The following is a 243793-nucleotide window of genomic DNA, read 5'->3' as shown; positions in this document are numbered from 1 at the left end:
CCTCTACTACATTGCATATGTATAAAATAGAGCCATTAGATGACCCAGTTTTGTTCGATGTGTTATAAAAGGACAAATTGTAATTAGTATATTATTGTAATAAGTATTTTAAATGTCACTGTTTTGTACAGAAAGAACAAAAATTTGATTTTGATTTGAACAAAAAACTTTCACAAAGCAGTTTCACTTGGGCTTAAGAAAGAAAACTTAGGAGAGTCTCAAATAATGGAACACCATCTTCCTCTGTGTAATACTGAAAGTGAATTTACAGTCAGAAATGAAATTCACATCAGCAGTGGAATGAAACTGACTAGTGGATTAAATGAGCAATAACAGATGAGCAGAGACCACAGAAAAATGTGAAAGGTTTGTTAGGTCTAGCATGATTGCTAATCATATTGGGCATTACAGGAATGTAGAAATATGGGAACACTGTAGATGTACATAAGTACAGATAAGTACAAGGCAAATTCAGGAGACCAAGAAGCAGGTTTGGTGTTCATTAGGCTGTTCATAAGCTGTTCATAAGCAGGTTAACAACAATAACAATTTGAAGTTCATAAGGGATGTAAGACAGAATATTCATCAAGATTATAGTTCATTTCAGCAATGTAGAGGTGTAATTGCAGGGCTACCATGATGGGATCTCACACTGGTGTCATATTAGCCAGCACTGCAGTGATGATGGGTAGGCCTGAACAAGCAAAAAACAATTATATCACATGCAATCTAGTGATCTTTTTGCAGAAAATTCAGTACCTAACCCACCTCTTCTGTTCACTACTCAGCAATGGCTTTCCAACTGGCATACTCTTTTCCATTTTATGTCAAGTTTCTCTCAAAACACCCAATATACCTTCATCTGAATTATTTGTATGAACAATATTTCAGTGTGACTAAGAATGTGAACAACCAAGAACTTAAAACACTTTTTTTCATATTGAGAATAATAATAATAATAATAATAATAATAATAATAATAATAATAATAACAATGCCACCTCACAGCTCCAGGGTCCTTGGTTTGATCCTGAGCTCGGGTTACTGTCTATACAGAGTTTCACATGTTACTCCTGTGTCCGTGTGGGTTTCCTCTGTGTCCTCTGGTTTCCTCCCTCTGCCCAAAAACATGGTTGGAATTGGATTGGCAACTCTAATTTTCTCCGTAATTGTGAATGTGTGCCCTGCAATGTACTTTACTTAAAAACAAGACACTGATGTGTTGTCTAGTTTCAGTGCTCTTTTCCTACTTACCTCCAAACCAGCTAATTGTGTGTTAGTTTGTTCCAAGAGACGTGTTGTTGTGTATCATTTCAGTTTGAAAACACTGGTACTGTACAATGCACTATGTTTTTTTTTTATTTCTCACATGCCACTGTTTCCTAATCTCGCCATCTCTCTGTTAGCTAACACCAACACTAATTCCCCTTTATACATAACGGCACCTGAGTATAACTGTTACACATACCAGGATGTGACAGAATAAATGACTGAGCAACACAAAAAAATGTCTCCGAAGTGTCCCACCAGTTCTTGGTAATCAATCTGATTTGTGCTGGAGTGCCAAAAATGTGAACAAAATGTAAATATCACAAAAAGTATTCAGACTGATGAAGAAAGGCACTGACTATATACAGACATTTCCCTTTAATATAGCCTGCTGCAGGTAAAACAAACAAACAAACAAATAAATAATGAAAAATTTGATCATATTACTTTCAGAGACAAGAAAGTTATGAGAATTAATCATATCCACAATAGAACGGACTAACTTCTGAATTTGAATAAATATTTTATCATTAACTGTAAGGTTAACAAGGACACTCAGTCATTTTCATTCAGAAGCAAGGAAAAATATGCAAGAAATGCTGAGCTGCCCGCTGTGTTGTGATTGGCTCGTGGATCCGCGCGCTGTGTTGTGATTGGTGGACTTTTACAAACAGGCTGGAATAGTTGTTTCATTCAGTCGCTGCAGGTGGGAAGAGCTGTATAAATAGTATAAATGTTTTTTTTTACTAACACAGTGATCTAGTCCGTGTAATTCTTAATAACCCCCAACTTTTTGTCTTTAGTAATTATAATTACATCCTAGTTAGCAGGGACTCAAACTATTTCAAAACTTTATTATTTATAGGTGAGACTGCCAACTCAAGCATTCACAGAGTTATCACACGAAGATAAAGCCTTACCCAAAGACCGAATATCACTAAAAATATGCTGGTCTCCGTGCTTTTTTTTTTTTTTTTTTTTTTTTTACCATAAATGTAACATCATTATCATCAAACTCACGCGCGCGCCGTTTTTCGCCCACCCGTACTCCGACAGATGTTGCGTGCCGCTCTATGACACTGACCAATCAGCGCCAAGCAAAGCCTGCAGTAGGAGGCGGGATTTGGCTGAATATGGGTGGAAATGACAACGCACCAATAACAGCCGACAACTTCCGGTTTGTCAGCGAGAGAGGGAAGTTTAGAAAGGCGTTTGTTCGTCTCTCCGTTTCTCAGGTATGTTTCAGTAAGAACCACTTCGCTAGCTAAAGTATTGCGTTTCATACGTGTAGAGCCGTTTCAAATTGTCGCTAGCTAGAAGTAAAGTGACCAAGCAGACGTTAGTTGTGGTCACAGTCCAGTTAGTCTCCATATTGATATGTTTACTAACGTTGTTTACGCTTCCAGTACAAAACAAGCGTACACATTAATGTACAGGTATATACAAAGCTAGCTCGACAGATTTAGCATGTACCTAGTTGAGTATTATGGGATGGAAAATATGGCAAAAACATAGCACAATACTTGAACACTCATGTACTAACTGAACTGCCCTGTTAAAACATGGAAAAGCATAGTACTATTCAGACATTTTATTATACATTTAAATTTCAATATATTACAGAGTTTTGAAATGGGTCCCAGATATTGCTTTTCTGTTTTGTTAGTAGGTCAGACAGCAGTATTTGCGTCAGTACATAATTACTCAATGATAACCATGCTGCGTCCTGCAAACACTGTTGTTCTGTCCCAAAACAAAGTCATTTAAGAATAGCAAAATATTGTCTTACATTTTGAGAGAAAGTAGTGATGAAAATCATTCATCTACAGTAACCGCTTTATCCTGGTCAGTGTTCGCAGTGGATCTGGAGCCTATTCCGGGAGCACTGGTGTGTAGCAGGAATACACCCTGGATGGGACCCCAGGGTATTGCCGGGCACACACACACACACACACATTCACACCTAGGGCCAATTCATCTACCGGCATGTTTTTAGGAGGTGGGAGGAAACCACAGAACCCCCATTTAGTCTACCATGTTATGTGACAAGCATACATTCATTGACCACTCTATTAGGGACACCAGGACACCTGCTGATTCTTGCAGCCAATCATGTGGCAACAGCACAATGCATCAAATCAAACAGATACAGGTTAAAATTGGTAAAAGACAAGGTGACATTTTTCCAGCCTTCAACTGTCCAGTTTCAGTGAATTCCTGTTCCTGGCTGACAGTCAACAGACAACAGTCTTCTGCTGTTGTCACTGAGATCACATTTTTCCCCATTCTAATGTTTGATATGAACATTAACTTAACCCCTTGACCTGTATCTACATGATTTTATGCATTGCACCACTGCCATATGATTGGCTGATTGGATAAATGCATGAATGAGTAAAGATGTTCCTAATAAAGTGGTTGGCGAATGTATAAAAGTAGGATGTAAGACATTGGCATTGGGGCCAGCTGCCTGCGCTACAGGTGAAAAAAAACTCTTTCTGCAGTAGTAGTAGAAGTTGTTCGCAGTATCACTTTAATTTTTGCACTCTTACTTTGTCTTTAAGTTTAAGAAATTGGAGAAATTGGGAAAAAGTAGTAGTCCTTTGTGTCAGTCATATATGCAAACTTAGACCAAGTAAAGGGATGAAGCAATTGTTTTTTAAGAAAACAAACAATGGAAGCTTTGCTCTGAAGATTTTATTAATTTTTTTTTTTTGAATGAAAATTGCCCATGGCAATAGATGAGCTTATATGTAGGTCAAGTCCAAGTAAAAAAAAATTGTGTTTAGTAATACTGAAATGTAAGTAAATTGAATAAAACAGTGATGTAGGTAACATTTGCATTTGTTTGCCAGGCATCAGTGTAACTGGTGCAAGCATGGGGAATTTTTTGATGCTTAGTCCATCTGTTCATTATTAAATTTGTCAGTTATTGTGCAACAATAAAAACTGGCTTCTGCTTTGAAAAATGGCATTCAAGTGCGCTCCAAATGGCCATTAATTTTGATCCTTGCAGAGATTACTCTTCAGAGTTGTCACTTTGTTTGAAGACAGTAGGGCAGAGTTGTCCTATTCAAGGTCCACTCTGTTTTTTTTCCCCTGTTCTTTGTCTCTTGCCTTCTGTACTGTAAAAAAAAAAACACAAATAGAAGAAAAAAGCAAATAATAACTTGGTAAGTGAGAAATACTTCATCATTCAGAGCATTTGCTTGATTAAAATATGATGGTGCAATGATTTTAATTGTCTTGACAAACTAATTAATGCTGTGAAAATGAATGAATTTCGTGTTTGCTGAATATATATTTTGGAATAAAAACCTAATTGTGGAATGTAATGTAATCATCTAGGGTAGGGTCAGTCAGCTGAAATACTTACAATGCAATTAGTTGACTGTGTAATATTTGTGACAGGCCTGCTTATTGCTGAATAGAGAGAAAGATTCTTGGTTCAGAGTAGATAAAATATGAATAGCAGAATTGAAGGGGAGCCAAACACATTTCATAAATTTGCAGTGGTGGACAGAGCCAAATATATTTCATGAATTTGCAGTGGTGGCTCAGTGGTTAAGGCTCTGGGTTACTGATCAGAAGGTCGGGGGTTCAAGCCCCAGCACTCCCAAGCTGCCACTGTAGGGCCCTTGAGCAAGGCCCTTAACCCTCTCTACTCCAGGGGTGCTATATGATGGCTGACCCTGTACTCTGACCCCAGCTTCCTAACAAGCTGGGATATGCGAAAAAAATACAATTCTCTTTACAATACAATTATCACCATAATTGGATAACCTTCATTACATTTACTGAGACCCCAGCAGCATAATTGGAATAATAATTAGGTAATCTTTAGCTCTGTGACCTGGGCTGATAACAGGTCATCCATCACTACCATAAGTGAAGAGTATGCCAAATAACTGCATTTCAAATAATTGTATCAAATGTTGTACAGTTAAATCAAAGGTTCTGTTTTGGAAAAACCTGACAGCCTCAGGCTTGGGGTATGGGGCGGGTTGTATTGAGATGTCAAGTCAACAAGAAGCGTTTGTTCATGCTTTTGGTTTGATGATAAAAAGCTCAGTGGGTAATTACACATCGCCTAACCCATGGGGGCTTTCCAGCAGAGTCAATGGAAAGACATTAAACAGCTCCACGTTACGAGGTGATCATAAAAACGGTCCATTGTTGTCCTTTGCAGTCCTGTCATTAAGCCTAAAAACAACAATTATCCATGAACACTAGCTTCTGCGCTCTCAAGTACGAAGATCTGTTTCTCCAGAGCCATTGTCTTCAGCTTGAAATGGTTGTGAGAACCTTGCTTCTCAGCAGGACTTGGCGATATCGCAGTCTGTGTCACCGGGCTTTTGTTAATTTGTCAGAAATACTTGTGTGCTGAGCTAAGGTGGCTGTTGAAAGTTTAGACCAGAGTTCAGAGTACCTTTAATACCCTGGCACAGTGTATTGCATGAAATACAAGGTGATGACAAATTCAGAAACCCCAGCTGGGTCGCACATTTTCAGGTACTTATTTTCTTATGGCCCTGTCACATCTGACTCTCTATAAAGACCTGTTAAAGGTAAGATAGCTCTGCTGTTATTGATTGTTCGATTGGAAAGGTTATTTCTTGGGTATTAAATCAAGGTGATTGGACTGGTGTCATAACCTTGATAACATTTGGTACCACACATCTCAAGTCTGGATTAAACCCATTCAATTCAACTGACCAGCCAAACCAGCTAATAAATTTTTAAAAACGCAATAATAAATCTAATATAATTTTTGATAATGGTAGGTTGTGATTACCACCACTGTATTAAAAAAAATTAAAGAAAAGAAATATCACAGACTCTCTGGCTATGCTTCACAGATCTCTTGTGTAATACCACAATTCCAGTCACCTTCACTTACTAGTACACATCAGGAATGTCTTGTATAAAACCTTCATAGACATATTTCACTGAATATTATTCTCATCTTGAGTATATCTATTTTACAATAGTGGCCTTGATCGCTTACTTGATGTGTGACTTCATTTCTGTTCAGTCTGTTTATAATCTGGGTTTACATGTGTGTCTGTGTTCCTGCAAATTTACAGTTATGGCTCCACTCTCTGAGCTCCAGATGAGGTTCTGGATGGATAAAGCAGTGCAGTGGGGCCAGGCTACATCTCCCTCTGCACAGCAGGATATAAGCAAACACGTGCAGTCTTTGGGGACCTTCCTCCAGCAGCTTGTACACGTGCTACAGACAACGGTAATTTCAAGTGTCAGGCCACTTTACTCAAGGGAAGATCTGGGTAATTCCATGTGAAATTACCAGAAAGGTAAAAGTTTGGATTTCAACATTTTTAAGCCTAATTGATTTGGAATTTCGAGTATTAGAGAGATACTTGAATAAACCCAGTATTTAAAAGCATTGAAGGTTTGTATACTACACAGAGTTGTTTAATTTATTTACACAAAGTAATGTATTCTTTAATTAATATTTAGCTATATTTTACATTCCTTAGGATATCATATTAAACCTGCCGATCCGTATTAAAATCTGCCCTTTCAAACAATAACTCTGAACATCAAATGGCTACCTACTAACTAAATATTCTCACTGTTTTATTATAGCATAACAGCATTGTAGAAGAAGCACCATATGGCTAAAAGTTTGTGGACACCTGACCATCACACCCATATGTGGATCTTCACCAAATTGTTGCCACAAAGTTTCAAGCACACAATTGCCTAGAATGTCTTTGTATGCTGTAGCATTACAATTTCCCTAAGGGGCCTAAATATGTTCCAGCATGAAAATGCTCCTGTGCACAAAACAAGGTCCATGAAGACATGGTTTCCCAAGATTGGAGTGGAAGAACTCAAGTGGCCTGCACAGAGCCCTGACATCAACCCCAATGAACACCTTTGGGATGAACTGGAACGCAGAATGTGTGTCAGGCCTCCTCACCTCACTAATGCTCTTGTGGCTGACTGGACAGAAATTGCATGGCCATGTTCCAAAATCTTGTGGAAAGGCTTCCCAAAAGAGTGTGAAGGCTGTTACAGCAGCAAAGAGGGGGGACCAACTTTGGAACGGGGTGTTCAACAACACATATGGGTGTGATAGTCAGGTGTCCACATATATTTGGCCATATAGTATTGTACTTTATGGCTAGACTCGTGTTACGATCTGGGTAGTGGTACCACAGCAGTTAACAGTTTTACATTCATCACCCTCATAACTTCTTGCGACTAGTTTCGATGTAGTTAATGTATAGTTCATAATAGTTACTAACTAATATGTTTTAATATACAGTCAGGTCCATAAATATTGGGACAGTGACACAGTTTTGGTAATTTTGCCTCTGTACACCACCACAGTGGATTTGAAATGAAGCAAGTCAAGATGTGACTGAAGCGTAGACTTTCAGCTTTAATTCAAGGGGTTTAACAAAAATATTGCATTAACTGTTTAGGAATTACAACCATTTTTTACAGAGTTCCTCCATTTTCACAGGCTCAAAAGTAATGGGACAATTGACTGATAAGCAGTTTCATGGCCAGCTGTGGCCTGTTTCCTCCTTATATCATGATAAATTAAGGAGATAAAAGGTCTGGAGCTGATTCCAAGTGTTGAATTTGCATTTGGTAGCTGTTCATGGGAACTCTCAATATGCTGTCCAAAGAGATGTTGATGCAAGTGAAGGAGGCCATCATTAGGCTGAAAAACCAAAACAGAACTATCAGAGAGATAGCAGAAACTTTAGGAGGGCCAAATCAACAATTTGGTACATTCTTAAAAAGAAGGAATGCACTGGCGAGCTCAGCAACACCAAAAGGCCTGGGAGACCACAGAAAACAACTAAAGTGGATGATTGCAGAATTCTTTTCTTATTGAAGAACAACCCCTTCACAACATCTAGCCAAGTCAGGAACACTCTGGAGGAGGTAGGCGTATCTTTGTCAAAGTCTACAATCAAGAGATACCTTCATGAATGTAAATACAGATAGTTTACCTCAAGATGCAAACCGCTGGTAACACTCAAGAACACAAAGGCCAGATTAGACTTTGCTAAAAAACCTCTAAAAAAAAAGCCTGACCAGTTCTGATGCAAGATTAACTTGTACCAGAATGATGGGAAGAGAAAAGTATGGAGAAGGAAAGGAAGGGCTCATGATCCAAAGTATACCACATCATCCGTCAAACATGTGGAGACAGTGTTATGGCATGGGCATGTTTGGCTGCCAATGGAACTGGGTCACTGGGGTTTATTGATAATGTGACTGATGATAGAAGTAGCAGGCTGAATTCTGAAGTGTACAGAGCTATACTTTCTGCTCAGATTCAGTCAAATGCTGCAAAACTGATAGGACAGTGCTTCACAGTACAGATGGATAACAACCCAAAACATACTGTGAAAGCAGCCCAAGAGCTTGGAAATTAAATGTTCTTAAATGGCTAAGTCAGTCACCTGACCTCAACCCAACTGAGCTGCTTTTCACTTACTGAAGACAAATCTGAAGGCAGAATGACCCACAAACAAGCAGCAACTGAAGATGGCTGCAGTAAAGACCTGGCAAATCATCTGAAGGGAGGAAACTCAGCATTTGGTGATGTCCATGGGGTCCAGACTTCAGGTAGTCATTGACTGCAAAGGATTTACCTCCAAGTAATAAAAATAATCCTAATATTTATGATTATATTAGTTTGTCCCATTACTTTTGAGCCTGTGAAAATGGAGGAACTCTGTAAAAAATGGCTGTAATTCCTAAACGGTTAATGCAATATTTTTGTTAAACCCCTTGAATTAAAGCTGAAAGTCTACGCTTCAGTCACATCTTGACTGCTTCATTTCAAATCCACTGTGGTGGTGTACAGAGGCAAAATTACCAAAACTGTGTCACTGTCCCAATATTTATGGACCTGACTGTATGTTTTATATGTTGAATAGCTAAAGAGTAAGCTGGGGCTTTATGGGATTTAGGTCTCTGTGGTATGTTTAGATTGCCGGAGAACCATTGCTGGGCCCTTGGGCAATGTCGTCAACTTTCATCTGCTCAGTTACATATGTGCTTGGATTGTATACTGTCTCAATAGTTGCTTTGGCTACATGTAATGATAATGAAGATATTTAGTCACTTATCTGAGGGTATTTATTTATTTATTTATTTTGTCTATCTATCTATCTATCTATCTATCTATCTATCTATCTATCTTCTGCATTTTTCTGGTGGGGGTTGCAGTGGCAACAGTCTGAGAAGTTCAGCCCACACTTCTGTCACCAGCAGGTCTAGTCTGTCTTAGACTGTCCGTTGCATGCGTGACCCCCATGTTGGAGATAGTGAGCCCACAAGATTATGTGGGTTGTGTGGGCTGCCTGGTCACCACCAGCAGTCTGGTCGCCAAGCCTGGGTCCAGGGGTGGGCCCTGGTAATCCTAATCCCCCAGGGTACACTTGGTCTTTTTTTTTTTTTTTTTTTTTTTTTTGTGTATTTCCTGTGGGTCTTTAGGATCGCCTTCTCACTGATCACTTTCCTCAGATCTGTTCACCAAGGGTGACCCAACTGAGATCATTAAGCTCCCAGTGATGTATCCCTGATGTACGCAAGGTACACAAGTCCCTTCATCATGACAAAGTCTCAATCCAGGAAGGTAGGGCTTCACTGGTTCTACTGAGTGATGAAAAGTTTTACAGCATCATTTTTTGCTATTTGTATAACTGATCACACCAGTATGAGTGGTGAAACATTTTCAAGGTTGTAAAACAGCTCCAGTAGGAGACATTCAAAATGACCTGGATGACCAAGAATCTCCATAGACAAAACTTGAAAAGCTGTTAAGATAAAAGAAAAAACCCCACTTTGCTTTCAAACAGAAACTGTCTGTATGGCAAAACAGAAATCTCCTAACTCCATGTTTCAGTAATAAGCCTGTTATATAGTCCTTGTGCTGAGAACTTCAGGTAGACTGTGACTGTGCCCTAGAGACCATGGCCTGAACAGTGGCTTCTCTGTGCTGGGCCAGGCAGTTTGTTGGCATGGCCACGGTGTTGAGTTAGTGGGCTAATAGCCACCAAGGGATTGCCTGCGTTAACCTAATGTATCCCTGCATCAAGTGTTTGGATCAAAATTTGAATCAGGGACTAAATAATTTTTTTTTTTTGGCAGGGGGCTATGGTTGGGGGTGTTGGGGTGCATGTCTCTGTGAAGGTCTTGTGTTTTTAAAAGTCCTGCCTCACACCATCCATGTACTCCTTGAAAGAAACCCTTTCTTTACTGCACTGCAGTCTTAGCACCTCAGGAGCTCTTATTGCTATATGCTATATTGCCTCAGCGCCTGCCTTGTCGGAAAGGAAAACAAGTTTGATGTCATGATTTCTAATTTTACCCATTACAATGGTCACTATGCCCAAGACCAAATGTAATATAGTTTATTACTATGATTGATTTAATAAGGTATATCATGTTGACACTGTTGTGTGAGATGTTGGTCTGCTCTTGTGCCACTTTGCTATTTCTCTGCTGTCAGGAGTTTGGTGAAGGTTGTTCTTTTATTGTATTCCTGCAGTTTATATGAGACAATATTTTTAATAGATTAATGGTTCTCTGGGACTGAGGGCCTCCAGGGTTCTGGAAGCATCACCAGGGGGGGGTCTAAAATAAAAAAAAATTGTTATAGTGATGTTTAAGCATTAGGACATCCTCAAAGCCTGGTGACAAATACAATGACATAGACCCCTTACATAAAAGTGCTAATACTGAAAGGTTTGTACCTGGAGGATCTATATTTATGTCCAGTTTGGCTTTCACAATTGGGAGCTCTTAATTGGGATAAGAGTATTTTCTTGGCATAGGATTGTAAGACATAGGACACTATTTTTGTGTCTGTGGAAGTGTAATTATCTGATTAACACTGGCGTGTTGCTGTATTGGTTGAACCTATGGCATTTTTTTTTATTTTTGCTCTGGTGCAATTTTGATCGTCATAAATTTGTCATAAATTTGTCATAAATCTGTTGTATGGGATTAAGTGGGATTACATAAATACTGAACATCCACAAAACCTTTTTTTTTGCTTGGGCCAAAACACCAAATAAGATATTCGTGTATATATATTGACTTGTGGAGTTGGTGTTTTCACTGTTGTTGGGCCAATCCTCCACCACTCTTCTCCTCCGGCTCAGTGGGTGGTGAATGGAGGTGATAATATACTATGTGTTATGTAAGTGTATGTGAGATCATTTGTATTCATAATGAATTTCTCTGTCATCAAAGCACTAGTATTACTTCATTTTTCTTTTTTATTCGGGTCGTGATAACAATAACAGCAACAGCGACAACAACCACATCATCATAAACCATAGTTAGATAATGGATAATGATTGCAGAAAGCACAAATGATGATACAGTGAATATGTGTGGGTAATTACCTGTTGGGTAATTGGGAGGTGGCTCTTTATGAGTGTATAGGCTATAGAAATGTGCATGTGAGTTAACATGGCATTGGCATACTTTTTCCAGTCAGAACAGCCTTCAAATCCCAGTGGTCTTTCTGATTCATTCATCTTTTAAAGCTATGCATTTAGCTCTGTTCTGGCTCTGACCATTTTATAAGCTAAACATTCTTTTAGGGTTTTATCATTCATTTTGCACACACATCTCTCTGGATCACACTGCGTATTGTATGTATGGGGCATGTAAAAAGGGGTCTGTTCCTTTGAATGGATTCCAATATACAGTAAATTAACAGCACACATCTTGAATTAATGCAGAAAGCTGTGAACCCCAAGATTCCTCTCTGTTAGCGTGCTGGTGTTCATTAATTACGTAAATGTCTTTAAAACAGTGATCGGTGACTCTATCCATTTGGCTTTGTGGGAATAGTTTCTATAAAGGCCTAAAAAGCCTTTTCTTGGCTTTAATAACGCTGACAGCAAATTAAGATTCATTGTTCATATTAGCTGGTGGTATGTGTTTTGTTCAGGTATAGGGCACTACACTGTGTGTTGAGCCCAAATGAAAAATTAGAGTCCAACAGTTTGGAGAATTAATAATCTACCTGAGTGTAAAGAACAATGTTATCCAATGTCATGTTCAACTGTGTATATGTATGATTTTACTATATTTTTCCATCATAAGAGAAAATGACCATTATTTCTGACAGTACACAATCACTGTAGTGGTTACTGTTGTTCATATTCAAAAACTGTGTGTGTGTGTGTGTGTGTGTGTGTGTGTGTATCCGCACACATACATGTGTGCACTGTTTTTCAGAGCTCTACCACTGAGGCCATGAAGAGCTTTCCTTTTGTGGGCCAGTTCCTGGGAAGACTTTGTTGGAACCCATATGTTACTGCGGATGGTAAATTTATGACTCTCTTACTCTTTGGAGGTGTGTTTCCCATTTGAGATGGAGAAATGGGTCTGCAGGCGTTAGGTATTTACACTCATTTTCCAGTGAACCCTGTTGCGACCTGCTGGGCATTTATTTTCCCTTTTATTCTTTTTCCTCCCTCTTTTTAGGTGTCTCTCTCTCGTTCAGTTTGCATCTCTCGTTCTGAATCTTTCTCTGTTTTCTCTATAACTCCCCGTTTCCTTTTGTCTCTCTTTACTCACTTTTGTCTCCTTAAAATCAATACATTCCTCCTGCATTTATTTACTTTATGCTGGACCTCAACACGAACCACATATTTAAATAATCTCAAACTTAATTTTCTTTGTTTCCTATGTGTACTTTCGGTCCTTCAGCAGCAAGCAGGAGGCTCCTGCTGCAGTGCGTGTGGCTTCTATATAGTGTGGAGCCTCAGAATGCAGTGGAGCACCGGGCCAACGAGTGGATACGGGTACACACACACACTCACACACTCACACACACACACACACACACACACACACACACACACAGCCATTTACCATAAAGCAGTCTTCACCCAGTGTTCATTCTCGTTGTCCTTCACAGTCTCCACATGTTATGTCACCTGGTCCTGAAAGGCTCTTTTACTTGGTTGTATAAAAAATTTAATTCCTAGATGACTTTTATCTGTTCATTTTTTCCATAGTAATCTTTGGTACAGTTAAAGACAAAACAGAAATGTGACAAATGAACAAGTGTACTTGCAGACAAAATGGAACAGTGCTGTGTTTGGTTTGAACAAAGCTGGTAAAATGCTCTGTGGCTGTTATATGACAGTTCCCCTTTTGATGTTGTACAGGTAGTAGTGATGTACAAAACACACTGACATTGCTGTTTCCAAACCACTAAAAGTTCAAAATTTTTAACACATGCCATTTATACAGATATAATCAGAGGGGGGAAAGGAGCAATAAAAAAGCAGGCTTTTTAGTTTTCACACAGATGGTTTACCATAAGCAATATGGAACCTTTCACATTTTTACCGGATTAAAACGTGTGTGTATTCTTTTTGTTGTCATCTAATAAAACATTGTGCTAATTAAAGGAGGGCTTTTAAAGTAAACTTTTAATTTGCCAGATGTGTTTTGACCTATACAAAGGGAAGTGAAGACAGAGGGAGGTGTAGATGTTCCATGAGGCCCTGCACTGCGGTGATTCATCTTACAGTATTTTCTCAGCTAACTAGCTCTTGTACAGCAGTAGGTAGATACAGTATGTGGGAAAAGGCCTGGGGCATGAAGGAGAGAACGGTAAAGACATGGGATTAGCTGTTTGTCTGGAAATTTTCAATGGTGTGAGTAAGAAACATACAGTGATAATTCTACTTTTCTTGCTGAGCTCAGTGCTTGGTCATGCTTGTTTTTAATCCTCTATTTATCATTGTCTTCAAGGATTATTAGGCACAATGGGCAGTAAGTTGTGTGTGTATGTTTGGTTCTACGACTAAGTGGAGGACAGCCGGGGTGGTTTCCTTCCGGAACTAATGGAGTTTCTCTTTATATTTGTTTCCTAGCCAAGCATTAATAGCAATGTTGTCACCTCGTAGCTGTGACCTTGCATCTCGAGCCCTTAAAAGACCCCCGCTACATCACTCTCATCCTCTTGCATTTCTCATCAACCTGAATGACCCAAATGGCATGGTGGTCCTCCATGTAGTTGTAGAACGATGCTTACATATGTAAGATAGTCTCTCTTGACACTTCAGAATGTTGTTGCTAATTTTGCTCCGCTCAGAGCCATCCAGGATGTGGGCATAGTGTGTGTCGAACTCAACTTTGGCACTGTTTGCTGATCAATAGTGAATGCAATTCTCTGACTTGCCTGACCATAATGATGGCTAGCAAAAAAGTTGTCTTAAATGAGAGACACTTTGTCTTCTATTGGTTCATATGGCAAGTTACACAAACTGCCTAGCACCAATTCCAGGTACCATTGTGGGTCCATTTGTTGGCATGGGAGTTGGACACATTCCACATCTTTGACAAATGCCCTTACTAGTTTTGGGACTTCCAGTGACAAAATGCCAGTCTGTCATCCAGATGTAGACAATACTACTATGTACATCTTTATGGTATATTCAGACAGAGATGCTTCTAGTTGACTTTGCAGGTTTATATCCAATGTTTCATACCACCTACCACACAAAACTTTCCACTTGCTGTATAGCCCTTGCATAGCCCTTGCACTCATAAGAGTGTGTCTGACCCCTTGTGAACATGCCAGTATGCTGGGTGGTTCTCATTCAGAGAAAAGACTTATAATTATAGGGTGTGTGATCTCCTGTGGCATAGTGACCCTTGTCTCTGATATAGCAGGTCCAGTCTGATGTCTAGTGGGCACGGAGGACCCTTCAATAACATGGGGAACCAAACCCTGTTTGGCTAAAATTGGGCTATAAAGAGTACCAACTGCATAGTCTTTCAGATGGTCTACAGTATCATCCATAACAGTGACAGCAGTGGAAGAGCATAGAGTCTTAGATTTGGCCAGTCATGTTGAAGGCTTCCTAGCCCAGATCCTGTCCCTGAACCACATTGGGCAGTGAATTGTCTGTCTGTTTAAAAACGGATCAACTAGTGCCCTTCTATCGGTGTTCCAAATTAGCTGAGCCACTTCTTCGTGAATTTTCCAATCTCCATACACAGGCAGTACAACAGAGCATCCAGTGTGTGATAGCAGCCATCAAGTAGGTAGGCAGCTCTTAGAGGCAAGTTTACAGTGTGTAGCCACTTGCAGTTCTGTAATACCCCTTCTTAATTGAGGCTACTCAGTCTTTCGTCAAAAAGATTCATATAGCATGCAAGTCAGGTTTCTTCCACAGTCAATACGGTCATTTGGCTTGATTGATGCACCTCTGTGGGGTGGATCTGTGCTCTTATCTGATGTTATCAACCTCCAGTGCTTTAATTGCAGAGGAGTAAACCAGCCCACCCTTGACCGTGTATTTTCAAAGTCAGCACAGGAATTCTCTGGAGCTTCTGATGAATTGTGCTTTGGTGTTTTGGTCAGTCCTTGCCCTGACTTGAACCTGCATTTGAATTATAGTCCACTGCCACGTACCAATGTGGCATGTGCTGTATCCTGCATAACTCCTTCCATCTGCTGTTGTGGTATTTATAACTCACTTTTTAAAATAAAATGACTGTGCATATGCTTAGTTTGCAAGGAGAGGCGATCAAGTGCCTCCTGATCCTGTGTGCCATGGCATAGCTTCAGACAATGGCATTTGAGCAAGCCAAACTTGCCTTTTTATTTGTGTCAGTAGACCCAATGATTTCCCATACCATATTGCTATGGCTCCTTTAGCATGGAGTGCTGCATGTAAGTTCTCTGTGCCCACTGAATCTCCATTCATGGGCCAAGAGCAAATGTGCCATGGTGTTAGAAATACAACATACACTTGCAGGCTCATCATATGCACTGCAAAGCAGAGTCAGCTGTTGTATGTCAGCTCTTTTATGTTCAGGTTGTACGCAGCATGGATTTAAGAGCTCCTTTCACATTTATTGTGACTCCACCTGGACCTGGCAGAACAGACAACTTGCCGTTGTGCCCATACTTTAAGTTATTTTGAACTTAAGAAGTATGAACTTATAAAGTTATGATGTTAATTACTTTGTGTTTGCTGCGACAATAATAGGCCACATGCTTTCTGAGTCAGAGGCAAATACTGATAAATCAGTACTATCAATGCTAAGTTATCACCCCAGGTGAATGTTGGCGCACTCTCCTTGACTGTGCAGATTTTACTATAACAATTTTATACAAATTTTATTTCAGACAGATTTTTGATCACTTCTTAACATCTGGAATCTGCTACTTACTCTCCTCACAAGACAAGAATAGGTAAGAGGAGGTGTGTGATCTAGTGGAGGCCTTTTATAGGGTACACACATGAGGTCTCGGTCATGAGGTGACGACTTTGCTAATAGTGCTCAGCTAGTAAACAAGTGCATGGGAAAACTCTGCTAGTTCTGAAAGAAAACTGCCCTGGTGGTCCAGAATGCAAGGAACTAGAACATAATATCACAATGGTGTTCCCCAGTTACCTAAAACACTGTATTTTTATAATGCCATGGACCAAATAGGAAATATTCTCCTCCATATTTTCCTTTTTCCTGTTAACATAATAACCCATCTGAATGTCTATTCTGAGGTTTTGCTCATGTTATTCCAGTTGGTTTTTTTTTTCTCTACATTCAACTTCTAATGTCAATTGAGTCCTGCATTCCTTTACTGCTTTGCGTGAATAAACAGACAGCCTCATCAAATGGAAAGCTGGTTCTGTCATGTTTGAGAGTGTTAAGCATTATTTCGCCTCTTCATGTGGGTGGCAAGGTCTGAAAGAAAGCTGAATGGGTGGTGCTGGGGTTTTCTGCTGCCTATATTCTGTCCTGTCATTAATGGCCCCATTGCCCAATCCACTGCCATCTCCCGATCTACCACAACAGCCTGGCTCACTCGCAATTCCACATCAGAGGACAGACAGTGTTTTTCAGTCTCTGAGCAGCAGGGTTCCAAGGCTGAGCAGTAATGACCATGTTTCATGTCTCCATTACAGCCATCTCTAGCTTCAGCTTTCTTTTTCTCTCTCTTTTCTCACTGTTTTCTCTCTTGATGCATCCCTGATCTTTTCTTTCTTCCTCAGGTTACTCACTCTTTCTTTCTCTTGCTTCTATCTCTTACTCACTTACTCTTTCATTACTTTCTTTATTGTCATTGCTTTTCATTGGTTCATTATGCTCTCGCCCCCCCAAAATCACACACACCCTCTTTCCCTTTAGAATCACACTCTTTCTGTTGCTCTATTGCTTCCTCAACAAATTCCTCCTTTGATAAACATTCATATATTTTTATGTAAGATTTCAATCATGTATTGATTCAGATTCTGTATTAATAAATTACCATGTCATGAAAGAATTAAAAATTCTATAATAATAATAATAAAAAAAACACTCTACTCTTGAACAGTGCTCATCCCTCAGCCTCTTTAAGTGTTCTAAGGGAGCTTTGTGTGTTTTGCTCATTGGTTGGCTGTAATTGAGCCAGTTGGGTTTGTGGAAGACATTTTACCATACTGTAAATCTAAAGAAACCACATGGCAGCCATGTTTTCCATCCAAGAAGCTCAGGGTCATAATATTTGTTTCTAAGAATGGTTCTCAGATTCTCTGAAAGTAAATATCTTTCATTTTCTCATTTTCGTAGATTTAGGGAAACAGATTCCATTGTTTTTAGAATTAGCTTCAAATATCTCAGGATTACATATTTCTGTTTCACAATGTGCAATAATGTTTTATAATATTGAAGTACCTATAAGGCCAATTTTACAAATGTTAAAGTACTCGAGTACAAAAGGTGACTGCTGTTAAATGTCTGTGTTAAACAGAATTTGCTGTGCCATCTAACTTCAGAAGATGAGGGCAGTATGCTGCATGCTCTGGAGAAACATGCCGGCTTCCCACCTCAGCAGTATTATTCAGGGAGTCTTAAAAAGGTAAAGAGATCACACCATTGGTTCTTGCACCTCAGTTCTTGATACTTTTATAGTAAAGGACATCCTGGTGTTAATCGTTAGTGCTGTAGCTGGCTGACTGTGTTCAGAAAAAGTATGTGGCTTTGTCTGCTGCAGATGGTGGCATTACTGACGACGGAAGTTAATATTAGTCATATCACTTCAGCAGCCTCTTTAGGAAGGTTCGTAGCATTCAGCACACACATCCAACACATTCAGTCACTTCAGTATTTGAGCATGAGGTAAGGCCAGTTCACATCCAAAACATTGTTAGTCATGGGTGTAATGCATGTCTTGCAGCACGGATATGCTTACTGAAATGCTCCAATCCACACCAGTTCCATAAGGGCATGCAACTTCTGCCCTTTTTTTTTTTTTTTTTTTTTTTTTTTTTTTAATAAAGTTTTTGTACTGTTGATTTTGTTGTACATACAGGCATTAAATCTTCAGTTAAAAAAACAGGCTTAAAAACAAATTCCGGCAAGTAGCGCTTATAGATCATGTATCAAGTTTGAACAAACAGGAAAACTCCTGCTTTTTTTCCTCTACAGTATTCTTTTTAGAATGCATTGTCCAGTATATTTACACACATCTGACACTTCCTTATTCATACTGTGTATTAATCACATCTCCTCTATTGCTTATATTACAGGTGCATGTTTGACAGCATCCATTCTTTATCAGTAGCTTGTGTCCCCTTGGTCACATGTCCTGAGGTGGCACCTCTTATTGGTGCACTGCTAAAGCATTACAATTTGTGTAGCTGTTCTCATCTCAGTGAAGAGTTCATAAAAGCAGTTAACACAGCCTGGCTCAGGTACAGCTTTTTAAAGTGTATTACGTTTTATAATATATACATATGGATTAAAAACAGTTACATAAGTATCTACATTCTCTTTCTCTCTGTCTTACTATGTCTCAGTAAGAAGCTGGTGATGGAGGATGGAGCTGTGATGGCTCTGTGGTGTTATAGCCTGTCCAGCTTGGAGCAGGCAGTTCTGCTTCTGCTTGAGCGTGTTCTTTCTAACCCGAAATTGATGCCGAATCTGGAGACAGTCGTCACTGACTCTTTACTGGTGAGTAAACATGATCTCCATCACAGAAAACAGTGTCTGGAGAAGCTTAACTCCTGCTGCACTGAATTGAATTTGAAAAGGCAATGCTTTCCAACCATATTTTAAACCTTTATAACGTCATCTACCTCTTATAAATAGTGCAGGTGTCTTATTTCAAACACTGTCAGACCGAATTTACGTGGTTGATTTTGGATTATGGAAAATGAACCAGTTGTTTTTGTCAGCACATTGTGTGTTTGACATGGTTATTTTTGATAGCAACAGTCATGTCATAATATTTACACAAACTACTAATGAGTTTCCAGTTGAAATACTGAAGGTGAGTAACTAAATGACTGGCTCCTCTGGGAAGGAATGCACTGTAGTCATAAATTTTCCTTCCTGGGAGAATTGGGAATAATCCATTGATGTAATGTTATACAGCCTATAGTTTACAGGATGTGCTGTCGTGACTAGGCCTCACGTTCAGTGCATACTCCCAGCATGAGAATGCTTTGCTGGATATCACTATAATAGACATTCTTCTTTTTCTCTTCCAAGACCTTTACGTAGATATTTAGAGCAAAAGACTTTGTTTATATCTCCTTCTGTCTGACTCAGTTAACTCAGTAACAGCATGCCCTCATTTGTTTCCATAGTAAACATGTCTCCTCTTATTTTAAGAAAATTACAAAACTCTCAATGAGTGCACCTTAATCTCTCAGTTGTATATTTGTGCTCCAGGACTAATTTGACAGGTGTCGGCTAATTTGCCAGCTCTCAACTCTTCTGTGCTGTTTTTGCCTTTCACGAACACATTGTTTAAACTGCAATCAAAAGTGGGGAAATGAAAAATTAGTTTTGCAAATATCCCTCACTTCCTCAACCCCAGAGTTTAGATCCAATAACAATAAACAACATCACCCTACATGCTGAGTGCCAAAAATATATATATTTTTTTTTTTTTTTGGCCGTGTTATAATTGACTCTCCATGAGATTTTAAGAAATTTATTAAGAAGGAACACTTAAAACTGATATGGTTTCACAGAATTCTGACTTCGATACCAATAGTAACTTTACTATCATTATATTCGAAAATAATATGATACTATAGCAAAAAAGATGCTTTATCAGTTATAAGATGTGAATGCTTCTTATCTTTGTTTATTGCACTTATCAGAAATAGAGTGTGGGGACATGGTTTAGGGGGAGTTTGGAGCAGATAAAGACTCTGACCTTATTTTGAATAACTAAATAACTGTTAAGTCCACAGAAACTGCAGAAGTGAGAGTGAAGTGTTCAAGTTGTCATCATCTTGAACACTTCACTTGCAGAAAAAAAATGGTAGTAAACAGCTTTTCCCTTGTCACTGGGATCTTTTATATCTTTAGTGTGCCTTTTAATAAAAGATTACTTGAGGTAGAAAGGTGCATGTAGTGTACCTTTTAAAATATTATTCTAAAAGCTTAAATAATGTGGCCCTTAAGGTACAATTATGTGTCTTACATCATTTTAAAGGTAATTTCACATACTATGTAAAAGATCTGCCCTTTTATAAAGGGGTGAGGGTACTACCCCAATGACAAGGAATGGTACCGTTTAGCACCCTTTTTTCTGAGTGTTCCATTTCTTAATTATTATTTCGCAAGGTTGAAGTTGGCTTGTTATTCGCCAGTTTCCATTCCACCTTAAAAGATTCAGGTATTACGATCTCGCACATGTAGATTCTGCATTGAAGCGTACACATTCACTCTGCTTATTTCTTTTGTCAAAATCTCCTCATTCACGAAGTGTCTCACAAATTTTAAATTTGATATGAGATGCATTGTAAGCCACTATCCAAATACTCAAATAGTTTTTAAATAAACTTGTGCGTGGTTGTGCTGGGTAACATCATTTTGTCATGCTTTTGGGTTGCTTGCACACAGCAGCACAAGCTCAAATCTGAAAGACTGAGACATGTTCACTGTGCTTCTTCTGAAGTGAGTGAGTTTTTTTTTTAAGGGCGGTTGATGAAATTACATGAAACATACTGCTTAGTTAAACCCATGTTCATGAAGTTACTTAGACCAAAAGTCTATTTTTTTTTTTTATTTTATTTTTTTTAAGGAAATTAAAGACATTTATATAAGAACAATAATATTTGTGTTTTTAACCCATTAAAAATTGATGAATACGAATAACAAGGCACTCTACAATAATAATAATAATAATAATAATAATAATAATAATAATAATAATAATAATAATAATAAATTCATAATATAATAATAATAATTATTAACTGACTGTTTGAAGTTAACTGACTAGTGATAGCAACGTGTGCTTCCTCAAAAAAGCTACGATGAAGCATTTTATGAGTAGTGTTAGAAAAGCTGGGCAAACTTATAAGGTCTAATCCTATTAATCATTTTCAGCATACTGAAACTTTATACAGGACCGTTAGCTAATTTGTTGAATTTTAAGCTCTCTGTGAAGGTCAGGATGCTTCTCAGGAAGATGTTTTGCCAATATCTTCAAGGTGTTCGTTTGGATTATCGTGGTCATCTGATAGGTAGACAAAATATGTCCACATTTGCCCTTGACCCCAAGATGCTGTAGGCATGAAAGGAAACCAGGTGGATTTATCTCAACAATGATTTTGTTACATTATACTGTGTGTGATTTGCATCACTGTGCAATCCTTATTAGCGGCATGTATAATGTGATTCGCTCAAGGGAAAATGACGTCACCGTGCTGAGGTCATAGAAAGAACCCAAAGTATTGAAAGTCCTGGAATCGACCCGAAAAAGTACTGAGGTTTACATCATGCAACCCTATGAGAAAACATTTCAGCTCTTAAAAAAGTGCATGTCCTCATTTTTGTCACTTTTCATCTCCATTTTGCTGAGCTTAGACTGATATTTCACCCTAAACATTAGACACAATAACTAGAACCCCTTACATAAGATCATGCTTTCCAAATGCCTTAAGGTTGGTTTTTATTCATTTTATGTTTCACTTTCATAGTTTTCATTCGGTTTCCATGTTTTTTTTTTGCAGCAGACAGAACCCAGAAGTAGTATGCTTTGGCACTGCGCATTGAGTAAAGTTCAGCACCAAACGACAAAAATTACACCTTCCAGAAATGGAGGGGTAAACTTTACTTATTATGCAGGTCTAAAGCTTTTTAGTTCAAACTGCATGTGGCTCATTCATGCAATTCGTGTTGGCCAGGATGACAATCATTCACTGGAGCCCAGAGCTTCTTTGATGTTCTCTCTATGAGTATGTTAATATATTGTGCAAATTGTCTGTACTGGAGAGGGGCAATGGTTCAGTGGGTGGTGTTGCTGCCTCAGAGCACCAGGCTTTGATCCTGAGCTCAGGTGACTCAGGTGTGTGGAGTTTTTGTTCATCCCACTTCCCAAATAACATGCCAGTAGGTGAATTGGCTAAAATAAATTTCCCCCTAGGTGTGATTGCGTGCATGTGTTTGCATGTATGAGCGTACATGGTGCCCTGCAATGGACTGGTGTTCATTAATCTACAGTTCCACCGTGACTCTGATAAGGAAAAAACAGTTACTGAAAGTGAACAAAATTGGAATGTCAGATTTTTATAAACATACATTTCTACAATATACAAGTTTATTAGCCTGGTGTAATAGCCCAGTGTGCGCTGTTTGTGTTTTTTTTTTTTTTGTTTGTTTTTTTTTGTTTTGTTTTTTTTGAAGCTGTTTTTAATTTCATTCCGATTGCCTTGTATATACACAATGCAAAAATCTAAGACATGAGAGAGAGAGCGAGAGAGAGACATCGTCTTGTGTTATAGAACATCCAAAGACTTTATGATATTAAGTTCTGTTTGTACAAACACAACAGTCTATATAAACTTGTGCTCAGTTCTTGGGAATTAAGGGTCTCACTCATTTTCTTTATGTCAAGTAGTTTGAACTATGAAAATGACCAAAGTACGCATCTGTATAACTTCTGCTGGAAAAACATTCTGTGGGTGTGACCTGTTTATATATTTATATTCTTTATATTTCTAGGACTTGCTTATATAGTTTCAATAACAGATCCATGTAGTCCAACAGAGTTTTGGAGTTGCTGCTGTTATATTTCGCTCTCTCTAGGAGAGGATCAATGAGCAACATCTCGTGTTTGTAGCTGAAACACATCTCTTTTTATTGGAACAGCAAATTGGCAGCTCTTGGCAGGCGTTGAATAGCGAGGGTTACGGGAATATCTAAGATGCTTCTTGTTGCTTTTGGGGGATGAAAGGGGATATGTGTGTGTCTATGTGTGTGTGGAGATGAGAGTGCCTCAAGCTAGGGTTCTGCAGACATTCAAATATAAAGCAAAACAGGATGTAACTTCTTTCCATCACCTACATAAATACACACACTTCCCTTATTGGGCTTGCTCGATCAAAGACAGCAAGGGCACATGTGGGTCTTTTGTGGCACACATGTACTTTGAGTGTGTGTAAAACAGTTCATGTTTTACTGCATTCCTGGCCCATTTGACTGGTGCAAAAATGGCAATCTAATAATTATGACTATTTTCCCATAAAAATATGAGTAAATGCACAACTTTAGGCATGCATATACAGCTGCTTGGGTGCATGTTCTCTCCTTTAACGCCACTAAATTTAAAACAGATGCCAAACTGTATGGCTGCGTGTTTAGAAGAGAAAAAAAAAACTAAGATTAATCTAAGGCCACTAATGTATCTACAGCAGTTTGCGTGAGAAGCGTGGATGGAATGCCACAGCTTGTAATCCTCATTGGTGTCGCCACATTGCCCTCTAGTGCTATAGCTAGAACTGACATTGATATTGGAATTGTTGGCTTTAATATGCTGCCATGTTTTTTTTTTTTCCTTTTTCCCCAGCCCAAAGCATCAGCACTGCACTGCCACATCTTTCTCATAGTGAATGATGTTTTCAGGTGGGCGATGGTTTCAACTGGGTGTGACCATTTGGTAAACTGCTTAATGTATAGTCTTAACTATGAATTCATATGCCAGTGATGTATCCACTTGTAGGGTTCAAAAGTCAGAGTTCACTACAAAGAATGTTTGGAAATTTGTCATTTCAGTTTACATTTAACAAAGATTATATTTATCTTTCAGTAATTAAGAACATTCATATTATTGCTAACTTGAAGAAGTAGCCATGCATTGAGGACTGAAGTCAGTATCAAATGTTGGTCATTAAAAATGATTTCAACATTGTGTGTTCGAAACATACACAACACAATTTAAACATGGTGTCACAACACTTAAACATATGAAAAGCAAAAAATTCAGATATGTTAAAATTACTTCCATGGATTTTGCAAAGGAAAATGAATTTTTCCTCAGTTCTCCTCAGCATAACCAAGGTTAAAGGTAGTGTTTATTTAATAATAAACAGCTAAATAAAAATGAACTAGAAGTAGTAAACTCAGAAATTTGAACCCTACTGGAGGGAAACAGTTTTACGATGCATGTTTTTTTTTTTTGTGTGTGTGTGTTTGTAGAAATGCTATAATAACACTAGAAGAAAATCTTGCAGTGAGAAGTCTATTACAAGTTTTCACTAGCTGTTTTCTTCAGACTCGTGCTGCCCAGAGGCCACAGGTATCAGCCATTTTCATCGTTCTATCTTATACTGCTGGGGAGTTCTTTGAATTTTTTAATGAGGGAAACCTAAAAATGCAAATAAAAGTTTAGACTCCAAGTGGATTGCAGCCAGAGAATTCTGTACATATATTTGATCATACAGATCCATACAGGCAATAATATGAAGATAATGTATTAATGGTAAAGGAGCATGGATGTGAAAGTTATACTACAAATGTTATAAATGTTGCACATACAGCTCCAGGCATATTGGCAACCTTGGTAAAGATGGGTAAAAAGGTTAATTGGACTAATCCCATGCTGAAGATATGTGAGAAACCTAATCTTTAATTGAATTGATTTTATACTAAGAATATAAAAACATTTTTCAACAAAATTAAGTGTCAATTATTGGAACCCTGCCTGTCTTGTGGACTCTCCTCTTCAGCTCACTTAAAAAAAAAAAAAAAAATATTGTGTGGATTTAGGCATAAATCTCCCAGCATGTTGTCATGTATTCTAACATGTTTTTCATGGATTTGGATGAAAAGCAGTTTCACAACGTCAGATACTCCACCATAATAAGAGTAGAGATTAGGTTCTTGTCTGTACAACCATTCTTCTTTTTAATCCAAACCAAGTTTAAGTGTTTTGCCAAAAGTTCTATTTTTGTCTCATTTGGCCAAAGAAGCCAGTTCCAGGCGCTTTCGTTTGTGGTTAGATTTGGATTCTTCTTGGCATTTCTTCCAAATAGTTTGTTGGCTGCTGGGTCTAACTGTAGTTTTGGAGTCTTGACCTCAAAATGTTGCAATCTTCTGCAAGCCTCCCACCTCCAATTTCTATCTCTAACCATCCTCCTCATTCCGGTTGTTTTAATGATTAATAATTGCCCTAACAGTGGATATGGGCATTTTCACACACTTTTCACATATTTATTTATAGCCTTTGCCTGATTTATGGGGGTCAGCACACTTTTGTCTCATTTAATTTCCACGTTCTCTTATCTTTTCAATTTTGATGAGTGACTAAATAAATTTGGCATCTGAGTCACCTCATATTTATATATATATATATATATATATATATATATATATATATATATATATATATATATATATATATATATATATATATATATATATATTGTTTTAGTTCCTAAACTCTTTTCTAAATTTATATGTAAATGGTATATGCGTCAGTTATATTTTGTTCATAAGACTTTCTAGGGTTGCCAATAACTGACATGGTTTTTATTAAAAACTAGTTTTAATTTCATTTGATTAATATTAATGAAAATATTTTGATATGGGTTTTTAAAAATTTCTTAGAATGATCTTACTTCAATTAAAGGTTAAATTCTTAGTGTGGAATTAACCATTTTTTTCCCATAACATTTTTTTTGCCAATAATTATGGAGCTGTCTATATATAATATTTGTTATATTGTAACAGATCCCAGGAAATTGGCCTGTGAGAAAGCTAAATGTGTATTTCATTTCAGGAAAGACTACCACTAAGATCCTTTTTTCCTCATGTACCTCACAACCTGCTCACACCTTTATTGACAGCACCATCAGGTACAGTATAGATAAATAATTTTTCATTTTATATATGACTACACTCAAAATGTAACAATGCTATTGCAACGTTTTCCTTTTTCTGTTGACCCATTGTGCTGTTGTTTTTGTGAGCTGTTTTTGTCTTGTGGTTTTATAGCAAAATGATGAAAATGGGGGGTTAGGGTTAGGGATTTCTTCTCTTCGTTATCGGCAAAATAAACAATATCTGCCTTAGTATGTGGGTGTATGTGCACTATGATCACTCTATAAAAAAAAATTTTTTTTTTTTTTTTTTTTAATTGTTTTATTTAAAACTTGTTCTGTTTAAACTTGTTCTCAAATTTTGTGAAGTTGGAAAAGTCTTTATTCCAGGTTATGGTGCTTTGAATGTTTGCGGACACGGCAATGCCAGTTACTGAATATAACTCTTTAACCCCTCACCAAGCATACTAGACCTTCCTGTCATACTGCTGCAAACACAGTTACAGATCGCAGGTCCTCTAATGCCCCCTTGTCTCCAGATGATATCCTCACAAAGCCACAGTATCTGTACTTGCCCATAATGGGCAAGCAGCCCAGGGACCACAGACATTTGGCTTCACTGAACAATGATTGTTTCGGAGTGTATTGACGGGAAACAAGGGCCCTGGTTATTAGAAGTAGTGAATTCAGTTGTTTACCAAATGCAGTGAGTGAGAAGCCTCGCCTCTAGTGCACCTGAGTCAACTTGGAGAAAAGGCAAAGGAAAATTTCATGAACTACTGGGGTTAGAAGACTTTTATACGTAAAGATGTATTTCTAATTTATGAAAGACGCCACAGAAAAATAAGCCGTTTGGCTATAGGGTGTGTCCAAAAGAAAGCTGAAGAGCGTGTACATGAGTACATATTGTCTTGGAGCTAGGCATTATCGCAAAGTTAGATCGATATTGTGATAAATTGTCAAAATACACTTAACTGAAAGATCACTGCGATCGTCAGTACTTTTACATCACTGATCAACTCCATTGTTACTCAAAATAAAAGTATCTGATTGGACATCACAATATATTTTTGTACTAATGTGTTATTTTATTCTTCTGGTGTAAGTTAATTAATGTGCAGACTTTTGTAGTATTGCAGTTTGTAGGTTTTTGTGCAACTACCGTTTTTGCTTCAGCTTTAATGAACCTAATTATGTATTATATGCTGATAACATCGCATGACTATAACGAAGATTATGCTGCAATTTGAACATTACTAATGAACTATATTTACTAGAAATGACAATTATCTGAAAGTATTGGTGAGGGAGAAAGCATATTGGATATCGAATTCTGTAATGAATGACTTTGGTTTTGGATTTGGAACTGGAATTTGATTGGAATGACTGGAATTGGATTTGAAAAAGATTTTTTAGAACTGGAAATGTTTGCATATAAAGAGAGTTGACTTTTTTTTTTCCTTTTGTTAGGATATATTTTATTATATTCATACTTTTTGCTTTGTTATATTTACAATGCAAGTAATTTTTGTGCGAAAGAATCTAACTGTAAAAAAAAAAAAAAAAAAAAAAAAACATTTTGAAACTTAGGAGTTTTTAAAAGAAAACTATCAGATAGGTATTGGTATGGGCTGATACTCAAGGTTTCAGTATCAGAAAAGAAAAAATGGTATTGTGTCATCTCTAATGTTAACCCTACTCTGTTCTGTTACATCCACCATGCTGTTTATTTGTAGATGTGCCAAAGCATGTGTGGCTAGAGCACCTAAGCTGGATTGGGACATTACTAGAGAAATTCCTTCAAGAGAGAAACCAGGAGGAGGACAGCAGAAGGTGAGAGCTCAAACTTTGCTTCATTTCACATATTTTTGTAATATGAAACCACCTGTCTTGAGGGTTTTTTTGGATGTGTGTTTTTGTTGATTATGTATACTCATTTTAATAGGAATACCTGTATCCCTGCTCATTAATGCAATTATCCAATCAGCTAATCATGTCTCAGCGGTGCAATGCACAAAATTTTGCCAATACATGTCAAGAGCTTCAATTAAAGTTCAGATCCAGCATAATGGGGAGAAAATGTGATCTCAGTGACTTTGACTATGGCATAGTTGTTGGGGCCAGACAGGCTAGTTTGAGCAACTTTTTTGAGAAACTGCTGAACTCACCTGAAACATTGCCTGGTCTTATTCCAGTCTTCAGTTGCCCAATTTCAGTGAACCTGTGCCCACTGTAGCCTCAGATTCCTGTTTTTAGCTGACAGGAGAGAGACCCAAATGTGGTCTTCTGCTATTGTTGCTCAACTGCCTCAAGGTTTGATGTGTTGTGTGTTCTGAGATGCTTTTCTGCTCAGCATTGTTGTAAAGAGTGGTTATTTGAGTTGGTGAAGCCTGTCTTTCAGCTGGAAACAGTCTGGCCATTCGCCACAGACATCTTTGCTCAACAACGCTTTTATACCCACAGAACTCAGAACTGCTGCTCACTGAATGTTTTTTTGTTTTATACACCATTCTGTGTAAACTGTAGAGACTGTGAAAATCCCAGGAGATCAGCAGTTTCTGAAATATAGAGACTAGGCCGTCTGACACCAATAGCCATGCCACAGTCAAAGTCCCTGACTTCACATTTTTCCTCCTGTTCTGATATTTGATGTGAACATACAGTTGCATGAATGTGCATGATTTTATGCAGTGTGCTGCTGCCACATGATTGGCTGATTGGATAAGTGCACAAATGTATTGGTGTGTATAGTACAGGGCACAAGCAGTAGAAATTCATGCTGAGCCAATACAAACAGAATGTTATGTTGTAATAGTCGAGGTGAGAGGCTTTCTGGACTAATGAACATGTGTTACCTGCTCAAACAGTTGAAGCACAGCTCTAGTTTGTGACCTTGAATGACATCAAGAAGATCAAGATCAAGAAACATTTAAGGCCCATTAATCAGAGGAAATGGCCATAATAGTGTTAATGTTAACATCAAGTCAAGATGTAATCCTTAGTGCCTATGGGATTTGCTTCAGCTAATTTATGTACAAGATGAATAGATATTTTCCTTTTGGTATCATGATGCAGGTTTGACACCACAAGGAAAACAATCTTTGAATAGGAAAAATGTCCAGCTCTACTTCAATGCACATAATATATTTCTCTGTCAGTGCAGTGCTCCCATCTTGGTGTTATTGTTATTATTTTTATTTATTTATTTATTTATTTGTGGTGGACAAGTGGCATTAACTCCTTGGTGAGAATGTCAGCTGCTCATATTTTGGCTGATGAATGGGAAGAAGACCATAAGGTTGGAGGAATGATGTCCAAACCAAATATTCTCACCATCTGGACACACTGAACAGCTGTGTAATGTCTGGGTTCTCCCATATCGCTCGATCATTCATGTAGTCATTGTGCAGCTTTCTTTTCTATCCTGACTGTGTTGCAGGGGGCACAGGGCCATGTTCGAGGTCTGGTTCTTGCTTGTCCAGTGTGGTCATTGGATAGATGTAGCTGCTGAGCTGCTGGTCTCAGTAGGACCTGAGCAATCAGAGCTTCTTCTCTTCCTCTTGATGTTCTACCACCATCCCACCAACAGAGGGCACCAGAGCACTCAGCACAATGTAAGACAGCTAAACAAGTGTAACTGAAATTAGACGCAGCATGATTAAGCGGTGAAAAGGTATTACAGTCTGGTAATAATCTGAAATAGTTCAGTCATTTACATTATGCTATACCGATACATAAGGAATACTCAAAATTATTTTTAGAGACATGCTTTGAAATATGCTACAAGGTTTCTATAGCAGGGTAGCCTATTTTACCAGATCAGAGCCAATGAGATTATTTAAAATATATAAAAATGTAAAATGTATATAAGAACTTGCTAACACATTATAGAGCATCCTCAAATCTTATCACTGTCTTATTACTTTATATCAGAATTTTGTTGTATGGTTATCATACAGCACATTTTGCAAACCCACCAGTATTGTATCTGGCAGAAGGTACAAGAGCATCTGTGCCACCACCAGCAGACTCTGCAACAGTTTCCTCCCTGAGGCAGGCAGATTACTCAACACCCTGCTGCTCCCAGTGCTCACCTGGGCTAGTCAAACACCTAACCCAGTATGACTAAATATCACTGCACACCTGCACTTCATAAAGCTGCAACAGGAACACTAAACATATTGCTGCAACTCTATTAATAGTAGATACCAACAGTTTTGTACAGGGGTTACAGCCCATGTTCTGTGTATTTATTGTTCTGTTCTTTGTATTAACTCGGCTCACACCGTTGTGTATTTGCACTTTATGTAGTCTTGTGTACTGTTGTGTGTTGCACCATGGTCCTGGGGAAACGAAATTTCGTTCTAATGTATACAAGCTATATAGAGGAATGACAAAAACCCACTTCACGACTTGACTTTGTGTAAATTTGGCTTAAACAGAGTTAACTAGAGTATAAAATAACTGATTACTACTTTATTCTACTCTTTCTGCTAGATGGTTGCAAGACAGGCATGGAGTGATTTGAGGAGCCTCTTCCTCACCCACACTCTGTCTCCTGAACGACTATCTGCTGTGAACGAGCTGCTCTGCACTCTGTCAGCGAACCTCGTTCTCAGACTTCTGCTTAACTTTGCCATATTTTCTCAAGCATCACCCAGCAGGGTGACAGATGTTATACAGAAGGTAAAAAACATACGGTACACTTGGTTCACTGAGATACATCTACACTTACTGACCCCATCATCAAAGTGAACTAGTGCAGAACTAGGTGGCCTGGTCTCTAGTGCCTATATTTACTGTATAGGGGTTTCTGTGGTATGCAGAGAGAGAAACATGTCCAAGTGTGCTCCCAGCTGTTTACAGCCCCTTGTAAAATGGAGAACATTTTAGTCCGCCCCTTGACACTGAACAAAAACAAGTTTACAACCTCCAGCTTTCTGCTTTCCCACTGCAGCTGCTCCTCTCTCTTAATGCCACTGATTAAGAGGCATGACAGACTTTGTTTCGGGTTTCATATTGTTCTTTTTATTTTTACATTCGTAATAACAGAGTCTTACAGATAATCACGCATAAACTGAGGTGAGTGAAAAGACAGGCATACCCGAAAAGCCAGGTCTACCAGTATTAAATTGAAACAAATGTTTACCTCTGTTACATGATGCATTTCAGAGTGGCACAGGATATCCAGGCAGGAAATAATGTATAAACTTTGGTTTTGTCAATCAAGATTTGATTCGATTGTGAAAGTGGGAACAACTCTGCATTTTTACTGTGTGAGACTAAAACATGATGAGATATTATTGATTAATTATTTTTTTCCTGACTGAGAGTAAAAAAAATCAGATGATGTTTAGAGGGTGAGGAAAAGTAAATTCATTTTGATGGAGGATTATGAGGAGAAGTGAGTCATTGATACTGATCAATTGGTCACATTGCACACAAAGTTAAAAAGGTCAATTTTGATCTCATTAAGAAAATCGCACGTCTTGACTTGTCGTTAATCTTGATCTTTTAATTGAATTTTAACTGAATTTACCACCTTATCTAACTACCACTAAACATATAAAATGATTGTAAACCTTCACTTAAGAAGGTGAGTCAAATGAAAACCTTAAAAATTTATAGAAGAAATCCGGACACCTAAGTGCTGGAACATTTGTATTGAACAAAATGGAATTTATGTAGAAAAGTACACTTTTGTGCCACCCATAGCAATAAACAATGCAAATAATAATAACAATAATTTATTTCATTTGACTCACCCTTGTACATATGGTCAAGTAAGCTAGCTTTTTTTTTTTTGTGTGTAGGTGCTGACTGGTGCTGGTGTGAAGCGCGGCGCCATGTGTATGCTCTTCTCTATGCATCAGAGACTAAAAGGAGACAGTGCAGTGGATGCCAGGCTCAGGATGCTTGAGGACAGACTCCATGCAACATAGTGCCTCAGGCTGCACATAAACACATGGACGTGCCCAAACACTGGCATGTGGTAAGCTGTTTATTAGGACAGGGATTCCTGGCATCGTGTGGTTCCACACTGAAAGCCTGGGCTGTTGAAAATGACATTTATACACTGAGCACAGCTGCTGGTTTTATTTTGAAAGCCAGGGACGATATGTGATGACATATCAGGCTAATTAAAAGGAACAGACACATGTATACATAAGTAAATCAGAAAAAAAAAGGCCTCAATTCTGGAAAATATGTGCAGAGGTTATGAAATTATTTCTCTTTTTTTGTAAATGATATTTGGAAGCCTTATTTCTGTCATGTAGGTAAATATGCTTTGTTTTTGCTGTTGAAGTCAGGAGACATGTAGACAAGCCTACCATCCTGTTTCTCTGCAATGAGGGAGCTCACAGGATCTGAATCACATCCTTTTCCTTGTCTGTCCAATCCAGTGACGTATATTATCTTGTGAACATATTCTGACATTGTCACTACTGTTTTTATTTATTTTTTTTAATGTATTTATTTATTTTTTTGCGTAACTGAAACAGAAGCTAACCGAGTGCAGGCTAGGTGACTATAAGCACGTCAGTACTGAGGTCAGTATCTGCTATCAGCTAATACCCAGAGCTTTGACATTGGTTAGTGTTGTATCAAAAATGGAAAGCCAACTAGCTGAAGATGGTGGTGTACAGCAAATTATCTGAAAAATAAAAAAATAATAGGGCCATATATACTGCTAAGAAAGTTGATTTTTTTTTTTTTTTTTTTTTTTTTTTTTTAATAAAATACAGAAACACAAATGTGTGACAAGTCATCAGTGTCTTTACATATGTGTAGATATGAGACAGCAATGATGTTTTATATGAGACAGCAATGATGTTTTATTTCCTCCCAGCACCAGGATGTGGCTAAATCCAAAGGCCTCCATCATCAGTAGTCTCCCAGCTGGCCTCAGTGTCTCAGCACAGCCTCTTCCTCTATTCTTTTACTCTGTTCCAGTCTTTCTCAAAAACACCACCAAGTATACCAAATCCAGCCTGCTCCTATAGTCTTCTACGGCACTAAAACTAAAGCTAAATCTAAATAAGAACTACACTGCTGCTCCACATGGCCGGTATACTTCCTTATACAGATAAGATCAGATTATGATCATATAAAGTGATTGATGTAGAGCATCTTTCATTTTATTTCCAAAATCCTTAAAAAACATAAATAATATAAAAAGAACAGAATTGACAATGAAATCACATAACTGGCAGTCACAATGGAAAGAAGCACTATTGTAATATGAGTTATTGCATTGCCTAGTTGACAAGGTGCTTAAATAACTTCACAATAAAAGCTGTATAGCAGTAGCATTTCAGTAGTTATAGCATCAAGTGACCAAGCAGCATTAAATACTAGAAACTGACCTTTCAGTGTTTCCAAATACTCGTAACCTCAGCGTTGATATTCTAGTTATATGTTTTGCATGAAAATTTGAGTCATCTTTTCATGTTTGTAACACAAACTGTTACCATGTATTTGCTTCTGCGGGTGCTGTAGTCTAGTGAAATTCTTCCAGTGGAGCAGAACAACATACAGCACTGACTTTAAAAATATATATTATTCACTCTAGAACTCTTACATTAGTATTGCCAATGATCCACTTGGGCTCCTAAAAAAAAAAAAAAATTTCTTAGTTGTCCTGTGTATATATTTTTTCCTCCTTGAAAAGAAAGGTGGTGATTAGCTGTGATGTCAAGTGCTTGTGTGCTGCTGTGGATTTGCCTGAGCTGATTTCACACTCGGAAGCCTGAGCCTGAAGAAGAGAGCCTGCATCGGGTCCTGTTCAGAGAGACAAACAAGTGGATATGGAATGTAAATCTGGATATTTAAAAACAAAGCTGTGATTGACAGTGAAACTTTCTCACACAATTCTTTTATCCATTTGGCCTACAATACATGATTCGACTGGATTGCTGTTAGCAAAAATGTACACTATTGGCATAAATGCCACGAGCGTTCCAGGTGGAACCATCATGTGTGTCATCAGTACTTCAAAACCGCAGGAGGATGTTGTAGGTTCAGGGGTCTGTGGACCAGACTCCTGTTCCTGCTGAACTGAGCCAGTGTTTCTGAAGTACTGTAATCAGCTCAGTAGGCACGGGAGGCCAGGTCCATTTGGCTCTCGGCTCTCTTAACACAGCCTGTATGAGATCCATACACAAACCGTCAGACGGGACTAATTCGCTTCCACCGAAGATACTTAGCACTTCATTTCCCCTGGAATAGAACTTTAATGATATTTTAAATACAGCCTGTGCCACTAATTCCATTTGTGCTAGCCTTCTGATGGTAATGCATCTTTAACCAGTTTCTAAATATAGACATTTATGGCCCAGCTTCTCCCGGACTTCATATTTATCTCCTATATCTGTCATGGCTTAGGCGACAGTGTGCTGGCAGAAAGGGCTGTTAGCTGTCCACTCACTCGACGTGTTTCCTGTCTCCACTGCTGTCTTCTCTATTTTAAGCAGCTGGGCTAAAAGTAGGCCTGTATTTTTTAAGCCCAGCAATGCAGATGTTTCTTTCTCTTTGTAGCTAAATGTTTCTGACTCCATAAGCCACCTGTCTACAGCATTTGTCAAAATTCTACCCCTTTCAATACGGAGCAAAACTGTCATGTTTGTGTAGCAGTGGTAGTAAATCTAAGCATTACATGGCAGAATGTGTTGTAGGAGGATGATGAGAAGGAAGACTCCTGCACTCTGGCTTCTCACTATGGGCGTAATTACTCTGTCTGTTGGTCTTTGGCCATCAGGAGTAAAAGAAATTTAATTTAGCTCACAGCTGTTTGTCATCTCACATACCAACCAGATTCTTAGAGTAACAGATTTAGGTGTAACCTATGCTTCAGATCAGCTCACCATATTTGTGATGTGTAGGAATTTTCAAGTTCTATGTGGTGTTAGAGGAAGGGTTTAGATACTACTTGGTATTTTGGAAACTTTTGCAATGTTGTGAAATTTTGAAACAAAAATAAAACTATGAGAATGCAGTACTATTGTGCTGATCTTCCAGACCTCCTTTCCTGGGGCCTCTTTAATGTTCTTTCTCTCACTCACATCCACTCTCTGGTGAAAACAGGTTCTCAGACAGGTTACAGGATTAATTATAAACACTTCACATCCTCTGCCATAGGAAGGACAAACTATCTCCTGCTCTTTCATCCTATCTTTCTTTCTCTCTGTCGGTTTCCTCCTTTCTCTTAGTCATGCTCACATCAAGTGCAGAACTTAGCCACTGTGAACAAAGAGCTCAATCACTGTTCACCAATCAGCTAAGCTCTGCACCTGGCCTGAGAGAGTCTTCTCTGTGTGCGGGGTTGGTAACACCCATGCTGGAAAAAAAAACCTTCCTCCTCTAAAACTGTCTACTTTCTTTCTCCGAGGCTCACCTACCACCCTCCTGTGTCCGTCACGCCTTCTTTTATTTGTATTTCTTCAAACTGCAATGTTGCCTCTGGTTGCTATGGCAGCTGTCCAGGCAGTGGTTGTGTGGTAATCCCTGGCAATGTGATTTTTATCTTAAGTCACAAATCAGCACGCCAGGAACCCACACAGCCCCCGACATGAAAGGAAAGAGCTGCAGATGCTCACACACTCCTGTAATTGGCCACGCTTGGCTGAGCTGAGGTTATGGCCCTCATTAGCCACATTGAGACGGATTCCAGGGGAGAAAGCTCATACATACCTCTCACACTTGTCTTTGACTTTTTAAAGCCTGTACACTGATAGTAAGCTATATATAGTGTGCATGTTAACAGCATGGACAAAAAAGTACTGTGGTAAAAATTAACAACTCAACAAGTTAAATGGAACCTTTAACAAGTGTTACTTTAAGAAATTAAGGTTTTTTCATGTGGTTTCTCATATTAAAAGCACAAGAAACGACCCCATTTCTGTGCTCATAAACTAGATGTTGTAACTCTACATTATTTATTCCACCACACATCTCAGAAAAACAGGTGTCATCCACCACCATCAGCCTCCATCTCCCAAGGTGCAGAGGACGAGTAACCTGAAGGCGCCTGGCAAGCAAATTAATGACAACAACCAGACGTAGTCCGACAAAGACAAACGGGCCCAAAAGCAAACGCTATGTCGCAGGCCTGGGATGTCAGATAGCTGGTGCAACCAGCGTGATTTATCTGTGCTGCAGCCAGCAGAAATCCTCACAGCCTGAAAAAAGCCACTCCTCCCTCGCCTATTTCCAAACACATAAAGCTGTCTCGCTGGTGGATAAAAGCGAGGCGACTACACCAAAAAGGTTGGCGGGAGATGGCTAATGGATTTATCTACCGGCCTACCAGGGCCCATAAGTCCTCCTTTCCCAGAGGTTGACAAGTATTTAGCAGCTCCTTCAAGCGAGGCCCAATGTGACATGCTGCTCGTTTAAACAGGATCATATCGATGCGTGAAGACACGGTAAGATAGGCGGCTTCAAAGCCATTATACTCCCTTTCTGCCCACAGTTCACACCATATGTCTCTCCTTCACAGCTCAGAAGGAAGCAACAAATACAAGACGGTAATAAGAAGCTTGGGAATTTCTCCCATGATGCTTCAGAGCTCAAAAAAAAAAACATGATGAAAAGGTGGACGGGCAAGTAGTGAGAACCGCTACTATCTCTTAAAGCCCTGTCACGAAGGAAGGAAAACACTTGCAGACCCTTTTTTTTTTCCCATGTTTCCCAGATCTGTTTGAGGAATGTGTTCTGAAATTGTTCTTACAAACAGAACTTAACAGGATTCCTGGAAGAGGGTGGAAGGCAGGCTGAAGCTCTTGGAGAATAAGCATCCATGGTGGTCAAGGCACTGAGTGAACTCTTACAAAAGGCCATAATGTAAAAACAATGGCCCATTTTAAGGCATGAAAGTACACAATTCAGTGCACAGTGCTTTTCTTTCATTAATTATTTGTTTTCAGAAACATTCAAAAGAACTGTGCTTTACAAGAAGTTTCCTTTTAGAGGAAATTAAACTTTGGTCCAGACTTGGGTGGAAAAACATGCATGCCCTGCCATAAAATCTTGCTGATAAAGTCAGCAAGTCAGCTGATAAAATGACCAATTTTGGATTGTCCCTTTTTAATAGATATGATCTCATTCAATTGTTTGTGTTCTCAAATCAGTGTTATTGTTAAGTGTACATCACAGCAGCTGCTACCGGTTAAAGGTCAGGAAACTAAACATTACAATGAAAGGAGTAATGTTCACAAGGTGAAGTTGAAAGGTTGAAAAAGAACCCTACCTGCCCCTTTCCTAAATTAGAGGATCATTTCCTCCACAATCTTGCGTGCTGATTGGTCCATATCATCTTTGATGGATGACAGGCAGTGTCGTGCTAAAGCTTGCTGACGTCCGTCTTCCTGCAGCATCAGCTCGCCATACAGATATACACCCATAGCCTACAACACACCACACACATGTACATAAAAACTTCATATATCTGGATTCTACAGAGTTCACTGAACAAAAGTTAGCAAAGTCTTATTATAAGGCTTCAAAAGCTGAGTGTATGAGACATGATGTACCTGGTCATGAATGAGGAAGTGTTCAACATCTCTATATGCAGCTGCATATTTATGCTTGACTACCAGCTCACACCAGCGATGTTTCACCTACAGATACACAGACATACAGTCAGCACTATCAGCAAAACACCTTACACGTGTGTTCAAAATCACATGATCAAGTTTGTGTGTCCTGATCCGTCTAAAAAGACACTCTAAATATATGTGTGTGTGTGTGTGTGTGTGTGTGTGTGTGTGTGTGTGTGTCCCTGGTGTATGAAAGGGAGCTCTGTTAGCTGTGCTGCTCGGAGAGATCACAGACTGGCTCTGTCCCTTTCCTCATTCTCATTCCTATTCTCATTCTCTCTCATTTCCCTGTCCCTAGAAGCCTGGTCAGCTCTCTGACCTCACAAAATCCTCCCCCAACCACCACCTGACCCACCACCTCTCTCATTCCACACTGAAGCTGTTTCTTTTTTCTACTCTATCGCTTCTCTGATCACAGTTACAAGAGATAAAAGCATGACCAGAAAATGACAAATCTGTCTCATGTTATTGCTGCTTTCCTTTTTCCCCCTCTACTGAACAATAAAAACATTCAACAAAATAATTCAACCAAAGATGAATTTACATATATGTCCATTTTATTTGTTTGTTGAGATACTGATCCACTCCAGTAGACAAACAAGACACAAATTAATTCTAATGTAAAATTTCCCAGGATCTCAAAAGCACATACATGACTGAACTCGTTTCTTCACGTATATCAGGACCCACACAGAAAAAGTACTTTTTAGTTCAAGATCCTTAATTAATTAAAACATATAATGAACACTTTAAATGTTGGCATGTATAGACATTATATGACTAATGTAGACAACTAGTGTAGTGACTAGTGATAGTGTAGACATAAAGACACACAAATACATTAAAAAATGAATAAATGAATAATAATAATAATTAAAAAAAAAAAAAAACTTATGACTAGGTTATATACCTGGAACAATTTTATTAAACACCCTAACATTTTGTTCAATCTAATCTCTACCTGCTGCATTTGTATTGTAAAAGAAAAGAGACCCTACAACAGGAAAAGGATGTTTAAGGGGAATTAACAAGCAATTATGTGAAATACATAAAGAGATAAGTAAATTAAATACTAATTATGTATACACTGCAAAAATATTGACATCTTAGCAGGTGAAGATATCTAAATATAGTCAAATCTAGTAATAATCTTGTATTTCCTATTAAGATTACAGTATTCTAATGTACCTATTTCTACAAATGTATCTATTTCTAGACATTTTTACCAATTTCAAGCTTGAAATTGTTTTGTTTTATTGCCAGATAATTTTTCTAATTTTATTTATTTCTAGAAAGAAGCAAAATTATCTGTTAGTAGAATAAGAAAATCTAAAGCTTGAAATGAGTAAAAGCATCTAAAAACAGACTGACTAATCTCATAAGAAATATTAGATACATTTGCCTATATTCAAAATATGTTCGCTTGCTATGATATACTTTTTTCAGCAGGAAGAATTTCTGGTTTATGTTTTAGCTGTTTGTGTGATACTGCAAAAAACATGCTGCAATAGAATCTTCAGGAAAGTGACCAGTATGACTTATTACTCTCTTGCTCCAGTGTGGGAAAGCTGGATAAAACTAGATAACCACTTTCTCTCATTAATGTTATAACGGAGTAAACAGAGTTTTGCTTTCACATTATATAGGCTTGTATACATACATATATATATATATATATATATATATATATATATAAAGTGAGTTTCAAATAAGCAGGTCTTTTGTTTTTATTCAGTACAGGGAAATGTGTCAACAAAATTATTACCTGTGGTAATTCTATATACACTGCAGATATGGTGGACAAAGATTAGGTGGAAAAACACTTGAGTATTCCATGTCTTAAATTTCCCTATGAAATGAAACAGCATCCAAACTTCTCTTGTATCTTGTTATACTTCTTTGAGTAATACGAGTGTTCAGAGAATAAAATGAAAGACTGTCGTGTCTAAGCTGTGAGTGTGTAGTGTGTATGACCTGTGTGTATGTGAGAGAGTGAAAGAGAGAGAGTGAGTGAATGAGTGGAGCTTTTCCATCCCATCTGCTCTCTCCTGTGCTCGAGACGGGGCCGCTCTACTGTGGAGTGGCACTGTGCTGATAACTTCTACTTCCTGTCTAGCGCTGAATTACCTCCACAATCATATACACACATTAACCTGCTGGAGGCCAGCCAGCTCCCTCATCCTTCTATAATCTCTCTCTTTCTCTACTCATGTCCATACCAGTCCTTGTTCATACTTTGCATTTATGGTTGGTGTTAACTGTCTGAATTGAGATAGACAATGTTGGCAAAGTTGTGTATTCTGGAAGTAAATACGCTGCCTGTTTGATTCGGTGCTTGAGTTTTTGCACATTTATGGCAGGTATAGCTTTACTTTCCTAGTATGTATATACAACAAACATACAGATATTTCTGCTACTTGTATGTATTGTATTTATCGTGCGTGCGTGTGTGTGTGTGTGTGTGTGTGTGTGGTGGTGGTGGTGTTTGGAATGTGGGTACATAAATCAGAAGTTCAGAAGTAAGGAGTGTGTGAAAGAGCATGAAGGTGTCAAGTGGAGTTTAATGATTAATGAGCTGCGAGGGTGACGGTGTGTTTAGCTTTATGCTCAAGGTGTGAAGTAACTCTGGAGGATGTTAGGAAATGGGACCACTGCACATCTTCCACTCTTACACACACACACACACACACATCACTGAGTGTGTAGGAGAGCAGCAGTAAAAGCACTTTTAAAGCTGGACTGCATACAAAGAGTGAGGGCAGGCAGGGTCATTTCCTAGAGAAAACACCTAGCTGTAATTATCAGAACACATCCACCAGACACACACAGGGAGTAACACACAAACCGCATACCTGTGTGTGTGTGTGTGTGTCTAGACACTGGTAATAAAAGAAAGAAAAAAATAAAAAAAACAGGAAAGGGAAAGTGATAAAGAATGGTTACCTCCTACTATCCTGATCTGATGACACTGACAAGCATAACACTCAGGAAAAAAAAAAAAAAAAAAAGGTAGAGAGCGAGTGAGAGACATTCTGTACTTTCACTCTGATTATTCTTGTCTCACCAGTCTGTCCAGTCACTTCAGCGTAAACATGGTGCTTAGCCAGAGAGGACCTTTGCTTTGCTAAGCTGTGTCTGTGTCTATGTCTAGGACAGAGAAGGCAATGCACTAGCATTATGCGAGAACACGTGTGAAAAGATGTGTGTATGTACATGAACGGTTGGATTAATAAATTGTGGAATGCCCGTGTAATTACTGAGTTTCCCCTGAGAATAAGAGAGAGAGAGAGAGAGAGAGAGGCAGCTGTTGTGCCTGGGGGCTCTCCCCAGCAATGTAACTCTGAGACCTGCTGCAGCTGCCAGGGGTGACAGAGGAGACACACACACACACACACACACCACAGTTACTAACACATAGGTACAGGTACAACGTCCCATGACACTGACATCCTGGAATACATCTGAATTTGCATTAGAAGATTTTCGTACCTTTTTTTAGTCCTAGTTTGACTCTTTTGCTAAAACTGTTCTTTAAAGTCGGTTTGTAACAGAACCAGCTAAGCAGTATCAAACTGAACATGATTAATAAAACATTCCCAAGTGGCGCAACAGAAAAGCATTCACCTTATCGTCAGAAGTTCACGAGTTTAAATACGGACAATGTCATTCGCTGCGACACTAGCCAAGCTTGAGCGTCTTTGAGTTTGTGTACGTGGAAGTGGACAAATAGTGCTTATCTGAATGTGTTATGCTGCCCTGTGATGCAGCATGAGCAGCATTTAAAAAAAAAAAAAAAAAAAAAAAGGAGGGTGAAGACTAACACACGCTTTTTTTTATGCTGCTCATGTGTAAAATATGTTTTTAATTTCTATACAGCCAGTGCTGCCTGCCTCGAAACATGCAAAAAAGCTGCTGTGAACTGGCCATCCCATTTGATTAAAAAAAAAAAAAAAAAAGAAACAAATTTTTTTTTTTAATTTTTATTTATTTATTTTATTTTTTTTTTTTTTAGATATTTGACACAACAAAGTTCAGCTCACACTGAAACACTCTGCTGTGACATCTACAGAAGAACTTGTGCTACTTTATTTCTGTACCTGCATGAATGAAGGAAATATTTTTTTCCTGTACACATAAGTGTGATGAATTTACAGACGGTTTTTAGTGCTGATAATGCAATCTTACAAATGATTTTTGTTTCATATTTTCATCAAGAATTTTCTGTCTTCTTGTAGTTGTGTTGAATTTTAAAAATCCCTAATCAATAAGCATTTTCATCAGTAATTTGAAACACTGCTTTGGAAATAGCGAGTACCGGACACGATAAATGGAGCAACAGTTGAAAAAATCTCTTGCAGTTAAGAGATTAGCTGATAGGAAAGGTCACGGACGGGTCTTCTCTCATGTACGCGCCCACACACACACTGTATCCAGTGGATTTCTGAGGCTTTTTGGCGTGGCTCATATCAAATGCTCTTTTCCTGGCCGGGCTGACCGAGTGAACTTTGAGACGGGTCTTTGAAAGCAGCTGTGGGACAATGCATTCTGTGTGCCTGACCAACAGATGGTACTCAAGCACAAACACGCACACATGGAAAGAGAATAGTCCACATGAAACAACACGCCAGCATGCTAAAGCTCCACACCTCACCTCACGCTCACACGCCATGCTTTGCATTCCTGGGAGTAAAGGAAAGCATCAGGTTCTGAGAGGTGTGTAGATGTCTGTGGGAATCTCGAGCACAGCCCAAAGACTCTATCATGCTCAAGACAAATTGGGCTCAATACAACAGCAAGGATTTCATTGGTCAGGAGAACAAAACCTTGCCTGAGGGAAGACTGACCCAACTCTAAACCAAACAGTGAACCAGCTTCAAATAACCCTTAGCCTTCAGCTCACCTTATCACAAAGGATCACATTGAAAGCTATAGCTGGCTGCCTGGGTAATCTACACAAGATTTACAGTCACTTCAAACACAACATACTGCCCTGAAGCATAGTACAACTACATCTGCTTCATGTTGAGATGTTTTGCGTTATTGAACAGATCACATTCACAAACTATACAGCATCAAAGAAATGAATGTGATTTTCTGTGCATAAATTTTTTGTCTCGTAGTTTCCCTCGCCTCATGATGGGATGCTCAGTACTGACTACATGTGCCTAAAATGCTGGTTGTTGGAAAGTTTGCAGGAATGTCTCAAAATTATTGTCAATATAAAGAAAAATATGGTACGTTTTGAGCACTGAGCACCACCCTGCCCTTGAAGCTAATAAAGTCCACACTAAAAGCCTACATTACCTCAGTGTGGCAATAAATGGCAGGCTGGAAAATTATGTCTGCTGGAAAGAGAACAGCTATCATGCAGAAGTAGTGGGGAGGAGGAGGAGGAGGAGGAGGGAGGAAGGCAGAATGGGAGAAGGAAGGATGAGAGGAGACAGTGAGAGGGGGAGTGGTAGTAATAAGCCAATTTATTTTTAGAGAGCCTTTTGTTTTTCCTGGAAGGTTCGGCTGAAAATCTGCCCATGGGCTCCAGGCTGAAACGAGCCGTGGTAGTCTGGGACTCACTGTGCTTACCACCTCCTATCACTTTCCATCTGTTAGCCTTCTAAAAGTGCTCCATTACAAAAGAACGGGGCTGGTGGCTTACTGCTGATCTGCCAGATTTCGCTCCCGCAAAGAAGCTGGCCTGCTCTGAATGGAGCAGAATCACAGAGTGGCCTAACTGGCTGCAGGAAAGTGCAACCGAATCGCAGATTAAATACTAGAAAGGTTAGTGTGCAGCTACAGTCAGTTCCAGAATTACTGTGGTTTTGTTAAAAAAAAACAATATTTCTTAAAATCTTAAAATAAATGAACTTCAGTAAAAGGTTAGATTTCTATCATATTTTCACATTGAGCTAATTAACCACAAAGACAGCAATTCTGGAGCGATGGCACAAGAGAACAGTCCTACACACGGATCACTGGTGGAGATTCTTATTGCCTGAAATGGAAATGTTGTTTTTCAAGATGTGTCTGTGAAATGTGCTCTTGCTCTGAAGTCAGCTGCTGGTTTTGCTGCTTTCGCTTCAACAAAAATGGAATGATTTTATGTTTATATAGTGATGTCTATCTTTCAAATGAAATACACAAGGTCAGGGGGGAAAAGTGAGTATGACTAGTGAGGGTATCAATCTCAGTACAGGAATAACTTCACTAAATAGTGATCTAAAAAGATAAGGCATTCGTTTTTTTCGGTTATTTGAAAACATAAAGGTGGCACTGTGAGCTTGGAAGCAGCACTACCAAGAGCTGTGTGGAAACAGCAGGTGGAAATATTTCAGACGGTGTAAGATGGACTTTTTCTTTCTCTTGACTTGAAAGCAAGTCAGCTTTCAGACTGCGAGCTGCGGCTGTATGTTGTGTAGCTGCTCGAACTCAGAAAGCCTCATTATGCTGGGTTACGCTGCAGGTGAGGCAGAGGAGTAATGGGATTAAATAAAATGAATGTGATTAAGGCGGCGCCTTCGCTTGCTCAGCGTCGTGTTTGTGGGATGATATAGCATATGTAGCAGTCAATTGCTCAGAGCATACAACAAGCACCAAATAATAAGACCTAAAAGCAATGTCTTATAGTACTGAACATGTCGTTTTTGACCATTAAAAATAATCTGTAGAATAATAAATAGTTTTTTGTATGTTATGCCCATGAAATGACGAAAAATGCACTCCATCTCCACACCTTTATCCTTGTTTAAAAAAGCCAGAATTTATTACCATGAATATGCAATTTGTAAACACGCCCAAGTTCTTCTGCCATCCCAGATAGCTAGCTGACTAGGTCTTTAACATTTTGGAGCCAAACACTTCTTTAACTGTAAAATAAATTTCACACACCCCCTCAGTACAGAGTTATATAATGAACATAATCCAGCTGTTAGTATTTACTAAGTTTTAGGCTCATTGTTCAAATGTGTACAGTACTATTCTGCCTATTTATTTGAGCACTAAAGCACAAATATATATATATTTTATTCCTGATCTTAGACTCAAATCGACGTTATTTGTAGTTGACATTATGTATATTATTAATACACTGAACTGTTTTGGAGTTATTGAGATTTGGATTAAAAAGATTCAATTCAAGTTAGCAGTCAATTCAATAATAAATATAAGAACTTTGATAATGGTGGATTGGGATTTCCTGTAATTAAATCAATTAAATTCTTAAAAAAAAAAAAAATTTTTTTTTAAATCACAGACCCCCTGGCTATGCAGGTAACTGATAGTCAACTAGCTCACATGTCACAGTGTGACATAAGTGGGATTTTAGTATCTGAGTCTCAGTTCATACTGTCATGTTCAGTGCTCTAATATCACATGTGATAGGTGCAAAGCCACGAAGCCTGACTCATAATGTCACTGACTGAGCAACACACTGTACTGTATATACGAATGTGAGCCAAACAACAAACAGTTTATACAGTCAGTCATACAAGAGGAGTTCAGTTCGATTCATTGTTACAAAACAGCTTTATGGAATTCGGGATGTAGATCTCGATCTAGTTAACGAATTCTTGAGTTACATATATTTTTTTTCTTTCCTCCTTTTTGACTATGTCCAACATGAATCTCCATGCAGTGCCAGTCTCTACGTGTGTGTGTGTGTGTGTGTGTGTGTGTTACCTCAGCATCCTGGTTCCGCAGTTTGTACGTCGCTTGCAGCAGGCTGAGACAGGACGCACTCAGCTCCGTCTCTTCTAGCAGGAATTCCAACAGCAGGACCAACTGCCACGGATTCAACTGAAACAGCCAAAAAAAAAAAGCAAAAAATTATTTTGTTTCAAAGCAAAATTTACCAAAATTTCATTACCTGTTATTATCTTCCTACAATCTCTACCTAAGTATTGCGTTTTAATCAAATTGGTTTTACCATAAACTGTAATGTAACTACAAAAACAACTACTCAAATATACAAAAAATCCTTTACACAGCTAAAATTACTGCAAAAATACAAAGATTTCACACAATTTCCTCCGGTCTTATGAGCTCCACACTGCCAGTAATCATAGACTTTAATGAAAACAACACCAAAAAATGACTCAGCCATCATAAGCCCTAAATGGCATTAAAACCTAATCCGACTGAGCCTCATGGCATTAGCAAAAAGTTACCCAGGAGATGTTCCTTTCCACTTTGAAGAGAATTAGAAAGCGGTGTGTTTGAGAAAGAGACAGGAAGTTGGATGACTGTTCCACAGCCACAGTGAAATGAAAGCAGGTTGGGGGGAAAATAACAGGTTTATTAAAAAGAGCCAATCTTTGAAACAGGAAAATCTTATTTCTGGGCTCTTCTTGAAATGCAAAGCTGGCATAATGGCTTATGAATTAGAGATAGGAGATGCAGGATTTAAGCCCAGCTAAGAAATGTGTCATGCATTGCACTGATTTTAAAGTATGCAGAGCAGGTCTTATAATATTGGTGAAAACACCTATCTATGACCTACAATCTATGACAGATTGAAATTGTCTCATGCGCCATTGTCTTGCACAGATAGTAAAGAAAGAATTAGTAGAAAAAATAAAATGATACAACACGCAGTAGAAATCAGTGGGTACGTCAAAGATGAAGACACCAAGTTCTGCTCACTAATCTGACAGCATGCTTATGTATGAAGAAGTGAGAGTTTTGTGTAAGGCTTAAGAGGAGAGGCAGGACCACACGGAGTGGGGGGGCATTAGAGAGGGAAAGAGGGAATAAAGCCAGCTGAATGATGTGGAAGGAGATGGAGGAAACAGTATGTACAAAGAACAAGGGAGGGATAAATAGGAACATGCAGACTGAGAGAGAGAGACTGATGTGGTGGGAGATGGGTGGTGGCAGGCCTGCTATTATTACCCCATTATCACATCAGGATCTGTACAGCACTGATGCACAGCCTCCTCCCTCACCATGCCACTTCCCCTTCTCTCCACGGCCAAGCCCAGCTCTCTCACAAACAAAAACACATACGTTTACCTTTATACATGGACACAATTCAAGCATATAGCTGAACAATTTAAGGTTAAACTCACAATCTCCTGATTACAAGTTTTGAACCTTAACTACTTTAACCTAGAACTGCTGGGACCTTCCGCTGACTTCATCCCAATTCTTTCTAACCCCAAACAAGAACAGACACATTCTCACTTCAGTAAAATGTATTATCCAAACAAAAGTTCTCATCACTACAATCAGAAACACACCTCATCCAGCTCATCCTCTCCTGAACACAATTCTGCACAAAATTCTTCCCTAAAATGGTTAGGAAATGTTGGGTTGCACCCCGCCTAAATAAAAAATGTGCTATATTTGTCCACATTACTGAAAGAGGGAACTATTTTACTGTTACTAAAGCCATTTGAGAACTCACAAAAGTGCCACATGGACAAAAGCCTCTCAATGTGTCAGTGCAAGTCACATAAAACCAAAATTACAGTAACCTGACCATGAGAGACTTAATAATGTAGCCATCTTTTGAGGAATAGAGTCACAGGGTCCTTTCATCCCCGTGAAGACTTAATTTGCTGCAGGAAAAAAAAAAGGCATCTAACTTTCGGGCTGATAGTTGAGTATGTCTTCTTAGTCTCTACATCTTATTGCCAACGTTAAGCAGTATTCCCAGGGCCACCCATGCCCATCGGATCTGCAGCCTTTGAAAGATGAGAAGAATTTAAAGTCATAAAAGAAGAGAGTGCCTCCTCCACACTCAACTGGCCTCAGGGAAAGGCAACTAAACCCTTCCCACTTTGAGGATCAAACAAGCCGGACTGCTGCCCAATTTTGATAAATCTCAATTTCAGTTCAGGGAGATGAGAAATGACAACAGAGATTATTAGAGATCCTGGAGAAAATGTACTAGTGCAATCCATCAGCGAGTATAAAAGCCACGGTTTTCTATCACCAGCCTGCAGCACTGAGATCCAGGGAGGAGCTTTTCTACTCAGTGGCGATCTGTCAAAGGTCTCTTGCAGTCTTAGGTTTAGTTTTAAGGAGAAAAGTCGGCTGTGGGTGTTAATAGCGTGTGGGAGTTTAGTGCTTCACTGTATGACCCCGAGGATGAGCGTAACAAAAGGTCTGACAATGAAGTAACGAGACAAAGAGGAGACTTCACGGGCCAGCACAAACACGCATACACACTCAAAGCGATAAGCAAAGAAATAAGATTATATTGAGCAAGAACTTTGAGAAGATTATGGATAAATACTCCTTAACTGTACACACCCAAACTATGTCCACATGCATACACTTGCTGCAAAAATACATGACTTGATCACCAAAACCACATAAAAACACACACCCTTACCAAGCTAGCATGGTCAAAATGTATAAACTCACTGCATACGGTACAGAAACCTCTGAAACCAACCACTCCACACTTGTATGTGCTCAAGACCAAGCCTATGTTTGCTTTTCCGCTGACTTTTTCATTCCTCCCCACATGAAAGGCCGTGCTCATGCCATGCTCATTAAAGCCACGGAAAAGTTAGCAGCATACAAATAAACATGCAGCGAAGCTTAATGAAAAATGATGGACTTTTCAACTCGTTTATTCTGCCAAATTCCCATTTAGACACACCATGTTCTTTGTTAAAATGCTTGTGATGATCAATCTAAGTGCTGATTCATTTCTACGACCAACTTTGATGATACCTCTCTGGCCAAACAGGGACACAAAACAGAGCAAGAGAAGCTGTTGTCAATTTATCCTGTGTCTGATTACACCTCTCTGAAAGGTGGGGGAGGCTGATCCTCGCAGGCAATGTGGCAAGTAAAAAAGGCAGGGTGACTCACTGTGCTGAGCTTATGTTTCTGCTTGTGGAAAGTGAAAGAGAACGACACACACACACACACACTCAAACACATCGAGCCACACCCTGCCACTGCGACTTACCCACATGCCACAAGCATATCATCACGAGGCTTCAGTTAGAACATTACAACAATAAAGACTGCCTAGATGTCCTTCACTAATGCCTTCAAAGATTCTGTCATGTTATCTCTGTCAGAAAGTCGTTACCAATGGCGCCAAGATAAAGACTACAAACTACATTTCGTACATTTCCATTGCATCTTCTGTTCAGTGACAGCAGAGACCTTTTATCCAAAGAAAATACATCAGAGCCACATGGATGAGGAGAAGGTGGGGTTTCTCTCATGCAGGCCATTTTAAAATCGTAAATGCATGGAGGAGTTTCTGTCATCCTTCATCAACTGAAGCGTGTTTGAACGGCTGAGAGAAAATGGCAAACTTGGGGAATTCTTCCCATGTAGTATATATCTGGAACAATAGTTTTCTGACATGCCGGCGTAGGTTTAGTCAAAATGAGTGACAGTTGTGAGCACAATAACTCAGGAAATCAATGACATGCTCTGCAAAAACAGGAAAAATAACAAAGATGCCAGCACTCATATTTTTCCACCTTTTGTCTACTCACTCACTACAGTATAATGCACGTGTGTGTTTCTTTTACATGTCATCATGTCGCTATATATTACTATTCAGGTCATAATTGACTGAACATCAGAGCTCAAAATGGCTGTTTGAAACCAGCAGGATGTGACTATATTGGGTTTGGACATCATTTCTTTAAATATTTGTGGGATTTGGACAAATGTTCTCAGAGTTCAAGGCTCTAGGTTGTTTTTCAGCACACAGCAGCAAGAACACGTCGGTTTTACGAAGGCTGTGTAATGTTTTTGCTATTGAAACTAAAAAAAAGGCACTGATAATGAAGAAATTCATTAAAAGTTTAAACATAATTTTTAAAAGTAAATTTGGCATCGAGAGGTTTGGGATTGGCCACAGTGGGCCACTCCATTACTCCCACTTGAGCTCTCTGACAGGTGACGCACACACACCGTGTAGCAGGCCACCACTAATACACTACCACTCAGAGACTCTTCTTATGATTGGTCCAGTCTATTTAGTTTCGATTATCAATGTTCGGTTATCAAATATTCTGACAGTCCTTTGACTGAATCCTTTGATTAGATTGTGTTACATTAAACCTAATGACAACAGACATATTCAGTATGGACAAGCTGAAAATCTGTAGCAGTATCTTGGTTTTACCAGTTTCCACTGTTTAAATTAAGCCACATTTAGACTACTTGATGTGTGACTTTTGGCTCTGCTCGCATCCCCAATATGGGATTAGTGTACGAGCGTGAGTAAAGTCATCTGTCCAATAGCAAGTCGACTCTGACTCTTTCCGGGAGCCATGCATCCTGTCTTTGTTCATTTCTGTGGCAACGTAAGTGAACATCAAGTCAGAAACCTGAACCTGTGTGCATTTGATGCATGTGGAAAAGACATCTGATAAATTCTCATCCATTGTATAAACTACAGCAGAGTCAAGAAGAACATTAGCAGTCACTACAAAGAACTGAAACATTTATCATCAGTTGGAAAGAATTAGTGGAAGGTATCACAGGACATGACCATGACTCACATCCTAACACAGTGAGTAGTGTGAAGTAGTATAAAGCTGTTATGAGAATGAAGAACACAAATGCATTGATGAAAATATAAAATGGCGCCAAGCTCTGATCGTAAAACCACCACTAAATGGCAGTGCAATGTTAGGAACTCGTCTGGCGCGCCAATGTGAACAGCTCACAGACGGCTTTTGAAGGGTGGCCTTTTGTACATGTACGGATTCTGTCCGCAACCTTGGAAACGAAGCCCTTACTTTTTTAAAAGCTCATCCTTCATTTCTTTTGAGCTACCTTTCTCTCTACAGAGGGTCGTGGTTGTAGAATGCATGTCTCTTGTCTCCCATTTCCCTTGCGAAAGAGACAAAGTCATAGTGACATTATTAAACAGGATAGCGCGATTTCTGTGGCGATTCTGCCGCACCAATGAGTTTTATTCGGTCTGACCACAGTCTCGTAAAACACATACACTGAACATAAAGCCCTGGCTTGGGTTACACTAATTTCTCACTCTCCCTCTTTCTTTTTTTTTGTCTTTGTTGGATTTTTTCCCCCACTGATAAGTTGCCCTCGAGGCCAGACCTCTGAATGAGTCAATCCATCTCCTGAAGAAATCTTCTGGAGAATTATAGGGTAGCAACCCAATATGGCTACTGCATGACATCAAACAGGAATGAATTCATCTGTGCAGGTGGAGCTTTCTTTTCGATTTCAGCCAAGTCTTACCAATACACTAGCTTCCCTGTGCACCACATGGGCATGTGGGACTTTACTGAACTATAGATCACATGTGGGTGGGATTGCCCTTTACAACATCATCACTGCCTGTATGCTCTAAAGAGCCCTAACAGTTTTGATAAAAAGCCTAGCTTGGTTTTTACTGGAGCCTGTAAACAGATTTGATCTGTTCTTGCTGCTTTGTGTTCTCAAGGTAAAAACACCTCAGTAAAATTCTGAGAAATTGATGGAAAGAGTCACAGACTGTTCCTGTATAGGTAAGCTAAGACATGTTGATTCTTTACCCCATTGACCTTGATTGTGCCCCATCTGCCTTGTTCGGCCACTGCTGTTTGCAGCCCGCAGGTCTGTTCTAAAGGCAAGAGGGAGGGCTGGATCCATACTGGTCCATAATCAGGTCGTCCGCACCAGACAGCACGTCGATGGGACGTCACTTAGTGAAACAGCTCCGTCTGATTTAAAAACATTAGCCTGCGTGTGCAGAGAAGGAAAAAGACAACGTCCTCCAGTGGAGAGAAATGAAGGCTAATGGAGGTGGATCATTAATGGTTTAAAAAAACCCAAGTAGAACAGCCAAATGCGTTTTGATTCCACGAGAGAGCCAAAGGCTTCTACTGACATCTATATACAACGATATAGCCTGAGCCACTCTGACGAGAAAGTTTATGCTTCATCAGAAGCGTTTCTAACAAGAGGCTGAAAAGAACTTCAGAAAGCATTCGCAGTATTTCAGAACAGTATAATGATCTTGTCCAGTAAACAATAGAGGGTGGGGTGGAGAGTAAAAAGCAAGGAATAATAGGTTAAAGTAAACATTTTGTTGTCTGTTTAAATACAATGGAGGCACACTTTGATAGAGATGAGGATGTTACTATTTTTTCTGTTGCCTCATCTGAGAAAGATTATACAGAATTGGACCAAGTAATGGGTAATTATTGGCCATTATGGGGCTTTTTTTTTTTTTTAGGTTTTTGAACTTTAATCAGAGATCCTTTAAAATGGAATGCATCCAGTGGGCATCCAGTTTCATTTCAGAAAATACCTTTTCCAAACTACCTTACTTCAACCCTAACCCGAACCGTAACCCTACTTTTTCAGAGGTTCGTTCAGAAAGAAGCATAGATCAGGCTGCAGTCCAGACTGGGCATGCACCTTATGCAGAATACTTGTTGTCTGAAATTTCATATGCCCTTTTACCACTTTAAGAGCACAGTGAGTGTAAAACCTAAATAGTCATTAAAGCTAAGTCTGATTAGTTTACACTGGTGCTGGCTGTGTACATTAATCAGACCTGGATTTCCACAAGTTAATTGCATGGCCTTTCTTCATAACCCCGCAATCAAGCAGAATGCCAGTCTACATCTAAACAAGCTACTCCCTCATATAGCCGGTTTGGAATATCAAACACTGTATCTAATGAAGATTAACAATTGTTTGCCTATACTCAAATGTGAGCACATCTGAAACGTATTCCGCAACATACTTTTTCTGTCCCAATGCCAATTACAGTAACTGCATTAACAGACACTGCCTCAAACCAGAAACAGACCTCCAATTTTCATAAATGGAATCTATGATTTGCCCCCATCCACAGATTAAGCTTCCAGAGCCTTCCAGATCCTGTATCCTGTCTAAAAGCCTCAGCCTGTAGAGCTAAAAGCAGAGCAATCAAGAGGCCTGTCTGTGAAATGTCCTGCAGCTGAGACAACAAACAGTGCAGATATATAAGCACCAGATAATACACACGACAGATCTGTTAAGTCTACCTCCAGCTGTTCTAACTAGTAACATTACAATGACCTTGAGTCATGTGACACAGCTGATTTTAGGTTGTCTCTGATAACCGGCACTGGAAACAAGCTCCAAGATATCATTAATGTAATCATATAAATCATTTGTAGCTCTAGTGTTTATCCTGAATCATACTGGCGACATGCAGATAACAGAATGACGGTGTTTAACTGTATCATGCCACACGTCACGCAAAGGGAGTTTAATTAATTTCTGTCAATCAACACCTCACCATGGACCACAGCCTGCGAGTGTGGCTCTCAAAGACATCTTTTATCCTCTGGAGGAGAGAGGCAAAGTAAGCGAGAGAGAGAGAGAAACGTTGCTCTTAATGCACAATGACACCAGCACATAAAGGCCAGTTTTTGTGGCACAAAAGGGCCATTTTGTGTCTAATATCACCAAAGCAGCTGACAAACACAAACAGCACAGAGATGAGCTTTGAGAGAAGCATCAGTGCAGCAAGACCAGCTTAAGTGAAGGACGTTCAAAGCAGGAAAGTTGGGTTGCAGGTGCTCAGAACACACACATAAAAACAGTACAGACGTGTGAGTGTGTCTCTCAAATTATGATGGACTGGTGAACGTGGAGGGGACGGACATAAAGAGGACATCAAAGGAACAGAGATATATCCTGCAAGGGACACCTGTTGAAAGTAGCTTTGATAATACCTGCTTAAAAGTGCATCAAAAAGACAGTGTCATGTATACGTACTAAGAGACAACGCACAAGGAGGCGAATAATCTGAAACATAACAGAGCCAAACGGAACCGGCAAACATATCAGGGTCTGCGCCAAAAGAATTTCAGATCCGCAGCTCTGGATGTCATCAACAGAGTTATTTACAGATGGCTTTTCAAGTTTTCACGATGCTCTCCTGCTTTTACACGCTAACACACTGGGCCCCTCTCACACAGGTCAAGTTCAGGTTGTCGTTCATATTAAACTGCATTTAATCAAGCCAATTAATCTTATCGCAGGTATCAGCAGTAATCTGAATAACGAAGTGCGATTAATAAAAAAATCCACGTAGGAATAAGATGGATTATTGACAAAATGATATAAATCAATATTCCCTACTTACTGTGTCAGAGAGAAATACATGTAAACCACCATGTTCCACACTGAGACTTCAGAATTACCCCAGAATATACAGACTGTCATTTGTAATTCACCCTCCTTATCTTAGACATGTTTTTCACAATCCAGCGCATGAAAAAATGTTGTTTGAATTTCCTCAAGCTCAAGTCAGGGTACATTGGCAAGATAGGGGCACAATCTAAATAAACACGTCTAAATGCAGCCCCCCGAACAGGCCTCAAAGATAATATCAGTCTCTGCTAAAAGCCTGATCCGGTCCGTCTGGCTGTCACCTCACTACACCCTAGCATGACGTGTTATGAAAATGAGCTGCAGTGCTTTGAAGACATGTTGCAGATGGACTGCCGTTTCTTTAACCCTGCTCCTGAACCCGGCTTAGACCCAGATCTGACAGAGGTATGCGGGATGGACTCAGCCCAGAGATCTCTCTCATTCTCTCCCTCCTGCCGCCACGCTTGGCTGAACCTCCAGGCCAAAACAACACCGAGAACAAAGGTAAAAGTGTGAAACTTAAACAAACACAGGCAGAGTGACTTTCACTCACTCTGACACACAGACATAATGTACACATGGAACAGACCAAGATCCAAGAATACATAATGAGTTCATGAAGTTACATGGAAAGTGTAACAGGCAGATGCTGAAGAGAGTTTCCGGTTATGGCCAGGCTTTAATACCTGTAAATCTATGCGACTCTCTGGAGATTCCTCCAGTCTCGGAAACTGAGAGGAACATTAAATCATACATCGTCAAATTGTTTTCTTATTATACGAGAGAACAAGCAGTTACTCTCTAAGGAGATTAGAGAAGCCATACAGGCAGTGCACAAAGATTCATCCACACACACTCACTGAGCCGCATGGCAGAGCGTCCCACTGAGAGCCCTCTAACAAACACAAACTGTGAATTACGCTTCACTTTGACCGACTCTGTCTCAGAAGCCCAGCCTGGTAGCCAACAGCAGTGTTTCTTTACATCTTTCTGCTGCGCGGTGACTAATGCACAACCTAAAAGATTACACTAAATGAACTGATTTTCTCCTAAGTATGCTTCAATAAGTTCATACTAAATGAGCAGCAGAAGATGATGAAGGAATGAATTCTAGTTTAATCCAGACCCCTCATGATGAAGTTCAACTCCTTTCGTTTTCATGCGCCTCTGCTAGTGCCAAGGTAAGGTTACAGAAAGAAGAAGGGACATGTAGGGGAAAGGACAGAGAGATAAAGAGATAGAACAAGACACCTTAGGGCAGTCTATATCTGCTCTCTTTTATCTTCCCATTCTGATCTCACTGCCTGTGTTGTATATACTTACTGATCCTTATTCACCAACGTTGCATACAGTCAAACCTGAAAGCAAGCGTACGCAAATCCCACTATCAGTTTTCTTTTTAATCAGTTTCATCTTTGGCGTGTCTGTACGATCAAATGTGTGGTCAGAGAGCATGTAAGTGCGGGCATAACATTTTAACAACCTGAAAAAATGCTTGCTTTACAGTATGATTAATATGTACAGCAAGTATAGTAAGTAAACGATGAAAAAGTAAATAATGATAATCATGACTGCACGCACAAGAACCTCAAATATACCTAAAATGTAGGTAATGGGGTTTATATTCCACAACTGTCTTCACTGCAGCCACCTCAGACAAAAGCACCTCTAACTGAGCTTCACTGTATTGTATTTTTCCTTTCTTTCCTTGGTTTTTCCTCAAATCTTGATAGCCAGCTGAATGCTTTCCTTTTTTCTGCTCACTATGTCAACACCTGTATAAATTAGGGCGTGTTTTTCTTGTAAAGTAGATTTATTTAAGGATAAACTGGGGTGTTACAATAGGTATATGACATGTACGTAAGGGAGCAGCGGGCGGGAGTTTGCGTCCGTGCCGCTGAAGTTGAATCAATAACTGTACTTAAATCACAGCTTGTTTTTCTGATGTATGACAGCTGCATGAATCAGACACAGATTCGTTGTGCATCATTCTGTGGCTCTAATCTGCACTTGTTTCTATGCAATTTTGATGAATAAGGGCTGGAGCTGGGTTATGCGTGGTCAGGAGCTCTTTAATACACTAGAAAAGAATTAACTACCGCTGACCTCAAATCATAAGTGATTTATTTGATATTCACATACACAAAAAAGGGTTCTTATAGCATGCTTAACAGTAGCTTGATAAAGGACGTTTTTATGAAATGGAACCCACTATGTTATAGGGTTTAGGGTGTTACAGGGAACATGAAAATTAACATGAAAATTGGCATTGGACTGAGCTGAAATTGGAATAATCATCTTAATTTGTATATGTGCACACATTTACTTGTGTGTTTTCTCTCTGCTCTTTCTGTGTGCAGACACTGCTGATTACAGTTATCCATCTATCCCAGAATCCACTGATTGAGCCTTCTTGCTATTTCTGCCTGGACCAGCAATGCACTCTCTCTCGGACCCCTGTGCATTTTAGACCCAAATATAGTGCCGTAAAACCAATCTGATAAAGGCTGTTTTTTCCTGGTCCACCGCCAGAAGGCCTAAAATTCATAATGCCATTTTTATCCAGTAGAATCTTTGTGCTGTGGATTTCTACCCTGCTATTTTAAACAGTTCAATCAATGAGGTGTTGTTGGAAGGTGTGCTTTATAAGTTGATAAAGCCTGCAATGGGTCCAATATTTCCAAATTTAATAACCTCACAGTCTCCACCAGAAGAAAAAATGTGACTTAGAAAGTTGGAGTATAAAAGCTCTATCTGAGTACCAGTGGTGCATGATGGTTTTAGGGGAAGCAAAGCTTGTGTGTGTGTGTGTGTGTGTGCGTGCACAGTCAGGTCCATATAATCCTTATATTTATGATTATGTTAGTTTGTCCAGTTACTTTTGAGCCTGTGAAAATGGAGGAACTACGTAAAAAATGGCTGTAATTCTGGTTATAAATGGAAATAAATAAGTTAATTAATAAACAGTTAATGCAATATTTTTGTTAAGCCCCTTGAATTACAGCTGAAAGTCTACACTTCAATCACATCTTGATTGCTTCATTTCAAATCCATTGTGGTGGTGTACAGAGGCAAAATTATGAAAATTATGTCACTGTCCAAATACTTATGGACCCACCCCCCACACCCACACCCACACCCACAAACACAGAGCACTGCCAATCAGCCAATTAATTTCACGCTGCCAAGAGAGCTGAAAGGACATGTTTTTGTTCCCTGACTTTTGAATTAAAACCTTGCGCATTGGTCTGCCCTCATGTTTTTTTTTTCCATTCTCTCCTCATAAGTATGAGCATCAAAAACATTTCTAAAATCAACATCAGCAGTTTCTTCCATTTCGTGCCAAAAAGCAGCTAAGCCGCAAGCTAAAAAAAGGTGTTGACAACTAGCTAGCTAGACTTACAAACAACAAATTTGCAAATAATGCAAACAATAAAACAGAACTTTATAAATACAATTTATTTAAACTGAGGGGTTACATATGTATATGACATGTAAATAAGGGACCAGAAGGTGGGAGCTTGTGTCCATGCAGCTGAAGTTGATTCAACAACTGCACTCAAATTACAGCTTGTTTCATTGAGCCACAGAAGCTTTGCATCCTGGTTGGACAAGCAAAGAGCACACTGCCCAATAAACATTGATATTTTTTTTTCTGTGCAAAACCCACCCGTCCACACTCCCATTCACCTCAGAGACGCAGGGCTTCGGGGCGGGACTAAAATGATGTATTAAAAGCCTGTTGTTCAATGAGTGTTAATCATTCTTCCCATTAAAACACACTATACTTGAATCTGCAGTCGGATTCCAGAGAAGCACAGTGTCTGAGTTTCTATCAGCGCTGTGTCTGGGGAATGAATAAATGAATGAATGAACAGCGGGATATTACAGTGAGATATTTGAAAACATTGAATTTCACCTAAAGTGATGAATAATGTAGACACATTGGAAAACATTTCATTGCTACATTTTAATGAAATTTTAGGGGACTCCCATAATACGCCCATAGGGGCTTCCCATGTAGTCTTATAGCAATCGACTGTGCTGAGCTCCTTACAGTGTGTGGTGTGATGACGGTTTTCCTTCTGTGGGATTCGATGAACTTCAAGTCAGCTGCCACACACATCTCCGTATTAGTTCCTGACATATTCCCCTTTTTTTGGTCTGTAATCTTCCACCAGGACTTTCTTTTAAACAGGCATATCTTAGTTTACATATATTTTTTAGATATTTTTTTATTCATACAGACTCCCTCTGGAACAAACTCATGGTTCATTAACAAGGGTACAAATGCAGAAATCTTCAGCAGGTGCTGTTAAACTTTGGGCTTTATGTCATTAGCCAAGTTGTCAGGCTTTTGAGCTATCACCACCACCCTCTTTGGCACTTCAGCTGGAGCTATCCACAATCTGACCATATGTTTATATTTCAACTGTGAAAATAAGCTACAAAAGATGTTTGTTTAGCTGTAATATGTTAGCTGTAATATGGGGCTTGATTCCAAAGTCCAACCACACGACTAATAAACCTAATTATCAAAGCGTGAACTCTACATTCGCATTTACTGAATACTCTGTGCTTTGGCTCTGTATGTAGGTCCCTGAGTCCTTTATTAAAAAGAGTTATCGTGGCAAGTTAAAACAGAGGACTGTGCTGTGCCTCTGAGCAAACTGTCACCTTTAGCACCCTCTCAGGCTTTTTTAAAAATTTTACACAGAGAAAGAGCTATAGCTGTTCCTACTTAAATCACACCCAGAGTGGAACAGCATTTCTACAGCAATAACAATTTTCCCCCTTGACAGGGAAGCATCTCAGTTCAAACAGTTCCAAATTGATCTAACTCCACAACAATCGGAAAAGAAAAGCCTTCTGAAAAGTCACAGTTATTAGATTCATGTTTTTCCCTCAATAATCCCTAGCTCTGTCAGACCCAGTGGTACCAGGCGCTTACATTAAAGCGAAGGCCATCAACGCTGTTGGCTTTACAAGTTTATCCCCATAGACCCTCCAAGATGGAGAGGGAGGTGTGGAGGAGGAGGAACAGAGCACAGAGCAAGTTTAATAGCATCAGAGTCGTCTGTGGGAGTTGCCGTCTCCTTCGCTCATTACCGAAAAACCTTGCTTTCTCCATCTGACAGATGTTTTCAAGTTGTGCTTAGCAGTGAAAGAAATGGCTGAGTTCACAGAGCATAGACTTTTTTTTTTTTTTTTTAATGTGGGAGCATTGATTTCATTTCCCCACCAGACGAGGCCCCTTCATAGGGGCTAGACATCAGGGAAAAAAACAGCAATTTGATTGACCACTATGGGCTACTGCACATTTATGAGGGAGCACTTACGCACAAATTGCTACTTTACTCGAAACCAGCTGGAGTTTCGGTGTCGAACGGTGGTGGAGGGAGGGGGGTGGCATGAATAATCGGTTAATGCTGTATGTGACTGTATATTTCCTGGCTGATGCCTTTTCAGTTTGCGCGAGAAAGACAGAAACACAGATGGGATTAAATGACACAGAGATCTTGATTTTTTTTCTTTCTTTTATCTCTTTCAGGGAAGCACTCACATTAAAAGCTGCCTAAACCTCCAGCCAGAGTCCTCTGAGAAAATTCCGCAAAAAGCTCAGGCGTTGAAAGAGAGAGCCAGAGTGGTCAGATTGCTGAAGTGAACCATTAAAGAATAGTGATTGGAATTGGACACCATACACCACACAATTCCACACAGAGAAGACACCAGACTAGTTTGTGTTTCTGTCTCTCAGTATCAGTTTGACTGTATTCTTCAAGCGCCTCTTTAACCTGTAACTTACACTACAACACAACATACTGTCTATACACTACACTACACTACACACGCATACGCATGAGGGCAAGTGGTAAGTATTCATATGGTAAGTACTGTCAAAATAAGTCTGTAGTTAGTATTGGTAAAGTGGTCCACAGAGATGTCCAACTTTACACTGGACATCTGTTATGAAAAAAGCAGGCCTATGTTTAGAGGACTGTATCAACTGAGCCAATATTATAGTCATTATGAGATGACTACAATTAACACCATTAGAACCATATGTTACTCTTTATGTGAAATATATATGGCTTTACAAAACTTAAAGGAAATAGTGTGTGAACAGGATGTCCGGATATTACTCTTTCATACAAACAGCTCAAATTGATTTATCTCAGTTTTAAATAATATATTCATGAAATGATAAAATAATGAAACTTCAAAATTTTCGACACTAAAATGGATAGCTAGAGAAAGAATCAAAGAGAAAGAATCAGTAGAAAGCATGCAATCTTGCTTTGATCTTTTTAAAAATATTCATATCAGGTCATATTTAAAGGTAGTAAATGATGATGTGTTTGTGGTTCTCTAGTGATGGAGTCCATCTAAAGTAATATACATCCTATATTTCTCCTCCTCCTTATGACCACATGGATCACATCCACCATGAGTAAAAACACAAACACACACATGCACACACACAGGCTGAATATCTAGGTACCTAATAGATTTCGATTCAGAGTTCAAAAATATGATAAGTGCATCTTGATTTTCAGTTTCTATAGCCTATATTATGCGTGTTTCCATTATGAACACTTTTACAGTGTGTTATCGTTTATATCCATCCTGATCAACACATTTCCATTTAGGCTGTCAGAATGAATCTTTCTGTTTAAATCCCAATAGCATTATCAGATTAATTATATCTGAAGACAACATTTCAGTGTAACATTAGCTGGTTTTGCTGACTTTAGCTGGTTAAATGATTGCGTGTTGCCTAAAATCTCTCTTATGTGAGGAATGTAGAGTGTAACGTGCGTGTAATGTGTGTGCATAATAAAAAGCACATGACTTCATGGCATATTCTCTCCAGCATTTTTCCTCTCGGCAGCTCTTGCCCTTCACATGATCCTCTTCGTTTGAACATAGCCCCTGGACCATTCTTACACACACATAAACACACATACACACACACTGGAAACACTCAACGTGCCTCATGCAAGCAGGTCACAGTGATTGGCAAAGTGTCCTGTTTCTAACACGTGTGTGTGTGCGTGTGTGTGTGTAGGTGTGTGTTTGTGAGCGCACATGTGTAACACTCTCCTTTCAGAACTAGTGTAGGACATGCAGGCTCTATTTTTCCCCAAAGTCCAGAAAGTTCATGTAATGGAAGAATGATACGCAAATCAAAAACACACCACTGGTCTCTTGTACACACACATAAACACACACACAAACACACACATAAACACACACACAAACAGCCGAGGGGCATCAGGGGAAAAGTTTGGGTGTGTTTTCTTTTTGTTTATGGATTATTGTGTTTGTTTCTTTCTGAGATCCCATAGATTCATGCTCCAGTCTAGTAACAGAGGGAGTGGGATTCTAGCCCAGTCTATTCTCCTTTCAAACACACACACACACACACACACACACACACACACACACGCACAATATATATCTACAGTATCCAACTCAGTGCACTTGTATCTCTGTGATGCTTTGGAGAGCAGCATGAGAGGCCGTACGTCCATTTCCTCTCAGCTTCATAAATCAGATTTAGCCACTCAGACAAGGGGAAAACAGACATGAAGCAGAGATGAGGAGAGGAAAACAGATTTACTGGATACACGTTCCTGCAGCAAAAGGGCAGCAAAGAAAAACAACCAAAATATACAACATACAGTGTACACACATAACGTCAAATACCAACCGTCACAAAAGACATCTCGGGCAAAACAAAGGCAGCATGAAGTGGGAGTTTCCTAAATTCAGCAGCTCTGCTTGCAAGCCTCAGATTCCATACTTATGCACTATGTTGAGTAACAATACTAAGCTGACTTTTGTGTTCACACTGAGAAATACAAATATATATAATTAATGTACTAACATCACACAGATGTATTATGTTCGCAGAAATGAAGTGTAATGGACACTTTTTACAATGATCAGGGGTTAAACTGGGATTTAGAAGTTCTTATTCGTGGGTGGCAACACCATGGAAAAACATCATTCAACTGTGGTATTATATATCAACTGTGGTATTATATGCTCTATTTATAGAGTTTTCCACACTGATATCATGGGAAATTTTTCAATATGTATGTTTTCAGAAATTTCATTTCACTAACTACAATTAGTTTTTAGTTTGTCAGTCTTGACATTAAAAATTATATAAATATACAAAATAAATCTACAATAAACCATTTAAACCAGCAAAATGAACACATTTATTATATATACTAGTAGTGTAACTCATTGCCTGTATCTGTATCTGTTTAGTGCTCAGAATATTCATATCTTTATCTATATTCAGATTTAAAAGTTAAACATTTAGAAGTGGGTGTGGTCTAGTTTGGCCTTTAAGGGGGGGGGGCTGCTGGGAATAAGAACTCATTTTTTCCACTCACAAATTTTAACAACAAATAGTTGCAGAACATAACTTTATTCAACTCCTGAACTTCTAAAGTTCATCAGCTGCTTCACAGCTGTCCATAATCGGTCTAATCCCTTAAAAGCTTTCTATCTGAAGTGACAGAGTAAGCTAGGGAACTATCTTTTAAAACAAGAACATCCTTCCCAAATCAAGAAACAGTTATTTATAGCTGACAACAATAGCCAACTAATAATATCTTACCAGATTTACTTCAGTTTTGGGTTTGCTGTATTTCAGAAAGAACAGAATCAGTCTACGACGATGCTGGGGCGCAGTGCCCCTGCGAGTCAAAATGGGGTCCTTTAAGTGCCATTTCATTACAATGCCTGTATGATTTTCTGGGAAGATTTCCTAACTAAATGTTCTGTGGGATTTCTGTGGGAATACTGCACCTACTATGTTTATCTGTATTTGTTTTCATTTAGAATCCACTGTTTAATTCGAATAATAAATTTGTGTTCAGTTACAATACATAGTATATACACTGCAGGTAAAAATTGCCTTGACTGAATCGACAAAACCAACATGGCAAGCAATGATTTAATTTGACGTGCTGTCTCGGTTTCCATCTCAAAATTGTAATTGTTTTTTAAACACACATTATAATGAAAAATACACAGTAGAGCAAACACTGTTGTATAAGCATGCTAATGTCTGGTTAGCACTGAACACAATCCGACACTACTGTGTATACAGAGTGCTTTTTTAACATTATTTTTCCCCCATAATGTTTTATACTCATATTTAACAAGCCTCTAATGTATTAACCCACTAATATGCTCTAATCTTACAGTTTAATCCTTATTACATACTTTTAAACGTTTTAAGTGGCCATAGTACATGAACGCACCTCGTGAGGTGACGATCAAGCCCTCTATGAGGTGTGTTGAGAGCAGGAATGAAACTGAGAATTCCTGCTGTATATTACCTCCTACAAACACTCAGTTTATTACTCAATAACTCCAGTGAAACTAACAGGAAAAGTATGTAGTGATGAATATACATCTGGACCCACAGACAGATCCTTTTAGTTAAAGCGGTTAAGGACAGGAGAACAACTTGCTCATAAAAATGAACCTTTTCATTCTCAGCCTCTGTGCTATGTGAACTGAAAGCGATTTCCCAAGACGTAAACCTCAAACGGGTGAAGAGCTTCCTCTTTTATTTGGATTTCCAGTTACCCATTAGCTAATGGAACAGATAGAGCACATACTATCAAACAGAAAACCGATGACTTAATGTTGATAGCATTCACGTTCATTTTTATTTCATCCCATGCAATGATGGGATAAGAGACAAGAAAATGTCTGAAAGCTGAGATGATACTGGAGTCACTCTCGCTTTCTCTTTCTTCTCTCTCTCTCTCTCTCTAAAAATTAGCCAGTGCAGGGAAACGCTCTCCCTAATTTAGAAGAAAATGAAGCAAAATGAATCTCATTACCACATAAGCGTAACTAATACACCACAGCAAACCTCCCTCAACACACATATCCACTCATGCACACCCACTCACTAAAGGAGGCAATAAAACTCGAATCTTTTCCGGTGCAAAACTTTCATTTCACATTAAAATGACCCTGATCTCAGTCTGGAGTTGGTTGGGGGTGTCTGGCCCTCGACAGCGCCAATTAGCAATGATGTAATTACTGTGGGGAACGGCTGCGCGCTGGGGCCCAGTGCTCTCCTCTGTTTAAGAGCAGCACCCAAACCTGATTTATGAACAGGCAGGGGATGGGGCACCCGTTTTTGAAGTCTGTGAATAAGTAATATAAAATACACCTGGAGGACTCGGGGGCTCCCGCCATCCTCTGCTAGCAGGCACTGGGATGAAGGGGGGAGTAGTGTGTGAGTGTGTGTGTGTGAGGGGTCACTAGTGTTTCCTTTCAGGCTGGCTTTTATGGCAGCACTTCAAACAATCGCTCTTTCGTTCTCCCTCTCTCTCCACCCGGCCCATTGTACGGAGCCAACTAGACTGTAATTGGCCTTTCTTTCCTTTCATGGACCCCCCCTTCACCCTCTATCCCCATCCCACAATTCTCTGAAGTTACTTAAAGCAAACACATTAACCTGCCAGGTAGGTGCGAAGCCGTGCTCACAACGTGTCTTGTGCGTTTCAGACATTTTTCAAAGAGCAGATATTAGCGAACTCAAAACTAAATTTCTCTCCTTGTAAGCACAGTTGGAAAGTTCTTTATTAAAATTACAGGATGGAAAATATACATTACCATAAATTAAAGTAATCCAAAACATGCGACAAATACAGGCATTTTCAGTAAACTGTGCAGATTTCTAGAAATTCCTGAATGTTGAGTGTAACGTTTTTGACACAACACAGTCAACAAGTCTCCTGTTAATGGTCCTTTCAAGTGTTTTACTGCTCACACAAGTTTGTAAAGAGGCATTGTGTTCTAGCACATTCTCCAGCCATACACACCCTCACACACACAAAACCCTACCACCGATGTGACAAGACTAGAGACCCAGAACAGAAATGACCTCACTGCTGAAACTCAAACAGGGCCCAATCAGAAACACACACACACAGACACATTTTTGCTATTGAGATGTAATGTATGAGGTAAACCCATTTACTGTAACGGCGAACACGAACGCTTACGTCAAGTCCTACTGTTTTCCAGTATATCTAAACATCAATTTTTGATTACTCTTATTTTACTATGAGTTTGTCTCTGTGCATAATTATGTGTACTAGATAAATGACTTGAGGGTGGAAAGAAACAGCAGCCGCTATCCTTATGCACGCACACACGCACACACGCACACGGAGCAACAGGCAGCGCTGGTGAGGGCCATTTTAAACACTTCCTCAGGAAAACACAAAATGAGCTGAGTCACGGCTGTCCCATGATGTCATGCAGAATGACCAGCCAAGCCATTTCAGGACAAGTTTTCAAATCCTTGATTGTCCTCGTCTGTCTCTTCCTGGTACTTCATTGCCAAGAAATATGGGCAAAGAACAATGCCCACCCCCATTTCCCTGTACTGGGCCCTTCCTTAGCTCTTAACACCACAAAGTCAGGTCTGATAATGTCACGCCACAACACTAAACAAAAAATCATACGTGCAAACTCGAACAAATGCAAAGCCAGTGGAGAAAAGAATCTGCTAGTGGATGTAAGGGACAATTAGATTTAAAAAAAAAAAAAAAAAAAAAAAAAAGATAAAACCAAGTGAGGAGGCAGAAGAGGACGAGACAGAGGAGGATGTGAGGGTGACACAGGAGCTATTTAAAGCCAGCTTGGCAGGGTCTTACCTCTTTGAAGTTCACCTTGGGCCCCGCTCTCTTCCGCTTGGTGCCCTTTCGAGTGCCACCACTGAGGTGCACCCATTTTACAACCTGCAGAGAAATAGAGTGAGAGACAGAAAGAGAAAAAGAGTACTCAACAGACAATACGCTTGAGAGGGAAGCATAATGTATAACAACATGTACATTGTTTATTATGAGACAAAATTAGGCATCTTTCATTAGGCATCTCTCTCTCTCTCTCTCTCTCTCTCTCTCTCACACACACACACACACACACACACACACAATCAAATATGCAGCCTACAAGGCGTCTTTGCAATACCAGTGGAGCCACAGTACTCTCTGTCTCTTAAACACACACACACACACACACTTCATGCAAGCTTGGATTAAGGGTCGGCAGTGTGACAAAAATATCATTTCACAATACACTAAATATATCACGATATTCAGGTTAGCTGAAAAAGAACCAGCAAAACAGAATACCAAAAAAAAAACCCTATGGTTTCAGTAATATTTATACTTTACATACGAAAATCAATTATCGCAGAAGAGGAGGGAAAAATGAAACATTTGCAAGTCAAGGTGTAACACTGGAGTCGGTCAGTACTGATATGCGAGACTCTCTGAGAGGCTGATTGCTGATAAAGTATCACAATACATATTGTACATATTACATTATCATATTGCTAAACTCTACCTCTACAAGCACACTTACAGACAAACTAACAAACAAGCACACTCACAGACAAATTAATAAACAAGCACACTCACAGACAAACTAATAAACAAGCACACTCACAGACAAACTAATAAACAAGCACACTCACAGACAAATTAATAAACAAGCACACCTACAGACAAACTAATAAACGGGCATATTCACAGACAAACTAATAAACAAGCACACTCACAAACTAATAAATAGGTACATTCACAGACAAATTAATACCATTCCAAATATTGAGCACTATATGAAGTGGCTAAATGTCACCTGCAGCACACACACAGTTAAAAAAAAAGCATCTGTTTTTAGTCTCCATTCCAAAATAGAATAGTCTGTGATTTCGCCTCTCAGCCGCTGAGTGATGCTCCAGCCACGACTAACCTCAAAACGTTTGCACATATATATTATAAGGGGCTCAAGAAAAGCACAATGAACCAAACACTTCACATATCACACAGCTAAAAACTCAACTACCACAAGTGCTAAATGAAATATAAAATCTTCTGCGCAGTTTGTAAACTGGTAAACAGCTGTTCCACAGTATTGCTAAGATCACAAGTAATCAGAATGGACTTACCTCCTCTGTGACTTGTGTGACTGGCGGAGAGTGTGACCACGTCGAGCTGGCTTCACCAAGCCACTGGAGGAGAGGAAGAGAGGAGGAGAATGTTGAGTGGAAAGAAAGAGAGGCAGAGAGGGAGAGAGAAGGAAAAATTCCCTCATTAACTTGAAATGGGGCGTCAATTCCTTTCTGATCCACTCCTCCAGTCGTCCGGTCTCTCTCTTACATTCTCTCTCTCCTTCCTTCAAGCTCTCACGCAAGCTGCACTTAACCTTATTACAGTCTGCTCTGCCAGTACACTGCTCTTCTCTCGCGCGCTCTCTCTCTCTCTCTCTCCCGCACACACACACACACACACACACACACACACGGTGGGTGAGTGAGAAAAACCCAGCAAAAGAGAGACAGCAGAGAATAAGGAGAGGACAAGAGCAGAAATTGACAGAGGGAAAGGGAGAAGGGAAAGACAGGCAGGGAATAGTGATAATGAAGACAGGGAGGTTAGAATAGGTGAGAAGCAAAAGTGAGTGAGAAAAAGAAAGTGAGAAAGAGAGACAGAGAGAGACAGATGTGCGGTAGCTGGTATCCAGTGAAAGCCAGACAGCAGTAGCAGTTCACGTCTGGGAGCAGAACCTCATTGTAATCAAACACTGCTTTCTCCTATACAGCCTGGGGAGGAGCTATAGCACTCTCTTACTCTCCACCTCTCTCTTTCTCACACACACAAGTATAAATGAGAAACCTAATACCACATACACACACATTCATGAGAACTTTTCCACTACAGAACTGTGTTTATGTATTTTTGTATTCTATATTCACTAATACAGGTTCTGGATGTATCTGTGAGATTGTGTGAGTGTATGTATGTGTGTGTATGTGTGTGTGTTTGTGCGTGTATGTGTGTGTGTGTGTGTATACACAGAAGAACAGTGTGGACAAAGGCTCAGGAGCTGGCAGATCCCACAGACTGGTCTTCCCAGGCTGTGATGTAGTACATGAGTCCTAAATTTACCATATAATAAATGTATTTTAAATTATTCCGTATTTAAAATTCATGCACTGGTTTCCAATGTGGAAACATGAAAACTTTTGAACACAGTGAGCTTTCTGCAGCAAGATACAGTCAGTGAAGTGCTTCACATATTTACTGCAGAGTTTCATCTGAAACAATTAATACTCAATAAACATGAGAACCTGTTTGTTTGCTGAATACAATGTACCAGACTCTAGCTAAAGCAATCAGTCTGGCTTGCAAAACTACTTTTGTCATGACTTGTGACCTGACTCGGGATTGCGTATTTATGTGCCAACTTGGACGTGAGCTTATGAGATTTGGAACAGAAAATCTTTACTGAATTTTGCAGTGAGGTGTATATAGGCAGGTAAACTTGAATGGCAATGAAAAGATTTCAGGCTTGGCTTGGAAGTGAGGGTGAGATGACATAGACTCGACATGGACTATTTAAAATTTAACCCCTAGGACCTGTCAATGGCTCCAGTCTTAACATCCCTTTTTCTGTAACTACATACATTTCCTATTAGCTTCACTGTAGTTACTGAATAATTCATAGCAGTTACAGAATAACTTTAGGGCAAATGACTGAATAATAAGTAGAGGCATTTAGTGGTTGAGAACAGCAATGGCTGGGAAAATCCAATTCTGTTACCGACTAATGAATCGTAATCTGTTTGTTGGAAAGCATTTTCATAGTCAATATCAGTCCAATCCTCATGGCAAAATTCCCTCTCTTTAATTAGGACCTGCAGTGAAGTAATAACTCTTCCAGTGCTCATCTGTAGGTGTTAACACAATCACAGCTATGATTGAGATGTTTGCTGCCTGTTCAGTGCAGAACTGTGGAACGTGAAGCGAAGTGTGTTGTTGTGAATAGCGATGCATCAATACCAATATCTTCCTATAATACAAGTAACCTCATAAAACACACAAACAAAACATAAACACACAAATATCAAACATAAAACTCAGTGTGAGGAGTTCATTGAAAGCAGCACACGCAAGGCTAGGTGAGGGAAAAAAAAGTCTACAGGTTACTCTAGGTGAGTGACAATAATATCTTCTACCCAATATTGGACATTCTGAGACTTAGAGCTGTACAGAAGCGCTTTTCCGAAGTGAAACAAAACCTGCTCATCTCCACTGCAACCCTACTCATTCCAAAGAAGCTAGATAATGTACTTTATTTAAAAGCTTGCTAACATTATAAAGAGCAACTCTAGTATCTTCAGTGAATGGACAGACATGTTTACATTTTTCATGGTCACTCTTTAAACCAGTGAAATCAGTCTAAATAAGATCTGCGACATTGCTGAATAATAAATACTAAGTATGTTACTAATTTCAGTATTGGCATCAGTACCAAAAACATGTACTCGTACACAGGCTGAGAAAAATGGTTTTGATGCATCTCTAGTGACTCTAGACAAAAAGGCGAGTCAGTGTGTGCAGATGTGTGTGAAGGTATTTGTGTGAAGTGGGAGCATATTTGGAGTAAGGCAGTGTGCAGTCCAGAGCTCTTAGGCAGTAAACTGCTCCTGCTAACAAGAGATGGCTTGCATGGCTGCATTATTGCTCTAATGGCAGCTCTCAGTCTGGACCTAACCCCGCCTTCAGGGTTCAATCAGACATCGTGCCTGTAAAACTCTGCCATTATCATTATCATAGCCCTGACCATGTCTCTTCTCTCTTTCTGTCTCTAGCTCCTTCCCCTTCCTTTGTTCACTTAAAAACATGCACACACACAGTCACAAAGAGTTCCTCAACACACAGGTAGAAAGAGAAGCACTAAGACACATACACACACTCAGAACAGAAAGGTGAGAGAGACATTTATGGCTTCACACCGGACTGAGGAGGCATGGCTGACATTTGAGTGAATGTCACTTTATTCCTCAACACACCTTTATGCATCCTGATGCCTCTGACACCAGCTCACACACCTGCTGATACGAGGAGATATTTGTAGAAATCCCATTTTCTCTTGTAATTACAAATATTTGAATTTGAATATAGGAATCTATTCCATAGCCCACTGTGTGAGCAGTTTAATAAGGCCATGAGAGTAAGACAGGCCCACCGCAAAATCCCAACATACTCACAAATACCCAATGTTTATACAAATAGTCGAGTGGAAAAAGAGCTCTATTTCTATCTCATTAGTCATTCTATGGGTGTGTGTGTCTCTTGTGCCTTGTGTTTGTGAGAGAACGAGTGTTTATTGTGAAGCCAACTGTTTCCTGTCATTATTTGTTTTGAGGTACATTCAAGTCCATGTTATCAAGCCCACAGCCTACAATTTGGGAATTATAGTTAAAATAACTAAACTGATACTTGTGCGCTAGTAAATGCTTGCCAAAGCATAGACTGTTGCATAAAACAAGGATAAAGATGAAATTTTTGGACCATGCTGATGATATATTTTGTGTTGCTGAAATAAGAAAATAATGCCAATGGTCTGTTTGAAAATATACTGTTTGAAGGATAAACTGACCAAGCACTCGTCTGCTATGCTTCCAGCTCTCTGTAAGTTAATTCATAATTTTACCCATGAAATGATTCAGTGCTTGAGAAAAGCACTCTATCAGATTAATGTACGGTCTCCTCCAATTTCCTCAGTGCAAAATAACGTTTTCCTGAATGTTAAAGAATGATAATATTAATTAATTAACAGCAACATATTTAAGTATTCAATATTAGTCTCAAATGGCATTCCGTAGATGCTTTTTTAGTGTATTTACAGCCCAAGACGTACAGTTCAGCGTGACACATTGTGGTTAACCCCTGTCTCAGGAAAAGAGTGAAATTTCTCAATCTGAACGGATTTCGCTGAGTTGAAACCAGTAAGAGGAAGCGCTCATGATCTTTACCTCGAGACTCTTTGGCTTGATTTGAAGCACTCAACTGTGTGTCAACTTCAGTCACAGATTCCACAGCACTTACAGTAATGGAGGTTCTCCTTTGCTGTAGAATTCAGCAGGGAAGAGTGGGCACACCCTTCTGAGGGCTATGCATCAAGATTAATGCTGCAGCAGAAACATTATCTCAGCCTGGGATCAAGATAAATTTCCTCCCAAAGTGTTTAACAATCATCAAATCCAATAATAACCTGAGTGACTCGGAACAGAGACGATGAGTCACGTGAATGGATTACATTTACCCTGCATGATTTCATAATCATCTGTATTAAGCACTAATGGCACCACTGTTTAAACAGGCTAGCAAAGCTAAATAGCGCTAAAATTAGTGATGAAGGCATACAATTCCAGACTTGAATAACATCTGAATGCAAGGTTATAAAATGAAATTTGAATTCACTGAAGTGTGAACCAGACACAGGATCCAAACACACAGTCTCAGCACTCGTATACACTATCAGAGTGCATTCAATCTTTCCTAATTAACCAAACAGCTCAAAATACATTGGGCCGTTTGCGCTTTTGTGTCTTACCTTCGGAATTCCAGGTGTATCCAGCCAGTCTGAATAAATAGATTCAAGAGTGAGGCCTTGACTGAAAAATGAGAAGCAGATAAGCAGTAGACATGAATGAAAAAACTTTCCTTTGATGTGATTCAGTGCAAAATTCTTTCAATAAAAATGCCATAGGCAATCATACTACAGGATGCATACACATGCTGTTCTTGACAATGCATATATAGAAGTGAAACCTTATTTTCCTTTGTAATGCAAGCCAGACTGCTTTCTGAAATAATCTTGTTAGCTAGCAGAAGCACACCTGCACATATAATCAACTAATGGACTGTACCAGGCAGGTATGAGAGCTGATCTTGTCTACGACGCAGCAATCAACACACATTTAGACAGAATGGAAAAAATCTAAACATTCTCTTCCCCTACTGAAAGTCAGGACTTAGGAAACACACACACACACACACACACACACACGACACATAGAGCATATATATTTGAGAAAACAGCACACACTCCTGCAGCAGACCCATAGAGTTGGCATGGATATTGCTTTGCTATATTCTGATGAGCTCATCTTGAATCAGGGCATGTACACACATGTCTACTTGCTATTATCAAAAAGAAATTCTCACTCATGCTAAAAAATCTTTAACGACAGTCTGAATGTCAAAATGGAGCGGTTATCACAGAACTGAACTAACAGAACTAGCCTCAACCCCTAGCCCTAGCCCTAGGCTCTTTCTGACATGCAAAAATCTTTATTTGGGATTTTTTAATATCCCAAAAGGATAACACTAGAATTCATGCTGCTCCATGATCATCTTCATTCCATCAGCAGTAGACACACTATCATTATTAACTGCATTCATCATTCTCTTTTATTTTAATTGATTATTTTTCAGCTCCAAATCCGTGATGAGGAAACAGACATGACAAAATCATATGAGCAAGAGGAAAAACTCAACAAAGTCAGAAGAAAAGACAAATAGAGAGGATTCTATTAGAGATAGAGGCTAAGGCTAGAGGGAATGCAGTGGGCGAAGGGGAAAAAGCAGATAAATAATGAGAGACAAAGAGAAAAAATGTGAAAACTGTTGCATTCTGTCTTTTTTTTTGGTCAAATAACAAAATCACCCTTTGTTTTGAATTGGTCAGCGGAGGACTGAACTGGCCAGTTTACCATGTGGAGGAGGAAGGTTCTTGGACTGAACCACCTGAACTGATAGCTGAAAACAGAATGCAACAGCTGTTTGGATTCTGATTTGATGTTCCCCGGATGCTGCACCAGCCACAAAACACATAGCTATGGCATGAAAGTCCCTGCATAATCAGAAACCCAGTGTAGATGAGTAGATGGCAAATGAATGGAGGCGTCATTAGGAAAACAGAAGTTAATGGAAAAATATAACATGAACGACTAGCATGTTAAGCTAAATTAACAGTTAAACAATTAAACAATTAACAGTTGACGTTGACGTTTTTAGTTTTAATTTTATTCATCTGTCTATTTCCACTTTAGCTACAAGTTTTCTACATTTCCCACAATGCTGTTTGATTACCCACTGATAGTGGTGCCAGTGGACATACTGCTTTCGACTTAAGTCAGAAGTGGAATTAAGTCATTTCCGACCTCTGTGTGTTCAAGCTGCAATGTGGGGAAAAACATGGAGGCGTCCATGTCTGTCTTTCGTTAGCATCAATTTAACCAGCTAACTGTGATGAATGATGTATATTTACCTCCTCAAAACAGCAAACTATGTACTCTTATGTTAGGTTTAACAAGCTAATATATCTAAAGCAAATACTAGTATATAAAGTATAACTCGTTTAAAAGTAAAGAAGTGCTGCTTTGTTTACTGTTGATGCTTTAAGCAGCCATGTTGATTTGATGTCACATGATGAACTCAGAGTCGAGGAGACCTTCCCGACTTTCCACATAGGAATTCTGAGTTAAGGGGGTGTTTTCTTTGTTTTTTATAGTTGGGGTTACAAGGTTTAGTCAAATGTAGCGTTAGCCATTGCTTTATCTCCAGCTAAAGTGAGCAATGCAGCAGGGCTTTAGTCCTGTAGTCTGTGGAGCTCTCTCACCCCATCATCTGTACACTCTGATCAAACAGTTTCTAAATCTTCAACTTTCATGCTAATACCGCCATCAACACTATCGTGCTTCTCATCTCATAGATCGTTATCTAGCTGAGCCAAGTCTCTGCTGCAACTCAACTGTGCACAGCGCAACTGTGTTGTATAGCTGCATTGCATTCTGGGACTATGAGGCCTATTTTTTTGGTCTCCATTAATTATATGTTCTATGAAATTCTCATTAATATGATATTGAAAGCCACTGGAAAATGGCGAGTGATAAAAAAACCAATTTTTTTCTCCTATTAAATGTTGTCACAGCACTAGCAATATTCTCCTATGTCAGCGCATAGTTCTCACAGCATCAACCAATAAATTAGCACCAGTATCACTTTGCACATCACAGCTATTTCAATATAAACCTATTTAATGTATTATAGGGAGGGGTTTTCTCCCTGACAAAGTTATGTGCTGTATGTTACCGTTAACAGTGACACAATAAAATTAGGTTGCACATGAAAAAAAATTATGCTATTCTTATTCTGTGGCACTCACATACTGTCAAATTACTCACTCTTGACATCTGACAGCTGTGTTAAAAATCTCGTTTGCTGGTGGAGGTGAGACATTAAACTATGCAGCAGTGTGAATGAGCGCACAGCTCATGCTTACCTTTTCAAAGCTGGGAATGTATCCAGAAACATCTGAAGGAAGTCCTACATGAAACAATCACAGCGCATCAGCAAATACAACTTACAAGTCACTTCTTCTAAAATCCACACTCACCGCTTTCCCCACCCTCCTCACCATCCTGCTAATGTGGCTCTCACAAAGTAGACAAAAGAAATTCAGTCTCTAATCGAATCCAATAAGCCGATGTGAACCAAGTGCATTCTGGAAAGCCTTTACTAAGCATTACAGCATGGGAGTAGCAATATATTTGGTATGTCATGAAACTGGAAGGAATGCAGACATACATTTTTTTTTTACATGGGTTTGCTGTGATTGTAGGATTTGTATGTGGACATAAATTTCCAATACCTGAGACAGAATAAGCTGCCCATGAAATCTTCTCACGAAAAGTCTGAAGAAGCTCAAGAACTCATCCTCGCCCACTTTACTAGCCAGGAACATCAGGAGAAAGTAACCCTTAGAGAAACAAACAAAAAAAAAATTATGATTTAGTTTCCAAAAAAAAAAAAAAAAAAAAAAAAACGTCCAATTGACTATAAATATCCTATGATCAACATCTAGATCCACACAGACTAAATCTATCATAGGTTAGGTCTTAGATGTTGCACAGCCTCAGATATTTTGCACATTCCAAAGGCCTTTAGCTCTCCAGCTAGCTTTTGCTTTTGTAGACTTACTTTGAGGTAGTGCACTTGCATGAATGGTTTTCCTGGGTTAAGGGCATGCTTCACGATGGAGGCTCCAGACTCGCTGACCTCTCCTGTAGTGTCCTTATTGGGCCTGCAAAGCACGTAGGTAAAGCACATTTAGCAGACTGACGGCTGTTAGAGAAATACTGCTGCATTGCCCGAGGTCTGAGTGGGGTTACCCTGACAGCAGTAGGCATTAAAACTAACTTAACAGCCCAGTAAATGCCCCTGATATGCATGCATTTGCAAAACGATAGCAGGTCGAGCTCTGCTCTTACCGCTTACTGGAGGTAGACCCTGGTACACAGGATCACCATAGAAACAAATTTTACTCACAATTCCAAATAAGCAAACATAATATAAAAAGGTGAACATGCGCTATCAGTTAGAAGTATGTAGCTTTGCACAATGTTCTTTTGTATAACATGCATCCCGTTTGATTCACATGAAAGCCTGGAAGCAGCCATAAAACAATATCACGTATAATATATGAACCACACAACAGTGGGCAAGGCAGCCTCGCTGAGATCTGTAACAATTTTTGCTGCCTGACTGTGCCCTCAGAGCTAATGACTGATAGAGTGTTTCCTTCCCGAGCAGACACTGGCAAATAAACAATGGTTGGAGCACCGGCCATGGCTGCGTGTGTGATCATTACCCCAGTTTAAAAGCATCGATCGACATCAGGAGATTAACCGAGCTCGCCTATAAAGAGGCTCCTGCAATGCCGGCCCTGCAGGATCAATACACAGGCGCCGTTTGCCTGGGTCATGCTACTTTCTTACAAATCATCTTTTTTTTTCCTTCATGGATAAGGATGGAGGCAGCAGTGAAAAGACCAGAATACTTTTGATTTTGCCATTGTCCAGCCAATACACTGGGGTATTTGTTTAAACAAGGAAACCTCAGCTCTATGGCTATCAGCATTTTCTACATTATTAAAGCTGAGGTATGTAAATTTGTGGTATTCAGAGATTCAATAGAAATGTTATTGCAAGCAAATCAGTAAAGAACATTTTGTAACATCCCTCTAGTGTGGCAAGTCAACAAATATTTAAGTTACATTGAAGACTTGATGAAAGAAATGCATTCTGGGGATATAATTATTCTAGCCAATATTGTTATCTTCTCACAAGTTCCATGTTCATCAACATGATTGTCACAGTTACTAAATACCATGACAGGATTTTGCATAACTCAGCATTTAGGGAGGAAGAAGGAAAAAAAAAAAAATGGAATTCTAAAGCCAACCAAAGAGACAAACAAACTGTTGAACTATGTTGGCTAGCTCGTTAAAACCACTTCACAACATGCTAGCTAGAAGCATTGATGAAGCTGGCTGGCAATCATTTTGGTAGCTAGCTATGTAATTAGCAAACAACTAAAATATCGTGCTCAAAAAAGCTTGTTAAAACACCTGCACTAAAACAAGTTGTACTTGACACCAACAGCATCAGTGGGGACGCCGAACCACAGACATGTCTAATCCTTCTTGTTACTAACTTGTATGCAGTTGTATTTCAGACATTTGACCTTGCTGTGACCTTGACCCTGTTTGGATCAATCCTAAAATCTAATCATCTAATTGTACTCATCATCTGGTTACAATGATAATTCCATATAAATCCTACAAACAGTCAACTACTTGTTCTTGAGATATCGTGCTAATGAGAATCTCAGACATACACATGGAAGTACACACAGACGGACTGATGGCAAAAATCTTAGACAGCCAGAAAATGGGCCACGAGTTCCCGAGCACTAATGTGTAACATCTCTGTGTGACAACCAGGAAACGAGCTATTGAAGAAAAACTGTTTCAGACATTTGACCTTGCTGTGACCTTGATCCTGTCTGGCTCAGTTCCAGAATGTAAACAGTTCATCTGCTGGTTACAGTGAAAACCCCATATAAATCCTACATATAAATTCAACCACTCTTTGTAGAGATATCAAGCTAATGAGAACCTTGGATGCACTGATAACCTGAAAACATAATGCGGAGTGGCGGAGTCATAAAAATGCCACACCACTCTTAAATCTCTCAATCAGTGATAGCTACTAGAGTTATAGAGTGATTCAGGATTTGTTTTTTTGCTGGCTTGTCTCTTTAAAGGACACTCTGAGACTTGGAGCCACGCCTGGTATGTGGGAGTTCACAGTTCTGTAGCAGCCAAGAATGCCTTCGATCTTTGCAGGTACAGCTCCACTCAGGTGAGGGAAATATGGCATGTTAAAACACTCTAGTACATCTGTGAGACCTGTTTCTAAAGATTCAGAACTAGAACTGGCCATCTTCCCCCCCCTTTTTTTTTTGCCTCATTCCGCTTCAAGTGCTTATGCTTTCTAAGACCAAAAATTCCCCCAAATTATACTTATTCACACTCACTCTGTCTCTCTGCATAACTCTGAGAAGGGTCGTTATTTTTAAAAAGCAGCTTGCACTTTTCCTGGCCTCTTAGTATAGATGAGAAAGAGAGGGGGGGGGGGGGGGGGGGGACACTAGAACACCAGTGTTGCAGAAGCAAAACAACAACAGTGTGAACAGTGTGCTCGTCACCAGAGACGGCAAATCAGTCAGCCATTACAAATGATTAAAAAAAAAAAAAAAAAAAAAACCTTACAACAGAAAGCTGTGTGTTGATTAAGGAAGCAAACTGGTTGTATGAGTCAGAAATAGACCTAGGCTGTTTTCACACCTAGTTTGACTTAGATTTTTTTTGTGACATTGTATCATTGCATTTGGCTCCATTGATTTCATATTTCAATCGTTATCAAATATACTAAATAGTTTGCATGTGAGGATGTTCCCTGAATGGTCTCATTAAGGCTTGTTTTAACTCTGCATGTCAAGCAAGCACATTTTGTTCGAGTAAATGTAGAATACTATAAAAGGCTTACCACTTAATAGCTTGACAATATTACCCATAGCAATAAAACAAATTTCAAATGTTTTTTTCTACATGCACTTATGGAGCTATTGTCATATGTGTTTAAAATCTGCCAAAACTATAATATTTCCATGTGCATGTATAGAGTCAGAGATTATTAAAAGGTCCAAATAACAATTCAGCTCATTCAATATAAACAAACAAACAAATAAATAAATCACAGACTAAGGAGGTAAACGACAAGTCATGTCATTTGACCCACACTGTCATAAAACTAGAAACAGGCAGGAGGGAAGAGAGAGAGAGAGAGAGAGAGAGAGAGAGAGAGAGAGAGAGAGAAGGAGTAACAGACATTCATCAAACACACAATACACAGTCTGCTCATTGCAGTCTGCACTTCCACATGAATAGATGAATTGTCTGTTGCTTCTAGTCATCAGACTGTGTGAAAATCAATGGAAATCACTTTCAATCTCTCACTCTCTTTTTTTTTGGAGAAAAAAAGTTTCTCTAGTGTTCTCCATGTGTGCTGCAAAGCTTCATGTACAAAACACAGCATGAACACAATGCACATTGTATAGTATTGTATTTTCACTTTGAGTACTTGGACTCCAAGCATGGACTCCACAAGACCTCTGAAGGTGTGCTGTGGTATCTGGCATCAAAATGTTAGCAGCACATCCTTTAAGTCCTGTACGTTGTGAGGTGGAGCCTCCATTGTTTGTCCAGCACGTCCCACAAATGCTCGATCAGATTGAGATCTGGGGAATTTGGAGGCCAAGTCGACACCTGTTTCTCAAACCATTTTTTACAGTGCGGCAGGGCACATTATCCTGCTGAAGGAGGCCAATGCCATTAGGGAATACCGTTGCCATGAAGGGGTGTATCTGGTATACAACAATGTTTAGGTAGGTGGTACGTGTCAAATTAACATACACATGAATGCCAGGACCCAAGGTTTCCCAGCAGAGCATTGCCCAGAGCATCACACTGCCTCCACTGGCTTGCCTTCTTCCTATAGCGCATCCTTATGCCATCTCTTCCCCAGGTAAGCGACACACACGCACCTGGCCCATTCTTTCTGCTTCCAACACATCAACTAGATATTTTAAGCAAAGATTTGTCTTCCGACCATCTTCTGGCTGTGGGAAGATTAGGGATCATTTCACATCCTGTTCAGATCTGATGTGAATATTCATTTTGGGATCTGATCACAAGTGGAAAGCTAAGAACACATAGCCATTCGCACTTGGTACTTTTATGTGAGTCGATTAATTCCTTTGTAACTTCCAGTGACTGGATTTTATGAATAATGTTGACTAAGCAGTTCTTTACTGTATTACATTTACTTAGGGTTTTTAGAATAAATTGTATTTCCTAGTATCACTTTTTACTCTTTCACAAGTCCACTCGGCTATTTCCTTTCTACTAGGACAGTTTTTATATAGCTACATCCCAAATGGTATTGAGTACACAGTATAGTGCACCTCATAAATACTACAACACCACTCTCTTATACGCTATGTAGAAATGCATACAGTATGTAGTGAACATAAAGCCATTTGAGATATGGCTCCACTGAGTGTTTAAGAAACTTAAATAAAAGATATTCCTCGTGGATTTCTGTGGGTAAGTAAATAACAAAAGGGTTTCTGGAACATATAAGTTCATAATAAAATTGAGACACAACATCCATTATTTTCCTTGCTTAAGAGGTTACATTGTCATCATCATCATTACTAAAACACATTCAAATTCTAAACTTTTCAAATAATGAGGAATACGCCCCATTTTTATATTCTCCCCCAAATCATTATATTAATAATGGCTTTTTTCCCCCATGTCCTCCCCATCTGTCTGTTCCCACCCACCGGCCAGCTCTCACCCTATCACACAACATCTACCAACCGGGAATGGTGAGGGCTAGCATGTGCTAAAAACATACTTGAGTCATATCCACATGTTTTACCATGTTCTAGTCTGAGGATGATAACTCTCCCACTTTGAGCTTTATGAATCATTTTCTAAGACAAGTGAATTTACTGAAAGACTGGTAACCATGTTCATTAAACTCATTCAATGCACACATTCATTCTTCATCTTATGCTTATACCTAATATGCTGAAAATGGCTCCGTTAATGTTTCTTGTCTCGTCACATTGACAATAACGCATTACTTTACATGAATCCCTGGATATTACTCTTGGTCGTTTAATGTTTCTATCATAAAACAGTTGTCAAATATTACACTATAGCTACTTAGCTTACATCTTCGCACTCATTCACTGTTAAAACTGAAGCGTCATGCGGTTTCTGAGAACACTAAAGCCCGCCTTCTTTGACTTGACTGGCCATCACAAACATGTTGACGTTGACAAGTGCTGATCGATCGCAGAGGAAGACCATCCTAAAAATGTAACTTTTTTAACTTTTTGTCATCCTAACAACACGCATAGTGGTGCATAATGGAGTGCAGCAGAGCAGCATCAAAAATATCAAATATTGGGGGGAAAAATTTGGCCATATCTGATTATTGAGGAGGACGTGTCAATCTCTATAATGGTTACGGCCCTGTATCTGTTGTTTGTAGGTTAATGAGGTTACAACTGAAATTGTCATAGGGAGGGGCGACGTCAACTCATCATGAGCGCAGTCTGCTCATCGATTGCCTGTTATTTTAAAACCTCTGTTCAGTAACACTACTAATTACTACTGTAGAAATAATAATTATGGATCAATCAAATACATGCGTTGGACTTGATAAGATGGTTTAAAAAATCTAAGTAAAAAACATTGAACAGAGGCTCACTGATCACCGTGAGCCCCTGGGCTACAGCCTACACTAGCCTGTGCATTAATCCACCCGTGGTGCCATCTGTCCTCTTCTGCATACATGAGATCAGAGACAGCCACGATTGGATAGTGTGGCACTGATTGACAGGGGAAAAAGAGAAATGCCATCCCTTCCATTCAGAGAGCATGACCAATTTTGCTCTCTAGGACTGCCAGCCACGGATGGCTGTGGCATCATTGGGATTCGAAGGTGTGATTTTCCCAACAACAGAGCGAATGCTTTTCTGTTGTGTCTAATATCAGTTTTTAATTTTACTTAAATTATTATTTTTTAAATTTAATTAATTCCATCTTTCACTTGAACACTAGAATTCACACTACAAATCTTGACCTTAGTATTATAATGTTCTATCTCTCATTTATTCTAAACCTTGATAGAATCTATAATACTAAAGTAACAAAATGTTATGCAGCATATGCACGTTTGACCACTTCCAAAAAGTTAAAGTGGTTAAGTGTTTAGAACGCAAAGCACAGGACATTCAGTATTTGTTTCCATTCACACCTGTATTTAGCACTGTGACTGGATCACGTGAGATGGATATTAACATCAGGTCAGAATGGGGTCTCCACCACAGCCCAATTTATTATTATGATGATATTATTATAGTTGTTTTTTAATAAGTGTTAGATTTAAAATACTGACAGCATTAAATCAATTGAGTTACAGCTTATTTTTTTTAAGGGTTAAGCTGCATTACCATCATCATTGTCTTATAATCAATTCCCACCCATGCTAATGTGGCAGGAGCGCTGGCATATGAAAGTAGAGAGCAACAGCAGCTAATGCCACTTCCAGGTTTCTTCTATCTATGGCGTCTGTCTACATTGGGAGCATGCTGGAACAGTGCTTCAAAAATCATATTTACATATAAGTAGGCTTGAGATATTCAGTCAGGAATGTGATGAATTCATCTTTTTTCCACAGTATGTTAGCAAGAGTCTAACTGCCTACATGGGCTCTTTTTCCTTTTTTGTAGATAATTAGGGAAGCTGAAAAAGTAAAAGTCTGAACATTTAATCCCAGAGATTAAATGCTGAGCGAGGGGCCAATTCAGACATGTTCCCTGCTGGAGCAGTGGAATTCTTGTGTAGGTGTGCTCCTGAACACACACAGGCACGCGCACACTTGCGCTCTCCCACACATGCGCGCACACGCGCACACACACGCACACAGATACTATTCATAATAATGATAATAATGATGATGATAATAATAATAAATTAATATTATCATCATTATTAACATAATTATTCAACTAGAAATTATGTTTACATGAAGTTCATATTAAATAAAATCAACAGTATTGCTTTATTTGAGAGAACAACCCTGTATTTTTATCTAAATCTTATCCATATCTATTATCTTGAAAGTTATTACTTTGTTTTTACTAACAGTGTAATAGTCTTATAAATATGAATGTAAATTTGAGGACAGTAAAATAATACATATTGACAGGCATATTGCCTTTTATATAGGTGATGATGTAGTGGATTGTAGGTATGCTTCATATAAAGCATTACAGATCGAATCAGTGTAAAAAATGCTTTTTCCTAAAAGAAGGTGACTCCAGGTGATGAAAGTTATAATCCCTGATAAATTTCACTTAATAAAATAAAGGTAATATTTAATAAATATTTTTATCCTGCAAGTGCTCTATAAAGGGTGTAAAAGTGATTATATTAAGCCACATATAATGAAATAAAGTGTAGTATAATATAGTATATGGAGTAGGAAGTTATTTCATATTCAGCCATGGATTGCGTGTTTTTACAAATGACTGGACGAAAAATTATTATAGATTATGACAATAATGTCATAATGAGCAGCTGCTCATGACCACAGATTTTGGTGGCGCAGGATGACACAATAACAACATGTCCTCAGAAGTTATCACACTATGCTATAGGCGAGTATCTAGTGAATTTTTAGAGTAACCCCGTAATAGGCAGTTCAGAGTCGACAACAAACGATGGACATAAAAAGTGTGCACACTCCTGTTAAAAGTGCAGGTTTTTGTGACATAAAAAATGAAATGAAGATAAATCATGTCAGATCTTTTTTTTTTTTTTTCACCGTTAATGTGATATAGAAACCAACAAAATTCAAGTGAAAAATAAAGAGAAATGTTTTAGGGGGAAAAAAAGGAAAAGAATAACAATAACCTGTTTGCATGAGTGTGTACACCCCTTAACTAATACTTTGTTAAAGCACCATTTGCTTATAATAAGCGCTTTTTGGGTAAGAGTCTACCAACTTAGCACATCTTGATTTGGCAATATTATTCCTCTTCCTTGCAAAAATGTCACATTGTGATGGAATCTACTGTGCACAGCCCTAATCAAATCATTCCACAGGTTTTCGACAGGATTTAGATCTGGGCTCTGACTGGTCTGTTCCTAAAACTTTGAGCATCTTCTTCTGAAGCCATTCCTTTTTTTTTCCTTGGATTTGTGCTTTGGATCTTTATCATGCTGGAAAGTGAAATTTTTCTTCATCTTCAGCTGTCTCAGAGACCTACAGGTTTTGTGACAAACTAGATTGGTGTTTGGAGCTATCCATGATTCCCTCTATCTTGACTAGATAGAGCTGAAGAGAAGCAGCCCCACAGCATGATGTTGCCACCACCATGCTTTACCGTGGTTATGTTTTCTTTTTTTTTTTTTTGTTTGTTTTTTTTCCTGGCCAACATGTCTCTTAGAATTATGCCCCTTGGTCTCATCAGACCATAACACTTTTTGCCATTGTTTGGGCTGACTGTATGCATTGGCAAAATTTCAGTGGGCTTAGATATGTTTTTTTCATGAGAATAAATATCCCAGACATGTAAAGAATACAAGAGATTATTGTCACATGCAGGGAGTGACCAATACTTGCCAGATATTCCTGCAACTCCTTTAATATTACCACCAGTCTCTTGGCAGCCTCCCTAATATGTTTTCCTATTGCCCTTTCGGCAATTTTGGAGGGACGTGCTGTTCTTGGTAATGTTACTGTGGTGCCCCATTTTCTCCACTTGTTGATGATGGCCTTCACGGTTTTCCATGGCACATCTAATGAAGTTCTTCTGTAACTTTCTCCTGATTGATACCTTTCCACAATGAGATCAAGTACATGCTTTATAAGCTCTTTGTGGACCATGGCTTCAGCAGTCGAATGAAACCAAGAAGTGGTCAAGAAAATCCTACAGAAGCAGGAATGTGTGTAGATTTTTATATCCACACTACATACAGTTTTAGACATACCTTTTTGAAACTATATTCAATACAGTAGGTGTGTTTCCCATTGCCAGTCTCACAGTGTGCAAGGCTCACACAGAAGAGATAATGGCATTAACCATGGTTGCCAGGTTTCAGCAAAATTTCCAGCCCAACTACCAACCCATCTCAACAAACACACAATACTAGCCCAAAAAAAATCGGCAACTGGAAAAGAGACACACATTTTTCTTCTTTTTCTCAGCCTGTGTTTGGAAAAGAAGGTCACTGTGGTGCACCGCAATTCTGATGCACGGACATTATCCACTCCATAATTCCCCTTTCCCTCTCACAAACTTTGCAGTAGATCTTACAATAGAAATGGCTTTGTAGATCATAGACACACTGTCTGCACTTACACTAGACTTAATTCAGATTATTTCCTATAAAACAAGATCTCTGAGACCGCAGGGTATTTATAAAATATCCCACTCTGGTATAAAAACCTGACCCTGGCAACCCTGTCATTAACTGTCTTGTCTATAAAGCATGAATGGGGCAGTGTGATTCGTGCCCCAATGGGCCTCTAATAGTGCTTGCTGCAGTTCCCCTTTTTGACCATTAGGTGCAATAATAACTCTGTGGAGCTACAGTAAATGGGGCGGTGAGTATGACGTTCCATTATTATGCAACATCTAGTAAGGCAAGCATATCAATGGAATATCAGCTTATAGCTGTCAAATAGCAACATGTTTTAAAATAGTCGGTCACTCAAACAAGGTACTTAGTATTCCAGCTGAATTTAAAATGTTAATTAATATTTGTTGAATGGCTGATCTATTCAGTGCGGCTCCGCCCTACCTGCCCCTATGGAAATGTGCCTGTGTTTATGTCTGCATGTGTATAAGTGAGATTATCAGTAATGAGGCTTCAGGTGTAATACTAGGCAGATAGTGAGGGCGAGAGTGAGGTGACTTGACATACCTAAGGACCTGCAGCTCCTCTTCAGAGTTCTCTAACTCATCCTTCAGTCTTCTCCAACGCAGCAGAGCCTTCAGTTGCTTCGGCTGCTCATTCTCAGTGCTGCCCATTTGTGACTGTGTTTATGTACGTGAGACAGAGTGAGAAAAGTAACAAAAATAATGAGATTTTTGTCACACAGGCAAAAGTGAAATTAATTCTAAAGCTACATCATTGCTTTAAAGTCACTCATGCAATCTATAATACAAGCGCAAGCTGCAAAAAGAGTATAAGGCAAGTCCCACTGTAATATACAATGCAAATCTGTGCAGATGTCTGTAGCTGACTTCACTGTGTGCGCTAGAAATGTTCAATATATTTGATGGCAAAAGTTATATTTATTTTGGGCAAACAATTGTGTCCGCTTTAATAGGAATTTTTTTGGTCAAAAAGTGTCATTTTTCAGAATGTTTTTCTAAATTTTTTTCCATAGACTGAGTAAAAAACAGAGAGCAACTGCAATTAATTCTCATCTGATTTGCACATCCTGTTGTTTTTGAGTGCTTTTCTGTTGCAGCATACACTGTACATATCAGAACAAACCTGAAATTATGAAGCTACCAGAGAAGATGATAGCCAAGAAAAACTGAGCTATGCTGAGCAGGGTGTTGATTTTTCAGTGGTTCAGATACCTGCTGGAGTTTGGCCCAGAACACGTCTTCTAGGTATGTAGCAAACCCCTCGCTGATCCATTCCTCTGTCCAGTCCCGTGCGCCGATGGCTAAACCAAACCAGGAGTGAGCAATCTCATGGCACAACCTTGTCCCACACAGGATTTTGTTACCCGCTAACACACTCTGGGACAGGAAGATGATATGCGGGCTGGAAAACACACACGGAGACACAGTCATGTGAATAAACTGGATTATCTTCAACAGTGATTTGTGGTCAAAAGCTTTAATGTTTTGGGACACTATCAATAGTTGGGTATGATGAATACTGAGAAATCTTTTTTTTTTTTTTCTTTAATTTTGCACATGGCTGCTACATGACAAAAACTCACAGGTCTAAGACAGCATTTCAAGTGTAACTATATTTATTCACATTCTTGTTATAGCTGTCTCGATATAAAACATTTAAAGGTGTACAAGTCAAGATTAGTCAAGATTGGAGCTCTAGTGGTTAAGTAGGTGAAGTACAAAAACACTGAAATGATTATTTACACCCTGAACCAGTGTCCATTTTGTCACTTATATGCATGAAGTATGCCCCCAGAATCTACAATGACTAGTAGAATTCAATTAGGTGGGTGATGGTGTCAGACCTGTGTTTTTGTCCACTTGGCCATTCACCTAACGTGAAATTCGGCTCATGCTGATTTGCTGCTGCGAGAATGGTCAAGAGTGCCTTGTTTTCTTTGTAATGAGCTCCCATGAGTTTTTCAGCTGACCGTCACTTCCAGAGATAGCTAGTTAGCAATGTCAGCACTGTTAGTTGCACAGGAGTTAGCTAGAATTACATACATTTCTAGGAGGGTGATTCAGACTGAGATTGGGGCGGAGTGAAGGGTCAGTTGGGAGTGTCTATAAAAAGACTGACAGAAGGCCCATGTGAACACAGACAAGCCTTCTGGTCCGGTGCGCCAAGGTTTCTCAGCCACATAATACATTTGTGCTCATACTATAGCTTAAACGATTATTTTTTTTTATCATGTTGTACATATTATCCAAATTATTTGTAGTACTAAGAAATAAAAAAAATTGAATAATGCATCGTTAAGGTTTTTACACAGAACCAAACTGAAAACTCTGAAAAGAACTGATTTGTTGATCCAGCCCCAACATAAACTCAGATCCAGTTTTGGCACGTTTACACACCGCAGCCACCCCAAATCCACATCAAAGCGCTGGATTTTTCCTCTCCTGATCAGCCTATCATTAAGGAGGAGAAACACAGAGTTCAAAAGATGCCTGTGGATTTTGGAGAAGCCTTCTGGACCGCACCCTTCTTTCTTCATCCTTCTCCATGTGCTAATGTAGCTAAATTAAAGGACGTACGTACTGAAACACTTCTGAGGCTGGTCAGTAGTTTAACCTCAAATACAACTTGATATAGCTAGCATGAACATTTCCACAGCCTGCAGATAAGATTCAGGGGTCTAGAGTATCAGGTGTTTATCTAAGCTTAAAGACAGGAACCTGGTCATAAAAAATGAATACACAACTGTTTGCTTTCTCTCTGCATATTACTTTGGGTGACCTTTTCAGCAGGGCTTCTAGTGTGTTCACCTTACAGCTGTGCTTTATCAAAACACTGCTTCCAACGTCACTCTAGCAAGCAAGAGAACCAACACCCACTTCTTTTGTGTCCTCAGGTCTTGGCTTGCCCACATAATGGTTCTCAAATGTAACACACGGTCAGTGGATACACAGTGCTTCTATTCAAATCACCAGCGCTTTATTATTTGGACTGGTAAAAACCACCCAAGAGCTTTCCACACTCCCTCTTTTCAATTGAAGAATATATTCATATAGCTTTGGTCCCAAGGGATTTCTTTCTGCTCCAGTGCACACAATGGCCTCGGCAAACCGGAGGAAATCTGTACAAAACCCTGAGCCTGACTCACAGCAGAACGTGGCACTCATACCTTCCATTCATGCTGTTATGACTCTTTGAAGTCTGCAAGTTAGTGCTGTTGAGGAAGCTTAAACTGTTCCCATAAACACAGTTTAGGGTGTATTTCAGTCCACTTCCCCTGATGGCCTAGAGGGAGGGATAAAGGGTTCAAGGAATTGCAAAAAAGCAGACTCTGGCTAAAATCCAATAGAAGAACAGTTCACCTGTTTAGAGCCATTCAGCTGCTGTGATGACAGCACACACAAACACCATCTGAATCAGAAAAAAACACAATCAGAATAAAAATTCTAATAGCAGGTACTCGTATCTGAAAGCGAGACCTTCACTGATTCATAAACACAATCTGAAGAGGATCAGACCTGTAATTTACTGTAGCACCTCTAATCAAAAGCAAGACTGATATTTTGCTTTGCAGTGAACAGGACATGAGCTGCAGCCAACCTGTTTTGATTACATTTAAGGAACATTTCCTGTCGCCTGAACAGCAGGCATCACGCAATCTTTTTTTTTTCTCTGAGGCACAAAGTAGATTCAGATTTATGCACCGATCACTAAAGGGTATGTTTCTATGAACAAAAAATGGTATGTAAATTTAAAAACTACACTGTTTGTCCTTTGTAGGTAACCTTACTCATTAAAATTTCTATTTAAAAATTTAGGCCTTATGAAGCTAAACAGTAAAGACAGTGATGTTTATTCTTTTCATGCTGTTTGTCCCTTGCACTGTGAACTGCACACAGTCAAAGTCAGGTTTGAAAATGCTCTTTGACTGACTGGACAATTTGTTAAATATCTCTTTATATATAATGACAACCATACTGAAAAATAAATTCTGGTGGACAACGGGGAAACGTTTCAGCTGTATTCACGATGCATAATGTGCATTTGGAGAAAGAACACTCAGGGAATAAAAGTCAGTTTTTGTCTATGTTGCTACTGCCCTTTTGCATAAAAATTACAATCTGCTGATTATGGTAATGAAACACAGGTCTAAAAATGCTTCACACACACACACACACACACACACACACACACACACACACGCGCGCGCGCGCCAACACAAGTTCATAGAATACATTTAGCTTGACGGGAAAAAGGAATAAGCTTCTTTCATCCAGAGACAGAATAACATCACTATTTTTAGTAGAAGAACGACAGAATGTAAAGCCCAATGACTCCTATTTCAAACCTGACAGAATCGACCTCATACTTTCCTCCCAATAGAAAGCTGGTGCACAAACATGGGGCTGTCACGAAGGGATGGAAATCTGGAGAGAACAAATCAGGGCCCATCTAAAATTAAGTCCAGAGGTTTATTTGTGCCGTTTGTGCATTAAATATATTTCCCAACTGTTGAATAAAGCTGCCTTTTGTTGTCAGAGTCAATGAATACTATACACTCAAAGACAGCCATTCTCTTACTGACAGCATCCAGTAAGAGATTTGCTCTGAGATTGTACAGACAAATGTTATGACAACTAAACTCTGGATTAAGCAGCCAATGGAACACAATCTACAGGCACCTACAGGCATCTACAGACAAATTTAAAAGCAAAGACTATTCCTATAGACATGAATGATGGCAATCACTTTGACAATTTGTCTGAGCTTAAAGTTTTATAAACGTTTAATCATCATGACACGTGTGCACAAATATGAAAAATAATTGTCAAGTACAAATGATGTCTGGAAGAGGGGCTTACTTGCCATAGAACGCATTCTTTATTACTCTTAAGTTACTTATCTTTAAAAATAGCAAAAATAATAATAATAATAATAAAAGCGCTTCAGGCAAATACAAGTTGTCATGCATTTCTTCAGACATCAACAAGGAACACAGAACAGGAACAAACTCACGCCAGCACATGCTCAAGAGCACACCTGCAGCAAGACAAAGAAACGTGCATGCACTCTAACACACTTTCCTCACACACCTGTCATACTGTCAGTCTATCAACACATTAAAGGAAAACTACACCCTGAAACGCATTCATATATTTATATTGAAATATTTGTGATATGATTAGCAGTGCTAATTTGTTGGATGGTGCTGTATTTTCATTATTCCTGTGAAGTTAGCCTTAGATTGGGACATTTTTAAATTTAATTCAACAGTCAACTATTCAACAATTCAAACATAAGAAATAATGATCAGGTTTCGCTGAACCTAAAAAAGAGCGAGAGCTTCTTTCTCACTTATCTTTTTCCAAGGAGGTTTAATGTCAATAATGCAAAATCCAACATAAAAGTAGTGGAGACAGCAAATGCTGAAATTAAAGTACCTGAATGCAATGCAGCTATAAAGCGCAGCAATCTATGAGACAAGAAGATGATGGTGTTAGCGTGGAGGTATTAGCATGAAAGTTCAATCTTTATGAACTTATCTGTTTGAGCAGAGTATAAAGATAAGGAGGTGAGAGAGCTGGACAGAGTAAAAGACTAAAGCACTGCTGCACTGGTCTCTTCAGGTAGAGCTTCCCATTGGACACTATCAGCAGGTAATCAAAATGCATTGTGGGTAACACAGAAAACTGTTAACCAAAGTGAAAATAGACCAACATGTCAATGAAAGAAGTCTTTACTGAACTCAATTTCATTACAAAATAAATGTTGGACGCCACTGATGATTGCATGTTAATTACAAAATGAATATGTAAGCCATTCTCAGAGTCAGAATGATTTTTTCCTTTAATATTAGATTTCTGTATTGAGAGTCTGTCAGCACTAAGCTCTCCTAACCATTCTGCAATACTTGACATTCTGCTTTAAAAGGAGTTGCTGCCGATTCTCTCTGTGAAATCATATTTCAGGATGAAGAGCAACTGGTCATTACTCAACAAAACTACCACCATAAAGTTTTATAAAAAAAAAGTTCACTGACTTTTTTGTAACTTTAGCTGGCCACACACTTTATGCTGCAGTTTGAAGGCTGCAATTTGATTGGTACTCTGCACTTCCAGGTATATGCTCTTCCTTACGTGAGTTTCCGATGGGAAAAAAGATTTGAACTCAATGACACCATGTGCTTTTTGGAGCAAGATACAGCTACTACAATAAAAGACACACATACGCACACATACATATATATATATATACACATATACATACTTTATATATATACAGACATATATACATACATACACACAGTACTGTGCAAAAGTCTTAGGCACCCTATTTTTTTAGTACAAACTTTGTTATAGATTTTTATTTTAAGACTTCTACATCATTGATTCAGTACAAAAACTTTATAGATTTCCAAACATTAGTTTTCCAGCACAAAATTAAATGTTACAGAAAAATGCTTGTATGTCAGTAAAGAAAGCAGCATATTACATAAGAGACACTTTTCAGACAAAAATACATAATGAAGGCTGCTGGGTTTTGCTGCGAAAATAAGAAGCAAGTGTGACAGTCAAAGTCTCCAGGAGAACTGTGGCTGCTTCTGCAAGATGCTCAATAAAACCTACAGCTCATTTCCTTATAAAACTGCACACATTGTACCTGAGACTACTTTTTTTTTTAAAAGCGAAGGATCTTCACACCAAATATTGACTTCGTTTCATTTATTACTGTTTACTGCTCTTTATAGTATTTTTTTAATGTAGAAACATTTAGTTTCATTATTTTTGCTCTACAGCATTTCTTTTCATGTGCGTAAGTCTTTTGTACAGTTCTGTATATATAATAAAAAGCTGAAAAGTTTACATCATCACATCATTAAGATATTAGAGAATTAATCTGAAACAGTGGCGAGTAAACATTTGGTTGGCAGTTAGCAATCTAAGTTAAACAAACTCTTCTTATAAAAGTAGGCGGTTCTTGCTAAAGAGAAGATATCACAGCCTTTTTAAAAAACTGGCCCAAATATATAATAACAGTGTGTCTGTATTGCAGCTATCAGCAGTGACCCATCACCATAGACCTTGGTGAGGCAGGATGACGTTAATGACAGCCTCAAACAAACATAACTCGAAAGGCTATCACACTTGACTTATGCTATAGGGTACTATGTATTAAATTTTTAGAGCAACCCTGTAATTAACAGTTAAGAATCAATACCATACATTCATCCACCGTACTGTCTAGCAGCTTGTTTTGAGTGGTTTTAAATGTACATTTGTTCAACTGTGTTCAATACAGCAGGTGTGTTTGCCAGGTTTCAGCCCAACTACATCTCAATAACCACACAAAAGACCTGAAACTAGCACAAAAAATTCAGGCATTGGAAACGAGAGACACATTTTTCTTCTTTTTTTCCTTTTTGTCAGCCTTTGTGTGGGAAACAAGGTTACCATGGTGCCCATGCATTTCTGAGGTACAAACTCCCTTACCCTTCCCTAATCTTTGCTATATATCGTACAATTCTGTGATTCTTTCTATCTAAATGATTCTGTACATCAAATACACACTGTCTGCACTTATGATTTTGTCTGGGGAAATGTGTTATATTTAAATCCATTTATTTACTATAAAACAAGATCATGACAGCAGGGCAACCTGTCTAGCAATCTGTTTTGAACTGTCCTGTCCGCTGATCATCCTGCAATAAAATGCTCATACAGCGAGCATGGGGCAGCGTGATTCCTGCCCCAATGGGCCTCTTACAGCACTTGTTGCAGTTGCATTTTTGTAATAATAGCTCTGTGGTGCTGAAAGGGGAAGTGAGCATGCTGTTCCACGATTGTGTCCATCTTGAAAGGCAAGCAAATCAACAGAACATTGGCTTATATCTGTCAAAGAGCAATCTTTTTTAAAGACACTGGCCACTCAAAAAAGGTAATTAGTATTTCAATGGAATATAAAATATATGGAGCTGTGAATAATTAACATTTGGATGGCTACTGTGAAACTCTAAATGTGCCCCTTCCAGACCATATACACCATTTTAAAGCCCAACATTAAGTCATTCACATCACTGCAAGTGCAATAGTAACTTCATACAGTATTTCTCAGTGAAGCAACATTGCAAACACACCACTGTGTATGTTGTTTGAGTGAATGGATCACAATGTGTCGCTAAGGGACATAAGACCCCATTTACACTTGTATTTAGCGCTTACCAATTGTGATCCAATCACTCAAGAGACATGTTAATACTACTCATGCGACACTAGTCATGTTCTGCCACATAAACACACACGTTAGCTAACCCACTACCCATACAATTAATAGTCCTGTATCAATCCAAAGCAAATCAAAATAACAGAGCTATAATATATATATATATATATATATATATATATATATATATATATATATATATATATATATATATATATATATATATACATACACACATATATATTATAAAGACAACATATATGTGACTACAGAAATGACTCCACAAATCTATTTGCCCTTACATTTATAACAAGTCTGCAGAGACGTCTGAATTGATCCCCCTGAAGGTGCACTCCTATTCTTTACCGAAAGTCTTCCTTCAGCTGACTTCCCATGTGCAGGTATGCATCAGGGTGTCTGGTGAAGACAGGGTCTCTTTCACTACTTGATTGACTGCACATTAGCTGCTCAGGTATTCACTAAGCAGTGTCTTTTACAAAAGCAGGTGTTTGAAAAAAGAATGTTTACATTGTGAGACCTCTCTCACACCTTCTCTTTGCACTTTTCATGTGCTGTCTCACATATTTCAAGGTTAACTATGGAGCAAGAGTGAGACCATCACTCAGGAATGCCGGAGGACTGTAGTCACGGCTTTATCAAATAGAGCAATCTCACTGAACTCTTGTTTCGATAAAAAAAGTGAGGAAATGCTTTCCTCTGTCAGCGTCCAAAAATAAAGAATGTTTAGTGATGGGGTTAGACCTACACAGCTCCACTTAACAAGAACTAAGTTAGACAGTTCTACTAATCCATACAACACATTTGATCAGAAAGTCTGGTTACATATCAGTAATTATAATTGGATCCAAGGTCATGCAGTTGGGGAAGTGGATGCTCATTTGCAGATGCTATGCAGTGGCTTTATACTCACACATGGTACTGTGTAGTCTAGAGCTTAAGTAATCTGCTACCATTCCCACTACCTTAAACCAGCCCCTCAGCCAAAATAAACTCAGCTTGATTCAGACTCCAGTAGTACATGAAGAACAACTTATAGTCCAATTTGGTGCTCCAGACAGAGATCCAGTCTGAAATATTGATGCTCATCATCTTAGCCTGCACAGTTTGAGCACTGCAAAGCCAGGATTCCTGTGAAAGACTAATGATCTGCTAGTGAAATGCTGCCAATACAAAGTCTACAATGCAATTAACCTCACCGCTGTCTGGCTACCCAGTCGTTTCTCTGTTTGCAAACAATCTGCACACTTTTCCTGGTGACAGATTGTGCGTCTCAATTGTTCCCAGGCTTTGATCCTGAAACCGCAAGAAAAATGGTCAGTCAAAATCCCTAGCAATAATATCCGCTATCTGTCTGCAGCATGGATTTAAGCAATCTCTGCGCTTGAACTTTAGTTATGTGTCTCAGCGGAGGTCTAGGGAGGAAGGGCAGTTCTCTTGGCCTGGTGAAATCAGATTAAGTGGAACGGCAGGCCTTCTCTGAGTGTCATGGAATGAAGGAGTGTAAACACAACGTGAATATGAGCCCAAGCTTTGAATCGTCTCATGCATTTTGCAGTTGCGGAGCAGATCCTCTTTTAGGGACAATGTCCAGTGGCTTCTTACCCGTGCATGGCTCCAGTTTGTGACAGTTTAGAGCTTGAGTGATCTGCTAGCATTTTCACGGCCTTAAATCAACCCTTCAGCCAAATTAAACCCTCTGTACCATTCAGCTTGATTGAGACTCCAGTTCTGCTGCATGGTGTGCTGGCCATTCGTTTTTCCTTTTATGCTTTCCCATTTGCAAAAGAGGACCTCAGGCTTATTTCAAAGATGTAAGACAGAGCTAAAGGTCTATAGATAGTGTCTCAGCAGTCATGTCAGTGTGGAAGTGGGTATATATGGCCTCAGTTCTCAGGCTATACTCTTCAGTAGACAGTAACCTATGGGGCAGATAGAGAGAGTAAGCAGGGCCCCTGATAACTAGGCAGGAATGTACTTATAATAACAGTGTGCATTCTACATTGAACCGTGCTATCTTCATTATAAGGAGACAACAGAACATAACACAAGTCTCAAAAATGAGCTCAGATAAAAAGTGAGAGTGGAAAAGAGAAAGCATAACAGAGAGGGAAAGTAAAACAACAAGTCTCGCCTTTGCGGCTACTAAACAGTCCTTTGAAATGAACCTCCTTTATTCCAGGTGCAGGCGTGCTCAGCATTCCTTCATTTGCTGAAGTTTGTGTGTACACATGGTGGCTGGAATGTAAAGGGGGGGAGGGGTGTTAAAAAAATTCCCTCTCTAAAGACTTTCAGAGAAAAATGCCTCATCCCTGACAATTTGATTAACAGCTGTCTTTCATGCCAAAGTCCCTTTGTTCTAAAAGACTCAGTTTCTGTCGCACACTTCTTAGGTTACTCAGCAATCACAGAGGAGTGGAGGAGAGAAAGGAACCTCAGAGAAAGTGAGAGACAGAGAGAGGGAGAGGGAGAGAGAGAGAGAATGAAAGAAAGAATGAGAACACTATTTAAATGGTGTTATCTCAGCCTCCCTTTAGGCCTGGCTGGTCCAGCACATTCCAAAAGCTTCACGTCCATCGCCCACATTATACTCCGCACCCCTGGGACTCGACTCGCCTTCCCCCATATGGTCATTTTAAGAGTGCTTGATCAGCTCAAGTGAGCAAACATACGGGCCCAAAGCCTAGGGCTGAACACGTCCTAGAAATAATGCCAGGTTTCTTCAAAGACACGCAGACAGGTCACGAACAAGGTATTACATGGAATTATAAGCTTTAAAAGTTCTGTGGGGATAATCAGCAGAAAAAAAGAAGGCCTACAAAGGTATAATCTAAGATAGCAGACACAAAAAGTTATCCAGTTCCAGCTGCCACTGGTAACATGAGTGGACTTTGGCGACTTTCAAAAAATATATAGAGAGATGTGACAAATGAAAGGAAAAACCAATATAAAGTGACTTGGTAAGGGGTTGGGCCACAATGAGCCGCCAGAACAACCTCAGATTCCTCACTGGAGGAATGAGCACCATTCTTCCAAAAGATATTCCTTCAATTGGTGTTTTGATGACAGTTGTAGAGTACGCTCTCTAACACACTGGTCCAAAATCTCATAAAACTGTTCAATTGGGTTTATATCTGGCGAGTGTGAAGCCCATTACATATGATGTATCATTTTCACACTCATCAAACCATTTAATGAGCCCTTGTACCTTGTAGATGGGGCAGGATCATCTGCAAAGACAATGCGCATCAAGATAGAAATGGTTCATCATAGGATAAATGTGGTCAGTTAGAAGAACTTTATTCATTTGCAGTGATTTTTCCCCTTCAGGGGACATGTGGACCATGCCAAAGCAAACTGTCACCACAGCATAACAGTTTTTCCTTTAATTTGCCACCTGTCTGCATATATATTTCCTTTAATATTTATGGGGTAGAAGGTGTGATGTGGAGGAAATACACTGGCCAAGCACTTCACTTTTTAGTTGTCTAGATTTTAAGTGACATCTAATCAGCATATCCAATCAGACCTAACTTGTTTTTATAAACATTTACCATTTTGACAAGGGCCTGATGCTAATTTGCCTACCATTAGCAGCTACATGATAATTAAGTTTACACAAATTGGTCCAGTTTTGAGCAGTTATACAGCTTCAAATTAGTCCCTCCAATATGTACAAAGATACTAGGGCAAATCATTTGCATTTGCAATTTGCATTCTGTGTTTCATTGTTTTTTTTTTAAATTGGGGTGTCACGGCCATTCGAACAGCAGTGATCTATGACATTTGAGAGAAATTTACATTAAAATAATTGGTGTCTAATAATCTAATAGCACAATGGACAGGTAATGTATGTCCCCAAAACTGTAACAGAAATAACACATAACTATTCTCCATATTTATGTTGAATAATCTGTTCCTCATGCTTGGCTTGCTTCAGTTTGCTAGTAGCAATCCAAGGAAACATGGCAACTATGAACAAAGAACTAAAATCACACGTACACCTTAACCCTACTACTCATTTTTGCCTTACTTAACTGAAAATACCGATGTCCAATGAAATTGTATTCTAGTGCAATACTGCAGTGGACTGGCATCCCATCCAGGGTGTAGTCCTGCCTAGACTCTGGATCCACCGCGACCTTGAAAAGTGAGTGAGCGAATATAGTGCAATATATCGCCAGTGTGTCACTTAAAAAGTATATCTTTTTTTATGAGAATATATTTTCCAGTTATAACCTAGCCTGCGGCTACAAAAATAGCTGCAGGTCATGGAGGGTGTGCTAGTCATTAGTTAGCTGATAATGTTTTAACATTGACATGCTGGTGCAAAACCCTGGTGCAAGCCCACATAACAGTTCTACATTCCATTCTAATGGATAAAGATTCATTCATTCATTCATTCGTCTCGAGTAAGTGCTTTATCCTGGTCAGAGTCACAGCGAATCTGGAGCCTGTCCCATACTGGGTGTGGATGGGACACCAGCCCATCACAGAGCACCGCGCACACACACACACACACACTCATTCACACGCACATTCAGAACTAGGGACAATTTAGCATAGCAAATCCACCGAGTAGAATGAAGAGATGAACCCAGACATGGGGAGAATACGCTAAACTCCACACAGACAGTAATCTGATCTCAGGATTGAATTTGGCACCTTGGAGCTGTGAGGTGGCAATGCTACCTGCTGCGCAGCCACCAATGGATGTATGCATTTATGACTTATGCATAAAAGGTTGTCAAAACCTTACATATGCGCTTTTACCATAGCCAATAGAGCTTCTTCAAAGGACATTAGACATGCATATACCCACCTAAGAGTACATTCCCTGTGAGCAGCTGTGTATTAAAATTCTCTTTTAAAGCTACTTACTTACAGTTAAGGTAACAATTCAGGGACTTTATTTTGTGGAACAGGTGAGACTAAAATAAAGCCAGCACTTGGACCGCCACGTACATTCTGCCTCTGGGTTAATCTTCTTCCTTTCACTCTTTCTATAGACAGGTATGGCCACACCCTGCCTATAGAAAACGGCCACATTTTTTTCAGCTTCAGAAGTCAAGTGAAACTGTAAAGACCTTCTGGTAATTTTTCATGAGGCCATACACCAGGTGGGAACATAAAACATTTGGTGGGTGGCAGTTTTATGAGAGTCTGACCCTAAAGGATGGTTTTATGACTTGTTAATTCTTCAGAATACTTCACCTCCTCTGATATGTACAGCAAAAGGCTCAAAACGGTCTGAAAATGCCAATGTTGAATACTTTTAAGTTCAGAAAGAAATACCAGGCTATATAAGGTCAACTACTATTACAGAAACAAAGTAATTACTTGGTAATAGCTCATGATGTGCTATTTATGTGGGTTAATGTTTGATAGAGGTGTTTGGTAAGGCTGTGAATGAGGAAGCCTGATATAACATTAGAGCAGAGGTCAATACAGTAGCCAAATATCTTACTGAAGTAAATGTGCTGTTATTTTTTTTTTAAATGATCCAATTAATTACAAATAATTACTTCAGTAAGTGTCTAGGGATACCTAAGTAGCATGCTAGAATATTAACTAGCCTATAATTTTAGTCTCAGACAAAATGAAAAAATGAAAAAGACACTATACATACATGCCATATTAACCACAAAATATATAAAAAAGTCACTTTTTAAATATGTTTTTAATAATTTACCAGCAGTATTGATTTACCAGCAGCAAAATCTCGAGTGTCAGCCTATTCACCACATATATTCACTACATGGTGCAATGGTGTTATACAATCTATGGCACTATATGCTTGACAGAATTTAAAATTCAACTACATAATAAATGTAGTGAGTATAATAACTAACTGCAATAAAATAAATTGTATGTTTTGTCTTTAATGTACTTGAGTAAAAGTAAACTTATTTTAGTAGGTTACTTTAGTAAAAGTAACAGGGTAAAAGAAGCATCTTACTAATCAAGTCTGACGATTAGGCATCTTGAAACAACTCCTAAAATCCTCAGCATTCTTGTAAATCATCCCTTTAAGTGGTAGTGGTACCTTTTTCTCCACAACATAGCACTAACTGATAATGACTAAGTCGAATAAAAAACAGAAGAAACCATTCTCTTTTGATTTATTTCTTAAACTACTCAGACAGTCACATTTATGTAGCACCTCACTCGCTTGGCAGTGTGTGTGAAAACAGGCAAACCACTCGTTTGTCCAGAACTGAAGAATCCCTATCCGAGAGCAACTGATGCCCATATTTGCACATCTGACACTAAAAATATTCCAACTATGTCCTGCTACAGCATAAAAAATGGTAAGGGACACAATTTGAGTAGATTAAAAAAACCAGGAAAAAGGACAGGCCCTTCCTGTGTGTCTTAATCAACGCCTGCGTCATGACTTGCTGAAGATCGGGAGATAAACATTCCTCCGAGTGTGTTATTACATCACTCAGACTGCCGTCTAGAACTGCTCTATGTGATTTTTCAACAATGCACACCAGAGTGATCGGCACACGCACCCCAGACGACTTTCCTATGACTTCCTACGATCAACACATGGATAATTCTGCTACAGGAAGAGGTTTTGTGATAAACTAAATTCTCTGTGGGCTCTTTTTACCATGATACGGAGAGAACAGAGAGGTTATGTGGGTACTAGGGGAAAAAAAACAAAGCATGTGCGTGCGCACGCACACACACACAACTCCCCTTGCTTTTTAATCTTTAGTTTCCTGCCCTCCCCTTCTTCTTATCTCAGTACAGAACGATGCCCCCCTGTTTGCTGTGTCCCAAACCCTGACTATAAATGAACTAGCATGATATAAAAACAGCATCTGGCTTGGCCCCAAGGACTCAGGCCCACATACTTCCCAGTTTTTAGATTAAATAGCTCCTTTCTCTGAAGTAGTTCCAGGAGCTAATGGCTTTTGTTGCTGGAAATAATCCACACATCCTCTCCCACATCCTGGGGGAATGGCATCTCAAAGCACCCCTCTCCCGCCCCCAGCCCAAATTTGTTGACCATGCTACTTCCTCAGATTTGGTTCGACCTGGCTTTTCAAAATAAGACCTGCAGGACTGTACCATTCCCAGAGGAGGTGATCCAACTACTGCTGGGACTCATACAAGGCAAAAGGAAGGAAAAACGACAATCTGTTTCTCTCAGTAACAACATTACTGCTGTCATCCAGGGTCCATTAGTAAATCCAGGTTATAATAAACTGTGAGGTGAGTAATATAAGATAAATTACCTCCAGACGTCACCTCAAAGAACCATGGCGTTTCATGTTTAATCTTGAATCAAGACAAACAAAGCAAGCAAAATTTGGAAAAGAAAACCAGTGGCAGAATGACCACCCTGTAGCTTATATACCTACTACTAATTAGAATGCGACATTTTCTCCCTGATAAATGACTGGAACCTGCCGAAGGCAGTGTATAATGACTTCATTTCCTGTGGAACATGTAATCCTGGCCAGAGAGCTGGTGGGAAGCACAAGAACACACCTACGGCCACCCAAGTGCATGTTTAGTCGACGTGCAGCTAAACAGCCTCCCTTCTTGCTTTTTGCTTATTTTTCAGGATATGACTCATTCCAAATTATAAGGCATGTTGCTATGTTAAATTAGAGCCTTTATTTAGCTTTTGTTTAGTTTATTAAAATATGCAAAGCTTGAGAAAGCATGTTCCGTAATACACTATAAACAAGAATACATTAACAAAATCACTGCTCATTTTGCACAAAAAAAAAACATTTAAATCCAAGACCTTTCAGACCACCTCATATGCAGAGAGTGGTGCACAAAAGTATATGTAACACATAAATAACTATCTGCAGAAAGCTAAAGAATATTTGATGAATACTGATTTACGGCCAGTTGTTCTGTCAAAAACCTCCTCTATAAAGACTAAATATAAAAGGTTAGTGTGTTTGTAAACCACCTAAAATAGTGTCTGGTACAACAAGTTACGTAGTTCTTCGCTGCCTGCTAAAGGAACTGAGACACAATGCTAGGTGCATTAACATTCTTTTCAGATCGGCGTCCCAGCTTACAGTGGAAAATACCAGAAACACAATGCCGAGTAAATATGGAAAGTATGCACAAAAGACAACATGGAGTACTGCTGACCGGGTGTTTGTGATGCTTATCTTTTAATGTTATTTGATTTCACAGGAAACACATGGACCCAGCAATTACATGATGTGTGGAATGTATAATAAAGGCACAAATTGCATTGCTAGACACCAAACAGACTTACCTGGCCATGCCCAGACTGGAGAACCCTGGAGGAACAATGAGCACATCCAGGCGTGAGAATGGGTGGATGCCTAATACAGAGTGAGCAGCAGCCAAACAGAAGGGCAAAAGAGGCAGGAGTGTGGATTCAGCCTTGTGCAGGTGACAGGATGGGGCAAAAACCCGGTGGGGTATGACTACCTGGGCAACAGATGCTTTGTGCATGAAACGACATGGATAATCTACATGGGCGCAAAACTTCTTCTCATCTTCCTCCTTGTAATGTGAGCTTTGGTTTTTACTGCTTTGGTTCTCAGGCCAACTTCCTGGATAATCAAAGTTTCTGCTGTAATACACAAGTGTCAAAGGTTTCAGTACAACACAAACAACTTCACATCACATGCTAAAGTGAGAGAAATAACTCACCGGTCTGAATTTGCACAAGGCTCCTCACTTTGCCCTTCTTCATAGTTGTGAGGCAATGATCTGGCTTCCTGCCACTTACCAACTGCTATAGTAAAAGTCGAGGCAGGCATTGGCATAGTAACATAATAATCCCATTGTAAAAAACCTGATAAATAGAGAAGAAATAGCTAATGTTATCCAGGAGACAAAAAAGTTATCCAGGAGACATGGGTTTGAGTAGTCATTTAAGCTGAAAACAGATTTGTATTGGACCTGTCTCGTCGGGTACAGGAACAGCCTGATTCTCACCACTCATCAGAACCATATATTCACACGGGGCTTTCACATGGGCTCGCCACGTTGACATTGCAACAGGTGGCTCTTGGCAGGGGAAGAGAGCCCTGTTATTGATTGGTGATCCCATGATGTAAACACAGCACCTAAACATGTGAGAAAGGTATACAACAACATTAAATCTTTTACATCTTTTAAAGCATTTATTCTGATCTTTCTCACTATAGTTCAGCTGTTTCCATGGCAACAAGGTAAAAATAATTATCATATTGGCACCACATTTTTCTGATTGCAGTTATGCAGCATGCAAAACATTCATCACAACAGACTATATGTTTTTTAAGACTTTTTGGAGAAAATGCGAATTGAGAACCTAACGTGGTTTCTGCAATTCTCCCTTTTTTTTTAAACACAGTTGAGAATCAGATTTTATCTGTCATGCAAGAGATTCGTTTAAATAACTCATGGTGATTGAGCCATCAACATACAGCACAACCTGCATATCCAGGGTGCAGTCCAACCCACAGAGCACAGTTCAGAGATGTTCATAAGTCACTTGTTGCACGTCCAAGTCACATCACAAGCCTTTAGTCATGCAACAAATCAGTCGAAAACAGTAACCAGTTACAAAAGACTATTAAGACTATTAGCTAACTAATGAATATTAATGTGTATCAAGTTGGTGGGCTGGCTATGCTAAATTGCTCGAGGAGAAAATAAGTGTGAAAGTGTGTGCATGGTGCACTGAGGTGAACTAGTGTCTCATCCAGGGTTTATTCCCGCCTCTCACTCAGTGTTCCTGGGAAAGGTTTTGGATCCACTCTGGCCCTGACCAGGATAAAGCAGTTAAGTGAAGTGGAATGAATGATTTTTAGTGGAAAAACAATGTAGGATGTGTTTTATAGACGCTCAGGAAAAATTTTAAAATGCCGAAATGAGATCATGGACAATTAAATAATCACAGTGTGGATTTTGGTTTTTAGGCGACTGGTCTGAAGAAACATGGTGGAGTAAACAGTAAAAATATTAAAACACTTAGTAATCAGAACAAATGATGATTCAGAAGCAGTTATATAATAAAAATCACTAAATTCAGTCACATGTGCCATGATAAGTGTTGGCATTTTTTGTCATTATTCAAATGTGTCTGCTTACCCACCATCCTGGTCCTTGGTCCACCTCACAGAGCCTCCTGTGGGCTTTGTCTTGTACCAGATCCTGAGTGCACGAGGGAAGGCATGAGGGGATTGAACCCCCTTCTTCCTGATCTGAAGGCTCCACTGGTCCATGTGAAACAGTAAAGGCTCAGTTTGACTGACAGCACGGGCACAGCTGCACTGGAGATACAGATCCTGCTGCTGTCTCCATCTGGCTGAAGGAATAGAGATGAGCCTCTGAACTAAACCAAATGATGAAACCTGAGTGGAGTCCAGAGCCACCTGCTCAACCTCTAGAAGATTCCTGAGTTCAGAAACAGTACATACATCCACTTCTTCCACCTTGGACACCGACAGGTCACAACAATCTAAAATCAAGGTGAAGTCTTTGCTCACATCATCCCATGACATGTTACTTGCATCATTTTGGCTTCCTTGTGATACCATGATTTCTGGTGCATTTGTAGCAAAGTCTCTGGCTTTTTCACCATCATGAACATACGGAGAGTTTAGATCGCCTTTCCGGGACGGGGATACCAAGTCTAACACCCCTGTCCTGTCGGGTCCTCTACATGGCTCTAGGAACAGGACAATACTGCCTCCAATGACCTCCGTCTGAAAGTCGACACTGAGGTCCAGGACATAGTGTCTGACCAGGATGTGATTTGTGTTAGCTCTCAAAGGCAGGTCATCCTTACTGGGCTCCAAATCATCTTGCTGATTAGACTCCATCTTTCAACATACATATAATTTTTTGGTCAGGATAACATCTCAATGTATGGTATGATATATGTAATGTTCACATAGTCATTCATTGGTCACTGATATTTATATTAATATCTCCATGCCTTGAGTATTGTCAATTTGAAAATGAAGAATTAAGAGTCACAAATACACTATGGCCAAAACTATGTGTACATCTGACCATCACAACCCTATGTGGGCTTTCCCTAAACTGTTAAAGCACACAATTGTCTACAATGAGTCTGTATGCTGTAGTATTAAGATTTCATTTCACTGAAACTAAAGGCCCCAAAGCTGTTCCAGCAGGACAATGCTCCTGTGCACAAAGCGAGGTCCATAAAGACATGGTTTGTCAAGGTTGGAGTGGAAGAACTCGACAAGCCTGCACAGAGCGCTGACCTCAATCCCACTGAACATGTTTAAGATGAACTGGAACACTGACTGCACACCTGGCCTCTTCACCCAACATTAGTGTCTGACCTCACTAACACTCTTGTGACTGAATGAGCAAATCCCCACAGTCACGCTCCAAAATCTAGAAGAAAACCTTCCCAGAAGAGTGGAGATTATTAGAACAACAAAGATGAGACGAACCCTGTGTTAATGCCCATGGGTTTGGAATGGGTACATATGGGTGTGATGGTCAGGTGTCCACATACTTTTGGCCATACAGTGTAGTACATTACTGCTTATGCTTCATGTATAAAGTTACACGATGTTCTACAGTGCTGTAAAGCACACTTATCAGCTCACTGCTAAAAGTGGAAGAGCACTGGATGTTTTGTCTGAATTATTCTGACAGAAAGATGAATAAGAAAAGAAGTATTATTTCAAAATAAAGTGGCTAAAGACAAGTCGAGCAACTTTCTGAGCAGATGTTAGGGACTGTCCTGCACTCAGTACAGCTTTCTAGCTCACATCACGGCTGCTGATTTTCCGAGTTGAGAGAGCAGGTCCGGTCAAATCACTCCCAGTGTATAAAGCCTGACTGAGCTGTGCTTGCACGAGTCAATCTTCCCAATCACCAATCACCACTGTTTGTCACACCCACACACTTCCTGGTTCCATCCATAACCGTTTCCTTCATGTCTATTTACCAACCTCTTACTACCAGCGTTTCTTTCTGTTCGCATTCTTGATTGAAATTATCAATTAATTAACTAATAATTACTATATTAAGAATTAGCAAATTCTTTGTTTGACTCTGTTGTGTAGTTTGTGACCAAAGACTTCTTTGTTCAATAAGAAAAAATGATAATCTATCATACCACAGCACTGTTGATTTCTTGATTCTGATTGGTCAGAAGGTGTTGCTTAATTTTCTATAACAGCACAGCTCTGACAGTAGTGCCAGCTGTAACTCAAATCACAGGTTTATATTAACGCACTCATTTTAATGCATTATAATACTCATATAATTATCATTCATAGGGACTTGTATGGTGGACATTATAGAGAATCTAAGGCTAATAATAAACATTAAAAAATGCATTATTAGATCACAAAGAAATATGTATAATCACTGATATGGTGTAGATTTCTGTAAGTAGGCATTTATTTATTTAACATTTATGGAAGGACTCACAGGTGTCAGCGTTTCTCGGGTACAAGACAAGCTGTCGAACAGAAGGGGGAAGAAAAGAGGGGCTGAAGAGAGGATGACTGTTTATAGCTGCTATAATGTAAGTGATAACAGAAAGGTATGACTCTTGTAATATGACTCTTGGACATTCCAAAACATTAACTATAAATAACAGTATATGTAACTAGAAATGGTCAAAAAAAAAGCATGACTTCTTGTTGATTAATACAGTCAAAATCGCAATCCCTAACAAAGATTTAGCAACGCTGCTGGCAACACTGTTTACAGCACACTACATAACACTCTGACAACTCGGGTCCTTGAACGCACCCTGCAGCTGCCCATGGGATTCATTAAGATAATAAACACTTACATATTTCTTTAAAAAAAAAATAAAAAAAAAAAAACAGCGACAGAATTGGTGCATAGGTCAGAAACGCAGAGACATTTTCAATATCATAATGGGGTCAGAATTACTTCAGAAAAGTCTAGCAAACAACTTTAATTGTGAGTTTTCCGTCAGCATGTGAACTCGTGTGTATCATTAGCCTGCTTTTAGCCTATTTTTATATCCTGCACTCATTTATATCCTGTTGTTAACTCTCAGAATAGCTCAGGAGAAAATGACAAACAGTTTAGACAGCAGTACAGTGAATATCTGAAAGAGTTTGTTGTACAGTGCACCGTGTTGTTGCTTCCACAAACCTGTATCACCCAGTAACCGGCGTTATTTTCCCTAATCGCAATCCGGAAAATAACATCCCGCCTCCTGCGCTAGGATTTGTGTCTAATTGGAGGCTGTGTGTCTAATTGGAGGAATCCTTTTGAGTCAACTCTATTTAGCCAATCCTAGAGCAGGAGGCGGGATTTGTAGAAATACGGGTGGAGAGAGAAAGTAACAACACCGGACTACCAACAGAAGGAAGCGGGGCACATCGTGGTGTCGCATATTAAACTACGTCATGTACCGCGCCCGGAAGTAGAGACTCATCTGAAATGCATTTACTCAAACCTTTTACATCTTTAACTGTAAAATAAATTAGACAGACCCCCTCAATACAGATTTATTTTATGAGCACATTCCATCTATTCAAATATAAGGCTAATTATTTACATTTGTACAGTACTGTCCTGGCTGTTTTTTTTGTTTGTTTGTTTTGTTTTGTTTTGTAGAACCATAGAGCTGTTTTATTCCTGAACTTTCCACAAAGACAACACATTAGTTCCAAGTTGACATTACTTATAGGCATACTTATTTTTGAGTTACTGAGGTTTGGATATAATCCGTTCAATTCAAACGAGAAGTCAAACAGGCTAATAACTACAAGACCTACATCATAAAGATAATTGTTTTGATTAAGGGGTTGTGATTTCCACCACTTTAACCAAAAAAATAAAAATTCTGCTGGATTTGCTTGATGAACCCCTGGGTGTCTCCTGACCCCACTTTGAGAACCGCTGACGTACATACATTGTGATATGGGTCATTATATGGGTCCCAAATATACATATCACAACATATATCCTGATGTGTAAGGATGTAGGAGGCATTTATTTTGCTATCATGGTTTGGCTCCACTTGTCTCCTGAGAGGGAAGTGTCACTGCAAATCAATACAAGTTCTTCTCACTGATCACCTTTATCCTACGATGAAACATTTCTAGATCCATGAGAGTGGTCTCTTCCAGGATGACGATGCCCATCCATGAGGGCATGAGGGCTCACTGAATGATTTGAGTATCCAAATGATGTAAATCATATGCTATAGTCTTCTCAGTCACTGGATCTCCATCATCATAACACTAACTGAGGGAATATCATTCTGAAGTATGGTGCTCATCGCTCCTGTACAGGTCCAGAGATGTGCAGCATCTGCCAAAGTGCACTGAAGCTGTTTGTGGTCCCAAATCTTACTAAGACACTTCATGTTTGTAAAGTCAACAGCTACATTTTTTTATTGAGTGCACTGGAATATTATGATACAAAATAAATTTACATCCACATTGTGCTGGAGAAACACACGAAAGGCCATACAGTTCTCACAGTGTTAAGAGCAGCAACATGTGTAACAGAAAGTATGAATGTATGTTCATAACTAAACAGATTACTTTCCAAACAAAAGGTAAGCTGCAATCTGCGGTGTTACGTATGACTAAACTGGCAAATTTTTCATAATTGGCACAAATAAAAACAAAATCCAACCAAAATGCTCCTGAACAAATGACACTTCCTGTTAATAAAAATACAGAAAATATACAAAAAACAATATTTGTTTACCTCACCCACTGTGCTTTATCATTTTTTTTAAACCACCGTTGACTTATTTCTTTTATGATACTGACGTACTCCAAAAATATTAGGTAATGAGGACATGTGAATTGGCACACGACAGCAAATGCTGCTCGTACCAGTGAGAATCAAAACTACAACTTCCTATAAATAAAACATATATACATGTATTTCATATATCTCTACTAAAAATATATATTATATTGTTGCAGTAAAAGCATGAAGAATAAAGAATCCATGTCTAATGTAACCAGGGGCAGTTTGTAAATCTCGTATAGACATGATTTTCACAAGCAGTTCTTTCATTAAAATTGAGCTAAATAAAGAGAGCTTCCACAATGGGATTTAAGGATTTCAGTACATCTAGTTCAAATGTTAACATTTCCAACACTGCTGAAAGTTGTTTCTGTGCAGCGTCATGTACACAAAATTCCAGTCCTTTCACTTCACTGGCTCAGCTCTCAACCACCGTGAGAAATTCCTCCCATCTGCTCGACGAGGCGTTGAGTGTGCAGCAGAACACACGCAGCTCGGAGGATGCTCATGTCTTACTGCAGGAGGGCTTTACACAAATCCTTGCACATGCCTTTCTTTCCTGGGGATATGTAAGCTGTCTCTGTTTAGCCTCCCTTCATTCTGCTTAAATGTGGACAGTCTGTTTGCACTGTCAGTATCTTTTGTTTTTTTTTTAATATTCACTCATTTTACTCCACTAGACTATAGATACCTGTATATCCTGTAGATTTTTGTATATATGTTTATTTGCACTCTGAGGTATTTCACCCCAAGTTATTTGTATATACAGTCATGGAAAGTAGAAAGTACACCCTCCTTCAATTCTATGTTTTTCATTATCAGGGCCTAAATAACAGTTGTGTGGTTCTCACCAACTTCTACCAGGTTATTGTTGCTAAAGTTGGGTCTACATGTTACTGACTTATAGGGTGTACTTATTTTTTCCTACCTGGAATGTTGGTTTATTGGGAAAAATCACTACACATTTAAATCTATTGTATTTTTTTGTTGTCACCTGAGGTAATTTGTTTGTTTATAGAAGTTGGTGAGGACTACATAATTGTTATTTAGGTGCTGATTTAAAAAAAAAAAAAAAAAAAAAAAAAAAAAACAGAATTGAAAGAGGGGGTACTTTCTTTTTCCCATGGCTGTATGTTTGATCTTATCATGATTCAAATCCAATCAGGTTGTTAATCACCTGATAGTTTTTTTTAGATACTACCCAAAGCCTACCAGCTAAAATGATACCTAAAAGTATTTAGTGGGACAACAGCAAGTCAAGACAAATGTAGGGGACAACAAAGGTACTGAAAAATATCAACATTCACTTTGACAATTTGAACATAAACTAATATTTAATACTGTGCATGAAACCCTGCTCAAGGCATCAAGTCACCAGTGGAGCTGCTCTTCCACTCCAAATTGTGAAACTCCCTCTCTTTGAGAACCTTCTCCTCTCATCTCCTCCATTCTCATGACATCATGTACTGTCCTCCGGAATCCGCCGGAAGCTGAGTCGTTTGATTGAGTCCCTGTTCCGAACAAGACAGAAAAGAGGGTTGAGGAAGATGGGTTTCAAAAGGCAGCTAGGACTCACTCAACAGACTACAAGTTGTAACTTAAGCAACAATGAAATAAAGTGGCATCAAGATCAGTATTATACTACTACATCTGTGTGAGCTGAATGTGGATTAAATTCATTAAGCTACAGCTGGTTAAGTGAAAGTACAGAGGAGGTGTGGATCAGGACTGGGATTCCCGCAGAACCCAAACAAAAAGTTGCAGACGCCAGACATTTTTACTTCATGCAGACAGGAATGAGCATTTAGTAATAGAGCTTGTGGGACAAAGAAAAATAGCACATGACCACTGTGTAATAATAACATTCCTCATATTTTTGTGTTTTGTTTTTTCCTTCCAGAAAATATAAAAATGGCCCACTCTCTTTTTCTATCGGCTCATGCTTCTCATACACAGACAATAAACTGACCTCAAACACTAAGGTTTTTGCAAATTCACAGCTCAATTGTAGCCTCTATAAAGTAAACGTGAAGAGAAATGAACCACAGCTAGAAGCATATTCATGTCTTCCACATCCTGTGTCCTTTCCTTTTCAGTACATAGTATTTTTTCTGCCAGGTGAATTTATTTGCATGTGATCTGACTGCTGCTTTAGCTGAGAAAGCAGAAACGTGCACTTTTTTTAGGTGTCTTCTGTAACACCATAGCAAGGGGTCAAAGATCTTAAATGCTATGGCTAAAGAGTATATGCTGGCACCTCTAGATAAAGTTCAACTGAAAGTAAGCTGCCTTTCTATTGCCTTAGCACAAGTATGGCATTGAATGTGTTTGTTTTGGGCTACCGTCTCAACAAAGGCTTTCGCCTTCAGGTTTTGCTCTATTGCACGTAAGAGAGCAGATGCAGTACCTGTTCTCCAAACGGGGTTTGATGATGGGCTTGTAGAGCTCAGGGATCTTCCTCTCCAGCATGGGCCTCAGGTTCTCCCTCAGCTTATTGTAGTTCTTCTTCAGCTCATGCTGATACTCTCGCTGGTCTGGTGTGATCAGGAGCTTGTTCTTCTCGACTGCCTCGCCACACCTGCACCACATATACATTTACAGTCAGCTACACTTGGAGGACATGGTTTAGGGGAGGATTAACACTAGCAGATTTTGTGCCTGGGTTATTGATTTTATTATTCGGTTTCCCAGCGGTTTAACAAGCAGAAAAAGAAAAATCCTACTCCATCATGGTGGTGTGATGCACCTCAATGCTGTAACTATAGCATATATGCTGTAACTATAGCATAGTTTCAGAATCCCAGCCCCTGCTGCACTACACACATCGGCTGAGGAGTGATCTGGGTGACAGTAGAAAGGTTTTTACTATGCGGATTAATTAACATGCACATGACAGGTGATCTTTTCAGAATCAGGAACCTGTAGGTGTGTGGAAACACCAAGCAAAATAAAGTGCAGCGTAAAGCTGAGATCTAAGCCTCCTGCTAGGACAACATGTGGTCATCTCACAGATGCCAGGACAGAACATCACATCTAATAGCCAAAATGTTGGCCAACGATTTGCTGACTTTTTTCCAGAGTGCAAACACGATACATACACTGAATTGTTTGTTTGTTTCCCTTATCCTGTATTAATTCACTTAACTATCTACCTAGCTCACCATATGTTATTATATTTTACTACCACATTTTAGCCTAGTCAGTAAGGTTTCTGGGCAACAAAAACACAGGACTGGGTGGCACACTGATGCTTCTACTTGTCCACTGAGCTAGCTGATGAATTTATGATATGTCCACCCCTGTGGTTACGGCCGTAATAAGGGCTAAGAAGAACCAGAGGCTGTAAAACCTGCTCTGGGAAAAGAAGAGTGACTGATCAAAAGGAATTTTGATTTAAATGTTTTAAAATATTCTGGCTGATATTTGTGGTCCTGGAGGCCTTTTCAGAGCTGTAGCCATAAGATGAAAAACGGCTGAAGAGAGAGCCACAAAATGTTTAAAACAGTGGGCTGCATTCAAATCGGGGAAATGTGCTGAATTAATGACAGCACATTTACTTTTCTTCTATACGAGTAAAAAAAAAAACCCAAACAAACACACAATTCAAATCTAATAGCATACAGACCACCTGAGCACAAAGTAATCTTGTCAAGCCTCACAGGAAGATCAGTTTTCTGCAGTAATCGATTGTGAAAAATGCTCGCTTTGATGTTGTGGTTAAAACCTGGGGTGAAATGTTACGTATTAAACCAGTGAGGTTGATTGCTTATCGAGGATCTCTTTAAATCCCCATGAATACAGCTAGTGTACTGCGAACACCACAGAAAGGAGCTGGTTCCTAATCTCTACTATCACTATCACTCAGCAATGTGTTCAACACACACACACACACACACACACACACAAACACACACACACACACACACATACACACATACATACACAAACACTCCGAAACTGCTCCAGCCAGTGTTGAACCAAGTCATAACATTCACTGGATAATGTGCCCTGTAAGATGTCATGCCAGCTTATATGGATTATAGAAGAAAAGAAACATTTAGAAATTACGGTAAATATTTATCAGAATTTTGGCAGAAATTAAGGCATGCGTTTTGACATCTGTCCAAAATAAAAGCCACTTTCAGAAGCCAAAGTAAAACACTGCCTCAGAAGTTCCATATGTCCTAAAAAAAATCCTGCATTCTGAGGTCCATTTATTTAGAGTTTCTATTTAGGCATGTTAAAGATAAAACAAATCAGATGCAGCTGAGTGACATTAAACTTTGGCCTGCCTCTTCCTTTGCAAATGGAAAGTAAATGAAAAAAGGGTCTCTGGTAGCACTTTCAGCCATTTTAAGAAATGTCCATGAGGAAAAACAATGGCACTCTGTTATTTAGCTGCTTAGTGCTCAGTGGAAGCAACAGTTCTGCTTCGTTTGTACTAGGGAAAGGGCTAAGTTGCTGAAAAAGTCATTCCCTTGGAAAAAAAAAAAAAGCTGCTCTTTCTTAAGAGATCTTAAATGCCACACTCACCGTAGGATGAACTCTTTGAAACACAGACGCAGTTTGTTGTGATGACGGTAGAGTTTGGGGTCTGCTGGGATTTCATTCAAAAAGACCTGGGCTACCTCTAATGGTCCCTGAAGAGACAAAAAAGGAGGGAGGAAAAGAAAGAGGTTTCTCTCCGGCACTGACAGAGAAAATGAATGCTTCACACATTGGAGGCCACGAGGTAAAGTCAACACATAAGGGAAAAGCATGAATAGGCCTTTGTCTGAGAGATGCGGCTGCGCAGCCCAGGAGTGGAGCGATTGCCATACGTTTCCTGTGTTGTCCCTCCAATTGGCATTTATCATATAACCACAGCCATCTCCTCAGGATTCTGGAGACATCGCAACAGTAAACGTATCATGACTGGTGCCGTAAACTGTTATTCTGTGGCTCTGGGCAGCCTCAGAAAGGCAATATCACTTTTAAAATATTCAGACTGACTTTCACAGCTTATATCACTCTGACTTCCTGAGACTAAAATAGAGATATTTCCTGAGAAGAAGGAAAAATTCCTACCACACTATATAACTATAGAAACAGCTGAATGAGGTGAGGAATACGTCAGTGGGTTTAGGTGCAGGTGAGATGGTCAGACCTGGTTAACTGTAGCTGTTACAGAGCCCTGCAAGACCATCTGCAGCATCTTGGGGTCAGGCTTCTCTTTGTGTGTGGCGATAGCCAGCTCGCGAGTTTTGTTCTGCATGTCTTCGATAGCCACCTCAATCGGAGTGAGGTCAAACTGCAGAAACAAAGTGTTAAGAATGTTTACACGTACACTTAATTCATTTTAGCCTAAGAAATGTCTTTTCCCTGCAATGACAGGACAAAAGATTCACAGCTGCTATAGTGCTCAAGTGTAAATACATAAGGATTAAAGGAAAACTCCAACCTGAAACACATTAAATATGTTTATATTGAAATATTTCTGATGTGCTTAGTGATTCCGGTGCTAATCTGTTAATTGGTGCTGTATTTTCATTACTCCTGTGAGAAGTTAGTGATTGTGTGCCACGCTGACATCACAGGGGGACATTTCTAGCACAGTAACAATGTTGTTTAATAGGAGAAACATTGTTTTAGAACATAAGGAATAACAGAAAGTTTTCACTTTTAGCTCCTAAAATAACAAAAGCTTCTATTCTCCTTCACCAATTTCCCGTGATGTTCAATGTCATATTAATGAAACGTAGAAGTAGTGCAGACAGCAAACACTGAACTCAAAGGTCCAGAATGCAATGCAGCTATATGACACAGCTGTGTTGAGTTACAGTCTATGAGAGGACAAGCACAGTGAGATTGATGGTGGTATTAGCATGAAAGTTTTGGAACAGATGTGGAAGTGACTAAAGGACTAAAGCACTGCTGCATCAGCCTCTTTCAGTACACTGCAAAAAATGACATCTTAGCAAGTGAAAATATCTTGAAAATATCTTGAATGTAGTCAAATTTATCTACTATTTCCTATTATAAGATTACAATAAACCAAACATAAGAGTATTAAGCCTATCTCTAGACATATTTTACTATTTTAGACCATTTAGACTATATTCAAGATATTTTAACTTGCTAAGATGTCTAGAAATGGTTTTTTTTGCAGTGTAGAGATCAGTTATGGCATTACCGTCATCAGGTAGTTGAATGGCATTGTGGGTAATGTGAGAAACTGAAAAAAGACCAAATGTAAACGAAAGGGCTTTCATTCCAGTTTAAATCCCATACATCTTATATATAACTGAAGATCATATTAAGATTAATATGCACATCGATCAGGGTGGATTTTTCCTTTAGGTTCTAGTGCAAGTCGAAATTGAGACTATTTGAGTGGACTTCGCTACCTCCTCCTTCTGAATGACATTGATTCGCGTCTTCACATAAGGGAAAGCGTGCTGTGTGGTGAGGATGGTCTTCCTTTTGTACTGCTCGTTCAGCTCTCCTCGAGGCCGTCCGCTCTTGGTGAACGGGGTGGTGTACATGAACCGGCGCAGGTTGAAGTTCTTCTCAAAGTTGGTCATACGATCTTTCATCTCATAGCCGTCAAAGTACGGCTCCACAAACGTGATCTGAATATATGCCTAGTTCCAAAAAAAGGTTCAAATGAGCAACATATGAAACGAGAAAGAAACGCTATGGAGGAAAATTTAGTAGCAGTTAGAAAATAGGATCCTAAAGCAAAATACAGATTGATTTAAGTACTGTAAGTTCTTTCTTTGTTTATAAAGTATGGGAAGCCTTGCATTCGATGAAAACTCTGATTAGCTGTTCATTCTCTTTTAATTAACTTTTAATTAGCATTACATCTGGTCTTAATTACCTTGTTGGGATTCAGTTTGTTTCTGTCTACAGGTGTGGAATCCTTGATCATTTCCAGAACACCGTCTCCCAAACACTGTCTGTAGAAATTCTGTACAAATGACAAATACGGTTACATACAGCCATGAGAATTTTGAGATATTTCACATACTTAAACACTAAATCTCACTAAGCTCTCACAAAGGTTTATATCTAATTGTATAATTCACTCATCACTGATGTATCATAAACTTTGTAGTAATGACATTTCTTACTTCTAGTCTGTGGGAGATCTCAGGGAGATGTGTGATTCCTGGTTCTTTATAAATGAACTCTCGCTCATCGAGATCTCCAAACTTCGAGCCAAAAAATGCCACGCGGAAATATGTCCCAAACATCCTCTTAGGACCCTGAAACAAAACACACAAACATATATTTATTAGTGTCATTCTTACAAACTAAGTAGTGAGAATAGTTTTTGATCCTTAGAGGACTGCAAAAGCTGCACACTGATCCTTTACCTTAAGATATCATATGGTAACGATCTATAATTAAAAATTGACTCCTTTATCTCACTAAAATTAGACAAGCAAAACAATGGAACATATTTAAGTACATTAATATTCCTTAACTAACTCAATACTTCAGTAACAGAAATATGATTATGCATAAAAAGTCAGTTAAACTACAGTAATAGCTGTTTCTTGGTTGTCCATGTCATGTTTTATAGCAGACCATAAAATAAAATTAGTGAAACCTACAAAAATATTAACAAAATTTAGCAAAAAATAACTAAAACCTTTATACTGTGCTACTGAGTTAAATGTATAATATTCACACAGTGCAATCACTGCTCTCATTTTTTCAAATATAAATGTTGCACAGAAAAAGTGAAAAGGAAATGATTGCATGTCTGATTTGTTGTGATTATTGTGATTGCTTTCAGAAACTACATTTATAGCTTTGTCGTATTTAGTTGTATTTTAAGTCTATTTTATTGCAAACTAAAATTTACAGTAAGATTTTAGTGAAAATTGAATTTCAGTTTACAATGTTTTGTAGCTTTAGTTTGGGTTTACTATAATAATCCTGATTCAAATGAATGTTCTGATACATCTCTTGCAATATCAGAAGTAGCACAATCTGCACTCTGGTTTACCTTCTGAACGACGTTCTCAAAAGCTCTTTTTAGGTTGTCGTGAGTGGTGGCCAGTTTCCGGAAATCTCTGTGGGCCTCCAGTATGGGAATGATGATCTTATACACCTCATTCACTGCCTCATATAATCCACCCTGTCGAGCAACAGTGGCAGAAGAGACACTCCATCATGCATCAAGAACTGAATCAACAATCAGAGTTTAACAATATTTCACAAAACAACAACAACAAAGAGGCAGTATGTCAGATTAACTGGACTGGTCTCCCTCACAAGATACTGCTACACAATTAAAAGTCCAGGATGATTTAAAAGCTGTGTTCAGACATTAAGTGAAGCAATATCACCACCAGCGAGATTTAGTATATGTAACATACATTGCTAAAGAGTTCTGCAGCCTGCTCAAGAAGCCCCACCAGACCGTTCTCTGTGAAGTACCGTCCTGAACAAACTCCGTCCTCATCTGGGGACAGGATATCATCTGACACCGCCGACTCCTCCAGAACATTAGGGGAGATGTTCTGTCAGGATGAAACGGCACCGATTAGTTCAGTAGTTCAGAGATTTCTACTGTATGTGAATGGCTGAAAACATGCCTTCTACTTCTGCGTTTCTAAATCATGCGTAACGTCTGAATGAGTCAGTTGTACTGACCTTCTCAATTTATTCTAACCTTCCCCAGTATTGTGCCTAAATAGTCATGATTAATCCAGTTGCGGGATAATAATCCTAATAATCCCTAAACTGTTTTTACTTGTCCAGATGAATATTGCTAATATAATGTAACTACCTAAGCTTCAGAGTTTTAAGGAAAAATCCACCCTGAACAGCTTGCATATTAATCTTTATAATTAACGTGTGATCTTCAATGGTGTTCAGTGTTTTCTTGTAATGAAATTCTAAGTTAATTTTTTTAGTTTATACATCTTTCATCGGCATGTCGGTCTATTTGTTGGCTTTTGTTATTGGTTTCCTACATTTGACTACCTCCATTGGGAATTCATTTCTACATAAAAAGCCTGCTGCAGCAGCGCTTTAGTCTTTTTGTATGTCCAGTTCTCTCATGTCCTCATCTGTACAATTATGATAATTATGCTAATACCGACGTCAACACCATCTCCTTCACCATCTTGTAGATCGCTTATTAGCTGAGCCGAGTCTCTTCCGTAACTCAGTGCAGCTGTTTCGTATAGCTGCAATGCATTCTGTAACTTTGAGTCTAACATTTACTCTCTACACTATTTTACACTGAATCTTTCATTAATATGACAAAAATATCAATAGAAAATGTGTGAAAAGAAGCTTTTGCTCTTTTGTTTTTAGGTGCTAACAGCAAAATGTCATCATGATCACTTAGGTTTGAGAATGTTGAAATTTTTTCCTCTTCTGTAACTGTGCTAGCAATGTCACGATGTGACAGACAACTGCGAGTTTCTCATAGAAATAACAAAAATACAACACCAACCAACATATTACATAAACATATATAATGTTTATCAGGGTGGAGTTTTCCTTTAAGTGACAGTTAAACCTATCTATATCTCAGCATATTACTGTAAATAGACAGGTATGGCCTTTTTTTCCTGACTGGTACTCTGAGTCACTGAATGAGTCACTGTGTGCTCTTGCCTTTAGACTTGCCAGCTTATCACTTACTTGGAAGGTGACGCTGCCTACAGGCAGGTACTTGTGGTCCTCTAGCATGCTGAGGTACTCAGCCACTAGGGCAGCAGCATGCACCAGACACATTGCTGACTCAGTGAAGCACTTCCTGCCATTATGCTTCTCTGCCATGTTCTGGAGCCAGGTCAGGCGCAGATCAGGTGACGTCTGGTAGCCCTTCGCGATCCTGCCACAGATGCAAACACAGAGGTTGAGTCCCTATGATAGAGCAGTTAGGCTGCAAAATCCCAATTATGACAGCCTGAAAATCAAGGACATGTGTATACTTTGAACATTTGCATGCAGTCTGTACAAATGCTGTGCCAAAGCTCAGGGCTAAGGCACAACCACATAGTTTCCATGGTAAATTCAAAACAGCAGACAAACAGCAGAAACCACAGGCAAATGGGAAGCAGAGTAAGAAACCTCAGTACAAGGAGGCAAGAGGCACAGGATGGCAACACACACTCAACTGAGTAAGTGAGTGAGTGACTGGGTGAGTGAGTGAGTGAGTGACTGAGGGACTGATGGAGTGAGTGATGGAGTGAGTGAGTGCGTGACTGAGTGAGTAATGGACTGAGTGAGTGAGTGATGGAGTGAGTGACTGATGGAGTGAGTGAGTGCGTGACTGATGGAGTGAGTGAGTGTGTGAGTGAGTGAGTGACTGATGGAGTGAGTGACTAAATGATTTATGGAGTGAGTGAGCGAGTGAGTGAGCGACTGACGGAGTGAGTGAGTGACTGATGGAGTGAGTGACTGAATGATTTATGGAGTGAGTGAGCGAGTGTGTGAGTGACTGATGGAGTGAGTGAGCGAGTGAGTGAGTGACTGATGGCGTGAGTGACTAAATGATTTATGGAGTGAGTGAGCGAGTGAGTGAGAGACTGATGGAGTGAGTGAGTGGCTGATGGAGTGAGTGACTAAATGATTTATGGAGTGAGTGAGTGAGCGACTGATGGAGTGAGTGATTGAGCGAGTGAGTGAGTGACTAAATGACTGATGGCGTGAGTGAGTGACTAAGTGATTGATGGAGTGAGTGAGTGAGTGAGTGAGTGCACAAGTGAGTGACTAAATGACTGATGGCGTGACTGAGTGAGTAATGGACTGAGTGAGTGAGTGAGTGATGGAGTGAGTGACTGATGGAGTGAGTGAGTGCGTGACTGATGGAGTGAGTGAGTGTGTGAGTGAGTGAGTGACTGATGGAGTGAGTGACTAAATGATTTATGGAGTGAGTGAGCGAGTGAGTGAGCGACTGACGGAGTGAGTGAGTGACTGATGGAGTGAGTGACTGAATGATTTATGGAGTGAGTGAGCGAGTGTGTGAGTGACTGATGGAGTGAGTGAGCGAGTGAGTGAGTGACTGATGGCGTGAGTGACTAAATGATTTATGGAGTGAGTGAGCGAGTGAGTGAGAGACTGATGGAGTGAGTGAGTGGCTGATGGAGTGAGTGACTAAATGATTTATGGAGTGAGTGAGTGAGCGACTGATGGAGTGAGTGATTGAGCGAGTGAGTGAGTGACTAAATGACTGATGGCGTGAGTGAGTGACTAAGTGATTGATGGAGTGAGTGAGTGAGTGAGTGCACAAGTGAGTGACTAAATGACTGATGGCGTGAGTGAGTGAGAGACTGATGGAGTGAGTGAGTGAGAGACTGATGGAGTGAGTGAGTGGCTGATGGAGTGAGTGACTAAATGATTTATGGAGTGAGTGAGTGAGCGACTGATGGAGTGAGTGATTGAGCGAGTGAGTGAGTGACTAAATGACTGATGGCGTGAGTGAGTGACTAAGTGATTGATGGAGTGAGTGAGTGAGTGCACAAGTGAGTGACTAAGTGACTGATGGAGTGAGTGAGTCACTGATGGAGTGATTGAGTGAGTGAGTTACTGAGTGACTAAGTCACTGATGGAGTGATTGAGTGAGTGAGTTACTGAGTGACTAAGTCACTGATGGAGTGAGTGCGTGAGTGAGTGACTAAGTGACTGATGGAGTGAGTGAGTAAATGAGTGAGTGACTAAGTGATTGAGTGAGTGACTGATGGAGTGAGTGAGTAAATGAGTGAGTGACTAAGTGATTGAGTGAGTGAATGAGTGAGTGACTAAGTGACTGATGGAGTGAGTGAGTGAGTCACTGATGGAGTGATTGAGTGAGTGAGTTACTGAGTGACTAAGTCACTGATGGAGTGAGTGAATGAGTGCGTGAGTGAGTGACTAAGTGACTGATGGAGTGAGTGAGTAAATGAGTGAGTGACTAAGTGACTGATGGAGTGAGTTAGCGACTAAGGAGTGAGTGACTGATGGAGTGACTGATGGCGTGACCGATAGAGTGAGTGAGTGAGTGACTAGGTGACTGATGGAGTGAGTGACTGACAGAGTGAGTGACTGAGTGAGTGACTGATGAAGTGTGTGACTGATGAAGTGTGTGATTGACTGACTGAGTGAGTGTGTGAGTGAGTGAGTTAATGTTTTCATGTTTGTGTGTATATATATGTTACCTATACATAAGGTCCATTAGCATTTCAGGATCTTCTTGAAACTCTTTCATTTTGACTGTGTCTGAAAGGATGCTGTTTAGATTCCTCAGAAGTTCATCCACCTGAGAAAAAGATGGAGTGGAGATTTTTTTTTTGGAAAATTATCTTGTTTAAACACCAGCTTTAATGTGATTCAAAACTGCCATGATTCTTGCTGAATGACTCAACACATTCCATTTAGTAGCCAAGAATTCCATTTTAAGAGAAGACTCAGAGTTATTCCTATCATTTTATCAAGAAGGCCAGACCATAATTTCACTAGCAACATTCTTGCTGCACTATTGATTGACTCAGCAGTCTAGACTGTGAGGGTTTTATTTGATTTGAGACTTATAAATAGCACTACATGCTACATACCACAGGCTGCTTTACTGGCTTAGCTGTAGCATTTTACCTGTGAAGGCAGCTGTGTGGATTGCATCTCTGTGTCTTCTTCTGCATAGGCTAGAATGGTGCGAAAAGAGCGGCGCAGGTACTCCTCATGCACATCCGAGGACTTTCCTACTAGAGACGCCAACGACATGGTCACCTGCATCTTCACTCTAGAGAAATTCTGTTCAGGGAGCAAGGAACATGCATCACAACCTGTAAATGAAGTGTAACTATATGGCAGAGAATACTGCATAGAATAACAAAGAGGAATGTTTTATAACAGTTTACACTGAAGCACTGTTGAAGACTTGATTCTGATCGGTCAGAAGTTGTTGATTCATTTTCTATAGTAGCTGCTCTGAAAGTAGTCCTGACTAATTCAATTCACAGGTTTATATTAATGCACTTTTTCTAATGCATTATTGTTTCTATAGCAACAGCTTATTCACACCACATAATTTAACCCTAATAATACTGCAAAGTAGTCTAATCGTTGATATGGTGACAATGGTTGATGGTTTCTCAGTAAAATGACAAGCTGCATTTTTCATGTTTTATTAACTTCAAAAGAGAGAAAAAGAGATGCTGGTGAGGGGAATGACTATTTATAACTGCTATAACATAAGTGATAACAGAACCTAACTTGCTTCAGGGACATTTCACAACATTAAATGCAACTAAACTGATCAAGTCATTCTTACTTATAAGAAAATTGTCATCATTGGCAAATTGAGATGACAAGGCATGCATTTATAGGAAAATTAGGGGTGGTAATCACATCACACCACCCCATCCTTGATTATTTTCCTATAACAGCAAATTCTGTCATGTGTTATTCCTTATGTAACTACTTCTATCACAGAGCTACATAATCCTCAGTTACTGAACGCTCAGTAACCCCCCTCAGGCCAACTCATCCTGAAGCCTGATTCATCATATTTGGAAAATACTCTCTATATCAGCATCAGTCTGCCTAAGGGTCTTTATCTGGGGTAGCCTCTGAGGTTATTTAAGCTAATTTCACCCGCTGCAGGTAAGCGGCTGAGAATGAAGCATGGCGCAGTGCCAGTTACATTGGACATTGCTATCATAGTCTCAGCTCATTGACTCTGAGGTGGACCCAGCCAAGGGCAGCAAATGCATCATCCATCTTGCTCAGCATCAGGAAACTGCAAAATGATCCCATTAACTCGAACATAATTGCCAATGGATCATTTCAGTGGCGCACTTATGCTGGTTTGACCATATGTGCAAGACATCTCAAGACACTGTTGTGTGTTTCGAGGCTGGTTTTTGCCATGAGGATTGTCATGGTGTCGATATTAGACAGCTGATTAATTTCAGGTTTGCCTTAATACCTGTGGTTTTATGGAACTGGCGTGCCGTCTACTATGAGAGAAGCGAGCCAGGCAAACATAAAACTGGGGTTGAGGAGAGAAAAACAAGTGAGTCATTGTGGCTTTGAATCGACATGACTCATTCAAAGGTTATAATAATGACAATGGAGGTAACTGTCAGGGCAAACCAAACACTCAGGCAAACAGAGACGGGGAGACATTCATCGTTTCCCCATTAAAGATGAATGGGAAAGCAAACAACATGGCCATCTGTTCGGGGTGGGCTGCGTATGTGTGTGTTTGGTGAGGGGAGGTGAACAACGTGAACAGAGGAAATAGTCCATCCAACCAGTGCACACAGGAAAAGAGCAGACACACAGATCCAAAACCAAACACACCACCATTAGTGAAATACGTGAGGCGTGACAGTAGTGAGCAAAAGAAATCGAAAGCAAATGTCAAGCATGTTTGGGTGACAGCTTCTCTGAAACCTCCATTAGGAGCCATTGCAACTAGATTTAATTCAGTATTACAGCAACACAGATTTTCAAATAACAGCAACATACTGATTCATGAAGTCATTGTTAGTTTATCTTCCCAGTGCGGCTGTATTAGGGAAGATTTTTAACCAGCACAACAAGAGGATTGATTTTTTTGTCTGATTGTGGTATTTGGCCAGACAGATGCGCCTAATAGAATATGGATAACAGTGATGGCTATTTTTGCTGTACTGGCTGGCCATGGCTCTTGTTTTGGAAATTCTTGACTGGAGCTGTGTGTGTCTTTCTGTGTGAACGTTATAGCTCTAAAGCTGCATCTCATGATGCACTCAAGTGTAGTGTGTGTGTGTGTGTGTGTGTGTGTGTGTGCGTCTGGTGTGCTCTATTCATATCTGTCAGAATGAGCAGAGCGCTGCATGTGTGTTCGGGGAGGAGGGGGTGGTCTTATCCTAGCCAATGATTTATAGCTGTATTTCATGCTGAGATGTATATCACAGGTGCATATGCATGTGTGTATGTGAGTATGTTTTTAAATCTTGGTAGGGAACAAATATCCCCACAAGGATAGGAATATCCAACAGTTTTGACTTTGTGGGGACATTTAGCTGGTCCCCATAAGGAAAACTTATGAGAAAACTTATGAGAAAAATATAAGAACTAAAAGGTTTGCTTTTGGTTACATAAGTTAAGGTCAGGATTTGATTTAGGTGTGGGTATAGCAATAATTAGCGATATTAATAATTATGAAAGGATAGTAAGACAAAAGTATAGCTGCAGCTTGTATTAAAAAGCTAAAGGATAGTATGACAAATGTGTATATATTTACACACACACATATATATATATATATATATATATATATATATATATATATATATATATATATATATATATATATATATATATATATATATACTTAATTGGAAAATAAATCTCTGGTACTAACTGGAAAGTAAATCTTTGGATCTTTGGATGTTTGGTAACCCCCTATCTCATGGGAACAGTGCAATAATGCAGTGTCACTTTAATAATGTTGTGTGTTTGTGTTTTTGTGCATTCTTGGTGTGTCTCTTTTATATTTTTTATACTTACATTTTTTTTATATCTTTATATCTGCTGCTGTAACAATGCAAATTTCCCCATTGGGGATGAATAAAGGATTATCTTATCTTATCTTTTATATATATGTGTGTGTGTGAGAGAGAGAAAGTCTTACGCTGGCGGAACTAAAGCTGTATCTCATGATGAGGTAGAGTGTAGCACAGGCCTGGCTCCTGTTGCTGTCCACACAGCTGCTGCAGTACTGAAGCACTTTCTGGCACAGATCTGCACACTGCTCGGCCTCCTCCTCGAACAACATGTCCCCGAACTACAACCCAACAGACCAGCTTATAACACTACTGACAATAATTAGTACAACACTACTGTTAGTACTAATTTAAGAAATAATTAAAGAAATACTCCAGTGGTTTTTTTTTAAATTTATTTTAAATCTTTAGCCACCACTGTAGCATACGTGATCACCGCAGACAATAATTATGGTCAGTTGAACTGCGTCAGTAAAGGTTTGTGCATTTCTTTTTATTTGTAGAACACTTTCATAAATTTTCAATACTTGTTGTTAAAGATACGGGACTGCTTATTCATAGGGAAGAACTTGATTATGTGTTACCAGTGTTACTGTGGTGGTCTATAGATAGATAGGCATAGATACACAAAACCTTCAGAAAAAACATGTAAGTAACCAGAACTACTTTTTATTGTATTGCCCCAGTGTTGGAAAGTTGAATAAAACTAGATAAAATACCTTGTAAGATATTCTCTAATTTGGGTTAGACTATTGTTAGAAGCTAATGTTTATAGATTTAAATTTGCTTTATATAGTGTTATTTTAAATGCTGATGGACAGCTTTCAACAACTGCCCTTAAATTATATTGTAAGTGAATCTCAAGTAAATGTTTTCTGTTGTTGTTGTTGTTTTCTATACAGCAAAATTATTATCTCTGGTAATCCCACATATGTATGTGTACATATGCTACAGGATGGAGATTAGGTAGGCACATATCTTAAGTGCGCAAATAAATAAATAGATAAATTAGATTACTAAATTAAAGTATTTTGCAAAATAACTGCAGTCGGTCAGTACCTTCACAATGAGAGCTCGGATTGTGCTGAAGCAGTGAGATAGATACCAGGTGCTCTGACTGCATGTTAGTGAGTGCAGCAGAACCCTCAGAACTCCACCAACCGCACTATCCTTATAGTCTGCTAGTGGTGCAGTCTGGGGAAAAAAGCACGCACACACATACACACACACACACACACACACACACACACATTTATTTCACTACCTTTACAGCAGCTTTCTATTAACTTAGAAGAATACTGCAATGACAATATACAGTATTTATCTAATTCAATCCTTTTGCCTCTGACTCTTCAAGTGATAGCTTCAATTTGTGCAAAAACAGATTTCTTTTATTTCTCATGACATGACATGACTAGTCAGAACGTTCATTATTTCAAAGTAACACTAAGAAAGCAGGAGTAAACTCCACTGGCAATGTGTGATGAAGATGGACTGCGCTCTCCTCTGTTACCTGCACAATGATCTCCAGCAGGTCTAAGACTATGAGGTTGGCCTCAGTGGCCAGATTCCCACTGATTATGGCCTCCTGGTCCAACTCAGCTTTAGATCTGAGAAAACACACAGGACAAAGTAACATTACACACCATTTGGTAATAGTTGCAGTTTGTGGTAGCCAATTATATGAATTTATGTAAATTATTTACCAAAAAAAAAGTGGTTTTCCAGACTTTCATACTTTTTTATTTAATTTACCCTCTCAAGAGTGATTTATGAAGTGGCAACATGACTTGTTAAGAAAAAATGCTGACAGTGAAATGTTTAAATATGATTGGACAGAGAGGTATGTGTTTATTCATTTATTCAAAACACATGAAGCCGGACTGCGAAACAAAACATAATCACTTTTACCCGATGTGTCTTATTTACAGCCATGAACTTAACACTAATGGCATTAGTCACCATTCAGTCATGTTAGTTGCTTATCCAGACCTTTGTAAGCAAGGAATTATATGTAGCTGCACTTTCACAAATCTTAATTTAATACTCCAGGTCTAGAAGATAAATGGACTGATAAACTGCATCATAAATATGGAGAAATGATCTGCACACACTTGTCCTGTCTGTCGTTGGTCTGGCGCCACTGTGTGAGGTCTTTCCTCCAGCGCAGGTTCTCTCTCTGGCCCAGAGTCCGGTCATTAGCTTCAGAGAGAGAGAGAGAGAGAAAAAGAGATGACAACTCAATATAAGAAAATCATCACTCCATCAAAAGGAAATAAGGCTGACTTCTGGTTGACAATACATGACTTCCATATGTGAATGTCTTGCTAAGCAATCATCTTTATAGCTCATTCTGCACCAGTGGGCCTCTACATTATTCATTGCACTGCCTGGAAGCAGAGTGCAAAAGCGATTTCTCTGTCTGCCCTTTGAGGAAGTGGAAGAGGAACGCTCACCTCCCACCCTCTTCATCATCTCTCCCCTCGCTCCCAGGCCTCCCAGTAGTGCCTCTTCCAGACGAGCTTTAGCCTGTTGAGACTTCTGCAGGGCCTGCACACTCACTTTATCTGAGCTCTGTTTCCCCTACACACACACATACACACACACACACACACACACATATCCATCCACACAATGACAATCGTACATCCAGAAATAGGAAAGTAAGTACTCACATGCATTCCCGTGTCATCACATTCATGATCACACCTTAAAAAATGATCATCAAATCTCCAGAGTTTTTAAACCCATTCTCTACCTCCTGCATGTGTAGCTTGTAAACAATTACCAAGAACAAGAATTTGGACATTTCCCCAAACTGAGAATAGAATGGAGAACTTACCAACTCAAAACCTGTATAACAGAATCTTAAGGGCGGTTAATAAATATTGTCTGGCATCTGTGCTAGCTAATTAATATACCTAATAAAGAGATCCTACCAATAGCCAGATCACATCCTCGGTTCACATGTGTACAGCAGCCAGTGGCTGGATTCGAAAAAGAATAGCACACAACACTGAGGAGCTTCGGGCCACCCAGAGATATATGGATGAACTAGTGTTACATTTAAACAAACCTTCTGGATTTTGTTTTTCAGGTTGTTCGACGAATTAAATGAAAAAAAAAATGCACAGAACATTTATATCAGCTGTACCTGCGTTTCCGTTGGGCAATTGTGAACTGTATAATATGAATATGAAACCACAATTAAAGCCTTAGGATAAGATAATTAAGGAGTATGAACAATCTTTCTCTGAACAATCTGACACACACATCTATACTTGTAACATATTTCACATTCTTCCCTCTGAAAAAGCTAAATTTTTTCTGAAAAAAAAATGCAGTTTTATAGCTTAATTTACAAATACCATTGACTGAAACATTAATGAAGGCGTTCTAGAAAAATTGTTCATTGTTAACTGTTCTGACAACTTCCCTAGACTTCCATTATAAGTAAGTTTTGAGTAAGCAGGTGTTCTGAAAAATATGTCAAAATCCTTGTTCACGTCAACACACATACTCTACTGTGGCAGCACATAGAGATTAGGTTGATAAAACACTGGAGTACTCTTTAGAAAACCTAAATAAAGGCCCTCACCCTGTAGTCAAAGCAGGAGGTGCAGATAGTGAGGAGCTCGAGGAGGCGACTGAGCTGAGAAGGGGATATGTCCACTATCCAACGCTGGATCAGGCTCTGGTCTGCATTCTTCATGATCCACAAGAAACACACCAGCAGATTACGGCTGGTCTCTGCAGAGAGCGTGCTACAGCTTCTACCTGACTGTGGAATAAGGAGACACGGCTGTTATCGAGTATTCAGATGATACAAAAGATAATCACTCACATATTATACACTAATGAAGAAGAACAGAAGTGGGATGAAAAGCTGAACACACAGGACAGTGAAAAAGACTTGAATGCTGATTTTATTTTGAAAGTAAGGGTCTGGTTACATAGATCAGATTCCATATATTTGAGTCAGTTACGAAGAAGTGTTTTTAATCCATAATTACATAAATTAATATTTCAGCCTGATACTGAATATATATATATAATATTTATTTAATTCATCTATATTTAATTTAAATGGCAAGTTGTATACTCCTAGCTTACAGTCTTAAATAACGTCTATTATCAAATTTGTAATTTGTTCTTTATTTCTTAATTGTATTATTTTAGACATATGTATGATTGAATTAAAAAGTAGTAGAATGTCTGACAGCCATTTAAACCATGAAGAAATCATGTACTTCTCACCACAGAGGCCATGGACACAAGTGCGTTTCTCGCCAAGGTGTTGAACGGGTTTCCTGCGATTGCCATGGCAACAGACTGATTGATAGGAGTTACATTTTCAAAGTCGTCCTCTGGCCCGCTGGATTTGGCCTTGTTGCCACGTGATTCAGAAACTGCAGAAATAGTATATATACTAAATATACACACACACACACACAAGTGTATACAGAGATGACATGAGGATGTTCTGATCTAAAGTTCTGGTGAGTAAAACTTTAAGAGCACCTGTGAAGTCCAGGTAGTTGAGGGAGTCGATGATGATGCCCACCAGGGGGAGGTAAAGAGCAGCAATCTTAGTCCTGACTTCTGACCTTGTGCACCGAGGGTCCAAATCATGAGCACACAGTAGGCTGTATGTGGCATTTATGGCCTTGCGCTGCACCTTACTTCTACACGTGCAAACACACACACACACATATATATACAGTATACTGTAGGGTCCACAACCAATCTGTTATTTCATTAGGGGAAAAAACTTTTTTTTTGTCAAATTACTTGAATTATGTAACACGATTACATCATTCATTGCTTAAAAAAGTGCTCATAATAATAAATAACATGGAGATGATGCTAAGGGTTAGGGTTATACTAAACAATTAACACTACCTGTTAGAAACATACACATGTTATCAAAGACCTAAAGATGGATTTAATTCAATTTTAAACAGTGCTTGAGGTAGCAAACGGTATGTTCCAGTACTCACCTTTTTGGCATAATAACATATGGCTCTTTCAACATTTGATAATTTACATTACAGAACTGAGAAGAAACTGTTCAATTATTAATAAATGATCAAACCCAGCCATTGCACTGTGCTTCTTGCCGCCTATCTTTATTTCACTTGCGCGTGTAAGTGACGCATAGACTCCATAGAAATCAGGTGAAATCACACAATGAATTTCCACACCTTAAACTTAGTTTGGATGTGTAGAATATTTTAACAAGAATAAAAACACTGTTGTTATTGTTACTATTATGCAGATAGTCAATTTAATTCTGTGCCTAGGCCAGTAGCAAGGCTTATGAGATGAGTCAGTACATAAAAAAGAACAAAGCAGAAAAGATGGTACTGTTTACCAGTGAGTACTGGCCCACTTCAAGTATTAGTTTTAAATTACATAATCTTAAATGTAACATCTTGTAATGCTTAAGGAATATAAAACCGAGCACTACAAATAATATAAAGAGTGAAACGTGAAACCAGTGTTCAAAAATATTCTTAAGATGGACTGACCCTTCTGATTCCATATCGAGAGCCGCACTGAGTTCGGTCAGCAGCAGGCCAGTCAGATAGTGCTGCTGTTTGAACTCCTGAGTCAGATCAAACATGGCTGCAATCTTCTGGTCCGGCAAACTACATGAACTCGAGGTCTGCAACAGATACACACACGCACATATGCATCGTCACGATCAATTTATCTGAAAGTACTAACTATATGGTAAGTATAATCCCTAATTTGATGTTAAATAAACAGTCAGTAGCATTTTGAAAAATGTCCTTCAGTCTGCAATAAGGCAGCTACTGTGCAAAGCTACTTGAATCCATTGCTAATTTCATTAAAAGATACTTAAAGGTGCCCTTTCAAAATCTTTCAAAATGTTTCCAGACCTGTAAAAATCATATAATCCGAAGGACACTATAGAAAAACTGTGGTTCGCAACATGAAACGGATGTTGCTAGTTTCTTCATTTCAGCCTTCAATTTACATTCTTGTGGCCCAAAAATGAGTGCCATTGCAGTGGGAACAGAGCTGCTTTGGTCCTCCTCATGTATTTAAAGACAACTCAAGGGGCAAATTTAAGTTTAACAGGTGAGCTCAGTGAATTCACCCTGCATGATGCAGAGGCCCTAAATATTACAAATTATTCCTGTAAAGGCTTTCAGTTTTTATCATTTTTATTCACTGCATAGTGCTGCGAGGCCAGGCAATACACATCTGAATACACTAGTGAGCAACTTGGCTTAAGGGTGGGCAGAGAACAACAAAGACGGTTTAAAATTTCGATGCCAATCCAATGCCTCGTAAAGACGTGTGCTAATGAGGGCCGTCAACTGTAAAAGGTGCATTTGTCAACACTGTCCAACCAACAAGCATAAGTTCCCAGGCATGCAAACCAGGATAGCTAAAAAGTCACCAAATAAGACACCTTTCTCTATCTGTGTGTTGCATGTGCAGAGAACGTCTTTGCACATTAAGTAAAAACAAACATCTTTTGCAATACCAAAATGGTTCAACATCCATTCTGAAGCTTTAGCTCACTCAGGACAATGTTACTCGTCTAGACGTTAAAGGTTTGGGTGGGTTTTACTCCAGTCTGTGGGTGTGGTGATGATTTTGATGCAATTCACTGCTAAAAGACTGTCTGAAAATGTGTATTCTCATTAGAGATTGTGTCTGGCCCCACAAGAATAAAAGCAACAAGGCATTGTAAGGAATTTTCTGGATTTTATTTTCTGGAGTTTCCTTCTTTACCATCCGGCTAGCCAAAATATGAAGATAATAGTATTTTTATTGAAAGAATAATTTATTTAGCCTAAATAAAATGGTTTCTTACATTCTCATAATAACTTGTTAAAATAAATATTTTAGCTTTCAAAAATGTGCATTAAATGAACTGTCTAAGGACGAGTCTGTGTGGGTGTGTCTCCTTGGGGCTTACTGACCTGTGAAGTGACAGACGGGGAAGGGGACGTGGGAGCAGACGCAGGGCTACTGAAGTACAGGCTCAGGTTCAGGTAGTGCTCATGACTGCAGAGCACTCTCAAAAACTCCAGCCTCATGGTGATCAGAGTCGACATGGACACACTCTTTGCTGACATCTGCAAATGAAAGCACACAGTGAGGGGCAGAATTACACTGCACAACAAGTTTCACAATGCGTATCACAACAAGAGGCACTCACCTGGTTGCAGTAGTTCCTAACCAGGTTGAAGACAAAGCCTCTGTCCATGAGAGACATCAGGTCATAAATGAAAAATGCCAGACTAATGTTCACCTTTTCAGCCTGCTCCTGTTCCTGTAACGTTAATACGTAAATTCACACTCTTAACCATTCTCACGTTCGTTGACATTTGATGGCATGCTCTCTTAGGGTCTGGATAAGTCTTTCAAATATCATGAAATCAAAGACTGTAGTAGAGGTGAAAGTAAAATGTCATCAAGTAAGTACAAATTGAAGTATACAACTTAAAACCCTAACCTTCTGCTGTTTCACCAGTATAGTGCCAATTTCAGCCGTCACCACGTTGACGATGGTGGTGATGTCATCCTTGAAGCGGTCAGAAAAGCGATTTTTGCGAGACACTCCCTGCTTGTCCATTTGAGAGACATGCTGAGCCATACTTTTCACCTAGGGCGAACACACACAGTTTATTACAGCTTACTGTACTGGATCCAAGGGAATGACAGGTTAAGTGAAATTAACCACAAATTCTCTCAAAGTCTAAGGGAAATGTTTCAATTAAAATGTCAATTATTATTCCAGCTACCAGGCAAAAGTTTTTGAACACCCTATATTTTAGCATGGTAATTTTAATGACCACCATTTTAAATAAAATGCTATATTTATTTACATTTTAGAAAGATATAAATGACTCTATAAATGAATTTATTTTATTGGAACATCAAGATATAATCTAACTCGAAAAGACAAAAATCTTCAGTCTAATTAAACACTTGTAGCACATCACATATTTATCTTTTACAGTAAATACTAGCACTCTCGATGAATCTTTTTATCTGTAGTCTTAATATGTTTACTCTTCAATTGTACCTGGCTTTATAAAGTCCTCAGTAGGTTTCCATGTTTCCATAAAGATTTAGTTTCCCTTATTTAATTTCTATTCTGTATCATTTTGTTCGGTTCTGGGCAATAATAGTGATTAAACTGTAAAAAAAAAAAAACAGAAGAAACTCCAGGTGTTCAAAAACTTTGCTAAGTGCACATAGCCAGACAGCCGTACCACACTCTTACCAGCAGCTCAAAGAAGAACCAGGCGTATTTATACACGTTCTCTCTGCAGACGCCGGTGCTCACCACCATTTGAAGAGCCAGCTCTTCATGAAATTGCTGAAAGAGATCCGTACACAGATGCCTGTTACACACTGTTATCTATGTGGCCAGATCAACTCTTAATTCACTAAACATGTACTGGCATAAGACAGTTACCTTTCTGTTTGAGGGCCGCGTGCTACTAGCGGAAATTTGATAACGATTGGTAACATCAATAAAAGTGGACATCCTGCTGCCGGGATGATTCATACCCTGAAATAAATCACCAGCTTAACTTCGTATGCACTTTGGATGTAGTATAATCAATGACATAATAAAAAGCTTTGTTTAAGAATGTGGAGTAGTGCAAACCAAGTGATTTTTTAAAACTATACAGATCCTTTTTTCCAAAAAAACAAAACAAAACAACATATATAATTAGATAGCTAAATAAAGATAATTTAATTCTATAAATAACATGTATATTTTCAGAACTCAAGACTCCACTGTTATTTTATACCTTCTCAACCAGTATGCTCTTCACCTCAGCGTCCTCTGAGCTCTGTGGAGCAGGAATATCGGGGTTGCTGCTGGAGCGGACGCGAGATTGGAGCAGCATGCTGCCGACGCTTGTGGCTGTGGCTCGGCCCATAGTGCTGTATCTGCTCTCCTGTACCAATGCACCTGAAGCAAAAACCCAGCCAAACCACAGTCCTGAAATACACTGAAGTACTATACATATTCAGCATTCAGTGCCAGAAGCTGTTCAACTCAATAATACAGGATGATCTGATGACCCAGGTCAGCTCCTGACAGTTGTAAAATATGTTTTAAATAAATAATAAACTGTACCTTCATCTTAAATAATAGTTATGTAAAGAATATGAGATATGGACCCTACTCATGTTTGGGGGTCTTCATAATGAGTGTGTGTGTGTGTGTGTGCGTAAATAACAAATAATTTCAGAGCACTCATATTTCGATATCTAATTTCTATAACATAGTATATGCCTACCCTATGATTATTTTCATGTTCATTAAATCACATAAACTTCTCTAGAAAACAGAACAATGTCTCATATTTGCAATCTGATAGTAAATATATTCTGAATAAGAATGACTCTTTTATGCCAGCGTATTGCATCACTACTAATCCTGGATGATGTGATTGTCGCACCTGTGTTAATGACTTCCTGCGGAGTATCTGGCAACCGGAACACATAGTAGAGGTAGGTTGCTAGGAGACAGTTCCTGCCTTGGTGGTCCTTGGCCAGTTCCTGACTGTTATGAAGGCTGTTCACTACGGACACCACTGACTCAAACGCTATCTGTGCCAGATTTGCTACAAAAACACACGTAACACACAAATGAATGAAACAGACAGGATGAGAAACAAGGATAAAATTATATTGCTCATTAATAAACACAAGTAAACCCCTAATATACTGAATGATGATACATATTAATTGATTTATAGTATGTATTTATTCACAGGCTAGTTATTTATTTTGGGAAATCACTCAAACTGTAATACTATGTACAGAAGGACATTCATAACCACTGATATAATGATATAAGCATGTAGCGTTGTATTGCTCACCGGTCTGGCCAGCGATGACCATCGGCTGCATGATGAGGCAGAACAGCTTGTCCAGGACCAGGTGGAGAAAGAGTACAAGTGGCTCCAGCTCGGAGGAGGACAGGGAGATGATGCTGAGCTTTAGCTCATGCTCCAGCTTGTTTTCTGGCACTTTCTCATCCCCTACGCGGATAGGGAATGTAGCCTTCCCCTCCAGAGCATGGCACAGAGTGAAGAAGCGCTCCAGGTGACTCTCCTGGCGTAAAACACAATAACAGGCATTTAGAGGGATGCTGAAGAGATGTTGTTTTATTTAAATAAATGCTAACTGAAGAAGGACTCAAATGTATGAAAAATTGTCATTAAAAAAACGAATATAATTTTGCGACAATCCGATCATTCCTCTGCCCTGAGAGCTCTATTCAAGAAAAACCTGGCAACCTTGAAGGTGTGAACAGTACCCTGCAATTTCAATAATCTGAACGGTCCACCCAGAAAATCACATTAAACACCAGAATATAGATAACTTTCCCACATAAATATTGAAAAAGCTTTTAAGTCTGTGTTGAGAATTTCACCAATAGTGAGTAAGATTTAAGATTCATCTTTATTGTCATTGTGCAAAGTATGAGTACAGAGCCAATGAAATGCAGCTTTCGCATATCCCAGCTTGCTAGGAAGCTGGGGTCAGAGTGCAGAGTCAGCCATGACACAGCACCCCTGGAGCAGATGTGGTTAAGGGCCTTGCTCAAGGGCCCAACAGCAGCAGCTTGACAGTGCTGGGGCTTGAACCTTCAGATCAGTAACCCAGAGCCGTAACCGTTCAGCCACCGCTGCCCTACTGTGTGTATCGCCTAATGTGACGTGTTAGCCATTAAGACATATGTGAGAATGATTTTTAAAAACAAAAGGTAAGCAAACATTCCTTAAAATCTAAGAAAAAATTAAATTAAGAATCTGCATGTATGTGTTACACACCTGTGTATGAACTGAAGACACAGCCTTAATTTCCAAGCTGAAAATTCCTTTATGACCATCAATCCACTTGACTGGTGGAACCTGGATTGGCAATTTCTGCAGAGAAAGAATCAGAGCTCATATTTATTTATACTGAATCCCTGAAACCCTAAACACTGTGAATTCTTTGACATTTTCTACTACATATAGTTCTGAAAACTACATGTTCTCCTGAAATGAAATATGTTTTTTTATTGTATCTCAACTAGAAGTAAATTAATATCATTTTAAAGTCTGGATACCTCCAAAGGAGAAAACGAAAAAAATCGCATTTAAAAGATTCAGTTCCTACTGCAGCTCAGGTGCATTACAGACATTTTGCCTATTGGTATCTGATTACAAACTGAAGTGATTAGGCTTATGTCCTTTTTGCTAAAGCACATACCTATCCACCAACTTGATCAAAGCCTGACATTCAGTTACTGTGGGAGGAAGTCACACCTAGTTAGCAAGGTTTTAGACTTTTTTTTTTTATCACCACAGTTATTATTAAACTGGCTCCTTACCCAGTATGACCTTTTCAGGAAGATAGCAAAGGCAAGATCCTAGTTTTGGTGAAATATACTTATTTTTTCTTAAAATTGAGGTGTCAAAGTATGTTATAGGCAGAAATAAAACAGATCTTTCATCTTTTTGGCTGTTTGCAAAATTCAGCCACAGTGACATTAGACATATACTGACATAAGCATGACCACTGATTCAAAGTGTATTACAGGAATGAAACAAGTTCTTTAAAATATCATGCCAGCAGTGAATTGGGTTACTGTACCTCAGGAGAATGTAGCAAGTAGTTCACAGGAAGACGTTCAAGAACAATGGGCAAACAGAAAGCTCCCATCTGCAGCCTTTCATTATTGAGCATAGGTAACCACTGCAGGCGAAACACAACACAGCCCTCACTTAGCAGCAATCCTCAGCTGTGATCTTCAAGTGACTGATTAGCGTTAAACAAATGAATGATTCGGTCTTCTACAAAGATACGCTTTGATTTTATGGGTTATGAAAAGCTAATGCAATTTTGTCAAACCATATTCATCATATTTCAAACATTTCATCTCTCAAAAGTATTACTAATAACAATGCAGGCCAAACTACTTCATCATTCCCTCTTAGACCAATTTACTAATGCCTTTTCCATGCGTGTCGTCTGTAATTGGAGCAGATGTTCTAAAGTAAAAAAGCTGTGCAACTGCTGAAAGACGCACTGAGTATCCGATGAGAGTCTCCACGCTGCCGCTCTGGTTCTGCTTCTGCTGGCAGCTGATGTGGAAGAAGGAGAAGAGCAGGTGGTGTCTCTCGGTCAGACGAGCCGGCAGCCGGATCTTCACCTCTTCATAAAAATCTGGAGATCTGCATACCCACATAAGTCTCATGACTTTGCACACTTTGTAGGACATTAAATTAAATATATTATTACACAATATGCAGTTCTGCATGGGCAGTCTCACTTGTTATGGTAGGTGACTGGGGTGTAGATCTCTGAGAGAAACTCTGGACCACTTGATTTCCCAAATATAACCTTGATAGAGAAATGGACACAGGGCTAGCTTTTAGAAAGTATTAGTAATCGGTTAGTTAGCATGCAAACGCAAAATGCATTAAAAATGAAGATGACAAAGAATTGTACTTTATGGCAACAAGACATTTAGTGTGCTTAGTTTCACAGATGTTTCATCATCATCACAACTACTATATGCAAAGACAGTAATAGTTATCAGTTCAAAAGTTTGCATTTCCCATCGATGAATGTGACAAATATTCTCTGATATTTCATATGTTTTTTTGTCCCTTTCTCACTACCTTCCTGTTAATTTTGCCTTATATTTTGAACTGTAGTTTTCCTGCTAAATATATACACATCTGATTTTAAAATTTTTTGGAATTCTTTTTATTGATAAATTGTAAAGTACATCTACTGTTTTCAGTTTTAATCCATGACTAATGCAGAATGCATAGTTTTGCACACAACTGTACATACGCTATTGCATTGTTTCTGTGTCCTGTCCTGAAAATTTTATTATAAATATAAAGATAAATAAATATCAGGACTCTTGTACAAGTCTGCAAATATGACATGTGTGATATGTACTGACATGTAAACATGTTACGTTTTCTTTACACATCCAAGTGTGTGCGTTTTGGTGTACTCACAGGCAGTGGCTCCTCTCCATTCATGAACTGGATCTTTATGGTAATATTCTTGGCAGATGTCAACGTTCGATGGCCAAAGTTGAGCCTCTGAGGATACACAAACAGCAGGTTTCTGCAAATGAAACAGGGAGAGAACAAAGGTTAGTAGATGAATAAGCTTATAAAAAGCAATTCTGTCACATTAAATCCTTAATGGTGGTTTGGTGGGTGAAGTTATAGGATCCTTTGCTATTCTGAGGTCATTTAGCCACTGCAGCAGTGTAATAATTTAACACTAGATGGCAGTAATCACCCAGTATTCAAAGAATGCTTATCTTACTTCTCTTTATCCATCATTCTACAGGGACCCTCAATGGGTAATTTTTACATTTTTTACACACCAAACCACCATCACTATCATTGTTGTGTTTATTATTAAGTTCTTAGACATATCAGCCTGTTTTACTCGTCACTTGAATTAAATGGGTTTAATCCAAACCTTACTAACTGAAAAACAAGTCAGCTCATAAATAATGTCAACATGGACCTGTTATGTCAGTGTAAAGTTCGGAAATAGAAAGCTCTAATAAATAGCCAGAATATTATTGTACACATTTGAATAATGATCATAATAGTTGAATAGTTCATAAAATAAATCTGGGCTGGAGGGGTCCATGGAATTTATTTTAGACCTAAAGGGGTCCCTGGTGCAAAATGCTTGAGAACCGCTGCTCTAGAATCCTGAACTAAGCTTCTGTCATGGGAATGTGAATTAGTCCTCCAGTCATTTGGTGGAAATCCAGAGACTATATGCACTTAATGAAGTAAAAGTGACAAATTTACTTGGTGTATACTATGAGGGTGAAATCCAAAGCTAAACAGTCACATGACAGCAACTGTCTTCAACATACCAATACCATGAGTGTTATCTGTAATAACAGATATGCAGTACAGAGAGCAAAAGGTGAAAAGGTTCACAGTCAAAGGTATAGATTGACCTGTATATGCAGTGAGGGACGTAGACATCGTTGGACGGAAACTCAAGCAATTCTTTGATAGGTCGCAGGTTTTTCTCTGATACAGGTTTAATGGGGATAAGCTCAGGAGACAGACATGGCATCACTGTATCTGGCACTGGGGTCACCTCTACCTTCAGAAAGCCTGCCAGATCAAACAGAAATACAAAAAACACTCAAAGCATGAAATCTATTCTTAAATCATTCATCTCAGTTCTGGCATCTGGCTTCCAAATGACGTCACAGGGAAGACACAGTTTTAGTGCAATGCAAATGGCATACTGGAACAATCTGAAAGCGTTTGAAGACGGACATCACCTGGTATTATCTTGACCCGTCGCTGAATAGTGGACGTCCTCTTTACGTCAGCCAGGAACTTAAATAAGTCTTCATCACTGAGACGCTCCCCTTCCTGCAAACAGACCCAAACAGCTAGTCTGAATCATTCATTACATCAGTACACAAAGGGCCGTATTCAGAGTTGTTGGCGTAAGTTGGCGACTTAATCCAAAAGTTGTGTCAATATTTACGCAGGAAAGTTATGCATATTCAGAGTCTGATTACGCACATGCCTAAGTCAATTTTCTGGGCGCGCCGTTCAGATTATGCAAAACGCCTGCGTGTAGTTCACGCCACAGAGATTGCTACAAGGTTACCTTATATCACCTGCCTTTAAGCCTGAAAACAATCCAGGATAGAAAATGCAAGCTGAAGAAGGATATAGAATTACTTCCTTTGCTGTCAAATGTAATGCAATATAACAAAAGAAAGAAAAAAAAATCAATAAAACTGATTAATACAATGATATATGAATAAGAAAATGGCAAATACTTAAATAAATATGTAATAGGAGTCCAGTGTACTGCCAAAATATTGCTGCATGAATAGTCCTTGTTGTAATAATCGCATTAATCAGTGCAAAATTGCTTTAACAATATGGCTTCCATCCTTATTAGTTTGAAACTTATATAATAGCACTTGCTCCGGCACATCCTATTTTTTAGCGTTTTATGTTTTATGTATTTCATTCTCCAACAGTTATTTGTGTGTACAACTTAATGAAGACACAAGACACTAAATCAAGGTCATGGACTCATAATGTTTGCACAGCATGCAGGCTAATTTATCACAATGTTTTATCAAATAATTATTCATTATTAACTAATAAAATAATACAAATGTTTTTGTTATTTCGATGTAAAGAAACCACGCCCACAGTTTCAAGGATTTGCTGACAGAGCATTCATCTGCTATGTTTATGGCTGACATTAAGTTCGTTTTTAAGTTTATCCACACACAATTTGGTTCTTGATATAAGTAATGTCTATTTAAGATGCTGTCTCTTGTGTGGAGAAACCTTTTTGTGCACTTTAAAGAGAGAATACCTTTAACTGCTTAATAATGTCATATTTATGTATTTAATATTGGCTTCAAATGCAATTCCATAATTTTTTTTTTTTGTGTGTATTTACAGCCCAAAATTTCAGCATGACATATCGTGGTTACATCAAATTGTCAGACAGTGGCACTGGACTTAATACTGCGCCTTGCTCAAGTTAATATCACGCATGAAAACTAGGTTTAAGTAACCCTGAATAACAATGTGTGCAATTTTGGCATCAAATCCTCACTGTGTTCTCTTAAATCAACTCGGACCAAACGCTGCACGTCACACATGTATCCACGCTCTTAAAAAATAAACAGTTACTCATCTCTGCAACTGGGAGAAGGAATTCTGCAATGCATCACTTTAAACTGTGTTAGCAAGGTTATTGAACTTTATCTTTAAAATGTGAAAAATGTGGCCCTGAGCTGGTTTAGGGTCAACACAAAAAGGATGAGCAGAACTCCAAATATTTTTCTAAACACAGATTTAGTAGGAAGCCTTAATATCTTGGACATAATCAAGCACTACACAAGTGCTGTGAAATGTGCTACACAATTAGAACAAACACAAAACAGTGACCACTCATTGAGCTGACCTGTTTGAAAATGGACTGAATGGTTATGATGGCAGGTTTGAAGCTGGACAGGTTGGACTGGTCCTCCAGGGTGGTGAACCTCTCTGAGTTGCGTCTGGGCAGGTAAGCCTTCTTATCCATATTGTTCTTGCCTGGCGCAAGCAAATAAAATGAGTCACCAAACCAGTATACTATAATTTACAAGTCAGAATTCAATTCAGTTAAATAGACAATGCTGTAAAGCAGATTTACAGAGATCATGAATTAGGTTTAAATAATGAGCAAGACAGAGGCAGCAGTGGCAAGAAAAGCTCCCTATGAAAACATGAAAAAGAAACCTTGAAATGAACCAGTTCTGGGTGAAACCGAATAGTAGGATTATAAATCATTGCTCTTCTAAAGCTGTATATTATAAAGACAAACAGTAGTGTGTTGAAAGGATGAGTATATTCTAAATGAGAGGACTGGGATTAGCACAGAACAGGCTTTATGATTACAGCTGCAGTTGATAATACAGTATCCATATGACATTATCCACTTGGATATAATCTGTTTTTTTAGGAAGTGCAAATCTGAATTATGATATCAAAACATCTTCAGTTCCATAAGTTATACATTAGACCTGCTTCTATCTTACGACATGAGTTGCACTGATGAGTTACATAAACCCTTATCAAGAGGCATTCATATTTCTTTTAATGTTCCTTTTGTTTTTTGTTTTTTTGCTCCATTCAACCTGCCATGGCCTTGATGATATTACCATTGATGCTATCTGAGTCGGTCATGTCACGATCCAGTGTGGGTGTGCTGATCGCACTCATGATGTTGGCTGTACCAAAGGCGAAGGGCATCCTGTACCGACCCAACCTCTGACAGAAGTTCTCTGCCTGACTTCGAAGCTTCTCCAGTTTGTCTTTGTTCTAAAGGAGAGAGCGGTAAAGGATAAGAGACGAGATGCATTTAAGAGGTAAAGCAGTTTATATTACTTTATGTTTCTGGAATCTGTTTTCACAGTCATCACCTTGGTGCTCTCACTCATTCCTATGTATGGTTCTGCACAATCTCCAATGTCCCCCTGCTGCAGGACTTTCTCTAACTGTCATATAGAGAAACATTACTGTCATCATCATCATCATCATCATCTATAATATCAATATATCATTATCACTATAGCTGGAGCCACCTATAGTAATAATCTTCATGATCAAAATCTCTGTGTAGAAGGCAAAATCTAATAAATTCCTCACCATTTGGAGGTGTGGGTAAGTGGAGATGCAGTTGCATTACCTTAATGACCAGGTAGATGTCTGGAGAAGGGTAGGAGATGGAGAAAATGGCAGCCTTTGCCAGTGTGGAGATGTCAACACTAGGGGTGTGGGAGCGCAGTAAGCCTTTCATTTGATCTGTGTTTAGATCACAGTGGAAGTTCTCTGAAATCTAATAGAATACGATCACATTAACCTTTAAACTTCACTGCACAATTCTCCACTGATTATTACCAATGCAACAAAATAATATTTAAAATAAATGATGTGGTAGTTTGATGTCTTGCTGTGTAGGTATGAACTACAATTTGAGTATAGATTCATTACAATGCTCTGTGCCGGATGCTAAATTACAGCTTCATGTCTGACATCTTCAAAAATCACTATTGAATGAATTAAAAATCTAGGCACCATGTATGCTACTTAACATAAACAGTATTAGTCAGTAGTAGAACAAATGATCTCTGGAGATTAAACTGTTGTTTCAAATCCAAAAGCTGAATAGGCCAAAAGAAAACAGGCATTATTTGATAATGATAATGGGGAAAAAACAGATGTGCACAGGCCTTTCTCCTTCCCTGGCCTTTCAACAATATTTGTTGGTAAATATATAATGCCATTAAGTCACACTGTTTTGTGATCGTCGAGGTTTTGCGTCGCCGTTGCGTCGCCGTTTCCATGGCAATGAATGCCATGTGCTCGTGTTTGTTTTGGTTTATGTTCTAGTCTTGTCTCTGCCCCGTCCTCTCATTGGTTTGTCTCCTGGTTACGCTGACCTGTTCTGTATTTAGCTCTGATTGGTTTGTCTATTTATACTTTGTTGTGTCAATGCCTCATGGAAATCTCAATGAAAATTTGTTACTTTAAGTCCAATCTCTGTTTCCCAAGTTCTGAGTTCTATCCTTCTGCGTACTTCCTGGTTTTGACCCTAGTTCCCGTTCCTTGATTCTGTTTTAAGGATTGCTCCGAACAGCCTAATGATTGCACTTACTAAAAACAATTTCTGCTCAAGTCTCATCCATTAGAAAGTGTTTAAGTTCACTTGGATACTATAGATTTGAAGTTAGAACTCGTACTGAAGATCCTTTCAACAGACCTAGCACTGCTTGACTCTATAGTATACAGCTGTGGAAAAGTAATGACTTATAATCACACTATCTGGCGTCACCCAGAAGAGGATGGGTTCTCTTTTGAGTCTGGTTCCTCTCAAGGTTTCTTCCTCATGTCATCTCAGAGAGTTTTTCCTTGCCAAGGTCACCTCCAGCTTGCTCATTAGGGATCTAAATCTGAAACCGTATCTGGAATTCTGTAGGGCTTCTTTGTGACAATGTCCATTATTCAAAATGCTATATAAATAAAATTGAACTGAATTGAATATCAAATCTGCCAAAGATGCTTCCTGCTATCCCAAATTCTCTCCATTGTCAGTGCAGGATCAAGCATCCAGATATATAATGTCCAGATTTAGCACTTAATTACGAGTCCTGTCAAACGTGTGCTTTAAACTTGTAAAGGATGATTAATGCAGTACTTTGGGAAATCGATGTCTAATGTGACATCTGTTGTCTATTCATTTTATGCAGAAAGAAATGCAGAGTGAAATTCAGTTCAGACTGCTAGAGAAGGAAATGCACATTGCTCCCAAGCTATTTCAAAATGCAAAACTGTTCACAGCAAGTGTAATGAAAAACAGCAGGGGTAATAACGTTGAGAGAAAGTGGAGCACACTGGAAGAAATAAACAGAGACATCTATTGTGCTTATGTTCAACAAAAAGACAAAACAAGGCTGTTTAATAGTTACTGAAATCAAATTCTCACAATCTGCTGTTATCTCAGTATGGAAGTTCTTATTAGGGATATGTCTAATGAAGAATAAATGTGACTGGATCTATCACGCAGTGAATTTAGGCAGACAGTGCTGAGAACAGAGAACCGTAATCTAGATTAAGAAGCTCACACAGAGAACACAGTCACTATTCTTCAATGGTCGGTGCATATCTAATGGCAGTCCTGATCAATAGTCTTTAGAAAGACATCCACGTAGAAAGTGGCGCCAAGCAAATACTGACCTTCTTCTTTTCTTTCAGGTCATACAAGGCCATGGTGGCAAAAATGGGCTCGATCTCAATTTCAAACCTGAGAGGACAAAAGCACAAAAGCACAGGCTTATAAATAAATCATGGTCCCTCTGACAGCTGCACAGCCTCATACCTCAATAATATAATCTCACTAAAACAATGCACTGTGCAATGCAAGCACAGTAACAGATGGCTTGTGAAATCTGAAGAGAGGTACTGAAATCAGCAAAACTGTTTTATTACAGCTGCGGCCGCCAAATTGGATGTCAACAATAGGTGTGCCATATAGGCGAGATCCAAAAAAGAAGTGGTAAAGCTCTGTGGCCTTTATTTAAGGTTAAAGATCCTGTTATTTAAAGCATAATGGCTGAGTACCTCAGCCCAATTTTGAATGCTTGGAGTCAGAAACTCCAATTACAGCAAAGAGAGGGATTACTTGATGGCCTGGCATCGCACTAGCATCCTGAGGCCCATGTGCTCCTTTGGACAGTCAGGAATGGGACGAATTTCCACTGCATCTTCCTGTAGAGAGAAACAATCAGCTCTCATTAACATTCAAATACAAATCCTTAAACACTGGACAGTTTATTGTTTTCTTGGCTCCTAACGTGTTTCATTAGTTTCATGAATTAAATTAGATTAAATGCTTTTCAAAGTGGTGTCTGTGAAGCAAAGACAGGGGATGTGTATTTTATTGTTTGTTGTTTGTTACAGTGCTGGAAATCACAACCCACCATTATCAAAGCTGATATGTTTGTTATTAGCTTATTAGACTGCTCGCTTGAATTGAATGGGTTTAATCCAAACCTCAATAACTCCCAGACAAGTCAGCCTATAATTAATCTCAACTAGGTCCTAATATGTCCTGTCAGTGGAAAATTACACACAGATACATAGCTTTAATGTATGTAGTTCTAAAGTTGGTCGACACCCTTACTTAGTACTAGTTGCTCAAAAAGGCATCCTCGTAGCTCACCTCATCAGTAGGTGGATAGAGAGCGAAAAGTTCAGGATGGCGGTTGTTCTGTCTGGCTTCAAGGTTAAAGCGGTCAAGCTCCTCAGAGTTACTGAACTGCAGGAGGTTGTCAAGACGAGGGTCCGGCTGAAGGCCCCGGAGGTCAAAATCAGAGGAGGTGAGAGTGCTGCGAGCGCTGTCGTCATCACATAACACTGCCAAAGACGGAGACTTCACCTGAGGATCAGAGAAGCAGCAAAAAAATTACATAATTCATTTTACAAGATTGGAACCAGTTACCTTAATGCAACAAGAAAAGGACAATTTTGCTTTTTAACAAAATAAAACAAAAAATCATGAAAAACACAACAGAAATAAATCCTTTTTTTTTTAATCTATGAATTTATTTAAGAAACAGCAACTTAGCTTCAACTCTTCAACTTTAAAACATTACACAGGGGTGAACAAATCATAAATTCTAAATGGCTAGGAAAATCATAAATAGCTAGGAAAACCCCCAATGCGCTGCCCAGTTCCATGTTTTTATTCCCTGGGCTGAAAAATGGTAACTAACACAACATAACATAATAACACTAATAATTAATGCATTAAAACAGACTAAGAGAAATGAACAAGCTATGAACATGTGATCACGTAGCACTTCACGCTTGTGCCCTTGAGATAAAAATCAGCATGTTGTTGGCCAATGTTTTGGGTATGAGATGTGGTGTTATTTCCTCACATCACACGTAATAGATATTTCAGTCTGGCTTGGGTCTTTATTTTCTCTCTATATGGTTAACTGCGGGGGTGGCATTGCTAAATTGCCCTTAGGTGTGAATAAGTGTGTGAATGTGTTTGCATGGTGCCTTCTAATTGTGCCTTATAATGGAAACTCCCATCCAGACAGTATTCCCACCTCATGCCCAGTGTTCCTGGGATAGGCTCTGGATCCTATCTCGATCCTCGATCCTATGATGAATGGCTGACGAAATCTTAACCACGACATGACTGTTACTTATAGCAGGAAAGTTATGGTATATGGCCAAAAGTATGTGGACATCTGTCCATCACACCCAAACCATGGGCATTAGGGTGGAGTTGGTTCCATCTGTGCTGTTATAACAGCCTCCACTCTTCTGGGAAAAATTTCCACTAGGATTTCGAATATGATACTGGGAATTTATGCTCATTCAGCTACAAGAGCATCAGGTGAGGAAGCCTGGGGCATAGTCAAAGATCTCAGAGGTGTTCGTTGGGGTTGAGGTCAGGGCTCTGTGCCCAACCTTGGCAAACCATGTCTTTATGGCCCTCGCTTTGTACACAGGGGCACTGTCATGGTGAAACAGTTTAATCTCTGATTATGAAAACAATGTGGATGGTCTCTACCCTGGGTATCACAGATATTCCCAAACATTGATAATTAGTTTTATATAAATTTGAGTTGGGCTACTGTGCCTTGTGCTACCACAACAGACTGTTAAATAACCTTAGAGGGAATCCCGTAAGTCTGACTCATCAAAAATACATGCTTTGAAAGCAGCAGCTTTGGTTTGGCTAATTAAGACTTGGCAAGCCAGGGCTGGACCAAAAGGAACTGGCTCTAACTGAATGAATATTCATGCTTCATTGTAGCCCTGGCTTCAAATTAAAAGGTGGTACAGAGCCAAAGAGCTGTGGGAAAGTTCCCCTGTTCTGTCCCTCTCTTCCTTCAACCTTCTGAACCTCTTTCTTTTTATATGTCTCTCTCACTCCCTGCCTCAAATTAAGACTCCCTTCAATCCTCCCTTGTTTTACGAGTATTAAATGCACAAGTGAGGTCATATCTGACCTCGTAAATGTAGCATTATCAAAGACAAAACAACAGCAGAAATTACTGCATTTACCGGTTGCTCCTGTTTCTCTGGTTGGACGTCAGACTCGAATATTTGCTTCTGAAGTAGTTTGTGAAAGCCTGTCCTCTCCGAGTACGCACTCCATCCATCCCCTTGGCATCTGTATAAAAGCCACACAGAGCAAATACAGCCATGTCCATTTTTTTGTCCATTTCAACAGAATCTGAGTTCAAACACTGACCAGCTTCATTGCATCATAAGACATAGGTAACAGGAACTTATAATTTATGCATGAACGTAAATGTAATCAAACATAATTTAACTACACAGCAGCTCACCTTCTGTTGACCACTAGCCAAGGCTGAGTGTAACTTTGCACACAGTCTCTCACATGGGGATCCAGTTCCACCCTGCACACAAAAAATACATAAACTCTTACACACATTTCATACTTTCTTCATGCTCTCATGCAAATTTCTTAAGAAATTTGTTCTGATCTTTTGGGGCTACAGACATGTATTACATACACTGCTAATAAGAAATATTTTTAATCGAGAAAATATACAGACAAGTGACAAATTAAACTTAAAACTGGTAGCTCTGTTGGTTTTGTCCACTCGTCCCCTTAAAGGGATGAGTCACTGCACCTTTATCCTGTAATTAAACATTTCTATCCTGCTGGGCGTGGAGTCTCTTCCAGGAAGACAATGTCCACATCTACAGAGCACGAGAGCTCACTGAATGTTTTGATGAGTATGAAATTGATGTAAATAACATGCTATGGCCTTCACATGCATCAGATGACAAACTCAACTCAATTGAACATCTATGGAAGACTTTGGAGCAAACTGTTAGACAGTGCACTCTGTTAACATCACCAACTGTGGGAATATGTTTGGAAGAATGGTGCTCATTCCTCCTGTGCAGTTCCAGAGACTGTGCTCATTGAAGCTTTTCTGGCAGCTCATCGTGGCACAAAACCTTACTAACACGCTTCTATTGTTTTTTTCAGTCTATTCCCTTTATATAAGCCACATGTTTGACACAATCATAATGCCTTTATTCTGAACAACATATTTTGAGCCAAGGATAAATACATCCAAGTTTGTTTATCATACTTATTCTATTTGCACACATTCATATTTTTCTTCTTTTTCATTTTGTCTGGTTGGATTCACATTGCAGGGTCTTGCCACTGTTACAATAAATGCCATCCACCAATAATAATGTGTCAATATTACCAGGAGTTTGGGTCATTTTTGGCACAGATGCTCTAATAAGTACCTGTGTCTATAGTGTGATACTCATACCAATTTAAAAGTCACCCAACTCATTCACCATCACGTCTTCACTTCCAGTTTCAATCTGACATGAGCTTCTTTCTCTCCTGATTTATGTACTGTCTCTACTGAGTTCAACTGCAGGCTTGAGGTCAAATGTCTCAATGGACAGCTCACAAATATGAATGTGCATCAGTGCAGACAAGCTCTTGTATAACAAGCAGCTTCTGTACTTGGTCCTGTGAAAATCCCCTCTCACAAGCAGCACTGTTTAAAGACAGTGTGAGAGAGACTATGGTACTACTTATTGACTGTTGGAATAGTACCTGGTCTGCTGGTATTAACAATATTGGCCAGATCATACTCAAAGAGGCTGCCAGACATTTCTCAGCTTGCTTCAAGTGCATGCCTTCCCTCAGAACACAGTCTACCTCAACAAACAAACAAACAGCAGACCTCATACTTCTGTATTTCACTGTGTTTCCAAAAATGTGAAGGTCCTGCTTCTCCTTGACCCTGGTAGATGGATCAAAGAAAATAAAAAAATTGCCAAATCTATTTAAAATTCAAGAATCTCCCTCAAAAAGTCCACTTTCCTTGTGTCAGAATCAGCATGAGGAGGTACTGGCAGCCTGTAGTGACTAGCTGTCAAGTAACAAAATGAACTGTGTAACAGCTTTACACTGCCTAATTACGAGAATGCTGAAATTCATTAGATGTCTGTCGCAAAATACTAACAATATATAGAAAGTTTAATAAAAAGCAGTGAAACGATCTGTTTTTCATGTCTGGAATTGATGACACTTACTTGCTCTCTAATTGCCACCACCAAAATTTTACCAGGGGTTCTCCATGCACATCACCTGATGCTGGGAAACTGAAACTCGCCTTGTTCAACAAACTTTCTCCTCATCATGTCTCTTTAGAACATCCATTTTCTCACATTCTTTCTATACAAAAAACTGAATATTTTGACAACACCGTTCACATCTACTGATGGCATCAACTAGCCATTTCTCTTTTCATAGCTACATCAATGGCTTTATGTTATTTCATATCTTCATATGGAACTAATTTTTAGCTCCTGTGTAGCGGACATTTTTTTGGTTGGAAAGATATGGATATGCACAGCAAAATTTGTACCAAATTTCAGTGCACTCAGCATTAGCTTCTAGCCAGGGAACATCATTCAAGCACTTGCTGGAAAAGTTCCTTTACTTCTTAGTCTGGACTTTTTCATCAGATGACAAAAAAGTCACTTAATAATCTCTGCTTGAACATCATGTCAGATAGATGTGTTAGGCCAGTAGCTACAACCCTTGCTAAACGGAATGACAATAATATAAATATAACCTAACTGATACAGGTTAATGGTGGCACAGTGGTGCATCACAGCTGCAGTTTCTGCAGTTCAATACCGAGTTCAGAAAGTGCTTTCTTCAGTAAATGCGTTATCTGTTGAAATTATTATTATTACTTAATTTACCTCTGTTGTATTTTTTTAATGCCAGCTTGTTCCACAGTCTAAAATAGGTACACATTTGCATGGTTAGAACAGATCATTGCCACACATTTTAATCTTTTTGCTCCCAGTGCATACTTGTCTACTAGTTATATCAACCCCTGGACATTACCCACAGTTTCAAGTCAATATATCAATTTTTCAAATGCAATAGTATAAATGTATATGTTAAAGAGATTTTGTGCAGGAAGAATAGGTCTATATTTTTCAGTATTAACACAATAACCTGCTGAAGATTTGGTGTGTTTTATTCTCTGTGGTCATAATGTTGCAAATCCGTACTGACTACTACAGTCCTGTCAAAATGATTTGCCAAAAAGATAAATAGAAAAAAAAAAGACTATAACTTTATTCTGCTGTTAGTGCTTAGCCCATTTTATGACATCATTTTGGTGTGAAACTTCGTGAAACTGAAATCCCACCAGTAACAAAGTGAACCATGGTTCACTTGGACAAGGACTGAAACCCCTGGTTTTGTTGGAACAAGGTTTATTTGTTTAGCACACCCGAGTATGGGTGGAGTATTCAAAAAAGCCAATTGTAAAAGCCAACGGAGTTAAAAAAAAAAAAAAAAAAAGATTGATTGGTCCACACAAAACAAGGCAGATATGAAAGTGCCCTAAGGAAAGGTTTACAGAAGGAGTTCGCAAGCTTTTTGTGCAAATGGCCATGAATGGATATGAATTAATACAAACGGATATGAATTTTCTTTGACCCCAAGATTTCACTACCCTACATTTTTTTTAATTCTAGTGGCAAGATTTAGCTTACACACCGTTCTTGACACACCTTCTCAAAAAGTCCAGCCTCAAATGATAACTAAGGAATAAAACATGACAGGGCTTGTTGTTATAGAAAAGAAATCCCCATCAGCGTGATATGATACAGACTGACGTGAAGCAGAAGAACCAGGTTTATACTCGACACATGGCTTGTGTGCATGCTCAGAAGCAGCAGCAATGCATCTGACACTGTTCACATACTCGTCTATATACTTTATGTACATCTGGAGGATTAAAAATGGCATTCACTATATGTGGCACGTCGGAGCCAAAACATCTCTCTTCATCTGAGTTCCTGTACATCGATGTTAAACACACTGGCAAGCTCTGTTTCTCTTTAAAACTTTACACGCACATTAAAATGCCAATGTTTGACTACTTTCGTCCTTAAAATTTGAATAGCTTTTAATAAATCTGTGTACTAGTGTGTACTGTGTACTAGTCAGCGCTGCACTGTAACTTACTGTGCCCATTGTCTGTTTTGGTAGTTTTGTACTGTCTTGTGATGTCTGTACATGTTTGCACTGTGCACTTTATGTAAATACATGTACTCTTCTGTAGTTCTGTGCTTGTTTTATGTAGCACCTTGGTCCTGGAGGAACATCGTTTCGTTTCACTGTGTACTAACCAGCTGGTTGAAATAACAATAAAGCTACTTGACTTGACTTGAAATCATCCTTAATCATTTCATAACTTACCCCTCCTCGGGGACAGAGTGGTAGGCAGTTCGACATTCCCTGTCCGCTAAATCCACCTCCAGGTCATCATCAGGGAATTCGCCCAGCTCCTGCATGAGCTCGGCATCTCCGCTGCGCAGCTGTGTCATCAGGAATTCCTCCACATCCACCGGCTCCACTGCGTCATATGACTGAGGCTGAACAAACACAAGCACTGTTTACATACAGACAGATCTCAACAAAACGATGTTTTGAGTGTGACCAGTATTTAATGGTTAGGACTCATATAACACATAAAACAGCAGTTTATTATGTATTTCTGCAGCTTAGTGTATACATTGCAGACAAAAATAATAATTCCAAACCTATAATACACATCTGCTGTATCTAGAAGTCATATGGAGTTATATCTCCATTAATGCTCGAGGCAAAGTCAACACCTAAAACTCTAGATTACTATATTGCTTACGTGCCACTGTTAATTTCTCAGAGATTTCCTTTTTCATGAATATTCAGCAAAAGTGATCTAGCCTTCTAGCACAATGCAGAAGCCACAGAGAACTTGAGCCCAACTTCACAGAGTTCATTTCCCTTCCCTGCTTCTGCAATCGCTCCTCAAACCACAATCGATTAACTAAAGGCATGGTCAGCAGTTGCAAAATACTGAGCATACAGAAAAACTATCAAGGTCCAGTCTTAGCTTTCAAACAGATGCTGTGCAGATCTACAAGGAAATATATTCATTATCCACAAAGCTAGAGTTTACGCTTCACGGCGAGCATTCAAATGTAGTTACTTTTTTTTTTGTTTGATGTTTTTTGTAGTAATTCTGATGGCAGTAAAGCTTGATGGTTAAAGGTTCAACAATAATTGCAGCAGGAATAAAGCAAATAAGAAACTATAAAGAGCGTTCCTTTATATGGAAGGCAACGTCTCCTGGAAAATAACACTTTCAGGTCTTTAACCCTTTCTCTCATTACAAACACACCTCCATGTACAGCTTGGGGTTGTGATTAGACAGTGACTGCATTTCAGTGTGGCGCTACTGCAACACACTGGATGAAAGAAAAAATGCAAAGCAGTTGGGATTTTGAATTCATTTCTGATGCGAAGTCTGGGATTAATTCTCATAAAAGCAATTCGCTGCTTGTTTTTCACTCATATCTCCTCTCACTGTCCTCATATTTCAAATGGAAAGCAATATGTGTACTGCATTTCACATTTTGCCTTGCGTTTGCTTTTCTATCCGGCATGGAATCTTTTCCAGACAAAATATTATCTATAAGCAATAATAGAGGATGGAGAAAGCACAGTGCCAGCACAGTGGGACAGTAGCAGCCTGAAGCCACAGTCCTTCCCTCTTTAGGAGGAAGACTAGTGTGTAAATGATAACCCGTGTCACCAGACAATAATGGGCTCTTGAATATTTGATGTTCATCCCAAAGAAAAGCTTTATTATCTTATCTAATATTAAAAATAATAATATATATGAAACAAACATCTGACCAGGAAACTCAATAAACTTGCTGAAAAAACAGGGCTGGAGGGATGAGGTACAGTGAGTAATTTTTCAATGCTGACACTAACTTCTGCAACCGCACAGCTGAAAGTATGCAGTGCCTTCAGTAATATCCAACCATTACACAGAACAATAACAGCTAGGCATGTCCTATCATGACTGTGCTCAGGCATTTTGATGAACAGCTTAGCAGTGTGTCAGCGCCAGAGTACTAATTCTTCCACGCAGCAGACCAAAATGACACCCAGAGTTACAAAAAGCTTTGGAACAACAGAACCGTGGCTAAATCACAAAGGAAATGGTTTTCTGAAAGGAGGGAGAAGTCATTAGTTTTATAAAAATAAACTTAATGTGCAAATTATATCACTTATCTAAACAACAGGATATGAAACTGTAACCTATTAAGAAGCATGATCTTAAAAATTATGGAACAAATGTCAAAAATTAAACTGGTGAGTGTAATCTTGGTCATGCCTGAGGCCATGCAAAAGCTCCTGCCAACTGCTCCACTCCAGTTTCTGTCCATTTAGACAGCAGAAAGGGTAACACAAGTACTAAATTATGGAAGAGTATAAATGAACTATAGACATGACAAAGGAAAAACCAGTGGCTTTGTCATGCTGTGATGACATTTTGCTGCCATGGTTTGTCCCCTTAAAGGGAAGAGTCGCTGCTAAATAATACAAAGTTATTCTGAGTGATCAGCTTGTGATCAGCTATAATGAAACATTTCTATCCTGAAGGGCGTGCTCTCTTCCAGAAAGACAGTGCACGAGTGATCACTGAATCGTTTCATGAGTATGGAAATTATGTAAATCATATGCTCTGGCCTTCTCAGTCACCACAACTTGAACAGCTGTGAGAGATTTTGGGCTGCAGTGTTAGACAGCTCTCTTTACCACCATCATCAACACCACCTGAGGGAATATCTTTTGGAAGATTGATGTTCATCTCTCAGGTACAGGTCCAGAGATGTGTAGAATCTATGCCAAGGTGCACTGAAGCAGTTCTGGCAGCTTTCGGAGGCCCAAACAGCTTACTAAGATATTTTATTCTGGTTTTTACTCTAAGTTGTCACCTTTCTGTCTATATATCCGTTTACTAGTCCATTTTGAAAAGTGTAAGATCTAGTAATATGTCCTTTTCTACAATTTCTGTAAATGTTAAGTTACTCAAGTCAATCTCTCTCTCTCTCTCTCTCTCTCTCTCTATTTATTGGCAAACCAGAAAAAGCAGTCCAAGCAGTTGTACCTGTTCTTGACTTTACAATATGCAGACTATAATCCTCATCATTCACCTGAATTTTGTTGCTAGTTAGAAATAACTGTTGCCTAATAAGCAATTTTATCTCACAATACTTGTAAAAGAATAAAGAAATATCCAGCATTATAATATTTACAATAATTTATCATGCTTATCAGCATGGGAGGTACCAAATTTACCCTGCCAATTTATAAATCTATTTACAAACTGAATGGAGGCAGCTGAATTGACGTTAAAAAGTTGTACTTAATCTTTAACATTGTAAAATATTAAAATTTTTTACAGACATTTAACTTTTTTCTCCTTTACTCTGTTATTTTTTTTAACAATTCTTAAATAAAATGATAGATTTTTTAAATTATTTTTGTATCATATAACTTTTGAATTATTTAATTTTCTTGTTTAATTACTGTATTGCTGACAGTTTATGAGCAAACCCATATATCGTGATGGACATCATGTATCAAAGAAATGCCTTCGAGAATCGTGATATGATATTTTTTGTCACAGCACCCAGCCCTAATTTTGACTAAAGTCTGATCACCATGTATTAGCAGTCTTGAGGACTACAGTAACTAGTTTATATAAGCATGACTCTCAAAACAAGTGTTGAACAAGCATTTGGACAGCCCATGCAATTCTGTGAAGAAAGGATGCCTAAGCAAAAAGTCCTACCATGCACTGTCATTAAAGCCAGCATTAGCATGCAGCGATGGGCCCTCAACTCATCTAACCTAACAGACACAGCTAGCCTGGTATCACAACTTCCTGTTCTTTAACGACTTACATGAAAGTGTTCACATACCCTGCATGACTGATTAGAAAGAGTTTAGTTACTACTTATTCTACGTTACAAGACTTTACAGCTGATGCAACAGGTGCATCTCTGGAAACTCAAAAATAGAAAGTCTCACCCGGCGTCTTCACAGCCAGCAATAGGGCGAGCAACAAAATGGCGATGCCGGAAATAAAAACCTTGGTTGCTTGTTTCTCCACAAGTCTTCCTCTATAAGCTGGTAAGCGACACACCATACAGTTAGACATCTGATAAGAGGATGTGATGTCATCACCACTTCCTTACCAGTTCTGGTGAAAATGCAGAAGCACATTATCTAGACAGGGACAGACGTTTCCAGCAGGTGTCGTTAGGATTTTAACAATTTATGGCCATGCACACATTTACAATAACTGCCTTTTCTGGTGACTTTATGTCACATTTATAATACAAGCATAAGAGTAGTGTAATAATGGACATACGCTGCCAAATAATAACTGAAATATATAAAACCTGTCTCGGAAATACATAACATAGGTTACTCAACAATAAACTGTATACTATAGGAATAATTTTGTAAATTAATAATGTATTAGTTTGTACTAAATCTTGTGACCTACAACATGGTTTAGTGAGCGTGCCTAATATATAATTGTTTATTATAGAGATTAAAAAGAGATTAAAGCTTCTGACCAGGCAGCAAATTGATTACCAGAACACAACTTGAGAACAGCTGTTGCCTTTACTGACACCATCTGTTTATATGCAAATATTTGTGATTATGCAATCCAACTGTTAATCCCAATTAGCTCAAACAACTGCAATAAGACAACTGTTGGAGGTCTAAATACTGTTAGTCATTACAGAACAATAAAATAAAAATATTAGCCTGCAAAACTCAAGCTCTTTACTCATTCACAAAAACATATAAACATCTGCCAAACTTGTGAAAGAGGACTAGCAGTATTCACATGGACTTATTATGTAACGATTATATAAAGTGCACCAGAGCTGGGGTTGTTAATCATTAATAACGGTATACTTTCATCATTACGGCACTGTTATATGACCTCTCACTGACACTTCTCTGCATGCCTGTGTGACGGACACGGATTAAGTTTAAAAACGCTTCCAGCATCCTAAATCCAATCGTATGAATGATTTTGTGTGTGTGTGTGTGTGTGTGTGTGTGTAAGCTGTGCGGTAAATGGAGGATGGAACAATCTGGTAGACCTGACCCATTTTCAGCAGAGGAGGATCAGAAGCAGGTTAGAGATTAACCACACGCGCACACACACACACACACACACACACACACACACACGCACACTTACACTGACATACACCCAGCCACCCAGATACACACACACGCACGTTTTTACCTTTTTTTACATCTACCTCCTTCCTTCCACACACGCACACACATACAATATAAATAACTACTTACTGTGTCACATGTGTTAGTCACATAGTCTTCAGAGACACACAGTAACCCTGTGCCATAAATCCAAACACACAAAATGCACAATGATGGAAACATATAAAAGAGAAATCACTCACAACGTTGAAACACATGGACCCAGAGGCGCTGGAGCTGTGGCGGTAGTGCAGGCCGCTCTGAGCAGTGCCATAGCTGAGCCCACTGAAGTGCCTGCGGATTTCAGCAGATGAGTGCCTGGGACACGCAGCACGGAGGGAGGAAGACCGAGGAGAGAATTGCAGAGAAGAAAGAGATGACACAGTTTAGTGAAGTTGTTCAGGGACAGTGTCTGTACTGGGTGATTTGAGCATAAATTGCTAGTTAATAAACTAACTGCTAACTTCTGCTGTAATCAGAAAGACTGCCTTGGGCTTATCCCAGGATTTCTATTCATAATAAGTTCATACTTAACATCCTTTCAACACTTTGTACTGTTTGCCTTTTTTGCCTTTTCTCTTCACAACTGTGTACTGTAATGTACATAATCCCACCATCCGGTGGAGAAGAGAATGGGTTCCCTTTTGAGTCTGGTTCCTGTCAAGGTTTCTTCCTCATGTCAGCCTTTGGAGGTTTTCCATGCCACTGTTGACACTGGCTTACTCATTATAGATCTAAATTTACATTCAAACTATTTATATTGTTAGAAGCACTAAACTAATAAAACTGAATCGAGAATAAAATCAGACTCACACGTGGTTCCACAACAGCAGATTTAATTGACTAGATTCATTTACCTTCCCGATTCCCTCACAACCTTCAAGAAACAACTCAAGACTCAGATCTTCCAGGAGCAATTGAACATTGATGCGGAATCAGCTATCTCCTTCTGAATGTCTGTGTATGTCTAGTTAGATAACTGCTCACTTTTGTTACTCATGCTTTATTATTATTATTATTATTATTATTATTATTATTATTATTATTATAGCAGGACAGCATGTGGCACAGCAGCATCGCTGCCTCCCAGCTCCAAGGTCCATGGGTTGATCCTGAGTTTTACTGTATGTCTGCACGTTCTCCCTGTGTCTGCATGGGTTTCCTCCAAGTTCTGCGGCTTCCTTCCACCTCCCAAAAACATGCCAGTAGGTGGACTGCCTATTCCAAGTTGCCCCTATATGTGAATGGGTGTGTCCATGGTGAGGTGCCTTGTGATGCAATAACGCCCCATCCAGGGTGTGTTCCTGCCTCACACCCCGTCTTCCCAGGACTGGCTCCAGATCCACTGTGACCCTCATTGAGATAAAGCAGTGACAGAGATTGAACAAATGAAGAATTATAGCACTTCTTTAACTTCTTGTGTAAAGTTGTGGCTCTTTCAGCACTTGCGCTTGTTTATGGCCAATGAAACTCAAGTCCTGCATCATTAGAGCTTTACGCCCGAATTGTATTCTGCCTTGATATGTGCATTATCTCAAGTACATCCTAACGCTAGGGTGAGTGAACTCACAATCTCCCGATGACACCACAGCCGTCTGGGAGTGTGTGCCGTCTGGGTGGGAGGGATGGCAATACTCTCTCCCCTGTCAATCACAGCAACACTAGCCAATCGTGAGCGTCTGTAAGCTTGTGTGTGCGGAAGAGGGCAGATACAGGGCTTTCCTCTGAGTGTGTTACACTGCCCTGTGAAGCAGCGTGAAGAGCTTTACGTTCCGTAAAGAAGCAGAAGATGAGTGTTAACATTCACTCTCCCTGGTTGGTAGCTGTCGTATAACAGAGGAGAGAGAGCTGGCTGGTGGGTGGGAACTGGCAAGTGACCAAATCGGGGAGAAAAATAAGGAGGAAAAAAGTTCTATATAGCAAAACCCTATAACAGAGTGCTTTCCTATCATAAAGGGTTCTAAACTGGAACTACTGGAACTAACCCATCTGTTAGTATGGACTGTTTATTGGCCCACTTTAATCTATCCATAATGGAAGGGACTACAATAGTACCACTCTGGCCAGATATTAATTCGGTGCTGGACTGTTCCCGGTGCATCAGTGAGTTTATATGGCACTGGGAAGAGTGCATCTGGTGTAACATTGTGCATTCGCATTTTTAAAGACCTCAATGACACTTCTGTGCAGCCAACAGCATCCTCTGAAGGGCTATGGGACAATAATACAAACAGAGTACTGTATATGAAAATGACCCATACCCTACCAATACACACCTACAATGTGGACCAAAATACACATTATGTAAAAACCCCAACAACACTACTGCACCACAAACGTGTCACGTGTCACTGTAAAGTCTATTCATGAATGGGGTAGACAAATTCTGTATAGTAACAGGTGAGCTATAGCAATAATATATAGCAAGTCTCATTCAAGTGATCTATATGGTGGTAAGTTTATCTGATAAAATGAGCAATGAATGAAGGCATAAGATATATGTTCTTAATAAACTGGCAACTGAGTGTATATATAAATATATACACACATAATAATTATAATAGATCTACAGAAACAATTGAATTCAGAACAGAAGAGATTTATATACAACAGACTTATATACAACACAATAAATATTCTGAACAACAAAACAAACTTTCTGAAATCATGCATAAAATTGCTGGGCAGTGTGATAAAACATTTCTAGGACATTTGGGAAGGTTATTGAGCCTGGCTGTAAGTGAGCACTGTGAGTACATGCCTGTGCAGTGTGTGTTTGTGTGTGCGTGTGTGTGTGTGTGTGTGGACCAGACAGATAATGACCCAGATTCTAATCATCTGATTTGACATGTCCGATTCAATAAAAAAAATTAAACAACCATAAAACTAGCATGAGTCACACAGGACATTGTTGTGAATGAAAGTCAGTGAATGTTCAGACTTACCCAGAAAACAATACTTTTTGAACACAATACTGTTGTGGTGCTGTCCAGTGACTGAGATTTAGATTCATCACTAGTAAAGCAGGCTGAATTGGGCTTTTTCCACACCTAAGCCTAATTCATATTCCCAAAGCATCCGTGCAAATGTTCTTAACAAAGCTGCCTGTTTCGCTCTTGGCTCTCCCACAGAGAGTAGCACTGTGCACAGTGACCAGGAAAAACGGCTCACTCCGTAAAAAGGGTTCCCCATTTCCATAAATTACAGCCATTTGCTTGCATGGTGTTGTGTTGAGAATTGCAGAGCCTCTAATCACTTTCTGCACAATACTCTTGCTGTTCCATTTAATATGCTGTGTGCAGTGCTCGGGCACATGGGAGTCTAAACACTCCACCATTCTGCACCGTCATGGTAGATTTATTGAGGCAACTGGAAAAAAATGGCTACACGTTTGTAAAGTGCTAGGAGATATCTCACTAATAAAGCTGGAGTTTTTATGGCAACAATAAATATATATGAAATCACAGCAGCATTTACGTTATGTTACACTGCATTAAATGTCTGGAACAAGACCATTCTGCTTAGCATTGCCAACCCGGATTCATGTTTATGATCACACACAGACATTCCTGAAAAGCCTTCTGAATTCTCTTTAACAGAGGGCAAAGTCTTACAGGAGGGAACCAAAGCAAATACTGGTAGGTTGTTGTCCTTCTCTCCTGGTTGGCTGACAGTCTTAAGCGAACATTTCACTTCAGTGAGCACTGGTAGCAAGTACAGTGTAAAGGTCAATGTATTTGAATGGTAATTTGTACACTCGTCTCACACACCCTATAATCACACACATCCCACACTGTTGCATAAAATATTATATAGTGTATATATATATATATATATATATAAATATATTATATATATAAATGAAACAATAAGGAAATCATGAATCTAATGTATTAAATTCAACTTTATATTCCATTATTTAAGGAATGCCATAACAAAGTTTTAAAAATGCATATAATATGCTTTATTTTGCCAACCAAAATAGCTTCCGAAATATGAAAAATGCATGCTGTTAAAAAAAAATCCATTCAGTCATTAGAAAGAAGTAATAAACGTAAGCAACTGAATGCAACTTCCTCTAACAGGATTGCAGAACTAATCCCCTTCCTAGGACTAATCCTCTTCCTAATTCACATTTCAGTCCCAAATACAGCTTCTAGGCAGAGACAGTGAGCCTCTAGCCTGAATATCTACATAGTTAGTGGTTGTGGATACATGAGGTTACAGAATAACTAATCTTAACAATCGTAATAGACAGCAGTCAAACAACCTGGAAACATCAACAATACACAATCCCGTTTTTTTATATGATGATATAATCTTTTCTAATCTTTTCTGAAGCCAGATTTAGCCATCAACAAGTAATCAAGGCGTTCATCTCACCAAAACATCTTTCAGTCATCCGCGTTAAAACATGACTAGCCAAAATGGTCTATTTGCATCAGTGAGGAACCAAGACATGAAAAGTTGGGCCAAGTGTTGGTAGGGGCAAAATATTTTTGATTTTGTCTCATTCCATTTATTTATAAATGAGGAGGTCATGGGGCACAGTGCTAGCTCTTGTTTTAAATTGTTTTGAGGTAAATACTGATCAATACAAACCAAAAGTGAAGTTACATGGCCAACACACAGGTCTGACAAATCAGAAATTAACATTAAGTGACCAGGAACTGGACCAATAACTGACCACTTAACTGACGTGGTGATCTATGTCTCTCCAAACACTGTAGGTTATTTAGGCTTTTTCTACAATTTCTCCCTGGGCACAATATGCAGTTAGGGCCTTTTCTTGGAAACGTAACCTCTGCTTCATAAGATTTATATGTATTTTGATGTAAATGTGTGATTTCATTCACAATTATCACTGGAGTTCCAATAATGATGAATTTGAAATAAAGGTCTTGAATAAAGGTATGCATATGAAGTAAGCTTGCCACCTACCATGTTGGTAAAACATCTTTACAACATAAGGTAAAAGGTTATTACTGAAAACAAATTAGGTGATACTTCACAGAAAGTATGATGGTATTATATAATTATGATTCAAATGATATAAAGTAACCTAAAAGCACTCAGCAGGACTTCCTCCCATGTGCTAGTCATACTCATATGATCATGCCCTACTCCCTATGAAGACTACTCCCTAACCAGTGACAAGTTCCTCATCTGTAGGTTTTGAAAGTCACAACCACTCAGCATGCAATTCAATGTAATTTTTCACAGATTATTCCAAAATCACTGACACTATTGCCTGTGTATTACGTCTGATCATGAACGTGGGTTAATTTCCAAACGCAGAAGATATATGATCATGTGTGAATGTGTAAACATTGGGCTCAAGAAATGTGACTTTGTGTATGCCTGTGATCACCAACACACATTCTGCCCATTTTAGTCAGCTGACCGGCTAGCTGTTTTACTTAACTCTAAAAAAAAAAAAAAAAAAAAACTGCTCAGTGGAATTAGATATTCTAAAAGATTTTCTTGCCACTGTTATGTTCTGTCCTATCTACAGTTACTAAAATGTAGCCCATTCTTCATATGATCAGTACTTGGGCTTGACCTACTTTTATAGTTCAACTCAGCCTGGGGCTTCACACCATCAGTCTGCAGCGACTAAACTCTCCTAACCAGGTTTATTTTTGGCATGAAACAGTTACAACATTTTATAGTTTTTTTCTTCACTTCTTATGTAGTTACACTTCTACTTATGTACTTATACAGTATGGCTAAATGTTTACGGACACCTGACCATCACACCCATATGTGGACCTTATCCAAAACTCTTGCCACAAAGTTAGAAGAACGTCTTTGTATGCTGTAGCAATAAGATTTCCCTTCACTGGAATACGGGGCCCATTGTCATGTTCCAGCGTGACAATGCCCCTGTGCACAAAGCGAGGTTTATAAAGACATGGTTTGCCAAAGATGGTGTCAGCTGGCCTGCACAGAGCTCTGACCTCAACCCCACTGAACATCTTTGGGCTGAACTGGAACGCTGACAGTGCACCAGGTCTTCTCACCAGACATCAGTGCCCGACCTCACTAATGCTCTTGTGGCTGAATGAGCAAATCCCTACAGCTGCACTCCAAAATCTCGAGTGGAAAGCCTTCCCAGAAGAGCGGAGGGTATTATAACAGCAAAGGAATGGGATGATCAGTAAACACATATGAGTGTAATTGGGCGGGTGTCCACAAACCTTTGGCCATATAGTGTAAGTACTTACATACTTACATAATTACTTATTTATTTACTTACTTATGTATTTACTTACATACTTACATACTAGCTTATTTATGTACTTACTTACTTCCTTGTTTATATATTTACTTACTTATGTACTTACCTAATTATGTAGCTATTTATTTATGTACTTACGGATTTACCTGCCTCCTTACTTAATGTAGTTACTTACTTGCTTCCTAACTTACACACTTTCTACTTGCATATTTACTTTCTTACATACTTACTTGTGCATTTATTTACTTTCGTATGTACTATTTACTGACATATTCACCTTGTTCTCTATAATAATATACTTAGAAAAATAACAATACATTCCTATACATGGATAATGACTTTCATATATTATTTGGACACCCTATGCCTCAATTATGTGTTTCATAAAGAATAAAATACTTTAAGAGAACTAACTTAAATGCAAAGGTAATTAACTATAATGTAATTAACAGTGTAAATAAATACTCTACAAAATCTACAGCTTTAAATTCTTCATTCTAGAAGAGAGTGTAAACTCTTAAATTTACTTAAAGTATGAAATTAAATATATAAGTATGTTTGTCTCAAATCAGACATCTATTTTAGTTACTAATGGTAAATGAGTGCCTGTTTCACTGAGGAAGCAACAGATAGATTACAGTGACGAGTGTTACATCTCATTCTTGCTGTCACATCTGTTAAAATTTAGATTTGTTAGAAATTCTCACTGAAACTCCTTAAAGCGATCCAACGTTAAAAAGCCATCTTATAACTTTATAAATATATGACTATAGAGAAATGTAGTGATAAGTTTGAAAATGTAGTCAGTAGAAAGTAAAGATTATTGTTTTGAAATGTAGTCATAAGGAAATATCATAAGTATTAGGTAAAAAAAAAAAAAAAAAAAAAAAAAATTAGAATGTACAAAAAGCACTATTGACATAGTACAAATACTCCACATAGTACAAAACTTGCTTCCTGCTCCCTTCTAAGGGTTTGTAATCTTGCTCAGACCGTAATCTTGCTCTTCTTTGACATGAAAAAAGTCACCGAGCATGTTCTCCTCGTAGAATTATGGAACTATAACCCACTTTATTTTTGTGTGCTGCCTCGAGCAGCCTGTTGTCAGCACGCTGACACCCAAACGTGACGCAAGTAACGCCTCTCAGCACAACACTTCTAATACTTTTTCTTGCTACAGTAAACTGACACACACCTACAGAAAGGGTAAATGTCTGCTTTGGGTTCATTATCTATAGACAGGAAAGGGGTCATTTCTCCTTTCTCTGCAGGGGAAGAGAAGCAGCAATGCTATATTATGCATGACTGCTTTCAGCTTTCTTTTGGAGTATTTCACTTTTCCGTGTACAGTTACTCATTCAGAAGAAACTTTGTTCAAAGCAATTTGCAAGTGAGGCAGAAAATAATCCAAGCTAAATGTCTAAGAGTTTATAGCCATGGTTAATAGTGCAATAGTGGCTTTAATACATACACAACCAGAGGATTCAGCTCACAGCTTTCAGATCAGTACACTTACAACAGTAAGATTATTATGTATTAATCTTACTTATTTTATTTCACAGAATAAAATAAAAGAAATAATATATATATAAATAGATAGATATAGTTGTAGATCTCTGAGACGTTATCCGTGGCATGGTTGTTTCTTTTTATTTTATTCTGTGAAAGGAAATAATAATGAAATGGTGCTCTATTTAGCTAATTATAAGTATTTATTTCTAAAAAGAAACAAAATTAACTGACAATCTTAGTGTATAATTTGAATTTTGCCTTAAGTAAGAGCACTGGTATTTCAGTGATTAAGATTTTTTAGGATAAGGGCTTTGTAAATTACTTCAATTTAGAACCGTGCACCGCAAAAAGAAATTTATCTTAGCAAGTATACATATCTTAACTATATATAAATCTTTCTAATTAAGCCATTAAACTTCTTTCTAGAAATAATTTGCTAAATAGTCTGCCAATAGAACATCGTCACTTCAAGCTTAAAATGAGTAGAAAGATTATATTTGTTTAATAATAATTACATAATAAGAACGCTATAGGTCTATAGTTAAGATAAGTATATGTGCTAAGATTAGTACAGGATTCATGCAGGAAACTAAGAACCCTTACCCAAAAATCTTCAGTTAATGAACTACCACTGCACTAAGATATGAATGATTCACTGCACCAGAGAAATGTATGAATATTCATGAATTCATGAATGAGTGGATTACAGGACACACTCCAAATGACTGTTAAACCATATGACAGAAACACTGCAAGAATGACAAAAAAGAGCAAGTCTATGCGTAAACAGAATTTCCATTCTGTTTTCTAACTGGCACTCGTTCTAAAGCTTCCTACACACTGACTAGATCCTGGAGCTGTGGAGGACAGGCTGCAGTTGGTTGCTCGAACTGAGCCCGGACAGCAGATCAGCATGTAACACAGAGCTATTAAGAAAGATCCCAAGCATCACAACTTCCTTTGCTTTGGATTTCCGTGAAACGTCAGCATAACGTGACTGAAAGGAGGGAACTAATAGCATCATGTGGCAGTGTATTTCCCTTTCAAATAGGCTTCCTGTTTTTGGGAGGAATCCCAGTATGCAAAAGTGCTCTTTCTATTACATGTTCACTTTGCACTACACCCTCTGTCCCAATGGCTTTCTTCACATGAACACACACTGAATGGGAGGGAAAATGCAGGGGAAAAAATCAGCCAGCATCTCATGTGGTTAAGCCACAACCACAGCAGCACCGTGCAGATTGTAAATTCCCAAGCATGAAGGGGGTGTAAGTCAGTGACATCACCCATGCAAATAAACACTGGCCCACAGCAAAGGACAGAGAGAAAAGTCAGGCAGAAACTGCCAGCAAACTCTCCAGCAATCATGTTTAATGCTGACTTGCTTACATTTTTAGCAAATGCAAGCAGGTGCAGCAATAGCAAGATGCTCTCTGGTGAGATGAGGCAGCCAGACTGCTCTGCGTTAAGTGGACCTACATTAGGGATGTCTTTGTAGGACTAGTCTATTCACTAGTAATGCCCACACCTCTATTTTGAAACACCGTCTTCCTCAGAATGCATACAACTTTTGCTTCATCCTCAAGTGAACTACCACTAGTTTCCCAAACCTCGATAAGTAATGAAACATAACCGACTGATTGCTTATGTAGAGCTTCCAATAATCGTACTCATAAGAATGACCAATGTGAGGGTGAAAACCAAGCTGGATGTCTACCTCTCTACTTTTCTGCCTACTTCCTTGTGCATTAGTGAGCAAGCTTCATTTCCTTTTGAGTAATACCAAAGAGGAAGTGAAACAGTGAGTATGAAATTAGTAAGAATAACCCCTTGGCAGCATTGCGACCCCACAGTGCTTTTCTGAATGCTCTATTCCGGTCTCACAAAGAGGCGGGATTATAAAAAGCACTGCCTTCATATGGGCACTATTATAGACACATAGGTTCACCATCCTGAGTAATCATGAAACTGTGTGTGTGTTGATAGATATTTATAGTCCTTGAAAAATTCCAAACCTCTTGAAGTGGTATAACCACAAAGTAACGTAGTGTGTTCTGTCCACTGAAGCAGGAGAGCTTTATAGGATCATCATAACTTAAGTCGTTAAAGTATAAGAAGAACCCATCAGTGTCAATGGTAAATGTAAGTCTGACTCCAAATGCTGCTAAAATCTTTCCCACACAACACCTGACATGAGAAATGAGCTATAAGAACGAAGCTATAGCTTATTCCCTACCTATAAACTCCACAGAGATCTTTCACAACAGAATTTATGCTTAGTATATATCAGTAGTATATACCCCCCCTCCTCCTCCTCCTCCTCCTCCTCCTCTAAGCACAATGGGCTCATGCACTTCCTCACCACCTGCTATGTAAAAAGACGGAACAATAATAACTTCCAGCTTAACCGGACTTTAACTGTTGACTTTTATTTAACCGAAGAAGAGGGAAAAGATCCGCACAGGAAAGGATCAACACCTCAGGAAAAGATCATCACATCATCAGGAAGACATCAGTATAGTGGAAATGATAGAATGGGCAAGATCTCATTGTTTACAATGGGATGTGTGCGAATAAAAGAGGATAATTCTTCAAATAAACGCCTGTTCTCTCTCTCTCCTTCTATTTCTCTCTCTCTCTCCTTCTATTTCTCTCTCTCTCTCTTTCTTGTTGAAACTTTCAACTTTTTGCTTATTCACAAACAAAAAGTCATTTTTAAAAAAAAAAACTGATCTAACATCTGGACAAATAACTGATAAGGGCACCTTATGCGCATGCGCACAACTCGTGACCTCTTACCGACCAGATTTTTTTTTTTTTTTTCCAAAAGATGTTGAAATTGTGTTTTGAAAGAGTTTGCCTGTAGCCCGTTTTTCTCATTAGTCGTCACATTCAGGACGTGTAGCTGCCTGCTGTGGAATCTACACCTGAACTCCTGAACAATAAACTCCAGAAGTGAAGCTGAGAAGAAGAAGAAGTTGTTGTTCACGACTCAGAGTCCAGAGCACAGAGAGAGAGAGAGAGAGAGAGAGAGAGAAGTGCTGGTCGCTGTGCAGCCTGGAGCGACATGCCTAGAGAACACACTCTGCACTACTGGAAATGTGATTATAATCTTTAGTCTCCAAGAAGATAGCACAAGCACACTTGCACTGATTTACTTCTAGCAAACGTGTTAGTCATGGGAAAAGCCAGAGAACCAGCCTACCTGTTGATTTTGAGCGCGAACGCCCGGCGCTCCGGCAGCGAGGCCATCAGGGAGCGGGAGCGGGGCTGAGGAAGCCTCACAGCGGGTTAGCCCTCAGAGCAGAAGCGCGAGCCTGCGGCTGTCATCGCGAGCAGCATCTTCTCGCTATCAGTGCATTTTCTGGGCGGCAACTTCCGCATTTGGACAAACCCAAACACTCACAATGGGCATGCGGGGGGAGAGAGAGAGAGAGAGAGAGAGAGAGAGAGAGTGTGTGTATGAGTGGGTGTGTGTGTGTATGAGAGAGGGAGAGAGAGAGAGGATTTCCTTAGTTAATCCGCATTTTACTCTGTGTGACTTTATTTGTTTGACCTTTCCTTCTTTTCTCCGTTATATCACTGTGATAAATAATTACTGGTAATATAACAGCCATAAAGTTGCTCTGTTCTTGTCCCCTTGCTGTTCATGCTGGCTGGAAATGAGGCATCCTGACTGTAATGAGTGTAATTAGAGAGCGCTTTCAGGAGGAATGTGGAGCAGCCAGTGATATTAATGCAGAGTGCGCCCTCTGTCGGTCAACTGCAGATACCGCAGCTAAAAATATAACAACAAAGCAAGACAGAACCCCACTTTCGGCAAGTTAAAGGCGTTTTCGTCAAGATGAGTGAAGATTGCAGCTCTAGTGGTTGAGTAGGTGAATTACAACAACGATGAAAAGGTTTTCTTATACTGAGTTAGACTGAAATTCGTAACTCCAACTAGGAGAAAGCAAAGAAAAAGCTCCCTCAGCTCAGTTCAGCGAGTTCAGCGCATGACGTCAAATCAACATGGCCGCTCACAGCTGTAAACAAAGTAGCACTTGTTTACTTTTAACTGAGTTATGCTGTACATACATGTATTTGCTTGTTAATTCTCTGACACTGACTATACCTTTTGCTGTTTTGAGGAGGAAAATATACATCACTCATTACAGTTACCTTGATACCATGCTGAAAAAAAAAACAATAGAAGCCCTCAGAATTTGTAATGGTTATAATGGGAATTGTATTGGTTTTAATGGAAACTCTAATGGTCCCTTTGGGTCTCTACTGGTATTTTGTTGCCTTCTATTAGTGGCATGTTATGTCTATTGGATACCATTAAGGATCAATAATGGTAATGGTTTTAATGGTTAGCTGATGATTTGGAATGGTATTTGTAGTGGAAACCATTAGAATTTCTGTGATGGTTTCTATCGTTTTTTTTTTCAGCAGGGTAGATTTATGCTAAAAGGTGAACTTGAAGGTGTTCAGGTTGTTCCTCACGTATTGTAGCTTGAATGCACAAAGGTGGAAAATTACATAATTCCCAGTTCCCACTTCCTCTTCTGAATTGTGTTGAATGCAGCATTACTTCTCAAACCTATCTATTCCCGTCCACAGACACAAAGCCACAGCCCCTGTATCTGCAATAGCTAGCGGAGTTCAATTCAATTCAGTTTTATTTATAGAGCACTTTCAACAATAGACATGGTCACAAAGCTGCTTTACAGAAGATTAAGATCCCTAATGAGCATGCCAAAGGGAACAGTGACAAGGAAAAACTCCCTGAGACGATATGAGGAAGAAACCTTGAAAGGAAGCAGGCTCAAAAGGGACTCCATCCTCATCTCGGTGATAGATAGTGGGATTATAAGTCATTACTCAACTATTGTATGCTATATAGATAAACAGTACTGAGTGTGTTGACACGATGTTCTGTATAAGCTTCAGGGTGTAATACGAGTACAGCAGATGTTTTAGGTACCTGTCTGCAGTATCCAAGTGAAGTTAACCACTGAAGAACGGGTGAGTCTTGGACATAAACTGGTAAGTGGCAAGTGCGATTTTTAGTGTATCCATAGGGGACCATCCCCAGCAATAATAATAATAATAATAATAATAATAATAATAATAATAATAATAATACATTTATTTTATATAGCGCCTTTAAAAGTTGCTTTCTCAAGGCGCTTTCCGTGAAAGCTTACATAAAGGAAAACACAACAATATAAGACAATATACTATAAATTCAACAAGAAATAAATCACAATACAATAAAAAACTAATCAAATAAAAGCATTCCTGAAAAAGAATATTTTGAGAAGAGTTTTAAACCCACTGAAATTCATAACTCCAACTAGGAGAAAGCAAAGAAAAAGCTCCCTCAGCTCGGGATTCCTGCTCAAAGCAGGGAGAAATCTCCTCAATCCCGAGTTCAGCGTGTGACGACAAATCAATGTTTGGGTATCCATGTAGGCCTGAGAGTCTATATTCATATCCATGCAGCAGAGACTGAGAGACATTCAAAATATAAGGATATTCATTATGTCACTTTCAATCAATGTGTTGGGCTGTTCTTTACTTCATTTTTAGATGTAGAACGTAAAAAACTGCCTAACATTTGTTGTAGAGCATTAGCGTTAGGGAAGATAATGTTACCTAACAAATAAATATCAAGTTCGCATTATTATAATATATAATTATTATTAAATATAATTATTATTATTGCACTTGGTGATTTATGATAGACCACTGTATTTCAGTTATCCAGGCTCATCATCTAATGATTTTACCCAAGTAATCTTTTTGGTACAGCATTATTATTGCCAAATCAGACCTCAAACTCCTGTGTCTCCTGCGTACAAGGTGGCCAGTAGTGTTAGGATTTTACCCTGAGCTGTGGTTTTATCCACAAGACCATTCTGCTTGATAGCCAAACTGAAATTCTGCTGTGAGAATGGTCAAGAGTGTCTTTGGTATCCTTTTTTTCTTTGTGATAATCTCCCATGAGTTTTTCAGCTGCCCATCACTAACGGTGTTAGCTAGATATCATTATTAGCTGCAAAAGAGCTTGAGGCAGTTAATATAGCATTGCATACATTTCTATGAAGTCAGTTCATCCAAAGCATTACCTTTCCCGGTTCTCTAAGTGATAAAAATGTATGTACTTTATTCATCACTAATTCCAACTTCATTCACTTCACCAATAATAAAACTCTCCATCTTGGAAAAGCACTACCAATGTTTATTCTACAGGGTGTCCCAAATGTTTCCATACGTAGGGGACTATGTATGCCAGCACAACGTCAGTTGTGCCTTCATCAGTGGATGTTCATCGATGGTGGTTGGTCCACAACACTTCCATGCTTTTTGAATTTGTTAATAAGTTTGGCAGCGGTGTTGTGTGTGATGTGCTTGCCATGTTTCCTGTTAAAGTCCATAGCAACCTTGCGACAGCTTCCCAATCCAGCCCTGAGAATGATTTCAATATGATTTCAATACATTTTTCTTTTGTCAAAGTCTTTCTTAAAGGCTGAAAAAATATATATAATTCATACGAAGTATGAAAAATTTTGGAACACCCTGTAGTTTTACTACATTTCTTCATACTACATTCATTATGGCAAAAAGCTATATATATATATATATATATATATATATATATATATATATATATATATATATATATGTATCTTTTTGCCATAATAGGATTGCATTTTTTACACCATTTATTTGCTGCAATAACTAAATATAAATAAATATAGATTGTGGCACTACTCCTAATGTGTGCTGTCTGTGACTGTATACAGTCTACACTAATTGATACAAAATCTTTTGAACATTTAAAATTTTAACTTAAGTTGCAATTTTGAAAGAATGCCAGCCCTTGAAAGTAATATTTAATACCTTAAATTTTAATTAATTTATACAGTGTTGAGTATAAAAGTACTCAATAGTACTACCAAAATGACCTGTTATTGGGATATTTGATGTAATGATAGCTAGCTATATTTAAGTAAGGAATAAAACACAAAAGGTGTGCTGTTATATTTTCCTCTAACAGCAAATATTTTTTGCCTCTTATACTATAGCAGTTTGTTAATGATAAAAAATCTATTTAAAAAAAATCGTCATATTTTGTACCTGTTTATAGTACAAATATAAGGAATAACACAACACACCATGCTGTTATACAAAAATAATCCACCCTGAAGTGGATTATTTTCGTATAACAGCACAGTCTGAAGCATATTATTCCACTTATACCACAGACAGCCAACAATTACAATTTTAATTCGACATATTGTACTTTTTAACTGCTTACTTTTAATGTTATGCAACATATGCAAAACAAGTTAGTTCCATTTATCACTTGTTATAAACAGTTTCTCTCTCACCAGCTTCTCCTGGATTCTCTCTCGAAGTTAATGAGACAAAAGAAACTGGAACTGTAAACTCTTCTGCCCTGAAAATTAATATGGATCTGTCTTTCATGTTACAGCCAGAAAAAACCTTCCAAGCCATGCGGTTATAACAGAAATACACACATTCTAACCAATTAGATTCAAGAATTCAAACATGCAGCTTGTCATGTTACTGATAAACAGCTAAACATAAAGTCCTCTGTCCTGAAAACTTTTCCATGGCAGAAAACATAAAAAAACCAGCTTTACCACAGTGTTACAAAGCACTGATATTGGAGACTCCTTCCAAAAATATTAGATAAATGTCTAATTACAGAAACCTTCATCATATCAATGATTATACATTTTCTTTGTTAAATAGCAAAATATTTTTTAATCTGTTTGTTATTAAGCTATGAATTAGTTGTTACTATAGAAACAATGATGTGTTAGAATGAGTGCATTAATAAACCTGTGATTTCTGAGTTGTTCGTTAGCATGAATTTTACACCTGATATAATTAATCAGCTAATTAACAGGCTTTCCTGAGTCGAACTGGGTGTATTAGAGCAGGGAAAAACACTAAATGTGCAGGACAGGGGGGTTGGACCAGGGTTGGAAACCTGTTACTGTAACTCATGTAGAGTTTTCACCACAGATGTCAAAAATCTCCCACATGCTAGTGTTCACCCAATTGTGATGCAAGCTGCTACTTCAATTGTAATTTTCAATTGCTCAAATTGCACTACACACTTAAAAAACCTAAATGTGATTTACCTTGCTAAAAGAACATCCTGGCATCCTTTAATGGTGTACAATGCGGCCATTTCTCCGTACCTGCTTCTGTTTACTCAGCTGATTGTTCTATTCAGTTTATATTTCTAAAATATGCCTACTTTACTTTTTAATTTAAGGACTCCATGTAAGAACTAAGAAATATCTACTGACAAAAACAGCTCAGACTCGGCTATAAAACCTCACACAGAAATACAAAACACAGGAATTTTAATTGACATATTAAAGAAGGTGTAATGAAGCTGTAGAACAATCCCAAAACATCCTCAACTCAGAAACTTTGGAAAACAAACTGAATGAAGTTAATGTGCCTTACTACACTGTATGAAGTTCATTTTGAAATCAGCTATGCTGCTATCAAGCAAAAATGACATGGATGCAATATTTATTTCATGCAAAATGGAATATAGTGAGGATGTATATACCAGCCTTCAGAAACGTGTATATAAAGTGTCTAAGTTACAAAGATGTACGGGTCTTCTGAAACATTAAATAATTTAGAAATGCAAAATGAAGCCACATTCAGCCATGTACTAGCCCATCATACATTCTCTCCTGTAACAAAACTCATGAACATGACACATTTAAGTTTAGAAAACTTACAGAGAATGGTAAATATATCAACATATATAAACACATTCAAAAAACAAACTGATGCTGAAGTACATCACAAAAAACTTAAGTATGCATAACCAGATGCTGCCTTTCACTGACTTGTGCTTTACATATACTGACAACTTCTCCACTGACATCTTGCTGCCGAAAGTAAATTCAGATTCGCGTGGCTCTCACATGCTCTTCCTCAGCTTCTCAAGTGCAGCCTCCTTCTCCTGCAGGAGGTCTTTAAGGCGTTTGATTCTCTCCTGTCGTTTTATCTCCTCAGGGTCCAGCAGTACAGAGGAGTACAGTTCGCTAGGTATTTTATAACTCGTATAGGATAACTGCTGAACTGAGGACGAAATTGTCTTCACCTCGTTCAGTTTGTTTGGTTTCTGAGTGCCTGTTTCTGACTGGCTGCTTGCAGATTTATCACGAGTCTTGTCTTGTGTGCTCCTTGAACTGCAACTCCATGTTCCTGCCATTGCTGGTTGACTTGTCGAAAAGGTAGCAGTGGGCAAAGTACCTTTAACTTCCTTACTAACATGCGATTGGCTGCCATGTGTCATTTCGTCTCCTGACTTTCCTGATGCACTGTTGTTGTTTGTTGAGCTTGAAACCGAATCTGCCAATCTGTCAACTGCAGATTCTCTGTTTGATTCACCTGAAACACCTTTAGATGAATTAACGCTGGAACAGGGATTTGGGTTCTCTCGTGGTTTAGATGCTGAATTTCCAGCCACTCCTCCTACCTTAGTTCCACAAGGACATGCCGTGCACATTTTCCCACACCCCTTGCTCGAACGAGGCAGGGTTTTCCGTAACCCTGAACAACAATCTGGACTGTCACTTTGATCCTTGGCAGTATGAGTTTGTACAGGCTCGAACATGGAGGAGGAACAGAGGAGATCAGTGGTTATGTCTGATACTTTACAAGCACCACTGGTGGATGGGGTTTCTTCCTCTGCACCTTGACAGGTGTGAAAGACCTGACTGTCTGTACTCTGTTCAGCTGACGCACTCTCAATCTCATAGTCACATTCTACTAAACCGTTAGATAGACGTGAAGAATGTGCGTCACTTAATGAAAAGGTATCCGAGCCATTTTCTTCTCCATTCCTCAGCAACCGTTTTCTTTTGCCAGTTTTCACAGGTTTGGGCACCTGCAGACAGACACAACACAACAAATGGACAATAAACAAAACTGTTCTTATTGCACTTACTTACATTACTTATATATACACATACACCGATCAGCCATAACATTAAAACCACCTGCCTAATATTGTGTAGATCCCCCTTGTGCTGCCAAAACAGCTCTGCCCCATCGAGGCATGGACAAGACCTCTGAAGGTGTGCTGTGGTATCTGGCACCAAGCTGTTAGCAGCAGATCCTTTAAGTCCTGTAAGTTGCATGGTGGGGACCCCATGGATCAGTCTTGTTGGTCCAGCACATCCCACAGATGCTTGATTGGATTGAGATCAGAGGAATTTGGAGGCCAAGTCAACACCTTGAACTCATTGTCATGTTCCTCAAACCATTCCTGAACAATTTCTGCAGTGTGGCAGGGCGCATTATCCTTCTGAAGTAGACCACTGCCATTAAGGAATACCGTTGCCATGAAGGGGTGTACTCGGTCTGCAACAATGTTTAGGTAAGTGGTACATGTCGAAGTAACATCCACTGGAATGCCAAGACCCAACATTTCCCAGCAGAACATTACCCAGAGCATCACACTGCCTCTGCCAGCTTGTCTTCTTCCCATAGTGCATCCTGGTGCCATCTCTTCCCCAGGTAAGCAACAGACACGCACCCGGCCATCCACATGATGTAAAACGAGCCTTCGCTCCCCACTTGCATCAGTGAGCCCTGGGTGCCCATGACCCCATCGCTGGTTCACCTATTGTCCTTCCTTGGACTACTTCTGGTAGGTACTAACCACTGCACACCAGGAACACCCCACAAGACCTGCTGTTTTGGAGATGCTCTGACCCAGTCATCTAGCCATCACAATTTGCTCCTTGTCAAAGCCCATTTGTCCTGATTCCAACACATCAACTTCAAGAACTGACTGTTCACTTGCCTTGAGACGTGCCATTGTAATGAGATAATCAAAGTTATTAACTTCACCCATCAGTGGTTTTAATGTTATGGCTGATCGGTGCATGCACACACACACACAAACATTCTTAGGGAGGCCATGAAAAACAAATCATTATAGCCTCTCTCAACTGTATACCACTTTGAATAAAAACATCTGCCAAATGAACAGATGTTTGATGTGAACATTACGTGAAGCGCTTGGCCTGTATCTGCGTGATTTTATGCATTGTGCTGCTGCAACATGATTGGTAAATTGGATAACTGCATGAATGAGCAGGTGTACAAGTATTCCTATTGAAGTGGCCAGTGAGTGTGTGTTACAACTAACACGTGGTGAAAGCCTATCTGCAAGCTTCTTTTGAGACATTACTGATACAGCAGCACTTTGAGAAATGTACGCAACAAGCATAAAACACCTTCAAATATAATAAATCATTTTTTTGACTGTGAACAAGACTGATACAGCTTTATCTGATTAAATCTTAAGCATACGGTTAAATCTCACCTGTGTCTGAATCAGTTGCTTGATTTTTGTCTCAATCTTTGAATCGCGAATCAGTTTGCGGATGCCGTCTAGTGTGCGTTTGTTAATTAACCTTTTCTCGTTCTGTAGGTGACTTTCCCATGCCTGTGACTCCTTAGATACGTCTATCTTTTGTAAGGAAACACTCAAATCTGATGTAATCCCAAAAGTCCGTCTGAGTTCAGAATCACTCTTAGGCTGATGTATTTGGTCTGGAACCATTTCCTCAAAAGACTGTTTAAAAAAAAAAAAGAAAGAAAAAAAAGAAAGAAAGAAACAAGTAAGAACAGCACAGCATACACACGCATTAACTTTCACCTGGTGTCTGCTTTTAAATTACAAAGATTGTAATTTAATGCAATTAAGACTGCAGAATGAAGACAAAATACAAAGCCATTATACCTCTACATGTTTGGATTGCAAAGTTTATATTAAATACATTCATAAAGCATGAAAAAAAAAACCAAAACAAAACAATGACTATTCGAATGCTGATACTGCAAGCACATTTAATAAATGAGATCAGATTGTACAATGGTCTGTCCAATCACTGTAGTCAAAGATATTCCACAAATATTGTACAAATATTTTTCTTTTGGTTATAAGTACTTATTCCTAAAAGAAATATATTTCAATAGGTAACTATTATGATTAGTGCTTTTAGCTTATGAGGACAGGATAGGTTGCTGTACCTTTTCAGTAACATCAGTTTGTTGACCACAAACTACTTCAAGTTTTTCTGACGGTGCTTCGTTTTTTTCAAGAGCAGGTCCGTTCTCATGCACAGCTTCACATTTACTCGCATCCACTTCAGTGCTACAGGTACTGTTCAGTTCACCCTCTGTCTCCATGCTTTCTGTGTCTAATTTTGTGTTGTCTGTATCTTTCACACAACTAGTCAGAGATGTCGTCTCTGTGACTTCCTTGCTGGTCTCGGTCTCTGATGACTTTGGTGGAATGTATGACACAAATATCACATTAGAGTCTTCGTCATGCTCACTTACTGTATCACTTGGTGTAATTATCCTCCCAGATGATGTGCAAGTTGAGCTCTCTTCATCATCATCACACAAATCAATGATATCACTGGGCTTTTTACTGTCTGCCGGGCTTTTTGGGTTTTGCTTTTGACTCACGTTTGAAGTAATTGTACCTAATGAAGTAGTAGGGGACTGTGGAGATTTTCTGGGGTGCAGCTTGCTTTCTGCATTAGTAATCATATCCTTGGTGACTTCAGAATTTCTCTTAGCCACAAAGTACACTTTACCGTTGCACATCACAAGGGCATTGTCATTTCCTGGAGTAATCGTTTCTTTGCTGATGTCAGTAGACACAGGTTCTTTTGCGACTTGGGTTGGAAACCTTGATGATTCCATTTGCTTGACTGCTTTTAAGATGTCTGAGGACATGTTGGGCGAGGTGACGGGTATGAGATATGGAGCACTGCTTCCTGCCCTCTCTTCAACCACCCACTTCATTGGAGTGGTGCCCCCTTGGCTGTTCCTAGAGGATTCCTCCGGGCTTTTCACAACGCTCGCAGTAGATGTGTGACTCAAAGTCTGAGGAAGCTCACTGGGGTTTTTGAGACACGATGCTTGTTGGTCTAATTTCAGAGAGCTGACCGGAGACACGTACAGAACCATTGGTAACCCCTTCACAGCATTAGAGTCATTTGTGGAGTGACATATACTGTTTTTGATAGATGACGGGAGGGCAGAGGCAGGGAGGGTTCTAACTGTGGCATTAGACGGGATCTGAAGGTAATGTCCACTTGGAAGTGCTGATGGTTTCACAGTGTTTGGCAGCTGTGTACTGTTGGTAACGATGACAGCCTTGTTATTAGGCTGAACGGGTGATTGCAATGTGTTCTGTGCCATGTTATGGGTGATCAGTGGGACATGTACTTGGTTGGCAGAGGATTGTAATAAGGCATTAGATCCTCTGTGCTGACTTTTCACTGAATTGAATACTGTGTTCACTTCTAGCGGGGTTTTTAAGATGAAACGTCCATCTGCTGTTGGCTGAAGTGTTGGGATTCTGTTCTGGGGTAAAGGCACAGGAGATGTGTGAGCAGGCACACAGACATTTCTCGAAGGAAGAACCTGTGTGTGAACAAAGTGGCCGTTCACTTTCTTAACTGGAATCAACTTCATCACATTTTTCCCATCAGGTCCCACTGCAGGCATTGCCTGGTAGTAAACTCCTGTTCCACTGTGCACAAAAAGCAAAATAAGGTTATTAGCAAACACAAAGGCTGCTTTTGAAAATACAGTTATATTAAATGCAGTTAGTGATCCTATAATGGAATTTCTCTCTGCAATGCATTGTGGTCGAACAGTGGCACCACCTGCCACTTTCACAGACAAAATGCCTAAAATGTGTGTTACTAATATACTGAAAATATATTCGCATTGTAAATTACATGTGATACGTCACATATTTGCTAAATAATAGGATATATATATATAGAATGCAAAAATGCACATTATGTCTTTGACCCCTAAACAAACACTGACTCAGTCACACTAGCAATACATAAGGAAATCCGGGTCTGAAATAGCAACGCTAAAATTAGCTAATTAAAGAGCTAAAACAAAACGCATCCTTCACAACGTACTGTCGCGGATATCTATTAAAAAATAGATAAATAAATAGCAGATACAGACATGTGAACAGTAAATTAGCCAGCTAGCAGCATGAGTAGTTCACTCGAAGTTGACTGTGGGCGCCAGCTAGCGACTTGTCACTTCCTTTGCTAATTTCCAGTCAGTGAAAAATAAACTGTCGTTATTTTTGTTAACCTCAGCTGGGTTATAACCGGCATCTTTTTATAAAGTCGCTGTCACATTTGAAAGGACGTGGTATCGAGTAAATTTAGCTAAACAGAGCTAGCGGTGCGACTTGCTACATCACTAGCTAGCTCGACCCAAACAAGCGCCATTTCGTCTACGCGACATTATAAACCGCTCTTCTTGTAACTGGCTTACAGAGCTAGGAAAGGGACTTACCTCTGCATTGTGGATATAAGCAGACATCCCACTTGAGAAAAAAAAAAGCTAGAGAAAGACTTAAAATATTAACGTTTTATTTATTTTTATTTTTTTTTTGAAATAAGGTTTTTCTTCAGCTGTGTGAAGGCGGATACGCTGAGGAACTTTCAGAGAAAACGGACGGAAGTGCGTCTTCCTCTCCCCGCCTCCCCTTTTTTAATATTTTTACATTTCTATTAATTTTTATTATTTATTGAGTTATTTATTTATTTAAAAAACTCGAAGCCTAACGCAAACATGAAATTAAAAGAAAACACAAGGGGAAAAATTGCTACTACACGAAGAACTGAAGAAATCTTCAGCTTACCTTATAGTTTAGTCGTCACTCCAATGTGCTTGGTCATGATATAAGTATGTAATGCGTTTTAAACACCTCAGTGTCGTGCATCAGTATAAGAAGTCTCCAGCTTCCTCACAGACGGACCACAAGCAGTAACGGTGGGCAAACATGTTTCACCCTCCCTCACTCTCAGCACTGGAGCCCCTCAAGGTTGTGCTCTGAGCCCCCTGCTGTACTCATTGTGCACATATGACTGCGTAGCCACTTCCAGCTCTACCACCATTATTAAGTTCGCTGATGACACTGTTGTGGTGGGCCTGATGTCTGACAACAACGAGAAGGCCTACCTGGAGGAGATAACAAGCCTGGAGCATTGGTGCCAGGAGAACAATCTCCTCCTGAATGTCAGCAAGACCAAAGAGCTGATTGTGGACTTCAGCATGAAGCAGGAGAGGAGCTACCAACCCATCACAATCAACAAGACCCCAGTGTAAAGAGTGGATAGTTTCCGGTACCTTGGTGTTCACATCACGCAGGACCTGTCATGGTCTTGCCATGTTAACATCCTGGTGAAGAAGGCCCGGCAGCGCCTATACCACCTTAGATGCTTGAGAGACTTTCGACTGCCCTCTAAGGTGCTAAGGAACTTTTACACCTGCACCATCAAGAGCATCCTGATGGGAAGCATCACAGCCTGGTTTGGGAACAGCACCCAGCAGGACAGGAGGGCTCTACAGAACGTGGTGTGATCAGCTGAACATACCATCCGTACAGAGCTCCCTGACCTACACTCTATCTACAGCAAGCGATGCTGGAACAAGGCCAGGAAAATAGTGAAAGACCTCAACCATCCGAACAATGGGCTCTACTCTCTGTTGCGGTCAGGGAAGTGCTTCCGCTCCCTAAAAGCCAATACAGAGAGAATGACAAGGAGCTTCTTCCTGCACGCCATTCCGGCCCTCAAACAGTACAACACCAAGGACTAAGAATCGTTCATCTCCATCCACCCTCCATTTACATCTACATTACATACTATATTGCACTATACTGTATGTTTACAACAGGTTTACAGTATTTACAATATTTACAGTATGATCTTTTATATTCTATATATTCTTATACACATATATATTTTTAATCCCTTCATATATTTTTTATGTTTTTGTTTTGTATATTTTTCTTTATATATAATATTTTTCTATACTTTCTTATATCGGAACAGTTGTATAAAGCATTTCACTGCAAGTTGTATTGTGTATGGTTATGCATGCGACAAAATTTGAATTTGAAGTAAATGTGCTTGGCATTCAGACTATAAGAATGGACCATGAAATCATGAAATATAGAAATCATTTATTTATACAATAAAAACATAAAAAATAAAAAAAATTCAACATTTTTCTAGTACCAAATAAACAATCTTTTTACAGAGACCTCAGTGGGCTTCTACTTGCGTTTGTCCACCCAGACAAAGAAATTACACCTTGCCTGTGGATTGGACGTGTGACCCTGAGGACGGGCACATACAAAAAACTGCCGGCCCAAATTCGGTCCAGGTTTTTTCACAGTCCGCAGCACACACGGCTCGTTGTGTGCATTACACAGTGGCGGCTGGGGTGGTCCGTGCAAAACTGATTTCCAAAAGTCTGGGCAAGACCCTTTCTTGGTCTCCTGATTGGGTGTGGTGTTGCTCTGGATCTGAGCCTGACAACCCTCTTCTTCTTCCTTAGTCTTGGTGACCCTGAACTTACTTGTTTCACCCTTCACTTTTGCCTCAGAGTGGCACTCTGTAAGCATGCTGTGGGTTGCAGTGCGGCTGTTGACATCATTTTCTGTACCCTTGTGGATCTCGGATATAACGGCCTCACTCTTCAAACTTGTCTCAGTGTTCTCACCTGAGCTTAGGCTCTGGCTTGAAGATACCACAGGGGTCAGTTTAGGTTTAAAGAAGGTCAGAAGACTGCCCTGAGGTTTAGTTACCTTTTTAGCATTTTTGCTTTTTTTCCCCTTAAATGTAGATGACTCTGGTAGTTCATCTGCAGGTCTCTTGCTCCCAGTACTGATACCTGCTGCTAGAGGATTGAGGTTCTCACGAATCTCCCCAACCTCTTGAGATCCAGGCAAAGGTTTTTCAATGTCTCTGCAATCTGTGTGTTGCTCAGAAACCTTAACAAGAAAGCGCAAGAGTTTCTGCTGCTTCCCCATGAACTCAGGCATATAACAGGTGCACAGAGCTGGGCACTTAGGACTTGGTACAAAAGTACAGCTTAGCTTAGCCCATATGGGACAGTGATCAGAACCCTCCACTTCTGGCATGATATCTGCATTCAGTAAGTTTGTCTCAACTAGTGAATGATTGGCAAAGATATAGTCGATGCGGGTGCCATAGTTGGTTTGCCTAGCGCCCGTACGTGTAGACCAGCATGTGAAGGCGTTGGTACGTGTAGGATGGAAATGGCGGAAGGTGTCAATAAAATGACCACCAGACACACAATTCTGGGAGGGCTCAGAACCTTCCTCTTCATGATTCCCGTTTTCTGCCGGACTAAACAGGAAGCTGTTCAACCACTTTCTGCCTGGATTGTCCTCAAAGTTCTCCTGTGTGACACGAACATAAAAATGAGAAAAGTCTGGAGAGTGTGAGTCTCATAGTTCCAATTATTCATAACATTTTAGAAGCCAACAACAATACGGCATCAAGTATAATGTTCAGACCAACAAGCAAGTAAGAGCTTATATTTTTCAAAATTTCCAAGGCTATGAGGCACTGCATGCTCCTTAAGTGTAGTGTAGTGTTCCTGAACACGTACCACATCATCTGGGTCACAGTGGTCTATGGGCCGGTGAGAGGTGTTTATATCGCCCAAAATGATCACATGACTAGAGAGAATAATAATAATAATAATAATAATAATAATAATAATAATAATAATAACAATAGCAATTAAAATTTCAAATCAAAATATGAAATGTGATGTTAATGGTGCAATTCTAGTACAGCTTAAAGTGCAAAAATAATGTTGCTCTGGATCAATTCTTGCTTACCTTCCAGGCCCCACAAGTGCCTCAGCTCTGCTCTGCAGGAGTTTGTAAAACTGCAGTTTAAACAGCTTTCTCTCTGGCTTTTCTGGATCTGCACGCGGGCAATACACATTGATGATAGTCAGTGTCTCAAATCCTTCTGCTTCCCTGTGGAAAACAATTATCACAATTTTTAAACAATTTTCAAAGCTGTGACAGTCTTGTACATCAGTATAATCAGAGGAAATCATTCTTTGTGATGTAGAGCAAATTGACAATGCTAAAACATATACAGGGAATATTGGAATACTGAATAGGCCCAAAGTTCATTAGGATTTCAACATACCCTAATTGCTTTCCCCTCCATGTGTTGGAAGAGTAAGTACCTACATGATGCCAATGGTCCCTTACAACAGTATAGTGGTTGAAGAAAAGGTTTTAACAAACTTGGCTTTGGCAGATGTACACTATTTGCAAAGGTACACTATATGGTCAAAAGTATGTGAATATATGACCATCACACCCATATGTGGGCCCAAACTGTAGCCACAAAGTTGGAAGCACACGATTCTACACAAAAGTCTAGAATGTCTTTGCATGTATCTAGCATTACATTTTCCATACACTAGAACTAAGGGGTCTAGGTCAAACCTGTTCCAGCATGACAATGTCCCTAGGCACAAAGTGAAGTCCATGAAGACATGGTTTGCCAAGGCTGATGTGGAAGAACTCGAGTCTCCTGCACGGAGCCCTGACCTCAACCCCACTGAACACCTTTGGGATGAACTGGAACGCTGACAATGCACCAGGTCTTCTCACCAGATATCAGTACCCGACCTCACTAATGCTCTTGTGGCTGAATGGGCAAATCCCCACAGCCAGACCCCAAAATCTAGTGGAAAACCTTCCCAGAAGAGTGGAAGGTATTATACTAGCTAAATCTGTGATGGGATGTTCAACAAACACAATGATTGGTCAGGTGTCCATATACTTTTTTTCCATATAGTGTACATAGCTGAGGTATCTACTGAACTATACTTAAGATGGTGACATGAATTCCTCCAAGGTCATCAGACAAGAGCAAGTAGATGAGGCCATGTTAAAAACAGTAGAGATTTACACTGAATGCTTGAACTTGTGTTGGGTGATTACGGCTCTTCCTTCATTATCAAGTGACTGGAGCTCCTCTATAGAGAATTCCCCCTGATCACCATAGCAACCGACAGCCTCTCGATGGTTGACAAGGCGACCTGTCAGTCCTTCTTCTGCAGCGAATGGGGTGACGGAGTCTTTACAAAACGTCGCGACCCCTGTTTAGATAAAGTACGGTCAAACAAACGACAAAAAACAAACATCAATTTGCAAATACTAAAAGTCAAAGAATAAAACGCCGAGTTATAAACCAAAACGGTAATAATATTTTCAATTTCATGCTTTATTACAATCAGGCCACTCCACACGAGCTCGCCCTGCTGGGGGAAAAAAAAACAACAGAAAGCATCGCAGAAATTCTAATGGTTTCCACTACAAGTACCATTACAAACCATCAGCTGGCTGTTAACCATTAAAACCATTACCAAATGGATTCCATTACGTAGTGGGAAGTATTATTGACATAGGTCCTTAATGTTATCCACTAGACATAACATACCACCAATAGAAGGCAACAAAATACCAGTAGAGACCCACAGGGACCACTGGAGTTTCCATTAAAACCAATACAATTCCCATTATAACCATTAAAACCATTACTGGTCCTTAATGGTATCCACTAGACATAACATGCCACCAATAGAAGGCAACAGATTACCAGTAGAGACCCACAAGGACCATTAGAGTTTCCATTAAAACCAATACAGTTCCCATTATAACCATTATAACCATTACTGGTCCTTAATGGTATCCACTAACCATAACATACCACCAATAGAAGGCAACAGATTACCAGTAGAGACCCACAAGGACCATTAGAGTTTCCATTAAAACCAATACAGTTCCCATTATAACCATTACTGGTCCTTAATGGTATCCACTAACCATAACATACCACCAATAAAAGGCAACAGATTACCAGTAGAGACCCACAAGGACCATTAGAGTTTCCATTAAAACCAATACAGTTCCCATTATAACCATTAAAACCATTACTGGTCCTTAATGGTATCCACTAGACATAACATACCACCAATAGAAGGCAACAGATTACCAGTAGAGACCCACAAGGACCATTAGAGTTTCCATTAAAACCAATACAGTTCCCATTATAACCATTAAAACCATTACAAATTCTGAGGGCTTTTATTGTTTATTTTTTAACGTTAAGCTAACATTACCCGAGTAGCCAGTGCGTCCTCGGCTAAAGCTGAAGTAAGAGTTGTATCCATCCACAATTGCAGTCCTTTCGTCCAGCAGGTCGCCTAACAGCATGGGGGAGAATTTCATTTCAGAAACATGGCGAAAGTGTGCAGCTCTATTCACAGCTGACATACTGAAATGGCTCCATAAGTGAAATATGTTGTTGCTAGTGTTTCCGCTTTTACTTACGCGTCACTTTGGTTTCCTGCAAGCATATGATATCAGCGTCGAACGAGTCAAGCGCCGACTTTATCCCGTTTTTAAAAGTTCTTATGCCATTTATGTTCCAAGTGACAATCTTCATGTTTTGGACTACAGACACACACCGCGCGCGCGCGCACACACACTCCACCAACAGCGTGCAGCTCTGTGTGCGGGAAGTGTACACATCACTTCTCGCGAGATCTTAAAAGCGCGCTCTTGCTGTAAATATGAATGACTGCTGTGCGCTTTAGTTATTATTTCTTCCTGTGGGTCCTGCTCCCTGAATTATAGCTGCACAATGCACAGCCATGTGTAATAAAATAGCTGACGCTGTCAAAAGTTGACGTTTTAAATTAAAATCGCATGCGCAGAAGTTTGTGCACCCATATTATTTACATCAAACTGATTTGGCGTTACTCTCGCGAGATCCTGTGTGGCGCGATTTATTCTAATGACTGACGCAAACTCTTATGCTAATTATAAATAACAGCTAATCCAATCCAAGCTTCCGTGTTCTAATGATTTATCATACCTTATTAAACTGTGCATTTATAGGTCTTCTTAAAACAATACTGCAAGGATTTTGTGCTATTCTGTCCACTTTATAACTCTGACCTCATCAGAAAATGCCTCCAGGAAGAAACTATTGGTAGAACATCCATCCATTCTCTGGACCGCTGATCCTACACAGGGTCACGGGGAGCCTGGAGCTTATGCCAGGGAACTCGGGGCACAAGGCAGGGGACACCCTGGACGTGGTGCCAACCCATTGCAAGGCACAATCACACACACTCACACACTACGGACAATTTGGAAATGCCAATCAGCCTACAACTGGGAGACTCGGGGAGGAAACTGGAAAACCCGAAGGAAACCCCTGAAGAATGGGGATCTGAGACTACAGTGGGCACAGACTCACCAAAACTGGGCAGGTGAATTAGAAAAACATGGCCCAGGCTGATGAGTCTCTGCTGCATCATGCAGATGGTGGGGTCAGAATCTGGCATCAACAGCCTGAATCCATAGACCCAACTCGCCTTGTGTTAACAGTTCAGGCAGCTACTGGTGGTGTAACAGTGGTCTAAAGTGTAATATAATTAGCACCCATCAGGTCCCTTAATACCAACTGAGCTTCATTTGAATGCCACAGCCTATCTTACCATACTTCCAGCATGATAATGCGCCATGTCACAAAGCACAGGGCGACTCAATCTGGTTCCATGAACATGACAATGAGTTCAGAGTATTTCAGTGGCTTCCTTAGTCACCAGATCTGAATGCAGCAGAGCACCGTTGGGACGTGGTGGCACAGGAAATGAAAGTGCAGCTGACAAATCTGCAGCAATTATGTGATACAGTCATGTCAGCATGACCCACCACCTTGTGGAATCCATGCCACAAAGAACTGAGGCTGTTCTGAGAGCAAAGAGGGTTCCTACCCAGTATTAGTATGGTGTTCATGTATATGCTCTTTAAAAGAGATTCAACTGTTTTTTTCATGTAATAATAATAATAATAATACTAATAATAATAATAATAAACAACTCAGTCTATTCAGAGCAGCCCCATGGTATTACGTTTATTCATAATTTTACTAACTATGGTCAATGCAAATTTCCTTTACTAGTCTACTGTTATAAACAAAATAAAAACAATTATATACTCATAGACTATTTCGGATCCAGCTGCTCTTATCAGCCATGATCTGAGTGTTTACTGGCAGGAAGGGTTTGGACCTCTGAGTGCAGTGGTGGGGAACCAGAAAAGCCAAAACTCCACGTTGCTTTGTACAGATGTACACATTCTCATCACTGCTGCTATAACCGTCTCCTCAACCAAAGGGGTTTTGTGACAGACCAGAGGATTTTTATACACCTGGTGATCAGTAGTGAAGGCACAGGTATATGTTTCTATCCATATTACTGTAATGACCTTTTATTATGTAGTAAGTATTATGGACCAGTAAAATCCTGCCAAAACATTTATGAAAATAATGTACTTGGAGATTCCTTTACGTGAGTTCATCAAGTAGTCTCAATTTTAACAGTTTTAACGCTTTTAAACAATCTTTTTATTGGGCCAGGGTGATTATTTCATGATAATTCTGCCTCATTAAAATAAAATAAGGTGACATATCAAATTTAAGCCTATGCAACAGACACAATGAACAGTTTCATTACTGATGCTTCATTCACTAAGAAATTTTGGTGGCGTGTTTTTTTTAGGCTGCCGTAATCATATCTGCCATAAAAGCTACTGTGAGTACTGAAATTGCTGAAGTGAAGATCACTTTTGATAACATTTCATCATCAGAATGGAGATTAAAGTATCTGTTGATGGAGTCCAGCGCATTGTTTGTGGTGTAACTGAAATGACAACGTGTCAAGAAGTAGTCATCGCTTTAGCCCACGCTCTGGGTAAGTTAATTAGCTGTATTACAGAAGACATACTATGATGTTAGAAAACAGGCCTGCCTTAATAATGTTCCAATATTGTTCAAAAGCTCTTGTGAACATCACACATTTGGAATGTTGAAAGTTAATATGGTTGCACAGCCAGATTTGTTAAGATGATCCCAATATGTCAGATTTGCAGAGGTTAATACTATGATAACATTAAAACTCTACATAGATATTAATCCTGATATTACACATCGATACAGACAGGTGAGAAAGTAAAGGAAAAATCAGTAGTTGTTATGCTGTAGGGGCATTTTGCCAGCAATCTTTATTCACTTCCCTCCTAGAAGAAAGAGTCACTGCAAATCTGACAATTTGCCAGATAACATTTTTGCAGTATTTATATCTAGAACTTGATTTATTTTTATTTAATCTTTACATATAGTTTTTAAATATAGTGTCCAAATACTTTTCATTTTTTAAACATACACTCTACACTGTACAATTATTTATGCAGTTATCCAATCAACCAATCATGTGGCAGCAGCACAATGCAAAAAAATCATGCAGATACAGATCAAGAGCTTCAGTTAATCCTCACATCAAACATCAGAATGAAGGAAAAAGTGTGATTAAGTGAGCGACAGTTCTGTGGGTGGAAACGCTTTGTTGATTAAAGAGGTCAGAGGAAAATTGCCAGACTGGTCATTTTGACCTGTATCTGCATGATTTTATGCATTGTGCTGCTGCCACATGATCGACTGACTGGATAACTGCATAAACGAGCAGGTGTACAGGTGTTCCTATTAAAGTGGACTGTGAGTGTATGTGTTTATGCTTATGAATACATAATTTTTGTATAAAATATAAAGTCAAGACTTTGCATGTGTAAATTTGAAGTCGATATATGCAGTAGAAGTATATTAAATATAAAAAACAAACAATGTCCAAATACTTATTTCCCCTCAATCTGTTGTGACTGATCACCTTTATCCTATTATGAAACATTTCCCTCCTGATGGTAGTGACCTCTTCCTGGATGGCAAGGAATGAGGGCTCACTGAATGGTTTAATCTGTAGAAATTACATAAATCATGTCTTGTGGCCTTCACAGCCACCAGATCTCAACCAACTGAACACCTATGGAAAATTTTTACTGCTCTCCATTACAATAATCAAAACACCAATTGAAGGAATGTCTCTTAGAAGAATGGTGCTCATCCCTCAAGTATAGTGCCAGAGACTTGTAGAATCCCAAACTGCCAAAGCTCATTGAAGATATTCAGGTGGCTCATGGTGGCCCAACATCTTACCAAAACACAATGTCGGTTTATCCTTACTACCCTTTCTATTCCAGGGTCAACGTTCAACAACTCATTGCTCATTTTAGGCAACGTGCTCCCATAATGTGGCAGCAATGTTCTGACTTGTGCAACTTTCGCTTCGTCCATAGGTCGCACAGGTCGCTACACTCTGAGAGAGAATTTCAAAGGCTATGGACGCAACGTGACCCCTGACGAGCATCTCCTGGAGTCCCTGGGGAAATATGGGCAACAGGCCAGGGAGGTCCAGCTCACCCTACACTATCTAGGGCCCTCTCTAGTGGATTGGCCAAACAAGCCACGTGTTCAGTTAAGACGAGCTGACGGAGGAGGAAGACTGCGCAGGAGTAGCACAGGAGCCATCCTCCACCGGCAGAGCCTCCCTCCGCTCTCCCATCTCCACTCCAAAACTCCCTCTGAAGAACTGAAGAGGCCCAAGAGGAAATCATTAACACTGATGGAGGAAGCATGGGGTTGGCTGGAGAATCTGGGTAAGGGAAGGAAGCAGCAATTAACACGAGATAAGCGGAAAAATGAAGAGAATGATGGAGGATATCAACAACTGGATAACATGGGAACCAAGTCAGATAAACTAGTCCAGGCCTCTAGGGTATTACAAGGAAGAGACAAAAATAGAACAGAAAACAAAAAATGGAAGAATAGAGAAAAGGATGATGAAATAGAGTTACATGAATGTATAACAGAACATAAAACGCAGGTTGGGGTTTCAGAACATGAGGGAGCCTTTGATACAATAGAGAACCTGAAAAAATTAACCATCCAACAACAGGCTAGCCTGAGAGCACTCAAGCTCAAAATAGACACCACTGATGAGCAGATTTTCAAACTTGAAATGCAGCAAGCAGAATCCATGTCTGATGAGGAAGAGCAGCTCGAGTTTTGGCTCAATGAGCTGAAGGCAGAAGAGGGCTACGAGAAAGTCCTGCAGATGCAGTTCCTGGATTTGAAGGAGAAAGCCACAGAGTGCAAAAATAAATTAGAAAAGTATAAAGTCAAGCTGCAGAGAATGAACCTCACAAACATGAGAGACTCTCAGTGTGATGATGACGACGATATCTCTGTTAGAATGGAGTTGGATCGTTCTTCAGGATGTCTGGAATCGGCGACTGAAGAGAAAACAGACACCGAGGTCCCAGAGGGAGACAGTAAGGAGAAGATGGTAATCAGTGGAGTGGAATCAAAACTCCCTTACATCTTAGTTACTGCAAATGAGATATCAGAAGCCCAGCTAAGTAGCCCCTCAGAGCTCAGGGAATGGTGGAATCGATGGACCGAAGCTCAGAAATCTACCTCAGGGTCTACACCAAAAGTTGTGCACCGCTCTGAAATAATAATCCACGTCCGAAGCACAAGGGTTTAGAAGAGACAATAAACCTTATATAAAATCTGTATCTCTGTAGTAAAGCTGACTGTAAGGCATTTAAGCACTACATTAAAGAAACGTGCAACATGGAAATCAAACATGGCTTCAGTTCACAGGAAATTGTTTTCATAAAACATTTATTTCAATTGTTTCATTCAAGACCATTAACAAAAGTATAGAGGAGAACCGGTGGCTCAGCAGTAACCCACTGATCTCCAGGAAAAAAAAAAAAAAAAAAAAAATCTTAACAGTAATATTCTGATTTTCAGTAAGGAGCACAGCAAATAGTCTCTACATTAAATCCTGATCTTATTCTGAATGGAACCTTTTGTACTGTTTCCCCTTTTTATTTCACAGGTTATGCAGACTTATATGTTTTTTTTTTGTTTTGTTTTTTTGTTTTGTTTTTTTAAACCTCCCACTAACTAAATAGCACACATTACATATAGTATACTTTATCCACAGGTCTTGGGGATGCAGATCAGTATTAAATCTACTTGGAAAAAAGCCACCCTAAGATTGTTCATATATTTTGGCAATTGTCCGGGAATAGAGCATACCTCTATTGTGTGGTTGGGGTTTTTTTTTTTTTTTTTGTTTTATTTAGAGTCTTTAGGCACCTTAATCTTACTTTTATTTTACTTGTTAGAAGCATATTAAATTGAATTTTTAAAAATAAAAAGCAAAAAAGCAAAAGATGTGTGTGCAATGAAAAAGAAAACAATATAAAAGGACTGCAAAATATGAGAAGCTATTAGGAATTCTGCACCTGAAAGCAGAAGACAACACATGGAAGGATGGGGCGAAACCAAGCACAGCTATTAAAACAAAAACATACAGAACTTGATCAAAATAAACTCACTTAGGAGAAAAAAAAAAAAAAAAAATCATTCAGACAAATGGTATACATGAGCCTTCTTAAGCACAGTGATATTTCAGACCAGAGTGGTTGTAAAAGATGCGCTGAACAATAGAGCAGAAATAAAAAAGGGAAAGGTACATGAACACAGCTTGTGTCAGGGTAAAACACTTGATTTGGAAGTTGTTTAACATGGTGAGTGGGTGTCAAGTGATAGGAGCGAGTAAACAAATGTCCAAAAAGTATAAGAAAGTTTTCAGAAGATAGAGGGAAAATATGATTTTGGGAGGGGGAGCGGGTGCAGAATTCCACACAATTTCATTTTGAGCTGAGATGGAAACACATTAGCCATCATCAGGTGGCAGAACCACCAAATCCCATTTATCTCCAACACTGTCAACACACTGCTCTTACATTTTCTTAAAAAATACTCGAGATAACACACAGAACACACACATACGCACACACAACCAAGGAATCATCATTGATGACAAATGCGCAAAAACCACACTAATATGAAAGGTCAGAGGAGATGTTCGATTCTTTTGGAAGGGATTTTGGGACAGGGTGAGGGTGTGTGTATGTGTTTGTGTGTGTGGCTTCATGTGTCTTATTGATGTTTATAACAGTGCAAATCCCTTCCCTGTCCTTTAGTCTTGATTGCTTCTTTTCTCTGAGGTGTTGTCAATGTGGAGAGGGAGGAGCAGCAAATAGTAGATCAGTCAATCACGCCGGCCTGGCGAGGTTTCCTCTCCACATTAAAGCCCTGGAGGAATCAAGCACACTAAATGTTAGTTCTCCGAAACACACCTTCAGACAAACTACAACCTCAGAGAACTGCAACAGTTCATTAATAATAAAGATGACACTACATGAATGTTATAATACAAGTAATATAGTCAAGTTAAAAAAAAAAAAAAAAAAAAAAAAAAAAAAAATCCACATAAAGATAACTATTAATCCTTATGCACTATAAAGTATGTGCTAGATGCTTTCTCTAATAAACACTGGGACTAGGAAGGGAAAAATATATATATATCACATTTACATTACAGTAACAAGAGCAACAAGGTGAAATAATGTTAAAACTGACTGGGCCCTATTATGAGTGTATTTCCATAAATATTGGCCATATTGCTAATAAAAGCCCTAGATATATTTGGAAGAATTTCTAGAAATTCAAAGAGAAAAGTCTGAAATCAGCAGTATATCCACTTCTGCATAGAGGACAGAAAATAAGGGTTACTGTGCATTAACCTTTGAATTATCAGGGCCCCGGGGTTGTCGAATGATCACCAGACGCGGGGCGCTGGCATCGTCCAGGGTGATGCTCTTCAGGCGGTTCACCAGGCGGTCAGGGCGAGGTGTTGCCACTGCTTTAGGACCCTCGCTACAACACACATACACCCATTCTGTGAGCTTTCTTGAGACTAGAGAAGGCAATTACAATAAGACTGCATATTATAGCAAAGTAGCAATAAGCAATAAGAATTGGGCTATCGTGGTTTTGTCACTGCTTTAAAGGGATTTGTAAACTAGAAAGTTCAATGACCTCGATGGCTAAAAACTTTTATAACCAGGTTGCCATCCATGTTATTCTTAGTGATTTAAAAAAAAATAATAATAAAAAAATAATTGTTTTAGCAATTTGAAATGGTCACTGATGTGGGCAGTGGAATGGGTATTAATCAGCATTTTCCAAATACATAAAAACTGAACCACACCAGTTTAAACCACTATGGAGAATTTCAGAGGCATAATACATATATCCAGGTTTAAAGAAAGTCTCAGTAAAATTCAAAGCCTTGCTCACTGGGAGAGTTTTGGCAGAGACTGAAAAATTATAACCTACTTATTAATGCTGATATTAAATCAGTGCAGTGTAGATCAGTGGTCTATATATATTATCTTTCTTTTTTTGCTACCTGTATCAAGAGTTGACGGACACAGCTACAGAAAATCTATATTATATTATAGCATTCACATGAAAGGTCATACTCTAAAATCTAATAATTTATCTATCGACATCCAGTAATAATGATTATTGTCTGACCTGACTCTGCGGACATTGCAGGCACTGCACTTTCCCGTGCGCTGGTTCAGGATAACCGAGAACTCCACTTCATCTCCAGCCTGGAGCTCCAAGCCGTCCTGCACCTCCTTCATGTGGAAGAACAGCTTCTTACTCTCGCCTACCTCATACGTGATGAAACCAAACTACGAGGGTCAAGAAATCACATCAAATAGTTATACATCAGGTCTATAACATAGTAACTTATACAAAGAATATTTAAGCCATCTGGTTAATTAACACACACACACACACATATATATATATATATATATATATATATATATATATATATATATATATATATATATATATATATATATATATATATATATATATATATATATATATATACACACACACATACACACATATATACACATACATGCACACACACACACACACTTTGTTACCTGGTCTTTAACACATTCCACCAAAGCTCTACGCTGTGGAACGACGTTGCATGCCATCCTCTGTCCTGTCTGAGGCACGGTACACAGCTGAAACTTCACCATCTCCCCTTTCTGCAGGCAATCTCGTTTACTGGTCATGCTAACGATTCCGAATGGGTAATTCTGACCTTTACTGGAGCCTAGCAGGATTCAAACAGATCAAATACATGACCATCAGGATACCAAAATTATCACTGGAACCTGGGGATCTAATCAACAATGTCCTAATATCCAAAAGCATCACACTCACAATTATATCTTTCCATCTGCCTTTTGATCAAATGATTTAATGCTATAAATATGGTATTTACATGCCAATATTCAACATGCTTTACACCAAAAATATTGCCTAAAAGTTTAAAAGTCACTGTGACTGAATTCAGGCACACAGCCACCAAGGCTTTGAACATTTCCTGAGTGATATACATGTTTTACAAGTTATAAGCAGAAAAAAAATCATCTTGGTCAGCATCAAACTTATCCTCTGTTTTGGCTAAGTGCATCTATTTTAAGTTCATGTAGCACCTGATCTAACCAGAGAACCTGAAGCAGACAAAGCAAGACAGGGAACCCACTGAATTAATCAGAGTTTTTCAGCCCCAATGCAAAAGCAGGCAGTTACCAGTCAGAGTGCAGTGGATGATCATAGTGATTACTTGTCTTCCTTTGTAAACTTATAATTCTTGGATAAAATGCTACTTTTTTTTCCCCCTCCCTTCTCCATAAAATAATTGGCTGTAAATGTAGAAACACTTGCTTGCTAAAGCTTGTCATCTCAGGATATTATTAAAATGAGTAAAGACAATTCCAAACAAGTATTATCCATATATGGCATTGAAGGTGCATTGCTGACACTTTGAGTCAGTATCTTATTACATGCTGAGTACGCTTCTGTCCATTTCACTACAGCACAACCCTATCCAGCAACTTGACCCAATTGTGACGTTCAACACATCAGGAAATTACATTTAACTAGAAAGGTTTTAGTCAGCTTTAGGCAGATTTAAAGGCAGATAGCCCATGCAAGGTTAGAAAACAAATAAAAAAATATTTCCATATTGTTTTGCTGAAAATCGTCAAAATACATTATAGACAATAAAACCCTATTTCAGTACACTCTCTCAGAAGGTGTTTCCCAGGCTGCTACATATAATTACAAATCTCTATCTGTTTTGACCTTATTGAAGAACTAAACTTTATGGTTCAATAACTTCATCACAGAATTGTTTGAACCTTATTATTATTTCAAGGCTTCAACATGTGACGGAGTGACACAGGGATTCTCATAAGCATCCGTGTTAGTAAGATCTCCATTGTACGAGTTCGAACTGTAATGTATCAGAGAATTTATAATTAATAAATAAATAAATAAAAGCCTGGTTTCTTACCTTCTTCTGTTACCTCAATAAGTCCTTGGTATTCAGTCTGAGATGGATCCACACTACGCAGGGGCCGGATCACCTTTCCCGAAAACACAGTACTGCCAATGTCCTCACCCAGTCCATTCACTTAACACACATACACAACACTTTCAACATAAAACTTAAAACCTTCAGGTATTAACATTGGAGATCTAGATACAGTCATAGGTTATAAACAATACCATACCATGTGGGACTCTGGTGACCTTCTCAGCGCTGACTTTGTTCCCTTTGCCCTTAGACAGAGTGTATTCGACCGTATCTCCCAGGTCCAGGTTGTCCATATTACCACACATCTCACTACATGACAAACATACAGAGTGTGAGAAACAAAAATTACCAAGCCTCTGACAACTGAAATAGTACCAAAAAAAAACAAACAAAAAAAAAAAATAGTAGTTCTGAAGTAGTTGTAGGAGGACATCTTTGTGTCACCCTCTGATTGGGACCTGCAGTACCTGAAGTGAAAGAAGATCTCTTGGTCATGATTGGCGGTTTCGATAAAGCCAAAGTTGTCTTTAAGTGTCGCTATGTAGCCCAGGAGCCTCTTGGTATTAGTGGTGCGGTTTAAGATCTTGATGGAGACAGCGCTCTGCTGGCCAGTACGCTTTACTTCGCTGATTGCAAACTCCACCTAAAGAACATTACACATATCTAATGAGTTCATTTCATGAAGACATCTTGAAATAGGGTTTCTTTGAAAGAGATACACCTCATCACTGCATGGACACTAATTGTGCTTCTCCACCAAAACACATGGAACAATTACTAATCTGAATCCAGAACCATCCGGGCCTTACTTGAGTACTGGTTTCTGTTTCTCCACAACAAAAAAAATTCTCCAGGAAAATAGGAATAGTTTTCCAAGAACACAAGGACTTGCCTCTTTTGTTCTACTGAATCTCAAAAGCTGTTCTATTGGGCATGTCGTGCACTACATACAGTGGTACATCATAGTGCACTGTATGTAGTGAGCATGTGAAGTTGAAAGGAAACCATACCTATACAACTTCAAGATGGCAGATTGTATATGAATAATATAGGCTATATACTAATATTATTCTGAATATCAGCAGTAAGCAAGCAATACTGCACTTAAATAAGCAAAAAAGAAACTGAAATATTTTAAGATATGATGGTGCAACTTTTCTAGTGAAAATGACTAGAAAAAAGGACGAATCAAAATTTGGCAGACAGTAACTAGATCACTATATCCCTTGAAGACTGTTGTTCCATGCAGTCTGGTAGAGTTCATTTCTAGCCAGAGGGGGATTCTGAGAGATCATTTGAACACTGCACTATTTCAAGGCCCACCCACACGTCCTTGAGCAAGCAGGGTAACTACAAATTAAGTACAGGTTCTTTGGTAGGGTACAGCTCTATTGGCTGTGGAAATGCAGGATTTCAGATCTGTTACTGCACCAAGCTGGGCAACACTGTGTGGTGGAAAATCCCAGACAGACAGTCTAAATCAGGGCTGTTCAAACTGTCCTTAATGGGCTTATTCAAGTGACTCCAAAAGTGGATTTAACTACTTCCTGCTAAATGCCTGACAGCATTGTGTAAATAAAAGGTTTTGCAGATTTCACTCACCGGTTAATAATTCTAATGGGAATAGTGAATGTGCCATGGACTGAAGATGTGCAAAGATTTGTAAGGTCGAGGCCAATTCTTGTTGCTGACATTTGAAGCACATCGCAAAGGTGATGGTCAGTTTTATGTTGAATCTCAGTCAGCTCTTGTTCAGCGTCATTAGAGCAAATGTTTGCTTATGTATATATGTGTGTACATTATTTTATATATATATATATATATATATATATATATATATATATATATATATATATATATATATACACACACACACACACACACACACACACATATATACACACACACATATATACACACACACATATATACACACACACACATATATACACACACACACATATATACACACACACACATATATACACACACACACACACACACATATGTGCAACCTTATCTCATCACATGCAGCTGAATAACACACAAAGCCTTGTGATTTGTTTGATAATTGCTGTCCAGACAAAATGCATTAATTTAACATCATAGTGAAGACTTCTTTGAGGCCCTCTTTATAAAGTCACCCTCTGCAAAGGGTGCCAATGTGCCTGAAATTTGTTTCGTTAGTGCCTCTAACTAGTCAAAAACTTAGTACCATTAATGCAAGCATATAAAATTAACGTCATTACCGTTCTGTGCTGAGGGGCGAAAGGTCATGGTGAGAGTTTTAGAATCGTTTTGTAACAGTAACACCCAGTGGTCAAACTAAGATCTTTCTTTTTTTCCTCTCTCTCCCTTTTTTACATTAATAGTGGGCAAACTTTAATTTTATTTCTACAAATCCTTGCCAGCTGTTTCAAAATGGCAGCAGCCTGGATATTTTTAGTTTAAAAATCATGGATTTGACTCATGCACTGAAAAATAGAAATGAAATATGAATTGAGGATAAAGCCAGGTCTAGGTATTAGCAAAACATATTATGAAACAGGACACAAATATAATTAGGGCAACTAATCTACAGTACCTTATCTCCAACTTGAGGGAGCACTCCGCCCTCTAGGTCTTTGATATGATAGGGTACAGTCAGCTTCACTCCACAGTCTTCATACACAATCACGCCTTCCTCTGCTTCCTACACACACACACACACACACACACACACACACACACACACACACACACACACACTCTGTCAGACCACAAGAAGGGCTCTCTCTCCAGACACAGATTAAGTCTCATCTTAACAAATAATTGTAAGCAGAAATGAACTGCATGCTGAAAGAAATTTAGTCCAGGACTTTGAAAACAGATGCCCCAGCCTAGTTTCAGATGCAGTTTTCAAACACAAATGATGCTCAAAGGATACTCAAACATTTACAAATTATACACTACAGAGACAGGAAACATCAACCAATCTGTGCAATGTCCCCACACTTAGTAACCAAGTGAGTGAGCACTAATTAGCATATTTAATAGGGGTGTATTTTACTGTGTAATACAGGGCTCAACTGACAATACATTCAACAGATTGCAGTAAAAAAAAGTAGACTATTAGTCATAAAATACCGCATATTACATGAGGTGTAATAAGCATTTGCACTTAATCAAGCCATCTCTATATCTCATCTAGCAATCTCTATATCTCGAATCATGAGAGGCTATGGGAAGGGTTTAAAAAAATAATAATAATAATGACAATTCTCCTAAGCATGCCGTTTTCACGTAGTATACTAGCTGGCACTAATACCACTGCAGCGACATCACATACACAAAGAAGAATCAAGTTGGGCGAGGTGCAAAGAAAAATGTCTCCTTTTTACAATGCTCAAAAGTATCGGGTCTTTTTCTGGGCTGTGTTTGACAAGTAGTTGTGGTGAACATTTTGCTGAGCCCCTGCAACCCTGAACAAATGCTTAATTTGCCATATATACTTCTGTTACATTCTAATGCACAGCTTTGTTTCGTTATATGCTGCTAAGAGTCTGAACCGATTACGCAAAAACACAGTCATTATTAAGCTTCAATTATTGTAATGTTGAATGTTTTTTTCAAGTGAAAATGGAAACCTAAGGCACATATTAAGGCAATGCTTATTTTTGCTGTATTGAAAATGTATTGTAACAAGACACCGCCATATCATATCTAATTTCATACACCCCTAATGTTTAGTGCTAATTAGGATTCAATATTCACACATACTCAATGCATAATGGCAATGCAAAAGACAAATGTAATTTGAGCAAAATATTTCTAGATATTTCAATGAGCAAAATACATTAAATTATACACATATGGTCATTAGTAATGTGTAGATGGTAGTATTTGTATGAAAGGTGAGAAGTTGAACATGGCATGGAGTCAGTGGGACGTTAGCAGTCAATCCTGTGTCATTAGTTGGATGACGCTCACAATTTAGAAGCATGCCAATGTTCGATTATAAAAACAATAAAAACTCAAGTCAACTAACCTTCTCAACTTTAGCCTTGAAAAATGGAAAGAATGATTAGATTGTCATTTTCAAAAAGCCATTATGATGACATCAAAAAATAAATAAAATAAAATACTCTGTACATGTAATAACCAGTTCACCACAAGGGGCAAAGGCTGCCACTTTAGTCTATCTCCACCAAATAATCCAAGGACATCACTGAAAAAGTAAATGTTAAAATGTGTGATGTAGATGATCAAAGCTATACACATTAATGCAGCTTTGTGAGCATGTTTTTTAAAATACACTACTTGAGAGTCTAATTTGACTTGTTTAAATGGGAAATGTCTGCATGTTATCTAAAGCTGGTTGCATGCAGAAAATCAGAAGCCTACCTTATCTTTTTTCTAATGAAGAGCAGGATTGAAAAGGAGAATGGAAAATGAAAAAAAAAAAAAAAAGATTAGAAAAGGGATAAAACCAACCAACCAAAATAAAAGGCTCAAAAATGTTTCCATACCTGCCTGAAAGAAAATTTGCATGAAAGTAAAAAAGCATAAACAAAAAATAAATAAATAAATCACACACAGGCCTTGAGCCAAAGCAAAACAAAAGATAAGGATGGGGAAAAAAGAAAAGTTCAAAGGACATCAAATTGCGCAAAAAAAATGTAAATAAATAAATAAAAATACTGTCAAATAGGTTTTAGATAAATATTTTAAGAAATCTCCCACCTTCTCTTTACCCTTGTTGGGGCTGGCATTAGTCTTGCCATTGGAGGCAGCTGTGGCCTCCTTCTCCACAACACCCAGAAAGCGCTGTTCAGACTGTGTGTGGAAAGACACTGTGCCCTTGGGCAGCTTCTTGATCCGCACTGCATGGTTCCTCTGGGCTGACAGCATGTCCTAATGAAAGAGTCGCAATGTTAGAACCTAGTGCTGGTGGGTGGTAATGTATTTTACTTTCTAAAAAACATTTTAAAACTGTTTTAAAAAATTGAGGAACATCCACTGCAGAGCTCGACAAATTTACTCAAACAACACAGGTATATACTAGAGACTGCACAACTTAATTTTTATTAGGAGAACAGTAATTAAAAATAAGAGTCATCAACCAGTTGTCTTTGCTATAGCTAAAACAAATACAAATTCAGGACATAAGTATTTTTAGGGTCTTTTATTAGTGCAGTTAAATGCTGATAAACAGCAGCAAAGAAGGAATCAAGCCAAACTTCAATTAACAGCCATACACAAGCTACATATTACATTTCTACCTTTAATACTTTTCTTAAGCTATATTGTTATTCACAAAAATGAATCCGTGCAATACATTTTAAGTACAGTCCTTTACAAGGACCTTTCACTTGTCTACCACCTGTCTGCATTGACTTGTAAATGAGACCAGATAACAAATACGGTTTGTAATCAAAAAGCATTAGTAAAGTGTTAGATTTGATACTTCGTGTAGGCCTATTTAATCTTTTTCCTTTTTCGGCCAAAAACCTTTAAATCGATCTGCTAGCATTAACAATTCCTGACTGCCAATTTAAGGTCAGCAAAAAGATATCTTCAAAATGAAAACATTTTAAGTTTTATCAACTAGAACCCAGACATTATTTCTCTATTTAAAATCATTTCAGCATACATTTCACACCATTCTCTCAGTCTCAAACAGGAGCAGCAAAACCATTCTATCACACTGGGTACCTTGTGCTACAGGAGGCACAGTATTGTTGTTTAACCGTTAACCTGCTTAAAATGAACCACTTGACATTCATTTCACTGAAAGAAGAACACCTGTTCACCTTCACTGGGCTGGGAAAAGTACCTACAGTACTGTGAAAAAGTCTTAGGCACCCTATTTTTTTTTAGTATAATATGTTATAGATTTGTATTTTATGACTTCTACATTATTGAGTCAGTACAAAAACATTTTAGATTCCCAAACATTAGTTTTCCAGCACAAAATTAAATGTTACAGAACAATGTTTGTATGTCAGTAAAGAAAGCAGCATATTACGTAAGAGACCACTTTTCAGACAAAAATACATAATCAAGGCTGCTGGGTTGTGAAGTTGAGGTGTCATTCATATCCACATAAATATATTTCCTACTCCCCTGCTTTATTTAGTTTTTAAAAATGCAGCAGAAACCTGCTAATGAACCACTATTCAAGCTGCACAGCTGTAAGAGGATCCATATTGAAAATTATACATATGGGAAAGGAAGTCCTTAAGAATGATTAAAAAAATGAATAAATAAAATTAAAAAAATATAATAAAAATAAATGCTAATTCATCCTTATGACTTACAGGGACAACAGTAAACTCCACTTCATCTGAAATGTGCAGTGGGCTCTCCTCCAAAACCTCACTAAAGTGGAAGAACATTCGAGCATCACGGTCCACACACTTAATAAAGCCAAACCCATCACGCATTGCAGCGATCACACCCTAGAGAGAATCAGAGATCGTAAGAATGACAGAATAAGAAAGTCGATTTTTTTACATTATATATAAAATTTCACTTATAAAGTAATCATTTTGAATGAAACACAGTCTTTTGATTTTTTTTCTAAACTTTATTTTCTCACCATTTCACGAGACTCCTTAGTAAAGTGAAAGGTGTCAGGCAGTATATCAATGTTTGTAGCTCGCTCAAGCTTGTCTCGACGGTCAGTGGAAATGTTGAACTGGACATGGTCTCCTTCCAAAAGTGTCACTTTGGACTTTGTGTCTTTCTCCCCGAACAGAAGCTCCTTTTGGCTGAAATTAATCCTTGCACAAATTCGTCCAGGTAACGGGTCATTCTGTAACACAGCAAAGCGGCCATCAAATTTACCTTATACGGGGCAGGATATATGCTGTCACTCCAAATATCAACTGAGAAAATGTTCTATGATAAACAAGATAAGCAGGAGAGGTTGCATATATACCTGATTCTTGGTGGGAACTTTAGGGATAACCTTGGTGACCGTGCCCTCAAACTGTTCAATACTGATATCTTCAAATATAACCGTGCCTGGGGGAAGCAGACGAACATCCGTAGCAACCTCTTTCCCCTGAAAGGAGATGAGGAGGAAGAGTTCAGAGCATACTCAGAGCAAAGCTGTGCAGATGTTCCAAATAGTCTGATTTGGAGACAGATAACTATTTAAGTGACATTTCTGCCAAAACATACATTTCGGTCCTTAATGGAAAACTCCACATCATCTCCAGCCTGCAGTGCCTCCAGGTCACCCTTGAACTCACTGTAGTGAAAGAAAATCTCTTTCACCACGTCCGCTCGCTCAATAAATCCAAATGCATCCTGTAGGGGAGAAAATATCTTCAATGAGACTAAACACCAAATGAACAGACTCTACAAATGCACATTTGTAAGACGTTTGATTTCATCAATGTTTCATTTCAAAAGTATTTCTTGGCTGTACTGTGTGACTATGAACAGAAACAAACCTCTTATAGAGCAGTTTTGTTTATATTAGACACAAATGAGCACACACACACACACACACACACACACACACACACACACACACACACACACACACCCATGTACACTTACCTTAGTGGCACACACCACCCCCTGGCACCTCATCGGCTTCTTCTTGACCAACATGATGTTATGGGCACTGACAGCTCCAGTGCTGAAAGATGGAAAACACCACTCTTCATTCCCCAGAGACCAGGAACCACAGACCACTGCCAGCTCTTCTGAACCCCAAATACACTGGTACTGTAGTGTAGTGTAGTGTAGTGTTTTTGTTAACATGAGAGGACTTACTGCTTGTTAGTCTCCATGTAGAAGCTGACTTTATCTCCTGTTTCCAGTTGTTGGTTGCCCTCCACATCGTCAGGGGTGTAAGTGAGATAAAACACTTCCTGTGAGACGATTAATGTAAAATATTTATGCAGAACTGTCCCCTCATCAATAGAGGGATAATATTTCATCAGTTCAGGGATAATATTTAAATCACTACACTATAAATTAATACGCTACACTGAGAGAAAATGCAAATTTGCCAATTGGTCTTCATTTCAACATACCTTAATATATAATTGGTTTTTCTTTATCGCATAAACTTTTCTAGGCTATCACTGGCAGTGTTAGCACCTATCTACAATTTATGCTATAGCTTAGCTATGGCATCACACTAGCTTAGCCAGTTTAAGAACCACAGTAGTAAAAATATCCAACCATTAATGGCTAATCGAGCAGACTTTTCTCCAATAATTTGTCATGCTTTGGTTGCCAGGTTTATTCAGCTAACACCCATATATAGACAAAACATCTATTGGTTAATTAGATCAAATAAGGTGATGGTCATTCTGAATACACATGATGTATCACTGATCTATTCAACCTTAAAAATTAATTTAAAAAAATAAATAAATAAATAAATAAATAAAATACAGAAAACGTTAAAGCTTAAGATTTTTACAAAAAAGACAGATAATAATAATATTAATTAAAAAGATATTAACATACTAATATGGTCACCCCGGTCAATACAGAACTTAGGTGCTAAGACACAAGGAACCAAGGTGAATTTCTAAAAGGATTTACAATTTACAATAAGCTGAAGAGAAAAATAATTGCCTATCATACCCCGTTTCTCTCATAGCACACACTGCCGGTGGGGACCTGGCCAGGAGCAGACCTTCCATCCAGGTGGTTGGGGATGGCTGAGACAACCTGAACAATGCCACACACACACACACACACACACACACACACACACACACACACACATACACATTTAGAGAAGGCATTTGTGAAATATATACAACCAGTAACACAATCTCCAACTTGCCTTTTATTCAAATAATTAAATGAAACATGCAAGTGGACACAAAAATTATTGATAATTAAAACAAAATTTCAATTGGCTCAGAACACACTGACACCACATAGAAACGCCAGACATTCAAGCCCATTGTGAACCCACAAAAACAATGGTAAATCAATGGAGTGAACCAGAATTAACTTCAATTATTCAGCAGAATATGTATTATAGGTACTATCAAATAAGGATATTGTTGCTTGCAAACATTGCCTCACAAGTGAGTTTAAAATGAGCCAGAAAAAAAAAGAGGGACACTGATGAGACATGGACAAAAAAAGAGAAAATGTGTTCCTTAACTGGATGTATATAACCATGCAGCATAGTAAAGGGAGAGGCGTGCAAGTCTGGTCCCACCTGCCCAGAGATTCGTTCTTCGGGCAGGACTTCGGCCTTGATCTTTACCAGCTTCACAGCAATTGGTTTGCCTGTGCGCTTGTCAGACGACACCTCAAACTCCACATCATCTGAAAGACATGACATAATGGTATGAAATGCCAACGGTACCAATATGAGGTCAAAGGCCCTGCGCTGTGATGATAGATAAAGGAATTATCTTTCAACTAGTCTCAGAAATCACACAGAGCCATGCACACATTTTTTCACTACATTTTAAACTAAGCTTTCAAATGACACTGAAGTTATGCCAGTGCTCTCCAAATATCAAGAGCTGTCAAATGTAAGTGCCAGTGTTCTATACATCTAGTCAAAAGAACTCCTGAGCTGTACAATAACTTAAATGGGTCATAACAAATAAAAATAAGTACTTGCCTAAACAATGAGTGCTTTTGCTGGTGCAGCACATCCACTCTCTTACCTCCAATCTTGAGCTCCTGCAGGTTGCCATTGTACTGGGAGCAGTGGAAGAACAGGCGAGCCTGTCTCTCCGAGCACTGGATAAAGCCGTAGGAGCTAAGCAGCTTCTCCACCACACCAGTCTCCCGGAGGCCCACTCCAGTGCCGTTAGCAAAGCCATTGCTATGCAGTAGGCTTGGGTCGAAACTCATCTATACAGGAATAGATGGGGAAAAGGTGTTTAAAATTCATAATGATTTACATATATTTACATTGTAAACTCACAGGATTTCTTATAAACACAAGTGAAAAATGATGCAGGAATGAGATGAAATCTTCCCACCCCAATGCGTGTTTGGCATGTGAATTAGGTTTGTGTCCAACTGCCCGTGATCAAGTGTTAAAAGCAAATCCTGCTGTTACTAATGTAGGAAGCACATTCAGTGAGGAGGTACATAATCTGTACTGTTTCAGTGGAGTCTGCCTGTACATTCTGAACAAGAGGATCATTCAAAATTTGATAGATGATCCTGGGTTAGGCTTCTGTTAATCCTGAATACTGAAAAAAGAGGGGGGGAAAAAAAAAAAACTAACAAATCCCCCTGCCCCCCCTCCCCTTTTCACAAGTGCACATATTAGTAATCAAACCAAACAAATTCAACTTTGAACACACAGTTTGAACAGTAGCCTACACTACTGGTTAATGCTCAGACTCAATCAATCTCAGGACATGCAGTTAGCAATAAACAAGTTTCACATCAGTTAAGCTGGTGGGGCAAAACTCCAACATGCCCACTTACAGATCTCTGGTACAATGGAGTCCGCTTTTGCTTTTTGCCCCCTGCCGCACGAGGAGTGTGGCAAGAGACGGAGGCAGAGCGGGGAATTGGTTGGCTGAAGGTGGAGGGGAGAGAAGCAGCGACAGTGGGGGCAGCTGATTCAGTATATACTCTCTCCATCTTTATTGGAGCGCTCATGGCTGAAGGGCACTAACACAGGGGTCGAAAGGGGTTAAGTAATACTTCCACTACCAATTAAAAGACAAAAGCAAAAAAAAAAAAAAAAAAAAAAAAAAAAAAAAAAAAAAAAAAAAAAAAACCAGAGCTCTGAATAGCAAATACATTACAATGTATTTCACTGAGAACCTGTTGCAATGTGATTTCAAGCCAACTGACAGAAGGAAATTGGCTCTTGGCACTGATACTGATCTAGAACCAGTTAAACACATGCCAAACACACGGATGGTCTGAAGCATCTTGGATGAATAATTTGCCATCACAGGGGAACATTTTTTGAATTCCACCAAAGATGGCAAAAATGGTGCCATACCACAAACTGATTGACCTGAAAGGCACAAAGCTGAACTTGGGGGAATGTAATTACTAGAACTGATCTATTTGCAAACTATCACACATGCAGGGCTTTAAGACTAAGAGCTGGAAAGAAAAACAGAAAAAGAAATAAAACTATAAAAGCACAACTGTGTAATGATGGTCAGAGTCAAGACTAACTACAATTCTCTGACAAGCTATTATGTTCTAGATAATATCAGTGTAATTGAGAACAATGCATTAGTTAGATGAGGAGGCCGGATGAGATGCTAATACTTAACATTGCAATGGTAAATGGCTCATCACAAAACTGCACAGACTGACCAGCCTCGGCCAGTGGGTCGCAGAATACGACTTAAAATAAAATGTCCTGATCAATAAAACCAAATTAAACTTGTGCTGATATTCAGCTGCGAGGTGCTGCACTACATAGTGAGCACTCGCTGTGGTCCGTTTTGCAGGTAGCTGTCTAGACTGCATTATGGGCAGACCCCTAATAAAGATGAAGATAAATGATCAACCCTTCTTGGTGAAAAAACATTACATGTACATGTTTTCAGTGATATGAACTGATCTAGCTCATCATCAAGCCCTTGTTAGATGGATCGGGTTTGTTGGTAGTGAGAAAAACCTTTTTTTTTTTTTTTTTTTTTTTGGCTGGGACCATTAATACATATGTAATCTGCTCCATTTTTACTTAGTTTCACTCCATTTAATCCAGAACATCAACTTTGCAAATGATCTTGCAGCTCTCTGATGACAATATTATGCTACTATTTGTCTGAAAAGTATCTGTCTCTGGGGAAAATAGATATACAGTAGATATTTAAATAAACTAAAATCATTTTCATGGTAGACCATGTGCATGATTACGTAATCCAGGTTATGAAATCAATGTGCACAATTTGATTTTTCATGCAGTCAATCCCTAGACTTTGATTTCATTAAATATATCCACATTTTAATTTAATTGTGCTGACAATTAGTTCTTAGTTTCCACTATAAAGCTGTACAGTGCCCTACATAATTATTGGCACCCTTCATAAAAAATGAGCCACAAAAAAAAGAATCGTCAACTTGTGTGTAATGTTTATAAAAGCTCTACCTTTGGTTAGAACAAACCATTCCCATTAGAAATAATTTTTAAAATAATTGTAGTTTCTCTCAAAAATATTTGTGCCAAAATGGATACGCTTAAAGAAAATGTAAAAAATTCTTGAAAACTTTTGCCATTTGCTCTTTTAACCATGCCCTGTTTCCCTGGGATATAAATAGTAAAAAATAGTAAAAATTCTCTTTGCCATTAATTATCATGGGGGGAAGATAACAAAATATATGGATAGTTGTTAACCTGCACAAATCAGGTAATGGATATACATAAGCAGTTAAAGAGGCCATGAAGTCTAGATATCTGAAACAGTTAGAAATTTGTCTGTAACTGAACCCATGAGCACACTGAACTTGCACAGTGTAAGAAGGATAGCGGAAAAAAGAACCCAAAAGCAGTTTTTAGATTTACAAAGTTGAGTTGATTCTTGTGGTATTCACGTTTCAGAATCAACTGTTAAACACCACTTTCATAATAAGCAGCTGCCTCGAAGCACTGCAGGTAAAAAGCCCTTCCTGAGAGCATCTCACAAAAAGCAACACCTGAACTTCAAGTGCCACAGACTTAGCTGACATTGTGTGAGACCAAAATCAAACTTTTTGGTCATGAACAGCATCAGCATGGAAAAACACCCGATACCCCACTGTAAACTATGGCGAAGGATTCTGAATGCTGTTTTATGGCTGGTGGTTTAGGGGCTCTTGTGACTGAAGGCATCATGAAATCTACCAAGTAGCAGGATATTTCAGCCCAAAACCAGGTTGCCTCTGCCAGAAGGTTTAAACTCAGCCATAAACAGAGCTTTTAACATAAAGATGAGCCAAGTAGTCTTCCATATCAACACAGGACTGGTTAAAGAAACATAAAATCAATGTCGTGCGATGACTCCCTCAAGCGTCAGGATCTGAGCCCTACTGAGAAGGTCGGAATTGAAGAGGGAGGTCCACATGCACAAACCTGAGAATATACAACAGTCTGAAATGTTCTGCAACAAGGAGTGGACCAGCATCCCTCTCCAAGTGTCTGCAGTCTTAGACATTACAGGAAGAGCCTCAGTGCTGTAATTCTCCCTAGAGTAGCGGTTACAAAATATTTATAAGGGTGCTGAAATTTTAAAGGCAGTGTTTTGTAGGGAAAAAAAAGGCACTACTTATTTTAAAAAAAAAATATGTGATATGGCTACCACAACAGGAAAGCGTTCACCCTATCAAAGGGAGATCGCAAATTCGAATCCCAATGTCACAGTCATCCATGGCTGGGACCCAGGGGAGCAAAACTGGCCATCTCGATGAAGAAGGGATGGCCTACTCTCTCTCTCATCAATCACAGTGATACTAGTGGGAGGGCAGATAGTGTTATGTTGCCCTGTGATGCAGCATTTGTGAAACCATGTTAGCCTTCACCCTCCCTGGCTGGTAGGTGTAGTGCGATAGGAGACTGCTAGCTCCAGGAGGCTGGTAATGCAGACCGAATTAGGTGGAAAAAAATAGGGATTTTTACATGTTTAAATAGAACTACACAATGTCACAGTATTTTTTTTAGCTCAAAATAGCACTTACAGTATGCATTACAGCATCACTTTTTTTTTTTTTTTTTATCTAAACGTTTGCTCATTTCATGAAGGGTGACAATTCTGGATAGACACATTTGTAATTTAACTATTAGCATAGAGATACGCGACATATCGCCATTTCTATTCACGGCATAATTTTAAAAATGTTTTTCATATAGGTCAAATTATGACAGGTTAAAAAAAATAACGACCTCATTCAAAAACAACACATGGGCTCAAATGTATTAATTCAAAAACTTAAAGCAAATTAGGCACAAATAAAGTAGTGATAATCTAGTCTAAACATGATATTCTGACCCAGTTTCAGCATCACATAGCTACATTAAATTAATCTGTGCATGTTTATTACATTGCACACAATGTTAATGGCTTCTGCTGGCTTCTGTATCATTCTCATTAGCAAGTCACTGACCTGCTTATCAGGGCTGAGTATCAATATATCAGCCCTTTCCAGCCAAAGCAGAGCATGTCAAGTTCTCAGGTGTGTGTGTGTGTGTGTGTGTGTGTGTGTGTGTGTGTGATGAACTGAATTAGCCTGTTTGAAATTACCACAATCTGGCATGTATCATCTTATCTCAAAGAAATAATGCAACCACAAGAAAAACATTATTCCAATCTTAAAAGTTGATGGTAATTAGTAACCTGCTTTCTTGAACCCCTGAGCACTAGAAAGAAAAAAATGCTAACAAGGTAAGCAAGACAATGTCCCTGGCCTTGCCTGCCACCTCTCGGACCGTCTCTGAGCCGAAGCTAGTCTCTGAGCCTGGAGGCTGGGTAATGGGGTTATGAGAAGGTTAAACTGGACAGAGCGGAGAAAAGTGAAAGTAGGGTGTGGATGGAAAGACGAGCTGAAGAGGAAGGGAGGAAGGACGGTGGGGTGAAAGGCAGACGGGCGGCACTTACGGATCTGCCATATGGAGACAGGCTGAGGCCGACAGTAGAGGTGCTGCTCAGCTCAGCGCTAACAAATGCAGCAGGAGGCGACGCAGGCAAGGTAAACTCTACAAAGCCTTTCCAGGGACTGCCCATTATTCTCCCATACAACCCTGGTCAAATTTACCACACCTCAATTAGCCTTGACTTCTATATGACATTTTGGCCTTCAATTTATTTATCTTTGCAGACTTTTTTTTTCCAAATTCTTTTTTTCCTTCTCTGTTTTTGGATAAGATGACATCTCTGCAAATGTGAAAGGGAGGGAGTAGTAGCGTGATAAAAGAAAAAGAGGAGGAGGAAAAGAAAGAGTAACCAAAAGTAGTCCACTGGGAAGATATTTAAGGTTTGGGGGCAAAGATGGGCAAGAGGGGAAGTAGGGAAGAGATATGACTAAATTCTTGTTTAGTATTATTTGAACCCAATAATGTGCCATGTTCATAAAGTTTGGCAGAGCACCAATTTCAGAAAACTGGAATGCTATGAAACAGAAGGGCATCAACGGCAACTGGTATCTTAAATAGTTAAATAATTGCAACTATATTTGAGCTTATAACATGGGAAATATGTGCTTTTTTAACCTAATCTAGATTATATTCCATGTTAAATTCAGTTCTGACGCAAAGCATATTCTCAAGTTTCTACAGTATCTCCAATGGCACATGTTAACTTTCGCCATTGGGTTAAGTGTCACTGACATCAATAATGGACAAAACCAGAAGGAAATTAGCCAAATATGTAAAATGAATCTGGTATCAAATTTTAAATGACAATATATTCACTTAAAAAAGGTTAAACATAAAAGAATATGAAAGCACAAAATACAATATAACTCAAAGAATATAAAGAATGATCACTGTTCAGTAATTCCGTCTCACTGAAAGATACCATTTCTACTGACGGTTTATCTAATAAACCATTGTAGAATATAAAAGATTATATAAAAGGAATAACACTGGAAAAATAATATTCATTCACAAAGCACTCTGCTGATCACTGTCCACTAACGTGATTTATTATTTACACAAAAGTGAATGAAAGTGAAAAATATAAAAATTGAGAACAGAGGTACCCACCTTGCTTAGATGGCTTGATATGGTGTTTTGACGTCACACTTAACACTGAGCCAAAGATTTAATCTCTTTGTTCTTAAGTACACGCACACTTTTGTTTTCCTCGGATGTCTGGAACACGTTCTAATTTGAAAAAAAGCTTCCAAAAAAATAAGAAGAAAAAAGGACAAAAGAAATAAAGAAACAAGGCAAATGCAGGTGTGAGAACACTGGTTGGGACAAGATGAACAGCGCGAAATAACAGGAAGAGAAAGAAAGTTAAACTAGCAGACAGCAGCCCACTCCGCACCCCAGTGGAGTGGAAGTGCGGGGAGGATAAGGAGGGCTTGGAGCAGCGTTGGGACGTGTGCTTTGTCAAAGCTGTTGAGTAGGCACAAACTTCTTGTCTCAGATCACAAATCGTCTTTGCGGTTAACGTTGATGGTCGGTTGCGTCAGGCGTAGCCGTCTTTATATTTCTTTGGTTGCTTAGTTTGGTCGTTGGGGTTGAAGTTCGGTCTAGGCTTTTCTTCAAAACTGGTGCGTCATTGGGTCGTTTTCAGGCGTGTTCTTCGTTTTTTTCCTTGATTTGTTTCTTCCGATTGATCTGAACTTGAAGTAGGAGTTTCAGATGGTACAAAAGTCAGTTCTTTTTCACTTCATACTGTGTAGAGAGAAAGAAAAGAGACACAAAGATTAAACATTGTCCTTAAACCTCCAGGGAGGGCCATTTTTTCCAACGATTAAGCCAAGGCACATGGGATTAAACCTCTATACGCCAAAGTGTAGTTTTAATGTGAGCTGTTTAACACAGAAATAGCCTAATTAAAATAAAGGGCAAATCAGTTTTGTTACTCCAAGTGGAAATACGTCGGCTTGAGAAACAATACAGGAGGAAAATTAGAAAAATGTGGCTTTTTACGTCTTAATACAAGCACAGTAAGTTTTCCTAAAATAGGGATCCAACTTATTAAACAAAACCGACACTTCAGCGCAGTCAGAAATGGCCTCCAATGACTGTGTTCGAATCTTTTAACTCAAAAGATGAAATACAACACGAAACAACCATGTGATGACCCTTATGTATCCATAATGCTTTTGCTGCAATGCTGGATTAGCATTCTGTGCTACCTGCAATAAAAGTAACTTGCTGTTCAAGAAAATAACTGATGTTTCTGGCAGATGTGTGCCAAGCAACAGCAAAAAAACAGCAAGGCAAAAGTCCAGTGCGACCACTATTTATTAACAGCTTCTGCACTTTTTTTTTAACCAGCAAAAGAGCAAAAGTCCCATCTTGTTTTCCATTGGTTCATGAATACATGGGTTGAAAGTTCACCCAAATAAAGTTACCAAAAAGTGAACATGATAAATAAACAAATGCATTTTTCTTCACACCTTTTCCCATTGAGATCCCAACTGGATTTTCAGCTGGGTAAATTTAATTCGGGTTTAGCAGCTTTAGTCAAAAAAGGGCAGAAAACTCTACATAATCAGGTGTCTCCCTTATCTCTGTAACAAGGTGTCAAAAAAAATCATATATGCTATGGCTAAACTTTCTTCACTTCTGCCTGCCTGACTCCGATAAATCTTTCCATACAACATATTCTTCACCCGCAGAGACGCTATCAGGAGAGGACGAAGACTACGGCTACATAAAGCCATCTCCTGCTGAGGATTCACAAAACTCACTTATTATCTATAGTCTAATACAGTTATCTATAATTAACACAGATCATTTGCTCTTCATAATTTCAAGTTAAGTTGTGTTAGATGCTGCTTTCGTAGCTCAGAACAGGGGATAAGGCAAGCACACCGGAGCTTTCACTTACCCGCCGGGCTGACTAATGAATTTAATAAGATTTGTTTACCCCTTGATACTATGTAAGGACATCCAGCATAAAACATTAAATATCATGCACAAGAGTGTGTTTTTAGAAAAAGAAAATTTAAAAATTGCTTATTCACAATTGCCTAGAGGACAAATAGGTTCACCAACCAGAAAGGGGGGGATGGGGGACCTCCAAAAATTCTCATTTTGCATGTAGCTACATTTAAATGTAATGCACTTCACTGAAGTGTGATGCACCTCAATGCTATAGCTATAGCACATGCAGAATCTCACCGCTTGCTCACTACACACACACCAGCTGAAGCACAATCTAGTTGATGGCAGAGCCATTTTTACTATATGGATTACTTAGCACGCACAGATGACGGACTGAAAATAATGATGCTAGCCAGAACACCACAGTTATCAAGTCATTGGCCAACATTTCAACTATTTGTCGAGGCCACAAACATGTGTGCTGAATGAAAAACCTCTGCTGTTCGTGACTCTTAGCTTGCCATACGTTGTTACATTACGTTAGATACAACTTTTTCAGCCTAGCCAATGGGACTCCAGGTGACCCATACACGAGACTGGGCAGCACACTGGAGCTTTTATTGCCTGGTAGCCTAGCTAATGTATTTATCATTTGTTCAGCTTTGTACTAGGGGTGTGCAATATTGTCAAAAAAATTTAAAAAGACCAATATTTTCTGAGGTTTCGTTGATAATAATGAGACGATATTTTGCATCCTTCAAAAACGTGTTTGTAATAGTCTTGTATTGTTCTAGCTCATTCTTGTTAATAGGATATTAATTGTTGCTTACTAATGATTTTAATGGAAACAACATTTTTAAGGAAGAGCTCGTATTTATTTACTTAAAACTGAAGGAAACCATCTCTCTCAACCACGTGAATTGGCACCATGTCTTGTGTGATGTAACTGGTGACAGGGTTTGTTAAGTCTTGCTATCTGTTGCTTTTCTTGTCGTAAAGCACTTTTTTTGCAGAATGATTCTGCTAAAGTTTGCTGAGAGTATTCTTGTGCTGGTCACCTGGTCGGTTTATGCGTGTCGTGGACAGCTGACTCCCAAAGCTTTTCATATTCTTCATATTCTGTGTGGTGGTTAGCTCACAGATGGTGAAACAAGTTAGCTGTCGAGCCTGTCTTTAATGACAACCGATTTCCGAGATAGTTTGCAGACTGACGTCTTTTGAGCAAACATCCGTCTTTACAACAACAAACCACCTCCATGCGAGTGATAACCCACACCAAGCAATTAAATCTAGTGACGTAGATTGCGAGGCTGGTGGTGTTTGTATTTTGTCTCCTGGTGCTGTTTGTTCACTCATTTTTAACTTCAGGCATGCATTTATAGGCAGCTATGCTAGCTTAACTTGCACACTGTATTCTAATAAGCTACATCATGCAGTGAAAACGTGGACTCAAGGCTTTTTTTTTTTTTTTAATTATTTTTTTTGCAAAGTAGGTGACATTCAATATCATCAGCTCACGCATCGTTAAAACAAGATATTATCGTAGGTGATACATATTGAACACCCCTACTGTGTACACATCTGAAGAATGCTTCCCTGACAGGATACAACACATCTGAGACTCATGTCTGACTGAAACTCCAAGTTCTTTGCCCACAGGCTCATAGGCCTAAAATACAGTTTCTTCAGCTGCCACTGTGCACATGTGGCAAAGGCAGCTGACTGAACTGCACCCAGTCCGGTGGATCAACAAGTCTCGACACATACCTCGAGATACATGTGTATTTATGGAACAGCAGGGCAATCTCAAGCTTGCTTTAATTCAACTGGACAACTGCAGTTGGCTTCTCGGACAAGCCTCTTAACATTACACAAACAGTTTCATGGAATTTTGAGTCACACAGTAGCTTAGCCCGACAAGTTTACTTGTGGATCGTGTTGCAATCAAAAAAAGTCTATGGTTTCAGGGTCGTTCCTGCTCCTTATTAGTAGATTGTTCAGGATGGGCATTTGGCACTCCAATACATATAAATGAAGCTTTAATTATAAATGACAGTTCAATCCGAACAATCTGATTTCTAAATGCAAAAACCTAGCTATAGTTACATTAGAGTTCACGTAACTACCATGGGCGAGGTTGTAATATGGTTCAGTTTTCTGCCTGATTAAAGAACTGCACTAAATAAATAAATAAATAAATAAATAAATAAATAGTTGCCATCTTGATTCGTTTTCTAATGTAATAGACACCCATTGGATAAAACATAATGCCACAATTTCTTGCCCATTATCCTCCCCTATAACCAATGACCCTAGATGTTGTACTAATTGAACTCATATTACTCACTCTATATGAACGTTAAGTGCACTTACAGAAGGCAAAATACAGAAAGACGGAAACTTAATGAGAGTGAATTTTAAAATGACCCAAACAGTGAAAAGAAAAAAGAAAAATCCAGTCTGGCTAAACAAATGATTAATACTAGGTAATCAATGTTAAATTTCCAATTACACACACACAGCCAAACTAAATTGTTGGCCACAAGCTAGCTAGCTAAAATTAATGATCCGAGTGATCCTTGTATAATGTATTTACTTTCTCTAAACAGTGAACTGTACAGTCAATGTCAGAGATTTAATCAACTAATGTGTCTATGTTGATTAATCTAAAGCAAATACTATTATAATGTCACTTAAAAGTAGACAAGTGTAACTGTATGGCGTGCAGCTATGTTGATATGCTGAACTTGGGGTTGAAGACAGATTCCCAACTTCCCTTGTATTTATTCCAAGTAATCTTTTCAAAACTGATCTTTAAAATATTATCACTCTTACTGTATGTGCCTCACATTCTCATGTATGATTAAAGAGTAAATCAATACAAAATTAATGAGCTGTAATTTGAGATGGCACCAATCCGATACCCGGATCGATATCAGCCAAAAAAAAGAAAAAAAACGGTGGATCGGATAACGGGAAATATTTCCAATCTGATCCTGTAACAAATATCAGTGAATTGCTTGTAGCGCAGCACCATAAAGCAGGTTAAAGTAGGTCACACGATAACAACAATAGCCACGTGGTGTAACATTAAAAACCATCAGCAGTGAGCTATTCAGCAAAGCAAATGGGTGGGAGATGCTATCATAGCTGTATAGAAACACTTCACATTAAAGCAACTGAACTGGAAATATTTACTTGGGATATTTTATCATTTATATTTGCAATGCAATTAACTTGAATGGAAGAGTTTGGGTTGGAGGGAAAAAAAAACTGTGGTCATGTTTTTAAGCCATGTATTGTTTCCTGTATTTTTAAGTGAAGCACTTAATGCTTTTTAAACAAATAAATACATTTTAAAACTTGGTAGTTTTTAAAGAAATGTTGAACAGGTATCAGTATTGGAAAAGAAAATGATATTGTGGCATTTCTAGCTGTAATCACATCTACACCCAGTACTGCCAGTTTATTCGGTTAATAAACTGCTTGTCTGCCAAAGAGTGCGTTATAATCGAAGGGAGAGAGTAAAAACGTGGGCTGTCTCTGGGGTTTGAGGACAGTCTGGATCCATGATGCAATAGAGATTTGGGCCTGTATTGTGTTTAAGTGGTTCACAACCTTTCAACATTAAACACCCACAACCACAGAAGCAGCTGAGCACCAAATTCTCTTTGTTTAGCTCACTAATGTCAACCCTGTGTTGATATAAAGCAGCCACGCTCACTTCTAACTAACAGTGAGCAATGCGCCAAAAATCACATCAGGATATTCAATATATTCGTACGATACATAATAACCATCAGGATATACAATTCAGCCAATGAACTGCCGGGAAACCAGAAATGCTGCATTCAAACTGTAAAATCGAAAGAACTGTTAAGCAGTTGTTCGCAAAAACTACATTCTGAAACTGAAAATCTGCAAACAAATGTTCAATTTTAAAAGTTAGGTTTTTTTAACAATCAGCTGCTTCCATTTAATTCCACTTAATTTGTAATTCTTGAAAAAAGCATTTAAAAAAGTATAATATCGAAGATCTCAGAAAAGAGTACCGCGACACATTTTATCATGATATCTATAACACCATCTCACCCAGCCCTATTTCTTACCCACCTCATCATTTACACTCACCATCCACTTTATTAGGAATACCTGCACATTCATGCAGTTATCTAATCAGCCAATCATGTGGCAGCAGCACAATGTATAAAATCATGCAGATGCAGATCAAGAGCTTCAGTTAATGCTCACATCAAAGACTAGAATGGGGAAACTGGAAAAAGACCAGGTGATTTTTTTTTCCCCTAATCTTCAACTCTCCAGTTTGGGTGAGTCTGTGCCCATGATGGCCTCAGATTCCTGTTCATGGCTGAAAAGAGTGGAACCTGATATGGTCTTCTGCTGTTGTAACCCATTCACCTCAAGGTTTGATGCGTTGTGCATGCTGAGATGCTTTTCTGCTCACCACGGTTGTAAAGAGTGATTATTTGAGTTACTATATCCTTCCTGGCAGCTATATCCTATACTATATCCAAAATCTGGCCATTTTCCTCCAACCTCTTTTATCAACAAGGCACTTTCACCCACAGAACTGCTGCTCACTCAGTGTTTTTCTGTTTTTCCACACCATTCTGTGTAAACTTGAGACTGCTGTGTGTGAAGAATCCCAGAAGATTTCTGAAATACTCAAACCAGTCCATCTGGCACCAACAACCATGCCACAGTTAAAATCATAGAGATCACAATTTTTCCCCATTCTGACTTTTCATATGAACATTAACTGAAGCTCTTGACCTGTATCTGTATGATTTTATGCATTGTGCTGCTGCCGCATGACTGGCTGATTTAATAACAGCATGAACGTGTAGGTGTTCCTAATAAAGTGAACAGTTAGTGTATACGTCAGTGTTAAGGCCCATCGGGACAAGATTAAATTTATATGGGGTCCTGCGGTAGTTTCCTATTTTACAGGTGCTCCTCTGTGATTTTATTTCCAACCAGATCAGCCATGTCACTGTTTTTCTCCTGGGGGGGTAGCTGACTGCTGCTATTTTCCACATTCAGTCTCATAGTATGCACATCATCAGTGACCCTCCCCCAGGTATTAAATACCTCCTGAGTCACCAAAACAAAAAGCTTCTCATATACTTAGTGATTGTTTTACTCTATTTTCAAAATTGTTGCTGGAACCTTGGTCCACCCCAAACTGATAAGATCTCTTCTCTGCTCCAGTGACTCTTCAACTGCTTGGACGCCATTGTTTGATCCCATGACCATGTGATGCAAACATCCCGGTTCATAGAAAATACAACCCACTAGAAACTCCTCCTGTGGCAATTTTATTGCTGTTCTGATGTGAGAGTTTTATCACTGAGGAGACACGTAAAAAAAATTATTACAGGCATCCCGTTGATAAACTAATCCAATCCGAATAGGGCTACAGACTTACTGACATCGTTAGCGTAAAGCCAACAGTAGAATAAGGTAGCTAGGAACAGTGGCTCAATCATATTAGCATAGCTAGATAACTGCAAGATCACAGATAAGGCTTGGACCAATCAGGGATTGACCCTGCTGTGTTTTTCCCACTCATCTGCCACCACTGAGTCACTGTGTGTTGCAATAAGCTTGTTGTGGAGTTACGCCATGTTTTGCAAATGGGTCAGGTTCTATCTTAGGGAGCAGTGGGACCTTCATAAAAATGAGCACATCAACAGTCCAAACTTTAAAGCATACTTTCCTTCAAAGAGGCCATACTCAGTGCCTTCGCTTTAGAAGAGATCACAAATAATAAACTGTGATTAAGATACACTACCAAGTAATACAGGAAAGACATTCAATATATGAACAGAGCACAGTTCCCAGGAAATGAGTTTCCAATGTGTTGTACAGCATGTGCTCTGAAGCTGTGACCGGAGAGGCCAAAAGCAGTGCATGCCAGCTGTGCCTCTGTATATTCCAGTGCCACTTTCAGCCTGACCTTACTTCTAGCACCACTAAAACGTTTTTAGACACCACTTGCTCTTTCTAAGAAAGGAGCAGCCTGTGTAATGCTCACTTCTACGGAACTGACACACACAAATTTAGCAAGGAACAGGCTTTTTCTTTGCTGCTGAATGATGAATCTGTCACACATAGGAAAGCTCTCCAGGACGTACAAAGGAAATCAAACATGACAAAAGATATTGATCCGAAGCAAGCAGACAAGCCTAACGTGTCTCAGTCCTTTGGTGCAGCAGCTAATGGCTGCATGAATTACAGACCATAAGCCTGCCACACCTGCAATAATGCAAATTAGTTTATTTTATCTAAAGACATTTCAGGACTATTATTAGCTAACCAGCTTCAGACATATTAAGGTCGTCTGTGGACAGTTATGTGTCGCCTGCGCAGAGTTATAACAGGAAGGCAGATATTTAATGCAGAAAGCTGTACGCCAAAACCGTCTTCGCAAGCTTTCAAGCTCGCATACTCTCTGTGGTTTCGTACTGGCCATCACACGTGCCCTCCAGTACTTCAGGTAGCTCCATCATAATTTCCACGACGACAGGAAGAAGATTGCCACTCTTCATATTCATCCATCTTGCAATGAATCAGTCTGGGCCTCATGTGTAACAACCAGTCACAGTCAGCTTCATGCACGGCTTACGCAAACATATTACGAAAGACGTGTTTGGGGAAGTGGGGATTAATCTTTCACTTTCTTACACTGGGTTCATTTTGTGCCAATTTGACATTAACATTTGGCGCAATTCTTCATGATCACTGACCTGCCTAGTTTAAATAAAAAAAAAAAAGTGACAGATGTGCTTTCATTTAACAGACTGACAAGCTGGGATTCAGCCTCAAATGTCATACAGTAAAACATTTCAGTAAATCAGCCACACAATCTTGTGGTGCTGCCAGAGGAAGATGGCTCATGATATTTATTTGAAAGATACAGAAATCTGACACTGGCAATATCAGATGGAAGCACTAGAGGAAAAAAAAAAACCGTGTGATACACATCTTCTTTGTCTTTTAATATCTATTAATAATCATTTCGCATTGCTTGTAAGCTACTGATCTGGCTGTTGCCTCGACCCTGACTGTTTACAAAATAATTTTTAAACTTTAACACATTTCTTGCTTGTATTTTCCTCACATCTTTTTGCTTTTCTTTGGTAGACAGAGAGAAAGAGGGGATGAAGGTACAAAAGGAGGAGTTTGTTTGAGAATGTACAAATTGTTCCTCGATTTCACATTGTTTTAAATTGTGTCTATTATGCAAAAATGCTGCTTCGTTTAATATAAAGATGTACATACGCAATTAGCTAACTAGCTAGCTATACACACACACTGTTCAGTGCGCTAGCTACAGCTACAGCTACACAATGCAGCTGCGTGTCCAAACAACACATGACACGTGTGTGTGCCTCGTGTGGTTAACAAACCTTTTTATTTATTTATTTACTTCGAGGAAAATGTCAGCCGACGAACAAAGAAACTGACTAATGTTACTACTTGCAAATGTGCTCGCGCGCACCGTTATCTTAGCTACCTAGCTGGCTAACTTAGCTAGCTATTGATAACTAGCTAAATAAACCGCCTTGCTTAGCATACATCGCCAGTTAGCCAGCCACGTTGGTACACCACACTGGTTGGTTCGTCAAAGCCATTTAGAACAACAACACGCTATCAGTTAATAAAAATGTAACCAATCTGTCAATTTGAAACCCGGAGACGCCTTAGACAACAAAAGCTACACCGCGCTAAAAGCTATCGCGCCTGTTGTTTATCAAAGTATGTAGCTAAAACGCCAGAGAGCTACAGCGAATCATATGGTGAAGAGCGCTGCCCCCACCCCAGGCCTTCCCTCCTGCGCGAAAACAATACACATACTCGAAACACAGCAGCACACCACCCTAAACTCACGCATAGACAATGTTTTGCCTTTCATTTTCATGTTGTTTTACGTAAATTCTGACATTAAACAAAGAAACACGGAAAAAACTCACCCCAACAGCTTTCAGCACTGTCACCAGCGCCGCCATAAGCAGCACGGCACATTACGTAGTGAGGATGAGTGGGGACTATCGCGATATTTCACACTCGCGCACGAGGTTTAATGAGATTGGGCTGTACTGACGGCAGGCTGCTCTGATCAGAAGGGTACTAGACATACAAAACATAGAAAATGCACAAGTATTCACACAAGTAACTATACAGTAACATTTACTATTATACACAAACTCAAATAGTCACACAAATAACTGTACAGTAAAGGTTTCAGTTATACACACAGACTCAGATAGTCACAAAAAACTGTACAGTAAAGGTTTCAGTTATACACACAGACTCAGATAGTCACAAATAACTGTACAGTAAAGGTTTCAGTTATACACAGACTCAAATAGTCACAAAAAACTGTACAGTAAAGGTTTCAGTTATACGCACAGACTCAGATAGTCATACAAATAACTGTACAGTAAGGGTTTAAGTTATACACAGACTCAAATAGTCACAAAAAACTGTACAGTAAAGGTTTCAGTTATACACACAGACTCAGATAGTCATACAAATAACTGTACAGTAAAGGTTTCAGTTATACACAGAAACTCAAATTGTCACAAAAAACTGTACAGTAACAGTCACAATTATACACAGACTCAAAAAGTCACACAAATAACTGTACAGTAAAGGTCTCAGTTATACACAGAAACTCAAATTGTCACAAAAAAACTGTACAGTAACGTTCACAATTATAGTTACAGGCTCAAATATTCACACAAATAACTGTACAGTAACAGTCACAATTATACACACAGACTCAGATAGTCATACAAATAACTGTACAGTAAAGGTTTCATTTATACACAGAAACTCTAATAGTCACACATACTGTACAGTACAATGTACCAGTATACACACAGATACAAATAGTCACACAAATACATGTACAGTAAAATTCACAATTATACACACAGGCTCAAAAAGACACAAGTAACTGTACAGTTACATTTGCAAATATACTTACAGGCTCAAATAGTCACACAAATAACTACAGTAAAATTCACAATTTTACACACAGACTCAGATACACACACAAATACATGTACAGTAAAATGCATAATTATACACACAGACTGAAATAGTAACACAAGCAACTGTACAGTAAAATGTACAAATATACATACAGATTCAAATAGATACAAATACATACACAGTAAAATGCACAATTATACACACACATTTAAATAGTCACACCAATAACTGCACAGTAAAATGTACAAATATACACACAGATTCAAATACTTATACAAATACATGTACAGTAAAATGGACAATTATAAATAGACATATCTGATTCTAGATGATAATATGTAATACATAGTTGTACCAAGTTTATTTATAGAAAAATGTTGGGTCAACACTGGCACAGCATTTTATCGGGAGGGCCAACACAGACAGCCAAAATAAACAACCAAAGAGTGAGTTTAATAGTGAAATGTTCAAATACAGTTCCAATTGTGTGTGTGTGTGTGTGTCTGTGTGTGTTGCACTGTTCCCAAGTCAACTGTGAGATACAATCTCTTCAGTGGGTCCTGAGTCTGCTCCAGGATCTCCGTTCAGTGGGATGTGCCTTCATACAGCTCTCTCAGGAACCAACCAGGGGGGCCATCCTAATATGTTGCTCCAAACACGTTAACTGGCTCCTTTCAATTTAGAGGAGCAGCGGCTCTACTCTGAAGCTCTACTGGATTGTTGAGTTCCTCACCCTATCACAGAGCAAGCCTGTGGAGGAACCTCATTTCCCCCTCCTGTAATTACAATGGTATTTTTTTGGGCACTACCCACAGCTCACATCGTTAGTGAGGATAGGGATGTAGATTGACTAGTATACAGTGAGCTTCATCCACAATCTGAGCTCCTGCTTCAGCACCACAGTCCAGTGCAGTGATTGTAACACTGATCTTGCTCACCTGATCACATGATCCATTTGTCAATCTCGTGGTCTGTTTTTCCATCAGTTGTGAATAAGAACCCAAGATACTTCATTTCCTTCACCAGCTGCAAGCAGAGGCAATTCTATGAGCTGTGGGAAACACATTTGTTTCTCTGTAACAATATGCCACAGTACCTTGAATTTGAATTTCTTATTTAGGTTACTGTATTGTCATCAACATCAATGTTTTTAAATAGGAATTTTGGGTGTCATAGCAGGTAGCATTGGTACTTCACACTTCCAGCATCCTCGGGTTACTGTCCCAGCAATGGTTCTCCCCATGTCCATATGGGTTTCATCTGGTTTCCACAATTTCTTCCCACCTCCCCAAAAACATACAGTAGGTGGACTGGCTACACTAAAATGCACTAACTGACCTAATTAACTGACAGGCCAAAAATTTCATAATCAGCCCTGAGTTTCCCAAACACATCTCAGCACAATGTTCATTGTTAAATGGTAGCACAAACATTACATTAAACATACACATTAAACACTTTCTCTACGACTTTTTACAAAAATATTGTGTGAATATATATATCTTAACAACAAAGTACTCATAGATCCCATTTGGAGTCAGGTTCCTCCTGTTTGAACTTATGTCCCTCCCATTTGGAATTATTTCCCTCCCATTTGGAGTTATGTCCTTCCCGTTTGGAGTTATGTCCTTCCTGTTTGGAGTTATGTCCTTCCCGTTTGGAGTTATGTCCCTCCTGTCTGGAGGTTCTCCAGTATGCAGTAATACTATTCTTTTGCGACTTTTAATTCGCTGCCTACAGCCAGTAAAAGCCACCAAAAATGCCTCCTCAACTTTTAATTTCGGTTTGTCAACTTGGGGTAGTCTTCTCAGCTACCAGTTCCTTCCCCGTTTATGGGGTAATGTCAAATCAGCATGGCTGCACATATTGTTTATTTGAACTGTAAAATTGCCTTGGTTCTAATTAATAAAACATCAATATTTATCTAACATAACTCGAGCTACACTCCTGAGCTGCCGGTGATCCAGACCCCCCTACGCTCTGGACCAGATGAGCATCACTCCTGAGCTGCCGGTGATCCAGACCTCCCCCCCCTTCACTCTGGACCTGTCCACCGGCAATGCTTCACACTGCCACGAAAACGCTTCAGCTGTTTTCCATGGACTACACCAACACACATTGTACACACACACACGCACACTACAGTGTAAACCCATATGAGGATGGGTTCTCTGTTGAGCCTGGTTCCTCTCAAGGTTTCTTCCTATCACCATCTCAGGGAGTTTTTCCTTGCCACCGTCGCCCTGCTTGCTCATCAGAGACGGCACACACACACACTTCACTTTACTTTTGTTTGTGTAAAGCTGCTTTGAGACAATGACCTTTGTAAAAAGCGCTATACAAATAAAAATGAATTGAACTGAATTGAATTTTTAATTTTTTTAAAAAAGTATAACTAATCCAAACTCTACTAAGTAGATAACAGTTTCTGTTCATAACTCAGCTCATAAGATGAAGAAGATCTGTCACTGTGTCACTGTGTGGGAGTTATTCTGAGTTATTATGTGAGGAAAACCTGCTACAGTGTCTGAGTGTGATATTGCTTTTATACAAGAGTTCTATAAACAAGAAATTAATCATGAGTAACTGACATTTCACACAATATGGTCAGATGTTTTGTTTATTTTTGCTCTCTCAATGAAAAAATTTCCAAATAGGCCACAGCTGAATAGTGTTGTGTGTTGCCATGCAACTCACACCCTGTCTCACAGCCTGTACTAAGTGTAGTAATGGTTTTAAATTAGTGGACCAGAACTAACTGTTGTATAAAACATAACAATGGGTTCATTGTGATATATACAGACCCCTGCGTAATACGTCACCCAGCTTTATTTTAATTCAGTGCCGCAATCAGTTGAACACTAGGTCGCAAAGAGCTTAAAGCATAAAGCAAGCACCTGGCCAATTCTAAAACCGATATGCTTTAACTAGAACATTAAACATGCATGAACCTAACTTACCCCTCTAACTAACTAGCTAACTAGCTAACTAACTAACCCTTCTAGCTGCAAATAATGCTTAACATTAACATATAAATCAAGCAGAGGATAGGAAGGGAATAATTTTGAAATGAAATGTAGTGTATAGATTGTATAGAGTTTTGGTGCTCATGTGAGACTATCCATTCCCACTGCTGCTGTCAGTGTGTCGATTTGAGAACTTTTCAGAGTACGTGAAGAGCTGAAAAGATGAAGAGCTGAAAAGCCGAAAAGCTGAAAAGTAAAGCAATATGAAGCAGTGCACTTTAAAAAATTATATCTCAGCAAGTAAAAATATCTTGAATATAGGTCAATTCAACTAATAATTTTCTTCATTAGATTGTTTTTAAACAAATATAAGATTATCAAGCCTATCTCTAGATATTTATAACTCATTTCAAACTTTTTGAAATTGTCTTATTTTATTGGCAGATAGTTTTGCTTATGTGAAGTGTTTATTTCTAGAAAGAATTTGAGAATAGGTGTCCCCACAGGTGTTGAGTGGGGTTAAGGTCAGGCTCTGTGCAGCCACTCGAGATCTTCCACACCGACCGTGACAAACCATGTCTTCATGGACCTCGCTTTGTGCACAGGGGCATTGTCATGCTGGAACTGGTTTGAGCCTCTTAGTTCCAGTGAAGGGAAATTGTAATGCTACAGCACACAAAGACATTCTAGACAACTGTGCGCTTCCAACTTTGTTGCAACAGTGTGGGGAGTGGGGAAGTATATATATACACTTGTGTGTGTGTGTATGTATATATACTTGTGCAGTGTGGGTGTGATGGTCAGGTGTTTCACATAGTTTTGGCCATATAGTCTATTTTCACTTGCAAAAATATCTAGGACGAAGACTCTAGTTAATATTTGCTGTGGCAAAATATGAAACATCAGAACCACAGAGCACGAGCACCATTTATTATCTGCGTTTGCCCCACCTTATATACAAACTCATAAGTTTGTGTGAATTGTTGAACATTTGCATATACAAAATTTCAGTATTTATCAATGCACTTTTGCATATGTTCACACATCTAAATGTGGCATGTGATCCTACTATCTACAGTATGTGTTCCTCTATGTATGCATCATCTGTTTGAGCATTGGGCTTCATGAGTGCTTCAGTACACAGCATTACCAAACCAAAGCTGCAAAATCAAGCACATCAAGGAATCAGCAGATGAACCATCATGTTTTATTAGAAAATAATAAATACCTTTACACAACTGTAAGCTTTTTTTTAAAAAATATAAAATGTTGTAACAAAAACTAGGGCATTTTAATTATGTCTCATGCCTACAATATACAGTACTTAGAGAATTTAGCAGTATCAGAATAAAGTATATAAGCAAGAAGAATGGCAAATCTCATGGCATCTCTGCAACTCAAAAGGAGTGAAAAAAACAAAGAAAAGTTTCAGGTTGCCGAGATATTTGTAACGACGATGTTCCACGTTTTCATACATTGATTTAAATGAGCCAATAGAAGACCCAGCAGCCTAGCATCACCCAGTGGCTGGCCCAGTTTAGCTCTGACCATTTCTGAATAGTGTGACTAGCCAGGTATCCCTGAAAGACAAAAGAATAAAAGGTCAGACCTTTTAAACAAAGTAGGATCAATTATGTCCATAATATTTCTCAATAGCTTGGTAGCAATTTATCCTTCTTCCTTAATTACTATTATGCAGTGTGTGTAGATCATAATTAAATTCACAATGCTGTATTGTAAAGTTATTATAAAGAAGACAATAAAGAAAAAAAAGATAAGAAGGAACCTTTTCATCCTCAGCATCCAGATCAAAGAGTGAGCCCAGATATGTCAGGTGAAATATGGACAATGCGCTGAAGAACAGATTAATCCCATACACCCACATGTTCTAGATAAAAGCACAACACACACACAGCTAAAGTGAAATGAAGTTTGGAAAAAAAAAAGGAAGGCATTAATCACTGTCACATGAGCTCAATGTGAAGCTCAGGACTTCTTAAAATCCATTTAAAACCTTTTAAACGACAATAAAACAAAGACTTCACATTTTCAAAAATGATATATTTAAATAAATAAATAAATAAATGTTATTAAACTAAATAATGCAACAAATACAATGCAAGCAACAACATAAAATTACTTAATTGAAATTATTTTCTGCATTTCTTAATATTATCAAATCATAAACTTTTATGAATAAATGTTAACATGTTAACACATCAAATTAATACTTGCATTAACTGATATTTTTAAAAATAAACCAAATAAATCAAACAATGCTATTCCATCCATGAGTGAAAATAAGTTCAAAATAAGATAATATTATAAGAAAAATAAGAAAATAAGATCAATATTAATGAATGAATGCAAAACAGGTATAATTCATATAGTCTAAACAAAAGTTGGACACAGCCAGCTTTTACACTGATGTGTGCGTGCAAGAGAACACGCTCTAGACACATAGATAATGCTCAAGGTTAAGATAGGAGAAGAACATGAGCAAGGACAAAACATCATGACCCAAGGAAGAGACAAATGTACAGATAAAGACAGTTACAAAAATCAACTTAAACTGAATCAATCTTATATGTATAAATGTATAAATCATGCAGCCATTGACAAATAATCATGGAAAAATGGAAACGGAAAATAATCCCACAGGTTCTAAATGGTGGGTTCTAATGTTCACACATGTGACCTGAGTTTAGTTATTAATTATTAAGATTTAGTAATGTTGTATTTTGTTTACAATAAAATGTGTTATGGGGTTCATGGATGAAATACACATTAGGTAATGCACGGATATTTATTTAACATATGTATGTGTTAATTATACTACAGTTAACACATACATACTGTACATATTATACAGTATATTAATGCTGAGGTTTATGGTTGGTTGCAGGATTATTACTGATGCAGTAAATGTCACGTAAAGGAATCTAAATGTGATATGTTACCAAAACCTTGTAAAAGATACAGCACATCTGGGAACAAATACTTTTTTTGCAATGTGATCATTCATAATGCTACAGAATAACATTCACACTATAGCAAAATGTTTTAGATTATATGCTACACTCTCAAAAATAAAAGAACCTAACTGTACTTTTCCTTGTTGCTGGGGTGTACCTTTAATATTTACTATTATACCTTTAAATATAATGTACTTATTAAATAAATAAATACATTGTACAATATATTTATTTATACAATTACCTACATTAAAGTTTGATTGGATTAAAAAAATAGATTTAGATAAAAAAATAATTTATGATACATAATTGAATCTTAAAAGTTTTACTTTAAAAGCTAATTAATTTCCACAGTTAAATGATGCCTTATATTAAATGCGCAAGAAGATACGTCGTTTTATGGCACCAGCCAAGCAACAAGGAAAAGGACAGTTTGCAGTCATACCCTATTCTTAATCCATACTCACAATCCACTGCACCACTCACTATCATCAATATTCAGGGTTTCAAAACATCACTTTACCTTTTTGTTCTGATGCTGGCAGTCATTTGGACAGCGCTTCGACAGTATGCAGGCACTGAAAATGGCTGCTAGTCTCTTTCTAAGAACTGAAAGGAGGATAAGAAGTAGCAGTCAAGTTGATGTATGCAGCATAATCAGCATTAGATTTGTATGAGAAGGAGTAAAGAGGGAGTTTTACCATGCTCCACATAAGTGATAAATCCCAGAGACAAAAGCACAGCTCCTAGATGAAAGCTGAGGCCCTGAAAAGTAGTAAAGCAGGGTTATGATTACGGTATTAAAGTCATTCTGGTGTTTGCAAATTCTGAAAATTCACCACTAGGAGTCTCTAGCTGCACAGCTGTGAAGTATAACTATGCATCAGACAGTGAAACGTTAAGTCACGACTCCTCACGAATCCTCTCTTTCATGTCATGTCATCACTGGTTTCTTGTGGATTAAGAGACCGAAACCAACCATAATGTCATTTATCAGTTAATTGAACTGTTAGTTAAATAGGCACTCTTCTCTGACTTCCTGTTGCTGTAGAATATATCTAAATTCAATTAGCAGTGACGGTTGGTGGTGATATTAAATATATAACAACATCTAATATCTATCAATAGCTCGACAATTAAACTTTTAGGGATGACCAATACATTATATCTGGAGGTCTCATTGATAACAATAATACTATTACTATTACTACTACTACTACTACTACTACTACTACTAATAACAATAAAAATAATCTATAAATCACTGTGGAGTAGAGCATTTGTTAAATGCTGTAAATGTAAATAGTAATTTACATTTACAGCATTTACATTAATAGTAGTATTAAATTGCAATAAAATTAATACCTTTGATATGAGCTGCCCCTGACAATCAGTTATGTTAATTATTAAAATAAGTACTGATTCCATACTCACATGTAGTAGAGCACTAGCAGTGTACGTCACCAAAATGGCAGGAAAAGTACCAAGTTTCAGTGCACTCTTGAAGACATCTATGCAAATTAACATCAAACGGTCAATAAATGAAAGGCCCTCTTTCTAAAGCATCATCAAGTGTCTCCATGACTCAGGGCGATGACATACATCTCACAGCTTTCAAAAGCCAAATCAATCATGAGCTTAATGGAGTACTTACATTTGTTCAGCCAACGAGACATAGGCAGGTTCCAAGAAGTCACCACTTCCACCATGGATCTAGGCAATTCAACATTGAGAGGCTTTGCCACTGTAATATCCCTACAAATACATACAATGATCTTATTTTTATTGGTAAAATAATTTCAAATTTTTTGTATCATTGTGCTTGTGATTATTAATTGTGATTAACCAAAAGCACTCAATTTCAAGCCATTCAAACATCACACGCACTCCTATAAACGTTTAAAATCTTTTATGAGAGTATTTTCTGGATATTTACAATGTGGTAGTATAAAAATGACATGGAAATCATCAAAGGAAAAATCCACCCAGAGCAACTTACATACACCGATCAGCCATAACATTAAAACCACCTGCCTAATATTATGTAGGTCCCCCTTGTGCCACCAAAACAGCTCTGACTCATCACTCCAAAAGATCTGGGGAATTTGGAGGCCAAGTCAACCTTGAACTCTTTGTCATGTTCCTCAAACCATTCCTGAACAATGTCTGCATTGTGGCAGGGCTCATTATCTTGCTGAAGGAGACCACTACAAATAGGGAATACCATTGCCATGAAGGGGTGTACTCGGTCTGCAACAATGTTTAGGTAGGTGGTACATGTCGAAGTAACATCCACTTGAATGTCAGGACCCAAAGTTTCCCAGCAGAACATTACCCAGAGCATAAAACTGCCTCTGCCAGCTTGTCTTCTTCCCATAGTGCATCCTGGTGCCATCTCTTCCCCACACGCACGTAAGCGACGCACAAGCACCCGGCCATCCACATGATGTAAAAGAAATCGTGATTCATTAGACCAGGCCACCTTCTTCCATTGCTCCCTGGTCCAGTTCTGATGCTCACATGCCTATTGTAGGCGCTTTCGGCAGTAGACAGCGGTCAGCATGGGCACTCTGACCAGTCTGCGACTACGCAGCCCCATACACAGCAAGCTGCGATGCACTGTGTGTTCTGACACCTTTCTATCATAGCCTGCATTAACTTTTTCAGCAATTCGTGCTACAGTAGCTCTTCTGTGGGCTCAGAACAGACAGGCTAGCCTTTGCTCCCCATGCGTATCAGTGAGCCTTGGTGCCCATGACCCTGTCTTTGGTTCACCAGTTGTCCTTCCTCGGACCACTTCTGGTAGGTATTAATGACTGCATACCAGGAACACCCCACAAGACCTCCCGTTTTGGAGATGCTCTGACCCAGTCATCTAGCCATCACAATTTGCTCCTTGTCAAAGTCACTCAGATTCATATGCCTGCCCATTTTTCCCACTTCCAACACATCAACTTCAAGAACTGACTGTTCACTTGCTGCCTAATATATCCCAACCTTGACAGGTGCCACTGTAATGAGATAATCAATGTTATTCACTTCACCTGTCATTGGTTTTAATGTTATGTTTGATCAGTATATATTGATAAGATTTAGTCCTTTAGTCAGTTCAGCTCTCTCACCTCTTCAGCTGTACACTCTGCTCAAACAGATATGAGAAAGTTGAAGTGCTATGTTTGCTGTCTCCACCAACGCTACATTGGATTTCTCATAACTATGGCATTGAGCATCACTGGAAAATGATAAGGTAAAAAAGAAGCTCTTGCTCTTTTATTTTTAGAAGCTAACAGCAAAACCTGTCTGTTATCCCTTACGATTGAGATCGCTGAGGTTTTTTTCTCCTATTAAACTGATCATTGTAAACACATATTAATACTTCAGGCACTAGTTTTCCTTTCATTGCCGTTATAGATCTAGAAGCAGTTCACAGAGATTGACTTGGTGCTGTTAAAAGGGTTGAAAACAAGAAAGAAACAGTTTTCACTGACCATTTGAGGTTGTCTTTATGCTCAGAAAATCCAGCCCCAGCCATAACCATGGTTGTTTCACTCAGATAGCTAACAAAGTAGTTGCTGAAGTGGAAGGACACAGCGTTCTCATAGGCATGAAGCCATCTAATGACACAAACAATATTTCTTTAAGCAGCTGTTCTTCAATATCTTCTGTCAGTGCTTTGTACTTTTACAAAAACACAAGAACTGACCTATGAGGTAGTCCATCGACATATATGGGAATGAAGTAAGGGAAGAGATAAGGAGCGATGCAGGTGGAGATGACGAGGCAAAACTGACTCTTTATAAAGCTTAGAGCGATTTTTGCAAACCAGGCAAAATTCTGCAAAACAGGGATTTAAAAACCATATTACTGCCAATATCCAAAATCTTCACACATTTCAATATTAGCACAACATGTATGCAATAGTAAATAGGTGAGGAAGGGATTACCATTTTCCGGCCATCCACAGCATCTCTGTAGCTGCTGAAGCTAATCCATGGGCCAAAGATAACTGTTCCCACAAAGCATATGTACCCAAGGAAGTCCAGCATTGTAGGAAAGGAGGACACTGCCCCTCTGTCAAGGTCAAAGGCCAGAGAAATGGCCTTCATGGCCACCACCATCTGAGAGCCTGGTTTCATACATCATTTTTTTTAAGGGGAAAAAAATCATGGATCCCTTTTTTCGTAGTCCAGGCAAATTGCATGAATTGATTTAACTATAGTGCTCCAACAGATGCAACTATTACTCACCTCTCATCTTATGCCAAGTTTCTGCATCTATCATATGTAGCTCTCTATGAGAGAGAAAAAAAAATCATTACATTTCAACAAAATAAAGTAAAAGTAAAAGATATCAAGGCATTGTGAGAAATTAGCATAAATAACACTCTTGGCTATTCTAAATAACAGAGCATAATAAAAGCTCCAACAAAGAACAAAGCTCCAACAAAGTCTCAGAACTGAGAGTCCACATGTAGTGGCTAATTAGCACATACCCCATGAGCATGTAGATAAGGATAGCCAAGGAAAGAAAAACTCCTCGGTTGCTGGACCTTCGGCAGAGGAAGAGGATGAGGTAGCAGACGAGGCTGAGTGCGATCACCCATATCATGTTTAGCTCAAAGAACACATACAGCACATAAAGGCCCCCGGCCAATGAACTCAGATGCTTCACATGAACTGAAAAACCTGCAGAAAAATACAGTTAGAGCCTAGTGCACACCCATACAAATTAATAATCCACCTCTCAACACAACTGCACCACAATCAAGAAAACGCACACAATGGCATCATTTATCAAGCTGGATACAAACATTTTTCACAGGCGCATTTACACAAGCAATGTGGTATTCTAGAAAACCCAGTTTATCCAGAAAAACATCTGTATCCTACGAGTGCTCCTGAGATTTTGTGAATTTACATATAAGGAGATTTATTAAGTAAACCTCAAATGATAGGCTTCAAGTGTTACAACTGGCATGAGTTACTGCAACTTTATACGGATTAAAACTTTAAACTTTGTCAAGTATAAAAATAGCTTATTTATTTCAGTTACACACACGAAATTAAGGAAAACTTTGTGAAAATCAGTCATTTTATATTAATGACCTGCAAGAATGCAATCGAAAAGAGATCCATAAATTAAAACAAATAAGACTAGCTATTCAATAAAGACGAATGCAATATTACCAAAGAGTTAGTGTGTGCCTGTGGTGGGCAAACTGCAATGGCTGAGTTGCATTATTGGAAGGTTTAATCTTTTTGGCCACGCTTAGGAAGCGCTCTTTCACGTTCAGTCATCATTTGCCATTTTCACCTTTTATGGAGTTTTGTGGGTCTCAGTGAATGTAAATCAGATGTGCTTTAAACACACTTGGGAATCATTGGACATTAGATAGTTGGGACTACTATAATAAAAATTAATGTACGCATGATTAACGTACATGTTCTAAATCAGTATTTTGAAAGAGATTTTAATGCAAGAAACAAAAAACAGAACAGTCAGTATATTCAAGTCGATATGGCAGTGGTGGTTAATTTTTTGATCTAGTAATTAGAAGATTAGGAGTTTAAAGATTAAAAAGCCACTGTTAGGCCCCTGAACAAGGCTGTTAACCCCAAATTGCTCATTTTGGGCACAATTGTATCCAAAAAGAATAAATTTAAATGCAAATATAATTCACCCAGTCTGCAGATGATGCGGCAGAGGCAGCAGACAAGCAGCAGCTGCCACACCTGTTCCAGGCCTTGCCAAGCAGTAGGCACAACACAACCCTCAGCAAGAAACCACAAAAACTCCTGTCTGCCAAACGACTCCATGGCAACCTGCAGAGAATTTTGTTACTTACACACACACACACACACATACACAGAGTGTGAGAAAGGAGCAGAGCAGCCTGCCTTCAGTGGTCTTCAGTGGTTCAGCACAAGCCAAATACTAAAAAATATATATGCCAAGCCAGGCCAGTCATATCGTAACATTAGCAAGCAGACATAGACTGTTTTTCTTCTTGCTTTTTGGTTTGAATTTATGTTTTATAAGCCTATTCTTTGCATATAAGCCCATTCCTTGCATTCTTTGCATAAAAGCATCTTAAGATGTTGGGCCAGAACAAGTCACCATAACTGCTTCAATGCACATTTTCATAGATCCTACAAGGCTCTGGAACTGTGCTGGAGGGATAAACCCCATTCTTCAAAAAGATAATTTCTCACTTGGTGGTTTGCTGGCAGTGGTGGAGAGCTCTGTCTGACATGTTAGTTCAAGGGGACAAGTGCATACAAAACGCCTCCCACACCATAACTGAGCCACTGGTTTTTCCTTTAACACGTGTATTCTGTTGCTTCTTAGCAATAGATGCACTGTTCATGGGTCATATTAATTTTGAGCAGCCGAGGCAGATTGTAATATATGAAATGACCAACACTGAATACATCTTTGTTTTTGGGGAACATTAAAAACACACAAAACCACTTCTCATACTTGGGGATGCTTCTACCAACAGGGGGGGAGAAAATAGAGACCGAATTCATCGATTATCTTTATACTATAAGCTGGTACCAGTTGATATTTCACCATATTTTGTAATCTATTATATTTAGACATAACCTGTGTATTATAAGTACGAAGGGAAGTATAGCAGATAAATGTGTCGCTTTTCATGTTCAATAGAAAAAAATGAGCCAAGCATATACAATTTCATGCTGTAAGAAGAAAAATTTATGGTTCAATTTTAAGCAAAAAACATTGAAATGTTTATATTTTATAGTTATATTTATAGTTTATATGTCACTTTAACTTTGTCTTGTCACTTTTACTTTGTCACTGTAACAGTCTGATAAGCTCTTTGCACTACTCACTTTACATTTGCACTGTTTGCACTCTACCTGTTGTGCCATTTATACTCTATTTATATGTATCCATTTGCATTTCCATTTGTATTTTTACATCCTTTTTTGTGTGTGTTATCTGTATACACCTAGGGTCTGAGAGTAACATAATTTCAATTCTCTTTATGTGCTGAACATGTGGCAGAATTGACAATAAAGTTGACTTTGACTTGACTTTGACATTTAGTAGAAACACGGTGGTTCATTTTTTATCATCTGGATATGGGCAGCATTTTAAGCCACCACTTCATCCACAAACGTGAGGCTGTCTCAGTGATCAAATATACTACATGGCCAAAAGTTTGCAGACACCTGACCATCAAACCCATATGTGGGTCTTCCCCAAACTCTTGCCATAAATTTGGAAGCACACAATTATATAGGATGTCTCTGTATGCTGTAGCATTACAATTTTACCTTCACTGGAACTAAGAGGCCCAGACCTGTTCCAGCATGACAATGCCGCTGTGCACAAACCTAGCTCCATGAAGACATGGCTTGCCATAGTTGGTGTGGAGGAACTCGAGTGTCCTGCCCAGAGCGCTGACCTCAACCTCACTGAACACCTTTGGGATGAAATGGAATGCTGACAGCGCCCAGGTCTTCTCACCTGACATCAGTGCCTGACCTCACTAATGCTCTTGGGGCTGAATGGGCAAATCCCCACAGTCACGCTCCAGAATCTAGTGGAAAGCCTTCCCAGAAGAGTGGAGATTATTACAACAGCAAAGGGGGACTAAATCTGGGCTGAAAAAGCAAATATGAATGTGATGGTCATGTGTCCGCAAACTTTTGTCCATATAGCGTACCTTAAATATACTAACCAAACTTTATATGTGTAATAAACATGTACCCTTAATGGATAAGGCAGTTGTGGTTTCCGAATGTTCTTTAAGCTGGGGATCTGCTACTGAGCAGAAGGTTGCAGGTTCAGATCTCAGGGCTGCTTGAAGAGTTGCCTAGAAGCCTGAACTGCTCAACTCTGTGGACTGGATTCTGCCTAAACTGTAGGTCACTTTATATAAAAGTCTCAGCCATACTCAATTCAACAGGATCAGTTAAGCTAAGAGCATTGAATAGACCAATTTATAGAAGTTGCTTGAGTTTGGAGGAACAGGACCCCTATTTTCTGTTGTGTCCACTGCAGGAATGTCCCTATGTGAAACTTCCAGAGGGAAAAAGTGCCATTTGTGGTGTCTATGCTCTCCCAGCCTGGAAAAAAATCCTTCTTTCGACTAATAAACAGCAGCACAGAGACTAGACAGGACATGCATTGTGTTCATTTCAGCCGCTTCTCTTACCACCTCAGCGACGCAGTCCAGCCACGACGTCAAACCCGGAAGTGAAGTGAGGAAAACACGTCAGGATAAAGACCACGTTATCCAACCAGTCCGGATAGCTTTTCCATGCTGGTGGCACAGCTGTACACATCTGTCTGATTTACAGATTTGAGAAGAAAGTGAAGCACGCGCGTGAACATGGTGAATTTCAACCGAACTTGATAGCACACGTCGCGGTGCTGCAGCCAATAGGTGCGAGCATGTCTTCCTCTGTGTACAGCACAGCTCGTGTTACACACTTTTCCTCCTCCACACTGAGGAACACACCACATCCCCACCACTTTCTTTTTCCTCTCATACTGTCATTATGCTACAGCAGCTTGAAAAGACACGGCATTCGAGGGTAACTTTCCCTCTGTCCCCCCTGTACTGTCGCAGCACAGACTGAGCCTCTGGTATTTTGTAATATTGAATTTTTTTTTAATGATGTCCGACCTCCTGTGTCCTCACATCCATCTTTACACTGAATATAAAATAAGTAGAGTGTTAATTTTAAGAGCAGTAAGCACCCTTCTCAATCCACCTATCAGAGAAAACATATAGGAGAAAGAAGGAAAAACAACAACAACAACAACAACAATAATAATAATAATAATAATAATAATAATAATAATAATAATGAGCACAGTATAGTCCCTTCCTAACCCAATAGCATCTACACATGAGACAGAGAGACAGAGACAAGACAGAGACAGACAGACAGGCAGAGACAAGACAGACAGACAGACAGACAGACAGAGATAAGACAGAGACAGACAGACAGAGACAAGACAGAGACAGACAGGCAAAGAGACAGACAGACAGGCAGAGACAAGACAGCGACAGACAGACACACAGACACAGAGACTAGACAGAGACGGACAGACAGACAAGCAGAGACAAGACAGCAGACAGACAGGCAGAGAGACAGACAGACAGACAGAGACAAGACAGAGACAGATCAAGACAGACAGACAGACAATTCTGAGAGCAGACATAAAATGTGGGCTTGTTCGTCTTGTGTCATAATTTAAAGTCATACTGAGATATTTCTCCTTACACGTATGCTTTAATAAGTTTGAATTTTTCAGTTAGAATTTTTATTTTGAATAAAATCTATTAAAATTTATTCTCTATTAGAGCTTTTCTATTCTTGAACTTTCAACCCATAAGTCCTAAACTAGTTACATTATGTTACAATGTAAGACTCCAGACATTTTATTTCTGTTACAGATTTATTTCTCTAAAGCTGCTTTGCAACAATGTCCATTGTTAAAAGCTCTATACAAATAAATAAATAAATAAATAAATTTTATATTCTATTAATGGCAGATTATTTTTATTATTTTTTTCACAGTAAGATTAAAGTGACATTCTTTACACTTGTTTTTAATGTACTGAGGTTTAGATTAGGAAGCTTTAAATTTAGATTTCCTATTAAAACACAGTAATGTGATTAGTGTCAGCAAACATTTCCTAGTGAGAACTGGCTCATCATGGCCAGTTTCCATTAGGTGTTTTTGTTTTTGTTTTTTTTCTTCCTAAGAAGGCATAATTTAAAATCCATTTATTTCAAGTGACGAGTTAATTGGGCTTACATCAATAACGACTTAACAATAACTATAACAGCGATTACAACTTTGGTAACATTTAATGTTACCCCCCTGGGCAGATCTCATGGACTCCGCTCTGGACTACCACAGCCATAAAACACTGGTTACATTAGCCAAAACACAGTGCACAAATGAATTGTATGCTAAAACATACGACATGATCAGCAGCCAAACATAAATAAATGTTAGCCTACATGTTTTTAAAAAATAACATAAATATAAATATGTTACTTTTTACACATAATATTAATATAGTTAAAAATGACATATGAGATATAATGCACAACTCAATAATTTTTAATGTGAGACTTAGTATCCATCTTCCCTATATTAACATGAGGTTCTGGTACTGTGTGACATATGTGATGTGTCCAAAACATCTCACTTGTACCAAGAAGTACTTTGAGGTATCAAATACAAGGGACATGTAGCTATGTACTGTATAAAAATTTGTAGTACATATTTAAGATTACAGTATATGGTTTCAGGCCCGCCATGCATAACACCCAAGTCTGGGACTAAATGTAAATTTATATCTCTATCCCATGCAGTGGACCCCCTATTTATAGCATTTCTCCTGGGCTTAGGACATCTTGCCCAGTTGTTGGCAGGGCTGTATGGCTTAGTGAGGTACCTTGGCATGGATATTTTTAGTTGTGGAAAGCTTCATCACATTGTATTTCTCTCGGGGATAATGTGAACCAGTGAAACCTGGCATACCAATGTGGGAAACTGTGACACTTGTTTCCATGGTAATTGCTCATATGACACTGCAAGATTGGTCTATATTTAGTCACTCTGTGCTGTATAACAGGGCTTTCTCTTGCTCTTACACTGGACATTTTCTTATGTTCTGGAACAACTATATAAAAACATAGAGTGGACAACTGAGTCCAAATATGGACCATTTAACTACTTGCTCATTGGGTGGCAATTTAGGATTTAGGCATCCACATAGGAATAATTGCTTATCCACATAGGCCTATGTGCAGTAATAATGAAAAATGTGCATTGCTGAAGTCTGAGATTTTAACAAGGAGGTGTGTTTTGCAGTGTCAGCCCTCAGGAGGTCTTCAGTGGAGAGACTGCAGTGGCACTACCTCATTGCATGGTGTCACTGTAGTGTTGCAGAGTGTAAAAATCACTCTACTGATACATTGTCTGGGCTAGATCCTTACTCTCAACTCTAGCTATTTATCCATCTGGGGCTTTGTACTGAAGCAAGGTCCCAGAATTGAAACCCTCCCCCATGGTGACCCACATGAAACAGACATGGGATGTGATGAATTAGGCCTGGGTTTCCAACATTTCTGTTCCATTTCTGTGCTCAGAGCCTGAGAGAGGCTTAGCTCAGCATTAATGGCCACCACTCATTGACAGATTGTGTAAAATATTAATCATGATTGAGTGTGGTGTGTCAGTGAGGTGAGGCATGTTTAGTGCATACAGATGCACCGGTCTGGTAAATTGTTGGGTAATTAGACACTGCTGCCCTTGGAGAGAGGATGTGGTTCACGGCCCTGGTTTATCTGATGGAGTGGAAATGCACTATCTACTACCTAGACAACATAACAGTGTTGGAAGTGTGAAAAAAGGTCACGTGCAATAGCTCTGAAGATCATACAGCACTGATGTTTCCTGAAAACACAGAAGTAAATATCTTCTAATCTAAGCAATAAGATTTTATTTTACAGGTGCTTTATGATTTTTGTACGATTTATCATATCCATTTGCCAGTGAGAACCAATTTTAGCCGCGCAGGAGTGAAATACACATCAACCTGTCTCTTGAGCCACAGTACAGCAATTACACATTCATTTCACCACTTCTCTCCCTCCCCCCGTCCTTTTCTCCTCCCCCATCTCTCTCTCCTTCTTCTCCATGGACATTCACTCTTTTCCTCTTTGATTCTCTTCTGATGTTGCCCCTCCCCCAAAGGCTGCGCACAAGATCTTTGAGCTATTTACGTGTCTGTATTTCTATAGCGTGCAGTCTGCCATTGGGCTGTGTTTCATTAACAAGTGTACTGCTGCACTGATAAACAGATCCCGTGTTCAAATCTTCCACATGCTTAGAAGAGACGGTAAACACTGATATCTCTGTTGTACAAGTGTGTGACCTCTTAAAGATCTTCTTCCAGCCTAGCTGACCTCTTCCTGAGTCATAAATCATTTTGGAGGACTTGTGTCGGGGTATACAGCAGGTAATATGTCCTGCCTGTGGATATTGTCGGAGAAAGAAGTTGCTGCACCTCTTGCAGCAATTAAAAAAGCATTTCCAGACCACAAATTACTGATTTTGAACATGATATGTTATATCAGGGTATACAGAGGAAAATGACCAAGTGCTTTTTAAAAGTAAAAGAATAATCAGGAGAATATTTGGATATTGAAGATATTGCATGGATTTATCAATCCTTAAAATCAATTTGGCCAGCCTGTACTGGATGATTTTTTTTTTGTTTCTCTCACATAAATTGTAAACATAAATCACAACATGTGAATCGAATGAAGCAAATTTCAATCTTTTTTTTATTATTATTTTTTTTTTTACATCTGCATTCACTATTTGTTTGGCTCATTATATTTACTGTTGGTATCCTGATAAATTCTCGCTTCTTAAAAGGAGCCATTTTCCCCCTCCACCATCCTTTTAGATTTAGCAGTCTGAGTTGTCTTATCACTGAAATTGCTCTCTACATGGGATGCATTTTCTCATTGTTGCCAATTTACGTTATCTAATGAATTCTCCCCAGCAACATGTATCTCTGTATCAATCAAATAATTGATATCAATATCAATTTAGAAAAGCCTCAGTGGGGTTTCAGTCGTGAAAACAAAATAAACCTAAATCGACTTCTGTATATGTATATTTTATACCAAGCATGCATCTTAACAGAGAATATTACAGAAATAGTCGAGCCAGTTGGTCATTTCTTGGAAAGAAACAGGAATATGAGGCAATTGGTCAGTTTCTTGTAGTTTGACAGTCTTTGACTCAGGCTAATTGGAACAAGAGGTTGACATTTTCTTTTCTCTGTAGCCTGAGGGATTTAATCTATAACCCTACGCTCATTCTGGTGAAAGCAATCTCTTATCTTTTGTAGGTCCAGCGCACATGGGTGTGCCACTCTTATCCCTCCGTAACTGACATCCCTCTCTCCCATCCAGTCAGTCCACTCTGCTGCAGGGACTGTTGCTTTTGCCGCTGTAATTGCTTGTCAAATCCCATGGTGTGTGGAGCTTTGTGACATCTTTTATTAAAGGTCCCCAGTGAGGACATGCACTGCCCTAATGACCCCTCTCTCCCCGTCCTTCTGTCATACCACTGCGTCCTGCTCCTTCTCGTCCTTTCTTATTTCCTTCAACTCAACCAAGTATCAGGTTTGAGGTTTGGAAAGACTGCTAGGGGAAATAACACAGTTTTCATTAATGGAACTTTGAGAGGTATCCAGAATTTAAATGCACAAATCTGAATACACATTTAAGCCCTTTTTGGTTACTCAAAAGAATATTCAGTCAGTGCCTTAAGATTTTCAGAAAGCATCACATGCATGTTCTAACCTGAAAATGAAAGCAATTCTCTTATGTATGAAGCTCACATATGGATCAATGACAGTTCAAACAATGTACACTCAAGGTCGTCCGGAAGTCAAATGAATAAACAGTAAACAGAAAAAAAAACAATCTAAGAATGCTGGCAGGCTGAGAGGACATCTGTAACAAATGCTTGCTTCCCCTCTCTAGCTCTCTGGCACACACTTTTTTCCCTCATGGAGCAGTAAATTAGTAATGAGCCTATTGTTAAAATTCATGTAGCTGTCCTGCACTCTGCAGTCACAGCCTAACTCCCTGCCTTAATGCATGTTAATACACCTGCATATTAAACCAGTTATGTTATTCCAAGTGCACAAAGAGCTCAAAAAGAAGGCACATGAAAATATGTCTGAGGCTGTTATAATGAAAAAGTGTGCATACAAAATGCCTTCATCTATCTACCCAACCTGGCCCATCCTCCTCTATTTCCAGTTCATTCCATTGTTCCACACCACAAGCTAAATTTAATTATAATTTGCTGGAAGCAAACAGGGAAATGGTATTGAATGGATCTTTCACTATCTGCCTTTTCTGACACACCCCAAGCCTTGCTATTGACCAGCGATCTCAATCATTCCAGGCCAGGCAACCTGTCTGTCAGTTGCTCCTCTTAGTTCATCTTCACATACCTGTCTCACTGTAGTCTGCACACTAAACTGAAACTGTTACAGGAGCCAAAACAGGGTGATTAGTTTATGGTAAGGTATAGTTTGGTAACACATTCGTTTAATATCCCTTAAATTCCAGGTGTTAACTAAGTGTGCAGTACAAACGCCAAAATCCTGGTTAATCATTTTTTGCAAAAAGATGATAAGTAGAGTTTAACTAAATTTCACTGGAACACTGGACATATTCTGGGTATTATGAAGTACAGATATAGTTCATAAATGGAGAATTATTTTGAATAACACAGTAACACTGTTGTAAGTAGAATAAAAAACTCACTACATTTCACTTTAATTTCACATGTTTAAGCAGGAAGATAAACTGGAAAACCCTTAAAGTACTGGCAAGTTATTCAGCGTAAAAATGGTAAGCACAAAGACATTATGTAAGTATAAGGATGAACAATGGTTTCTTTTACAGTACAGTTTCATGTAATTTCCCAGTAAATGTTTATACTGTACACTGATTATGACATTGCTTTCATTAGTTACACTGTAATGTCTACTCTAACAGCTAAATGAAATATATAAGGCTAAGCATTGCTGACTCACAGTTTCAGGGTCCCCAGTTCAATCCTGAGCTTGGATTACTGTCTGTGCTGAGTTTCTGTGTCTGCGTGGCTTTCCTCTGGGTTCTCTGGTTTCCTCCCACCTCCTAAAAACATGTCTGTAGGTGGATTGACTACTCCGAACGGTGAATGGTGCCCTGTGATGGACTGGCATCCCATTAGGGGTGTATTGCTGCCTTGTGTCCAGATTCTGTGGCTGTATATAATAATAACAGTGAAAGGAAATCTACTTTTTAAGGCAATACATTTTTAAGTATTGCACAATACATAATCTGAATTCTAAATAAAAGATTTACATGCAGGTAATACAGAAGAACAATTTTTTTAATTAATATTGAAATAATGTCTCTTTTACTGTCTTTAGTACTTATTCCAGTTTGTGTGTGTTTGTGTGTGTGAGTATATATATATATATATATATATATATATATATATATATATATATATATATATATATATATACTGTATATATATTAATGAACCAGTTCTTTGTATTTCAGTGTTTGTACTGTGCACTTACCTTATTTATAGCTAGAACCTCTCTGGCATATCCATGTACTTTAATTAAACTGGCTTGTACTTATCAAAAATAATCACAAATTTTAAAAAATGTGACTTGAGTGTTCTCTTGCTGTGCTAAATCCTCTCTGATAGTATTTTTAGACACTGACCTACTGTATTTGTACTAACATAAGGTTAGGATTTTGATAGAGACTACAAAGCACTTCAGTAAGTTACGCTGGATAAATGCATCTGCCAAATGCTGCAAATGTAAATGTAATTACCCATAATTTTGAAGTATGAGCAACACTTTTCAATAAGGCCCACAAATAACCATTTCAACTAATGCTATCATAATGATAGCACTGATCTCACTAATGCTCTTGTGGCTGAATGGGCAAATCCCCACATTTACACTTCCAAATCTTTCACATACTTTTGGCCATGTAGTGTACATTAAAAGCTAGCTGAGTCATATACAATTCCCTCCGGATGTATTAGAATTGCAAGTGCAATTCTTTTGTTTTTGTTATACACTGAAACATCTAGGTTTGAGATCAAAAGATGAATATGAGGCAATGGATCAGAATTTCAGCTTTCATTTCCTGATATTTATATCTTGCACATCTTAAAAAAATATTAGAACATGGCACCTTTGGTGGCAGACTACCCAATTTGTAGGTGAGCAAAAGCATTGGAACAGATAGTCTTAAAGTAAATTAAAGTAAATAACACTTAATATTTGGTTGCATATCCCTTGCTTGCAATAACTGCATCAAGCCAGTGACCTACTGATATGATCAAACTGTTGCATTCGTCTTTTGTGATGCTTTTGCAGGCTTGTACTGCAGCTTCTTTCAGTTGTTGTTAGTTTTGGGCGGTTTCTCACTTCAGTGTCCTCTTCAGGAGGTGAAATACATGCTCATTTGGGTTAATGTTTGGGCAGTGTGTTTTGGGTGATTGTCTTGCAGTATGATGAAATTTTGTCTGGCAGACAAAATGTTTCTGTAGACTTCTGAATTCACTCTGCTGCTAGTTACATCATCAATAAAGATCAGTGAGCCCTTTCCAGAAGCAGCCATGCAAGCCCAAGCCATGACGCGATCTCCATCGTGCTTCGTTGATGAGCTTGTATGTTTTGGATCATGAGCAGATCCTTTCTTTCGACACACTTCAGCCTTTCCATCGCTTTGTTAGAGGATAATCTCAGTTCTAGAACTCTTATGGCTCATCTCTGTATTTCTTTGTAGTTCCAATCTGGCCTTCCGATACTTACTGCTGATGAGTGGTTTGCATCTTGTGGTATGGCCTCTATATTTTGCTCCTGAAGTCTTCTTAAATGGTGGATTGTGATAACTTCACCCTGCCCTGTGGAAGTTGTTGGTGATGTCACTGACTGTTATTTTTGGGTTTTTCTTCACAACTCTCACAATGTTTCTGTCATCAACTGCTGTTGTTTTCCACGGCTGACCTGCTCCATGTATGGTTGTTAGTACACCAGTGGTTTCTTTCTTTTTCAGGATATTCCAAATGGTTGTATTGGCTGTGCTTGTGCAATGTCTCTGACTGAATTTCCCTCTTTTCTCAGCTTCAGAATGGCTGGCTTTCCTCCCATAGACAGCTCTCTGGTCTTCATGTTGGTTTATCCCAGGTGTGTCCGATCTTATCTGGAAAGGGCCGGTGTGGGTGCAGGTTTTCCTTCCAACCAATCAGAAGCCACACCTTAAGTCTATTGAAAGCCAAGATCAACTGATTAAACAGGTGGAATCAGGTGTGGCTCCTGCTTCATTGGAATGAAAAACCTGCACCGACACTGGCCCTTTGTGGATAAGATCGGACACCCCTGGTTTATCCTTTTTAACAACAAATGCCAAATCTTCACAGGCAAAACCCAGGACTCAAACCAAGAGTGGACATACAGAGCTATTAATTGTTTAAACAATCAGTCTAACAGGGCACACCTGGGCAGCAAGAAACTCCTGTCAGTCAGAGTTCCAATATTTTTGATCACTTGAAAAATGGGTGGGTTCCATCAAAAGGTGCCATGCTCTATGTTGTTTAACATGTCTAGATGTAAATATCAGGAAATGAAATCTGAAATTTTGTTCTATCGTCTCATTTTCATCTTTTGATCTCAAACCAAAATGTCTTCTGTGTATAGGAAAACCCAAAGAATTGGCCTTGCTGTTGTAATCGTTTCGGAGGGAACTGTATGAATAGCCATTAATAATGGTAATATTTAACAATTAAAATCTTGTTAACTTGTTATCTTTCTGCTAATTAACATCATGACTTATTTAGGATTAATAATAATTCATCATTTACCCATTCACAATGTGAAGCCAACACCACTAACAAGTTGCTTTCGGATCATGTGATCCAAATCAAACCACTCTTGATCACTGATGATCTTGCGGGAGGTTGATCCATTCAAAAACACCATTAGGACTGTGGCATATGCTAATCAACGTAAGATCTTACTTAGACTTGTGTGTAGACGTGATTTTAGAACAGTCTAATTATAAACTATATGCTTCATACTGCAGGTGAAAATTTTAACAATATGTATATTTAATTTTTATTTGTAGTATATCCTGTGTTAGGGTTTAGTGTAGTATTGGGTGTGCTGGAAAGCAAATATTCAGAAGGCTCACAAACAATCTAGCCTATAATTAGAGTTAACATAGATTCTATTCAAATAGATCTTACAAAATGTCATTGATATTTATTAATACTCTGTACATCTGGATATTATTTAACAGAAAAACTTAACAAGAAGTTAATACTTAACTGTTACCATTATCAATGGCTATTCATTCTGTATATGACTAAGCTGGCTGTTAATGTATATGCTTTATTAGTTCCTGGTGTGCTAAGGATTAGTGTGTATATTAATTTATCATTATGTAACATTAGTTAAATATTAATATATTGTTTATTTGTGGAACATATTGCAATGTATTACCAGAGTTTATACTAGATATTTACCCAGTTAATATTTAAGTTAAGACTGTGGGGATATTTTAGCTAACAGTAGAAGCCAGTATGTTGCAAATATGTCTCAGGGTGTTGAAATGGAAAAACAATTCATACATTCAAAGTAAATATTCCTATTTGCATTAATGCTCATCAGTGCTACAGTGAAGCAGTGTGCTAATGTAGATTACAATTCAGCGCAATATGCATTGTGTTATTGGGCCTCATGAACACTAACACTCTTATTTAGATAAGGAAGTGAGCACAGATTTGTCCCTAAGCCTACTGAGTGAGCCAGTCAAGCAGAGCTGCCAAGCAGTCATCTTTTTTCCACATAACATATGTGTGTGTGAGCCTGAGTTTGGTGTTCATTTGGGGGTAGATTATATTTTATTCATAGTGACAATGTTATGACACAAATGCTGGCTTACTGATGCTGAGTTTGTTGTGAAGTATCACAGCATCAGTGCAGAATTGTTGTGTCACTTGAATAGGATTATGTTCAAATCAATTTGATTAGATGTTATTTGAAGCCGTGGGTTTCTGTTGCAGCAGGTAGGAATGACCTTTAATGTCAGGTTGACCAAATGGCTGTGTATTAAAAATGATAATTTATTACTTTGCAGTGTTGTTCAGTGAGTTCCACACCAGCCTCATTTCCTTACTGTTGCCAGTTCAACTGAGGATGTAGTAGCACTGCATGAGATTTCTATACACATTTTTACATTTACATTTTATGGATTTGGCTGATGCCCTTATCTAGATCGACTTACAGTCTACACACTTCTCAGTTGAGGGTTAAGGGCACAGCAGTGGCAGCTAGGCAGTGTTGGGATTTGAAGTAACAACCAGACGATTAGAAGTCCAATGTCTTAACCACTGAGCTACCACTTCCCCCATTGGCTGTTTAAAGATTAGTTATGACTCAAGCTGCAACCCTTTCCACCAACACACTCACTCTTTTACTGGCTTACTCACTGTGAAGGATGTAGACATACTGTATATGTGTGGGAATACCCTTCACATCGTGAAAGTCTGACTTTTTTTTAATCTCAAACACAAGTTCTAACAAGTCTGGTTACCTCTAAAAACTAACATAAAAAAATTGAATTTAATTAAAATTCCATTGCACTCACTGAAAGACACCATGCATACCTCTACATTTATAAAATAATCTGCTTATGGGAAAATA

At 38.9% G+C, this 243793-nt stretch overlaps 8 protein-coding genes across 26 annotated transcripts; 2 read left to right on the top strand and 6 right to left on the bottom strand.

Moving 5' to 3' along the window:
* The first annotated feature begins 2414 nt into the window (after positions 1-2414).
* Positions 2415-33080, top strand: fancc (FA complementation group C). Its single transcript, XM_026914876.3, has 15 exons — positions 2415-2504; positions 6357-6514; positions 12523-12610; positions 12997-13091; positions 18050-18157; positions 18293-18357; positions 18828-18992; positions 19098-19251; positions 24110-24165; positions 24739-24838; positions 26321-26396; positions 28097-28193; positions 29800-29974; positions 30858-31046; positions 32174-33080. The coding sequence occupies exons 2-15, from the start codon at positions 6359-6361 to the stop codon at positions 32300-32302; spliced, it is 1653 nt and encodes a 550-aa protein (XP_026770677.3). The 5' UTR covers positions 2415-2504; positions 6357-6358; the 3' UTR covers positions 32303-33080.
* A 403-nt stretch (positions 33081-33483) lies between these two features.
* aopep (aminopeptidase O (putative)) lies at positions 33484-106354 on the bottom strand. Of its 6 annotated transcripts, XM_053236308.1 has the most exons (19): positions 105689-106354; positions 104987-105017; positions 104670-104755; positions 102656-103389; positions 101480-101646; positions 101228-101372; positions 100824-101147; positions 85540-85729; positions 84872-84984; positions 74935-75037; positions 74606-74713; positions 74237-74280; positions 71504-71564; positions 67050-67112; positions 65752-65835; positions 45629-45745; positions 37892-37978; positions 37609-37765; positions 33484-34142 (listed from the first exon to the last, which is right to left on the bottom strand). In XM_053236308.1, exons 4-18 carry the CDS (start codon positions 103387-103389, stop codon positions 37625-37627), a joined length of 2481 nt encoding a protein of 826 aa, XP_053092283.1. In that variant the 5' UTR covers positions 104670-104755; positions 104987-105017; positions 105689-106354; the 3' UTR covers positions 33484-34142; positions 37609-37624. The 6 variants fall into 6 exon arrangements, with proteins under 6 accessions (XP_053092283.1, XP_053092284.1, XP_053092286.1 ...); XM_053236309.1 differs by lacking the exon at positions 104670-104755; XM_053236311.1 differs by lacking the exon at positions 105689-106354 and having other exon boundaries at positions 104987-105682.
* A 557-nt stretch (positions 106355-106911) lies between these two features.
* Positions 106912-165485, bottom strand: dock8 (dedicator of cytokinesis 8). 2 transcript variants are annotated; one of them, XM_026913277.3, is made up of 48 exons: positions 165054-165485; positions 154299-154413; positions 149203-149378; positions 145259-145330; positions 144972-145080; positions 143107-143322; positions 142567-142652; positions 142122-142188; positions 140074-140223; positions 139808-139882; positions 139547-139706; positions 138808-138938; positions 137144-137237; positions 136808-136970; positions 135831-135942; positions 135128-135198; positions 134885-135029; positions 134449-134550; positions 133641-133736; positions 132684-132918; positions 132261-132425; positions 131604-131767; positions 131261-131356; positions 131066-131161; positions 130292-130441; positions 129995-130108; positions 129756-129911; positions 128325-128461; positions 127315-127478; positions 127051-127202; positions 126392-126574; positions 125250-125376; positions 124908-124995; positions 124307-124403; positions 123853-123987; positions 122922-123074; positions 119891-120049; positions 119458-119558; positions 116960-117152; positions 115681-115824; positions 115308-115439; positions 114424-114558; positions 114171-114260; positions 113695-113931; positions 112455-112598; positions 111842-111948; positions 109716-109886; positions 106912-108819 (listed from the first exon to the last, which is right to left on the bottom strand). In XM_026913277.3, the coding sequence occupies exons 1-48, from the start codon at positions 165098-165100 to the stop codon at positions 108768-108770; spliced, it is 6264 nt and encodes a 2087-aa protein (XP_026769078.2). In that variant the 5' UTR covers positions 165101-165485; the 3' UTR covers positions 106912-108767. The 2 variants fall into 2 exon arrangements, with proteins under 2 accessions (XP_026769078.2, XP_026769087.2); XM_026913286.3 differs by lacking the exons at positions 154299-154413; positions 165054-165485 and adding an exon at positions 152878-153426.
* A 4739-nt stretch (positions 165486-170224) lies between these two features.
* Positions 170225-176451, bottom strand: lrif1 (ligand dependent nuclear receptor interacting factor 1). Its single transcript, XM_026925618.3, has 4 exons — positions 176264-176451; positions 173948-175466; positions 173238-173489; positions 170225-171791 (listed from the first exon to the last, which is right to left on the bottom strand). Exons 1-4 carry the CDS (start codon positions 176269-176271, stop codon positions 170820-170822), a joined length of 2751 nt encoding a protein of 916 aa, XP_026781419.3. The 5' UTR covers positions 176272-176451; the 3' UTR covers positions 170225-170819.
* Positions 176452-177918: 1467 nt separating this feature from the next.
* apex2 (APEX nuclease (apurinic/apyrimidinic endonuclease) 2) lies at positions 177919-182425 on the bottom strand. The gene is made up of 6 exons (XM_026937501.3): positions 182151-182425; positions 181940-182023; positions 180727-180916; positions 179631-179774; positions 179396-179465; positions 177919-179183 (listed from the first exon to the last, which is right to left on the bottom strand). The coding sequence occupies exons 1-6, from the start codon at positions 182263-182265 to the stop codon at positions 178032-178034; spliced, it is 1755 nt and encodes a 584-aa protein (XP_026793302.3). The 5' UTR covers positions 182266-182425; the 3' UTR covers positions 177919-178031.
* A 403-nt stretch (positions 182426-182828) lies between these two features.
* Positions 182829-187705, top strand: rassf11 (Ras association domain family member 11). The gene is made up of 3 exons (XM_026928754.3): positions 182829-184065; positions 184391-184582; positions 186018-187705. The coding sequence occupies exons 2-3, from the start codon at positions 184480-184482 to the stop codon at positions 187265-187267; spliced, it is 1353 nt and encodes a 450-aa protein (XP_026784555.1). The 5' UTR covers positions 182829-184065; positions 184391-184479; the 3' UTR covers positions 187268-187705.
* A 141-nt stretch (positions 187706-187846) lies between these two features.
* Positions 187847-217648, bottom strand: csde1 (cold shock domain containing E1, RNA-binding). Of its 8 annotated transcripts, none has more exons than XM_026928709.3 (23): positions 217508-217648; positions 207711-208349; positions 202490-202678; positions 201712-201901; positions 201195-201361; positions 200660-200746; positions 199835-199932; positions 199616-199697; positions 199232-199360; positions 198987-199112; positions 198645-198860; positions 198364-198504; positions 196787-196957; positions 196448-196459; positions 196092-196106; positions 194649-194756; positions 192532-192707; positions 192261-192373; positions 192041-192160; positions 190614-190792; positions 190183-190346; positions 189387-189519; positions 187847-188895 (listed from the first exon to the last, which is right to left on the bottom strand). In XM_026928709.3, exons 3-23 carry the CDS (start codon positions 202664-202666, stop codon positions 188848-188850), a joined length of 2652 nt encoding a protein of 883 aa, XP_026784510.3. In that variant the 5' UTR covers positions 202667-202678; positions 207711-208349; positions 217508-217648; the 3' UTR covers positions 187847-188847. The 8 variants fall into 8 exon arrangements, with proteins under 8 accessions (XP_026784510.3, XP_026784531.3, XP_053092486.1 ...); XM_026928730.3 differs by having other exon boundaries at positions 201252-201361; XM_053236511.1 differs by having other exon boundaries at positions 202490-202668.
* A 5037-nt stretch (positions 217649-222685) lies between these two features.
* porcnl (porcupine O-acyltransferase like) lies at positions 222686-232950 on the bottom strand. Of its 6 annotated transcripts, none has more exons than XM_026930423.3 (13): positions 232216-232950; positions 230156-230315; positions 228968-229160; positions 228723-228766; positions 228420-228601; positions 228179-228309; positions 227964-228089; positions 226130-226230; positions 225910-225986; positions 225177-225240; positions 224999-225084; positions 223287-223388; positions 222686-223080 (listed from the first exon to the last, which is right to left on the bottom strand). In XM_026930423.3, exons 2-13 carry the CDS (start codon positions 230289-230291, stop codon positions 222982-222984), a joined length of 1341 nt encoding a protein of 446 aa, XP_026786224.1. In that variant the 5' UTR covers positions 230292-230315; positions 232216-232950; the 3' UTR covers positions 222686-222981. The 6 variants fall into 6 exon arrangements, with proteins under 6 accessions (XP_026786224.1, XP_034162137.1, XP_034162136.1 ...); XM_034306246.2 differs by having other exon boundaries at positions 230156-230297; XM_034306245.2 differs by having other exon boundaries at positions 230156-230297; positions 232667-232950.
* Between the last annotated feature and the right edge of the window lie 10843 nt (positions 232951-243793).

This window comes from Pangasianodon hypophthalmus, chromosome 8 (genome assembly GCF_027358585.1).
Source record: "Pangasianodon hypophthalmus isolate fPanHyp1 chromosome 8, fPanHyp1.pri, whole genome shotgun sequence".
Lineage (NCBI taxonomy): Eukaryota > Metazoa > Chordata > Actinopteri > Siluriformes > Pangasiidae > Pangasianodon > Pangasianodon hypophthalmus.
This window is presented reverse-complemented; position numbering and strand designations above follow the sequence as displayed.

Excerpts from the sequence above, each read along its gene's own strand:
- fancc (XM_026914876.3), top strand. The coding sequence starts at position 6,359 with ATGGCTCCACTCTCTGAGCTCCAGATGAGGTTCTGGATGGATAAAGCA. Across the intron at positions 18,993-19,097 it reads GTTAACACAGCCTGGCTCAG|TAAGAAGCTGGTGATGGAGG; the intron begins GTACAGCTTTTT and ends ACTATGTCTCAG. Across the intron at positions 24,166-24,738 it reads ATAGTGAATGATGTTTTCAG|AAATGCTATAATAACACTAG; the intron begins GTGGGCGATGGT and ends GTGTGTTTGTAG.
- dock8 (XM_026913277.3), bottom strand. The coding sequence starts at position 165,100 with ATGGCCTCGCTGCCGGAGCGCCGGGCGTTCGCGCTCAAAATCAACAG. Across the intron at positions 134,551-134,884 it reads AGACTCTCATCGGATACTCA|TGGTTACCTATGCTCAATAA; the intron begins GTGCGTCTTTCA and ends TTTCGCCTGCAG. Across the intron at positions 115,440-115,680 it reads CTGCAGAACTCTTTAGCAAT|GGTGGATTATATGAGGCAGT; the intron begins GTATGTTACATA and ends GTTGCTCGACAG.
- apex2 (XM_026937501.3), bottom strand. The coding sequence starts at position 182,265 with ATGAAGATTGTCACTTGGAACATAAATGGCATAAGAACTTTTAAAAAC. Across the intron at positions 180,917-181,939 it reads AGGACGCACTGGCTACTCGG|GGGTCGCGACGTTTTGTAAA; the intron begins GTAATGTTAGCT and ends TTATCTAAACAG. Across the intron at positions 179,184-179,395 it reads ACTGTGACCCAGATGATGTG|GAGAACTTTGAGGACAATCC; the intron begins GTACGTGTTCAG and ends CGTGTCACACAG.
- lrif1 (XM_026925618.3), bottom strand. Across the intron at positions 173,490-173,947 it reads AAACTGATGTTACTGAAAAG|TCTTTTGAGGAAATGGTTCC; the intron begins GTACAGCAACCT and ends TTTTTTAAACAG. Across the intron at positions 171,792-173,237 it reads AGCAACTGATTCAGACACAG|GTGCCCAAACCTGTGAAAAC; the intron begins GTGAGATTTAAC and ends GTCTGTCTGCAG.
- aopep (XM_053236308.1), bottom strand. The coding sequence starts at position 103,389 with ATGGAGTCTAATCAGCAAGATGATTTGGAGCCCAGTAAGGATGACCTG. Across the intron at positions 101,148-101,227 it reads CCTTGTGCAAATTCAGACCG|CAGAAACTTTGATTATCCAG; the intron begins GTGAGTTATTTC and ends TGTGTATTACAG. Across the intron at positions 85,730-100,823 it reads TCCAGTCTGGGCATGGCCAG|CCCGCATATCATCTTCCTGT; the intron begins GTAAGTCTGTTT and ends TGTGTTTTCCAG.
- rassf11 (XM_026928754.3), top strand. The coding sequence starts at position 184,480 with ATGGAGATTAAAGTATCTGTTGATGGAGTCCAGCGCATTGTTTGTGGT. Across the intron at positions 184,583-186,017 it reads CGCTTTAGCCCACGCTCTGG|GTCGCACAGGTCGCTACACT; the intron begins GTAAGTTAATTA and ends CTTCGTCCATAG.
- porcnl (XM_026930423.3), bottom strand. The coding sequence starts at position 230,291 with ATGGAGTCGTTTGGCAGACAGGAGTTTTTGTGGTTTCTTGCTGAGGGT. Across the intron at positions 225,241-225,909 it reads CTGCTAGTGCTCTACTACAT|GGCCTCAGCTTTCATCTAGG; the intron begins GTGAGTATGGAA and ends ACTACTTTTCAG. Across the intron at positions 223,389-224,998 it reads GCCAGCATCAGAACAAAAAG|AACATGTGGGTGTATGGGAT; the intron begins GTAAAGTGATGT and ends GCTTTTATCTAG.
- csde1 (XM_026928709.3), bottom strand. The coding sequence starts at position 202,666 with ATGAGCGCTCCAATAAAGATGGAGAGAGTATATACTGAATCAGCTGCC. Across the intron at positions 190,793-192,040 it reads TATTGAGGTAACAGAAGAAG|GCTCCAGTAAAGGTCAGAAT; the intron begins GTAAGAAACCAG and ends GAATCCTGCTAG. Across the intron at positions 188,896-189,386 it reads GGGGCCCTGATAATTCAAAG|GGCTTTAATGTGGAGAGGAA; the intron begins GTTAATGCACAG and ends TGATTCCTCCAG.